Consider the following 233,446-nt stretch of genomic DNA (forward strand, 5'->3'; position numbering starts at 1 on the left):
TTTAACTCTTCTGTCCCATCAAAGTTACTAACCATAGACCTTTCTGGGAGTCCCTGAGCTCCCTTGTCTCATAGGTTCCTCTGGGCCGCTGCTGTAGACGGCCTGCTGCTGTGGCTGTTCCAGACTCCAGCTGCTATGGATTTGCAAGACACCAGGTGCTACAAGTACTACTATCTGTCTCACCACTATCATCTCTCTCACCTCTACCCCTCTTTCCAACCTCAACACAATCGAGGCAGATGGTTGTCTAACATGATTCTGGTTCTGTTCGAGGTTTCTGACTGTTTAAAGAAAGTTTGTCCTTTCCATTGTAACTTGCTAAATGCTGCAAAGCCCTCTGTTGATGGTGGATTAAGATGAGATAAGACTGAGTCCTGTCAGTAAGAGGGGACTGGATCTTATCCTGTCTTGATGTTAGGTCTTTGTTAATAATACGACAGAGAGAATGGTCTAGACCTGCTGTTTGTAAAGTGTCTTGGGATAACAATTGTTGTGATTTGGTGCTCTATAATTAAAGAGTAATTGCTGCCTGCTGCCACTTCAGTATGGACCGCCCTTTTGAACTCATTTGAAGAGCAAGAAATACATCAATCCTAATAATCGAGTCATACAAGGGGCATGAGGCATGATAGTGTAGTAGTTTGCTCTGTAGCCTTTCAAGCAGGCTAAGGGTTTGAACCCTAACTTGGGCATTACTGTGTTGAGTGAGAATGTTGTGTGGACCATACTTCTGAATAATCAGACTGCACTGGAATGTAAATAAAGCCTGACATACAGCACAGTGGTGTGGTGGTCAAGACCGCTGCCTCAAAAGGAGAAGGTTGTTGGTTCTGGTGCGAGTTGTCAAGCTCTGTATGTGTGTTGGCTGGTTGGTTGAGATGTCTGGAAGAGAGGTGGGAAAGAGCAAGAGCTGAGAAATGTTTACCCATGAGAGGGATGAACACTTTTTTTCTCTCATTTTAGCTGTTTTTGATAACAGAATGATGCATGATGGGGCCCTTTGAGGTTTAGCACTGCCATGACATTGCGAAAGGGCTATAGGGTCAAATCCCTCATCTATTGCCGCTCTTCTGATGCCTCACATTGTAATACAAATTCAATTCACTTAATGAAGTGAACACTGCAGGGGGGTCGGCTGGTGTGGCAGGTTAGCACTGTTGTGTCTCAGCGAGAAGGTTCTTGATTCAAATCCTGATGTAGGCCCTGTCTTTTGATGCATCAAAATATTTAGAAAAATATAAAAATACAGGCAGGTACTGCTGGACAGAAGGGGTTTGTTGTTAGCCTCAAAGCTAAAAAAGAGCGATGGGTTCAAAGCCTGCAGGCTGCCTACAACCTTTACAGTTAGTGTAGCATGCATATTTCTCTGTGAATGCACATTTGGGTAATTTGGCTTCCTCTCACAGTGCAGAGACAGGCAGGTTGAATTAATGAAGACCACAGAGGCAGGTTGACTTATATCAGAATCAGAATCAGAACTGTATGAATCTCTGGGGGGAATTTGGTCATTACAGTTGCTCCTATCCTCAATAAAGTAAGAATATTAGAGTATTGATAGAAAGTAGGAATAAAATACAAAAGAAATACTGAATAAAAATAAAATTAGCACAGAAGTGCAGAATATTTAGAACCAGCTATGTACAAAGTGCTGAAAATTGTAAGTAGTATACATAGAGCAAATAGTAAGGATATTGCACTGTAGATATCACTGTAGATATTAAGTTGATGACTGGTTAACAATCAGACTGCATAAGGATTTTGTAAGGGAGAAAATATGCCAGACAGTGTGTGATACTTGGAGGGAGGAGGGAGAATGACTTCCTGTGGCGTTCTGTGCTGCCTTCAGGGGGAATGAGCCTTCCTCGTTATCCCATTATTAGAGAACAAGGGTTACAAGGGTCTACAAAATCTAAATGTATATTCAATGTATAAAAATATATAAAACATAAACTATTTGATCATGTTTTTCAAATCCTATATTATGCATATTCACTTAATGCATTTCTAATACAAGTGCATTAGTAAGGTTGTTCCACCAGAGGGCGGTGCAGCACTGTCAGCATCCTGCAGTCTCTTTCAGACTTTTGGAAATATTACTATCTGACAGGTTCACCTGGCTTTTCTTTTCTTTTCTCTTCTTAAATATTACTTTTATTATGACAGTGATTCTGGAGCTACATGGATCAGTTATGAAAAACTAAAGGAGGTTAATAAACTAATCTTACCTATGTGGTAGTTATGGTGAAAAAAACACTGTTCAATCATTGGCTTTGATGACATATATTTCTAACTTAAAATTAACATCCCATGCTATTGTGTAGCATAATACAGCTTAATAGTAGTCTCTTGCATCATCCCTAAAGGGTCGTTTTATTGATAGCTGACTACATTTTAACAGCTTGTGAGATTGTACCCACCCTCCAGTCAATTGTGAGATCAGACTAGGTGTGCAGCTTAGCAGAGGGAACAATGAACTAAATTCTGCAAGAACATCCTGTTCTTGTGGAAGCTGGGTCTCGGTCCAATACTTACACTGGCAGTTTTAACAACAGTCATTTCCAAGAAAAAGATTCCGACGCACACAGAAAATCAAAAGTCATTTGTAGATGGGGATTTAAAAGGTGGAAGTGAACCTACTCAGGGACATTGTCAGCGGATTCTAGTGATCCCTGTAAATCTGTGACTTGATATGGTCTGGCCATTACTGTTAGCTTTAAGGAGAGTAAAAAGGTCTCAATGATGGCTCCACCTAGAGACACGCAATTCCTCAGAACCCTTGAGAGGACAAGCCTTGATGTTACCAAAGAAACATATGACTCTGGGATGACTTTCATGCATTGTGCTGCTCACAAACAATTACAGTGTGGGATGTCACAACTTTAAAAACAAGTCATACAATACAGCAAGCAAAGTTACACCTGTTGCCATTCAATGCAGCAGCTTCCTGGTTAGATCACGGTTCAGTTAAAAGAAAGGACTGCTCTGCTTTCCTCATTCCTGAAGTCCACATTCTGTTGGAGTCATTGTTAATGTCATGGGGATCTCTCTCTCTCTCTCTCTCTCTCTAGGAAAGTGTTTCTGACTGCCCTCAGCCCTTTTGCCTGAAGTGAAGGAGAGCTATAGATAATGTCGGCAGGGACAACAGACGTGATGATTAGCTGGTTTCAGAAATATCTCTGAATAAACTCTTTATTTCCTCTCATGGCCAGTGTCCTGACCTTGTCTGGAACAGATGGTTTCTATTCTCTTTTTATAAATGATTTAACAGACTGTAAAGAGGAAGATTTCATTATAAGTGGAGGTAAAGGTAGTCCCTTCCAAAGATGTTTGAGGTGTACAGATTCTGCAAGTCGTACGCCATCGTGGTTGGTCATTCATGGTCAGTAGAGGATAATCTTACTTTCTTTTGGGATGCCTGGACCTAACATGTAGTTCTACCAGCTGGTTTACATAATTTGATTTTAATAGTCTTTTTGACAATTACGAGAAATGTTGCTACAAAGATTCATGTTCCCCTGAGGATGAATCGTAATGACATTTGTTAGCCTCTGTCTATTCGTATTGTGCAACCAGCTAGTTTCAACTTATCCAGTGAAATATCTAATCATGTACATGATGGACTGGCACCAAATTTTGGACGCTTTGAACATTGATGGTTCCCAGATGATACACCCTACCACCCTTGGTGAACCCCTTATTTGCCCTTTAGAATTACATGAAGTTGTGTCTAAAATATCTTCACAGTACTGGATAGATTCCACTGAAACATGAAACAAATTCATGTCTCCCTGAGGGTGAATTCTAATGACTTGTGACTCAATGACTCATCATTTAGTTGCGTCATTTGAACCAACCTGATAACATTCCCATCAGGTTCATCTTCAAAAAAAGGAGATGCATAAAAATGCAGAATCTCTAATTAAAGTGTTCTAATTAGAGATTAGAGAGTGGAATTGCCCTTTAACTGTGCGTGTAAGAATTTTTTTGTTTGTTTTTGCTTCATTCATTATTGGCTGTCAAACAAATTGCCCCTCAGGGATAATGAACTGTACCTTGACCTTAACTTCAACTTTGAAGAATGGAAGAAGCAATATATATTAGCCATAAGGCTCCTGATCTTAATCCCCACAGAGCCACCAGTAGTGCTTCAGACTCAGAGTTTTGTTGCTTGCTACATGTAATCACTTCAGTTTGATTTGGATATGATTACAGACTTTATCAACATATTTTCTTAATTAGTACTATGACTTCATTTTGAAATGTAATAATTGTTGTTTTTAGCATAATTGAGAGCCTAGAGAATTTCGGTTAGTGAGTCACTGGTCATAAACTTGAATCACTAAGAAGTCTGATGTTTTTCCAGAGTGTGCGCTGCATTAATTCCCTGATGTGATTTTTGCAAGCCAAACAGTTTTGGAATCCTTCACTGCGCAGCAACACATCGTATCCCCGTTGTAGGATAAATTAATGTCTTCATAATAAACATACTGAAAAAAGTCTGCTCCATCAAAGCAGGAAAAGACTTGTAAACATCACAGGACTCATTAATACTTTCCAGTCCCTCTCTGTTTCTCTTCAGAACTTTGATTACACCATGCGGTATCCCTCAGTTTGCAGGCCTGACCTCTTGGATTCACATGATAAAGCATGAACACAATCCACCCAAATGAAGAACTCACATATGCTCACATATGTTGTTCCCATCATCCTGGACACCGCAGTGTAGATGTGTTTCCATGGAGAAGCCCTGAACTAAACACTGATGACTGCCAACACTCTTATCTTGATGTCATCAGAAACATTTTGGAGGCTAACAGCTCTACTAACACATGTTTTGGTGAAAGATCTTTATGGTTTAAATGCTTCTACAAACAACATAATGTTCATTTTTGCCACATGACGCAGTTAGTGTGTGCCTGTTAATGGATATAACAGACCTTTTGGAAATCCAGGGGGTTTCTATTTTAGGACAATGGAATGACGTCTATTTTTTGGCCATCGTCCTGAGGTCTTTGTCACTGACTCATAGACTACATAAGGTGTCTCATTTTATTGTTCCTACAGAGATTACCCATCTCCTGTTCTTGTCATAATTGAACATGAACACAGCCCTATAAACATCATTTAACACTGCTACATCAGATCTGATGGATGATTACTCAAAGCCTTAGGTCATCCACCTTGTTAGTCTTGCCTTGGATGTCACGTGTGCAGTTGCAGAAGTTGTAAGCATGTCATTAAAGTCTCAGAGCTGATCTGGAGGGTGTCCTCTCAGCTGATGAGGTCATGTCACATGGTGTTTATAGAGAAGAGAAGGAGCTGTTGTACGCAGAAACGCTTGCGTCATCCGTTTCTGAGGCATGCATTAATTTTATGGTCATGCATGCATACAATACACAACCATCCACAAACTGTGTGCAGCATATTGAATCAAAGGCAACAGATGTATACTCCAGCTTAGGTAAAATTTCAGGTTGACACCTCTTTCAAGCTGTTTGCTGTGCAAGTCTTTGTCCAAAGCAATCCACTTTTCCCTCAGGGACATTTCAGCTTTAAGCACTGTTGCACAAAATTGGCTTATTTACACAGCGTGGCTAACTACAACCTGTTTTGTTTGGCTGGATTTTCCTTTTCAGTCAAGTTAATACAATTTAAAGTGCTGTCAATGTTAGGGAATATATTGGAACAAAGAAAGTGTCAAGTGTCAGATCGCTTTATTTATCTCTTATAGAGGCAGTGGAAGAACCTGTCTTTGCCCGGGGCATGAAGGTAGCATAAGTCTGCTGACTTTTCTGACAGGGTAAAAAGAGAAGTTTCCTGGGAGGTCTTTTTTCAAATCATAGCACTGCAAGAATCAATAGGAATCTTACATTTGAAAATAAAAAGACAAATTCAGACAATAAGGCTCAAATGGGTCACCAGGGGAATATTTTGTCCATAAAGGCATTTTGAACTCTGCCTTAGTGCAACAAACTGAGATAATTCAGGTGCTTTTTAATCGATCCCTTTGCATCAATAGTATTAAAAGGCCTCCATAGCCATCACCTTTTAAGACCTCATTCATGCCCTTTCCTTTCATAGTCTTTTCAGTTTCTATTACCAGTTTGCACTCAGTTGTTCCAGAAACTAGGAAAATATAAAAATAATGTGGTATTACTCCTACAGACTTAGTGCCTTTCCTTTTCATCTCAATCTGATCTTCCTGTGGTGTTATTTGGCAGCCACCACTTGTCCTGCTGACAAAAAGACCACATTAGACTTGCAAAATGAAATCAAATCCTTGGCTTTTTTGTGTTATCCAGAGGGCTCTACTCATTGATTGGCTAAATTGGCAGGTTTCAACTGTTATCTGGCCATGAAATGATGCAGGGAGGAGAGTGAGTGTGTTACTGGCAGCCAGGGACAGAGGACTTACACAGACAAAGAATCACAATTTTGGCAGACTTGGTGAAGGCTTAAACTGAGAGCAGCAAGTTAAACCTCTTTTGTGTGACTTATATCAGTGTGAAAAAACAGTTGTGTTTACTGATATACAGGTGAGGTGAAGATACAGATGCAGGTGTATAAAATGGTTATGTGGTCATTATAAAGCACATCTTGAATATACAGTAATGTGGATTGAGAAACTATTCCACCAGTGGTAAAGTGAGGTCTATACTAGGGTGGACATGGGCTCCTTCAGCCCAGGACCAAATGGAGTCCCTTATAGCTTATAAAAAATGTGCCATATGTAATCTGACTCTTGTGGAGATAGCCAATAATAGTTTGGGATAAAAAAGTTTTGCCAAAATCTTGGTGTGGACCAGGAGAATCCTAATTCCTAAGGAGAAAGAGTCCCAGGCTTATCCCAGTTTTGGACTACATCCCTCTTAAATGTAGAAGGAAAGATTTTTTTTTTTATAGTGGTACATAGAGTAGCAAACTAGTTAGAAAAGATAAGTTTAATAGATACAAAAGAGCATAAAGCGGGAATACCATATTTTTCAGGATGCATAGAACACTCCAGAATGATATTGCAACAGATGCAGGGCGCCAAGGTTTGATAGAAAAAAGAGACTTACATGTAGTGTTTTTAGCAAATGCATTTGGTTCAGTACCACACAGTCTTATATGGATTGCTTTTAAATTCTTTGGAGTGCCAGGGGTGATTGTAAACTTCCAAGATATCAGAATGTGTAGAGGTACTATAGGTTTTGCACGTATCCTGTGTTTACTTTAAATAAGTTAAGAATGATAAAATTGACTTAATCTACTAAAAAAACATATTTTACCCCACACCCCACACATTCTACATACCCATCATTCAGCTGTCTGACTGCCACGATGGAGATGGATTAAGTTTGTGGCGTGTAATGGTGTGTGGCTCCATTACAGACTCTTTTACACATCTTTGCTCTGACATCTGACTCTCACACACCCCAGAGAATTAACTTTGATTCAGGATCAGTTCCTCTTCTGAAAAAAAAAACGTTTTTTTCCACTCCTGAGGTAAGCTGCAGCCTGAAGGCATAGTGAGATTGAATGTTTCTCCAATGTTGGCACAACGGATGATGGCAGGCGAGGCGGGGAAACAGAGAAGTCTGACGGAAACACATCCCACAGTCATGAAGTATTTTGTATTCCACTCTGTAAATCTTTTGTACTCTGTGGTGAAGAAGCTTGATAGTTGTTTAATAAGATGTTTCAGGGCTTTCTATGAAATGGCTGTTTGTACTTCTTTTTATGACATCCCAAATTTACAAAATGAGGGACAACAATCAAAAATGGGAATTTAAAGCTACTGTATTGACACTGCTTTCATATTGTAATGACAATGTCCGAATGCAAATTGGGATATTTGAGCACCTGGCATGTGTTCAGGTGTTTTTTGCACAAAGATCCTCTTTGCTATACCTGCAATTTTTTTTATAAATTGAAGGTGAAGTAGGATAATACACATTCTTTGACTCAGAATAGACATGCAGGCAACTCTTTTCCAACGAGCTCTGTTGAAGCTGAGTAGGACAACACTTCAAGATTGAAGGGACCTCCCTCTGTGCCCCATAAACAGAGTCTGAAATAAATGAAGTATTGATTTCTTTTCATAATAAAACTAAATACATGCTTGAATGGACAACCATTCTCTGTTTTTGTCATCCAGAATTCAGAACAGGGACTCAAAGCTAATATATTTGCCATATTTCATAAAGCCACAAAGCAGATTTGATTGAACTGAGAATGAGAGTCATTTCTTGTGGATGGGCAGGCATTCAGAAGATGAATGGTTGAAATCTGATTCAAATCTAATTAAAGTGGCTGCCTTTGGCAAAGGAATATTGCAGTCACTGGTCCTAGAAAAGCTAAAAATGTTGTCAAAAGTGATGTCAGAGCGGGCCTTTATGAAAAGTATGGGGTAATTTCATGGAAGTGACAGGTCTCTTTGTTCAAGCAGTGTCCGAAAGGTCATATGGATAATCTCTGTAATCTGACAAATTTTCTGTAGTACTCAGATGATGCCTTTTGAGAACCATTGGCCGGGAATGACTCACTGAAAAAGTAGCAACACCTTAGAAAATGTGCAATAGCAATAGATAACATTTTGGTGCACGGAGTTCTCCTCGAAAATTGAAAGATGGAACTGTAGTGCAAAAATATCATGCCTCAGAAGACCCTGTCTAATGAGATTTCTGTGTGTCTAATGCGATTGTTTGTGGGTTAAATGAGAGAGATATTCTATCAGGCACTACCAGGGAAAATCAGTACTATATAAGATGCCTTGTTAATTTCTTATTTGAAACCAATGTGGATGGTTACACTTGATCCTGCTTCAAATTATGAAATGTGCATGAAGGCGAGTGAGGCAAAGAGTACATACACATGCATGTTTCCTCTCGTGACAGGTGAAACTTAAACAGGGGTTTTGAACGCCTCCTCTTCTTATAAACACTCAGTCAACCTCCCTGAATATTTCCTCGAGGTTTCCAAGAACTGCAGAGGAGCTCTGATGGAAGGGAATCAAACATACGCTCCCTGATAATCTCTGCTTGGCACAAAGAAGCACACACGAAATCCAGAGTGAAAGCATGCAACAACCCACATTGTACACACTCTTTACCCTTGCTCTATTTGAGGTAATGTATGCATGTCAGCTCGGCCAGAGTGAGATGTGTTTTTCTCCCCAGTGAGCTCTCATGCGGCTCTGCAAGCCCCATCTGATGTGTGTGTTTCATGCCTCGCACTGTGAAGTGTAAACAACAAACCACATGAATTCAGCATTTGATTAGTGCAGCACAGAGACAGAGACAGAAAAATATAGACTAATAGAAGGAGCGTTGGGGAATGCGTGAGTGAATAGCAGCCATCTGGCCGTGTGGGGAGATGAGAGGCAGCCGGTGGTTGGAGCTAAAGGTCCCCTTGCACCGTTCCATTCCTCCATCGTCAGATCTGTGTTTACCCTGCTCACCTGGGGGACTGAGGCACCTCATTCTCCTTAATCCAGCCTGCCTGCACGGCCCCCCTTCTGACGCCTCACTCTTTACTGAAGGGATGTTTGTGTTTTGTATGATTTTTGGAAGGAGGATGTGCGGAAGGAAGGGGGAAAAGGAAAGTGAAGGAGGGCCAGGTAGAGCTGCTTCTAAGAAACTGTGGTAAACATCTCAGTCTTATGGATTATTTTGGATGTTCCATCGATACAAGCTCATGTTGTTCTGAGGAACTCTAATTGGGCCCACACAAGCTGTTAGAAAATTCCATTTCAAATTGATGCCAAGTGCATCATTTATTACACGGAAATATGCACAAAGCAATTCTAAGAAAATACAGAGCAAGAAAGTGAAAGATATTTGTTAAGATCTTTCACTTGTGTAAGCTTTAATAGAAAAGACAGTTTGGAATTTGAGTTAAGATTAAAATATCTTTATATCATTTATATGGTAACTATTTACATACAAGTTTATGTAAGTTATCATTGGTGTATGTACGTTGTTATAATTATTTCTACAGCATCATCTAGTTGGGACCATAGACTGTAAATAAAAATGGACAGCGTTGCTCCGCCTCTTCCCGTTGTACAGTTCTGAAGCCAAAAAATCCCGCTCCTGGGCGCAGCCATTGTGCAGCCAGAGCCTGTGAAGCCACTGTAATAAGCTCCGCGTCACAAGACACTGTGTATCCTTTGAAGTTTCTCTCTACGGCGGCTGTGAATCAAAGGAAACCCGGAAGTAAAACCCCGTTTTTTAAACTCTAATAACTAACGAAAAAGAAACTCTTCAGGAAAAAGACACACAACAGTCAAATACTAACTACATATCACCACAGTACCACGTGTATTTATTTTTTAAAGTTTGACTGCTCCCCCATTCAAATGAATGGGGGAGACTGATTTTTTTACCTATACTGCAGCCAGCCACCAGGGGGCAGTCACACGGCTGAAAGCTTCACTACCAGGGGAGGATCTGGCACGCTTGGTTGGGACCAAAATATGTTAAATGTTCTTCTGTGGTTCTAATTACATTTACCTGGAGCTCAGTCATCCTGGCCTCTCATTGGTTGGTTCTGTGACAAGTGATTGAGTTACAAGGAAGTGTTGTTATGCCGATCCAGTGTGCCTAAAGTAAAGTGCTTCAAGGGTTATCTGTCTCCATCCTGCTGTTTCTTATTAATAGTTATCCAACTACCACCCATCGAACCCTCACGTTACATTTGTAAGAATTTGATAGCTTTCTTTGATAAAGACTGATGCACAAGGCATTCCTTCAAAAAATGTGTGGTGCTCTGTCTAAAAATGACCTTTTCTCTTATTACATTAGCAATAAGTCAGTCAAAAAGCTAAATAAATTTTATAAAACACTGAAAGTGTTTCAGAAATGGGCAGGAGAGGGTCCACTGGGTGGCCACCCGAAAATACAAAATCATGATCTGCTTTTTGCCTTGTCAGAAACAAACTTACCAGTATATTTAAATCTATTTGGGCTGTGTTGAAAAAGGCTTTCTTTGCATTAAAACTTGGGTCATTTTCTGTTATTAGTTTTAAGTCTCCCTGTCCCATTAAAGTTAATAACCATAGATCTTTCTTGAAGTCCCTTAGCTCCCTTGTCTCGTAGGTAACTCTGGATCGCTGCTGTATACGGCCTGCTGCTGTGGATGTGCCAGACTCCATCTGCTACAACTACGACTATCCATCTCAACACTATCATCTCTTTCTGTATCTCACTCTACCCCTCTTTTTAACCTCAACATGGTCGAGGCAGATGGTTGTCTAACATGAGTCTGGTTCTGCTGGAGGTTTCCGCCTGTTAAAGGAAGTGTGTCCTTGCTACTGTAACTTGCTAACTGCTGCAAAGTGCTCTGCTCATGGTGGATTACGATTAGATTGGACAGAGTCCTGCCTGTAAAATGGGACTGGATCTTATGCTGCCTTGATCTTTGTTAATAATGCGACATAGAGCTGGTCTAGACCTGCTCTGTTTGTAAAGCATCTTGAGATAACATTGGTTGTAATTTGGTGCTATATAAATAAAGATTGATTGATTGTTAGTAAACTAACCTCTTTTCAAGTCATAGATTTAAGCTAAGAAGATTTTAATATTACTATTCTGTTCTATTATTCACAGGTGTCTATGTTAGACTTCATGCCACCCCTGTAGAAGTCAGTGCCCCGGTGTGGCACCCCAGTTTAAAAAGTCTGGACACGCCCCTGCATATAGGAATAAAATAAATGAACAAACAAACCATCAAGAAGAAATCCCAGCATAAAATGCAGCATGATAGGCCGACCAACCACATCAAACCAACAGAAGACAGTGATGGAGATCTTCAAGGAATGTCTAAAAAGTTCAAAGAATCAGCAGATTTGATGGATTGTGGGAGATGACTTAAGCAGTCATTTAACGGTATGACAACAATTGTTGAAACTACTGAATGGGAAAGCTCAGTGTAATTTTAAAATAATTAGTTCTAAGTGGATAAACTGCAACTCGGGTCAGAAAAACATAGCTGCACCATAAAATTACTCATGGAAAACTAAATAAACAGCTCCTTGTGAGTTTAAAGATTGCTCTGAATTATTCTGCAAATCTGAGATGTTGCTGGGAGAAACCTTTGGTAGCTTTTCCACCACCACCATTCTCCCACCACAAATTCCAATCCTATAACACACCGGGGAAACTTGAAGTCATGTGAGCAAAACCTGACGGATGTTTCGGTCTCTGCGGTGTGTCATGCATCCAAAAGTTAACCTCAACGTTGCACAGAGCTATGAGCAACGTCAAACTGTCAACATATTGTTATTGAGACTGGTAGTGCCACACAAAACCTTGACTGGGTTCAGTGTAATGAGTCTTTCATCAGAGCCAGGTGTTCCCTGGAGAGACTCAGCAGCCCGAATTCCCAAACTCACATACAGGAAACAGCTAATGCCCTTTTAACCCTCTCTGCTTGTGTGCGTCTGTGCGGTTACATGTGTGTGTTTGTGTTATTTCACTCCCTTCTCTGGCCAATATGTCTTTTTTCCCTTCCACCTGGAAAAAGTGACTCATTACAGGGAAAGTGTTTGCTCGTGTAGGAGAACATAGCACAGAGGTACAGGTCAGTATTTCTTCAGTGTCATCGTCCAGAGAGTCTAATCCTGATCGCCTGCAGCCATAGCGGCAAAATTTACACTCAACAGATGAGCCTTCTGGATTGTCTGGAGGTGAGCATAAAATATGGTCTCAGAAGTCTCTGCTAACATTTTTCAGCTCTAAATGAACTGTTTCCACATGTTGTACCAGATGGTTGAGCAGCTTGCTGTAGCGTGGAATCACAAAGCCAGACAAACTGTAATATGATCCCAAGAAAGCTTCAAGGGCTGGAGGAATAAGGAACATTCATATTTGATTATTTCTCTGTCAACTGCCAGATTTTGTTTTTCAGCTGCATGGATTAGGAGGTAATTTGTCTAGGAGCTTTAACTGGTAAATAATTGTGTTCATCATTAAAAATGCCAATGAAAATGCCTTTAAAGTGGCTTGCATTACCTGCATAGAGTGACACCATTTAAGGTCTAAGGTGTTGCAGCTTACAGTGTAACACAGAAATGCAGAGCCAGATAAACTCCCATCAATTGTTACAATGAAATTTTAAAGCCAGACAAAATCAGGAACATTCATATTCGATTACAGGATGGCTGTTGTAAGCCACAATTGAATTTGTTTATCCTTATCGTACATTTAATATCATGCCTCCCCCAATCCACCATAGGACATCTGCTGCTAGCTGGCCCTCTGCTTATCATGACAAATTATGATGGCTCCTCATTTCCCTCTGCAACATGTTAATGATCAGCTGCAAAAACCCCAAGGCAAAGAAACAGAAGCACATAAAACTTGAACTCTCACAGGCAGTAGCATCCAAGTCTGCTGAAAATAAAGACAGAACTTATAAAGGAAGCCGAATCCATCAGGGGTGGAATAAAGCTCAGTAGGGAATTCGGATGACTCACAACCAGCCAAGCACTACATCTAGCTGACACAAACACTCACAGAGACACACATTTCCATGGCCTTAATGTGTGTAGTTCCAGGGGGACAGTTTCTCTTGGCATTGCTGGAAAACAACACGAGATGGTAGTCAATTGCTGCCTGTTTGTAAATGTGGTCCACTCCCACGCATGCAGCAATGAGTTTTTGGAAAATGTTCAAGCAATTGTGGGCCTGTCTGAACAGGCAATTCACAGGGGTTGAGCTGCTTTTTGGGAATGCAGTAGTTACTGATAAATACGTTATATCATTGAACTCAGACTTTGTTCAGATGTATAAAATATTTGATTTTCAAAAAGAACGTTAGTCTAAAAAAAACATATATGGTTACTTCTAGTCAGTTCAATTATCTAATATCCCTAAGGACGAAGAGTCAGTTACAAGCCCAGTTATCTTGGTCATGTAGAATTTGTCTGAAGAGCTGAAGGAGGCTTTCAAATCTAAGTTTAACAAGATAGTTTTAGTGGTGATCTCATTGTTTGGGAAGTTACCAGAGATATTTTAGGTTTGAGCCACATGTTTTAAAGTAATTATTGTTGCCTCAATTTACATAAAGAGCTTTTATTCCTTTAGGAGCAAGCATAAACGTTAATTGAAGCTGAACAAACAGTATTTCTCAACTCTTGTTTTTATCAGTGCCTATTTGGAGTAATGGGGCTCATTTGAATGTTTTTGTATGGAGTGTAAAAATTGTCATTTTGTTGGATAATATCCTCTGAACTGGCTTGTTGTTAAAGCAGGGGTTCCCAAACTTTTTAGACCGCCACCCCCAAAATAAAGGTGCCTTAGTCTTGCAACCTCCACTGTCACCACTTGAGGTGATGAATGAGAAATGTTGCTTCATACTTCATTAATCTGGTTTGCAGAAAAGTAGCCTACCTGCATGCAGATGTGGCTGTGTTTCCTGTGCTTTTATGAATTAACCTACTGCTACTTGTGCTTTTATTAATGAACTGTTAAGAACCCCTAACCTCAGGAGTAAAAAAAACACAACAAACTAATGAAACACTTTATTTTGCAAGGTTTTGTTTAAAACGCAACCACTACTTTTTTGATATTTTTTTTTTACAATAATTGGCAAAATATGCCACTTTAGATTACTCTAAGATAAAAAACATTAAGGAAAACATCTTGTGACCCCACATTAATATAGCTCGACCCCTCCAGGGGATCCCGACCCAAACTTTGGGAACCCGTTTGTTAAAGAGTAGGCTACTTGCTTTGGGTTTTGTGTTTGAAAAGCGACAACTGCCACTAAAATGTCGCAGGAGGAAAAAAAAACTACTTGAATTGATTCATAACTTCATTGAAGCTTGTAACAATTCCTTCTTCTTCTCCTTCTTCTGGACTTCAAAGAGACTCCCATAACACGCAGATGTGGAACGCCTGCTACGTGGTGCTGGGATACTGTACGTGATTGGCGGGAGAAAATGTGTGTGCGTGTGTGTGTTTGTGTGTGTCTGGCTGGGAACCTGCTACTGGTTTCCCATCTACCCACACACATACACATACAGACGCAGTTAGTCAGACAGACGGTCTCTCCGCATAAACGGTAGACAGAGAGACAACAAACACTTCTTCTGCTGCTTAAAAAACAACAATTGTTGTAGAAGTGAAGTCGACGTGATGTTAAACGCGAAATGCTACCGTTTAGTCTGAGGGGGGAGCTTACAGTGAGGAAAAGGCTGCTGAAAGTGGGTGAACTGTGACAGCAGCTGGAGAAATTCACCGACGGATTTGTTGACTGCACGTGGAAGTCAGCACTGAAACACAGCGGTAAGTGACCATAACTCAACGCTGTACTTTTGGTTAATGGCATTTAATGTACACAAGAGAAGTTTTAAGCCGGGGAAAAAAAGTTTAGTGATGTTTTTGGACCCAAGTGAAAGCAGCTGTTTCGTGTAGTTGAAAAACAGCTGCGTCAATCACCCTCCAAACAATCTGCGGTTTAAATAGAACAAGTGTGCGCGAGCGTTTAACTACACCTTTACCTGCTCGTGCACATACATGTAGCCTAATACAAAACTCGTTTAACTCTCATTTTTTAACCGAATTTATGAACTAAGCTTGTTTTAAAAACGTGTCAGCCTGTAACCGTGCTCTCAACCCTTAGCTTCATCATAATGAGTATAATTTAAATACTTTAGCTCGTCAAAAACTGTCGTTATTTTGGGTTTTAATGATGGACATGTAGGTGAACCGCGCCTCCTGTTGTGGACCTGTCGTTTTCATCTGACGCTGTATTTGCTGTATTTGTTCATAAGGGCGCTAAAATGTGTTTTACTACACCACCTTGTTGCATAACCTGAGCGATATGCCACATTTAAAATGACAATCCTGTCATTTGTCATGAATTAATTTAGGTGTTAGCCAACTTGTTTACCTGAGTAGTCTTGTTGAAGACTGCTTCTGTTTCATAATATCTGCTAATATTGCAACACACTTATTTAATCATCATATGACCAAAAACAAGTCATCAGATGAGCTTCTGTAATGTTATGGTCACATTTTAAAGCTAAAAATCAATGTATTATTAAAGCTTAGATGTTAAACACATCATTGGGGTAATCATTGGTGGTTGCTTCTCTTTTAGAAGCTGACACTCAGCAGTTTGGTAGCACACCAGGTTTTAGATTGAGTTTTGATGATTCATTTTGAATTGAATGTTTGTTGTACATGCTTGTGTGTACTGCAACAGACCCAGTGGAAGGAAAATGCTGGCTTAACAGGTGCTGAGGGACACTAAGGGGCACCAGAAATAACAAAAAATATGTTTTTAGGCAAAGTGTTGCTCTAAAGAGGTGATTTTCAAAGGGGATTTAACAATAACAAAACTCAGGATACAATAATATCACTATAATAGGCCCATGGGATAATATCTATTCTGATACTTAAAACCAAAAATTAAAGTGTGATGCTATGTGTAACTTTCCTGCACTGTTATGGTCAAGTGAGGCTGTAAACATTTCCTTTTGAGTCTTTTAGCCTAGCTGGATTTCTTTCCTTGCATCCTCTTTAATTCTATTTGGGATGAGAATTTGTTAAATGGCTTTGCATACTACTCATAAAACTCATATAACATTGTATTCCCCAATCACTTTTTTTCCTGTCTTGTTTCCTGACATGGGAAAACCAATATGCTTCCATAGGTAACTTTGAAAAGTTGCAGGAGCATCCTCAAAATTGTCTCTCTGTTCCTCACTACTAAAGCAGGTGTCTAACATTTTCGCTGTTATGTATTTGAGGCAGAGAGCAGAGCGCAAAGGATGATGGGCTAGCATGAGACAATGGTCTCTGTAGTTCCCACTTCCCTCTGCTCTGCTACACTGTCACGGGTCCATGATTGTATAAAGAAACTCTTGTTCACTAACTCACTGGATGATGGTTGTGGTTTTTGGCAGGATGGGTTGTTGTGTTTTTGACATTATGTTAAAGCTGGGGTTGGTAGTCAGATTTAGATACACTTTTTGTTATACTGGCTGAAATGATCTTTATGTCCTGAAGGCAATCAATACATAATGTGTTCTTAAAAAAGAGTGAAAAAAAAGCAGCTACAGCCGGAGTAAACCTGGTAAAACACCAACCAATCCCTGCTTTTGGGAGCCAAAATATGAAACCAATCAGATCCCGTCCTGCCGTTCTGCCCGCCTCCTGCGCATACATTTCATGTTTGTTTGTGTTTTTAACTTCCACTATGATAATGTTTTGGTGTTTTCTTACCGCTGAGTGAGACATTAGTTGACATAGTGCAAAACACAAACGATGTGCTGAGGACCGGTTTGGAATCAGTCACGATCATATGGTCGCGAATCAGTGGCGCTCGTGCATGTGAGCAGGGGGCGCTGTTTTGGGGGAGCTCTGAGGGGAGGGGGGAGAAGGAGTTAGATGGAGTCCTGAGGAAATGCTACATTCAAATTCATGCTAGTTTTCCGTGACTACCAACCCCAGCTTTAAAAGGACCCTTCAAAAACAGTTTAAAATGTCCAACCTGGAGATAAATGGCATTGATCCCCAGAAGGACCAACATTTGCAGTTTTGTATTGTATTTCGATTTCAAGTTGGATTTTGATCTGTGATGCAAAAAGAAACCACATCCGTTGTTTGCATTTTTTTTTTGAATTGCACTTCACTATGAGTTACTTTTTAAGCGCCACAATTGCTTAGACTGACTCCTGTCTAAGTCCGACAATACAAAAAGCTTAGCTGTATTTAAATGTCAGTAATTATCACACGTCTCCACTGCTGTGTTCCTGTGACATGTTGGGGTCTTCAATGCAGTTTGACTGAGAATAGCTGTCAGGCCTCTAATCCTACCCCCTGTGCCTCCCGATGACATTAACTAACCCACTTACAATAAATTATTGCTTCCTCCTCTGCAAAAGTTCAAGACTTAATTTGCTCTAGCATGCCATAAAAAGATAAGCTTATACCTTGTCAGATACCTCAGATACCTCAGTGTCCAATTACAGTCAGCATAATGTGAACTATTGAGCCGGCTGCCTTCCTGTGTGTCCACCACCTCAGCTTGTTGTGCTGCAGGGAGGATAGATATCCTTGGAGACATAAAAAGACCCTTGTTTCTTTTAGGGGATCAAATTATGAAAAGAGGAACAAAAAAAACAGCCTGTCTGAGTTTCTTATAAAATGACAGTGAGATTTGAGTCCCTGAGAAATCTGACGCACTGAGCCCGTGGTTGTCTTCCCTGCATTCAGAGAGGATTCTGTCTGTTCTGTTATTTGAAGCAACATCTCTATGTTGCAATCGTTAAATGGGGAAGTGGTCGAGTTAGACACATCTGTTAACTCAGACTTTTCCTGCTGATTCTGCTGAAAGTCTATCATCCAGCTCCATTATTCTGGAAATCACTCATGATAGTGTGGTTCCTTCAAGCTTAACCTTATGCAAACCAATTCTACATGCTATTTTGTATTGTTATCGGCTCAAACCACTTGCCAGTGTTTGATTGAGTCATTGTAATGATCCCTGCACAGTGCAGTTTTGCTCCAGAAATCTATTGGTAAGTGCTCTTTGTTTGCTTTTCCTCTGTTTACCCTCCACTACTCAGTCCCTCCCAAAGGTTTCATTGCCATAAGGTGCTGTGCTGTAAAGGATGTGCTCATTATAGGGTCCTGGCATGTCATTCATTGATTCATGTTTACTCCATGCCTCTCCCTTGAACTGTATAACCCTCTATAACAGCTGATTTACATAGGAAAACGATCAGGTCTTTCCATATCTTCTTGTTTTAATCAGTGGTCAACGCGACTACGAAGAGCCAAAAGCCGCTGAGAGGCTGAAGTTGGTCCAAGTTAGGTGTCGGACGCGCTAAAAGCAAAAATCACTAATGCACACAAAATTAAGTTGAACCTTTTATGAATGAAAAAGAATAATCAACTCATGATTAAGTGCACACAAGTAAATATCGAAAATAAGCGATCATAAGCGAAAATAAGCAGTCAACAAAAAGTACGGAGACCCAGCTCACCTCCTCTCTGCCCCTAACACATGACCGGTAAATAACCTAATTAACTGACCCCACAATAAACCATATTGTGAAAAAACAACATAAATAACTCCACAAAAAATATACAAACAATAAACTACCCTAAACCTCAAAATAAGATATAATAAACACTTGAATCCTTCATGGCTCCTACAGTCTCTACAACCTCAAATAAACACCATCAGGACAGTACCTATTCTTGTGTACATAGTCAATTATCATGTGTCCTACAGTATACACAACTCAAATTAAAGACACAAATTATTATGACTGCAGGTTAAAATGAAAGAATAATTAATGAGAAGGATACAATTATTGTATCCTCTTCCCTCTCATGATCCTCTCAAAAGTGCTTCCTATAAGAGCACTTCATACAACCATTTAAATTTCTCTCTTAGTAATGAAGGAGCCTAAGGATTACAGTATTTATGTCTCTTTAATTGTAAATTATGGATGCAAACAAGAGTTTACCAGTTTGTTTTCTTAAATTACTTTATTCCCATACCAGATAAAACCTTCTTAACAATATGAAACTTAGAATTTCCATATTTTTCAGATGTGAGGAATCTAGATATTCTGCTTTGTTTCCAGGACAAACCAACAAGACAATCACTGGATTAAAGTTTTAATCCAGAGTGTGCTAAAATACACTTTAAATAATCTGCTTAAATACAGAATGATTGAATGGCATCAATGCTTGTTATCTCATCTTAAGTGCTGTAGTTTACACTCCTTAAAGGTACAGTGTGTAGAAATGGGAATATTTAGTCATTTGATTGGACAGATTTGAAACTGACGCATTCCCTTGCTCAGCCCTCGCATTGGTTAAGCTATGGTGGCTTTCAAGGACAAGAAGCCCATGTGACATATTAGAAGTATGATACTCCATTTGTCAATTTTTTTTGCCACTTAAAAAGTCTGTCAGTATAAATTCATTTTGTACAACAACAACCACTCTCTACTAGAGATGGGCATTCCAAGTCAAAATACTATTTGATAATCATTGGCATCTATTCGGCGATGATTTGCATAACACCCCAGGACGAGGTGCTGCTAGTAGTGGGCACTGACGGTGTCAAGTCTCGATCTTTACGTTAGTGTTGGTGTGTATGTTTACATTTTACAGCCATGCTCAGTTTCTGGAAATACGTGTGTAGTAGTGTGAGATCCAGAAACGGAGAAAATAGCAGCGACTGCCTCTAATGTTTTCTTCTTCTTTTTTTGCTATTTAATGCAGTTATTCTTCTTCTTCTGTTATTTAACATGGTTAGCAAACATCTTTAAAACCCTTCATAGCCACTGTATTACAACCAGGCACTGGTGAAAACGATGAGAAATTGTACTTTTAAATGAGAAAATATCTGCAGTAACTTTACAATTATTGTTAAGTGAATGAATATTCGACTATTCAAAAGTCATGTTCCATCCCTACTTACCACTTCTTTGTCTTTCAACCTGTGCACTTTTCACAGCCACTTGAGAGATCATTGCCCCTCAATGATCTCTCAAGTGTAAATAAAGGTTGATCAATTGATTGTAAGTTAACAAAACAAAATGATCTTTCTATTCAGGTGATTAAACACAAGTTTAAACTTAGAAATATTATATTTAATTTCTACCAAATCTGTTCTTCGAAATGCAAATAGTTACTACACACTGGACCTTTAATCTTTGTATACTTAACTTGTTTTTTTTACAAACAAAAACAACACAGGAGATTAGTCTATTCCAAGAGATCTGGATGCCTGGGATGGAGTTAGTGCTGTGTGAGTCGTATTAACTGGCAGGCACATGAAGTTGGTTCTGATGGAGGGATTTGGTCTTAGATCTCCAAACTTGGAAAGCAATATAGGGCCTGGAGTATTAGCCGGCTTGCATAAGCTGTCCTATTGTGCTTGTCTTTGATTAAATATTAACCAAAAATTGCTGCGCCATAGTGCAGTCTCTTCAAGACATGTATCAAAGAAAGAAACATCTTTGACTTAATGTTCCACAATCCAGCCTCAAAGGAAAGCTACCACTGAGATTGAGAGAGTGCTATTTGATTCCCAGTGGGCAGTTTTGGAGTATTACAGTGAAGAAATACCGCCAAAATTATGGGCTTTCTTATACTGACTTTCAAGCCCTGTGTTATGAAATACCACTGAGAGTTTTACCTCAGCATGAACTGGAATGTGTAGTTGTACAGCATAATAAATCTTCTTTTTATTGGCCCTTATCGACCATCATGATCCTTGTGAGTGACCCGAAAGTAGAACAATTTTACTGCCCATTTAAATTCTGATCTTTGTCTGTTTTGTGTAACTTAATGCTGCATTTATGTAGGACTAGATTTCAATCATCACAGGCTGGCGCTGACACCGCATTAACAGCAGGGCAGACGGCGTAATCTCTCAATTATTTTATGAGAGGTAACAGTCACCATCTGTTCATGTGGTGATGCTGGATGTGGCACGCTCAATGTGACACCGTCGCGTGACATCACTCTCCAAAGATGTAATCTATGAAGACGTGTGCACCGAGGGAGGCTTTTCTGTAAAATCATGGCCTTGTTGAGAGCCATGAGTCAACATGAAAGACATGCATGAGAAGCTGCAGATGAGGCGAAGTGTTGTATTTCATTCATGCATCTTTAGGAGTGCAGTGGGGAATGAAAGGAGCTGTGCTGAAGTTTCCAAAATCAGTCAGATGTGAGTGGGAGGGGTAGATACAGAGGATGAATTGCTTCTTGAGGAGGATTATATTATCTGTTTGAGTTTGTTTTTTTGGCAGATAAATCATCATTATGGGCCAAATTCTGAAGTGTTATTCTTTTTGTACATCATATTCATTCAGCTTCAGTAATTTATAATTGCTTTCAACTTGTTTACGATAGTTAGATGGATGGTAACAGTTTTGTAATTGTGTTATCTTCTGAGAATGCTTGTTGACAGACAAGGGCAGTTCAACTTTTTGTGTTTGAGCTTGTACATATTTTGGATGTATCAACACGTCAAATATGCACACACTGGGGGCGCATACTTAGCCTAATGGATAAGTTGCGCACCTATGTAGTTGGCGGCCCAGGTTCCAATCCAGCCTGCGGGCTCTTTCCTGCATGTTGTTCCCCCACTCGCTTCCAGTTTCCTTCACTATCAACTGTCCTCTCCTCTTGTAAGGGCCAAGTTACGTTCATACACGTTAAAAGTAAATAAATAATCAGTATATGTTGGGTTGAAAGTTAATCTGTATTTTTGGGATTTCATTGTATAAGTTAAGTTTTAAAATTTGTTTAAAGTCAGCTGAAAGTAATTTGATTTAATTTATGTGGATTTTACGTACAGCTAAAAGCAGTATGGTATTGTTGTTGCAGAGAGCTCTTTAGTGTTGCAGTAGGGTAAGACTGAAGCAGACAGTTGAGGATCAATTAAGGATCGATTTCATTGTTTAATAAAACTTGACTTTGAATCATCCAGTAAGATTGTTGAACAAAACCGTGGATTAAAGGAATTTGTGTATCAGTTTTACTTCGGAGTCCTGTGGGAGTTTATTCCTCTTCAAGTGAACATAGACGAGTAAATCCAAGGCCTTTTGATCTTCAACCCACCACACCTCTATAAAATAAGGGTGTAAAAAGCCCCCAAAATATAAACAAATAATAATTAACAAGTAAAAAATGCATACATTGTTTATTTGTGGAAACCAAGCGGCAACCTCCGGCTACAACAATTGAAGCCAATGTGAAAGTGTTAAAATCTGCAGTTTCTCGAGTGACCGCTTGAGGATGACTCCAGAAGTACCGAAAAACCACATACACCCAAATTATAGAAAATAAATAGAGAGCGAGGGAAGACATGCAGGAATTGGTCACGGCCGGGAATCGAACCAGCGACCCCTGCAATGAGGACTGTAGCCTCTGTATGTGGGGCGCTAAGACCACTAGGCCATCAGCGCCCCCACTGCGTCCATTATTTATTCAGAAATGATCAGTTTTCCTTGTGGAATAATATGCTACAAAAGATCGTATTATTTAACTGATGTCTCAGCAGCAGCCTCAGAACTAAAACAGTTTCTACAATATGGAGTATGTGCGTTGAAGGGACTTTAATGTCTTCTTGTTGGAGCTGTCTGAATCTATAATGAGAAAAGAGTCAATGACTAATTATTATTCTCACTGACTGGTTGGTGCTTTGTAAGATGTGTTTTTCTCCTGCTTGATGTGTACAGATACATTTTTGTGTGCAGAATCATATCCCCATGTTGACCTTTTACTCCCTAGTCAGTTTCCATAGCACAGCCCACTGCGTGCCTGTCAGATCACTTTCTAATTACTCACTATCTAAATAATTCTCACACCAGCTGCCAGCCTTTAACTACACAAGCAGCATAGCAAACATACTTAATAATTCCCTCCTAGATGATTTTTTTTCTTGTGCCAACTGAAGGTTTGGCTTTTACTTTTCATGTCTCTCCAAAAGAAAATTGAAGACACACATTCAAGACACATCCACCTGTCTTCTGGGTCCCCTTTTCTCAGCCTCTGCCACAGTAGCTGCTACTGTGGCAGCTCCCATGGGCCTTTGAGCACATGCTGGAGAGCAGGACCGTGTTGAAGCAAAAAGTAGTGGCTGTGCAGGAAGCTCAGAAGACCCTACTCCAATGAGGTCCCATGACAGCCATGAGCACTGACTGAACAGATTTCACATTAACACACTGGGCAAGAGGGAAGCAAGGGAACGAGAAGGAAACAGCACTGCTCCTCTGACTGCTTGGCAACACACAGCCAGAGTTAATGAAGTGTTGTTGTAAGGGGCTCTGCTAGGGAATGGGGTGATAAGCAGCCGAAAAATATATGTACGTCGTTTTCACTGTCACAGCAGCTCCTTGGCCCCTTTTAATACAACTGCTCAGTCGTGAACTGTGAGCATTGCATAACACTGCTCAAAGTCAAACCAGAAGCTATGCATAGTGGCTGGCAACATTTCACTGCCTAGAGGCTCCATTCAGCCTCCTCCTCCTCTTCCTTGTTCTCTGCCTTACGTGGCCCTTCCCTTTATCCCTCCCTGCCGTCATGCTTCAGTGGGCCACTTGAGGGGGGGGGGTATGCGCTCCCCTTTGCCTGGTGACAGCTTGCCGGGAGATATGGGCAGCCTTCTCAGCTTGAGGAAGCAGGAGAGGAGGGATGTGAGAGATGCTGGGGATTAAAGCTTCCACAGAGAGGAACTCCACTGGGCTGATTTGCTACACGAGAGCAACAAAACCAGTGACTTCTACACAAAGAACCTTGTTCTATGTTTTTGTTGTCTTTATTGTAGCACCCAGTAATTGAGAAGGAAAGGAGACATACAAGGAAAGATACCAAGGGGAAGGGGTAATCTCTACAGTGTGTATGTAAATAAGTATGAATACAAGATTATGCAAGTGTAGGTTGCATGTATGATACAGTGAGCTCTCAATTTACCCCTCAGCATGTGAGTGTGAAATGCTCTCCGGAAAAAAAGCAACCGTTTGTCTCCATTATGTTTAAACTGTGGAGAAGAAAAGCTTGAGCTAATCAGAGCACATAATGTTCAAGCCTTCTGAAAGCTGCACCGTTTGTGACTGGCACAGTACAGGTCTCGCCTCTATCAGAGAACAGTATGATATGCACACAAGGTTCAAAGCGCACTTATCTACAGTTTGACATGGTTCTTAAAGGTCTCTTTTGAACTAGTTTTCCTACTTTTGATGGACAGTGATGTACAGAAAACTTTGTGCCTTAGATCACTGGTGTTGCATTTTAAGTAACAGTCGAGGTCTATTTCCTAGCCAAAGTGTTTGGACGTTTGACATCTTTTAAATTCCAAAGTAAGGCATATTTATTAGCCTCTCTAATTACTCACCACAAAATCTTGGCCCAGGATTGTGTTTACTGTGAAGTCTTGCATTGCTGAAAGAGCAGGGGAGAAGAGAGATGGATAGAAATCTGGGCAAATCAATGAAACTGGGAACTGGAATCAACACAAGTAGGGGAGTAAAACTGTTGACACACCTGAGCATCCTGATACCACATTTTGTGATATAAGAGTGATTCTCAAAATCACTGTTTTTGGTTTTGAATCTATAGAAAGATTTGTGACAGTGGTTCAGATTTGTGTTGTGATCAATCTTCTGAATTTGAAATAATGGTAAACGGACTTGTATACTGTAGTGCTTTTCTAGTCTTTCTGACCACTCAAAGCACTTTTACACTTGTCACATTCACCCATTCACTCACTGATGGCAGCAGCTGCTATTTAGTAGGGACCATCAGTATTAGCGAATCTCATTCATATACATCCACACATGAACAACAGCGGGAGCAATTCGGGGTTTAGTGTCTTGCTCAAGGACACCTTTGCATGTGATTGCCGAAGCTGGGATTGAACCGCCAACCTTCCAATTGATAGACGACTGACTCTACCCACTGAGCCACAGCCGCCCCTACACAAAACATACAGGTTTATAGAAAGATATATCCCCTTGCTTACATGTAGCAGTATGGTGAATTAGTTTTATGTATGATTCTTGGTATTGTAACATCATATTCTTGCCCCACAAACACCACACACCTCAAACACCAGTACAACATGATAGAGTTCTAAAACAGTGCAGAATGTTCTTCTTTTTGTCAGACCTATAATGATGTTTTTTAACAATATATTTTTGGACTTTTACACCTTTATTTCAGAGAGGAAAGGAACCTTGGCCGCCCACTCTATGGGTGTGCAATTAAACCATTTGCCTATTGAGTTTTTTTTGTAAAGGCAGAAATAATGATTTACCTACTTTTGTCAACCTCCTGTACATGTTAACACCATTTCATTTATTTGTTTATTGAGTTGGAACAATGCACATTATACAACATTAATGCATTTAGCATCAATGTAAATGCACCAGACTTAGCACAGATGCTAAATTTCATCCATAGTCCCAAGGCAGGTACCTACACAACACAGACACAATAAAACTTTAACACCTGACAGCTACAAATCATATGATACACAATTACAAAACAAAACACAGGCAGACAATATCAAGACTAACAAAACACAGGCAGACAATATCAACACAACAACACGGTTAAAAAGCGGCAACCTCCAGCCACGAGAATTACAGCCAATGAGGAAGTGTTAAAAACTGCAGTTTCTTGAGCGTCCGCTTGTTGCTAGCTCCAGGAACCACATGCACACAAATTCAAAAATGCCAATCTTCACAGCAGAAATAAACACGTTTACTCCCTGGTACCAAAAACAAGTGTAGTCTGGTTTGCTCATTTCTTGATCGGCACAACCTGTACGGGGTGGGAATTTTTTCATAACACGGCAATTTAAAAGATATTAAGATTATGAGTTTTCCATTATGAGAGGCACAGCTGACTTAATTGACAGGCGGGAACACTGTAGCTGTTGGCTAGGAGGCTCAAAGCCCGCCTCTTCACCTCACTCTAACTCAACAGCAGTTTGGTTGACTTCAGCATTATTCAATATGGCTCCCGCCGATGTTCGTCTTCAAAGCAGCGCTTCAGAATCAGATGGGTGGCGTCACAGATACTACGTCCATTATTTATACAGCCTATCTGTGCTTGTAGTGCAGTTCAATTCAAAACCACAACTCAATGTTTTGTTTAGTTTTTTTAAATCACCATTTAAGTGACAACACTCAAAAAAAGGAAACAGTGTTACCTTCATCAAAGTAAAACTTACTGCAAAGCTATTTTCCAAGGTTTCAATATGAGGTAGCTTTGATGTTGTGTCCAAGTATTTATGTTTTGCTTCTGATGAATTCTTTCCTCTGGTGTGATGTAATCCTGTCAAACAGTGACCACCAGTCAACAATGGCAGCCTTTCATCCCACCAAGTTTGGGGGTGGAGTAGTTGTTCTTTGGAATTCTATTTAACTTGGACTCCTGCAGGTTTTGCTTGTATAACGATCACTGAATTGAACTTTGACTCCTTAGCTGAGCTCTCACTTTCGATTTTGCTGCAGTGTAAGGAAACCCCTTTTGTGCTCTGTTGTTTATTCACAAGCCAGTTTGATGAAGGTATTGTTGTGCAGTCGGGCCGGCTTTGCCTTGCAGCAGAGTAATTCATTGTCTGGTTGAGACCGACAGATAGATTGGTTAATCAGGGTAGTGTGTGTGGTATGTGGTCGTGAGTGTGTACAGCTGAGAAAATGATTAAACTCTGCAGTTCTCCTGAGATCATTTGGAAGTAATTAACCCACTTCTTTGTGACTGCATCCTTGATTTACACACAGTCAAGCCAACTAAGCACAGATTCCCTGACATCATCAGATACTACTGTGTCTCTTGTGGTATAATCCAAGTTGCCAAGAAAATAAGTTGAAGTTGGCTTGTAATAATAGAAACATGATTGCTGTTCTGTATCAGAGAGACTCACCACTTTTTTTAACAGCTGAAACTATTTCATCTCTGCAAGTGGCAGTGCTCCCAAGGAGAACATTGGCGAGGCATTTAGAGAGATGAAGCATGGAGACTGCAGCACAGAAAGACACAACCATTCAAACTTTGTCATTTAACGTGCAATACACTGTGAGCAGTAGAGGGGGGAGGAATTCAGATTGGTTGTGTGCATTAGAGACTGAGGGAAGTGATTGGCCTGAGGCTGAGGTTGTATACACACAGTAGACACAAGATATACACACTTAACTTTTCTTCCTCTGCTCATTTCATATCAGTATAGACATTGTTACAAGACGATTGATCCTGAAGTTACAAACAACACCCAAGACATTTCATTACTTACCTCTGGAGCAGTGATTTTTATCTAAAATACTGACTTTTTTTATTTTAACCATTTTATTTTATATATTTTTTTTTTTTTATGTTTTTAACTTATATTTATGTTTATTTTTGTATTTATTTATTTATTTATTTATATTTTCCTTCTTCATTATATAGTTTTGAAGCTGTCAAAAATCTAAATAAACTTTCACAGATTCTCACTAAACTAGTGTCTCATTATTCTTAATGGAGCACAAAACACTAACAGGTTTTATAGGGTCTGTTTCATTGGGTTAATGAGGTGTATATTTTGAAGGGTGTATTCAAACCTTACCTATCTCAAAACAAACTTTCTGGCAGTCCAATTTCCATTACATGCAAGTGAGAAAATCTGATTTATTCAGCTTTATGAGACGTTTTGACACCTCTTTGTGCTGTAAATAGTACCCTGATCCGTCTTGTCTGCTTTATTTAATCTGCTTTTTTCATCCCTCTCATCTCCTCTTCATTGAAGGGTGACTCTCGTCCTCTCCACTTCAACTGCTGCCAGCTGATCACTCCTGCGTACTTCAGAGATGAGTGCCAAGTCAGCCATCAGCAAGGAGGTCTTCATACCCCACGATGAGAAGATGCTTGCTGCTGTGCAGGTGAAGCGGAGAACTAAGAAGAAGATCCCGTTCCTGGCCACTGGTGGTCAGGGCGACTACATGACGTTCATCTGCCTCTCAGGTCAGAGGACAAATTCACATCTCTTCCCTTTTCTCTTCAGCTTCGCTTGCTTTTCTGTCATTCATGTTTCTGTTGTGCTGTTTGGATTTAAAGTCACATAACTACACGTCACCCTTAATTTTCCCACTAATGCTTACCCTGATGAGCCTGTTTACGTTTCCTCTGCCATCAGGATGTCACGGTAATCAATTTACCGCTGGGCTTCGGGTCAACCCTTTTGAAACAGATTAGATTTACACTGAAAGTGAATAATTGTTTTACCAGAAACAGGTTTAAATCTTTTCCTGTGTGAACATCAGATGAGATATTGCATGTTAATTAAATTAGTCAAGCATATTATTCATGAGGAGAATAGCTGGAGCCTATTAATTTAAGTGCCAGCAGGACTGCTTCTGAAGATCAATGACATTTCTTAATCCTTCTATTTTAATGTGTTTTAAACTGTGCTTTGGCAGCAGGAGATTACATCAGTAAAAGTTTCAAGTCACTGAATGTTGACTTAGAGGAGTTTTATCAATGCAGTACAAAGACCAGTACAGTCTGTCTGTACTCGATTCAAATCCAAGGTTACCTTCCAGTTGTCTTGCTATTCAGAACTGAGCTTCTGTATTTTCATGCTCAGGCAGTAACCAAAAAAGAGCAACAGAGTCGCACACATGGCACAAATTAACAGCAGCAGACTTCTAATAATGGACACTGACAGTGTTTTTCTGAAGGGTATCTGATGACTCATCTCTCCTTTGATGTGAAAATGAATGTAGGTTCATATAATGCTAGTCTCATCACGTCCCCCAGCCTTCACCTTTGTACCTCGTTTGAGCTCTGCTACCCTGAAATATATTGAAGGCACTGAAAAACCTATGCTTCTCAGTCTGCAGGGACATTCATGAATTATCTATAAAGCTGCCATGAAATGTTTTAATAATGATTACAAGAGAATACAGGACATTTTGTTGACGCATTTGAGAATGGTTTGAAGTGGAAAGTTGACATTTGAATCACAGATTTGGCTTTGAAAGTCGGGGAATCAGCAGAAAATTGACATTTCATTCAAGTCTTGCCCTTCTTATGTATGTTTTTGGTTCAATTTTTTTATGTATTTGTTATTTTTGATTATTTGTTTTCCATAAGCATTTGCATTCTTGACTATCATAGTCATCTTTACCTCTTTCACAATTTCCTTAACCAGGAATGAACCAAGCTCATTCACTTTAAAGACTTCTTGGTTCTATATAGGTACAGTGATATTTGAGTGTCGACTGCAGAGCATCCATGTGTGAACACAGAAAACCTGTGCGTATGACCCTGTGGAAGAAATCCCAATCTTGTTTATCCAGCACACGAAATGTCTTCAAGTTTCTCGATGTCTCGAACCAACAGTGCAGAAGTGAAATTCAATTACATTTACAGAGATATGAAACAACAAAGCAATAAATTCACCCATTGGAAAAGTTTAAATCAGCTCCTGTTTGGTCTTTTTGCTAATGACTGAATTGATTGGTCATTTATCAAATTGATTGGAAACATAAGCCTGTGTTGGGTCGTGCAAAGTAATCCAATGGCACTGTTCGTCCTTTAAACCTTTGAAGCCATGGCGATTCTGAGGAGCTTGTTGTCTGTGTGTGTGTGTGTGTGTGTGTGTGTGTGTGTGTGTGTGTGTGTGTGTGTGTGTGTGTGTGTGTGTGTGTGTGTGTGTGTGTGTGTGTGTGTGTGTGTGTGTGTGTGTGTGTGTGTGTGTGTGTGTGTGTGTGTGTGTGTGTGTGTGTCAGTCTAACCGGGACAGAGAAATGGAACGTCTAAGGCAGGGTTAGCCTTAAATCTGTAGTGATGCATTGAAGGGTAGCCAATTTAAACTGCCTTGAAGCTGCTATCAGTGGAGGATTTATGCCCCTGATCTCTGCATCATCCACTCTGAGCGAGGTAAGTTTGCTCCAAGGATGAAGAGGTCTTCCTATTAAGCGTGTTGACATGGCATAAAGGTATTTCCAATGTTACACTGTGGGATCTTACTTTTACTTTTGTTATAACCAAGCTGAATAGGTTGATCTTTCATAGTTTTCTACATGGAATCGAAGTGGGACTCTAGTTTTTAAAGGAGGATCAATTAATATGTTTGTTGTCGATTAATGAATAATGTTGTGTATATAAGAATGGACCCTCCAAGTACCAGTTGTCTGGCCTCTGTTTCTTTGATGACTACAATTAGAGCTGGGAGTTAATTCGATAACGATAATTATCGTGATATAATTTTATTCAATATATATGTAACAAATTTTCGAAAAAAATTTGATATATTTAAACCTGTAATTACACCCCCCAACCACTGGAAATAGAGGGCGCGCTGATGTACCTTAAACGCTAGTTGTCACCCAACATTAGACATAAGAAGGAGACGGCATTGAACAGCCAATCATGTCGCAGGGTGAGAGGTAGGCGGGCTTAAAGATGTTTTGAGCGAAATGTAAACACAGCTAAAACAAGTGACAACAACACTGAAGAAAACGCAAAACCTACCAGCTCAAAACAGAGTTGTTGGTCTAACACTTTGCTGACTCTGCGTTAACTATTAACTTAATACACTTCATTAAATATACTTTCAGGATGTGGGTAAAGGAAGAGCACAGAGACAACTTCTGCACCGCAATCGTAGGACAACTGAACACTGAATAACGACGATGCATTCACTGCATCACAATATTACTCTCCCTGTAACCCTCAGTAACCTTAAAGAGGAGTGCACTACTTACAGTAATACTCTATACTCTACCGAATCCACTTCAAGATCCTGCTCATCACCTACAAAGCCCTCAATAACCTCGCCCCCTCTTACCTTACCGACCTCCTCAAACGCCACTCCCCATCTCGCTGCCTCAGATCATCAGATGCCAACCTCCTGTCCCCTATCACCAAGTCCAAGCACTGCACCTTGGGCGACAGAGCCTTTGCCATCGCTGCCCCCACTCTCTAGAACTCTCTCCCTCCACACATCCCCAACTCTGACTCTCTCCTCTCATTCAAAAACCACCTCAAGGGACCTACCTGTTCCAAAAAGCATACCACACATGACCTCTCCTCCCGCCCCACCTCTGTCCCTGTTTTGTATTATTTATGTGTTTTATTTTTTTCTTTAGTTTTCACATTATGTAAAGCGACTTTGAGTACTAAGAAAAGCACTATATAAATTCTATGAATTATTATTATTATTTTTATAAACTGATACACATTACACAATTTGATATATTTTTGATGTAATTTTAAATCAAATTATGGAAATTATCCAAAAAAAAAAAATTGAATTCACTAACTAAAATTTCACAAAAATCTCATCTTACACAAAAGACCTGCTTCCTGTTAGAACTGTCAAAAATGGTGGATTCAAGAAGTTTATCAGAGAACTAAATCCAGACACAAGCTTAAAAAAACATCTTCAACTTTCACTCAGGGGCAAAAATCTGCCTTTAAGTTTAAAAGAAATCATGATTTGATATTTATCGTGATCATTTTCAACTGATATGAAATATGTTATTGTGATAACATCAATTTCAATATCGCCCAGCTCTAACTACAATTGTCTAATGTGTCTCCTGTCGTAGTTAACCGATTAAATGCTCACAGCTGCTTTATACCAAGCTGTTTTGTGTGGCATGTGGGAGCACAGTAGTGAAGGCAAGCTCTGTTACCCAGTTCACTTAGTCATGTGACGTTTCTTATAAAACCACCCAAGCATTGTTTGGAGTTGTGTGTGTGTGTGTGTGTGTGTGTGTGTGTGTGTGTGTGTGTGTGTGTGTGTGTGTGTGTGTGTGTGCGCGTGCGCGTGCTTGCACTGTATAGTTAAACCATGAGTGCACAACAAGGCTACGCCTCACAGCTAAATAGAGATACAAGGCTGGTGTGTGTCAGACTTTGAGCGTTTAGCGTGTGTTTAAATATGTGAAAGCACTGTGTGTATGTATATAAGGGTGGGGGAAGGGGGTCACTGTCAGTCTCATGGCTACATTAGCAGATAGTTGGGGCCTGAGGGCCATACAGTGGCAGAGTTATGCAATCAGTGGTGTGTCACAGTCAAAGGGAAGCCTACAGAATAAGTGGCTACTGTAGAGACAGCCGTGGGCACTTTGCACTCATGATGAGCAGGGTGCCGGCATGAAACACCACGCCATCGCTGCTGCTGGAACTCCAGGATGACATGCTCCGATACTGTCGTGAGATCTGACTTATGCTGAAAATTACCATCACTTTCAACTGACCGTTTTAAAGTTCTTATCTGTTGGGAATAAATCAATGCTTTCACAGGCATGTAAGATGGGTATTATGCAATTGACCTTGCGACCACAGCAGTTAGTTAAAGCTGTCTCTTCAGTGTGGGTGAGCCTTTGAATTGGCTGCTTGTTGAACACATGGCTTTTTGTCTTAGGTGGAGAGCAACATCTATTGGTGCAACAACAAGGCCTGGATTGATGCCACTTCTAGAGTGCTTCTTGTTTCAGAATTACATGTGGCTCCAGGAAAACAAGACTGGTTTGGCTCACGTAGCTGTTGTTTGGCTTCAGGGTGAAATCTTTGGAATCAGCTTAGCAGAAAAATAATAATTTTAAATTCTCTGTAAAAATAAACAGATTTTTTTGTCCTCAAAACTCTCTCAGCAGTATTAGATTTGACTCATGAACGGCAAGCAGATGTTTTGGGTGTGTTATTGAGCTTAAGGTAGTATTCTTCACGGTTTGGTTAAACTGGTCCATTTTGTTTTGCAGTCAGTCTGATTCTGTGTCTGATTAAAATCCTGTCTGATGTGATAGTGATGAGAACAAAACAAAAAACTATAACACAACTGAGATTACGTTCAACAAGTTTGTACACAGTCTAAAGCTTTGAAATATTAAGTGTCTTAGTTAAAATTGTATTTTTGTAACACCATATCTGTCTTTTGCACCAAATGTGGCACAAAGCTAAACACTCTGACTTCACCTCCCTCTTTGACCAGTACATGCTCCCAGCCATGTGCCGCTCTGTGATTTCTAAGCCGTCTTTGATCTTAAACACAAACATGTCATTGCACACAGAAACATACGATAAAGCTCTCACAACAGCATCAGGGGTCTTGATGACATAGGAGTGTGCTGGAGTGAAGCCAGAAGTTCAACATGGACTGTGTTGGATGGAGAGCGTTCTCTTTGATCACAGGGGTTTCACGCGGTGCCTTTATGGCTGGACCTCAGGGCTGCAAACACTGGACCGCCCACAGAATGTTTGGCAGGAAAGATGTGAGGCTAGTTTAGCCTGTTATGACACTGTGAAGGTTCTCTGCTGTAGCTTATTAGTTGACATGATTTCGTGTCTTAATTTTGATTTGAGAGGAAAACAACTATTTTTTCTCCTTTCCCCTCCAATTTCTGCTTCAAGCAATTCTCTTGATTTTCAGCCCCTTAAGCACATATTTCCTCATATCTAGCCCCAGTTATCTATCACTTACACCTGCTTTATGTGTTTATACTGAGTGGCAACCTCCAAATGCGAGAAATGAAACCAATTCGGAAGTGCTAAAAACTGCAGTTCTTCAATTGTCCACTTGAGGCTGGCTCCGGGAGTACAGGAAACCACATACACACCAATTGAAAAAAGCCAATCTTTACAGCAGAAATAAACATGTTTACAGCCTTTTTCATAACTCGGCAGTTTAGAGGATATCAAGATTACAAGTTTTCCATAGTAAGAGGCACAGCTGACTTGATTGACGAGCGGGAACACTGTAGCTATTGGCGAGTAGGCTCATAGCCCGCCTCTTTACCTCACACTAGCTTTACAGAAGTTAGGTTGAGTTCAGCATTTCCAATATGGCTCCCACCAACGATTGGCTTCAAAACAGTGCTTCAGAATCAGATGGGTGACGTCACAGATTCTGCGCCCATTTATTATGCAGTCTTTGGTTTTTACACTTAAGTGACATGTGTCTCTGCTCTTCTGGAGCGGATCCAGTGGAAGTTAACACATTGAATAGAATAGAATCCGGTGCTGTGACAGATTGGAGACAGACCAGACAGGGATCCAGTGAAATTTGGCTATTAATGTTGAATATGAGAGATAAATATTGAGTTGATTATCAACATCATCCTATTATAGTGATTGCTTGTTGTGCTTACAAGATATGAATTCAAGCCCTATTGAAGCTCTATGTTAAAATTTGAAGTTCCATGTGGGATGTGTGTGGGCCTCCGTGTTTATTGGGGTATTCATTTTACTGTATTTATGCAGGCATGTTATTTTGTGGGTTGGCTCACATGAATAATGTTGTGCGTAGGGTGTCTCATGTATGTACTACTGAAAACCTCATGCTAGTGTGTTGTTTTGTATTCCTCTCTGTGATTTGTTGTCATGTGTGTTTATCTTTTCAAATACAATTACGTAAAGGTTGCACAAAGGATACCCTCACATATGATACACAAAGATTATTGGACTGGAATACCTCTAATTGGAGCCAGTGATTTATGTTCTCCGAAGATATTATATTTTCCTATTGCCTCCATGAGATAACAGAATGCCTTCTTCGGTGCATGAACATCAAAAAAAGAAACATTAAATAACAACAGAGCTCACTATCAGTCTTTTCTTCAAGGCCACGTAGGAAATACTGTATTTACTGCACCAGCCTGTGAATTGCACTTTCAGCTTCACTCCTATTCATCATTAGCAGACTTGTGGCTATTGATTCCATGGTAAGATGGATGGGGAAGTAGATCTTGTGGCTCACTGGTACATTAAGCTGATCAGGCCAATCAGAAAGTCAGACCAGTTCTGACCTTGGTTACCCAGTCCATAATACACCTCTTTCAGACTCTCTGTTTTCATGTAGATGCATATTAGGTGGTAGGTATGTCAGACCTCAGATTCGTGGATACATATTTGAAACGCTTTTGAAGGTTAAAGAAGAATTTCATACTCTGATAAAATCCAAGGTTAGAAAGTACATGAATGTTTCACAGTGAGAGTCCACATCAGACTTTGGAAGAGTCTACTTGAAGAATTACTACAGCAGCGCTTTACATCACCATCCAAAATGTTCAACTTTAAAAGCTGCATCTCAGCTGCCTTGTCAGCCACTACGTTCTTTAAGTTGACCCCAAAGTGAAAAGTTAGCTCTGGCTTTGCTTGACTCTAACAGATAGGGCTCTGAGAAACATTACAGGGAGTCTGGACAAATGTTTGCTAATGAGGTTTAGCCAGGGGTGGGTGGTCTGTGTTCTGTCATGAAGAATGTTGCCTTCTGTGGGCTTCTTACACTCCTGTGTAGTTGCAGAGACTGATGCTGAGAGCAGAGAGAGCCCACTCACACAGGATCAGATACATCAGATTGACACTAAGACCACATTCCTTGTTAAGGTATGTGTGTGCGTGCATTCCCATGTGTTTGCCATTCATAACAAAAATCTCTTTGTATCAGTGTGTCATGACAGTCAGCCGTACTAATTTGCTTCTTGCAGAAGCTCAGCTCATTTGTGCCAGTCCTACTTCTCTGAAATATGAACTGTCTTCACTCCTCACACTTGCCCTCTCTTATCATGTCAGCCTCCGCCTTACCCTCTAGACCACTGTGTTTGATCTCCTCGGATGATGGTCTTTTAAGTCTTGGGAAAGGCTTCAGTGCTTCAGTGACCTGAGCTTAGCAGGAGAGGAGGGTTAAGGCAGAAGGTAAAAGAAATGGAGGCCAGATGGCGTGGCAGTCGTGTGAAGGTTTTCAATTAGTATGCAAGAGACGGCATCAACATACACATTGTGGAAAAAAATGACATATTGGAACTGTTCCAGACCTGTCCGATTTGAAATACACACTTTTCTAGCTTGTGGTAGCAGAGAGGTCTCTTGGAATTCATCATCATCTTGACTTATTGCTTGCCTTATTGAGCTGTGGTTCAGCAAACTTATAAATACACACAGAGGACAAAATGAAGTAATAAAGCGCTGATTGGATAATCAGCTCATCCAAGCATTTGTTCAGTTATTTTTTGGTCCTACTCTATGATGACAAAATTAGACTGAAGGTTGTTTCCTGAGTATGGTTGTACAAAACAAAAGCCTTTCTCAGCTGTGAAAACAAATCTCAGGACCTACCTGCTAGCACTCTGGCAGTAACAGAAGGAAATAAACATTTAAATGTCTTTAAACTGCATTCTTCCTCAGGTCCCCAGTAAGCAGCTTGTACAAACTAGACTATCTAATACTATCTGCATAATTCACACGTAACCGTTTCTAAAAAAATCTTCTTTCGAATTTTAAACTTTATAAACTTTTATACATATTTTAATTTGATTCTTCCTTTTTTAAGAATGAAAACTGGAGAAAAATTATAAGTGATGCAAACTGACTTTGAAGATGTTCAGTAACCGCATAATCTGGCGTGCATGGTCTCTGATATCTCTTACTTGCCCTCTTCAAAAAAAGGAACAAAATACACAGCAGGTGGAATGTGATAGATGAAAGGCTCAGGTGCTCTGCAGGTGGAATGCAGTGTGTGTGTGTGTGTGTGTGTGTGTGTGTGTGTGTGTGTGTGTGTGTGTGTGTGTGTGTGTGTGTGTGTGTGTGTGTGTGTGTGTGTGTGTGTGTGTGTGTGTGTGTGTGTGTGTGTGTCTGTGTCTGTGTGTGTGTCTGTGTGTCTGTGTGTCTGTGTGCGCATACAAAGAAAAACCTTCTACAGAGATGGCTCCGTGGTTTGCCAGTCTCATAGAAATGAGTGCAGGTCTCTGTGTGTGTGAGTGTGATTGTTGTGGAAGTTTTTGCCGTTACTTCCCGTTACTGGTGAATAATGAAATAGAGACTTCTGCCGGCCGGCAAGGTTTTATTTTCTTTGCAAGGAAAAGGTCAGTCAACACCCGAGCGGTTGGAATGAAGAAAGACCTCGAACATGGGGAAAGCTTGAACATTTATACCTAAGAACTGCCCCCTAAGGTGTGTTTCACACCCTTTGTCTGTTGCAGGTATCTACATCAGGGCGGGGTCCCTAAGGTGTGTTTCACACCCTTTCACACCCTTTGTCTGTTGTAGGTATCCGCACCAGGATGGGATTGTTTATTCATCAAGGAGGGTTCAGGGTCTAGACGTCACAATTTAAAACACAATGGGACCTAGTGTCTTGATGAGGGGTCAAGAGATGGGGCGTCTTGGGCAGTTGACCACAAAGGAACTGATTTTACCATTACAGAGTGTGTGTGTGTGTGTGTGTGTGTGTGTGTGTGTGTGTGTGTGTGTGTGTGTGTGTGTGTGTGTGTGTGTGTGTGTGTGTGTGCGTGTGCGTGTGTTGGGGAATCAGTACATGCCCCAGTGATTCTGACAGCTCTCTTCACATTGCTTTGCTGCGCCAAAGCCAAACTGTCTCTCATCTTCCTCCTTCAGCTCCCCCTCTGTCTGTCTTCACTGCCCAACTCAGCCTTCTTGTTTTTCATCCGCACTGCACTTTTCCGCAGAACAAACCTACAATTATGCTCCATGGTCTCCTCACACGTGCATCGTAGCTCTGGGAGCGTGTGTCTGTGTCTTGTTTTCCTGCAGAAACAGTGGGGTGTTTATTTTCCTGCAGGAATCTGATGATTGGTGTGGTGGAGGCGGTGCCTGGTCGGTGGTTTGGAAGACTCCCCTTGGCTCTCACTATATTTACTTGTTGGTTGCTTTTAGCGCAGCTCCTCTCCGTCTCTGGGACTTTAAGAACAGGAGGGTTCCTGCTTACCCTGGAGACACCCAGGAGACGGGAGATGGAAATGAAAGAGATGAAACAAGAGACGGGGGGGGATTCTTTCATTGCATGTTGCATTCCTGGAGAGAAAAGTTTGCTTCAGGGAGTTATTTGTGGATAGAAGCTTCTAGTTATCTTTTGTTTACTGTCTCTGTTCTGAAGCCCTGGATTTCCTGTCCCTGTATTTTTCTTAATTTAGGTAGTCTTGAGGGAAATTGGTCTAGTATTCAGATGTGTATGCACTGGTTGCTTGGGTTGGATTTACTTTATTATACATTGTAGTTAAAAGGTCAAATTTGGGCTCATAATATATTGACCTCAATGTGCAGAAAAATGTTTAATCTGATTCAAACATGGGAACATCAACAGTTGCATTCCATCCGGGGCTTCGGAGTGAAGAGCTTTTGTTTTCCTGCACTGGGATGTGCGTTGTTTTCCTGGATGTTGTGGAAGTGTTGATGGCACACAACTGCAGGGAAGGGCCCAGGGAGATGAGGTGATGCCACTTAGGGATCACTGAGGAGGTAATTATTCAAGAAGCGGACCACACCACACATGTTTTTGATATTTTGTACTCTTACCACATGTATTGGCTCACTAATAGAGTAAAGACCGTGTCAACACAATTCCCTGTGTACCTGGGAAATCTCATCCTTGTGATGCTCTCAGCTTTTGTTCTGTACAAACAAAGATTAATGCTCCAGAAACAGGACTGCACGATACTGGGGAAGAAAAACCTGACTTTGGTATGTCTTTTCTTTCTGGAAGTTATGTCAGATAAACTCAGTTATTAGCACATTAAATGAATAATAACTAACAATCATACCATTCATTATTTAAGACTCTATGTATATTTTTAACAAACAAATACTCCATCCAATTTTTACCACTTTTAATTTAACCCTTTGCTAACGATTGTGACACCTGCATAATAAGTACAGCCTCAACAGGTGGTTGTGTCACTTGAATGTCCTCAACCATTTTGAACCATGTTTAAATGTAGGTTACATTTGCAAAACTAGCCCTGTGATAATAACTCTTTGAAACATGAACTCATTCCTATCACTTCTCCACTCACCACCATCAGCAGACACCAACATGCATACACTTACTCAAAAGTGTCTGCTTTGATCACCCCTCAGACGTTTGTAAATCAATCAATCAATCAATCAATCAATCAATCAATCAATCAATCAATCAATCAATCAATCAATCAATCAATCAATCAATCAGACTTTGTTTTTAAAGCGCTTTTCATACAAAGACATTGTAACGCAATGGCTGTACATAAAAACAACTAAAAAATAGAATAAATTAAGTTTAAGATACCTAACCATACTAAAGAAAATAAGATGCTTTACTTAAAGGCCCTGTGAGGAGTTTGAACTGGCTGAGAAACAGACTGAAAATGATACTGATGCCTCTTTATGACCTTCAATAGCAAACAAGTCCATCAGCAGCAACACTGACACCTTCTCTGTTGTAATTTTTAATGCCTGAAACTGCCCTGAGGGGGTAGGTGTCAGACCAGATGATGGACATCTTGCTTCAGAAATAGCCTTTATTTGACTGTTTTCATGGTAAATAATCACATTGCCTGATAAAGTTGACTATTGAACACAACAGGATGAGGCTTTAGTTGAAAACACTACTTTTGCATGTATAGGACAAGAGATAAGAGGTATCACTTTGTCCACAAGGGGGGCGCCAGAATCGATACAAAACAAAAGTTCCTCACAGCACCTTTAAAAATAAATAAATAAATAAGTACATAAATAAATTAAAACAGAATAAAAGTGACAAAATTTGAACTAGATAATAAATGAATGTATAGATAAATAAAAGCAGCAGTGTTGTGTGCATGTTTACAGTTTACAGGTAACCTATGCTTAAACTCTGCAGCACAGCGGTCAGTTCACTCTAGGCTCCTCCTCTCCGCTTCCTCTCATCTGGGCTCTCTAAATTAAAGGAAAAGGGGAAGTAGAAGAGGAAAGGAGAGAGAGATGTAAAAAAAAAAAAGCAAAGAGCCTTGGCCTCATAAAAATCAGCCATCCAAATAATTAGCTGATGCTCTGTTCATGTCTAACTGAGAGACTTCACAACCAAACATTAATAACAAACTGTCATTACATCGCCAAACTGACTTTACAACACATTTCATTTAACCGTGTAAGACCGTCTCTCAGGATATAGAAAGTACAACTGGCTCAAAAGGCTGAAGAAAAATATTTTGGTTGCAAACACAACTTTCAGTAGAGATTATTTTGGATTTAACAGTTTATTGACATTACTTGATTATGAAAAAAATATCCCACTAGTGCATTGCAATTTTTCAGGTTTTATGGTGCATAGTTAAGTTGAATAAGGTGCCAGATTAATTGAGGCAATATCAGCTCTGTGTGAATTGGTCCTGTGATATTCACTGTTTTCCAACCCTAACCCGGTCGAGGCAGATGGCTGTCTAAGATGAGTCTGGTTCTGCTCGAGGCTTCTGCCTGTTAAAAGGACGTTTTTCCTCGCCACTGTAACTAGTTACATACTGCAAGGTGCAATGCTCATGGTGGATTAAGATGAGATAAGAGTCTTATCCTGTCTTGGTGTTGGGTCTTTGTTAATAATTCAACATAGAGTACGGTCTAGGGTCTACGGTCTATGTTTGTAAAAGCTTCTTGAGATAACATTTGTTGTGATTTGGTGCTATACAAATAAAGACTGATTGATTGACTGACTGTTTGGAGGTCTTACATTACATTGATATACATATTAATGTCTCTTTGTAAATATTGTATAATATACTAGTTGATTGACTCTGATTTGAGGCCTTACCTGTAGCCTCATAGACAGTGTCTTTAACCCTCTTGAGACCTCGTCGTAAAGCTGCTGTTGGTAGTCGTGATATAAACATCAGTTCTGAGAGAGACTTCAAATATCAACACTACCCCTCCCCTCTCTGCTCCCGTAACCCCGCCCACAAAAGATTGTTGTGCGCGTTCTATGAGGAAGTAGTGGCTTCCCAGCCAATCAGGGCGATGTAGTGGGGCCACCACTCGACCAATCAGGATGGAGGATTTGAAATTAGCTATGATTGGTCCATCATAACGGGAACGAGGGGAATAATAACATTGCTTTATACATAGGCATTGGAAAACAGAGATTTCGCGATTGTCTCAAATGACTTCACTTACCGATGAGTACCGATGGGTATTATGACCTTTTCTCCAAACCCAGCAGAAAAAAGTAACGTTTTTGACACCATTCCTACCAACAGCAGCTTTAAGCCCATTCATTTGAAGTCCTAATACTTCCCTGAATCTTCTTTGCTGCATCCAGCCATTTTTGTAAGAACAGCTAACTTTACCATCATAAGAATGAAGTTAAAGAAGTCAAACTTTGTGTTCGGCTTGCTCTCTTCTGTCACTTTCTGTGATGTTTGCAAGATGGCATAATAATATAGCCTATTACTACATTTCTCCAGTGCTTCTTTCTGTGCAGTGGTGTGTCCATCTAGCTGTACTTGATCAAACAAGACTTGGTTCTGTCGATTTTAAGAATCAGACTAACTCTGTATCCTTCTTAACGTTGATTTTTTTAATTCATTCTCACTTGTGTTTGGTTTTTGGTATGTGATTTTTGCTGAAATGTTCAAACCCTGCTTTGAAACACCTACTGGCAGTCGTTCACTTATAACGTTGTTCAACTTTAGGTGTTTTCCAGCAGCCGTTGCAACACTGAGTTTTGTGCAGAAGGAACACATTTAGTCTCATATGAGCCACAGCACTCCCTGATGTAAACTCTTGGAGCTTGTTAATGTTCCTCCTCGCAGCCAGCGCTATCAGTCTTTCAACATTTACAAAGGAACGAACAGAATGCTCCGGGTGTTCATGTTAGTAATATACCTGTCTCTGTTTGACTGCAGTGACTTTGGTGCACTTGATTGGGTCATTTGTTTGTTTGAAGGCAGGGGGAAGCACATGATTAAGACGTGAATCTCATCATTAGAGAAGAGAGGATGCTGCATTCTGTTTTTAAGTTTTTTTTACTGAGTTTTGAGAGGTAATGGATCATTAATGGCATGAAAATCAGTAAAGAAAGAAACCAGTGTTGTGTTATGTTAATGGTAACAGATTAAATCAAACAGTAGCTCCACATTTTAATTGTCACATGTACTTTTTGACCTGAACTCAACATTTCAACCAGCTTTGTGCTGGAGAAAAAACAGCTTACAGGGAATCAGCAAAGAGACTGTTGGCTGGAAAACTGACACTGCACAATCATCCTGGCTTAACACCTCAGATTCAATTCATCACTGGTTTTGGCTGACAAAAAATACATCTGCAAAAAGGATCCAGTTGTATGGAAGCATATGGCTCGAATGCTGCCAGATGGCATATTTTCACTCTCTGGGTATGGTGCGTTGTTTTTTTTTTATAACACTACACAGAGTATGCGGTAAAAAAATTGCAGACATCTGTTTTTGCCTTTTTGTACTTAATACGAATTCCTACTTTAATAATTAGCCCTCAAAAGAACCATTTCAGCTTTATTTGAGTTAGTATGTTTCATCTTTGACAGTTTGATGAAAAGAGAAGTGATTTATTTCTATGAATAGAACTGACAACTTTTACTTTGGCTGCATCCCCCTCATGTTCAACTACAGGTGCATCCAGTAAATCTCTTCACTTTAATGTCCCTCTGAGACTCTGCTCATCATGAAAAACGGTCAGATTTTTTTAAACTGTCTGAGATACACAAAACTTGAATCCAGGCATTGGGATGACTGTTTAGTTAAACATAAAGATAATTTTAGTGGCTATTTGACTTTACAAAAACAACTCAAATCAAAACCAGCCACGGGGCACAGGGAGAGTGGATCATACACGGGTCCAAATATTGCCAATGCCCAGCCAAGTATGCAGATTCTTTGGTGGTTTATTCAACAAAAAAGAGCGTCTTTCAAACAATAAGTAGCATCTTTGTGCTTTCAAATCTCCTGGTAAAAAAACATTCCCCGTCCTCGGTGTCCACCCCTCCTATCTTACCTGCTCATCTATACACATCACCTGGTGCAACACTATCAACCTATGAAAGTGAGTAACAAAATATACTATTAACAGTAGGGATGCAATGAAAATTCGGCCACCTAAATGTTTTTGGCCATAAATTGCCGAAATGTGCATTTTTGGTTTTCGGCTGAAATACTTTTATCACTGAAACAACATGACCGAAACAGAATGTTGTGATGACGCAAGCAAAAACCGAGGCCAGTACGTGCTTGTCTGGAAAAGGGCCAACATGTCTGCATCAGTTCTTCCTTTAATTGCAGCACTAAAGCGTCTTCTAAGCAAAGAGGTTGAGACGGACACTCTTAGAGTCTGTTAGCACACGTTTCTCTGAGATCTATTCGGATCCTCTGCACTTCATCGCGGCTGTACTTGATCCACGTTATAAAGATCATTACTTGGATGTGGGAATAAAGCAACGCACGAGAAATGATCCAGGCCGCAATGGATGTGGAGAACTCGCTTGGAGACGGAGAAGCGCAGGAAGGAGAACAGAGTGCAGAAAAAAGGACTTGTCTCTCTGAACCAGATGAGGGGCATGCACTCTTGTTGTCTGACGTGTTCAATGAGATCCTTGATTGTACTGAGGTTAGTACCCAGTCATAGCCATAAATTCAAAGTTAGGGGAGACCGGGGACAGTTATAACATTTCTGTCTATAACTTTGTGCTCTTTTAACCCAGTGTGTTCAAACTGCTATACAAACTAGCTTCAACTAAACTGAGCATGTGCAGAGTGAATCAGGTGATTCCTAACTTGTTCCTGATTGGAGCGGGTGAAAATGTTACAACTGACCCATGTTACAACTGTCCCCGGTCTCCCTACTAATAATTGGCATAATAATTTTTTTCGGTGTTTCGGTTTTCAGCCTTGGTTTCCTCATTTTCGGTTTTGGCCAAGAATTTTCTTTTCGGTGCATCCCTAATTAACTCCTAAGGCAGCAAACTTAATCGTATTATTACCTGAAATGAAATAACAATAAATCAATTGATTAAAATAAAATAATCAAATATATGAAACAATGTAAATAGCTCCAACAATAATACCTGCTTAGACTGGGACAGGAAAGAAGGTGTGGAGAGTGACTGAGTAAGAGATGAGGGGTGAGGGTAAGATCTAACCTCTGATACTCTCTACTGGAAGGAAAGAGGCTTTGAAATGGAAAGTAAAAGGTGGAAAGCAATTACTGTGCTTGAATATGTAATATGAAACATGAGCCAGGACTTGTTATGTGTAAAGGTAAGTCAAAGATTTGCCTTAAAGTAATAGGCCTTGTATGAACTCTGAAAAGATGCATAATGGATAGAAAATGTATTTAAAAGAGGGTCTTCATCTAATAGATTCTCTATATTCCACCGCTTCGATATTTATACTCCAGAGAAATAAAGTTCAGATGAGGTTAAAGCCACGATTTACATTTTCAACACAATGGAAATAAAGAGATTTATCTCCAGGGTCATGTTTTGTTGAGATTTGAAGACACATTTTTCTTAACCTTCCTAGAGTTTATACGTGTTCTGCCTTGATTTACAGTTCCTTTGGTGGCCAGAAAGATGTCTAATACCTCAAGTGCTTCATAAATACAATATCTGCCTGCATGGGCCAGAGGAGCTGATCAGTTTATGCACGTCCTTTATAAACTGTCGGCTTCTCTTGGGGCCATGTCTGCTTCCAAATACAGATTATTTTTCTCACTGTAGACTATCTTCACCATTTTTCTGCCTTTCATAAAATGTGAGAGAAAAACAGAGTTATTCAATGCTTAAGTCTACTTTTTCACTCACTCTTTGTTTTGTTCTGTTTTTCATCCATCACTATATGTCCTCTCCTCACACGCACAGTATTGAAATGCCTGTGTCTTGTAAACCTTTTATTTTGTAGCTCATAAATCTGAGAGCAAAATGTTTCATTTCCAGCTCGACAGACGTAAACTTAGATACAAGGAACTGTTAGAATGCATTAACCTTGGGGAGTCTTTTGTCTGACTGCAAAAAAAAGACTTGAAAGAGAACATATTTTTCTTTTCTACATCAGCAGACTCTCCTCTCTCTGGCTGTCCAATTATTTCCCTGATAGAATATCTGTGATGTATGCTAGTTAGTGGAAGATGGCTTGTGTTTCATAGTCTGCCAGAGAGAGAGTCACATTTTCACGCTCAGAGATATTTGTAGCATTTTGGGTTCCAGGAATATAAATGAACTTGACTTATTCATGGCACATTTAAGAAATTACCCATTGAAGATTTAAGTTTTAATGAATCAATTTAAAATGACTCTCTGTTTAGTGAAATTTGTGGTTTTATTGAATAAAACACTATCTCTTAAGGGAAACAGGGAAACGGTGATCACCAAGGAGGAAAAAAGGAAGCCAATGTGGAAGTGACAAACACTGCAGCTCTGCATGCTTCCACTTGGGGCTAGTTTCAAAAGCGAGTCATCCACGAGCGACTACCTACGGTGTTCAAATATAAAGCCAATGTGGAAGTATTAAACTAAAGTTCATTGAGCGTCCACTTGAGGCAGGCTACAGAAACACCAGGAACCACACCTATTAAAAAAAGACCATCTTTACAGCAAAAATAAACATGTTTACAGCCTGGTTCAAAACAAAGGTTTTGGTCTGAATACCTAATGTCTCTATTGGCACACACTGTACGGATGTTGAATTTAAAAAATATATATTTAAAAGATATTAAACTTACGAGTTTGCCTAAATAAGGGCATGGCTAACTTGATTGACAGGTGGGCACCCAGTAGCTGTTAGCAAAGAGGATAAAGAGTCAGCCTCAGCTCCACGTCTTTGTGTCATTCTCAAGCGGCAACCTCCGGCTGCGAGAATTGAAGCCAATGCAGAAGTGTTAAAAACTGCTGTTTCTCAAGTGTCCGCTTGAGGCCGACTCTGGAAGTACCGGAAACCACATACACATATATTTTTAAAAAGCCGATCTTTACAGCAGAAATAAACATGTTTACAGCCTGGTACAAAAAACAAGTGTAGTCTGGATCGCTAACATGGCAAATTTCTAAGATATTAAGATCACGAGTTTACCATTATGAGAGGCACAGCTGACCTGATTGACAGGCAGGAACACTGTAGCTGTTGGCTGGGAGGCTCAAAGCCCACCTCTTTACCTCACACTAGCTTGACAGCAGTTAGGTTTACTTCAGCATTACCAACATGGCTCCCGCCGATGATTGCCTTCAAAGCAGTGCTTCAGAAACAGATGGGTGACGTCACTGATACTACATCCATTATTTATACAGTCTATGGTCATACTACATAGATGGACTGAAGTAAGGCTGAGTCAGCATTTCAATATGGCCCCCTCTGAAGAATGGCTTCAAAACTCCACTTCAGAAATAAATGTGTGACGACACAGCAACTACGTCCATTTATAAAACAGTGTATGGTCAATCATTGTAGAGGCCAATGGTGTAACAGAGAGTTTTATTCTCTGTTGATTTTCCAAATCATTAAAACAGATAGACATGTTCTTTTTTTTGCAATTCACTACTTTCAATTCTTATAGTTTTCATATTTTTCCTGCTTTTAAGTTCGCCACATTGTTGTTTCCCTAGAGCCTGGGAAAATGTTAGAAAGTTATTTCCTTAACATAAATATTATAATTATTATAATTTTATTTTCGGTCTTTGTTTTGATAATGGTGTCTTATAAACTTGTTTGGACTGAGCATATTGCTTATGCATGACATAATAATAAAATAAATCAATGTATTACCTATTATAAGGGCTGGGGTAGACTAAAGTGACAGGTGGGTGACACTGGCAGTCCAGGATGTTTTCACCTGGGCTAATTCAATCACTGAACCTCTGAACTTGGCCTTATGAAGAACCTTTAATGCAAATATTTAACATAAGGTATGGGCAGTTCAAGTTCATGTTCAGGTTACTTTATTTAGGTAGATTTGTCCTTCAGCAAGATAACAACGTCCAGTGAATAGTACAAACATGAGTCACTGTTCAGGAAGTCTGTTTCTGTGATTGAAAATGTTCTACATTTTACTACATTTGTTCTCACAGCAGGTATCAGTGTCCCCACTCATAGTATCTGGCTTTTAGCTTGTTCAGTGCTTCTCATGCAGTAATTTATGTATGCCCGTACTTGCATGTGATCCAGGACCACTGTTTGCTTTTACTAAATCATTTCCCGTGAGAAACCCTTTGTGTAGATTTTCCTGTTGCCAGCAGAGTCGACAAGTGTTGATACGACCCTCAGTTTCCTCCTTATCATTCTGCAGGAATGTGTGAGATGGAGAAATTAAACAGCATTGTTATCTTTTTAAAACCTAGACTTTCTGCTACAAACGTGTGTTTCCATCTCTTAGGGAAAGGAACTGGCTTGTTAACTGCCTGTAAGTGATTGAGGCAAGGACTGAGAATTATCGATCAGGCTCTTTTGCAGAAAAGCCCCTGCAGCCCTCTCAGTAAATATTTGTTGGGCTCATTCTCTTCAGCCCAGGCGATAGAGAACAATGCAGACAGCATATGCTAATTTATACTTTGGGAAAGCAAACATTTAACACCAGGAACCCCATCCCCTGCTCATAAATAAAAAGACCAAGGAGAAGTGCTGATCCGTCCTTTCCAACTGTGAGATTTGCTGAGCTGTGGCTGTAGATTTACTTCTTTTATACTCATGAGTCAAGTCACAGACTTATATATTGGTGGTTTCTATGGACACTTTCCTAAGTCTCTTTTCCCATCAATTTATAGACATTGCTATCAAATTTTAACATCAAATATTTAATTTATTTACAAGCTGAGCACTTAAAACAGGAAAGCAAAGATGCACATATGATGAGCTGTTTACACAAACGGGAGTAGATTTCCTCAAACATGCAGGCTCTCAATTATTTTACTGGAAGCATCGGTTCCTTCTAATAATTTATGATGCTCTGAGAAGATACGATCAATCCATATTTAATCCTTAAGGCTTTGTCAGTACCAGGAGAAGGCTGTACTCTTTTCATTAAAGTAGCATGCTGAACATAGTGAGGACAGAGGACATGTGACATTTATCATCAGTAGCTTACATATTCTGTCACTGATGACAACACACTCTAATTGACATAGTTTTAAAAACACTTGTGATGTGTTTCAACCAGTTTCAGTGTGACCTCTTAAACTTGACAGAAATGCTCTCTGCTTATGTTCAGTCTGCTGTCAGACTGCAGCGCTCTACAAGAGAACAAGGAAGATTTAAACAAAAAAAAGCTTCTCTCTGAGGGGTTCTAATGCGGTGTAGCAGAGTTGATACTGTAAGATTTAATGAATTCAGAGTTGTATCTGATTCCAAAGTTTTATGCTCGCTGAGCCTGATGATTCTTATATCATTTTAAAGCAGCTCGTATTGATTTTGAAGTGGGGCACATGGATTTGCTGAGCAAGTGCATCTGGAGTTAACTCTATCAGTCTCTCTAAAAGGGTGTGTGGATTTATCTACAGCCCCGAAATGTCGGAAATTTCTGCCTTCTAAGCAGATCTGAATCCAACTGCAGTCTACAAGACAAGGTGCAGAGTTTGATTTGATACCTTGCAATACTTAATGTTGTATGTATCATTTTCTGCATGCTGTTTGTCTGACTCAAAGAGCAGTTAAAGCTGCAGTGTTCGAACAAGGAGTAAGGAACAGGAGATTTAGTCAACAGATCCATAACAACTTTATAGTTGCACTTGCTTTAGTAGGGAGGTTTACTCAGTGAGTGATTTTGTGCTCCCTGAGGCCCAAAAGTTCATGGTGCTAATGCTTGCGATTGGGACCAGGTCCAAGACATTCCCTCCAAATCCCTGACTTAGTCTTTTTCTAATCCATTCCCCCTCAGAGGCCACAAGCAAGAGAGCGACTGAGGAAGCGACAATGAAAGAGAACAGAAAGCAGCTCCAGAGGATTGAGGGAGTGAAGAGATGATGGAGGAGTTGTCCAGCACATCCAAGAGATGCATACTGCTCTGCAGGACATGATCCGGTGTTCTGCAGGTTTCATATAGACAGCGCTGCATCTACTGAGCTTAAGTAATTAGACCCTGTGGGGAAAATCAGACCCATTTTTGGAAAATGCACACACTTATGACAGCACTCACACACACACACACACACACATACACACACACACACACACACACACACACACACACACACACACACACACACACACACACACACACACACTGTTCCCCTTAATATCACTCTTTGTTATCAGATTAAAGCCGGTCTGTTGTCAGATAGAAATTAATGACTTTTTTTTGGCTCAACATTTTCCAATCCGCCAGAAGCAACTCTTAAGCAACTTTGAGGTCAAATCAGATTCAAATCAAGTGTTGGACGGAGAGACTGTTTGGATCGGCCACAGTTTGACATAGTAAGTGTTTTATTGTTGAGGCGAGGGAAGCAACAACTGGCCAACAGATTCTGCTGATATTTTCCACTCTAGTGGAACATTTGACAGAAACTTGTTAGATGGTCAAAAATCTCTTGCCTGGGTTTAAAATAGTTGACTTGCAACCCTCAGACATACTCAGACTGATTTGTTTTCATCTCTTACTTAAATGGGGCAAACTGCACCAGCCTTATTAGAGACAGACTGCTCATTAAAAGTTGCACAGATCAGAGTTTAATTGGGAGTTTTAAAGCATAGAGGAGCACCGTGTCAGCTTGTATGGCATGCAATTACTGCTGAGTTTATGTCAATCACAGTGTGTGTGCACTGTGAGTGTTTTAAGAATGAAGAGACTGTGTAGCTATAACAACTGGTGTAAAGTTTTGCTTATATCAAAGCTTCTACAAGAAGTTTTTAGTTGGTTGTTAAACTGACTTGGATCAATACATATGCCTCTGTATGACCTACTAAAGCAAAGGAGACCATCAGGAAGAAGATTGATCATGTGTTTGTAGTTATTTTAGAGCCTGTAATTGCTATCAATATTTAGTTGTCAGACAGGAAGATGAACTGCATGCCACAGAAACAGCATTTTTCAATGTCTTCAACCGCAAAGACTCACAGTGAGCAATATTTGACTGTCAGAATTAAGCAGGATGAGATTTTTGTCTGAAAACACTTCTTACACATGTAAAGGATAAGATTAGCAAAAATGTATGATGTACAGACAAGTCAACAGGGGGCGCCAAAATCAACACAACATGAAACTTACTTACAGGAGGGACCATAGACTATAAATAATTGACGTAGTATTTGTGACGTCTCCCATCTGTTCCTGGAGCGCTGTTTTGAAGCCAATCGTAGGCGGGTGCCATATTAGATATGCTGAAGTAGTGCTGGGCGATAATTCGATGACGATAAATATCGTGATATAATTTTTCTCGAAATAAATATTAAAAATGTTCGATTAAAAACATTTACATTTAAATGAAAGTATGATTTGATATTTATAGTGACAATTATCGATATCAACTGATATGAAATATTTTATCCTTATAACATTATTTTCAATATTGCCCAGCACTATGCTGAACTCAACCTAACTTCTGTGGAGCTAGTGTGAGGTAAAGAGGCAAGCTTTGAGCCTCCTAGCCAACAGCTACAGTGTTCCTGCCTGTCAGTCAAGTCAACTGTGCCTGTCATAATGGAAAACTGGTAATCTTAATTTCTCAGAAACAGTACAGTGTATGCCGATCGAGAAAGTATCCAGACTACACTTGTTTTTTGTACCAGGCTGTAAACATGTTTATTTCTGCTGTAAAGTTCGGCTTTTTTGAATTTATGTGTACGTGGCTTCAGATACTTCTAGAGCCAGCCTCAAGTGGACACTCGATGAACTGCAGTTTTTAACACTTGTGCATTGGCTTCATTTCTCGCGCTCGGAGGTTGCTGCTTGGCTGGGACAGGTTTTTATGATTTTGGAAGTGTTTCCCTTCGAAACTGTACAATTCTGTTCTTTGATGCCGCCTCTGTTTTCCATTTGGATGTTTTTAACTATTTCTGCCATGTTGTTGTAGCTGCTGTAGGTCAGAATGGCCTGAAGTATTCTCTTTCGTGTTATTGATGTGCTCGACAACAAAAGCTTTTCTAATCACATGCATGGTTTGAATCATTCACTGCTAGTTAAAGCATCTGTTTAACACAATCAGTGAAGCCGTGCTTGTCTGAACAAAACGTCCTTTAATCAAGGCCGTTGCTGATGGACATGAAGTTAAACAACAGCAAGCAAGTGTTGCCAAAAGACACAGAATCAAACTTGGCCTTTGTTCAGCAAACTTATCAGATTTGTGAAATAAAGTAATGAAAACAGCACAACTTGAAATCACTGTCAGGCTGCTCTTTATCAGAGAAACATCTATTCTCCAAAACAGTACTCCTGCATGTATGCCTTTTAAACAACAAGTATCACTATGTTGTTTCAGTGATTTTATACATATATACTTCTTCAAGGATGACATATGATCTCAAGTAATCGTGATAACACTTTAGAGTTCCCCCAGCTGTTGTGAGGCTTTATCCTGACCTTATATTTCCTGCTGGGGGAGCTTTAAATAAACCAATAAAAGTGAAGGGAGTAACTTTCGTTATCTCCCACTCTCACTCTCTTCACCGTCGTCTCTTTATATGCAGCATCTGTACATCGCCCACATCTCCATAAGTTACTTCCTTGACTCTTGTCTCCATTAATGATGTGCTGGAGTCTTTAGATTTGAAGCTAAAGAAGACAGATGCTTACCTCCCTTAGAGGCACTGAAAAAACACCAGTATACTGTAAACTTTGCTTGCGAGTGTGCATATATGAGTTACTTAAACACAGACCCTAATGCTGTTTTTAGTGCTTCTCTGTTACTTACAACTTAAAAGATATTGAACTTGTTCCCTTAACACTTGTAAGTAGTCCTGTTGACAGGAAGACAGATCAAATCAGAGAATAACACCACTGCAGTTTCTTTTTGGCACCCACTGCTGGTTGCACATCAATAAAAGTCTATGGGTGTAGATCATTGACCAGTAGAATATGAACCAGCAGTCTGTTTAAAGATTGTGTCATCTGACATTGAGCCACTATATGAATAGAGTGCTCCATCAAAAAAATCTATTTTAATTTCCATAAGTGTAGTCTGCATCCCACTAGCCTGCAGTGATCAATCTCAAAATTTAAATCTATGTAAATACTTGTTTTTACCCTTTGTTTAGTTTTCATATTTGCCTCAGTTACAACACACATATGAGAAGGGAACATTATTTCATAGAGCTTCCAATCAGCCCTCTAATTCTGCGTTCATTATCCAGATCAATTGAAAATCACCACTATAAACAGCTCCTCCTTCTGTGTAAGGACCTCACTTTCACAGATAGACTTGTCTTCATTAGCTTCCTCTATACTCTATAAACACAAGACATGCAGATCAATAACAAATATGGGAGGTCATCTGATTAAACAGCACAACAATCTAGTACCGCATGGTTTTCCAGTCCTTACAAATCAGTCTCTCACTGACCAATTAAGCCTTGTTTTTGTTGGCCGTGCCTCAGTCCTCCGGGACCTGATCAGCCATGTAAATAAAAGGGTCTGTGTTGGGAAGCAGTGGAAAGGAGGAGGTAATGGTCTCTGTAGTTCACCTTGCTTGGCCTTTGTGTTTGTTGATCGATCAGCTTCAGAGTAACAAACCAAAGTTCTTGAACAAAGTGCCCATTAGCTTTTGTGCAATAATCTGATCCCTTTCCCATATTGATTTTTAAACTCAGGGTTTTGACACAAGGTAGGGTGTAAGATTGTAGTGCATGGGTGATCTCACCAAACTTCCTGTTTTGCAGTCCAGAGTATATCTGATGATTGGAAGATATCTCAGGTTTACCTCATGAGTAGAGACAATTGAAATGTGTAATGTTATTGACATTGACAAGTACTAGCCTCACAGACAAATGAAACCCCATATTTCATGGTCAAAGTAGACTTTTGGAGACCCATATGTAGACTGTAAATATAACGACCATTTAAAAGGCAATCTTAAGCAATATAGTGTAATGATCAGCTTAAAAATGCTGCCTGAAGCAAATCAATAGCAAGACATATAATGTTTCTTTCTTTCACCTTTATTCGAGCCTTAAAGCTTGCTGTAAGTTTTACTCAACCATACAATGCACTTGTGTTGTAGTTCAAAAGTTGGAAAATGGACTTGACTAATAATACAGCTGCCATTTTCAGTGCATATTAGGAATGTGTGGGTATAGTTGGTCATACAAATAAATATAATCACCCTCAATAGTTGGCACCCGGATGACTAGTCTGGTATACAAACTGTTAATACTTTAATTGTTGCAGGCCTGAAATATTGGTCATGACCCAACACATGACACGACTTTCTAACAGCAACCTGGCACAGTGGGAACTGAAGTGTCAACAAAGAGCAGTACGACCGTTATGTGGAGCTGTTTTGGCTTTTAAAAAAAGAACATGCTGCCTAATGTATAGTTGCATGGCTAGAACGCCAACACCTAGTGTGTGATCACAGAGTGAAATGTTTCAAAGCATAACTCCAAGGTCATTGAAAACGGCGCAGAGAAATTAGCAGAGCTGTAAACAGTGTTGTTTTTGCAACTACAACCAACATGCATTATATATGGCTAAGATTGCGTATTGCCATTGGTAAGTCAGTATGTTGTGTATGTAAGAGAGAGAGTGTGTTTGTGAGTGAGCCAGTCTCAGAGTGAGTTAGGGAGAGAATATGAGTGTGTGTACTGGTGATAGCCTTGTGCTACACAACTCAGATGAGATCCTATTAAATCACAGTATTTAATAACAATATTGGTAAAAAAAAAAAAATCAATTAGATTCTAATCAAATTAAATGAAACATAATTGATTGAGAACTTGTGCAGCACAGCAGAAATAACTGTAATCTGTTATCTGCTTAGCTACAGTACAGCTGTTTTGGTGTAGCTGACAGCCCATATTACAATCGGTGTTTTATGCACATAGAGATAGCAGACTATTAAAAACACTGAAGGTCAGAGTCATAACGAAAGGGAAATTTTAAATGTTAATGTGTCAACACGTGACTGAAATATTCATGTTGCACACAAACTATTACAGACCTGGTATACCATCACTTCTGACTATTAAAAACTTCAGTGTCTCTGACAGGCCTACATCTGCTTCAATGCATAATCCTTTCAGCTGCAGCTCTGGCTTATTTCTAAAAATGAAGCATGGCTTTGTCTCTTAATTTCATAAAGTGTGATCATTACTTACATGAGCAATATTCAATGATGGAGTGCTCTGTCTGCTACAGTTGTGACACAGAAGCTAGAGGGGTAAAGAGAGCTGCCATGTTTATACGTCTCTGCATTGATATGGTTGCTCCTTGCAATATTTATTGTGGACATTCATATTGCTATTATATTAAAGAGACAGTACTCTTGTGCTGTCTTTCCTTCTTGAGGTACAATGTCATGGTTGGTTTGGAAAAACCAAGTGACTTGAGAGCTACTAGGAGAACATTCCTGCCTGTGTTGTAATGTTGCAGATAACGGCAGAGTTTGCCATGCATGTTGGCTTATTATTTTATTAGTGTACCCTGTATAGATTGATGCTAAACCATGGTCTTAATAGTCAAAGGACACATTTTATATGTAATATTTCCTTGTTCCACTTTGCCTTATATCTAATATATGAATGAAACCTTTCTCTAGGAATGGGCGTTAATTCGATAACGACATTTATCTTGATATAATTATTCTCAATATAAATATAACAAATGTTCGATTAAAATGTAGGTATAAATATACCTGTAAGTACACCCCCCAGCCACTGGAAAGGGAGGGGGGGGGGGGGGGGGGCTAATGAACCTTAAACGCTAGTCGCCACTGAACATTAGACAGGAGAAGACTGTGCTTCTGACTCACTTCATTCATTTAAGAAACAGTTAAAAACTTATCTTTTCAAACAGGCATTCCCCACACATTAATTATTCCACCTCTTCCCTTGTAGTCTGCTTGTCTTATATGTCTTTATTGTATTTATTTATCGTCTCTCTTGTAAAGCGTCTTTGAGTTATTGAAAAAGCGCTATATAAAACTTAGGTATTATTATTATTAATGTCGCAGGGTGAGAGGTAGGCGGGGCTTAAAGTCGTTTGGAGCGGAATGTAAACACAGCTGAAATGAGCGACAGCGAAAACTTAGCAGCTCAAAGCAGAGTCGTTAGTCTGACACTATGTTAACTTTTAACTTAATACACTTCATTAAATAAACTTTCAGGATGTAGGTAAATGAAGAGCACGGAGACAACTTCTGCTGTGCATTTCTAATACCTTAAATGTTCACCGCAACCATAGTACAACTTAACATGGAATAACTGTGAGGCATTCAATGCACTATGGGTAACAACATCACTCTGCCGGTAACCCTTAGTATTTTAAAGGGGAGAGCACAACTCAAAACCATACTCTACTAAACTGATACACAGTTTACAATTTGATATATTTTTGTTGTAAATTTAAACCAAATTATGCAAATAACCTCAACCTAGGAAAGGTAAGAATGTAAACTAAAACTTCACAAAAATAGCATCTTACACAAAAGACCTGCTTCCTGTTAGCACTGTCAGAAATGATGGTTTCACTCAGGACCAAAACAAAATGATTTGATTTTATCGTGATATTATCGACATTGACTGACATATTTGATTGTGATAACATCATTTTCATTATCGCCCAGCTCTACCTTTGTCCTTTAATTAGTTTCTAGTTTTTGTTGGCCAATATCTTGGACGTTTTTCTTAACTTCCTTTTCCCCTCATCATCTCCACCCATGCTTACAGTGCAGTCTCCACCCCAGCCTAGCCGAACCTGTGAGTGGCGTGCATGTTAATTGTGGTAATGAAGGTCACCCAGAGTAGCAGCTGGAGTCCTTCTCTGTATCTACAACACTTCCTGTAGGGAAGTTTGTGCCTGGTGCGTGCCTCACCGGGACACCCAAAACACCATATGCTTCCCTCCCACCACCTCACACCTCTCTCGGGCTACCGCTGAGAACGATAATCACAGACCCAGAGCATGGCCAAGCATGTGAGATACTACAGTATGGGGTTCAGTTTAAGCACAAAATGCAATCTGAAAACTTTAACACCCAAGCAACTGTGTCTCTGATCACCTAATGAGTACATTAACGCATCAACTTTTCTTTTAAGCACATTTGCAAATGTTACAATGTTCTGGAACAATTGTACATAACTAACAAAGACTCACCAAACAATCCACACCTTTTACTGCGCTTCCTCATTTCAATCTAATTCTTATCTCAGTCCGCCTTTCCTCTCAGACCACAAAGCCGTCAGTCCAACTGTGTGAGGCGCACATCTATTATGGATTGCTCAGTTACCTCTTGTTGCTGTCAGGTTGAAAAGCATTTATCTTCACAATGACAACTTCTCACACAGGAGGAAAACAACCTTGTTTTGAGCAAGGTGACAATGCATTTCTTAGATAAGCTGAGGGATTTGGAAACAGTTCTACAAGCTTTCGAGTTTGAAGAATTTTCTCAACTTGTAATCCTTCCGCCTAATCTGAAAAATGCAAGAATCCTGAAACCCTGAGGTGCATGGATTTACCGGACAGTAGGGCCCTGCAAAAATGAGTGATAAGAGGCTGGGTGAAATGCTTTCCAATTTTCTTTTTAATTTGAATGCAGCAGCTGGGGAAATATCGGCGAGATTGAGAGCGTTGTAAAGAATATCTGTCATGAAAGTGAAGGAAAACCTGGTCTTCAAAAATTGAACCGGAGATCTGCCAGTTTTTTAATGATTATAAATTTAATTTAACTCTTTAGGTTTGCATATTTTAAACTGTTAATTGTGGCCACTAGGCTCTTCAGTCAGAGATATATAGAAATGAATCTCTCAGCAACAGAGACCTACCTTAAGGGTTGTTTTTTGATGGTCTAAAGCATATTCTCATTAAAGATCGCTACCTGATGCTCACTGAGTTGTGCCGACTGTTTATTTGGAGGAAGTCTAGCAGATACTGCATGATACAAGACCATAGACGGTATAAAATATGGATGTAGTATCTGTGACGTCACCCATCTGTTTCTGAAGCGCTGTTTTGAGGCCAATCGTCAGCGGGAGCCATATTGCTGCTGTTGAGCGATTGTGACGTAAAGAGGAGGGCTTTGAGCCTCCTAGCCAACAGCTACCGTGTTGTCGCCTGTCAATCAAGTCAGCTGTGCCTCTCATTGGAAGACTCGTAATCTCAATATCTTTGAAATTGCTGCTTTCGAAAAAAATTAACCCCCTGTACAGTGTGTGCCGATCGAGAAATGAGCTATCCAGACTCGGTCGTCTTTTGTACCAGGCTGTAAACATGTTTATTTCTACTGTAAAGATCGTCTTTTTTGAGTTTTTTGGTGTGTATGTGGTTTCCAGTACTTCCGGAGCCAGCCTCAAGCGGATCCTTGATGAACTGCGGTTTTTAGCACTTCCTCATTGTACTCATATTTTTAGACGGGAGGTTGATGCTTATACAGGACATACAACTGGTAAGTCATAGAGCTGAATTGGGTCCAGACTTTTCAAAATAATCACAAAGTTTCTATGTTGCTTGTGTCATATAAGTTGCACTTGACAGACCTGCTGCACTACATTTATTTCCCCACACATAACTTATTCCTAGCAGGCGTTAAGGCCAACACCAGGCGATCGGACAACTTGAAGTTTCGTGTTCATCAGGATTTAAAGGTTAGACAGGATGTGGACTGGCACTTTGGCATCTCACTCTCTCCAGGCAGCTGTGTGGCTTAGCAGCCAGGTGACAGCAGCCTGCAGAGACTCTGGTGGTCTACTGCAGAGACTTCCTCTGTCAGACACTGGGTGGGCTCTGCTCTGGTATTTCACATTAAGGGCATGGCTTCGCACCCCTCCAGGCTTCCTGACGGCACAATCAGAACACACGGAGTACTGTTAGATGCAAAGAACACACACACACATACACTTCCAGGAAAATGTGTGTCTGCTGGATATTCACTCATTTAGGCGTAAGTAGAAGATGACGTCAAAGCAGCTGCTTACATTTTAACTTTAAAGTTTGGCTCATCTCAGTTGTTAGTGAGTTATGCAAGATGAAGTGAAGGAAGAACTGACGCTCTCATTTTCTGCTAAAAGCGGAAGGAAAGGAAGAATGATATCATAGTTTGTTATCTCTCTCTCAACCCCCAGCTGTTTTCCTGCTACATGGAACATCTTTCATGGCAAGAACAGATGGGAACTCGCTGACTGATCGAACAAATGAAACTTTTCCCATATGTTCCAGACAAAGTAGCTATCTGAGCTCTTCAATGACACTTTACTCCTTCTGATCCATCAGAGACGGGCTTCAGCTCAACTCACGGCTCATTACAGGACAGCTCTGACTTTGTGTTTGCCCTCAAACTCAGTCAGATGTACAGATTAATATCACTTCCATTTCTGTGCACAGAGATTGATCTGGGATGTGTGTGGCTGAGCTCAAAGATGAGTAGGGGTGCCAGCTGCCTTCCAACAGATCCTTTCCCAGCTGAATATACAGAACAAAACATGTTAGCCTTGTTTTATGACAACTTAACATCTGTACCTCCAAGATGCTGACAGGATTTTGTCCAAGCTGTTGTTTTAAAGCTGGTTTCCCTGTTGACTTTATGCTTCGTACGTCTATTTCAGACATGCAGGATTGAAAGTAGTATTCTTATCTGCCTACCAAGGTGAAAATGAACTTGTGTTTACTCAGGACTTTATTTTAAATATGTGAGTTGAGCCCAAATAAGAAAGAACAACATCATTCTTTCTCTTGGTGCTTTCTGTAAACTTTCTAAAGGATGTGTTGGAAATTCTGTTATTCAAGCATCAGCCATGTATCTTGTTCTTAATGAGTAGCTAGACTGAGAAACCAATGTAACATCGAGTGGACATTCAAAGAGCAAACAAAAAGAAATAATTGGACACTAAAAGAATATTATTGATCTGGTTTTCAGGTTTGTTTTTGTTTACATTTTTGAGCTTTTCCAATATTTCCTACCTTCTAATCTTTCCTTTTACCAACTGAATGCTCTCTCCTTTAATTACGCCAAATCACAACATACACGAATCAATACAGAGACTTGACAGGTCTCAGTCACTCTCATGTCTTCCTTTTAGATCTCTTTGTAATGTTTGGTCATAGATTCAATCCCCAGCCTGCAAACGCTCTTCAGACACACTGTGACAGCAATCATAAACTTTATCAGAAATATTCAAGTTATACAAAGACAGAGCTCTGTGTCCATATTACCCTCTCTTTGTTTTTTCTCATGAGCTGTTGTTGAAGTATTCATCCTCTGTCCCTCCCCTGCTCCAACCAAATAATAACAATTTTATTTAGTGCTTTCAATCAAAGTGCTTTACAAAGCCCACTCACGAACAGTCTTCTTTTGGACCTTAGGGACACTTAGAAGGCCAGTCCCCTGAGAGCGAAGGGCCCGAGCAGGAACATATGGGTCCACCAGGTCAATTAAATAGGAGGGTGCAGTGCCATTTACAATTTGAAAAGTCAACAGCGGCACTTTAAATGTTTATGTGAAAAGGACTAATCAATTAGCAATAACATAAAAGGCAAATACAGTGTTGTAGATAGTTTATAACATGGTAAATTAAGCAAATCTTTTGAACCTGAAGCTTTTGGTAAACCACCCACCACTGACTACATTTTAATACAACAAAAAAATCACCTTCAAAACAATCCTTCAACTTCCAGTTCACCTTGGCACATGTGTTTTGCAGTCTCTTTAAATGCCCACATCTGTCTCAACTCAACTCTGCATTTTTGTCGCACCATCATGTATACAAGCATGCAGCCCAAAGTGCTTCACAAAAGAACAGAGACAGAAAACAGAAGAGATTTTTAAAATAACCAAAGGCATAAGCATAAAAAAAAAATACTTAAAAAATAAAATAAAATCAATACAATAGTATTAATAAAATAAATAAGGGTAGAAAGCAAAATCAAAAATTGGTTTTAAACAGATCAGACAAATGCAAGAAATAAATAGATAACTAAATAAATAGGATAAATCAATGTTGTTAAAACATTGGCTATCATAAATGCCCACATCCGTCACCATCCCATCCAATCTGAGACCAATTCATGTTATCTTTATCTTCTACTTTGCTATAGTGAATGTGGCAAATACAAGGCTGCTATGAGGGAAACATCTGTCCAGTTTGAGCAATAAAATTACACCTTTTGTACCAGATTTATATTTTAAGATATGTAGCTACAGTTAGAAGTTATCATCTGGGTGTTTGTAATGAAACAAAGGCTCTTATAATAACTCCAGGGCTTTGATGTTCTTCTTTAAGGAGTAAACACTTCACTTTCTCCATAACCTTGATCACTCGATCGTCTGGATTGCTCAATGAGGCTTTAGCAGCGGAGTCCTCATTTCACTTATCCCCCATGAGGGAGATTAATGAGTGCTCTTTACCACCCATCCCTCTTTGGTGACATCACATCATTCATGCAGCCTGAAACTTTACATTAGTCAAAATCTTAAACTGTCAGCTCATAGCTTTTAAGTTGCCATGTGATCTTGTACCACAGGGGATGAGCTGAAGGTCATTTATAACCATTAAGATTGTGATAGTCTCCCCTTCTGCATATGGAGCAGAGGTCCTAACCCAACAAAGGCAACAAGTTTAATGGAAGCAAAAGATTTCATATAGATTAGATTCTCTACTGTGTGGAAGTGTATTAAATCCATGTGATGTATTGACCTCACTCTGTAATCCTCTGCAAGCATTTCAGGTGGTTTCAGTCTGTCTGAATACAGTGTGGTATGAATTATGATCACACCGTGCAACTAATCCTCAATACAAAACACACATGATGTAAAACAGACTCCACAAACAAAAGGATGTAACTAGGTGTTTCAATACATAACAAGAAATGTTTTCCCCTTTTATGCAACATTTCCTTTGAAACAGAAACGACAGACTTTTTTTAGCGTTTATCTTATGAAAAGTATAAAATGTATCAAAGATGAGGGGACAAAGCACTCTGCCATAGTACGACATGATGCTTTGAGAAAAAAAAAAAATCTGCTGCAGTCCTTGAAATGTCTCTCTTAATGCACCTATCAGAGCCTTTACAGTGACACTTTGTCTTCTTATCTAAACCTTTGTGAAACTCTTCAAGCAGCATGAATTGTTGGATGTTTGATGTGAGTTTTATAATCTATGTTATTATTATAAATGCCTTTTCTTCATTCCACATACTGGGCTGCCATGGAAAGTATAAACAAGATTGCAATCTGGGGTGGCTCAAATAAGCAGCAATTACCCCTCGCTTTCTTCTCCAGGACTCTCCTCGCAGCAAAACTCCACCAGATCTGTATCGGGTCCGTCTCCGATTCGTCACGGCACCAGATCTGATCGTTTTCTATTCTAGTCAATGTGTTAACTCCCACTGGATCTGCTCCGTTGCGTTCCGGCTGCGTCTCTGATCCGGCACGCCAGAACGCAACGGATCAGATACTCAAGACTTCTGTTTTTTGTCGGATGCAGGAGCATGACGCATCAATCTGCACGAAGCAGATCGAGCGGGACAGGAAGTCAGGCACCAAAACAAAATGAAAACATCTGGTTAATTTTCAGAATAAAACATCCTGTGTTGTCACTAGATCGTATTTCACTGAACTACAACAACAAACCGTCATGATGAGCGGAGCCAGACCTGGAGTCAACAGGTCAGAGGTTTTCAGAGGACGATTAAGACAACATGAATGGAGAGGAGTCGGATACTCGTTTATTCAGTGATTACCGCGGGAAAACCTCGGTCACGTGACTCCAGCTGTACGGCCATCCTGCTCCGTGCTGCATTTTGAAAATGCAGCCAGTGGGTGTTGACTGACGAGAGAGTGCGGAGCCGGACTGTAGCTGATCGGAGAAGGGCTGGACACAGATCTGGTGGAAGTCCTGTGTCAGAGACACTATACAGAGAGAGAGAGACCTCCTCTGGTATCCCTCATATAAATATAATCCTCAAGGTGCAACTTCTTATGATGAATATGGATGCTTTTATGCTGCGGTTTTCAAAGATTTGAAGTCCAGCTGGTTGGTGTCTATGTCATTAATTTGATACTTAACAACAAGCCTCCTCCACTAACCTGAATCATGGGTTAAGTTTTCTACAACCTGGATTGAATTTTAAACTGAGCCTTGTAAAACATACTGCTGATAAAAGTAATCAACAGTGCAACAGAGCAGAGAGCAACAGAAAGGGAAAGGGGAAGCCAAGGTGCTGAGCATGGTGAGAGTAGAGGTGTGAGGAAAAGAGAACTGATGGGTAGCAAGGTAAGCAGTTCAAAGATGGTCACTCTGTGGGAAACACTGCATTAAAAACATTCTGACAGATAGTTAGCTGCCAGTTCCTGTTAGTCATCTCAATCTCAGTGCGACTCAGTCCATATTAGATCCAGACATTGCTTCACTAAACCTTGTCTAAGAGAGAACAGATGGACCTGGAAATGCGATCTGGAAACTAGCCTGAACTGCATCGCTTTGATTTATCATTTGATTTCACTTTTCAGGGATGAAGGTAAAAATTCAATGGAATGACTCACCAGCAAGCAATCCCAACTCCGACAGACCTTTCAGTAATGGCTGTGAACAATATCAGAAATAGGAAAAATGTTATGGTGATAGGTTAAATTCCTCATTTGCCAACATCAAAGAACTAAAAGCCAGCCCACCCAAACAAAAGATGAATGCTCTCCTATGTCTAAAGTGAGCACCAGTGATGGAGGAGATCAGGATAAATTACAGGAAGTTTGATTCAGTTTGGACCAGTAGCAGTGTGAATGTCATTTCAGCATTAAGGGGAGACAGGGATACTACCAGGAAAAGCAACACATATAATTGATCCAAATGTGCCATCCATCTCTGGTCCTACAAACAGCTTGTCACTTACCATTCCTCTCTAATGCTCCGTGAGTAACCCAGGTTTGACACGGAGGTTGTTTTCACTTGAAGGATATCTGTTGCAGGCACATCAGTTTAGGTCATCCTGAAGAAGTAAGTGTTGAGGAATGCACTTTGTTTTGGCTGTTTGAAGTCCCGACTCAAACTTCGCTTGATAATATCCAGATAGGGTTGCTATGAGGTCTTTATGTATTAACAATCACCAGACTTCTGGCTCATGCAGAAAGTTCTGAATGTGCTTTATCTCTTTTCACACAGAGCTGAGGGATTTCAGTGCCAATTGACCCAACGCCACCTCTTTGCTTTTTTAAATTTCCTCAGCCAATTAAGTTGATTATAGAAAACAAGAAATGCCAGCAAATAAAAAAAGATGTGATTTCATCTTCAAGCCTGGTGGAGTTATTCAATCAGGAATCCAATCAGTTTGACTTTTACATGGCCTACAGGGAGCCCCAGTAGGTTGATGTGTGTTAAATCCATCATATAGCATCACAGTAGGGGGGAAGCCTCAGGTCAGTGCTCCAGTGTAATTAAATATTTCCTTGTATCTGCGGACTCTGGCTCTAGAGGAATGTCTACTATGTGGGCTGTGGCCTAGTAGAATAGCTTTGTTATTAAGTGGTCCATGGAGCATGGGTTGATGAACGAGCTTAGAGGGCCCTAATGTGGAATACAGGCCTCACTGGAGACCGTGTGGTTCCTCCCTGGATGCTCACTCGAGCAGGAAACATTGACCCGCCACTGTGGAAAGTGTGATTGGTTTCTTTGCCTCTGTATTAGATGGTGATGTTTTCCCTTGGTTTGCCTTTATGTGATTCTAAGATGTATTGCTTGGCCCCTATAGTCATTTAATGTAATCTAACTGACATGGTGAAGATCTATAACCATATATCATTTGACATAAGGAAAAACAATCCTACATTTGTATGCACCTGAAGTTGTTGCAGTTTATGTATTACTGAGAAGTGATTGTGTTACTTGGAGAGATTGTTTTTAGATAGTACTGTGGCTTTAATAACTACAGGGGGGTTTGAACCAAGCGGCAACCTCCGGTCTAAAAATATGAGTCCAATGCGGAAGTGCTAAAAACTGCAGTTCATCGAGGAAGTACTGGAAACCACTTACACAAATTCAAAAAAGCCGATCTTTAAATCAGAAATAAACATGTTTACAGCCTGGTACAAAAGACGAATGTAGTCTCTTTTCTCGATCGGCACACACTGTTCGGGGAGTGAATTTTTTCATAATGCAGTAATTTCAAAGATATTGAGATTGCAAGTCTTCCAATGAGAGGCACAGCTGACTTGATTGACAGGCGGGAACACTGTAGCTGTTGGCTAGGAAGCTCAAACCCCGCCTCTTTACGTCACAATCGCTCGACAGCAGCAATATGGCTCCCGCCGACAATTGGCTTCAAAACAATGCTTCAGAAACAGATGGGTGACATCACGGATACTACGTCCATTGTTTATCCAGTCGTTGGTTTGAACCCTACAATGATCCATGTGTTTTTCAACATTGTTTCTACTGGCTCCAAATGTAGCTAAGATGGTAGCCTTCTTGCACACACAAGCACACCTGTTTGACCAAAAATTTTACACAAGAGACTTATTTTTTAAATTTGAATAATTGTTTAATTGAAGAAAGAACAATCTCACACAAAAGCCTGTATTATTTAAATGAACTGTACCAGTTAAATCAATACAACATTAGAAACAGCTGAAAGACAATTTTACAAAACAATTTGACTTGACTGTGAGTAGGACAACACATTGATCTTCATGAAAACAACCGTCAAATTCCGATGAAGGCCGTGGGTTATGAAATCAGGCAGAGGCAGCCGCCTCGTAGTTTACCCTACCAGCTCTTCTTTTCTTGTTATTTTGCCCTCTATATCATTATCAATCAACTTCTCAGCTCATAACCAAAGTGAAGCTCAGTCGCTAACATTACAGTTTTGATCAGAACCAAGTGAAGTTTGGAGTATCAGTGATCTCAACAGAAGACAAGATACTGATCAATGGAGAAACTAAAAATCTAAATCACATTTAACTTAATGCTGAACGATCTAGTGAAATCAATCATTCAATCAATCTTTATTTATACATACAGCGCCAAATCACAACAGACGTTATCTCAAGACGCTTTTACAAACAGAGCAGGTTTAGACCGTACTCTGCTAAACTATTAACAAAGACCCAACTTTGAAGCATTTAGCAAGTTACAGCAGCAAGGAAAAACCTCCTTTAACAGGCAGAAACCTCGATAAGAACCAGACTCATGTTAGACAGCCAACTGCCTCGACCGAGTTGAGGTTGGAAAGAGGATAGCGGAGATGAAAAGAGAGAGAGAAATTGTGCGTTGTCAATGATATTGCACAATATTGCGATTTGAGATTGCAATATATTTAATGATCTACTTACTTGGTTATCAAGGAACATGCAGTGATTATTGATAGTTTTGAATTAGTATTTCTGAATTTAAAACATTTAAATATTGAGTAAATACATATAGAAATTTTATTCACATACATTTTCAGGGTTGGCTGAACTGCTCATTGGCATCACTTTTGATTGCTCTGTGCTCTGTGTGCTGGAACACACAATCGGAGGAGAGGTTGTAACATTTACAGACACATCTATACAACAATTTAAATCACAAATAGCAGCTTTTTGTGTATTTATGTTGCAAATTCCCACATCACGATTGTGATTGCAGTTAGATTAACTGTGCAGCACTAATTTCAATAAATTCTTTTAGATTACATTGATTTTATTATGCGTACAGGATTTTTTAAAACTTGTATATAGTGTTTTAAATGACAGGATGTCATGTTGACAAGCAAAGTAAAAGGAATACATTGATTAACTTAATTTCTTACATACATATTTGGCACTCTATTAACTATTTGTAGGAGAAAATAAAAAGTAATATTCTAATGACTTTACTTGAGCCTCCTTTATCTAATTAAAACAGTTCTGAGTTACTTTAATTTGAACTGAACTTAAAGACGCTCTGGTGCATCAAATGAGAGTTTTCATTCTGGATGGCTGACGCACATGATTTGTCAAGCCTCCACAATCCTTTTAATGTGTTGTCCTTGGGTGAGTGTTATAATTGGATGGATAACAGACGTTACTGGAGGCAAAAGACAGCCATGTCTTTAAAGGCTCGTTTGGGTTTTGAGTTCTTACACACTAAAGGAGCTCTGATGAAAGGAGTGACTTTGGTTTTAGCTCGTCAAAGACACAAACAGGTTCTAATTCTCAACATATGGTTTGAAAATGATGTGAACATGCGGTTATAACAAGGCCATGTCAGTCAAAGGGAGGTTAATTGAATATAAACATGCAATTTCTGTTGTATTTAATGGGAAGTGGCATTTCCTTACCAGCTATAATTATTAACCTCCTTGTTTTTGATTCATTTAAACTGCCATTAGCAGTACTGCTTGTATTTTCACACTGTGAGCGTTTACAGCTTTTGGCTGTGGTGTAAGATTGTTGTTTTCAGGGGTTATTAGTCACTAAATGAAATAAAAATTACAACAAATGAAATCACAATTCAAACACTCTCCAACGTGGCATTAGGCAAACATCTTCATGAGGAACTTTTCCTTTCTTATTTCTCACTCAATTATCATTAAGCTGCAGATTACTGGATTTCACTGTGGTTTGGTTTAGAAGGTTTGATTGAGACTGGCTGCTTCTTGCTGATTAAAAGAAACCTCTCTTGAAATGAGATATTCAACATTAAGGATTAATGTGCACCCCTCAGTAACAAGCTTTATAGTAACTTAGATTTTAAACTTGTTTTGTTAGTCTTTAATAAATGTACTGTTGCTGTAAATCCAATTATGTCTCTATCTGTTTCTGTATCTGTGTGAGAAACTCGTCCCTCTCAGGGGCAGAACAGAGCTGATCTCTTTTCTATAGCTATTATTCCTTGTGATATATGTACTCCCTCTCACTATTAGTGCCTTGCCACTGCTTGGACACCATCCTCGCCTGAGGAGGCATGCACACAGCAGTCACTGTTTTCAAACCCATGAATACACTGCAAAGGCTTTTGTCATGTGTTGTTGCCAGTCTAGACAGTGATGTGTTTCATTCCAGGGACAGCTTCTGTCTGAAGATTACAATGTGTTCAAGCTCAGGCAGAGCGAGGGCAGCTTTAAAATAGACCTGTAATCACAGAGTAGGACGGAGAGAGAAGTATTAGACATGGCCTCAGACGATAGCTCCGAAAACAAGCAGCAAAATTCACCCTTTAAGGCACATCGCTCAAACACTTACCTTTCAAGATGGTTTCCTTGCTGTCATTTAAAGATGCTGTTTTTACCCCTAGAAACTAGGTCATAAAAGTTATATTATGCACCAAACTTTTTCAAGAAGGTACCCCCCACGATCACATATTCAACTAATTAACTCCAAAATAGTGCAAAACAATCATTGTATGAAGAAACAAACCGGGACAAACAGAACAGCATGAACAGAGTGTGATTTACAAAAAAAACGACAATGTAACTGAAGAAACACTGGATGAGTGCAATGGCTTCATAACTCATCTTAATCTACCTCTAAATAAAGGACAAACTGAGGAGTGCTTATAACACGCATATATTCTTGATAATACTGACCGTATGGATGTGCACGTCTCGTTGACTACATGATTAAACGTGGTCACACATGCTAGTCGGCACCAGAATTACTATGAAATAAATAATACAATAAATTGTAGGACCTGAATGGTTGTCAAATGTTCTGTCTAAGCTGTAATGCAGCCACCTGCCACTAGCCAGGTCCAGCTACTGCCATAATGTTATAAATCTCACAGACAGATGGCAACTCGTAGCGCAGACTTGTTTGGCAGTATTTCGATATTTTGAGAAACTTGTATGTTGCCTGGGTCTGATTAAACTGGTATATAAACACTAGCAATGTGTAACCAGCACAGGCATGTTGACATTAACTTGCATGGAAAACCAAAGACCGATGGTAGAGCTGGGCAATATTGAAAAAGATGTTATTAAGATAACATTTTTCATATCAGTCGATATCAATATTATCATTATATATATCAAATCATTATCTTATTATCTCATCTGAAAGTATATTTTAATTAAGTGTATTAGTTAACAGTTAACACTGAGTTAACACGGGGTCAGACTAAGGACTCTGCTTTGCGCTGGTAGGTTTTGAGTTTTTCTAAAGTGCTCCTTTCAGCTGTGTTTACATTCAGCTCCTAACATTTTTAGGCCCCGCCCACCTATCACCCTGCAACATGATTGGTTGTTCAATGCCGTCTTCTTCTTCGGTCTAATGTTGGGTGGCAACTATCATTTAAGGCACATTAGCGCCCCCTTCCTTTCTAGTGGTTTGGGGGTGTAATTACAGGTTTACATATATCAAATTTGTATCAAACATTTGTTATATTTATATTGAGAAAATGTTTAGCATGATAATTATCATTATCGATTTATCGCCCAGTCCTAACTGGTGGTGGCTAGCTTTACAAACATTAGCAACATTCAGCTGACCAATTTGACATTTTTTACCCTGTGTGAGACTTTGTGATACAAAGTTAAGCTGCGTTGAATATATTGTGTTTAATTTTGACTGTTTTCTGTGTGTTTTCATCGTTTTTGTCTCATCAGTTAGTTGGAATAAAAAATTCTGTTTAAGTGACATTTTGACATGATTACATTTTTCAACTGCATCTGAAAACGTGTCAAACAAGTAACAAACATGAAATCTACTTTTCTCCTTTTTCTACAACAGTTTATAATTGCATTGAAAAAAAAAGTAAAATTACAATGTGCATCATTTTTTGTTTTCATTAATAAGTACAACATTTTAGGATGTACTGATATGCATCAAATAAATCTACCTCCTGCAGCTCAAAAAGTTCCCCTAGGAGTACTTCTCAGACTTGAGAAACATCTTCAAATACTGTGTAAACTCAACAACACCTCTTTTTTTCAGTGGTGTGAATCAAGTTTTGTTCTAAGTGTGAAATAAAGTGTGAACGAAACCCTGAGCCTCAGATGATAGCATTGTCAGAATCTGTCTCCTAATGACTTGAACTCTAACGGGATCTTTGTTTTTCTTATAAGCTAAAAATGTTGCCAAAGATGACTCCCAAATGTTGTTTTCATATGGACATCATGAAAAGTGACATAATGTATCATTTGTTTTAAGTTACCTGATCCTCTCTTTGTCTTTAAACAGCATGATCTGAGCTTTGAACTTTTCTTTCCAACCATTCTAATCATTTATTGCATGAGACTGATAATGATTCTTCGGGATTCACCCCTTTCATTTTCCATACACATATCATCTATCCCTTTAGGTCATATCTGGCGCTCATCCAAGTCAAACAAACAGTGCACATCCTTTGTTGCCAAGCACTTTGTCCATTAGTATTTCTGACTGTCTCAATAGTTTCCAAATGACTTTGACTTTCTGTTTACGTGGAACCAGCTTGGAGTCAATCTGAACCGTCCCAGCTCTCTGTCCCTGAATGAACCTTGCCAGGTGCCAGCTCCTGCTTCTCAGGTGTCTTTTATGCCTTGCAAATGAGATTCCCATGACAACCGTGCCTGCTTATTGTCAGAGCATGAAGCCAATTGACTGCTAACTGAAGAGGTCTGATTTGTCAAGAGATTCTTAGCCCACCTGGCTAAAATAAAGGCTGTGAAAGGTTTCTTTGAGGTAGAACAGATTGGAGTCAAATGATTGAAGACAAACTCACATTAAAATACTGACTTGGCTTAACTTGTGTCCTTAAACTTTACTCTGGAGATGTAATATGCACAAACACCCAAAAAAACAAACAAACACAAACAAAAAGGCTATTTGGCAGCAAAAATGAAATGTGACCAAGGTTATCACTCCTTTTCTTGATGACTAAATAAGTGTAGCTGCACATCATTATCAGGATTTCATATTTTAAGGAGCAGTAATAGTGGTTCAATGGTAACACCAAACTTAAGCCCATCTCATTAGCCTTTTAAGCTTTTTTTAAGTAGTTACAGCAGATATGAAAACAACTGCATATAAAAGTTGCTGTCTGTAACTAGAACTCCTCCTGCAAAGCATCTGTAACTGATTTAAGCTCACAATAAGGATGACATAACTGTCTTGTTGTTATTATTTTCTGGTTATTTGTTGTTTATGCACAATTGCAACTTATTTGTGGAGTTACACCAAGCTGCAACATCCGGCCGCTATGAAGCCAATGAAGAAGTGTGTACTTGAGGCTGGCTGGAAGTACCAGAAACCACAAACACACAAATTCAAAAACGTAGATTATTACAGCAAAAATAATTTTGTCATTACGAGTTTTCCATTATGAGAGGCACAGCTGACTTGATTGACCGGCGGGAACACTGTAGCTGTTGGCTAGGAGACTGAAATTTTACCTGACACTCGCTCGCTCGACAGCAGTTAGGTTTACTCAAAGCTGCTGTCGATAGTCGTGATATAACATCAGTTTGGAGAGAGATTTTGAATGTTAACACTACCCCTCCCCTATCTGCTCCCTTAACCCCGCCCACAAAATATCGTTTTGCGTGTTCTATGAGTAAGAAGTGACTTCCCAACCAATCAGGGCTACAGACGGTCGGGGAGTAGCTCTGATTGGTCCATGATAACGTGAAAGAGGGGAATAATAACATTGCTTGATACAAAGGAATTGGAAAACACAGAAATTTCATCATAATCTCAAATGACTTCACTTACCGATGAGTACCGATGGGTATTATGACCTTTTCTCCAAACCCAGCAGAAAAAGGTACTTTTTTTTTACACCATTCCTACCAACAGCAGCTTTAAGCATATTCAATATGGCTGCCGCCGACGATTGGCCTCAAAACAGCGCTTCAGAAACAGATGGGTGATGTCATGGATACCAAGTCCATTATTTATACAGTCTAGGTGTTAAACATGACATTATTAACCACAGGGTTTGTGTCAAAACAGTAGGTTTACAGCTGTCAGTGACAGTCGACACTCTGACTGAGCTATGAAAACTGCCACCTACATGAGAACTTATATTAGTCATATGAAGACTGCAAGACAGATTTTCTGCCATCCCTGAAATACTTGCTCCTTATTGATGATTGTGCATGCTGTGCAGTCTGAGCATGGTAATGTGTGCTCTCTGTAATCCTCCATGCTTATAACCTGCGAATACGTTCCTCCACTGTCTCTTGGTGTGTGGCTTTTGGAATATATTCTGGAGCGCATGGAGCCTCCCTGACCGTACATTTACACATTATCTTCCATATCTGATGTGAGCTCTTGTTATTCTGTGGTTTGGGATTTTCATATTGTCTCTTAGATGGCCCAAAGTCCTGATGCTTATCATATTTCTGGCTGGTGGATGGAGACTTTCGGGAAGCATCAATGTTGACACAAGGATTTAGTTGTATTACATAAGGAAATGAGTTATTAATGTTATGCCTATACTGGTGGTCCTTCTTCTTACTCTGTTTTCTTTCATGCTGTCTTGGGCAAACTCCAGTTTTACAACATAAGCATGGGCATTAGCTGTCTTGGATTATATTAGTTTTCATAGTGTTGTATTCAACATTTACACCTATGTTTCTGTGCAATAATACCCAACAGCCTGCACACTTCTCACATCATCATTTGTGTTATCATTGCTTTTTTATGGAGCTCACATTTTCCTCCCAACAATCACAGTTTTGATAATATTGCCTTGAGAGAAAGCCGATCCTGAGAATGTTTCCTATGTAATGTTAGCGGTTTGTGTACAGTATGAGTTTCCCCTCAGTCGCAGCGTTTGCACTTGGCCAAACAAAACAAGGGACTGATCCACTGGAGGAAGTGAGAGCGTGTCACCATCAGAGCATGAGAAAGGAACCCCAGCGTGGCCTTCCTCTGACAGCCCAAATGGAAACAATGGCTCTGGCATCCTTTCTGTAGACTTTCCTTGTTTCTAGATATTATATATTATGTAGCCAGTGCTGTTTGCTCATTCCTGTGAGGTTTATTATGCTGTAACAATGTGTTAAGGGTGTGATCGCAATATCAGTGTTTGCTTTGTAAATGTTAGCTGAATCAGGGAGGTGAGTTAAATGCACTTTCATATTTGATGGAGCCAATTTTATATGGAGTGCGCGCTTAGACCGCTAGGCCAACGGTGCCCCATTTCGACCAAGCTGCAACCTCCGGTGTAAAAATATGAGTCCAGTGCGGAAGTGCTAAAAACTGCAGTTCATCAAGGATCCACTTGAGGCTGGCTCCGGAAGTACCGAAAACCACATACACACCAATTCAGAAAAGACGATCTTTACAGCAGAAATAAACATGTTTACAGCCTGGTACAAAAGAGGAGTGTAGTCTGGATAGCTCTTTTCTCGATTGGCACTCACTGTAGGGGGGGGGGGGTGAATTTTTTTCTAACGCAGCAATTTCAGAGATATTGAGATTAAGAGTTTTCCAATGAGAGCCACAGCTGACTTGATTGACAGAGGGAACACTGTAGCTGTTGGCTAGGAGGCTCAAAGCCCGCCTCTTTACCTCACAATCGCTCGACAGCAGCAATATGGCTGCCGCCGACGATTGGCCTTAAAACAGCGCTTCAGAAACAGATGAGTGACGTCACTGATACTACGTCCATATCTTATGCAATCTATGGTTTCGACGCATTTACATTGTGGAGGAGGTGTTTTCAGGCTACACACATAGGCTTTTACGTCAGGAAAGGGCTAGGCAGAATCCTACACCATTGGCCACAGTGTCAATTAAACGCAGAAGGATACACCAGGCTTAAGGCTGATTCATACTTCTGCGTCTCCCCTACGCAGCAGGGGCTGACGCGGACATGAGCCCCACATACTTGTGCGTCGGTGTGTCTGTGTCGCGTAGCAATTCTCCGCCGAAACGCCTGAGGGCAGTGCGGTCTCTCTGATAGCTGGCCAGCTGCTTCCGGTCCCGCTACGATCTCTGTTTACTTTTCCACAGAGATTCAGAGCGTGTTATGTTAATCTACATGTTGCTGTTTATCATACAGACATGATTACATGAAGAATAGAGAGGAGGAGATGAAATACACGGCCGATGTGCGGCCGATGTCCGGAATCCCGGAAGTGTTGTAAATGGGGGAAAGACAAAGCCGCCGAGCGGACCAATCACAGAGCTTGCGGTCCGCGTCGGCTCTATGGGGAGTTACATTTTGGAGGAGGTGCGCGTCAGCTACGTGCGTAGGCCTTGGCGTAGGTACGGGAGCTACGCGGACCCCCGGCGTAGGGTACGCCGTTGATTTAACGCAGAAGTATAAATCGGCCTTTAGGTCAGCAAAACACTTACTGTTTGAATCAGGAATGGTGATACCTTGTGGCAGAAAAAAATTATAGATAGATACCTTCTTGAATGAAGGACATGATGAACAAAGTATTGAATTTAATAAGTTGAAGGTTCTCAGGTTCCGGCACATGAATTAATTAGAACTGTAAAAGAAAAGTTTCTTTATTGCTCACAAATCTGCACACAAACCAGTCAAATTGATATCACAAACACATATTTCTGCCCTAACATCTAACAAATCTTCCATCATCTCCAAAAAAACGAAGCTCCAAAATGAAACCCCCCCAAAAGCAGTGCATCAGTCATTATTTTGTTCTGGGGGTACTTCTCCAAACACACTCACCGTAGCACTCAATCCGCTTGAGGTTTCATTTCAGTTGAAGCACTTAAGTAAACATTTTCTCACAGGCTCGTCCTTGATTGCTGTTTCAATAAAGCCAGCTTCTCTAACTTTCAGTAACGGTTTAATATGCAGGGGAAGAGCTCAGGCGAGGTGGGAGTCAACACCTGAATATTAAATTGATTTGAGAGGCTCAAAGGCATCTGACAGTTTGATTAAGACCTCTGTGCTGATGCGTTGAGGATGAAGCTGCATGGCCTTGAGACAAAATCTTCCTTTCACATGTTCAGCTGTGCTTTCAAGAGGTCAGGTCTCGGTATGATGTCTGAAAGATAAATAGCCAAACAGTGCCACCAGATTATAACCAAACATATAGTAAATATTCCTCCTAACGCAAGCGAAGGATCATTCAGTATGCATTTCTCATGTTGGATGATGCCCCAGCGTAATGAAACTGTTATGCTAATCCTGCAGACAGTGTGATTGTTTTCAAAAGCAGGCTCACTACAGAGCTTGAGATGTGACAGTGAGCATGTTAATACAGGGAAGTGTCAGTCAAAGCCTCATGTGCTCGGGGGTTGCATCCATTCATAAACATGATTGCTTCTTTTCATCTTTTGTGTTGTGCAATCTGCTGTCAGCATAAAATTTACAACCTTGAGCAGTGACGTCGACGCATGGTGCAGGAGATTGTAAAACTATTGTAATTCTTCTTTTATGTCACTTCCCCTGTAGTGTGACTTATGTTTCTGCTTGGAGTCACAGTAAATAAAAAAGACGCAGCATGCAGGAGGATAGGACAGTGGAGTAAGAAACTAGGAAGAGAGAATGGGAACGACATGCGGCCAAGGTTCGTGGTTCAGATTTGCCCATGGGCCACAACCACCACTGTAAATGTTCAAGGCAAAGTTTGCATTGAGCTGTGTGAAAGCTGGTTTAAATTGCTAATATAAGTGCATTTTGACCAAGAATTCCGGGGTCTTTTAGCCCCCAGAACTACTTTACCCTGAACTAAAAGGTTCTGTGCCCCCCATTGTTGTCTGTGTTTCATCCGCGGGCTGAAGTCCATGGTAGATTGTGTAAATCAGGCCAGTGACATATGAAGAAAAAAGAAGTAAATGCACTACACCACCAGACCAGTGGAGGGCAGTAAAACAAAGACGAATGCCATTCATCACAGATGACACCATAGAAGCAGACGGACAGGCAGGTATCATTATGAGCAACACAATAGTTAGCATATCAACACTTCAGAGGAGATGAGCGCGAGTAGCAAAGACGTTGCAACACGGCTTTAAAATAGTTTTTAAAGCATCCCTCACAAACGTCTTTGGACGATCATTAAATACTTATCTGATGAGGATATTGAATCTTAAAACTCCCACTGTGTTTCAACAGCTGTGTAAAGGTCTCCAGTTTACAGGGTCACTTTTAAAACCCTAACACAGAGAGAGACACATTTGCGATGGGCTGAGAGAAGACTACTGTTACAAGCTGCTAAATCAACAATATCTAGGCATCTTCTTTTTTTGAAAAGTACGCACACATACAAAAAAGATAGAACAAATGAAAGAAAGAGAAATCAAGTGAATCACAGATGTCCGTGATGTTATTGTGGACGGCGGGTGGAATAAAAACACTGCGGTTAATCTACCAATCAGACACGTTCAGCATTGCAGGCCCCCAAAAGCCCCGGGATCTTTGAAAAGTACCACCCCCCTAGCAGGGGCTTTTTAGGAGGAAGATTATCTACCCCTGATCTAAATTTAGACCCTGGGTCCACCGGTTGAAACGCACTTAGTTCCGGGGTAAAGTCCCTAGTTTTGGGGTAAAGTCCCTAGTTCAGGGGTAAAGTTCCTCTATTCGAAGAACGCCTTATGTGACATTATTTTGACCAAGCTATGTTGTGTAGTTGAAAAAATAAATAAACCAAAAAACCTCACTGTCACTGAAAAGACATCATTTCCACAGTGTGTTTCTGGCTAGCTATGATGGAGGAATTGCTGGTGTCTTTCAGAGGAAGACAGTTACAGGTTAAACTCCCATTCTTCTTTTTAGCTCTCAGCTACCGATCTTCAACTGACCAAGGGAGAGCAATAAAACTCAATTTCTTCTTTATCAGTTAAGGGAAAATAGTGGTTTTGTGCTCAAGTCTATCATCTGCAGCGAATGTAGCCCAGAGACGCGTTATTCCTGCTGTGAATTGGATGACCTGAGTTTCTAAACTTCAAGCTTTCAACACAGTTGTTCATTACATCAAGCTGTCATCCTCTTTATGAAATGTTCTGCTTTTTGAGGCTTTTATTAACCTCCTCTGTGACCCCAAACAGATCCAATCACTCACTTTATCTGTTTGTCGTGGCTGTGGCCGTCTGTTTGATTAAAAATAAGTTTAAAGACCAAGATTTGAAAGAAATGACAGCATGTCTGCCTGCGTTGTATCCGTCCGTCTGATCCACCCTGGACCTCTAGTATTAACTGCAGCTGTCTAAATGGATACACATAACATCCCTCCTCTCAAGGGAGGTGTACTTACTGAACATATCACCTGATATAACACTCAGCTCTGACTTTGTTTTCAAAATCATTTCCAGACCAAGGTGTGGTGAATCTTTCTCAGAACAAACCTGAGCAAAAGTCAGAATGTTCAGTAACATGGCAACAAGCAGGAACGCAAGTAGAAAACAGGGTACAGAGTGAAAGTGACCAAAACATTACCCTCCTTTCAGAGAAGACACAATGGCAAATTTGGGAGAGTGGAAACAGAGGTCGGCTGCAGGGGTTAGAAAAGCATTACATGCGTCTGTTTCCTCAGAAGTACAAATGGTTCCAGTATCCGCACGCACGCACGCACGCACGCACGCACGCACGCACACGCACGCACGATTTCAGCAGTTTAAACAAAGATATCAATGTGAATAGAGGTGAGGGTACTGTAATGCTGCCGGGGCCAAGATGAGGACAAAATGATGTCATTGGACAGGAGATGAAGTCAGAGTCCCCATTCACACATGTCCTGACATTTTCTTGATAATTTCAAGACATGATTTCAGGAACATGATGTTCACACATGCATCCCACAGCAAGAGATTATCTCTGTTGGACAGACTTATCAAAAATTGAAATATTCTGTTTGATTGAGTTTGTTGGGGAAGGGGGACGTGAAGTCAGGAGCAGAAGGAATTTTCTATATAGGTGTCTTTTTCTGTTTAATGCACAAACATCATGTGTAAAGACATTTCCACCAGCCAAACACAACAGTAGACAACATACTGACAACTTGGACGAGCTGTATAGAGAATAAAGCAGCATAACTTTGCTCAGTGTGAAAGATGTCAAAGGAGAAAGATGGTAAATATTCCAGACCACCACCAACTAAAGTTAAGAAGAACATTTTCGGCCATTCACACATGCAGCTCAAATCAGCTAAAATCTGGGAATTTACCAGAGTTTTGCCTGTATAAACCGGGCTAGACTGTTTTGTTTTTTGCATCTTAAATGACCATAACTTCATAATAGGGATGCACGGTATTGGATTTTTTGATATCCGATATGCCGATATTTTGCAACTCATTTAGCTGATTGCCAATACCAATACCATTTGGTGATACTCTTATCACATTTGTTATGTAATATTCATTTCTTTTGCAAAATAAGAAAAACTGCATATTTATTTATAACAATTGCTTTCAAACCAAATTAACATAAAAAAATACATCCTACTTAAAACTTGGATGATGTTCTACCTGAGACAATCATAACAAAACCCACAACCAGGGCAAATTTGGCCAATTTCACATTTGACATAGTCAGTAAACCTAAACTCTGTTCACAGGGAACATGTGAAAAGTGCAACTGCACAACTGTACTTAAACCCAAATTAAATAAAATGGTTTACTCTTTGACAGTAAATGTGCCTAAATTAGTCAGCTACGTGTACCTTACAGACTGCTGCTTAAATTCAAATTTATTTTCAAACATGTGTGCAGAAGCCCATTATTTTATCTGTTAATTATATCGGCATTTTGGCCTAGTCCAATAGTTCAATTTTAAGCCAATATCGGCCGATACCGATGATGTGCCGATAATATCGTGCATCCCTACATCATAATCATATACAGTTCATTACAATGCATTACTTTTCTAACATCCTCTTAATGTATCATATCTGAGTACTTCAAACATTCCCCAAAGAATCACCTAGCAGCAGCCGTCCCCTTCCCCCCCAATTGTTAAAGTGTTAGAAACCACCAGAGCATGGTTGTAATTGCACCTGCTGATAAAACTCTGTGGTACCTAATAGTTCAAGCCAAAGCCCAATGTTCTTGTTTGATTGTCTTGTCATTATGTCCAGTATTTATTTGTGAGTTGTTGATGGCTAGATGTAGTGTTATTTGTTACCTGCTTTGATTTAGCCAACACTGCAGTAGGAGAGAAATTAGTTGTGTTCAGCAAAGTGTAAAAATACAGAGCAATTTATATTTTGACAGGAACAATTTAAGCAAGTGTTTGTGTTCTTCAAACCAACAGTGTGGAAAATGTTCTCTATGTAGTTTTGAAGCCTGAACTCTTATACTGTATGTAGAGTTGTTACTCACACATTCAGAATAAATGTAAAGGCCAATTTCATGTGTGCCCCTTCATTGTGTTTTATTATAGGAAATTCTATCAGTGTTTATGTTACTGTTGGCTCCAAGGGTGAAATATCAATTGCCAACAGACCACTTTGTTTCTGCCGCCCACATCTGCTCGGCTCTTATATTTAATATGCACTGCATGTTGGCTCGTCTTGTGGCCTTAACTGTGTACACAAACTTTGTCACTTCATCATTATCATAGCTAGAAGTTCCACAAAAATGTAATACTCAAACTTAAATGTTATATTGATATATAAAATAACTGCTGCAGCTGTCTTATCAAGTGTTTTTTCTTGTGTTTTTGTTTCCACAGTGACAAATAAGAAACCATCCCATTTATCTATTACCAAGGTGAAGCAGTTCCAAGGATCTACTGCCTTCATGAAAAGATCACATTGGACAATTGACCAGCTACGGCAGGTCAACGGCATTGACCCAAACAAAGTATGTAACTTTTATCTTTTTTATTTCTGCTATTTCTTTAAGTAAGGAAAAGAAGTGAGCTGAAATCACTTTACATTTTAGCAATTGTATTACTTACCTTTTACTGTAATATTGATTTAAATGTTGCTTTATTATTTTAGTCATTTTAACTGTTATCTTATTCTATTTGTATTTATTCATTCATTTATTTTATTTATCTACTCAGTTTTATTTATATTTTTAGCCTTAGTTTTCTTTTCAATTCTTCTTCTTCTTCTTCTTCTTCTTCTTCTTCTTCTTCTTCTTCTTCTTCTTCTTCTTCTTCTTCTTCTTCTTCTTCTTCTTCTTCTTCTTCTTCTTCTTCTTCTTCTTCTTCTTCTTCTTCTTCTTCTTCTTCTTCTTCTTCTTCTTCTTCTTCTTCTTCTTCTTCTTCTTCTTCTTCTTCTTCTTCTTCTTCTTCTTCTTCTTCTTCTTCTTCTTCTTCTTCTCTAATATGTCTTGCCATTGTTTTATTTCTGCTTCTTTTTTGTTTTCAATCACTGTAAAGCACTTTGTGTTGCATTTGATTTGTATGAAAGGTGCTATATAAATAAAGCTTGATTGATTGTTGCGTAACAAAGTATTCGTCTTTACCCATCTCTTTCTTTCTGCTGTCCTCTCCAAGGACAGTCCAGAGTTCGACCTGACATTTGAAAACGCTTTTGACCAGTGGGTCGCTGGATCAGCGGGAGAGAAGTGCACCTTCATTCAGATTCTCTACCACACCTGCCAACGCTACAGCTCAGTACGGAAACCAGAGTTTGTCAACTGTCAGTCCAAACTGCTGGGGGGTAAGAAAGTTAAAATAACCCACTGTGCTAACTGTTCTTTCATAACGTTTCTGTTGAAACACAGTGACTCTTTAATGCCAGACTGTTGTCCAACTGTGCTGTAAGCCAGCCTGAATCTGATTATGCATGATGACAACCAGCACCTGGTGTGTATGAAAATGCATGCCTATTCCACATCAACAGCATCTGTTGAGGGCTCTGCTGAAGTGAGGTCAATGAGTATAGGCAACAACATGTCTCAGCTCTGACACAGATCAGCTGGTTTAAAGCACATATATAACACTAGACAGTCTTCCTTTAATGTATGTGATGTTGACACATTTTATTCTGTGCCTTAAGTGTGAACCCATTACTTTGAATTGCTTTCCACCCTTAATAATATTATTAAACATCCCAGCAGGGGTTGTGGGAATCCCTTAATTATTGACACGCTTAATCAAATTTGTGAGACTGTATAAAACAGTCATTTGGATTCTAACCTCCCTGTTGGAATTTAATATTAACTTCACGCACCACTAATGAATAAAGACAGGCTGATCAAGCGAGTCAAGGCGCAAACAAGTCCTAAATGTTTCAGACTTGTAGAATGTAAATGGAGAAGTAAATAGGGTGTTAATTATCCAGGAGGGGAAAGGTTTTTGGTGCTGATTTCCTGTATGTGACAGGGTGTGGAGAAAGCAGCACCCTCAGCAGCTTAATCAGATATTGATCTGTTTACCCCCAACTCCGTCTTTGAGAAAAATTCAGCCTGTTGTATTATTCATGGCATTATAAATGGAAACTCTGCCTTAAATATCTCTTGTGTAGGGCGTCAATCTGCCCACATGTACAAGAGCCAGTTAGTGGAAATTGATAGTTTCAAAAGCTACAAGAAGGGTTTCATTGTCTGTGTATCAGAAGAATCTGACGGTGTTATAAGGTGTAGTGTTAGTCCCTGCAGCGGAGTACCGCATACTGTGGACTGAGAGTTTGAAGGATTTCAACGTGAAACAGTAGATTCTAAAGGAGGACTAAGACACTGCAGATACATGCAGATATTAGAATGTTCTTTCTTTCTTTCTTTCTTTTTGTCTTCCTATCATCCTTTCTTTCCTTTTGTGTATCCCTATATTTCTTTCTTTCCTTCTATCTTCCCTCCTTTCTTTATTCCTCTTTTCCCTCCTTTCTTCCATTCTTTCTTTTTTCATTTTTTTTCTTGCTTCCCTCCTGTCATCTGTTTCTCTTTGTGTCTTCCTTCTGTCTTTCTTTTCTTTTTTCTCTTACCTTCTATCTATCTGTCTATCTAGCTATCTAGCTATCTATCTATCTTTCTTTCTTCCTTTCTTTCTGTCTTCCTATCCTCCTTTCTTTCCTTTTCTCCATTTCTTTCTTTCCTTCTATCGTCCCTCCTTTCTTTCTCTCTCTTCCCTCCTTTCTTCCTTTCTTTCTTTCTTTCTTTCTTTTTTCTTGCTTCTCTCCTTTCCTCCTTTGTTTCTCTCTGTGTCTTCCTTCTGTCCCTCCTTTCTTTCTTTCTTTCTTTCTTTCTTTCTTTCTTTCTTTCTTTCTTTCTTTCTTTCTTTCTTTCTTTCTTTCTTTCTTTCTTTCTTTCTTTCTTTCTTTCTTTCTTTCTCTTAGTGTTGAAACCCGCTGTCTTCTCATTGATAATATACATGACCATTCTCTTCAGATTCAGTGAGCTTATCTGACCTTCCTCCCACTCAGAAAACCATTTCCATATTTAGCTTGGTATAACCGACCTTGTGTAAACTATAGTCTGAGCTGTGTAGGAGGGAAGGTAGGGGTGCCCTGCAGAGCTCTGAAGCCAGAGGTCTTTAGAGTAGGATGGATTATGCAGTACAAAAGATGTAAATCAACAAACACGCCTCCTCAAGTATTTCAAATTAAACTTAGAGCATTGTTTTAACTGCACAGAATCCAGTACACTGATGGATGACTGTAAGGAATGTCGCACAAACTTTGCTCTTTTGGAGGGAATTTCTTATTCTGAGTGTTTCCCACACCTCGAGTTCTCTTAAAGAGCCACACTTGTGTTGTTATAGAGCAGCTACTATATTGATCCACCTATTGACACTGTGCTGTTAAGTACATCTGGCTATTGATCTGATAACAGACTCCGCCAAATCTGTCCACTCCAGTTTAAGTCTCACACCAGTGCAAAACAAAAATCATGACGCTGCTCAGGTGTGGGACCATAACTGTGGGAGACTTCATCTACAGAATCCACGGGGATGTGAGCCACCAGAAAACACTAGAGGAAGATAGCTGAGCACAGAATTCTGTGGATAAACTATCGATACCATTAGGTAACCAAGAAGGACAAGCATGTCTGATCAGTGAGATGTGGAACCAAGCATGATTGAACTCGATGTGAGTGTAAGTTACAAATCTCTGGGGTTGTTGTTTGTTTCCTGTGTGTGTACCAGCGCTGTCATAACAATGTCATCAGTGGTGTGTGATGACAACAGCTTTCTTTGCTTGAGCTTAATCTCGCACCAGGTCCCCAGGCTTATTACGTTACTACAAGAGGTCCTGTCAGTCTCAAGAAGCTCATGGTCACATACTGCAGACAGCTGCCAGCTTCTTCAATGCATCTATTTTTTGAGTTGATGCTGTGATACTGAACTATTTCAATCAAACTGCTGAATGAAATCAAATCCAGTGAAGATGTTTTTAGTATCTCAGATGTTTTTATTTCTCTCCAAATCCATGCACATGTTTGTTTTGTAGTTCTGTTAACATGCATATTTCAGATGAAACAATCTGATTCTGCAGAGTTGAAAAATTGTTTTGGATAACTGAGGAGTATTTGCACAGGCGCATGTTTGTGATCCCTAATGGGGCATGTAATTGATCAGGATATAAAAGCAGCTAGTTCTCTAATTGCCCTGTTATCATTGCTGACTTGTGCTGCTGGCCGCACTGTTTACAATGCCATGCTCTGATTCTCAGCTGGACTTTTCTTTCTCTCTGAGAAGTATTTATAGATTGGTTCTATCTGAGAACACAGAGAAGGCTTATAAATCCTTAGTACTGGGGGTAGGGCTGGGCGATAATTACGATAACGATTATTAACGTGATCCAATTTTTATATAAATATAACAAATGTTCGATAAAAAATGATATATTTATGGAGATTACCTCTGCTGTGCATCTTCAACACGTTCAATGTTCACAGCGACTGTGGTACAAACTGAACACTGAATAACCGTGAGGCATTCACTGCACTGTGTGAAACTATCGCTCAGCCCGTAACCCTTAGTATTCTTAAAGGGAAGACAATACTCTACTAAATGGATACACAGAATACAATTTGATATATCTCTGTTGTAAATTCAAATCAAATAATGCAAATTACCTCAACCTGAGAAAAATAATAATCTACAAACTAAAACTTCACAAAAATATCTTCTTACACAAAAGACCTGCTTCCTGTTTGCACTATCAAAGTGATAGATTCAAGAAGCTTATAGAGAACTAAAACATTATAAAAGCCAACACACATCTGGTTTCTTCAAGTTGAACTCAGGAGCAAAAATCTGCTTTTAAATCTAAAAGAAATGATTTGATATTTGTTGTGATAAATATCGATATTAGACCAATATGAAAAGTTTTAACGTGATAACATCTTATTTAATATCCCCCAGCTCTGGTTGTCAACTGTAAAAACATTAATACAGACTACTTTTGATTAATAGGACAAAAAACAGTTTCACCTTTTATGTGTGAGATTAACAAAAAACTGAACCCCCAATACTCATCCTGGCTTTAAAAATCCATGATATCATAATCCTTAATCGTAACCCCTCTTATTAATTCCAAAACTATTTGATGTTTTAATGCTCAAAGCTGACAATGATCTTTGATATTTTCTCATCACAGAAGACCAAGCAGTAGATTCAGTGTTTTTACGCTGCAGGGTCTATTTGAACAAAAAGAGGAAAGAGTTTGTTGCACACCACAGTCATCTACTAAGACAAGGTAAGCCAGAGAAAAACCTTGACTGAATTAAAAGAGTGTTGAGTTCCCTTACTAACAAGTAATACGTACCACCATATCATAATCATTTTCAGGTTGGAAAAAAGTCCACAGTAGCTTGCAGACATACTTCATTTGAACTCTTACAGGCATGGCTATGTCCTCCTGTATATCTGGGCATGTGTAAAAGTAAGCAAAGTATAAAAAGAACAACCTTTACTGCATATGAACTACATAAATCAACTTTATATACTGCTAGTAGATGCACTTGGAAATTCTAGCTTCAATAACTGGAGCCAGTCTGAAAGGTTAGATTTAAATATAAGGTTTTGAATGTCCCCTTCTTTCTAAACTTAAGGCTCCTCCTGTAATTAAGTCCACCTCCTGGAGACTTTTGTGACCTAGTTGTCATTTAGAGGTGTATTCTTGGTTAATAATTACACACACATATGCTTTTGGCTGTACTCCCAGTGAGCACAAGGTCAACATTACCTTGCTTTGCTGTCACTGTGGGGATGGAGTACATGTTGATAGGGCTTCCAAGTTTACATCCAAAGGATAAAGAAGTTGTACTCACTGTCCTTGTCCCTCAAACTGTGTGTGGAGCCACTGGAGTTAAACCCACTTTTACTCACAAGGGCAGATCAGTGTTAGTTTTTTTCCTCTAGAGCTAGCCTCAATATTCAGTACTTGTGTAACACTTCCCAAACAATTTTCAAGCTTAATGGAGACTATATTCTGAAGGAATAATGGCTGTTTAATGCATCGTGTGATGCTGACATTTTTCTGCTGATTAAGCCTTTGAGAAGAGGCTGTTCATGAATACCTAGTAGCTATTTTTTTGTCAGTGTCAGTGGTGTCAGCTCTGTGGTACGATTGGTACAGAATGTGCGACCTGTCCTTATTGGTGTCTCTTGTCATGCTGGTGAAAAGGGCACTTAGACTAAATGTAAGGCCAATTGAGGAAGCAAAGTCAGACCTTTTACTTACTAAAAAAATGTTGGGGTACAGTGATGTCTTTACTTCCATCTGAGAGAGCCTTGAAGACTTCACTCTCATCTCACACTAGAGCAAAAAGGACTCATGCATGTGTTAATTAATAACGCAGGACGCCACAATAACACAGACCTATTAGTCAGTTACAGAAGAGGATAGCTGCAACTGCTGATGCTGATAAAACTATAACAGAAAGCATATACAGAAGGGGATATACACTACAATATATACAGTCTAATGGGAGGGAATGGCACTGGATAAAAGGGCAATGAACAGCTTGCTAAATGATTTGGAAAGAGCAGATAGAAAAGGACAATGGGTGTGGAAGTAACCATTGAATGAAGAAGGGAGCATTACCTGTGTAGGAGAATAACTGCAGGCAGAATGTGGAGAAAAGTGACGTGATAAAAGGCAATTGAGAAATAATAGCTGTGTGTCAGGGGTGCCTGGGGAAAATGTCCTCTCTGGTTGAACTTCTGCTGTAGTTCCAGGATGCTGCTACAGATAATGTCAAGATCTGCATGAATTAATCTGCAGGGGGGGTCTGTCCTGCAGTAGGAACTGCAAGCAGTGTCTCTGCCCCTATGATGTTGATTTACATTGATTAGTTTCTTGTTGGGTTTCTTTCTCATTTAAAACATCACACCCTGATTTATTACCCTGTTGAAACAGTCAGATTGCATAGATTGTTAAGGACTCTGCTTTATGAGAGTTAACTTGTCCCTCCAGGTTTCAGCAAATCAGAAAGTAACTGTTCCAGGGTAGCTTCAAAGCAAGGTTTTGCTGCCATTCTTTCTGCTCTAACCTTGATAAAAGGGATTTTATCAAAATCCTACACCAGAGAGAGATTACAGAAGGAATGCTTTGTATTATTGAAAAAATTATTTTTGGCCTTCGCCTTCGTGCCATCATGATGATTTAATGCGTAAAACTTCTCTTCTGCTTACTTTAAAGCTTTATACCTCCAAGAACTTGAGCAGAACTATCCATTTGATTACATTTGAATGGAAAAGAAGACCTTTCAACGCAACAGAACTCAGCTAGTAGAGCTATGGATGGGTTGATTGATCTGGAAATCACAGCTGTAATGCAAAAGTTATGTAAAACTGAGTTTGGTATTCATCATACTCATTTCTCTGTTTACTTTTCTGGATGTCTGTTTCAACTTCTGGAAGCAGGAAACACAGTGAGGTTCTTGTTGAGAGAAGAAGAGATATAGTAAAGATATACTTTATCAATCCCATGGGGGATATTGAATTTTTTCCACTCAGTTATTGATCATATAACACACACAAGCTGAAATACAAACACATAGTGCTGGGCGATAATTCTATAAAGATAATTATCGTGATATAATCTTTCACTATATTAATACAACAAATGTTCAATAAAAATTCAATATATTTAAACCTTTAATTACAACCCCCAACCACTGGAAAGTGTGTGTGTGTGTGCCACCCAACATGGCATTGAGCAGCCAATAATGTTGCAGGGTGATATGTGGGCGGGGCCTAAAAAGTTACCTAGTACAACTGAACATTGAGTAACCGTGATGCATTCACTGCACTGTGGGAAACAATAGCACTCTTAACTGTTACACAGAATAAAATTTGATATATCTTTGTTGTCTACAAACTAAAACTACACAAAAATATCATCTTACACAAAAGACCTGCTTCCTCTTAGCAATGTCAAAAATTAGGGATTCAACAAGTTTATCAAAGAACTAAATCCAGACAGAAACCGTCTGATTCCTTCAACTTCACTCAGCACCAAAAATCTGCCTAACATTAAAATGTTATCATGAGAACATCTTTTTAAATATCGCCCAGCTCTATGCACAAACAGGACCCTATGAAGACAAACTGATGAATAGATGTCAGAGTTAGGGGGCTGCACTTGAATGAGCACCTTAAGCAGTGCCCAGGAGCTGAAGTGGTGCCTCTTCAGTAACCAGACTTTGGAACTTCACTCAGCCATCCTCCAGTTCCCAAGCTAAGTCCCCACAGACAGAGCCACTGCTGCCCCACTTTAGTTTTATCCAGTTTTGTATCTCCTTTTGAAGTCTACAAATCTACTCTAAAAAAAGCAATACGATGCCTTTACACTGTCCGTCTCATTATAGTAAAAACTGTGGAAAGAAGGTTAAAAACAGCTGCAATTACTGGCTACTCCAGAGTCAAGAAGCTCATGAAGCGTGGGTTAAGCCATGAGTAGGTTTGGGATCATTTACAGAACCCCTCGACAGAATTTTTCACATGTTTCTCTGGATGAGCAACGGGCTCCTGAAGCCCTCTGGTGATTTAAGGGTAATAAGGGAACATTTTGATGGTACTTGTTGAAGGGCTGACAAGTCTGTGCTCTCTAATGCTGAACAGAAAGTCGACTAAGACTAACTCTCCCTTCAAACACCCACACATATTGTGCCTCGCAGCATTAGCACAGCGATAATATGATAAGGGAGAATATGCTAAAGGCGCTGCAACATGTGCTGTTTGAATGAATCTTTTTGTGTAGGTGTGTTTTGTTCTGGAAGTGAATTATCCTATCTAATAAATGCCATATGCTCTGAGAGTAAATGTGACTTTGCTATCAGGATTTTGTGAAGTGTATCCAACATGCTCCTGTTGATAACCATCAGCTTATTTTCACTATAGAGCCACAGCAGCCCAGCCTGTAATCTACTGCTTACAGAGAGGAGAAGTCGACTTCAAGTGAACTTTCCCCTTCCTTGTTTTGTTTGTCTTTTCTCAAAGTTCCTACTTTCTGGAGTATTTTGTTGCCAGAGAACAACTTGTCTTTTGTTCTTTCTCCATTGTTCAACAAGCCTCTTGCTTATAATGATATCAGGGGGTATAGCAACAAAATTCCTCCAGCATTGTTGAGAGAGGCGTGTCAGGGATGGACAAGGTTCGGCCTCTTTCTGTTCATTCTCAGTCAACCATATCAGACCTTAAAAATTCTTTAGATTTTCAGTGTTGTAAAACGAAAGAAACTTTAACCTCATTAAAACACTGACAGTCTGAACACCACTGAGCTTCCTCAGAAACATAAAAGAACTGTTCTTATACCCAACTCATAACAATACTGGCTGATCTGCTCACCCTGAATAAAACTAAGAGATCACAACACAACATAATCTACTCCTACACCATTTCATTCAGTTCCTGATGCTGCAGGCTCCCTCACATCATCTCCACCCTGCTTTCTCTGTAATTACATTCTCCACTGGGGGAGCCCACGCCACAGCCTGCTGCTGATCAATGAGAGCGGGGAGAAGAGAGCACCAAAGAAAGGAAAGGGTATGCAGGCAAACAAAGGGAGATGTTCTCTGCGTGCTCTGTGCGTGGGGGTGCTGTGAGGGTGGGGGTTATGCTGTGGATGATTGAAATATTACTCCTCAGGTTGCACGGGAGGAGAGTATTGAGAGTAATCCTTGTAAAGGTGAAGAATTTTTATCCTTTTGTAACAAATATTCTCAGAGGAAGGGTGTTTTTTAAGAGGTAGAGCAGGGTGTGTTTAGCCTGGAGCAAAGCCATCATTTGTGATGTACGATAATTGGACTTAAACTGTACTTTGCTAATGGCTATAAAGTTCCTAGTTTAGAAAGTTAGAACTTCATTTGCATCACAGCCATAAACTGTGAATAGTCATATTTAAACTTTATTAAAAGTGAAGGACAGATCCTGGCAAGTATAAAGCTGGTTATATTGTTGATCCAGATATATTTGTCATTCACAGCGTGGTCTTCAGACTGTGGTAGATTTTTTGTAAACCCAGGGAAAGTAACTACAGCACTGACTGCATGTGTTCTCATTTCCTTTGACCCTTTTTGGGTCTGAACATCCATACTCCTGTCTGTGTGTCTGCAGCAGGGCTTTGTCTCTACACAAACCGCTTCGACTTTATCAACTAACTCTTTCTTGACGGAACACCATCTGGTTTCACTGTCTGCTTTTGGGCTGTCATAGCCCGCTTCAGGAGAGCCGTCCCAATTATCTGTCACTCGGACTACCTGTCTCGATACTGCCGGACGTACAAAATCCCTATATTGCAGTTCCCTGTGGGAGCAGATAGAATCAGGCTTGTCAAGTCTTCATACACTCAGTACCTCCGAGCTTTGCTCCATCTATACCTTCCCAGCTAACTTATTTAACGTATATTTGAGGATATAGATATCACAAAAAATCGAATCTAGCCACTTCTTAGATGTTGGTTGTTTTTTATAGTGTGTTATTCTCCACTTGTCTACCTTTTAAAGCTAGATTGGGGGGAAAATGGTGCGATTGTACATTATTTATTACAACCAACACTAAATTAATGAAAACATGTAGGATAGACAGACAACTGTCAGCATTATGTAATTTTAACTGCTATGTTGTTGCACTGAATTTATAATAACTGCACAGTCTCCAGGCCACATCGTCAGCAGGCAATAACTTTAAGAACAATTCAATTCAAAAAACAAATGTGCTGTTTCATATTCATAAAATGCACCCAATCCGAAACAATGCAGCTGTACTGCTGATAAAGAGGAAGCATCTTGAAGATTGCTGTCTTCAGTCTGCTGGCTAGTGCAGGGGTATAACAGCAGCACTCCCGACGTGCGGTAGATTAATGGCTTGTCAGTGGAAACATCCGCAGGGCTGCCACAGCTATCGGAAGATGTGTTTTCTGTCTTATATCCACCACCGGGTCTCCAGGGCTGCCCATGCAGCCAAGCATATATCCTCTCTTTATTACTCTACAGTTTAGGAAAGTGAGGAGTAATTGCAGGGCCGGCAACAAGAGTTCACAACTGAAGAAAAGCAGTGCTGGATATCAGCGGGATGACACTTCCTTCAAAAGAGACAATAAATCAGGAGTTGCTTGTCTTGCTGTTTCTCTCTTTGAAGTTTGAAAGGTTAATTTCACTTGATCTTTCCTTGAGGTAAATCCGCTTTGAAGGAATCTCATCAAGCCACCTTCCCACATCCCACCTGATGGATGCCATTTACTGTCTCATGTTGTCTCCAACTATTAGCGCTAATGCTCAGGGTCACTGATTGAACTACACCCGTCCAGTGTCACGTTTATTTTTGTCACAGTTCATCTCATTTCTGTTGTTTACTCCAGAGATAATAATATCTCCCCCTCTTGTCTTCTCTTTCCTACTTTGCTTCCTCTCTTCTCTTGCTACACGTTGCGTCTTCCCACCTTTTTCTGCAGGTAACAGTATACTACACTCGGCTGCCGACAGCGTGACAAGCGCCGTACAGAAGGCCAGCCAGGCTTTGAACGAGCGCGGGGAGCGATTAGGTCGGGCTGAGGAGAGGACCGCAGACATGATGAACAGCGCTGAACAGTTTTCTGTCACTGCGCACAAGGTGAGGCAATATGTTAGTAAGACACATCACAATGTACAGCCTCAGGGTGGGCTTACTGTGTGCAATTTCATACAGTGCAGAACATCTAGTCATGATTTCAGAGTCAGTATTAATTCAGCTATAAGATCAAACATTTTACTTAAACCTGAGGATGTTAAAAGAGCTGCTTTATTGTGAATAGGAGCCCCTTAGTTGTGGTGCTTGCTGTTCTCCAAAGATAATAGCTTCTTTCTTCTTCTTGCTCTCTTTTTTTTACTTCTCTGTGGGGTGTTCCCTCATCCTCCATGTATCTCTTATCTCTTGTTTTTCAAGAAAACTAATTGCATGCTGTTTAATGAGGCTATTAACATAATATCATTTTTTTTACTGCAAGACACACAAAAAAAAACTATTGCTTTGTAATGAGAACACCTGATTATGATCATAGCTGTCTTTCTAATAGCACACAGTATATCAGACACCCCTGTGTTTTCAGCTTGGCTTCTTGTGTCACGCTGTTCGTGCACAGAGAGACAAGAATCATCTAAAGTGGGATGTGGATGACTTTAACGGCACAGCTATCCACTCTCTATTAAAATGACTGTTTTTATGCATAGTGCGATGCTAGTGATGCTGGGGTAATTGAAAGACGTTTCAAGAGCCATGCACAGGCCTCTCACTGCTCACAGATGAGCTCCCCCGCGGTGATGAATTACTAAAACTGTGATATGTGCAGAAAAGTGCCTCAGCTCCGGTGGTTTCAGGAGAGAGCGACTGTGGAACCCCCGTAGAGATCCCTCATTTGCTGCAGTTTCTCATTTCACTCACTGCCATTAGCTTTCATATTTCTTTTGTAACGTATCATTCATCGTATCATCAACACTCATAATGCTACACGTTTGAAGCCCTCTGTTAAAAGCAGTTGGCAGCCTGAAAGACGGGGAACAGAGTCTGACAGAATTATAAGCACCGTCTGCATTTTATCTGTCTGTAGAAGACTTTTACGACAGCTTGACAGGATGTACTTAAAGGATTCTTTGACTCTTCAAGTCATCTGCATGAGTTATAAGTGGACTCCTGAATGCTTGAAATTATAGCCAAATGTAGCAATAATCTTCTTCTGCACTATGACAGGGTCACCTTGACTCTCCCTTTCTTTCAGTCCAACTTTCTGCACCTCACTATCTGACAGCTGCCGCTTGAGCTGCGCAGCTCCAATAATCACCAACCCTGATCTCTGGGTGCTGCTCTGCTGCCCCCTCTTGTTCAGTTTGCAGAATTCAGCTCTGCTCTTTATTTTGTTACAGACTTCATACTCACTCTGTTGTCTCTGTGTGTGAGCATGACTGCATGTTGTGTGATTATGTTTCTTTCATCCCATTCCATCCTATCCCATCGCTTTCTGTCATATCAGGAGCCTTGGTCATCTCTCTAACAAACCTCCTGCTGAGCTAATCAGAATCCTTGTATCTTGTCACAAAGTGCCCTCCAGCTCCTGTATATTTTACCTTTCGGGGCAACCATTGCTTCTTTGTTATAAATATTCAAAATAGTCAAATCTGTGCCTCATGTATACTCATTTTATTGACCGTGTTTTATAGAGGACAGCTGGTTGAAGCTGCAGTGTGTGTTGCTTCCAGCTGAACAGCATTTTGCTTATAAGATCATTAAAAATTCTACCTCTATTATTTTTCAACCCCCAACCCAATTTTCCCACAGCTTGCCATGAAGCACAAGTGTTAAACCACTGCCAAAACCAACTGGGGGGAGGGGATCAACAAATCGCCAGTCGCTGTACAGGAGAAGGATTCCAGATTTGATTCTTAATCTAAGTTCTAATACGATTCCTATGTGTTAACAATGTTAACATTTCAATGTTTTTGCGTTGTGTTCTGATTCATCTTCGTGATGCATCAAACAGAAGGGGAGGAATAGAGGTAAACGATGCTATAGCAGAATGTTTCATGCTTCTGTTTGCCTAAATACAAAGCTCCAGCTATGACTGTATGTTATAACTTCAGACACTGAACACACTTACACTTCTCATATGCTAAGACACTAATGTGACCGCACACACTGACACGTCACTATCAGCCATCAATTCAAGGCAGGCAGCAGCTGGTCTTGCAGGTTATCAATTGTTCAAAGGTTATTTATGAGCACTGCAGTGATTATGCAGTCTGATTTGAGTGACTGGCTCTCTCATAATATATATATAACACAAACAAAGCTAAAAATACCCTAGATTAACTTACATGACACTTTTTACCAGAATTAATATATTGGGTCTAACAGCAGGATGCCAGATAAACAGAATACTCACATCTGTGGATAAAAAATATGACTTCTTATCCTCAACATGACTAATTCCAAATTGTGAATTCTTTGAATGCATTTAAAGAATCATTTAATGCTTCCGTTGCTCTTTTGACTTTTAGGCACTGCAGTCTGTCCCTCAGTTGTTCTGTCCATAATTTCAAAATGTAAAAAAAAAACAGTATTAGTCAAATTGTTTTCAACATCTTATGTCAGAAATTGCATATAAGACTGAAGGGAGTAATGGGGGAGAATATACCTATAACAACAGTGGAGTATAATATACTGTCTGTCAGACTTGTCTAACTTTCAAATACAACCAAAACTACATGGTCTACATTTGCCAACATTTTTGAAGTGTACTTGAAAAACTGTGTTTTGAAAATAAGCTTTTTAAAGTGAAATAATTTATGTTGAAGGAAACGAGGGTGCAATCCAGTAAACCAGCTTCTGCATTGTAAAAAGCTGAACTTGTAATTCCACAGTACTATATCTCAATGTCTGTAGAGCTAATCTGTCCCATGACTATGGGATGTTTTTAAATAACTCCTAGCTGTATCTCAACATTCAGTGGTTATATTTCATGCTTTCAGTATCTTTTGGATTGGTCATTATAATGATGTAAACACAGGTAGATACAGGGCAAAGTGTCTTATATGTCTGCAGCGGTGTGTAGTTGTGTATTCTTTGTGTCATTGCACTCACACTGACTGTAACTTTGGCTTCCTCACTGGTAAGACACCACCATCACAATCGAGATGTATGTGATTTTTTTAAATATTTTGAATTTTATAATTAATGTTGTTACAATGCACCAACAACCTTATCTTGCAGAGCACTGTTGAGTTCACGATGACACGTTCCAGCTGCCTAACTGTTATTGTGCTTGTTATCCTCTTTTAACACTTTGGATGTTTTATCGTTTAATAAAAGATGTATAAAAAATAGTGTCCTTTTTATGCTCAGCTTTAACAGTTCCATCAAACAATGGACCAAGATGTACATTTGTTTTGATGGGTGTTTATCATTGATATTACATATGTGTGTTTTACTCACGTAGTTTTTTCTCAACTCATAAACGGTAAGCTGCCTAAAGCTTTTGTGATTTTCTCTGTAGTGCTGCTTAAACAATGCTCACATCACTCTGATCTCACCTCTTCATCATAGTGAACGATGTCAAATAAAGTCACATCCACAATCAAAATAAAATGGTTCTTTATTAGTGCCTTTTGCTGTTTACATTTCAACTCGGTCAGCACACCAGTGTTTATATTGTCTTGCTTAATGTTGCAATAACCCAGGGTAACACTGAGAGTAAATGAACAGAAAGAGTTTTGTTACAATGGATGAAATACTCAGCATTGTGTTTATAATACAAGAAGGAGTTACACAGAAGTCACAGTGTGTCGAGGTAAAAAGGCAAGGGTAAGGGTCAAAGTTTTCACATTTAAGTATGACTACTCTTTACTTTTGTGTGATTATCGCTTCTTCTGGGTATTTGATCTGTTTCACCAGGTTTAACTGGAGTCATCTGTGTGTATATTTACATGGTTTAATGTAGAAGAAAATACTTTTTGACATCCTCCCATTGATAACTCTGTAATACTAAAAACAGTAATAAACATCTTTAAGTTGTGCAAATCTTTCTTTAAAATAATTGTTCCTATTCCGTCTACAAAAAGGTAAATTGTAGCATTGTGAATTTTTTTCACAGCCAGTTAGCCTAAAGTTTCTGTAACCAATCACTGAAGAGTAAAGGCCTTAGACTGCATACAAAAATGGACAACATGGGGCGCTGTGGGTCTGGCGGTTTAAGCGTGCGCATCCCACATACAGAGGCCATAGCCCTCGTCGCAGTATTCATAGGTTCGATTCCAGCCTCAACCATTTGCTGCATGTCTTCCCCCACTCTCTGCTCCCCACATTCCCTGTCTCTCTTCAGCTGTCCTGTCCATTAAAGGCAAAAATACCGAAACATATAATTATAAAAAATTATATACATAAATATGAAAGGACAACATGACAGCTCCCCAAATGTAAAACCAACATGAGCCAAGAGTCAAACTATAAAGTTAAAATAAAACCTCATGCAGTTTTTTCTTTAACATGCCCTCTATCTTTAAAGTTAGTTCCCGTTATGCTAATTTACCTTCAAATATTTATTTTTCAGACATGTTTAGTTTAAAGCTCTTGTAAGGAGTTTCTAACTTGTCATAAAACTGAATTTAAAAATGATGCCCCTTCATGAGCTACAGCAGCAAAATCGATACACAGATAGAACACACACCAGAACAGACAACGTCAATTGTCCTCCATGTTTGTTTATCTTCTGAAGGCACGCTTGACTGTGCATGTTTCTGTGAGATCTCGTCTCTGTGGCATACATACTGTGATATCATTACCACAATCGTAAGTGTATGGCCAGCCTTTCCCATGCACAAGAACAAAATCAGCAAAGAGATAAGAGGAATCACTTTGTCCACAGGGGGCACCAAAATCAATGCAAAAAGGAAGTTCCTCACAGGACCTTTAACGTAATTAGCGTAATGCTGCTGTGCACCAGACTGGTGTTGGAGAAGCAACAGCTAGAGAAAATGTAACGTACATTATTACTAGAGTTGTTGAACATTGAACAATTGTGGGTCAGCTTCAAACCAACACAAGGATCAGTTTAGCTGTGGACTGTGCCAACCTGGTTAAATTATAAATGATTGTTTTGGTTGGTTGAAAGGACAGGAAGTCACTACCACAACTCCTAGAGCCTCTTCCTACTGCACAGACTTCTCTGCGCAGGATGTCAGAGACTACTGCAGGGGGGTGATTTGGCATCACCTATCTGTCTATTATGTAGACAAAAATATTCAGATCAGGATTAAACACACTGCAGTCACAGGACCAGGAGAAGTTATTTTAATTCAAACTAATGCTCAGAGTTGATGGCACATAGGCTGAGGTGGCCTGACATGTATTCCCCTTATATTGCATTAGCCCCAAAGCTGTATCCTCAAATTTCCATAATGCAGCTCTATAGCCTCTCTGTTCCCACTGTAAGGGTGTTTGCCCTTATCTTTCAAACTCCACACTCTAAGCCACAGCTTACAAACTCAAGCTTTCATACTAACTGAAGACATCCCTAGAGTTACGCAGTCATCTGAATGCCAAAATAGAGCTCTCTGAGTTAAATAGTGCCTGCACCAGGAAGAAAACAGGTCTTTTGTAGTAATGAAAATGTTGCCTTGCCCCCTACTTTCAATGCATATCTAAACAGAAACATCCATCATAGCTTTAACATGTGGATGTCATGTTTGATGCCAAGTTGTGTTTAGGTCAGCAGCTTTTATAGCAGTGAATACGTAATCAGATGTTGTAAGAATAGCCCACTGATAACATTTCAAGTCAACCTGATACAGTTAAAAACACAAGCAGTCTAAGACTATAAATGCTTTAATTATGGACACCCATGTCCAAGATTAGGGTTATTTTTACTTAATCACATCCCCTCACAATAACTAGCCCTTTAAGCATTTAGTGTACATGCAGCACATAATGTTATAAAGCCCCATTGTAGGCCTGAGCTTTGCACAGAAGCTAGCCTCATGATGACTTAAAAAGGTATGCAAGAGTCAGCTGAGCAGTAATGAATCTTATCAAAACATCTATGTTACAGTTTCCCTGCAACCTTAATCGTATTTAAATTTTACAATTAACGACGTGGACCAGTCCGTCCAGCAGAAAGGCAGTGGGCTTGGTAGCAGCGCTGAAATGCATGATGTATAGCTTTTAGTGCTGCAGGAGGAGGGGGAAGTGGGTACCTCATAAAAGCCCCGGTGCAGACCTCTGCTGCCATTACTCACTCTGCCAGCTCCTGTGAATCATTCCTAGCCCCTTCTTAAAACCTACCTCTAATCCTCCTGCTCCCCTCTTTCTTTCCTCATCTCCACATGTGGAAGACATTGTTTGTCTCTAAGAATGTAACTTGCTTCATTGATGTGCTTGAATACATTTCTACCTCTTTAAATTTTACATGCACAGCAATAGCAGATGAATAACATTCGGTCAACACTAGAGGGTGCACTAGCCTTGCATTAACACCCATTAACTCTATCAGCTTGCTTTATTGCCCACTCATTTATTGATCAGTGGAGCTGATTATTAGTGTGTAATTTTACCGCAATGTATACATTGATTGCAGGCTGAAGGTGTGAGTTAAAGCCTGATTGAAAGCTTTTTAGGACCAGTAATTGCTACATTGAGTGTCTGACAGGGGTTTGAGTTACAGTGCGGGCAGAGCATGTGGGCAGTGAGGCCGTTAAACATTTTCCCATCATGCAGACAGAGCACAGCACAAACTGGCGGAGGATACTGATATTACAGATTTTGCCCTGTCAGTGTTTTATGATTAGTTGCCTGTGAATCTGATCAAATGGTACATTATATTAATTTTGGAAGTGTTCAAAGACCCTTTCTTTAGTTAAAGTAACAATACCAGACTATAAAGCCCCATTTCTTTAGTAAAGTCTGGCCTTCTGAATTTCACCTCATCAGTTTGATATCAGTTTGTTGATTTGGTATCAACTGTTACGTGTTATTATGCATTAGGCTATTAACATTATTTTAATTTTGTAACTGGGCAAAACAAGCTAATTAGAATAATAATGCTAATAATAATCTTTATTTATAGAGCACCTTTCAAAATCTGTTACAAAGTGCTTTGCAATGCCTAATAGGACATGTGCAAAATAAAGTACATTTTACAAGACCATACAATTAGTGCAATTATCATTACTATTAAAATAACATAAAATCATAAAAATAGAATATAAACAGGACCCTGTGCAAGACACTTTAATCAAATAAAATAAGGAAATGCTCTCCGATTAAAGTACGTTTTGAACAATGACCTAAAAGAGAGCACACAGTCCGCCAACCTAGTTGTGTGCACCTTAAAAAACGCTGGGTCGTTCAATCTACAAAAAAACTGCATCCTATTTTAGTGATACAACCATATTTTAATGTTTACTCAATCTGCCAAAACAACCAAACATAAACCACAACTGTCAAATCAATGCCATGGTGTCCGGAGTGCAATATTTGTTGCAATCTAACCCAAATGTAATAGAAATACTGCAGTAAAGTCGCAAACCACTTCATTAATATATCTCAGCACTAAATTACACAGAGAGAGAGAGACCACTGGTTTGGTAGACATATTTATTTCTTGAGTGATACTAAGCACAAGACAGAAGAGCATCCAGTCAGGTGTCACCTTGAGAAGTGCACTTACATGAATGTCAGCCAGGGAGTCAGGAAGGCTCAGTGGCTGCCTTGCTAACTAAGTGGCTGGCCAGCCGGCCTCAGGGCAACTCCTTTTTAATCTGCCAACCTCCCCAAAGCTCCACGGGGGTAATTACAAGTTACACCCAGAGGTGAGGAGGCTGAATGAATTGGGACTGCACCTCTATTTCTCATTATCGCATACAAATCTCTGCAATGATTTCTGAGTAGTCCTATTAGTCAGGACTGGCTCTTACCCCCAAAGTCAAAGTTTAATAACTGCAGCAGGATATTGCCTCTGTCCCTCGGGTACTTTGGAAAGTGTGATCCAAAGAAATGTGTCTGGGAAGAAGCAAACTGTTTCCACCGAGAGAGAGTATTACAAAACTTTATGAAATGTTTCAGAGCCGCTTTTCCTTAATGTAAAACATAAGAACGACCTGAGATGACACTTTCTGTTAATGTAACAAGTATCAGAGTTTCAGAAAGAGTCATGTCTTTTAAATGTTATTTTAAACCAACATGAAAATCTTCCTTATCAGCAATCTGAGTTAATCCATCAATAAAACGAGAACTACACTTTTAACAGCCAGTCATTCAAAGGTGATAAATTGAGCACAGAATTATTACCCCAGTATGACATCAATTAATCTCACACTGTAGGTTCATACAGCTTTAGCATCTCTGCTAATCTTATTCGGAGGAGACGTGTTAGGAACTATTTGATTGAATTCTGAAGTAGCATTAATATGCAAACCATTACAGCGTTTTGTAAAACCAGGTGTAAGCAAATTTCCACTTGCTGATTCGTGCTTGGGTATAATGCATCAATAGGAATGGGCAGTGCACTTATCAAAAAACGTTTCCAGGTCAAGTCACATTTAGACTATACAGGAGATGCATGTGTAACCTAAACTTCTTTCAAACTTGTGTTATTTTGCTTTGTTATGATGCTTCTTTTCCACTCAGCTGTAATTCTGCTTCCAACACCTCATGCTGCTGCTCATGCAACATTTGAAAGTCTGCTCCTGCTGCCCCTGGTTGGCTTTGTAGAGAAAATACTTGTGTTGTTTGCTCTCAAAGTGTCCTCCAGAACTAGAAGCAGATTTCAGCTTTTGGTCTTTGTACCGGTGTCTGCTGGCAATTTCTGCTTTTTCTACCTTTACACAATAATCTTACTCCTGCATGTTTCTTGTAGTGGCTGTCCATCATGACTTTTCTTTAGTCGTTGCGTGGCATGTGCATGATTATGCTTTTAAAGCACAGATTCATAAAGTTTACTTCTTTGGAAATTCATCTTGAACTCTTCTGCAAACACTTGCTGTTGTGATGCTGCGTCAGCTTGTTTCTGCTAGACACTAACTCTTAGTTCTTCCTAGGGGGGAACCAACAGGGGGGAACCAAGTATGCTGTGCTGAGCTTGGTGTATTTGCAGGGGGGGATGAGATCCCTATAAGCATAAAGTACACCCGATTAGAGGCCAAATATCGGCTACATAAATCTATGTTATTTAACAGACTATATTTTATACTTATACAGACATAAAAATGCATAACTGCAAAATAAAGTAAAAAAGGTTTTATTTAAAACGTTTCAACCATATTTACAGCCATATGTAACGCCAACTCTAAATGCTGATTTAAAAGAGGCAGTCAGAAGAATTTTCCACATTGCATGCAATTAATGTAATACAAAAAAAGACAACTAAATTTAGACTTAAATGTTTATTCAAAGAAAAAAAAAGTGTCAGTGCCAGTCCAATCCACATATATGAATTAAATACAAATATTTGAATACAAAACCAGCTATGAAGCTACAGACACTGAGTGTTGGAGCTTGGGAAGTCACCTCAGTGCCCTGCCCACAGTGACTTGGCAGATGTGAGGTGAGGCGAAGTGCACAACAGCTGCTCGCTCTAAATCGGGCCTCCCATTCTCCCCTCTGCCTTTGAGTTCCCGTGGAGTGCAATGTCAGCCGAGCTCGAATCATCATTCATTATCCTGATATGTATCTACCTCACTCCTCTCTTACGCAGTCTGTTTTATTGTTCTTTTCTATGTGGAAGTGGATCAAAATCTACTCTGGCAACTTTACTTCTTATGCACACTGGGTTTTTATATATGCTTAGATTGAATTCCCATGTACCTCTCCATCAGGTTTGAAAAAATATATATATACTATTTGTTGTTTATTAATACATGCAAAAGGATATTTTTAACTGAAGGGAAACAGATTTTATAAATACCACCCTGGGCTCCTGCTGAAAATGACACTGTATTGTGAAGACAAGTGGGATCGAGGGGAAAAAAAATCTGCAGTGACCCACTTCCTTGTGGACCTTTCAAATGCCATTTATGTTCACAGTACTGTATGCACAGGATTATTGTTGTTACAAAGATGCAACACATTAGGGATGCCTGCTTACAGAACCCATCTGCAATGCTAAAGCCTCACAAAAACACGTCTCCTTGTGATTGCATGTCCACCTTTAAGCCTCAAAGCACACCATATAGAAAAAAGGAAATGATCTCGTATGTGTGCTTGTGTGTCTTTGTGCACAGTATGACATGGTATCATTACTGGTCCAGCAGCCACTCCTGTAGTGTTTCCAGCTGTTAAGATATTGACTGGACTGAAGAAACCGATTGGCTTCAAACCAGCACTGACATGCAATCTTTCCCTCTTCTGGGACCACTCAGTGCTCTCCCCACGTCACATGGATGAGGTGATCATGGGAGTCAGTCTGGCGCTTTCAAAGACATATATCAAATAGGGTGTTCCTCTGGTTCAGCATGGATACACACAGCTGTTTCACACCTCAAGATGGAGACCTGAGCTACACTGTGTGGGACCTTCTTGATGCAGCTCTGAATCACACTGCAAAATGACTCATCACCTCCTTCACAGAATTAGTGCTTTATCAAAAATTATTAAATTGCGATAAAGAAGCCTGGAAAGATGTAGGTCTAGAACCTCATATTATTTTTCTCCAATTTCTACTGCGCTAAATGTGCTTTGGGACCATGTTTGCTTACCTTTGTTTTTATATTTATACAAAAAAAAACAGGCTCAAGCATCCTTAAAGTGCTAGTTTGAGTCACGTACAAGCCTGCAAATGAAAAATATTGCATATACATGTTTCAGACAGCCTCACAACTCTAGATAAATGAACCCAAATACCTGAATTAACATTTGCATGAACTCAATCTGCCTTTTACTTTAACTAATTGCATTAGTCATCCTCATATCAGCTCCAGTTAGTCTCTGCTTACATTGATCTGTGGGCAGAGGCTGATTGAAATTCTGGCCGTATGGTGAGCGTGTATGTGTTTTGAAAGGAGGAGGCAGAATCAATTCAAACATGTTCACGCTCAGTATTATCCCAGCCTGAGTTCTCCTCTCATTAGTCGCAGATATGTTGCTTCTGATAGCTCTGTTTACCTTTGAAGGAATCTTTGATGCAAAATGTTTTTTCTAAAAGGGAAATTCCTGACCGATCGTCTTCCCAGGAGTCAGCAGGCCATCAGTATGCAGACAACGCCCTACAGTTTTGCAGTGCATGCTGCGTGAAGCCTTCAAATCACGGTGGAATATGCAGTAGGGAGGATTCATAACAAAATCTGTCACTTCCTATTTGTCTATGATACATCACCGCAGCCTTTTTAATATTCTCCAAATTCCACCCGAGGATTGGGAGGTAGCAAGGCGAGTTATTGTGAGTCTAGTCTTTTCCTGTTGTTGTTGTTGGTGGTGGTGCTGTGTCCAGACCAGAGGTAACCGCAGTGTGAAGCTGTGAAGCAGCAGGAGTTTGTATCTGTCTCTCTATCGACATGGGAGATTTATCTTCTGGGCAAAGAGGCGGTGCCCAAAACCGTGTATCAGCAAAGTAATGACAAGCGCCGCACTGACACCAGGGGGCAGCAATTAACATGCATTAATCACATCGATTTAGGCTTCATCTCCCCTGGTTAGAGCTCTGTCTTTCTCTGCTGCACATTCTCACACAATGAAGCACGTACAGCCTCACACACCCAACCTGCTTTTCATATAGGACGCGAGTTCTGTTCAGGTTCACCTCTTGATAATGGTTTTATTATATGTATCCAATCACTCACACATGAGGTGGAAGAGGAAGTCAAAACAAAACTTGTAAAAGAACTTGTGAAGCAATTCTTCCTATCTTTTCAAAGAGAAAATCCCAGCTTTAAAGTCTGAAGTCAAAGCACGATATCAGTAATATTTGTTTTCATTAATGTCTGAGCAGTTTTCTTGTCCTCTCCATGCCCTCCTGCCTCTCCTTTTGATCATTCACAGAGGTTCAGCTTATACTCCCGTATTTCTCCACTAAGGGGCACTGCAGCTCAAGCTGACTCCTGTGGACCAGGAGAACCTCGCTGAACCTTTCGGAGCGAGGACCGGCCGCAACCGTGTCAGCTGCTCGCCTTTAGTGCCAGCCCCTAAAAGTTACCCAGGATACCTAAATCTGCTGAGCTGTCTCCACCTTCCTCTCCTCTCTCTCTTTCTACCGCAATACGACTTTTCCTCCCAACTCCCAGAGAAACTTCTCTACATCTTACTCTTCCTACTATCGCCCCTTCCTTTTTCACCCCCCCCTTCTGTTTCTTGTGTGCCTCGCTTCCTCTCTTGCTCTATCTTCTTTTTTTTCTTGGAGGCATCAGGTCCTTTCCAGCTGTAGTCAATCTAATCCCTCTAATTCACTTAATCTAATTTTCTGGATATGGTCACACTGCTGATCTCCAGTACCGGTCCTCCAAAATCTCACTCGCATGCTGATTTTCTGCCCAAATCCCCCCAAGCCTTCACTTTCCCACTTGTTCACATTACTTATAGAAAGTGACTGATTGGCACTAATTTGAGTGTGAGAAGTATGATACAACAAATGCCTGAGCCTCATTTTAAAGGGGAAACATTCCCTCCACTGTTTGCTGCATTCTGCAGTCACTGGACTCTCCTCTCATCGATCTTCAACATGTTTCACCCCTATAATTAGAGGATATATCGATCTTTTGGAAGAGTACTATCTTTGTCTGGAGCAGCTGACGATACAGAGGTGATCATTTATGTTGTTTATTCCAATCTAACTGAACCTTGCTGCAGGATTTCTTCATCTAGACTTTTTTATAGACATACTGTACCTTCGATATTAAGAGCTTAGAAAGGGAGGATGCGATCAAACCACATGATTCTTGCAGCTTCACATCTATTTCTGGGTGGTCAATGTTTTTCAACGTCAAAGATCATTACTTGGAGAAAGGAATGAGCCCACACACTTACTTAACGGCACATAAATATGTATCAAGTTACAATGTTTGGGCTAGTAGTGGAACAATCCATTGATCAGGAGTGATCCATCAATATGCAGTCAAATCGAAGGAATGTCTAAAACACTGATCTACATCGACATCTTAAAGGTGACATATCACGCTTTTTTCATCAATATATATTGGTCTATGAGGTCCCCAAAACATGTCTTTAAAGTTTATGCTCAAAAAAACACTTTGAAATCAGATTTTGGCATGCCTGAAAAGCCCTCTTCTTCAGTCCTCCTCAGAACACTCTGTTTTCCCTCTGACCACGCCCCCTCCGGAAGTGGATGTGCCTCGGCTCTCCAGCACATTGATCTAATGTTTACATGTTGGCTGAATATACACGGCTGCTCAGAGATCGCGTTACTTCAACCCTCTGAATCTGATCCTGACAGAGAGGCGCCTGCAGCAGGACCTTTCTGAACGATTGGTCATAGATTTAGTGTTTCTTGTTGTTTTATTTATCAGTATGTAGACGTGTGTCTTGGTACACAGCTACAAACATGTAGCTATGTGGCTATGCTAACTAGCGCTAGCACTTATCCATGATAAATAAAAATCATCCACTAGATCTTCAAATCTGCAGACGTGGGGAGTCAAACCGACCTCTGCCAGAAAGGCAGCGGGACCTTTTCTGAAGGATTGGTCACAGATTTAGTGTTTCTTGTTGTTTTATTTGTCAGTATGTCGACGTTTTTTCATTCTCTGGGGGTTTGTAGACATGCCAGGGACACATATTTCAGGTAAAGAACCATTAAAAAGTTAATTTTGCATGATATGTCACCTTTAAAGATATGCTTTTATTTTGAAAATTCATGTTGCTTCTCGTCCAGGTACATCTGTGTGTCATGAACTGTCAAACAATGCTAGCAGCAAGCAGATGATGGTAATCAACCCAGAAGATGATGAGGAAGATATTCAGTAGATCAGCTGTGTGAAAATGTGTTGGATTTCAGGGAATAGACGAGCCACCAGACGAGATCAAATACACAGGAAACACAATGATGAACAATGAGTGTAACATCTGCCACTTCGTTTTTCATCTGTAGTGATGAGCCAGTATAGTGTTTTCAAAAATAATGTTTTTTGAGAGCTACTCCATACTTCAATCCAAATCAGTCCAATCCAAGCCAAAATATCCAATCCCATCCAGTGAAATATGCAGACTGACTGCGACCAAGTCAGCAATGAGATAAATCATGAGTTGACAAACGCAGAATGAGTTGCTTTCGCCACAGATGGATGGGCACTATGTACAGCAGCATATGTAACTGTGACAGCTCATCAGACTGCTTTTCTAGGGAGTCAAAATGATGGAACTGATTGTGTTAAATGGATGCCTCATATAGTCTGATATCAAAGGTCCCTGATCTGAATCTAAATCTTAGACTTTGATACCTGCGAATATCACATGTAATATTGTACCTTACTCCCCTAGTTTCAACACACGGGTCTTCGCCAACACTTGACAAAACCCATATTGCAGCAGTGACTCCTGACTCACGTGAACACACCAGGAGCTTTCCTCTCCATGATGTCTCACATCCTCTAAACGTGAATTTTTATGAACTATCTGGGTTCTAGCAGCCTCGTTTCTCATTCAGTATTCAAAAGACGCTGCCAGTGTGTAGTACATGCGTGTTTGAGGGATTACCAAGGTCTATTAGCAGATAAGAGGGGCTTTCTCGCTGGAGATGGGGTATGTAGGTTAAACATTATGTGTCCCAACTCTCGCTTTTTAATCATATTCATAGATAAGCTCGGTGTTACTCACATCTTGCGGACCGTTTTAACTCAAAGCATTTCAAATGCCACTTGTTTCATCACGCTTTCCTGCTGCCACTCTATACTAACTCTCCACTCCCTCTCTCACTTACTTTCCTCATCTACCCGTGGCTCCTGGCTGCGGCAAATCTCTGCAGTGATTGTCAAAAAAAAAGGAAAAAATAAATGCATCAGATCCCCTTGAAAAATTGTTTGCTTTACACACCTCCTTTAACCTGTTATCATGTAGAAGTACAGAAGAGGGGATAAAAAATCTCATTTATGCGAGTAATGGTGTCAGTCTCACAGAGAGGATTAGGGCCAGGCCAACCAGACATTTGCAAAAAACGCTGGGGGAAAGTGGGCCGAACAGGACACACCCTTGTGTCGTATCTCACGTTCTGAATGTGTTTGTGCCGGACAGCTGAACAGAATGAGCACATAATATTCTTATCTGGTCTGTCGTTTTCCTTCCCTTCTGCCATATTCTCTCTTTGCATGTAGCTTTTGATCTTTACCCCTCTATCTTCTTTTCCTTCAGCTTCTTCTCTCTTTGTCCGCTCCCCGGGCCACCCATGGCCCACTTATGGATTTATAGGTCAACTGTCCGACAATTTCAGGTCGGTCTTATTTAATTCTCCCCGATGGGTGTCAGGAAAATGAGTTACCTGCTGGATCTCGGTTTGCAGAAATACTGTAAGTTACCGCCTGCTGTCTGCTCGACTGATGGACTGCGGGAATTTAATCTCTGTAGCTCTGAGTTCTGAATGTCATGAATAGTAAGAGGGAGGTTTGTGATAGGTGAGAAATAGAAGAGAGACATAGGCAAACTTTTGTCCCACTTGTTTAATTTGTTAGGGCTCACTCTGCCTTTCTGTGGCTTTTTTGAGTCTGGCAAATCATGGCCGAGGGATAAGACATGTCAAAAAGCCAAACTGACTTTGTTCATTAGTTATTTTTCTTTCATGGCTTCTCACACTCCTCTTTTCAGTTTCCCCGGCTCTGGCACTGTCCTCATATGCCTTCTCCTCTTCGATCTATTTTCTTTTCCCCAGTGAAATATGGATGTGTTCGGGATGACTGCAATGCAGCTGAAACAACAGAAATGCTCTTACTCCCACATCAGACAAAAGGGAGGGTGGCCTGTCATCCAGGCCTGTTTGGAGGTTTAAAGAGCCCCCGTGCTTTCAGGATCTGGTTGGACTGGGTCAGCTGAACTGGAGGGTGTTTGTGGGGGAGGGAGGGGTTCTGCTTGGCCAACAGATCCTCAAAGAAGCGAAGAGAAAGCCGTCGGTCCTGTAACAGCATGGGCACAGCATCACAGAGATAAAACAAGAGATATAAAGAAATAGAGAGAAAGAGTAGAGGAATAAAAACAAAGAACTGATGAACGAAAAATGTAGGGAGAAGTAACAAGCCTTCAGGCCACCCCAAAGTTTGACTCTACAAAGAGAGTTTTTCATGATATTGATGGCACATACACAAACATTGCATTTTCACCAACGGCACAACATTCTGAACTCAGCTGCCTCACGCTGACCCGAGCGTCTCAGTTCAGATTCAGCCTCCTGTGGTCTGAGCAAGCAACCCAGACAGGTGTTTTCCATTCTGCCTTATCCTTTTGTTTGGAGTCACTCTCACACCTCAGCCAGGCTCCTCACCAGCACTGCCCAGCAGGTGCATCAATGTCATCCTGTGTCCACCATGTGTCATTGCGGTAAATATAACGCTGACTTTAGGGCTTAACTGTTAATTTGAATGCCATAGGGTACATTCTGACTTTTATACCTGCAACTATGCAGAGGATGGAAAGAGAAAGCTGCAATGACAGGAAAACATAGTGCATGTGAACATGTGTTTGTGATAATGTGACTTGATTTTACATATTTAGGAGGTATGCTAATGAGGTATGTGGATCAAAGATATTTTAACATGTTAACACTTTTTACCCAGAATCAATCCTAAGTATTTTCTACACTTTAATTTGATGAATTATTTGGCCTCCAATCTCTTGTATGATCAGATTTCCTTCTGATTAATTACATATCAGCAGGTTTTGATACAGGCAGGAAAACAGTCTGTATTAAGTATTGAGAGCAAAAGCAGGCAGAACACTATGGCATCCCTGCCCTCACCTATTATAATATGAAAAATGCATTTATTTATCTCTATTAAAAGATATCTGCATGTTAGCCCAACTAACAATCCGTACTAGATAACACTTCAACTAGAGCAACAAATCCACTTGATGCAAATTTGTGAATGCCAATGAGCATTTAGATTTCCTGACTTCCTGGAATGCATCAGAAATTGGCCTAGCAGTCTAAGCCCCATGTACAAAGGCTATATTCCTTGTCGTAGCAGTCGCTGGTTGTACTACCAGCCACGGCCATTTACTGCATGTCTTCCCCCACTCCCTACTCCCCGCATTTCCTGTCCCTCTTAAGCTGTCCGAACTATAAAGGCAAAATCCCCCCAAAAATTGCATCATGATGTTTTTCTTTCATCAATTTTAAGATCCATTAGTAGCAAGTAAATCACAAGAAAGCGGTTTCTTTGTTGGGCTAATACAACTGAGTTAAACCAAGATTGCTCGGTCAATGAAATGTCAGAGAACAGTTTCCTTAAAGGTGACATATCACGCTTTTTTCATCAATATATATTGGTCTAAGAGGTCCCCAAAACATGTCTTTAAAGTTTATGCTCAAAAAAACACTTTGAAATCAGATTTTGGCATGCCTGAAAAGTCCTCTTCTTCAGTCCTCCTCAGAACACTCTGTTTTCCCTCTGACCACGCCCCCTCCGGAAGTGGATGTGCCTCGGCTCTGCAACGCGTTGATCTAATGTTTACATGTTGGCTGAATATACACGGCTGCTCAGAGATCGCGTTACTTCAACCCTCTGAATCTGATCCTGACGGAGAGGCGCCTGTAGCAGGACCTTTCTGAACGATTGGTCATAGATTTAGTGTTTCTTGTTGTTTTATTTATCAGTATGTAGACGTGTGTCTTGGTACACAGCTACGAACATGAAGCTATGTGGCTATGCTAACTAGCGCTAGCACTTATCCATGATAAATAAAAATCATCCTCTAGATCTTCAAATCTGCAGACGTGGGGAGTAAAACCGACCTTTGTGTTTATTAAGACAGCCTACAACTAGCATGCCTCCCTCCTAAGCTCCTTGTTAGCACACATTTGTGCAGGTAATGAAAAACGGGGGAGGGATTCAGTATTAGTTTATACAGTCTATGGGCTGAACAAGCTCCGAGCTCTGACTCCGTGACAGACTGGATATTGTTGTTACGTAACAAAAACACGGAAGTCTGAAACGGCTCGTTTCACACACATTTATAGAAAGGTGGAGAAATCAGAACAGGGGCAGAATGGATTTTTTTCATTCTCGGGGGGTTTGTAGACATGCCAGGGACACATATTTCAGGTAAAGAACCATTAAAAAGTCAATTTTGCATGATATGTCACCTTTAAGATCCAGATGAAAATAACTGCTTTAATATAAAATCAATTAATCAGCCAGTCAACCAAATGAAAATAATTTTCCAAATTGATTAAAACATATCATTGATATTGGAGATTTTTCAGGCAAAATTGTATTTAAACTGATAGTTTAATAACAGGGATTCATAATGGACATGTTCTCCAACTTCATGTCATTTTATAGAGAAAATGATTCATCATAAACATAATCGGCAGATAATCAGTTGGGCTTGCAAAATGTTGCAAGCCTAACTGATTATAAACAGCTGCAGACAAACTTCTGTCAACTACTTCCTGTGATAGTTATATTGCTTCAGCTCTAGATGGCATGTCTGAAATTTTACACTTCATGAGACAGGTCTGTCGTTGGTTATACGCCAAAAGTCATCAAAGAGACAATAAGTCAAATGATGTAATGTTTCTTTGTGTTTGGCTGCTCTCGTCTCAGGCAAGCCTTTAAGGTTCTCTGAGGTCAGCCTTCGACCAGAAATCTTTCCACACTGACACCAAAAGTCAATTTGTGTCCATAGACTGAATCCACACCATTAACCTTAGTGGATGGGAAGAGCACTATTCTGAGGTTTAGTTCAATAACCACTAAGTACATTTTCTCTAGTATTGCACATTTTGTATGTTTAGTTTTTGTTTCTTTGTACGTTTTTTCAACTACATTACAGAAGCAGCTATTGAACTGAATTTTTACTCTCTATTTCACATTTCATTTTCAGTTTATGTACTGCGTAGCAAAAAGCAAAATACATAGTGCACTCATAACAACACATTGTTAAAGAATACTGCAGAACTTTTTCCAACCTTGTATCTCTGCAAACCCTTTTCCACCTTCTTACTCCACTATTGTTTAATTTCGGCATTACAATAGGCTCCTTCTTGTAGAATCCAATTGTGTCCCATCACAGTGGCCTACCCTGTCTGTCAGGGTCCTGCTGCCTATCAGCTCTGGATGACAGACAATTAGTGGCAGTAGAAATAGCTTTTGAAGCAGACCCATTCCCCCTGAATTCCCTTGTCACAGCTCATCGCGATAAGGCAGTGACTGCAGAAGCACTGCAACTGGGATAGCAGGGCAGTTACAGCAAGCATTCATATTTCAACAGCCACTTGGGCTGAGACTGACTAAGAGGGGAGCACACACTCATGTGCACGTGTACACACACACACACACACACACACACACACACACACACACACACACACACACACAAACACACACACACACACACACACACACAGAAGTGCTAAACATGGCACTTAAAATACAGGCAGAATTTCACTCTGGAGTATGTTTGTGTGAAGCCTCAGCTTTATTCGGCACAGTTGATGAAGGACAAAGGAAGCTGAATTCATAATTGCAGTCGAGACACACACTGCCTCAGCATGCCTAAAAACTACTCACTTATTCAATGCACAGAAGCAATTAGGAGGAAATGAAATCTCTGCATTGCTGAGTTGATGTTTATGGCTCCGGCTGTAGAGCTAATTATTTCTGTGCAGGCACCTCAACAGCCAGAAAAAAGCCCCGAGCGTCAAATATCTTATTTAGAATAATCAGTTGTGCTCACTTTATTATCAGTGAACTGAGATGCTAATGTGTTGTCTGCTGTCTACTTAGAGCAGAAATTGTTGCTGGTTAGTGTCTATTACAGTAAACATGCAAGATTCACAAAGCCAAAAGATGGGACCCATGCAAACATATATTTTGTATATAAACTAGTTTTAGTCATCAGTAGCAAGGTTTATGGTAATAGATTTAATTTAATAATGAAGTATTTGACAGCAGTTGAGTGGTAACGTGTAATAATCACAGTCCTCCTTCTAAAGAGAGATTTAATAAACTTTATTAGATAATATCAAATATTGTCCTTCAAACAAACATATTTGTTTGGCTGCCACTTTGAACAAGCCAAACAGGAGTTCCAGCTTATATTTGAACATTTTTAATCTTAGATTTGAAGCCTGTACAATACATAGTCATAGTCCTGTGGAGCGGCTGTGGCTCAGTCGGTAGAGTCGGTCGTCTATCAGTCGGAAGGTTGGCGGTTCGATCCTAGCTCCGGCAGTCACATGCCGAAGTGTCCTTGGGCGTGGCATGAAACCCACCATTCAGCGGTGTGTGAATGTGTACGAATAATGTTATCTAATGGTTCCTTACTATATCAGTGGGTGAATGTGACAAGTAGAGTAAAGGCACTCTGAGTGGTCAGAAAGACTAGAAAAGCCCTATATAAGTACAAATCCATTTACCATTACCAACCCTAACCCTATACATGGTCATCAATGCCTAATTGGTATCTACCACCTACAAAAAACAGTTAAACATGTAGTACATGGTTTAATATTATGCAGGTGTGTGTGTGTGTGTTATTATTATTATTCCTGGATCTAAATTGTTCTAACCAAGCCATGCTATGACATGCCATTTGGGTCTTACATATATGCTTGTTTTCATCTGGATGGTAGAGCAGGTAGTAGCCAATATAGGAGCTACAGCCCTGACCAGTGGCAGTTGGCTACGCTACAACCTAAGGCTGATATATACTTCTGCGTTGCCGCTACGCAGCACGGGCTGATGCGGACATGAGCACCACATACTTGTGCGCCGATGTGTCCGTGTCACGCAGAAATTCTCCACCCAAACGCTTGAGGGCAGTGTGGTCTCTCTGATAGCCGGTCACCTCCTTCTGGCACCGCTACGATCTCTGTTTACTATTCCACAGCAATTCAGAGCGTGTTATAAGGAGATGAAATACAAGGTTGATGAGCAGGGATCCCAGAAGGGCTGTAAATGTGGGAAATACAATGCTGCTGAGCGGACCAATCCCAGGGCTTGCAGTCCGCGTCGATTATACGGGTAGTTACATTTTGGAGGATGTGCACGTCAGCTACGTGCGCAGGCCTCTGCGTAGGTACAGGACCTACATGGACCTCCAGCATAGGCTACGCCGTCGATTTGACGCAGAAGTATAAATCAACCTTTAGGCACAACATGTAACAGTATTTTGGGCTTACAATAATGAAAAACGTACAAATAGTAATTATAATGCCGACTAGTAAGGGTTTCCTCCCTTTATCTTTTAGTCGACTAAACAAGCACGTCCCTAATAGGTACCAGTTTGCTAAATTCCCTGACCTGATTAGCAGTAACCTGAGAAACTTGATAGTCCATGAAACAGGTAAATGCATTCTCTGTGAGAATGTATGAGTGGGTGTGCAATTGTATTATGTATGCTGTGTGTACAAAAAGTGTGTAGGTGTATGAGCCCTAATGAGGACAGCTCTCCCAGGTGCAGCCTCCAAAAGGACACTGTAGTAATGCACATGCATGCATTACATGAATGTTGCAGCATCTTGAAGCAGGAAGCATTAAAATGCAAAAGAGGCAAATGTGTTTTTTTATATGTTTTCATATATTTGTGTGTGTGTGACATTTGGTTGTTTAGATTTTTGTTTACTAAAATCGGATATACACATTACCAGGTGGTGAGCAAGCTGTCCTTCCTTATGACAGAATGCCCTTAATGAAACAGCGGAAACATACTGACATTTTCAGGGTCCTTTTAATGCATGCATTCTTGAGGCTACATTACAGCACAGGTAGACAGGGTTAAATCAGATACACCTTGCTGAGAAACACATACACACACATATACACACACGCATACACACACGCGCACAGGAGGAGCAGTTTGAATGAATACTTGATGCAAATCCAGTGATTCCAGCAGGAAGCAAAGCTCTGTTGAGGAAACTGATGTCATGTGTCAAACACAGGGGTTGTAGATTTAAAGCTGGCCTTTGCACCTTGACCCTTTGCTTCTCTGAGTCGGCATAGTTGGATAGTGTGCACTCAGCATCCCACAGCCGGGTATAGATGGAGCTGAAGGGGCAGAAGATGTAGGAGTTGGGAGGGGCTGGTGCTCTTAAGTGAAGCTCCAAAGGTTGGAGGGTCAAAGGGAGGCATTGGGCCTCTGAGACCCGCCTTCATCTCCGGCTGAGCGCTCTTACTTTGTGATGCAATGTGTGTGTTCTTCCCTTATCAGCAGTTTGTTTCATGTTTTTACAATCCACTACAAGGCTTTGGTAAGAAATTGACTGGGAGAACATTATAGATTATTGAACAAGCATTAAAACAATGGATGATGTAGCTCACCTGCCATGTTCATGACATCTTCATAGATTAATACAACATAATCAGCAATATTCTATCAAATACTAGCAAAGCCTGCACTTTCTGTAGTGTTATCCAGAAATCACAAATGGGAATTCTATTACCTGACAGATATATAAATGTGTTCTGATAAGATTTTCCTTGTACTTGCTGAAACATTATTCAGATTAACACTGGAACCATTCTCTTCTCTTGGCAAGCTCTGTGAACCATTCTTGAGTATTTGATGTTCTTTCTATTGAGCCAAGATTTTTTATAAAGACTTGGGCATTTAGACTTCAGGTTGCTGAAGACTATTTATTATTGAGGCTTCAGCTATTAATTACATGGCACTTCTTTCTGATGCATAAATACACCAGTGTATGTCACTGAAAGCACAGGGCGGACATTGTTTGTATTGGTTGTTGAATGGCAAAAGCAGCATGCCCAAATTTGTATGAATGTTGAGTCAATTATAAGCCCTTTCTTCAATCAGTAAGATTACATAACCTCACACTACTCAATTTAATTCACACCTTACTCACCTCCACCCACGGTTCTGTTATCTCAACTTCCCCCCTTGAGATACTCAGGTCAGAAATTTCATTAAGTAGACAATTTATACTTTTAAGGCTTTGTACAGCATATTACATTCTTTCAAATCCTTTCAAAGTGAGAAGAAATCATAGACTGCATCAAGCATTGACTATAGACTGTATAAATAATGGACGTAGTATTCGTGACATCACCCATCTGTTCTTGAGTGCTGTTTTGAAGCCAATCGTCTGCTTCACTAACTGCTGTCGAGCTAGTGTGAGGTAAAGAGTTGGCTTTGAGCCCCCTAGCCAGCAGCTACAGTGTTCCCGCCTGTCAGTTAAGTCAGCCATGTCCTTAAATGGGCAAAACTCGTAACCTTAATATCTTCTGAACTTTCATTTTAGAAACCCCTCGATACCCCCGTACAGTGTGTGCCAATAGAGAAATTAGCTACTTATTATTGTTTATTAATGCTGCAAAGATCGTCTTTTTTGAATGGGTGTGTATGTGGTTTAAGGTGTTTCTGCAGCCAGCCTCAAGCAGACGCTCGATGAACTGAAGTTTATGACACTTCCGCATGGGCTTCATATTTTGAGACTGGAGGTTGCCACTTCATATTGACGTAGTCTCTGTGATGTCACCCACTGGTTTCTGGAGAGATGTTTGAAGCCCATGTGATGGCGGGCGCCATGTTGGAAATTGACCCAACTAAATTTTTAATTAACTTAGAAACAAGCAAAGAGGTCGAGCTGAGGCTTTTCGCCTACTGGTATAGAGCTACAAAGCATTGGTGTCTCGGTCATCTCAGCCATGCCTCTGATTATTTAAATTCATGTATAACTCTTAGATACACGGGTTCAGTGTTTACAAAAAAATTTGCTACATACCCAGTTATTAGATTCAGGCTATAAACCTGTTAAATTGTACTATAAAAATAAGTATTTTAATATGGGACCTAATGGGGATTTGGCTTTTGCAGCCTTGAGTGGTTACTAGAGAAGCAGCAGTTTTTTGCACCTTCCCATTGGCTTCATTATTCAAAAAATTGAAGTTGCCACATGATAAATACAGAAATAGAAACATAACGAAAACTATTCAAATGCTAAGGAAAAGGTATATTTTCTACAGAAACTAAAACACAAGTTCTACGCTGAGTTTAAAAAAAGCTGTGCTTAACCACCACATATAAAACCCTTGTTGTTGCAGTCTGTTACGTCACCACCAAAGACTTGCATGGATAACTTAAATGTTCCACTTCTTCAGCAAAAGCAGCTGTAGTTTAGGCTTAGATAATCAACTCTGGTGTATTATATTCAATGTGATGCACAGCCCTGTGACTGCAGCTACTTCAATTCATGTTTCTTGACAATACATTGAATGGAATGTACTGTAGCCACTGAGTTGCAGGTGTCTCTGTTGGTGTGTTTATCTGTATGTCTTCCCCTCAATGAACCTGTCAATCTTCAGTAATGTTTGCTTTAGCCTTGACCCTGACCTAGACCAAGCGTCATGTCAGAGCTGTCTACTTTCTGAAAAGCCTCCAGTCCAGCTTGAGTCTCTCACTCTGTCTTTGGACTCGGATGGTTCGGTTAAATGGAAAATAATTCTACTTTTCCACACGGCCTAAATCTTTCATAAATGTTCCCTTCCCTCTCTTGTGCTCGCTTGTCAGTCTGGCTTCCTCTCTATTTCTTTGTGGAGAGGGGTGGCTGTGGCTCAGTGTTAGGGTTGGCTGTCTCTTAGTCAGAAGGTTGGAGTCCCCTTGTCGACATGCTGAAGTGTCCTTGGGCAAGACACTTAACCCTTAACTGCCTCGTTGGCTGTGCAATCAGTTTATGAATGTGGTGTGAATAGGTGAATGAGACATATAATGTAAAAGCACTTTGAGTGGTCAGAAGACTAGAGAACGTGCTGCATACATGTAGTCCATTCACCATTTACCATTTGCCGGACTTAGTTAGCTATGTGTTCTTTGTGTTGTCAAGTAATATCCAGTTTAGTATTTTTAGAATGCCAGTAGTGCATACTGCAGTTATTTATGCTGTATGAATTAAATGTTTATAATGGTTTGTCTATGGACAGCAACATTCACACTATATATAAGCAACACTCTTTAAGTGAGCCCAGCTTCTACCCTGAATTCTCCATTGTTGCCTCGGTCATCCCCCATCCTTGCTTCCTTCCTCCATTGTTTTTATGTCAAATGTCAGTCTCTCCTGTGTCTCTATTAGCCCTAATGCTCCATCACAGTCCCTCCCTCTCTCCATTCCTCCATCCCTCCCCCTTTTACTCAACCCCCTGGAGAGGAGCGATGCTGCTGATGCATCACCAACCGAGATAATTTGTTTAAATGACAGATTAAGAGGGTAACTCGATTTGTGTCCGATACTGTATGTAGTGCCTGTTACCAATCTAATAAAGCCACCCTCCCCGCCCCATTTGCTTCCTCCTATAGGCTCCTCCCCTCCTCCACATCCAATACCCTGCATCCTAGAGCGTATCTGCAGCAATAAACTCTCAGTTCAATGAGAAAGAAAGAGAGAGGGGGATCTGCAGAGGCTTGTCTCCGGGGCTGTAACATGATCGCAGGCCAGGGCCACCAAGGCCTCCACAGTAATTGAATTGCGAGGCCAGGAAGCTGTGAGGTTTGGCGAGGCGCTCATTGACTCATTGATCGGTGCAGAGGGGCTGCAGAAATATGCCTTGCAGTCGCAGCCAATCAATCAAACAATTAAGCCCCTTCTCTGTAGCTGGCTGTGGTCCATTTAAGTCTAACCTCCCAACCCCCCAGTGCTGCACATTCCAAATTAATTGCTTCTCGCCACAGAGTAGGTCTCGTCTCTCCTGCTCCCTCTTTGTACCTGGGGAAAAGGGAATTGTGAGTCTGCACAATTCCCATTCTTATAAAGCGCTGTGTAAACTGTGACAATCCACAATCCCTGCTCTGAGATGCTCAGTGCCACCTGCTTTCCTTGATTGTGAAATCCAGGCACGTTTTCATTGGAAATTAGTCTCACTAGGAATAGTTATGTGAGCTCTGGCTGAACTATCTAGGAATGGGAGCAAAGATGGAGTATGTTTCTGCTCGTTCATCGAGAGGGTTGCATCCAGTGAGAGAAGGAGGAGGGGGTCATCAGCTTGGCCTTTCCTGCAGCATGCCCCTCCTCCTCCCATCTCCTGAACCTTCTTCGTCTTACAGGGCAGTAAAACCATGTCCTACAACAGCGGCAGGAGGATTATTCCTCGTTCATGGCTGCGTGACTGGAATCCACAGCCTCTCTCCTCTCACCATATGGCATTATCAATTTTGTTCACTATGGCAGAGCCTGTCACCTTAAGACTGCGCCTCCCTGGCAAGCCGCCCCAGCTAGCATCTGTCAGGGGGGACTAGCTGGGGTTTAATGTCTCAGTCTCGCTTACACTCTGCCTTTTTCCCTCTTCCTCCCTCCCTTCCTCTCCCCATTCCAATTTTCCTCCCTCGTTTCTACCACCATCATTTTGGAGTGTAATATGTGAAAAGGGTTTAGAAACTTTGTGCACTTAACCCCAGCTTTCCAACTTCTAACAGCTGCTCTTGTACAGTAGAGATAGCCACAGCTATTGGCAAGATATGATACATCAAATATGCCTCCTTTTTAGGAACGTGTCCTCAATCTTTCCACACGGCCACCTGGCCTGGTTTCTGACCTTGAGGAGATGTGTCCGACGCTGAGAGGGCGGTAGGATGTCAAAAACACACACAAGCACACACCACATATGTTGCACACTCACACCCTACACACACACTCAGGCTCACTCTGGCATATGACAAGTTGTGTATTCCTGGCGTGGATGTCCTTGGGCTGTAAGCACACAGTCAGAGAAGTGAAGGACCTGGGATGTCACCAAATAAAGATGGAAGGTGTTGAGGAGTAATCCTTTCATCAGGGAGGCAGCTGATGTAAACAAAGACAGACAGTCAGACCCCTGGATGTTCTGCATGGGGAGGTGAAACTCATTTCATTCAATATTTTTGATTTAAGCCGACGGATTTATCCACAACAATGTGTAATGAATACATCATAAGCTTTAATTATTCCATTCAGGAAACAGACCAGTTTCATGCCACAGTGCCCAGACTGCAGATGTCATGGCTCTACTTGCATTTTGAGGATAAAATAAACTTTTGTGTTTAATGCTAGAAGATAACTTCTAATCATTCCTTTGGGGCACTTTGTTCTGTATTTATATAGCACATTTCATACACAGCTACACATAAAAGTATGAATCAAAACAAAAATGCATTTTACGAAAAAAGGGCATGCATACATATATATATATATGTGTACATACAGTATGTATGCCAACAGCTATACACTCGCATGTACTTATACACACATACACATATATACACAGACATGGGGCATAAATGCTTATAGCAGCCTCTCCTGCTCAGGATTTTGTTCTTGAGATGGTCAAAAGTGATCCTAAGGGCTCTAGCTGGTGTGTAGCTGAGAAGCATGTTTTTTCGATACCAGGCTTTGTACACAAATACAATCATTTTAAAATCAAACCTAGCTTGGACTTGGAGCCAATGGAGGGATCAAGCGGCAACCTCCGGTCTCAAACGATGAGGCCAATGCAGAAGTGCTATAAACTGCAATACATCGAAAATCCGCTTGAGGCTGGCTGCAGAAACACCGGAAACCACATAGACATGAATGGAAAAAAGACGATCTTTGCAGCATTAATAAACATGTTTACAGCTTGGTTCAAAAAACGGCTTGGCCCTATGAAGCTAATCTCTCTATTGGCACACACTGTGCGGGGGTGAATTTTTTTCTAACGTGATGGTTCAGAAGATATTAAGATTACCAGTTTTGCCCAAATAAGGACATGACTGACGTGACTCCCGGTCGGGAACACATAGCTGTTGGCTAGGAGGCTCACACTACGTCACACTCTGCCTGGTTGAGTTCCGCATTTCCAATATGGCTGCTGCCGTCGACTTGCTTCAAAACAGCGTTCAGGAACAGATGGGTGACGTCACGGATACTACGTCCATATTTTATACAGTCCATGGGAGGGATATAAGAACCTGTGTGATGTGCTCAAACTATTTAGTTCTCGTGAGAACTTGTGCAACTGTATTTTGAATGAATTGTAGTAACTGGGTAGTTGATGAAGGGAGGCTGGTGAATGGACCCTTGCAGTTGTCTAGTCTACTTGATATAAATGCATGCATTAGAGTTTCAGCATCTGATTGCGAAAGAAAGCCCCTGATTTTTTAGATAATTTTCAGATGATAAAAGGATAATTGTGTGATCTGATTGATAAGGCTTTTGAAGTTTGGATCACTGTCCATGAACATCAAGATTTTTTTGCTTTATTAGAGCTAGCTGGCATGCTAGCTTAAAAATAATAGAACTTAAGGGAGGTGCAATTTGGAGTATTTGGATCTTTGCACTAACATGAGAATTTCAGATTTTTCTTTGTTCAGGTGTAAAAAAAAAAAATGGGCCTTCGCCAACCTTGTCGGTGCTCAGGCCCTAAAAAAAACTCTGTCACTCATAGTTTAATATAATAATGGCTCTGATACAGTAATGATAGGGATTTAAGTCATCTGGATGCAGTGATATGTAGCAGTTTGTTTTGTATACTGTGTGGAATGTTTTGCCTGCTTACTGACGATATAAATGTATATTGCATGACAGCTGAATATCAGTACACAGAACAGACAATTATAATCGTTGACATAAAAAAATGAATGCCGATAGCCCTTTTTAAACCAGAAGTGGTGCTGTTTTCCCATCATTTCCCTTGGTTGATATCATTACGTCTCTTGCATGTAGCTGAAGAAAGGCGTACCAAGCTTTTTGAATTGTGAGGGGATTTGAATGTATCTTTGATATCCTAATCCTCACAGGTTTAATTCTGTGTGTGTGTGTGTGTGTGTGTGTGTGTGTGTGTGTGTGTGTGTGTGTGTGTGTGTGTGTGTGTGTGTGTGTGTGTGTGTGTGTGTGTGTTTGGATTTATGTTTGTGTTATCCTGTGAATCACATGGTAGACAGAAAGATGTATTGTGTGACTCGTTTGTAGTTTGATGATAATTGAATGTCATATGTCCATATATCTGCACGTGGTCGTGGAGATTTCTTCCATCTCCTCTATCTTTAGAGTTTTAGTTGTTAGTGTTGATCTTTTCTGAGATTTTGGAGAACTTTCTATTTTTCCCACGTAACTCACATAAGTTAAAGTAATAGCAAATCTAAATGCTAATGTAATGCTAGAATGCACTGTGGGTATTTTTCTTAGCATACTTTAGATTGACAAAGAAAGTAAAATCCAGTATATGGACATTTTTAAATTGCGTTTGAGATTTTCTGAAAGAAAGGGCAGTTAATCATTAATATCATGGGCATGAACCTGCTTTGCATAATGTTTGAATGATCAAATGATGCTCAAAAATAACTGCTGAGGAAAAACTAGTCCAAGGCTAGTGTAAAATTCCATGCCTAATGAAAAAATCATGAGACCAGAGATTGAACTGAATATGAAAATGTGATGCCAGGGTAAGCAGAGATGCTCCCGTCTGTTTCCTGCATGTTTCAGATGGAGTCCTTGTGGTTTTTTTATATTTCACTCCGCCTATCTCTGGCAGTTAAAAGTCTTCAGACTGACAGCACCAACAAGAGAGGCAGAAACTGAGAAAGGAGGAAAGACAGGAGGCAAGCCCGAGCCTTCTTTAAGTAGAACATTCACACCATATTGAAAGCATCCCAGGCCTGGCGGCGACTTATTTTAGCCGGGCAGCATTGATCTCATGCCAAGTCATTTTTAGCAGGATGATGTGTCCTTTATCTGTACCTTTTGGGGATGTTGATTCTCTCTGCTGTGTATCTCAAGTTTTCACCAGACAGAGAGGCTTCTAAAGGGACAAGGGATATTCCCTGCTTGCAAGAAATAAACATAATAACCATTGCTTGTGCTTCACATACATTTCAAACAATAAAGAATAAACATGTTTCATATGGTGTGTTAACGATTACACCAGGAACCAGCCTCTAAATAGTGCCTGTTCAGTTAGATGTGATATCATCTCCCTTACTTCAAGAGCGAATCTCTTTAGGCGACTCTCTGGTCACACAGATGTGTTAACACGATTCCCTCGTTATCTTCCATTCAATCAATCACTGAACGACAGTGATTTGCTGAATTGCTCTTTTATCCTGGATGTCTTGACTACATAAGTTGCACAATGGAGGTCGAGTTTGGATGAAAGCCAGCTGGCTGAGACAGCCATCTCTGGCAGGAGAGGCCCAATAGAAACACAGCGTCTATATTATGTCCTCTTAATTTGTCTTTTTATGTTCATGTCTTCTGTTAGCATCCAGAAATGTCCAACTGAATTGCTCTCACAGTGTTCACCCTCTCTTTTATTTTTGTGCTGTGCAGCCATGACAAGAAAATGGGAGCTGCTGATGATGACTATCACACGTCCAATCTCCAATTAGCTAAAGAGAGGAGCTGGTTAATTACTTCTTATAATGTTCACCAGCCAGTCCTTAAGGCTCTGAGATTCGCTATGATGCACTGGGAGGGTCATTCTGACCAGTAATGAGTCCACATCTCTACAAAAACAGCCCCCTCTTGGCCTATTTGACTTCACTTCATATTCTTCTATGAAATATTCTATCATCCATGAATCAAGGGATGTAAAGTAACTGGTTAGATGTATGTATGGTGTTATTATACATCCATAAAGTAAGAAAATAAGCCACCTATATGCTTGATATTTTTCTCATGCAAACCTGTATTTGGTGCCCAAACACCAACTAAAAGCGTTGAAAGGCTAGCTGATTTCTCACATTGTCTTACCTGTCAGGGAGACACACACACACACACACACACACACACACACACACACACACACACACACACACACACACACACATACGCACGCATGCACACACACACACACACACACATACGCACGCATACACACACACACACACACACACACACACAGACACACACACACACACATACACACACAGCTCTGCTGTTTGAGAGCTTGTTTAGTAGCTGTCCAATACCATGTTTGTGCCAAAGACAAAAAAAAATAACACAAAAACCAGAACACACGTCTAAGGAAACAGGAACACATCCAATTATTCTTGAAGGTGTAAACATTTTGGCAAGCTACAATAATAACGACTACCTGACTCATCTTAACACTCTGAAACACTCCACTGGAACTGACAGGTGAGTGATTGTTGTTTGTTCTTGTGTAGCGAGTGTGCGTGTGTGTGTGTGTGTGTGTGTGTGTGTGTGTGTGTGTGTGTGTGTGTGTGTGTGTGTGTGTGTGTGTGTGTGTGTGAGTGTGCATGAAAGAGAAAGAGAGAGACTCTGATAGAGTGAGAGTATCATGTCCCATCTTGAGTTTTAGAGTCTGGCTCTGTCAGTGCTGACTGCAGACAGTGAGCAGGTTTTGCTATGAAAAGCTGCTGGGGAATTCCACAGGGATCCTATTAGGGACACTTCAACTGGGGGCTGATGCTGCACTGCAGACATGCAACACGCACTGAAAGGCTCACACATACACAGATATTGGCTTCTGGACTCTCGATGAAGAAGTTATTTTTAAGCTTTTACTGTTCACTACTTGTGCTATGTAAAATGTTCAGTTTGCAACCATTACGAGCCTTGACTGATTCTGGGTATCAAATCCTAAGTAGTTTTTGGATGTTGTCCAAAACTTAAAACTCAAGTATTAAAAAGTTTAAAGCACTGAAAACTCCCATATTTTGAAACCATACATCCAAAAGTTGGTATTTTTTCATACAGTATGAAATATTGACATGGTAACTGTGGTGTAATCCATTGGTTTCTGAAGAGGTTTTATAAAATGACTGTTGCCATATTAGAAATGCTGACTCCAGCTAAATTTTGGCTAATATAATCTGACAGGAGTGGAGTGGAATCCGTAGCTTTTCACCCTAGCAAACAGCTTCAATGCGCCCACCTGTCAGTAAAATCAGCCATGCGCCTCATGAGTTATGTATAGCCTAAACACAATTAAAACACGTGTCATTAAATAAATCACCTCCACTATAGTTTTCACAAATGAAGGACTAAGGTGTAGAGACTTAAACCTATTTTTTACCAGGCTGTAAAAAATTATTGGGCTATAACAAGACAGTTTTTGGAGACAGCCTCAAGTGGACACTCAAGGAACTGCAGTTCATTGTGCTACTGATTGGTGTCCCTGCAGCTTGGTCCTGTTCTAACACAAAATATAACACTGGTACTTTGAGAGGTTTGGCATCCTCTACTTTGTCATACTGAAAAACATTTATTTTTCCTCTACTAGTGTTCTTGAAAAAGTGTTAGTCGAGTATTAGTCCTAAAACCTCCAACCAAACCCTAACAGTATCTCAATGCTGTTTCTTTTCAGTGCTTAGACCAACCCCCTCTTAGTTTTTGAAACAGTAACTAAAATGAAGAGGTGCAGGAGGTTGAAGTATCAGCAGTAGCAGCAGCAGCAGCGTACTATTGAACTGTCTAAAGGACAGATTGATCCGGGTTGGAAGTCGTCAATAAAGGACCCTCATGATTATCAAAGGCAGATCAATATTTGACCCTATTGCTAAAATGCAAATCAATACTCAGCCTTGTTATTATCATGTAATGATTTAATCAGGCATGAAATGCATTTTTGTAGAGTCCTTAAGCAGTAGTGAGGGTTAAGTAAGAGTACATTAGAGGTTTTGGTAGTAATTGTATCATTTCAGTTGGGTTCCTTGGTGGAAGTAAACAAACTGAACTTTACTGCTGTTTCTTTACATACAGAACCTTCAATGTCAGCAGATAATTCAATATAAAGCAACAGGATAAATGACACTTTCCATATTGTGACCATTACATTTCCACAGAAAGCCTGTGTTCATGCAGGCCTTAGGGAGAAGACAGAGCATATAGAAAATCAGCAACAGACCAGAGTTACAGTACATCCTGCAGAGAGCACATGTACTGTTTGATGCACTGCGGAACATATGAAATATGAGAGGGATTATGGAAGCAAATGAACACATACAGCAAGCACTGTGTCTGCTAAGTCCTCCCTGAGGTCCTCTCGTACATTACTTTGAAGCGTTGCAGAGGGAGAGGGAGGAATAAAAACTGTGTTGTCAGATGATTGAGGGCTCATTTCCTTTATTAGAGGATTTATACTCATTTAGACCGTTTTGCCCCTGTTAATTTTTTTCTGATAAGCCTCATCAGAGATGTCCAAAAGTCTCAGCGGAGAGGGGAAATGGAAATACTGTAATCTGTGTAATGCAAATAAATGCAAGCATTTTAGCTGTGCTAGGGCTCCGAGACTTACTTTTTGAAGTTGTGTTTTGGTCCCTGCTGAAAGCTGTGCAGCCATGATAAGTGCAGATTCATCCCCATGATAAACTCTTAACAGCCACTTTGCATGCGTTGGTGGGTGTTGCATGCAAAGTGGATCAATAACGGAAGTGTTACCTTGTAGCTGCATGCACATTTTCGATTTGTCAGCATCATCCATTAAGCTGTTAATTATAATCGCCCTCTGCCAACACAGGTCTCTGCAATTAGCATATGAACCACACAGACAAACACAGGTGAATGCATGTGAAAAACAAACATATGCATGGATACGCCCTCACCCTGTAGTATCAGTTTACAGCAGTAACTGTCAATAGCATTTGTCTGCACAGCTGTATACATAGCTTAAGCAAAGAAAACAGAGCAGTGCTCCTGTATTTGAATTGCCGAAGAAGACCAGCAATGTGTTTGGCTCTTAGTCAGCCACGAAATGACCTTCATTCACATCTATCGAGACAGCATGGATCCCTGTGAAGAGGAGGAGGGGGGTGGAGGGGGAGGCGTGCGCAGAGGAGGTTGGTGATGTTTCCTTTCTGTCCACTAGCAGCATTTCTGTGTGTTCCTGGCTCTGAAACAGATACTCTCTCACAGGAAGAGGTGGGGGTAGGAAGAGGAGACCTCTGAAGGTGAACGAGGCAAAGGGATTGAAAGGAGGGGATGAAAATAACAGGACAAAGGGGGGGATAGAAAACTAAATTAAAAAAGGTGCAGAGAATGAAAATGAGGTAACAAGCCAAATGGGGAGAAGTTAGGAGGTAGAATAAAGAGGAGGGAGTCGGACTCAGCAGGGAGGAGAGTGGGAATTGCACTTTTTTCTGGCTACTTCACAAACAGAAGCTTCCTCACTAAAAGTTAATTTATGCATGAGGCAGCCAGACCCTCACGCTATGGTACCTGTTTTGCATATCTAATTAAGTCAGCTCATGTATTTTTTGTGGAGAGATGATAATTGCTCATATTTGAATTTTTTAGGCAATGAAACATAAAACCTGAGAAAGCCAACCAGGAGAACTTCTGAGATGTTAAGCTCAAGACAACTGGTCATGTGTTCCGTTCTGGGACCTTGAGCTGCCTGACTGAAGCAATCAAAGCTTGGCACACAATGTGCATGAGCATGGAGGTGCACTAGTACATAATAGATTGTAAGTAAGAAGAGGAAGTAGACACTCAATGTCTTGTGGACTACTGTTTTCAAGCAAGCATTGAGTCTGACATACTGTGACAGTATGTGGATGATTCGAGAGAAGGGGGAAGAGCAAATCTTTGGTTAGCTTGTTAATGCTAGTGCTAGCTTGGCTATAAGGAGCATCTATACATACCTGTTCTTTCACTATATCATGTCATTGGTATGTTATTTAAACTAGCATATTGCGTACACATATGTAAAAAAAAAAAACATGTAAACTGACTTCTTGAATTGTCTCTTAATCCAAGACCCCCATCAGGATTCTTTTAGTTGTGATAGTGACCTGTCTTATCACAAGGTAACCATACCCTATCACTGCAAAAACTCCAATCTTGCTGTGTTTGTCTCAAAATACCTCATTATGTGTCATATAAGCTACATCAACCTAACAATTCCAGATCTCTCTCCAATGAAAACTGTACAAAATGAACGGACAGCCAGTCCGGTGCTCCTTTGCGCAGCAATTGTTTTGAAGTACCTAACAACCCTCTGTGTTGATGCAGTATATCCAGCACCCTTTCCCATACAGTGTGAGACATGCATGATGGATAGGTCACACAGGAGCGTCCCATGTCCGTTTAATCATAGCAGCAGGTGTGGCGAGGTGAGAAACTTCACACTGCTAAGGAGCTGAGATTGATTGGTTGGGGGTCAATGAGAACAAACTAATACTTCAGAGAGGGATGAAGGGAGGAAGGGACCTGAAGGAACAGAAGGATATAGACAAAGAGGGAGAAATCGCTCTGAGCTTTTGTGTGGTTAAGACCCTGATAATCATAACACAAATGATGCAGCTTTCATATAAAGCAGATTAGGTTTTTGTACTCTCAGAAGCTCATTCTGTGACCCAGGCGGATAAAACAAACACTTATTCAGTTATAATGCGAGGACAGCAGGTGAAAATAGTGTCTCTGGGAGTAATCTAGTGTCAGTGTCAGTGGCCTGAGCTCCATTATGGATGTTGTCCAAGGCAATCATCATTGCTTCTGCTGGACGGCATCCACATTCTCACTCCAGGAGCAGAGCAGGCTGCACAGAGAAACAACAGACTATGTTGAGAGATATTCTACCTATCCTATTTAAACAATGTTATCTTTGACAGGTGCTCCAAACCTTGTCACCACTTTTGTTGCCAATTTTTGCGTACACAGGTCCATGTACTGCAGTCTTTCCTGTAGAGTGTAAGCTGATTGTTTCTCATTAGAAGTGTGGATTAGATCAGGATCCTAAACCTGTTCAAGGACTCTCTGACCTTCTACTTCCAGGTTTCTACTTAAAAATTTAGTGCAGCAGCAGTTGTCAGGTTCACTCACCCCTCTGACCATCCGCCACCCTTAAACTCTCACACCTGCTTTGATATGTGTGGGTGTGGGAGGGATGATGTGGAGGCTCAGTCAAGTAACACTGATATCATGCTGCATAGTTAACTTCTCTTATTTATTCTTCTGGTCTGATGTAATATGTGACGACCTCAAATGAACAAAGACAAAATATGTACACAGAACGTAACAGATTGATAAATGCAAGGGTAATATTTTCACTCCTTTTTGCTCTGTTTTAGTCTGCACCGCCTACTGAGGGAAAATATGGCTTTCAGCTGCTACAGCCATTTTGTTCAAAAGCTAATGGCTAATTTTATGTCTACTATTTGACACTGAGTACAACAGTAGGTTTTTAGAGCTACTTTAGAAGAAAAGATCTGTCTGATAGAGCTGAATGTGAGAGACAGTATCAAATGAACCAAAACAGTGCAGTCAGAGGCTGAACCTTGATATAAGTAGCCAAAACCAGCTGTAAAGATACCTAAAGCTATAGATCTTCATGATCAATTCCAAAAAGTTAATCTGTAAAATGGATGGATTTATTTCACATTATCACATTTTTGTGTCATTGTTATTTATTGTGTCATTGTTATTTAATTCAGTGTTGTCATACAATCTTTGACTACTGTACGACCAATTTTATGTCCTTGATTTGGTTTCTTAACCAGACCTGTCTCATTGAGGAATGTAATGCTGAAAACGTAAACATGACGATGATTATCTCAAAAACTAGTTACATGATTTGATAACTACATAAAACTCCAGAGCTGTAAACCTATGTTCTTTTAAACTAAATACACATTACAGTAGGTTCATCACTTATACAATTCCAAAGCTTCTATGAGGAACCTTTAGTCTGTGATGATTTTGGTGCCCCCTGTGATACAAAGTGATACATCTCACATCTTTGCTGATCTTGACCTATACATGTGTAAGTCGGGTTGTCTGACGAATATCATCCTACTTTTTTTAACAGTTACTCATGAATATTTGCTGTGGACAAAGTAAAAAAAAAGGTTTTCTTTACCTTGTCTTGACACCTACCCCCTTGCAGTGGTTAAAGCCTAAAGAAGTACAATATAGAAATGTTCTATCTTTTTGCTTATGGTCTAGTTTGCTTTTGTGGGTCACAAAGATGCCTAACTGTTCATTTCTGTTTGTTTCATAACCAGTGAAAAACTCCTCACAGGAGTTTTAAGTGTATCTTACCCAACCGTTTGATTCCTGAGGCCTCCTGAGGTTGTTGTGTGTATGTCAAGGTGTGATCACATCAGTTGTAAGTAAAAAAAAAATTGGGGCAATATTTGGCATATTATTAGACCACAAACATTGATAAAAATGGCTGAATGAGAGCTCTAAAGTTGAGAAAAAGTATCAAATTTGTAACAGTACAGTTGAATAATGAAGGAGTTATAATATATCCCCCATGGCAGTCTATTCCAGTGTCTTCAAAAAAATGATTTTTTTCCTCCCAGACTTTAGTCTGTTATTCTCTTGTCTTTGAAATGGATGAGTGTGGTCTGAACACTCTCTGTCTATCTTCATTTTTCAGTAGCAGGACGAATTGTTTTGTGGTGTGAAGTATACAGAGGAGCTGCAGCTGCCCCTCTTTATTATAGCCAAACCAACAGAGCTTCCTTTTAGGGGAGAATTAATTCTTCCAGCTTGTTGCCTGTCTTAAAATGTCTTTGTCGCCCTTTAGTAACGTATACTTTCAAAAAATAATTTATTCTTACAAATAACAGTTCATACTGTCTATAAAAGGGATTCTCTGTTTCATGACATAAGGTTAAATCAAATATTGATATTTGATGGGTTTGATAGATGTATGTTCATGCAAGCATGATCAATCCAAGCAACGATAGATTTGTACTAAGGATTTCAAATCCACCAAAAGCAGGCACATAGAAACATTTCAATGAAAGAGTCATTAGTTTGCTGTTTCTTTCAAATCCACCAACACTGTCTGAGCTCCTTTTGTTCATCTAGTTTTCATGAAAAAAGAAGGTCAGGAAAATAAACTGATTCAGATGTGATGTAATCCAACTCCCCAAGCTGACAAAGCAGAGTGAAGACAGGCTTTATGTGCCCGTAGTGACTAATGTGCCTGTAAGCAGTGAGCTGTGGGGGTCATGGGTTTGTGGACACGTGTCAAACTGAAAAAGAGTCCAATCCCCCACAAACATTTACCACTGGTGCTTACTGTCACATCTCTCAAAATGTTTTTAGAAAGACACTGACACCAATCTTTCTTGATTTGTGATTTAAAAAAAAAAAAAACAACAGAGAAAAAAATTCTACTATTCTCTGATTACAGAGGAACAGGAGAGCATGAAGAGGAAGTGAGGGAGGAGAATTGATAGGGGACTTTAGTTTTGCCTTCAGGTTCAACTGTGACTTCAGCTCAGATTTGACATTGGCTCCATATGACAGCCTCAGTTCCAGCTGCAAGACACCCAACACTGACAGCTGTGTGTGCATGTGCGTGTATGCATGTGTGTGTGCGTGCATGCGTGCGTGCGTGTGTGTTGAATATTATTGGAATGACTAAGCCAACATACACAGCAGGATTACATTTTTATAACTACTCTTACAGTTGTGCTCATGAGTTTACATACCCTGGCAGAATTTGTGATTTTTTTGGCAATTTTTCAGAGAATATGAATAAGAGAAAAACTTTTTTTTTACTCATGGTGGTTTGGTGAAGCAAATTTTTTATCAACAACTGTGTTTACTCTTTTTATATCATAATGACAACAGAAACTACCCAAGAAACCATAAATTCTGCCAGGGTATGTAAACTTATGAGCACAACTGTATGTACAGTATTACAGTAAAGATATAAGGCTGGTGACTACAGAGAGAAATCACATGCAAATACACAAGCAGACACTGTGCGTTCTTTGACAAGTACTCCAACAAAGACAGACGGATTTAGTGGCATCAAACATTTGTCCACCCGTTTTCAGTGCCAGAGAGGCTTAATTACTCACTGTCTCGCACTTTGGCAGGTTTCAGGCTCTCTCCTGTTACTCAGAGGAGCATTTGATGTGCCATATTCGGTTGGCTACGCACATGCTTTCACTAAGTTTGTGCTATCTCACTCCAGACACGTCATGGAACAAAAAATATAAATACCAACAAATATATATACATTCTCCAGAAAAATCTTAACAAAACACAAGAGAGTTTACAGCCAGGTCACATCAGCAGAAGTTACATCTACACAACATGGCTTGAACACTTGGTTATGTAAGTGTGTGATAAAGTTTAGCTTGACAGCTAACTTCTAGCACGCTAGCCAGCTGGGTAGTGCTCGTCAGTGACAATAAGCTTCTGAGCATCTCACTATTTATACTCTGCTGGGTAGTCTACTCCCCCTGACATTGTGTTCTTGGAAATATACATAACTTCATTAATGAAAATGTTACTTAGGAGGTTTAACTTTATTTAAAACTAGCTCGATTTACAAACGTTTTCTAAAGGATTTACTTACACCACTGCAAACACCATCGTTTTTAGTGTGTGACTAAGAATGGCCCATTTGAATAAGAGTTTGTACACTGCTGAAAAGCTACAATAGCTCACTACTTTTTGGTTTTATCACTATTTGCCTTTTTAACCCTAGGACACTATTGCTGAAATGAGTAACACCATCACTAACGGCGGGTGTTTTTTACCCAATATCATATACCCAATAAAAAGTACTTGACATCAAAATCTATCAAAATATGACAATACATGATAAATTAGAGTAGTGTTCTTTTATTTTCTACTGTGCCATGTCTAACACAGTACTAACACAGCGACCTGACCCGATTAACAAAACACATCCCCATTCATTGAAAGTTGAGTGCACGCTGTGCTGGAAAAGACAAGGACACTGTGCAACTTTTTTCACATTTTTTCTCCTTCACTTCATAATCATGCATTCACAGAAAACGGGGGTATATTGTTTATGTTTTATGGTACATTAACCTTGTAGGGTGCTCTTTTGATTCAAAGAGTCTTATATTTAAGTTATAGTGTGACCAGTGGAGTTGGGCAGAGAGCTTGGGGGTCTGTGCCTCACAACTTTCTCTGCAGGCTGAGAGCTCAATTACCGTACTCTAGCTCAGTTGTTCTCAAAGTGGGGTCCTGGGACCCCTGGGGGTCCGCGAACCATAGCGTGGGGGTCCATGAAACAATTTGAATACATTTCTAATAAGTGTTATCTGTTTATCACTATGGTACATGGTATTATGGTTTACATTGATATGTTTTACGGATTAGGGTTAGGGTTAGGATTAGGGTTAGGATTAGGGTTAGTATTAGGGTTAGGGTAAGGATTAGGGTTAGGGTTAGGGTTATGATTAGGTTTAGGGTTATGATTAGGGTTAGGATTAGGGTTAGGATTAGGGTTAGGGTTAGGATTAGGATTAGGATTAGGGTTAGGGTTAGGATCAGGATTAGGGTTAAGATTAGGGTTGAGTTGTGATTAGGGTTAGGGTTGTGATTAGGGTTAGGGTTAGGGTTATGATTAGAGTTAGGGTTGTGATTAGGGTTAGAGTTGTGATTAGGGTTAGGGTTAGGGTTATGATTAGGGTTAGGGTTAGGGTTAGGATTAGGATTAGGATTAGGGTTAGGGTTAGGATCAGGATTAGGCTTAGGATTAGGGTTGAGTTGTGATTAGGGTTAGGGTTATGATTAGGGTTAGGGTTGTGATTAGGGTTAGAGTTGTGATTAGGGTTAGGGTTGTGATTAGGGTTAGAGTTGTGATTAGGGTTAGGGTTATGATTAGGGTTAGGATTAGGGTTAGGTTTAGGATTAGGGTTAGGGTTAGGATTAGGGTTAGGGTTAGGGTTAGGTTTAGGATTAGGGTTAGGATTAGGGTTAGGGTTAGAGTTAGAGTTGTGATTAGGGTTAGGATTGGGGTTAGGGTTAGGATTAGGATTAGGGTTAGGATTAGGGTTAGGATTAGGGTTAGGGTTGTGATTAGGGTTAGAGTTGTGATTAGGATTAGGGTTAGGGTTATGATTAGGGTTAGGGTTGTGATTAGGGTTAGGGTTATGATTAGGGTTAGGGTTGTGATTAGGGTTAGAGTTGTGATTAGGGTTAGGGTTGTGATTAGGGTTAGAGTTGTGATTAGGGTTAGGGTTAGGGTTATGATTAGGGTTAGGATTAGGGTTAGGTTTAGGATTAGGGTTAGGGTTAGGATTAGGGTTAGGGTTAGGGTTAGGTTTAGGATTAGGGTTAGGATTAGGGTTAGGGTTAGGATTAGGATTAGGGTTAGGATTAGGGTTAGGGTTAGGATTAGGGTTAGAGTTGTGATTAGGGTTAGGGTTAGGGTTATGATTAGGGTTAGGGTTAGGATTAGGGTTAGAGTTAGAGTTGTGATTAGTGTTAGGATTGGGGTTAGGGTTAGGGTTAGGGTTAGGATTAGGATTAGGGTTAGGATTAGGGTTAGGGTTAGGATTAGGGTTAGAGTTGTGATTAGGGTTAGGGTTAGGGTTAGGGTTAGGGTTAGGGTTATGATTAGGGTTAGGGTTAGGGTTAGGTTTAGGATTAGGGTTAGGATTAGGGTTAGGGTTAGAGTTAGAGTTGTGATTAGGGTTAGGATTGGGGTTAGGGTTAGGGTTAGGGTTAGGATTAGGATTAGGGTTAGGATTAGGGTTAGGATTAGGGTTAGGGTTGTGATTAGGGTTAGAGTTGTGATTAGGATTAGGGTTAGGGTTATGATTAGGGTTAGGGTTGTGATTAGGGTTAGGGTTATGATTAGGGTTAGGGTTGTGATTAGGGTTAGAGTTGTGATTAGGGTTAGGGTTGTGATTAGGGTTAGAGTTGTGATTAGGGTTAGGGTTAGGGTTATGATTAGGATTAGGGTTAGTTTTAGGATTAGGGTTAGGGTTAGGATTAGGGTTAGGGTTAGGTTTAGGATTAGGGTTAGGATTAGGGTTAGAGTTAGAGTTGTGATTAGGGTTAGGATTGGGGTTAGGGTTAGGGTTAGGGTTAGGATTAGGATTAGGGTTAGGATTAGGGTTAGGATTAGGGTTAGGGTTAGGATTAGGGTTAGAGTTGTGATTAGGGTTAGGAATAGGGTTAGGGTTAGGGTTATGATTAGGGTTAGGGTTAGGATTAGGGTTAGGATTAGGGTTAGGTTTAGGATTAGGGTTAGGATTAGGGTTAGGGTTAGGGTTATGATTAGGGTTAGGGTTAGGATTAGGGTTAGAATTAGGGTTAGGTTTAGGATTAGGGTTAGGATTAGGGTTAGGGTTAGGGTTAGGGTTAGGATTAGGGTTAGGGTTAGGGTTAGGATTAGGGTTAGGGTTAGGGTTAGGGTTAGAACCAGAACTAAACTTAAGCAAACAGAACCAGAACCAAACTCATGCAAACAGAACCAGAACCAAACCCAACCAGAACCGAACCAGAACCAAACCAGAAACGAACCAGAAACGAACCAGAACCAAACCAGAACCGAACCAGAACCGTACCACAACCGAACCAGAACCGAACCAGAACCGTACCAGAACCGAACCAGAACCGTACCACAACCGAACGAGAACCGAACCACAACCGTACCAGAACCAAACCAGAACAGAACCGTACCAGAACCGAACCAGAACCGAACTCAAGTAAACAGAACCAGAACCAAACTCAAGCAAACAGAACCAGAACCAAACTCAAGCAAACAGAACCAGAACAAAACCTAATCAGAACCGAACCAGAACCAAACCCAGAACCGTACCAAAACTGAACCAGAACCAAACCAGAACCGAACCAGAACCGTACTAGAACCGAACCAGAACCGTACCAGAACCGAACCAGAACCGAATCAGAACCGAACCAGAACAGAACCAGAACAGAACCCTACCAGAACCCTACCAGAACCGAACCAGAACCGAACTCAAGCAAACAGAACCAGAACCAGAACCAAACTCAAGCAAACAGAACCAAACTCATGCAAACAGAACCAGGACCAACTCAAGTAAACAGAAACAGAACCAACTCAAGCAAACAGAACCAGAACCAAACTCAAGCAAACAGAACCAGGACCAACTCAAGTAAACAGAAACAGAACCAACTCAAGCAAACAGAACCAGAACCAAACTCAAGCAAACAGAACCAGAACCAAACTGGAGCAAACATTATTAATGCATTGAGAAACATCCGATGCGTCAGTTTGGATGGGCTGATCCGATTTCTCCTCTCAGTGAGTATTTTCCCGGTCTTCAAGAAGACTCTCTCAGAAGGAACAGATGTAGCCAGGATACACAGCCTCCCCTCCATCACCTGCATCCTATATCCTCACTTGTGATTGGCCGCATGGCCGCCATGCTGACCAATCAAAACAAAGTTCTGCTGTGAGCAGAGCTGGGGTTGAGCACTGTGAGAGCTAAGCAGCGAAAGGAAAAAACTGGGAGCCGGCTCTCTCGATGCGAGCCGGCTCTTCTGATTCACTATAAAGCATCGGCTCTCAGAGCCGCAGCTTTTGATCATGACACATCACTAATGTGCTTAATCTGTGTTACAATTATGAGGGGGCCTTTGACAATTTTCTCACCTTTAAGGGGTCCCTGGCTCCAAAAAGTTTGAGAACCCCTGCTCTAGCTAGTAGGAGTGCAAACTCCTGATAGTGAAAACAAACAGAACAAAAAGAGCGACACAGCTGAACAGAAACTCCACGTTGTAGACATGGCTGATCATAATAGACATCGCCATGCAGGAAGACAGTTTACATTTTTTAAAATCTCTGAGAGATCTTCAAATACAGAGTGCGTCTTTACACCGGTGCGATTTTTTCAGAGTTTACGGTAACTCAAATAAAAAAACGTGACATTTTTTATATCAACCACTTAGCAGGATGAATATCATGATTAAGCAGGTATATTTTGAGTTTGAGTTGAGAAACATTTGTGGCCATTTTTGTCATTCAGTTCTATTTAGGTCATTAATGCACTGATCCTCTGATCATTATTATTATTATTTAATTATTTCAGTAAGGCAGCTTCCTGATTCCTTTGCTGGCTCTTTTGTTTTTTTCTTAGCTCATTTTATATTTTTTGAGAAAAGAGAAAGCTGAGATGAGAGTTGCCCATCTTTGTTACTTGGTTGCACTAATAAAGTGAAGTTCTGTACATCTGTGGTTGCATTATTCTATTATCAATTTGCCATCATTTTTAAGAATGTAAGAGATGATTTCATTGATAGCCATAGACTACATGTCTTTCAATGTAGACTTCCACTGAGAGGAACATATTAGACTATTTAGGAACTAAATTAGGAACTAAATTTAGACTGTCATACCAGCTTGATCATCAATGAAAATGTCCTGGAAATGTCCTGGAAAATGATCTCTGGAAAAGAGTGGGAACCCTGCACCCATTCTTGGGACATTTGAGACTTCCCTGGTTAAGGCACAGTCTCCTTCACACACAAACAGCTGCAGGAGAGAGAAACAAAAAAATCTCTATTGCCGGGTGAAAATCACCCGAACATGTGCCTGTAGGAAAAAGCAGGTTTGGGAGTAGGGAAACACCCATGCCTTCATAAGACAATGCTAAAGTTACCAAGGGACCCATACCACTCAGACAAACCCAACATAATGAAAATCATGTAAATGTGTTTGCCCGGGTGAAAAATCCCCCGGAGATAGTGTTCTAGGGTTAAGCAAATAGCTCTAATGTGCATATTGCATGAGGTCTTGCATGAGGTAGTGGTTCTCCATTAGGACTTAATTTGCCACAGTGAGCAAGTTTGTTAGTCATGACTTTAGACTTTAAAAAACATTAACAGCATAACAGCTCACCAAAAGTGAAGCCAAAACATTTAAAACTCCCGTATTGACTGGCTGCAGTAGGCCATGAAGCCCGTTTTAACAGATGGAATATGGGGCAAACTAGAAAATACATATCAAATACATTTTCCCATTTCCGAAATTCTTATCATGCTGATATATATTATGCAAGCATTCATTTTTTAGAGTACTTTAGTACTTATAATGTAGTGAAAGTAGATTTTTGAAACGAAGAGGTTAAGGGTGGCTGAATGTAAACTCTTTATTTAAAAGAAAAATGTACCTGCATGTTAGCAAACGGCAACCTCAGTCTAAAAATATGAGTCCAACGTGGAAGTGCTGAAAACTGCAGTTCATCGAGGATCCGCTTGAGGCTGCCTCTGGAAGTACAGGAAGTCACATACACATGAATGGGAAAAAGACGATCTTTACAGCAGAAATAAACATGTTTACAGTCTGGTACAAAAAAGACAAGTGTAGTCTGGATAGCTCATTTCTCGATCGGCACACACTGTATGGGGGGTGAATTTTTTCATAACGCAGTAGTTTCAAAGATATTAAGATTACGAGTCTTCCAATGAGAGGCACAGCTGACTTGAATGACAGGCGGGAACACTGTAGCTGTTGAATGGAGGCTCAAAACCCGCCTCTTTACGTCACAATCGCTCGACAGCAGCAATATGGCTGCCGCGCTGATTTGCTTCAAAACAGCGCTTCAGAAACAGATGCGTGTTGTCACGGATACTACGTCCATTATTTATACAGTCTATGGTGTCTAGTTAACACTATAAAACTCTTATAGTCCAATACATGTAAGTAAATGTATCAGTGTGGAGAGGTAAGGCCTCAGACCCTTATGTCAGCTACAGTGGATAGCAAAAGTCTACACACCCCTGTTAAAATGCCAGGTTTTGTGATGTACAAAAATGAGACCATTTTAAATCATGTCAGAACTTTTTCCACCTTTAATGTGACCTATAACATGAACAATTCATTTATTTACATCACAAAACCTGGCATTTTAACAGGGGTGTGTAGACTTTCGCTATCCACTGTATATAAGACCTAGGCACTGTGAGGAACATCTGCCTTTCTTACTCTGTCAGACCTGCAGCTGATGGGTGACGCAGTGGGTGGTTTGGGTGATCTGTTGGTGGTTCTGCTATGGCGGCACATTGGCTCATAGATTTAGATCAACACAGGCGTCTGCCTGTCTGTCTGTCTGCTCTGATTGGCCACTGGTCAAACATAATGACAGGTCATTTAGACCTAATCTGTCACAGACTGATGACTGCTCTGCTTGTCTGTCAATTCACTAAGGTAGACAGACTGGAAGGAAGATAGCAGGAAGGCAGTAAGAGCGGAGAGACTGTGTGTGAGAGAAACTGAGAGATGCTTTTTGATGGTTTTAATGTGTGTATCACGAGGAACCTAAGCCACTGTCAGCCCAGATCTTCTAGAGGAATGAAATCCCTGGCTTTAATCCAGAGACCTCTTAAATCTCTCAAGTGGAGTTCAGCCAGCTCAGCCCAACTTCGTCACCTTCACAGAGGTGCTGCAGGCAGGAGCTGGTTATAGGTTCTGAACTCAACATCAACTACTTATTCTTCTCTGGAACATAAATGAGTCTTATCTGCATGGTCTGTGTATTTTTCTATGTGAGAGTGTGCATACACAGTACTTGCATGAAGTTTCCAGCTCCCACATTTGTGGTTTTACCCTTTCGGCCCTCATCCTGCACATCACACACATGCACACACATATGAAAACTGCTAGTTGTGCATTCATGTAAAAGCTATTGATTTTGGTCCTCTTCATTTCTCACTGGATCAATATCTGTCCAGGACAATGCATGCGAACACGCAGCTGAAAATCAGGGAACATGTCCTTTGATGTCTTTTTTTCTGTATTCCCTGAGAAAAAAAAAGGACACTAATTGACGTCTCACCGTGAGGGCATCGTCCACCATCGGCTTCATTGCTATCTTACAGATGATTCTTCTCCCTTTACTAGTTAGAATGTTCTTTCAGCATATAGCTTATTCACTAAGCTCATGGTTTAGCATATAAATGATGTGTTTATCATTGGGTTTGTTGTTTCAGTCGTTATTGGTGTTTACTCCAAGGTTTAGCAATGTAATTACGAAATAAATGTATGATAAGAACTGCATGTTCATCAGGTTTTAAATCCTAGTGTTACATTTACTATTCCTGCTGTCCATAATTTTGCCCAGTTTTAATTACTCTTGTATTAAAAAGGCCTCATGCTGTGATGGCCCGGGTGGTGGAATAATTGCAGTTAGCTATTTAGCCCCACTGTGCTAAATTTCCTTCTACACAATTTCATTACTGGCCCCCATTAAATATTCATAGAATCTGAATGAAAAGCAGTTGAGGGTAATTAGGTGTTTGTTAATGCACATACTAATCCTTCGTGGAGCATAAAACACTGACTGACAGCTGTCAGCTTAATGTCTTCTCCCCACTGTCCATCCCTATACAGTTGTTCTGCCACAAATCTCACTCTGTAGATCTCTATATTATGCATCCTGTGTGTTGTGTTTACTGAAATGCGTGACACTGTAGATTAACCAGGCTTAGGTTTGTTTGTTCATTTATCTGGGTGATATTGAACATGTTACATGTGGCCAGGCTGACTTTCCATCTGTTCAGCCATCATGGGACATGTTGATGCTTGATTGAAAGTCATGATCCCAAGAATCTTCCAGATGTCTGACACATCTTGAATAACATGATAAACCTCTACTGGATAACTTTGGTGACCTCAACTTTTTTACAATTATATATGTTTCATATCGGATAGTATTGTGCCCACATTTATGCAAAAATTGAACTTTCATGCTGTAGAACAGGTACAATAATAATAATAATAATAATAATAATAATAATAATAATAATAATAATAATAATAATAATAATAGTAAAAATAATATGAAAGTAATAATTTAAATAATAATAATAATAGTGATAATAACATATGAATACTAATGATGATAATAATGTTGTTAATAATTATGATGACGATGACAATGGTATTAATAATAATAATAATAATAATAATAATAATAATAATAATAATAATAATAATAATAATAACAATAATAATGATAATGATAATAATAATATAAATAGTAAGAGTAATATGAAAAGTAATAATTACAATATGAATGATAAGAATAATACTAATGCTACTACTACTACTACTACTACTAATAATAATAATAATAATAATAACAATAACAATAATAATAATACATTTTATTCATAGGTGCCGTTTAAACACTCAAGGTCGTCTTACAAGGCAGAGTTAAAAATATGATACAGTGTAAATAATAAATAAAATTAACAGGATAATCCTGCACATAATGCAGTATTACAAAAAAGGTAATAGCTGTATAAACTAAAGTTGAGGCAAAAATAATAATGGAAAAACAAATTAACTACTGAAGCAAAACAGAGCAGATCAAGAGGTGAATCATAGAGATTGCAACAGGCATTAAAAACAGACATGACGTACAATAACAAAAAAATTGGACATCTCCAGATCAAATTAAGGCAAGTCTTAACAAATGGACTTATAAATGTCCTCAGAGTACACAGCTCTTCGTGCCAGTGGGAGGCAGTTCCAGAGTTTAGGAGTGAGAAGCTCAAACACAAAGTCTTCTTTGTGCAGACCAGCAGACACTGATGATAGGACCCCAGAGTCCTGCTGAAGTTAAATGGCTTCAGCAGCTCTTGAATATAAGCAGGTGGTGTATCATGCAGTGCTTCATCATTATAAGTATTTTGGACCACGTGTAGACGGTTCAAAGAAGTGTTGCTGCTGAGACAGGTGAGTAGAGAGTTGGGATAGTCCAGCCGAGATTAATCAAAGGCATTAACACTCATCTTCATCTCAGTTTTGGACACAGCAGGCCTGAGTTTGATGTTTTGTAAAGGGTGTTAGGGCTCAGTCCTGAGTTTAACAGCAGAAGATATAAAACCGAAAGTCTCCATTACGTTTGGAACAAACTGTTCATGGGTAGAGACGAGACCCTTTGTTTCATCTGTGTTCAGCTGGGGGAAATGATCTGCCATCCAAGCTTTTATACAGTTAAATTCAAGTAGATCAGACAATTTAAACACATTTCCAGATTTAACAGAGATGTAAAGCTGAATATCATCTGCAAATGGTATGATACATCTTTAAAAGTTCAAATAAGACTATAAGACATCTTTATTCTTACTACAGAGATGCACATAAATGGGGAAATTGAAAATGTTCGAAAACCCAGAGCCCGGGAATGTTTTACACAGGGTGGAATAGGACATAAAAACAGGAAATCCTGAGGTATGAAAGAAGAAATATGACTGCTGAGACAGAGGAAACACAGTAGGCAGACAGCTCCTGCTGCAATCTGAAAAATCGCTGTCACTGCTCCTGTCCCATAACCCCCATCTCCCTGTCAACACTACAGAGGAGCACAGCCATACGCAGGTGACACCTCCATGGCTCATGACAATGCAGCACATATGCAAACACACACTCAAAAGCACACACATTCCCACTTTAACTTTGAGCCGATGTGATGTCTTTGTCCTTGTGTAAGTGCATCAAGTTTTGGGTGTGAAAAGCTCAACATCAGTGTCCTTGAATATCTGTCACAATCTTCTTTTAAATGATGCACGCCAGCTTTGCATCCGTGACATCATCTCACTGGTGTCATGACGAATGACACCAGCATCATCCTTTAGTCTACAGAGTCTGTCCTTGACTTCCTGCATCTTTGCTTTATGTGCTACAGAAGAAGCAGCACACTAAATCCCTGATGGATTGGTGACATACCACCATGTGTCTGCATTGAGTGTCTGACTCATCGACTTCTGCTGGCGAATCTGTCATATGGACGTGATGCATACAGTAAAGAGCTTCCAGAGACTCTGTGTATAAACTGCAGGCTTTCAGTGGCAGCAACTTAGACAGGAATGTCTCCACAGGCGCTTGAGACACTCCTCTGTTTCAACGCTGCATTAGTGATGCTGCTGAGCTGCAGCATGTGTTTCTAACAAAGTCATGCTTACACTTGCATGTGCGCATACAGACACTCAGCAGGACATTGACTAATGCAGCATTCAATAATTAAATCCAAAGGGGAATAACGAATATTGAATAATGACCTCAGATTTACATCGAGGCAGCAGAATCCCTCTCCAACTCTGGCCCTGGAACAATTGATTTCTTTGGAGGAATACATATTAGACACATGAATAAGAAACCTTAGATTCAATGACTCTATTTTGTACAGCAAATTAAGATTTGAAAAAGGAGTTATAGTTACTGTGTATGTAGCTTTAAGTAAGGGATAATGTATGGTTAGTAGGTAGTTATGGGAAGTAGAACCTCTTTCAGGGTGGACCAGACCTCTCTGTTTCGTGTCGGGGTTGCTTTGCATCAGGGTCTTGTCTCACCCTGTCGGGATTCTATTTCCCATAACTACCTGCTAACCATACGCTTACTACCCGGCTACTAACTCAAGATACAAACACGTTGGCAAAAAAACCCCAACTTGATTAAAAGATCATTTTAATTGATTTACAATGATTTATCTGTACAGTTTTAAAAAAAAATGTCCCAACGTTCCATGATGATGGATTCTTATCTGCCTGTTTTGGTCAGTTTAACATGAAACTGTCCTCATTTAGCTCTCCTTTTTTTCTGAGCTCTGCGGTTGACACCTTTAAAAATATACAAGACAAATGTCATGACTTTTAACGCTGCTACTATCGTCACCACCACTCATGGTTTAAGTTTCTTTGTAGCAATCGGTAACTTAAAGTAACACTCATAGGCTCTGCTGCCATTGCTAATATTGCTGGACAGGATCCACTATGAGCCTGCCGATTTAGCATGCTAACCGAAACTAGCGTTTTTGTGAAATAATTTTGAAGTGAATGAAAACTAACAGTTTTATCTCATATGGAGTCAACAAGCAGAAGCAAAATATGCCAGAACTCTTTTCTGCGGATTGATTTGACATGACGTATGCTCAGTTTTCCTCTGGTGTTGCTAATGTTAGTGAAAGTTAATCACTGTTGTCAAGGGGCTTTTGACCAATCAGAATCAAGCATCTTACACAATCGGAAGATCAGTAAGAAAGCTGGGTAATAAACATTTACAATGTATACATTATATCAAAGTTGGGAGTTTTATTAAGCATCAGCACAAATCTGAGAGAAAATAAATGTTTTAAGCTGAGATGACCCTATATGTTCTCAAAGCTATTAAAGCTGGGGTTTGTAGTCTTGGAAAACTAGCATGAATTTGAATGTAGCATGTCTTCAGGACTCCGTCTAACCCCTCCCCCCCCTCCCCTGGGAGCTCCTCCAAAACGATGCCCCCGCTCACATGCACGAGTGTCGCTGATTCGTGACCATATGATCGTGACTGATTCCAAACCGGTCCTCACCAAAACATTATCATAGTGAAAGATAAAAACACAAACAAACATGGCTATTGTTAGTACGCACAGCTGTCATGCTAGCATTATCCAGTTGTAGTGGTGACACGATATCAGGAGAAAAGCTTTAATACATATAATACTGTAACAGCTCTACTGTTTGTTAAATGTGTTCAGTGTAAATGTTCTTAATTCCTACAGTGTTGACAGTCAGTGAAGGCATCAGGAGAGGTGTAGAGTGTGCGAGCAGGAGAGAGGAGAGACAAGAGGAGAAGTTTTTCATTCATTCAAACGTTGATTGTTGCTTTGTTGGTTGGTGTGATCACGGCCGACAGTGACCGGTTATTAAAGATCAACATGTTCACGAAATTGGCTCGTCATCCCTACAGCATCCGGATGGATGCTACAGTACATCTACATTTTCTGTAGGACTTACTAAATGTCATTCATTCTTCTGCTTGTCAGAGCCCCCGTGGTGAGAGCTTTTTAGACAGTCCTAAGCAAAGCACCTCATCGGGTCAAAGGGGACAGATACGATGTTGAGCGAGAGGGGCAGTAAATAGAGGCAGTGGAAGCAGAGGCAGGGGACGGGGAGTACATGCTGGGGAAATCTATGCGCATGAGGCTGGCAGAACGGCAGGACGGGATTTGATTGGTTTAAAATTTTGGGACCCAAATACAGTGATTGCCATCGGGACATAAAAATCATTTTAACCAGTATAACAAAAAGTGTATCTAAATCTGACTACCAACCCCAGCTTTAACAGAATGCTAAATGGCGCCTGTGTAGCATTAGATAGGGATGTGCATTTGCAGAAGGAAACCCCCTCTGGGTAAAGCTCAACACCTGCTGATGGAAATACTAGATCACCACTGGTTCACACTAGGGATGGGATGGGTACGAATACTCGAATACTCGAGTATTTGAGTACTCGCCATTGACCCCATGGTAACTGGAGATACTCCCATTAAGTTTTGTGGAAGCAGAAGGCTTCAAAGAGCTGATCGCGTTTGTCGAGCCAGAGTACAAGCTACCATAACAGAGAACAACTACGAGAGTGGATTGTGAGTACTCAAGTAGTCGTTCATTAGGTAATTTGAGTAGGAATAGTAGACAGTGATTGACGCTAAACTCACAGCCATCAATGATCACCAGCAGACAAGGTTTACACTCAGTATACAGCTGACTGGCTAAAAAGTGATTGTTTTCCATGATTTGTTAATTGAATAAGTTGTGTAATTTTCCTTTTAAATATGCAAGCTTTGGCTAAGCTCATTCAAACCCAAGGCTAGAACTGTTTACAGAAACGTACATGAAAATATTTCAAATCTGAACTGAAACCAATTTAAATCATTGTATATCTTTACTGCCATGTATATAACACCTTCTGCCAGGCAGTTGGATGGATTGTGGAAGAGGGTTTCCAGGGGCTTTAAGATTAGTCTGTGGTGATCTCATTATGGCCACATGCTAAATAGCACTCATCCCAGCGGGTAACTTCTTGTAATACTATGGCTGCAGAAAGTATATATCAGAAGTGCTTCCAGTAACCAATAAAGCTATTAAATCTCAACATAGAGATTTGTGTAGCTTCACGTATATCATGGGGCCATGGATGGCAGTGTTGCTGTGCCAGTCATTCACACACTTCAGTCTGAAATGGCTGAATATCTCTGAGATATTTCAACAACTATCTTAACTTCCGCCGTACATTTCCCTACACACATGTATAGTGCTTTTAGTATGAATAACAAAAACATTGTAGATTTTCTGATATTTCCTATAGCACCATGTGGTTTAGGTGATCACAACCTACTCGGGGTGATTTGTCATCACTTTGGGGATCCCCTGACTTTTCATCTAGCTGCTCTTGAAGCTCAAAGTTTGAGTTACATTCCAAGGTTACTTTTAAAAGAATATTTTTTTGGAGCATCTATGCCCCTATTAAATCGGACAGCTGAAGCCAGATGGTAAATGTGGGGAGCAGAGAATGGGAGATGCACATGCAGCAGAGGGTCGAGGCTGGGACTGTGACTGTAGCTTCTGTGCATGGGGTGCACACTTTAACCACTGACATCTCAAGTTTTTACTGACAATGTTGAAGACTGATAAATTCATATTCATGCGGCCAAATGTAACAACCCTTCTTTATGGATGATACAGTAACAAAGAGAGAAAGAGTGCAATAGGATTCTCACAGCTGAGACAATTCATCCTTGTACAATGGAAAAGAAAAATCTTCTCACAGTGTGCAAATCTTTACAAATATATGTGTGGAAATGATTTAAGTCCCCATAAAATGTCTGAAACATGCCTGTACATAAATCCAACTGGGCCAGCTATTCTGACAGCACACACACACACACACACACACACACACACACACACACACACACACACACACACACACACACACACACACACAAAGCTGACAAGCTCAGCAGGACAGGGCCTTCTTCCTCTTCATCATTTATTCACCAACACAGCACACTGTGGCCAGTACATCCTATAGAGCAAACATTTATTCTCAGCATTCTTCAATTTCCCTGGCAAAGCTTTTTTTCCAGCTCGACTCGGCCTTTTCACTACGCAATGTGCCGGCCATATTGGATCCTTAAGCCAATTCTGGTAGCCAGCGTATTGTGATCCGGTCAAATAGTGCTGAGAGGAGATATTAGTGTAACTGAATACATCCATGCATGGACAGTATTATGTATGAATGGACAGGTCATTCATTATGTATGAATGGACAGGATGGAGTCATGTATTTCACAATGCGTCCCTTGAAGGTCTTAATTTGTCAGCTATAGAGAAAGAGCACAGAGCCATGACAGAGGCTGTTCAGGGAAATGATACTGACTCTCTGTGGAGTGCTGTCCGAACTAAATTAGATCACTGTGAAGAATTATCATTGAATTTGTTATGGGGGAAAATATGACTCAGTCAATTATGAACACAAGTTGCACAATTATCTGAATTAATTTCCCATCATAAAATCATATTAAAATATTATTTTTCATGGCTGTCGTCACTCCCTATTCTCTTGTATTTTGGCCAATTATAGTCTGTATTGACAGACTCTGGCTCTCCCTTCTCTGAACATTGTAGCATTTAAATTTGACCCCAAATGAACTCCACCCTCCTATTTACCCACTGTTTACCTCTGCATGAGTTGCTGTCCGCTGATCTCACCTTTTTGCTCTTTAAAAAGTGTGGGTTTGTTGCAGAAATGAGGAACAGAAAGTTCTGAATCACTTTAGGTGAAATATTTTATGTGTTGTTTTCATGGAGAAATTACCCACGCTTGTTTCATACCAAACCTGCCACTAGCTAGACTCGTTCCGCTCTAAATTGCCCCTCACGTTTGCAACACATCAGCCACACGTTAATGGTTTCATGCTTGTGTACCTGCTAGATAGTTTTCCCAATGCAAATTAAATTATAGCAATGGCCACATCATTAGCATGCCTCGGAAGTTAATAAGAGATGCTGGCACGCTTTCATGGCCCATTGGCACTGAAGTGAATGGAAACAAAAATAGCATGTGTTGAATGAGATGGTTTCCATCATTTGTTTTACCCTACATTGTTAATTTGCCTCAATATACATTATACACACAATGTGAGCTAGAGTGATAATGAAGTTTTACCACGCACAATTAGGCTCACCATGACAACCTTTGTCATAACAATATCAACATTTTTTGAAAGCCTGTTAAGTAGAGGATGAACGATTTATTAAACCGATTTCCATTGCTTCGTTTGACCTCATTCCTGAATTAGCACCAACTGTATCCGAGTTTATATTATAGGAGCCTATGCAAAAATAAATGGAAGAAAAGGAAGAGCGATATCTAGCTTGTGTAATAATTAGGGCTGTCAGTGTTAATGCCTCAATCACGATGCAATATGGGTCTGACACTTATGCATTATCTTTTTATTTTAATTATTTATTGTGCTATTTTGTCCTTTGCAGTACACCATAGTTGAGACGCTGCAGCTTCTTCCTGCTACCTGCTGCTGCTGTGATTAAAGATTGCGACATCACTTCCATTTTGAGTCACACCTTTTACCTTACTTGTAATCTCAGACAGTTTAGTTGACAAGTCACAGTTAGTATGCATTTTATGTGAAACAAATTAAAATATTGCCAACATTTTGAAAGTGTGAGCTACCACCTAAGAATTGAACATACATGTGCAGCCATTCAGACTGATGTATGTGTGCAACTGCATCACAGAAGCTGACAGAGCACTATAACCTGTGGATGAAACTAATTGATATAAGTTATTTACAGCAGGGGTTCCCATAGTGTAGGTTGGGACTCCCTGGGGGGTTACAAGATGTCTTCCAGGTTTTAAATTATTTTTAAGTGATCTAAATTTGCCTATTTTACCCATTATTGTAAAAATATAGACACAAATAGTAGTTACATTTGTAATAAAGCCATGCAAATAAGTACCTTCCATTAGTTTTCTGCCTTTCTTTGTTGCCAGATGACTCCTAAAGGGTTAGGGTTATCTTACAGTTAATTAACAAAAGGATCAGTAGCAGCAGGTTAATTCACAGCAGCACAGGAAACACAACCACATGGAGGTAAACTAATTTTGAAGTATGAAGTAAATGAAGTATGAAGCAACATTTAATCACTTTGAGGGACAGAGGGGGTCACAAGTCTTTGGCACCTATATTTTGGGGGTTGCGGGCTGAAAAGTTTGGGAACCCCTAATCTACAGTACTTGTTTAATGGGTGGCTACTGACTGCAGGTCCTTCAACACTGAGAAAAACTCAGTTATAAGCGATGTCCTCAGGTTGGCATGTACTGCTTTACAATGTTAATACAGACTTAAAATCAGTTTTCAAATGCAAAATAATTGAATTTAAAACATGAGATTAAAGATGGGATGACTACCTAAATTAAATTATTTTGTAAATTCAAATAATAAGCAAAAAAAATCAAATGACCTGTGATTAATTGCATATAACAAATTACATTAAATGACATGTAGGGGAGAGTGGGGTAAAGTGAGATATTTTTTACATTTGCTCCCCTCTAAGCGAGCTAAAATGATATATCAGTTAAATTTACACATTTCCCATTAATTCAGGATGTTTCCTAGCAATGGAAATTATAAGAATGTATTCAGGACGAACGGCAGTGAAAATATGATTGTTTTTTAAAAAGTGGTCTTGTGTCTCACTTTACCTCAGCTTAGGGGTAAACTGACACAGGCCAGAGAAATCAATGGGGTTAACTGATCCACTTCCTTTTTCCACTCTGAAACAACCTAATAACACATGTTGTAACAGTTAGAATCCTGACAGCTAGCTTGACAACCACACATTCCAGAACTAATGTCGGACTAGTAACAGAATCATGGGGTTTGGTCAATTAAGCACATTTTTTTCTAAACACTTGAAAGTAACTCTGAACAAAATCAAATACAACGTAGTATAATTCAAAATGTTTTAATTAACATTCAAATGACAGATAGAACCTGTTAGATTAGAACGCAGTCTGGGGGTCAGAACACAGGACCCTTAGGGCCAGTTAGTGTCTGGGGGTCAGAGCAAAAGGCAATCAGAACCAGCTAGAACAGCCTGGGACTCAGAACACAGGACTAGACCCACCTGGATTAGAAGACAGAGAGATGGCGACGTGCTAGGAAGCTGCCAAACCAATCTTCACCTAAACTAGACAATTCATTATTATAAGATTTAGGTTTTTGGCAAGATCAGTTGGCCTTAGTTAACCTACATAATCATGTGATCTCTTGCACACCCTAGCCTACCTGAACATTGTGTCTTTGTCCAATTGGCAGGGACAGGGATATTGTTTTTCTCTGCATATTCAAATGCCCGTTGACGGCACTTAACTGGAGGAAGGCCATGGAACTGTTCAGCTAGCTGTTTCAAGTGTTTGGCAAGCTCCTCCTCCATCTCATCTGTAAACATTCTCTTTGCCTCAGCTACTGCACCCCAGGCTACTAATTTTACTTATCCTTTCTCTTTTTTCTTTATGAATCTTAGGAGGCTTGACTTGACAATATTTCTATCCCTTGCAGCTGCTCTTATAGACTCCTTTCCTTCCTTGACCCCAGCGGCTGCACTCTCCATCTCCTCAAGGGGTGTTTTGCCCCAGGTTGTCTTCCTGGTGTATTGCCTTGGCATGATGGCTTTTCTACAATGTTTATGATATAAAAAATAAAACATATGTAATGTAATATTACATTCAAATACGTTTAAGACTAAACATAACTTGTGCCTCATAGTGGGGTAAAGTGAGACACTGTCTCACTTTACCCCACATCATTTGTCTCACTTTACCCCACTGCCACAATTTTAGAAAAAACGACCTATCTTAGCAATTCAGGCTAATCTTCAGCAAGCATCATCACATGGTTTTAAATTTTGGTAGTTCATCAACATGTATGATATAAGTTTTTCTACCTGAATCAATTTGCTTTGGCACAACAGTTGATCAAGTTGACAGCAAGACAATTTACTTTTATATGCAAAAAAAATATTTTTGTGTAAAAACATGCTTACCACAGTACCATGATGTCCTCTCCTTCATGGCCAAGGGGAAATGGGAGGGGCTTGAAAACATAATGGTCACATGACCACATATGTGTTCCGTTGCCTAGATACAGAGGGTGTCTCACATTACCCGATGTCTCACATTACCCCACTCTGCCCTACAGTTCATTTTTTTCTATATATTTTTTCCCCAAAATAAGCTTTCTACAGCTCACTATACATTTAGGGTTAAATACACATTGGGGTCATTTGGCAAGAGGAAGTATATATCATAAATCACCTGTGTTGTTTTACTGCAGATAGGAACACCTGAAGGTGGCTAAATATCAGAAACTGTACACATCACATAATGTAGTTCCACAGAATAAAGCAGGAAGACAAATGACCAAATATACGGTTTACTACTTTATTATCAATATTGGTCGTGATGTATCATAATTCATACAACGTTTAAAAAACGGAATAGAAGGTTAAAAATTCTGGAGTGTATGTATCCTGTGCTGCTGCCTACTTCTATATGTTTTACAAACTGCATTCATTTTTCTTATTTTATAGTAACCTCAAACTATTACTCTGCAAGATGTAATTATTGCAGTGATTGCTTTCCCCATTAAGACAAATCTCTCATGAGAAACTCCAGATGATCATTTTCTCTTCATGAAAGTCAAAGCTGAAGACAAATAAAAAACATGGTTTGTAGGAACTGGAAGCCAGGTGTGACTCACAGATAGACAGTCACATGAGATGCTCCAGAGCAACATGAGTAACAACGTGAAATGTAGTGTCTCGGCGCTCAGGGCTATGTGAGCTCTGCGTCACCCACCCAAACAGTGTATGTCCACCCCTAAAGGGGAGAGTAGGAAGCCCCTTACCCGCTGCTTGGCTTTGGTTATGACATTGTCCCTCAACTTGAATCCCACTGCACTCCCTGCCAACCTCTGACCTAGAGCCGCTCTTTTGTGCACAAAGACCACAAAGTTCTTTTAGAGGAGGGATGACTCTGCAGACTTTTGCTCACAGCTCAACTGAAAACTTTGCTGCCTAAGTCACCATGTACCAGACGGGCATGTGTGGCAGACGCTGAGAAGGAAAGAGTTTTAGGGGTTAGTCATTTGAGTAACAGAAGGATGTAACAACCTCAAGGCTGCGGGAGCTCTAACATGTAGGGAAAAAAAGTTGTAAGAGGTACAAATGCTTGAGCTGGATGGGGCAAGGGTCAATGGGTCTGACGACACTGTATTTTTTCTCATGACAATTCAGCTGAATAACTTAAGAGCACTACTCTCTGGATTTTCATACCAAATCTTGTATTCCTAAGCGACCTGTGATGTAACTGCACTTTGCAGGAAATTACAATCACAGAGGTGTAGCAAGAAAGGAAGAATTTTTCACACTTAAAACTTCAATCCCCATTTGGTAAGAATTACTAAGTATTTTGTTTTCCCTATGTGTCACTTTTTACAGAGCATTAACACACGGTTGCACCAGGTCTTCAAACAGCGTCATGTCTCTGGGATTTCATGAAAAATCCTGTGTACTGTTCAGCCTGGCGTGTCTCTATTTCCTGTGAGGAAACCTTGTCCTGATGTGCTTCTGCAGCAGGATTGGGTGTGGCACCATGGGGTTTTGCTGCATGGCTGTTCAAAGGTAAACCCCCCTCAGACGGAAATACTGTCGGAAGCCGCAGCAGCCTCCACACACACACACACACACACACACACACACACACACACACACACACACACACACACACACACACACACACACACACACACACACTCTCTGATCCCTTCAGTTCTAGCTGTTCGTGCATACAGCTCACTGGCAGCAGCTGAGCTCCTTGTCGACCTTGAGGGATCGATGCAGAGGTGGTACAGCAGAGCTGAGTGGCCGTGTGGAAGCTCATAAATAAGAATGAAGGATGGCCCCAGGGGCCCGGGGTGAGGAGGGTGCGGGGGCCATCACGAAACACCCCAGCGCCGAGATGCACGACACAGACACCACTGCCCAGCGCCCCCTCACCCATCTGGAGATTAATTACGCCTGTTTCCACATTACCATCCAACCCCCCCTCTGGGGAACCTTGACTCCTTCAACCTCATACGCACTCGTCTTCCTCCACCCACCACCACATCCTCCCACACTGTAGGCCACGTCAGGGAAACAGGGAGGTCACTGTAACTCAATCTCGCCTTTTACAGCTCCATGAAAATCTATCAGACTGCAGATTACACTATTTATAGCAGAGATGCTGTGAACCAAAGCTTGAGAATTCTTACTCCAATCTTTTAACACAACCTCTTTCCTCCCACTGCATTTCTGTAATCATATGTGCAAAGTAGGAGCAGAAGCAGGGGCTGGAACTATTTTCCCATTATCCTTCCCTGCATGATGACAGTGCTGCGCCCATCACTCAGTGCTCTGCCCTCGGAGCTTATGCTGCCATTGGATATTGATAGGGCTCTTGAAAAATCACCCTCATCGAAAGCATTCTGCCAACAAGAGCCATAAAGTGAGCTGTGGATCTATATAGGGGGTTAATGGTGCTTAACGCCTGCCACACTGCACACCCTCATATATCAACCACCAATTATGTGGTAATTGTGCCTTTTTTGAGACAGCATCAAGTTTTTTATAAACACTTTTTGACAAAAAATCAAGGCTCAAGATGTAATTACTTTTCAACACAGCTTTCATTAGAAACATGAGTGTTTCAATGATTTCTAGGCGGCAGTCATCTTTTGTGAGAATAGATGTTACACCATATATTCTGTGATTGCTTGAAGCTGGAACCCGGGTTGATTAATAGTACTGGTGATGGAGATAAAGCTAAGCTGGCTTCTTCTTTTATTTATGTCATAACTGCAGGTATGCTGCTTATCTACGGCACTACCCCTTCATGTGGATAAAATAGTGAGTGAAGTCCCTTTCTGGGGGGAGATTTTCTGGGAAAGCTACAATCTAACCATAAAACTGAATGCCACGGTAGAGAGAGCAGCTGACATTTCGGCTAACCTTGTGATAAAGTATGATGTGATAAAGGTGCTGACAAAGTATCTGTCATTCTGTTTACTGCATTGGAATATGAGAGTTGTGTGCTCTGGTAACAGGAGTATTCCATGAAACAGGTGGGTATTTAGTAGCTTGTGGTCTTTGAGGTGACCTGCTGAAAGGTCGGTGTTGTTCAACCTAAAAACGCTGCAGGCACTTTTCTGTCAAGAGGATTACGTACAATTTTGGAGCCATTCACCTCAAACCAGTTTGAGATTTTCTTTAAAAAGTCATGGGTTATAAGGTTAGAGACAAAAGTTCCTTTGTAAGGATTCCCTTACTGAATGGAAACAGAGGACACTGTATTTACAGCAAGATAGAGTAAAACTGTAGAGACAGAATATCGCTGTAGTTCTGTAATGTGACACCCCTCAATGGGTGGTGCAATATGCATCTGATAGTGATCTAATTCAAGCCCTTTGAGGGTTGATTGGATTGTTAAAAATGGGCATGGCTTGCAAATATAGAGCGAAACCAAGCAGCAACCCCCATTGTTGAAAAATGAAGCCTAGGCAGAAGTGAAAAAACTGCAGCTCCTTGAGTGTCCACTTGAGACTGGCTGCAAAATGGAATCCCCATTAGGTGCAATGTTAAAATTACCAACTTTACACCAAAACACATTTACAGCCTGGATCAAAATATGTTTTGGTCTATGTGGCTCATTTCTTTATTCGCACACACCATACTGGGGAGACTGACTGACTTTTAAATAATATAAAGGCTAGGAATTAGATATACATTTGCATAATTTTTATCTAGCAATAGCAAACAATTGGCACAGCTGAGTTGACTGACAGATGGGTGTGTTGTAGCTATTTGCCAGGAGATTAAAAGGTTGCCTCAACTCAACCAAAAGTTAGTTTAAGTCAGAATTTATACCATGTTGATTGCCATCTATGTGCTTCATGATGCCTCTGTGTGAACCAATGTGTGATGTCACAGATTGACGTCCATGTTTTATACAGCCTATGAGTGATACTCAGACATAAAGTACTGCTGTTGTTCCGTCTCACCTCTCTTAAAGGTGACATATCATGCAAAATTTACTTTTTAATGGTTCTCTACCTGAAATATGTTTCCCTGGCATGTCTACAAACCCCCCGAGAATGAAAAAAATCCATTCTGCCTCTGTTCTGATTTCTACACCTTTCTGTAAATGTGTGTGAAACGAACCGTTTCAGACTTCCGTGTTTTTGTTACGTAACAACAATATCCGGTCTGTCACCGAGTCAGAGCTCGGAGCTTGTTCAGCCCATAGACTGTATAAAATAATACTGAATCCCCCCTCCATTTTTCATTACCTGCACAAATGTGTGCTAACAAGGAGCTTGGGAGGGAGGCATGCTAGTTGTAGGCTGTCTTAATAAACACAAAGGTCGGTTTTACTTCCCACGTCTGCAGATTTGAAGATCTAGTGGATTTTTATTTGTCATGGAAAAGTGCTAGCACTAGTTAGCATAGCTACATAGCTACATGTCGTAGCTTAAGCTGTAGCTGTAGCTGTAGCTGTGTACCAAGACACACGTTGACATACTGACAAATAAAACAACAAGAAACACTAAATCTGTGACAAATCGTTAAGAAAGGTCCCGCTGCCTTTCTGGCAGAGGTCGGTTTTACTCCCCACGTCTGCAGATTTGAAGATCTAGTGGATGATTTTTATTTTTCATGGATAAGTGCTAGCGCTAGTTAGCATAGCCACATAGCTACATGTCATAGCTGTAGCTGTGTATCAAGACACACGTCTACATACTGACAAATAAAACAACAAAAAACACAGAATCTGTGACCAATCCTTCAGAAAGGTCCTGCTGCCTTTCTGGTAGAGGTCGGTTTTACTCCCCACGTCTGCAGATTTGAAGATCTAGTGGATGATTTTTATTTTTCATGGATAAGTGCTAGCGCTAGTTAGCATAGCCACATAGCTACATGTCATAGCTGTAGCTGTGTATCAAGACACACGTCTACATACTGACAAATAAAACAACAAGAAACACTAAATCTGTGACCAATCCTTCAGAAAGGTCCTGCTACAGGCGCCTCTCCGTCAGGATCAGATTCAGAGGGTTGAAGTAGCGTGGTCTGCTAGCAGCCGTGTATATTCAGCCAACATATAAACATTAGATCAACGTGCTGGAGAGCTGAGGCCACATCCACTTCCTGAGGGGGCGTGGTCAGAGAGAGTGTTCTGAGGACTGCTGAAGAAGAGGTTTTTCAGGCAGACCAAAATCTGATTTCAATGTGTTTTTTTGAGCATAAACTTTAAAGACATGTTTTGGGGACCTCTTAGACCAATATATATTGATGAAAAAAGCGTGATATGTCACCTTTAATGCTGATGTCAACTGGGAGTCAAACCATCATCACAATTATTGGACTTTCTTCTTTGTATTAATACGATTACACTTATTCCACCAGAGTCTGTGATCAGAGCTGCAGCATTGGCAACGGTCATCTATTGAGAAACTGTTGCTATGAAATGTTGCTATATAATGACCAATGAGAATCAAGTACTTAACCATAGCTGTGTGGTAAGCAACGGAGCTAAAGTCAAGTGCCAGTAGCTTAGTAGTGAAAGAATGGTGTTATTTATAGCAAGCCTAATTATAAGCTTAGAACCATTGTGTCTGCATACTTGATCTCATTTAGTTTCATTAAAAGCTTGTATGTGGCTCGCAGGTGTTCCCCTGGAGGAGATAGCATAATGCTAAAAAATCTAATTAAACACAAACTCTAGCTTTCCCCCGGATATCATGAGAAAATGTGAAAGTGCTGCAGATAGACAACAAGAATCCTAAGCCAGATTCAGTGCACTTTCATTATGCACAGAGATGATGTAAGGCAAGGCACGGTTTGATATGTGAATTAATGATAAGGTTTGATAAGGGGATTCAAGTGGATCCTTTTCTGAGCTTTCATATCCACCAAAAAACTTGTCATGATCGGGGTTTATCTGTTCCTCCTACCCATGCCCAAAGAGATAGTGCTTATTAATTGCTGCTGCAACCAAAAAAATCCTAACTTTGTACTTATGCTGATGCTCGTACATTTTTTAGCTTTATCTTCCCACTCTTGCATGACTCAGGGCTTTTTTTTATTTTTGCATTATTTTATTCTCTTTTTTCTCTCTCTTCTCATCGCCTTCAGTCACATCGTCTTTGCCTTTGTGTCAGTATTTCCATCTCTCTGCCTGTTACCCTCTCTGTCCCTCTCGCTTGCTCTCTCATTTTTATGACTCTAACCCTCTGAAGCCTATATGTGGCAGATAACTGACAGGCCCAGCTTGGCGTCTCAGTGAGAGTAGACAGACACCCTCTTTCCTCGCCTCTTGAGTGCATGTTGATGCTGACTGTGAGCCTTGGATGTTGTTGAGAATACACCCGGTCCCGCTCACTCTGTCAAAAAAGCAACCTCTCCATCATCTTTACTCCTTCCTTGGGGAACTTATGGGATTTTTTTCCACTCTTCCTCAAAGATAAATTATCTATCAGTTCTTCTTAAATACCACCTTCACTCAAAGATTCAATAACATTTGGAACAAAAACATCAAACTATTTCAGACTCCTCCTGACTCGGCCATGTTGGAGACTCCAAATCTGGAAACCTCTGTGAAAAGCAGAGCAGTTTTAAACAGCAGGTCCCTGGAACAGTGTAGCACACCTTTCATTCATTCCTCTGCACTGCAGTAGGAGGGGTATACTGTACATTCACTACTCCCCGTTAGCTCTTGGTGTGTATTGATCTAGCTATAGCCATGCTGCTCTTGAAATAGCGCCGACAGAGGCTCAGAGAGACGCTGGAGGGACGAACACCTAGCAGGAGTCGAATGCAAAGCAGCAGGATGCTATGTCAGTTTAGAAACACACCCCTTCCTCCCCTCTTTCTCTTTCTCTGAGGCTCTCTCTATCTCCTGATCCAGAAGAATAAGACCTTTCTGAAAACAAACCTTGACCTTTGCACACAGGAGACTGTGGTTTACCCAACGCTTGTCGGGGCCCGTGTTGTGAGACTCAGGATCCGCTCTTAAACACAAAGACTCGGTCATAAATCAAAAGGAGTAACAGTTGTTCTTTTCTCCTCTTCTATGAGGTTATTAATGATGTGTGCTGAGAGAGCTGAGCTGGACAAAGCCGAGAGCCTGCTGCTGCTGCTGCTGCTGCTGCTGCTGCTGCTGCTGCTGCTGCTGCTGCTGCTGCTGCTGCTGCTGCTGTTGCTGCTGCTGCTGCTGCTGCTGCTGCTGCTGGCATCCTGTCCCAAATCCCACTGTGGGCCTTGTATTCAAAACCCCTCATTCTGCACTGCTACATGACCATGTGTATGGCATGAGTGCATGTTTCCTATTTACCCTTTTTTTTTTGCTTTTGAACAAAGCGATCACTTTGAGACATCAAAAAAAAAAATTTGCCCCCCAGTCTGCTTCATGTGGAAACAATGCAAATCTCATAATCCTCATATTTTTGACACGGCATGATTAAAACCAGAGCTGGGAGCAAAAAAAAGAGGAAGGAAAGAAAAGCACTGCGATATGCAAAGCACAGAATATTTTATAAAACAGGGAGGGAGTGGAAGCTTGATTGTACTTGTTGTCCAAGACAGATGGATAAAGTGTACTCTTGCAAACATTTAGATCCTCATTTAATTGAGGAAAACATCTTATGTGTGAGTTTAATTTCTCCACTACATGTATATTTAGAAAAACAGCTGATTTTATATGGTGTTTGAGACACACTGAAATGCCATCTGCATACTTTTACTGTTTGTCAAAGCACTATGAGGAAACCTGTAACTTTTTGTAAAGTGCACACCTGAAAATTGCTGGAAATCTCAGGAGCTCTGTCCACACATGATGGTGGATGAAGCAACAGAGACAGTTTCTGCATTTATATCAATGCTACATGCAGATAGACAGACACGCTAACATCTTCTTGTCTTAAACTTTGAAAATGATTCTCCTTAGTCAACCTCTGATGTTTTTATTCAACCTATTATATGTTGCTCTTCCAGTTTCTTCTTCCCCTGCCCATCACCCCCTTTTCTATAGTATAACAGTAATAAACCCTGCTAACTTGCTGATCCGGCACACGTCCTGCTGCGTTCACTCATCAACTCATCCTGACTTCTTGCAGTAATTTTAAAAGGGGGCTGGCAGGAAAAAAATCCAGGTGAAGTCAGGTTGGAAATTTGGGCTGTTGGTGTTCACATTTTCAGCACACCCCGAAAAATGTAATGAGTTCATGCATGTGTGAATACAGCTCAAATGAAGGCAACCTCACCGCATTAGTGGTAATCCTACAATTTGTATCAGAAGTCCACTGTTTACAGACTATTAATAGCCCCATTTAAATCCTGTACATAAGTTATTCTGGCTCGTTGAGTGGTATCAGGGCAAATAACTTTTATGCTGCTGGATGCAGAGCTGACCTGTTACTAGACATATCTTCAGGGGAGAGACGGAGTGGGAGCAAACAGACATGAAAATGTAGCAGAGATTTCTCTCTGTCTTTTAGGAGAACAGACACAGTGAGGTTCTGTACCTGGGGACAAAAGTCAGCAGCATTTATAGATGCAGAGAGTCGGGGTTGCATTGTTGAAAAAGAGATGATAATGAGCATCATCTAGATCTGAAAAGGCTATGTTAGCGCATTAGCTCATCCCTGCAGCCATTATGCACACACCATTTTGAGCACTCTTAATAGCCTCTGCTTTGCTGATTTCATTGGCCCTCAAGGTTGAATTAATGAATGTTTGTGGTATTATATATGAAACCCAGAGCACGTGACATCCACTGCACAACCCACGCACTCACTCTCTCTCTCACACACACATTCACACACATACACACACAAAAAGTATTCATGCAATTTAGAATGAGTTTATGTTTACTTTACCCATTTCATGTTTGCAGTATGGTTCATGTTTTTTGGTCATTTTAGATATATAGATATTATTTTTTAAATGTAATTTAAAATCTCAAAGTGAAATCTGTTATAGACAGTATTTGGATGAAATGTCGGGTTAAAGATATCATTTTTGTACAACCTGTCCAAGTTTAGTTTGGGAAACGTCAAACATTCACTGTATACACACTATGGCCACACTAAGTGTGGGAAGTTCAGATTTGCTTTATTTAAGGTTGCAGATTGAATAAATATTAGGAAACTGACAAATTATTTCCATTTAATTTATATATTATGGATATTGAGGAATAAGGGGCCGTGTTTCAAGTCTAGGCAACATACTTTGTGACTCATTAGCCAGTTGACTCATGAAAAACAGCTAACGTTAAGGTTCAATCCCAACCTAGCTAACATTTTGTACTGTTACATTTTTTAATCGGAAAAATGATTTTCTATAAAAGTGTAGTGTAGCTAGCTGGCTAATGGTTGAGTAAGCAGTACTGTTGGCAGGAGTTGGTGTAATGCTATGGTTAGCAGTTGAAATTTCTTTCAGTATCTGTTCAGTTATCAAAAATGACTTTACCACAAAATATGGCTTCAGTCCAGATTTTCACTACTCATTGTCTTTTCAGTATCTGATCATTCAAGAAGCAGTTAAGTGAAATTTGTCAGATTCCCTATAGGTTTATAACTTTCAGCTTGAAGACAATAGTCTAACATTATAATGGCATTTTAGCTTCTCACCTTGAGTGTGGTGTCAAAGGGTCACGGCTGCCATGTGAAAATGGAGAAAAGTAGTATTTATTATTAAACTGTCAATCAACCTTACAATACTAACCTTATTATTAGCCTTTGTCAACAAAAGAACCAGGGTTTTGGATGTGATCCATTTTTTCATGATGTGTTTATCCATTTGGTAAATATGGAGGTCCTTAGTTGCTTCTGACTTATTGTGCTTCTAGATAAATGTTAAAGATGTAGAATCATTGCAGTTATAACTTTCCTCTCTCCTGGTAAACATTTATGTTATATAGTGGAAAAAATGTTACACTTACACAGAGCAGTTTGAACTAGCTCATGGACAACGAGATCTGTACCCTTGGTTTTAACAGTTGAATGCACTTAAACACATTAGTTCTCAGTTTTCTGTATATATGATCATTTTAATCCATTATTACAATGTCCTTCTTCTTTGTATTTCCATGAGTCCCAGTTTAATGTTTAGAAAGACTATGGATGATCTTGCTGGTGAAGTGGAAAGCCATACGTTTACCTTCTTACTTAAATATCAAGATTTAATTCATCATAGTGATGACTGACGTAAATATGTTGCTGGAGGAAGGCTAGGTAGCCTGAAATAAGTAATGTCATTTAATTATTGAGTCACGGCCTTTTACTGGTAGGTATCAATCATTTTGACAGATTATAGCCTTGGGGCAAATTATTATATTACATCTACATGAAAAAAAGGTCATGAAAATAAAGGCAAGAGGCTAAGAAATGAACTGAAAGTATAGCCAGTGCATACAGCAACATTTTGCAAAGATGTGTCGTAGTTTAACATGCCTAATAAAACAAATATTAAGACTGCTTTACTGTTGAGTGACATGCCAATACCATGTATGTCAATTAATCATGGTTTGCTTCCTGTTGGAGATTTACAACACACAGAAGGTAGGGTCAGGCCTCATATATTTTCATTAGATTCAATTAGAAGAATGGGTCACGCTCACTTGTCTTTCCTGTAACACAATTTATTCATAGTATTAAGGTATCGGTTCGCTTGAAAAAGCTAGTATGTAGGAGGTTTTGACTAAATGGGTTGAAAAGCTGTCCATCATAGAACAAAAACAGGGCATGATAAAAGTTTAATTAAGTGTATTGGTGTAAACTTTTCGAAAATCTTTTCTTAAAATACTCAAACTGTTTATCACATATGCACACTTTATTATTTTCCCTCAGAATTTGGTTTAATTGGGGATTGTTGGTTTCAAAAAGATGGGAAATTTCTCCAACATGGTCTTCTGCTTTACTTCGGTTGGAAACATGAAGGGGGTAGTAGGTTTTTCAGCTTATATTCAACAAAAATGCTAGTTATAGCTAGGGATGTGTATTTTAAGCCAAAAAACTATCCGGTAATCATTGGCATCTATTCGACGGTTGTTCGAATAATCACCCTCCCCCCCTCCACACACACACATCTGTCCCATTAACGTCCCGTTTGTATGGCCGTCGCGTTAACCATCAGCAGAACAAGGTGCTGCTAGTAGCGGGCACTGACAGCGTCTGTCTTAATTTTTACATCGATTACATGCTCAGTCTCTGGAAATACATGTAAAGTAGTGTGAGATTCAGAAATGGAGAAAATCTCCGCGACTCAACATTGCTAATGTTTTCTTCTTCTCTTGCTATCTTATGCAGTTAGCATTCTTCAAAGTGAACGAATATTCAAATCTTAGAAAACCATTGCCTATCCCTAGTTATAGCAAAACTGTGCCTTTAGACTAGAGCCACAAATATTGGGTGGTTAGATTGATAGGCAGTTGTTGATGATTGTTGGACGGTATACAAAGCAGGTTTTTTTTGCGTTTGACAGTAACTCTACAGACCAACACAACTGATTCTCACTCACTTCAACCTTCTCTTCCAATTTACGATAGACTTGAAACTCACAAAAATGAGACATGGGCCAGAGCTGTGATTGCCCTTCCTGGGCTACTGTAGCAACACTGGGGTGCTACATGCCAGTCTGAGTGGAAGTGGCCCAACTCTCACACCCTGTTTCTTTAACAGTCAGTTTTGCTGAATTTCAGATTCATCCTATTTTCAGAAAAAGTGCTTGCATAGCTCATGTGGCTTGAAAACTGCATGACACTCCTGTCATTTATTATAAACTGTTGAAGTCTGTCTGTAAACACCAGTTGTCAATATTATTGATAGCTGCTGACCCATGTCCACACATTGTCAGGCAGCGCAGAGAGGACACAGAGGAAAATCTGACATTTCCTCTGTTTTAAAGCAGAGGAGAAAATGACAAGAAAGGAAAAGAGCAAGAGGATATGCACACTGCACAGTCATATAGCGATGAATAGAAAGGAAAGCAAATACATAATATGCTACAGTGCAGTATTTTTCATTTTTGATTAAAGCTTTAAATTTAGCATGCAGTGTCACACCTCTTTCAATCAGAGAAAGAAGGATGGAAGAAAAGTGAAGACCAAGCAGAGAAGACTGAACAGGTGACGCTGGAGGACTGTCCAATGAAAATGACTTTGCTGATGTCTGCTGAGTAATAGAAGTCGACATCTGCAGGTGTCAGCAGAATTTTTTATGGAATCTCCCCCCTCTCAACGGGGTGTCACGGCAGATATTTCATGTCAACCGGCGGATGCAGAGAAACCTTCCAGTCCTGGCGCGCTCTAACCTCTAAAAAAGGCAGACATCAGCAGGGTGACCTGTCATCCCACATGGACGGATACTGACCTGGCCTGTGCTTTAGAAGCAGGGACACTGTCAACAAACACAGTTGTTCATATACAGCAACATCACAACAAAGGAGACACGTTATCCCATACCCTATACACCACATGTATATTTTATGTCTTTTTGGAGCTGTGCTACTTTCAGTGCATTTATGCTAATTTTTTGTCAAAATAAATAAAGTATTCTGTGACCCACAGTTCTGTCACTGCTTGTCTGTATGTGTGTTTGTATAACCGCTCCAGCGTACTTCAAATTAAAGCACAATTTTGTTGTCCTCAAAGGCTGTTGGTTAGGTGGGCGAGGTGTAAAGGCCACTATGCTGAAGGAAATGTCACTGCAGTGTATTTTTGGTGAAATTCAAAACAAAGGCAAGGCTTGGCTGTAAGGGTTGTGGGATGGTTCAAATTTATATAAGTATTATAAAAACGAAAAAGCTATTCAAATGTTCTGTGACACTTTGTTTTATGAATGGAAGAATGATAAAAATGCCTGGTGGTGGTCAACGTTTGTTGAAATATGTTGGGCGATGACAATGATTACGTATGGAAGTCTGATTGAATGAAACCAGTTGAGAAAATGATCTTGGTTGAAGGGTTTGCTTCAAGGCAGGGCTGCTAGTGATTGACAGGTCGCTACAAGTCAACCAAGTGGAATTATGTAATGTGATTCCATTTGTACTCCAAGAAACCAAGATGGCGTTGGGAAAAATGCTGAACTAGATGCTACAAATGATTTTAAAACCAATGTGTTCCCACTTGTTTCATGACATCCAAAAGAAAAACAGATAATCAAAAGACTGTCAGACCTTATAGTTTTATTCTATTATTATATCAAATGGCAATCTATGATGTAATGATTTACATAATTCTGACTAAAAGAGCTTGTATTCACCTTTTTTTGGAAAACTTTTACAATGAGTGTTGTGTTAGCCAGTTAAAATAATGCTTCATAAGATTTTTAGAGAAAACATGCTCATGTACAGGATCAGCAAAGAGAGAAGACATACAACTTTGTCCAATGAGGCTGCGAACATTGACAAGAAATTTGAGATGCACAAATTGAGAAAGTCAGGACCAACAATGATGCTTCAAATAACTTCTCTATTAACCGATTCCATTGTATTTGCATTACTTCATCATAATTCTTAGGGTCTTTTTTTCAAATAAGCAATGAGATTTGATGCATTTATGTTGTTGCTAGTAGTCCCTCCTCTTTAAATTTCCCTCTTACAAACTGCACGTCACTTCTTTCACATTTGATAATGAAATCAAATCCAGCACTTGCAATGGGCTGGCATGCACCACTATGTAGCACCGCCTCCTTTAAATGTAACACTTTTTTTGCATATTGGGACTTCTTACCAGCTGCCAGTACCCTTTCCTGTCATCTCCACATTATAGTTTCTCTTGGCAACCCATAATAGCACTTAAAATAGATAACCCATGGCACACAACCTGACGCTCGCTACCTTTCGTGGGCGTTACGTGACGCTCATGTATCTGTTTTTGCTGGAGAGTAATAAATGTCTGTTGTTCAAATCAGCATTATCTTCTGGTAACTTTTACTAACTAAGACATTTCATAATGACCTTAAGCCTTCTTTCACCTGAAGCACTGAAAACATCAGAGTTTGTCCAACATGAGATTTCTTCTCTAAATCAGAAGACCTGTGTACTAGCTTTCTGGCATTGTATTGCCACAATTGCTTTGAGAGTAGGAACATTCATAAGAGTTGTCTTTGAATGGGAGAATGCGCCTTTCAGCTTCATCTGTATTAAACTGCTGACTTAATCTCTCATTGATTCTGAAGAACAGTTTCAAGGTGGTCCACAACCCTCTAATTACCACCCGTCTTCTCCCTCATCTTCTTGTCTAGTCTGCACATGGGAATCACGTGTTGTCCTTGTGTTCTCTCTGTGGTGTGGTGTGGTGTGGTGAGTGAGTGTGAGAGCTTTGATCTTCCTCGGGTGACTCCTGGGGTGAGGGTGGGAAGCTCATTAGCTGTGCCTTTCACCTGTCTGTAGTAGACAACAGGAATAACCATCACTAATTGTGTCACACATGATTACCATGTTGTCTGGTGGAGGTGGTGCATTGGATATGCTATGTTCATATAAAATGAGCTGGATTATGGAAATAATATGCACACATAAGCATGAAGACAGATTGTGACTTATGTATTACAGTTCTGTATCAGTATGAGTCAGTTTACCCAGAACACAATATAAAGACTAACATTTGCTACTTGTTACCCATGCTACATCTTTCTGAACAGAAACAAATCATGGATTCTGACTCAGCATTCAACAAGCAGATCCTGCAGTAAGAAGAAAAACTAAACATTCAAATTTGTCATAACTTTAAGAAAAATAAATATAATATATGAATCTGAATAACACGTGTATGGCCTGTTTTGTCATACCATCAGTGGGATATTTTCAGTGTATGGAGGGACATTTTTGAAGAATTGTGTGTGGAACAAACTGCTACTGGTAAAATGACTTCCTCAAACTCTGCAATGTCACGTGTGACTCTCAATATTCTGTATTCATGCCAGTTAAAATAAATAAGCATTATTGGTCCACACATATTTGATCATTTATGGCTTGTTGGCCATATGAAAATCATAAACACCTTGTGGTTTTGTTTTGCTTCAGGACCAAAACTTCTTAGGTTCAGAAAAAAAGAGCATGATTCGGGTTTAAATGAGTATGAATGCCCATAGGATATATACAGAATTGATGTTCCTTATATAAGTATTTCTTTGTATATGACTTAACTAATGTACCTGCATACCTTTCCTAGCTAGCATACACTTATGTTACACTTATAATATATAATATACCCTAAAGGTGGACAATTTCTTAAATATACAATAGAGGGATGTTTCCATGTGACTTTTCTAAGGGTAAGAATGAAAATTAGACAGTAACAATGTCAAATTGGTGGAACTGAGTGTGGCTAACACTAACAGAGCTAGCACCATCAGCCTTTGGTCCTTCCTGCAGGTTAAAGTCCACATGGCTTTGCTGGTTATACTTCCTCCTGTAAACTGATCATAAGCCAGTTTATCTAGACACAGCCTGCCTACATCTTTATCTTCATTTTCTTCATCAAAATACTGCCAAACTGTGTCATGCTACAAGATATCATCTGTCATCTGTGCTTGTTTACATCAGGGTGATAGATCATTGTAGCATAATGGCAGTAACTGTTAACTGGCGCTACAGCTCTGGCTAGTAGTGTGTGGCAGCGCTACAGTTAAGACACATCGTATGACTGGCATTACAATCCTTCTAAATAAAAAAACATGAATAACTTGTTTAATTGATTTGTAATTCTGGTGCCGACAAGCTAAGGTGAGGACGTTAGATCATTAGTCGACTACACTTTAACATCACTTTTCAGCAGATATGATTCATTTCAAATGGACATCCACTTCCTAGATACCCGTGACTTCTTTCAACAAATTTTCAAATGCCTTAGATTACATCCCTAAAGTTTAACCTCACATCAAAACAATAAGTTTGCATATAATTTCTAGAAATAATGCTAGAGGGGTAACTAGCTTGTAATACTTTGAAATAATGGGCCTCTGACCAACCTGCTGTTGCAAATGTGTACTATCTGCAGAGTATGTCAAACATTTTTGGAGCACTGTTTCAACCTGATATTTTTTATCCTGCATGAATGGACAAAGATCACTTTTTAATGTTTCCAGAAGCTGATAAACTGTTGGTGTTGAATCACAAATAAACTCTATCTAGTGTGAAAAAACTCCTCTTTTGTAACTCATGACTCTGCACTATAGTTGAACAATGGATAAAGTTTAAGTTTGATGTGAGTTTGCATCTGCTGTGGCTCCACAGGGCCGGTGTATTGTTTCCATGGTGTGGAGCTCTGCAGAAAAAAAGAGGAAGTGCGTAAGAAAAGCTTTCCAGGGCGCTTGGATGACATCCCGCTGTATTTATTACCTGCTCGTCCTTCCTCTGCTCTCCTGCTGAGGTAGGTGAGTCACACACTGCTCTCCAGCTCTCATCCTTTCGTCTTTGCTCTCTTTCTCTCATAACTCTGCTACTCCATCACGCACTTTGTGTCCTTTTTAATACACACCTCTCCTTCCATCTGTCTCTCTCTTCCCTTCTTCTCCTTGGACTCTTGGAATTTAGCACCAGCCCCTAAAGGAAGAGTTTAAAAGGCATTCATTAGGATAAGTGAGTGTACTTTCAGAAGTTTCTCCAGCCTCCTGGGAGGTGCGAAAATCAAGTCTTTAAAAAGAGGCATGGAGTGGAAGGAGAAACAGAGGGAGTCGGAAGTGAAGAAACAGACAAAAAGGAAGAAGATAGTAGCAGACCGAGAGAGATTGTACATCAAGGGGCCCTTTGTACATTATTAGGTCGATATCTTAATCTCAGTGTCTGCAATGCAGTTCTGCCAAGCTTTATCAGCCTCTTCTCCTCCCCTTCCACAGAGAAAAGCCCACAGAAAAAAACATTTACTCTTTTTCTTTGATGTGAAGAGCTGTATGCCATTCTGAGGCCTTTCTCTCCACATTAAAACAGAGATTCCTGAGCTTTCAGATACATGTGATAGTAGTTGAATTGTTCCCGAGAGCTGAGGTAGAAATCGTCCTGCAGCTATGAAAGTCATCTCGAGTCCACTCTTGTTAACTTCGTTCTTTTTGGCGTAGTAACACAAGGTCAAGTGAGGGGAATTACCTGGGAGAGATCTGCTTTATCCTTGGGGAGAGAGACAAAGAAAGAAAGATTAATTTCACTGAATGTATTTGTGGCCATCACCAGAAGCTGCTAATTAATTATAGCCTTAACGAGTGGTGAGAGAGAGAGCGAATTTCCCCTGTAGGCAGCGGTCACGTGTTGAGGGATTTGATCTTGCCACTGTTTGTTTAAGCTGTAATTAATATCCTAGCCTGTGCAAATAAGACTAACCAGAGCTTCTGCTTGTTGGGACACCACATTAGGAGCCTGTTAATAGGCCATTTCTATGTAGTGCTTAATAGATTTTCAAATTGTCGTGCAAAAACCCATGGTTGTGCACCAGATTGTGCTCATTTGTTTGGATTTTCAGCGTTCAGACTGTGCACACACAAAAAGAAAGTGTTTGATGCTTCTTGTAACTAAGTCCAAATCTCTTTTTCTTATCCTTTGCCAATTTGTCATTTCAAAGTATGGATTAAAGAATTTTGACTATGACTGAGTAAACACAAAAACACCTTGTCCTCTTCCCACCCACTTTTCCGATGAAGGAACTGGGCTGCCAGCCAGGACAGAGATAACGGACATCAAACCTCTAGTGAGGATGAAACATGTCACATTGGAGCAGTTCTGCTAAAATATGAACGCTGCTGTACAGAAATGAGTAGATATACATCCATATTGGTGTTATTTCAAATAAATGTCTATATATTTGTAGTTAAAACAAACACATTTAACATCAAGTGTATGAGTTCCTTTCAGGACTAAATCATGTGTTCTATCACTCAAACCAGAATCAGTAAATCAATTTTGAATTTCCCATTTCCAAAGGCTGTGATGTCTAATATTGTGTTTACAGTAACATATGGCCTTACCAACAGGATTTCTAACTTTTCTTTAACACTTGAAAATATTTTCCTGGCTTCATCTTACTGTATTAGTCTGAAAATAGGACTTTGTGTAATTGAAACACATGGTTATGGTATTTCCTATTGATACCATAAAAATGAAATAATAACCTGTAGTTTGTTCATTATGTGGAAATCCATCTCAGTTAAAAAAAACAACCATATGTAGCTTTCATGGAGATCTCCACGGCCGTGATAACAGGCAAACTTCATTCCATTTTTCAGTAAGGCTGGCCACACACTAGATGATTTTGATCCAGATTTAGGGCTCAATTAGCCACCCCAATGATAGGGGGGCGGGACCTGATTCAGGGCTTGTTGTAATTGATTATTTGTGCAAATAATCCTGAGTATGTGGTGTCAATAAGACAATTTTAATGCTCTCGATCGAGTCTGAGCCTCCCTGACCTGGGATCGTAAACTATGTTTGATTTTTTGATTCTGCCTCCAGACTGCTGATAACCAATGAGAGGGGCAGAGTGAATGTTGCGTACTTTCACAGCTCGCAAACATGGCAACAAACATAAACACAACAGTATCCCAAGCTTAGTAAAATAATGAAAAAGAAGACCAATTTTTAAATTACTCACCCCTATTCGTTTTTTTTCATCGTTTTATATTTATTTGCTGTAAAACAGAAGACATGCGAGGAGAGCCAGCTGATGACGTTGACCTCCCTCCATGTTTGCTTCTGAAGGCACGTTTGATCATGCGAGTATCTATGAGATGCCGTGTCTGTGGAATTGCCACTGTGAAATCGTTAACACAGACGTTAAATGTGTTGCCTAGCGGTCTCATGGCAACGTGCTTAGAGGATCGTAATGTTAAAAATTAGTCGGGACTGTCCTTATGTGTGTGGTCTCCCATTGTTTTAAAATCAGTTAAGATCCAAAAGTTGCCTTATGTGTGGCCGGACTAACATACTTGCACACTCTCCGGGCTATCTCTAAGAAGTGGCTACTTTATGCACCTCTTTTCTGACTGTTAGCATTTCTAAGATGCTCTTTAAGGGCTCTTCATCTTTGGACATTACACTCTGTAAAACCACATTGTAATTTAGTGACAGTTGATTAACTGCTAACCATTATCTTAAAATCAGCCTCACTTATGAATCATGAGGTTTACATTCTGGCTACTCTGTTCCAGACTGTCACTGTGTCTGTGTCTCTCTATCTTTCATCCCCTTGGCACCATGGTTGTGAGTAATGGCTGGCCTCTGTCAGAAGGGGTACACTCACTTTACGGATAAGTGATACAGGTTAATATGGTACTTTTTCCATGATATCTCTCTGATAACTTTCTGTATTTCTAGCATCAGTTGTAGTCTAAGTTACAAAATTTGACAAAAAGTAAGCAACACATTGTAATACAAATTATTTGGTCTTTTTTTTCAGTGTGGCTTCAATTTTTTCACACGAAACATGATATCAGTACTAAATTATTTTCTTTTATATAATTATTAAGCTGTTTTTGTGTTGTTGACTGCAAGGTTTTCTTCCTTTCCTTTATAGTTGTATCTCTATATCTCATTCCAGTTTTCCCCGAGACCTCTGACACAGTTCTGTGCCAGAGGAGCATGTGATTTCCAGAGTGAGGGATTAGACTGTAGCCCAGTTATAAATCTTCAACTGCTCTGATTTAGTAACCATGAAACCTGCAGTCCTCTGACAGCTGTGAATTGTTGATTTAATCAATCTTCTCCTCAGAGACAAACTGACAGATTTGAGTATGTTTCATATTCAGCATTCTGTGCAGTCAGGGTCTTCTCTTGATAAGTTTCAGTGGTTCATTTATGGACTCTTTATTAATTTTCCTCGTTACATGTAATTGTCTCTGGGATCTACATACAAGTATCACCTAATTTTTTTTCCATTGATAGTGGTTACATTGTTATATTTGAAAAACAATATGTGGTGGGACATTTTGTTAATTTCTAACTTTACATGATTGATTAATCATACTTGATCTTATCGACCAATTTAGAGACAGAATAGGAACTGTTCTGTTGTCCCGTGTTAGGGATGTTATTTAGAACCGTCCTCCTGGCTCTATCGTAAAATTAACTTTTATGAAGAGTTTCTGAGTTGTCTGAATATGTATTAAGTGAGGTATAATAAGCAGTAATTGAGTTTTAAAGACCTTCCACGCCCTGGTTTTTCAGTCCAAATGGGAGCAGCTCGGCTGGCATCCAGCAGCAGGATTAATGGAACACCTAGATCCAGACTCCCGTCACACCACAGCTCATCCCGGTCTCACATGCCAATGAATTAAGCTACCAACTGCCCTTTCAGTTCCTATTTGCTTATTGATCGTAGATTTTCATCAGTCCTAAGTATTGAGGTATTGCTGGGAGGAGGGACATGAATCTTACACCAAATAGCGCCACAAGCTATAAGTTAGAGCCAAAAACAGGCGCTTCTTGCCCAGTGAAAGCTCAGCCTTAACCTGTCAGGCTGGGGCTAGCATTGTAAATCCAGGCCTGATGCCCTATGTGATGGATATGTGGGGATTGGAATGATGGCCTTAATACCAACAGACTGATAAGCAGGTTAACCATGATGTGCTGTTTAAGCAGCCTAGGACTGGCCGGAACACACCTTAAAAACAACCACACACCTCTGTCACACATACAGCCTTACCTTGCATACTTGTGGATAGGCATTGGCATAAAAACGCTGCACTAGATGGGCACTTTCATGTGTTGCTAAAGGGCTTTTGGTGCATCATATCACAAACACTGAACTCGGAAGCCAGCGCTGCTTGTTAGGGTGTTCCCAGGAGAGAGGGTGGGTATCTGTCACGCTGACCTTTCACTCTGCTGAATTAGCAGTTCAGAGAGTGTCCACTGTCAAGGGGTAACCAAAGAGGATCAGCCATGTTGCTACATCCCTATGGTATACATTTTGAATATTTAAAGTGTTTCCTTTTTGCTCTGTTTTCCTGTATATCTTATCTCTGCAGCTTCACATTTGTTGCCTTCTTCAGCTGTTGCAGGGTGTCTAATTAGCTGCCTGTCACTGATATGTTAACACTGACATGTTGTTTTTAATTAGAATCAGTCTTAGTTTGTCTTCTTTTGTGCAAGCTGAACATAATATCTTAAACAGCATTGACTGCACATGCAAAACGGGCCTTCCGTGTGAGTAGGCTTCGCTGCATTCCTATTATCTGGAATGAATATGCTGACTGGACATGCATAATACATGAGAAAAATGGGTGTTATTGCAATGCGCGCATCTCAGTGGCAGTCGCCTCTGCCTCTTAGCATAGTCAAAACAGACACTTGCATGCACTAAAAAGGACATCACAGCACTGCACTGAAGGCCCATGGCTTAAGACACGATGCCAAGGCAGAAAGAGAGAGGAAAAATAAAAGAGGAGGAAAAAACATAGAAGCCCAAAGCTGCAACTCATTATTGCCCATGTTTTTTCCTCTCTCTTCCTCCCTCCATTTTTCCTGCCTCTCCCGTCCCCTCCACTGTCAGTCAGCCTCTAGCCCTTCGTTTTTGCTAGTGTCTTCCTCTCTGTCCCAGTGGGTTCCCACCAGTCAGAGGATCTGCCCTGGATGCTGGCACTAACTGCTAATTACACTGCCTCTCTTGCCGCACTGACAGTCATGGCCAAGAAGATCTCTGCTCCCTCGTCTGCTAATCCACAGCTGGGGAAACAACACTTCAGTGAATTCCCGGTGCCAACTGATGAGTTTTAAGTTGACATGGAGCAGCATACAACAGCTGATGGGAATTCTTACACCACAACAAAGCATCCGTTGACATAACTCCACAGAATAACATGCAAACAGACTCTTAATGTTCTGTGCTGTTGATGATTCGGTTTGATGTACTGTCCTGCGTTGTAAATATGAGTGATGCAAGGCACAGATGAGTGGTCATGCAGTCAATTCACATGCACGCTGTGTATGCGTTGCATAACAACTGAATGAGCTTCAAGTTGCAGATGTGAGATGAGACAAAGCACTCCAGCCAAGAAAAAAAGATCTTGGATCAGTTACATTGTAATCCACTTTACTATCTCATCTTCAGATTGTAAAACTCCCCCAATCCTGTTACTCTAAGCCTTCTTTACCAACCTGAAGCTGCAGGTTGCCAAGCTAACACTGGTAAGACTTGTGCTCCCCGTTCATGTGTCCTAGCAGGATCTGTTTGTCTGAGACAAAGGCTATGCGGTTGTGGTTGCTCCTGAGGGTTAGCATGTTGATCACGTGCTCGGTCATGCTATCCCATCCCCTGCCATTATGAGGACAATGGCTAAGCCGCAAACAAACCAGACTATAACAGTGTTAGTTAGCTTTACACTGAACCCATGCTTTCAAAAGCCAATTTGCCATTGTGTTTTTTGTTTTGTTCACAGTAGATTGGTGAGAGAGACAAAAACAAACTAGATTCCAACCCACAGTCAGTGAACACACACACAGTCTGCCTTGGCCCATTTAATTAGGAGAACAGTTCTGTCTACTGAAACAATGTTGCTTAAATATGTGCTTTGATCGTGGTTTTATTATGCAATTGCATAAAGTAGAACAACATACAGTGCTTTCATGGCCGTTTACCCATTTTATCCTTTGAAAAACATTTGTTTCTCCCATTATGAGAAAAATAACTGCCCCAATTTTCACATCATTAGTTTAACTTTTATTATTGTAATACAAATGAATATTAGCTTATATTTAATATTATATTTGGGTTACAGTTTTATGGGTGGTGGAGTTGAGGGGGTGGCTCTGGGACGCCAAGGCTAACTGCTAAGCCTCTCTGAGGTGTCATGGGCCTAACTTAACCAAACATCAGTGAAGAGAGGTGCCCGTTTGATAACCCCTGTGACATGCTGGCTCTCACTGCCCATCTGTTCTATCTATCTCAGCCTGTGGGGGACATGGGGAGCCATGTGGTAGACATCTAAAGTTATTAGTAGAGGGCGTAATGGGTCAAGTTCTTCAATGAGTACTAATCCTTCCTATCAGAGTACATACCTTGTGTTTGACTCAGACTTGTGCATATGTCAGGGTTCCCACGCATCCTGGAAAACCTGGAAAACCTGGAAAACAGTTGACCAGTTTCCAGTACTGGAAAACACCTGGAAAATGGGAGAAAAAGTAAAATGTCCTGGAAAATGACATATAGTCCTGGAAAATTATTCCAACATGGCTGCGTTTGACCTGACCCTATTAACAAAACACATCCCCATTCATTGAAAGTTGAGTGCACGCTGTGCTGGAAAAGACACTGCGCAACTTTTTTCACATCTTTTCTCCTTCACTTCATAATCATGCATTCACAGAAAACGGGGGTATATTGTTCATGTTTTATAGTACATTTGGCTCAATTACCATACTCTAGCTCAGTTGTTCTCAAAGTGGGGTCCTGGGACCCCTGGGGGTCTGCGAACCATAGCGTGGGTGTGATTAGGGTTAGGTTTGTGATTAGGGTTAAGGTTAGGTTTATGATTAGGGTTAGGGTTGTGATTAGGGATAGAGATACGGTTATGATTAGGGTTAGGGTTAGGGTTATGATTAGGGTTAGGGTAAGGTTTATGATTAGGGTTAGGGTTGTGATTAGGGATAGGGTTATGATTAGGGTTAGGGTTAGGGTTGTGATTAGGGTTAGGGTTATGATTAGGGTAAGGGTTGTGATTAGGGTTAGGGTTGTGATTAGGGTTAGGGTTATGATTAGGATTAGGGTTAGGGTTGTGATTAGGGTTAGGGTTAGGGTTAAGGTTAGGGTTAGGGTTAGGGTTAGGTTTATGATTAGGGTTAGGGTTGTGATTGGGGATAGGGTTAGGGTTGTGATTAGGGTTAGGGTTATGATTAGGGTAAGGGTTAGGGTTGTGATTAGGGTTAGGGTTATGATTCGGGTTAGGGTTGTGATTAGGGTTAGGGTTAGGGTTGTGATTAGGGTTAGGGTTAGGGTTGTGATTAGGGTTGGGTTTATGATTAGGGTTAGGGTTGTGATTAGGGTTGGGTTTATGATTAGGGTTCGGGTTGTGATTAGGGTTAGGGTTAGAGTTGTGATTAGGGTTGGGTTTATGATTAGGGTTAGGGTTGTGATTAGGGTTAGGTTTATGATTAGGGTTAGGGTTGTGATTAGGGTTAGGGTTATGATTAGGGTTAGGGTTGTGATTAGGGTTATGATTAGGGTTAGGGTTGTGATTAGGGTTAGGGTTGTGATTAGGGTTATGATTAGGGTTAGGGTTGTGATTAGGGTTAGGGTTATGATTAGGGTTAGGGTTGTGATTAGGGTTATGATTAGGGTTAGGGTTGTGATTAGGGTTAGGGTTGTGATTAGGGTTATGATTAGGGTTAGGGTTGTGATTAGGGTTAGGGTTATGATTCGGGTTAGGGTTGTGATTAGGGTTAGGGTTAGGGTTGTGATTAGGGTAAGGGTTAGGGTTGTGATTAGGGTTAGGGTTAGAGTTGTGATTAGGGTTGGGTTTATGATTAGGGTTAGGGTTGTGATTAGGGTTAGGTTTATGATTAGGGTTAGGGTTGTGATTAGGGTTGGGGTTATGATTAGGGTTAGGGTTGTGATTAGGGATAGGGTTAGGGTTGTGATTAGGGTTATGATTAGGGTTAGGGTTGTGATTAGGGTTAGGGTTGTGATTAGGGTTAGGGTTGTGATTAGGGTTAGGGTTGTGATTAGGGTTAGGGTTGAGATTAGGGTTATGATTAGGGTTAGGGTTGTGATTAGGGATAGGGTTAGGGTTGTGATTAGGGATAGGGTTAGGGTTGTGATTAGGGTTAGGGTTATGATTAGGGTTAGGGTTAGGGTTGTGATTAGGGTTAGGGTTATGATTAGGGTTAGGGTTGTGATTAGGGATAGGGTTAGGGTTGTGATTAGGGATAGGGTTAGGGTTATGATTAGGGTTAGGGTTGTGATTAGGGTTAGGGTTATGATTAGGGTTAGGGTTGTGATTAGGGATAGGGTTAGGGTTGTGATTAGGGTTAGGGTTATGATTAGGGTTAGGGTTAGGGTTATGATTAGGGTTAGGGTTGTGATTAGGGTTAGGGTTATGATTAGGGTTAGGGTTATGATTAGGGTTAGGGTTATGATTAGGGTTAGGGTTATGATTAGGGTTAGGGTTAGGGTTGTGATTAGGGTTAGGGTTGTGATTAGGGTTAGGGTTGTGATTAGGGTTAGGGTTATGATTAGGGTTAGGGTTATGATTAGGGTTAGGGTTGTGATTAGGGTTAGGGTTAGGGTTGTGATTAGGGTTAGGGTTAGGGTTATGATTAGGGTTAGGGTTAGGGTTAGGGTTGTGATTAGGGTTAGGGTTATGATTAGGGTTAGGGTTGTGATTAGGGTTAGGGTTGTGATTAGGGTTAGGGTTAAGGTTAGGGTTAGGATTAGGGTTAGGTTTAGAACTAAATTTAAGCATACAGAACCAGAACCAAACTCATGCAAACAGAACCAGAATCAAACTCAAGAACTGAACCAGAACCGAACCAGAACCCTACCAGAACTGAACCAGAACTGAACCAGAACCGTACCAGAACTGAACCAGAACCGAACCGAACCAGAACCGAACCAGAACCGTACCAGAACTGAACCAGAACCGAACCAGAACCGAACCAGAACCAAACCGAACCAGAACCGTACCAGAACCGTACCAGAACCGAACCAGAACCAAACCAGAACCGTAACAGAAATGAACCAGAACCGAACCAGAACCGAACCAGAACCGAACCGGAACAGATCCATGCCAGAACCGAACCAGTACCGAACCAGTACCGAACCAGAACCGTACCAGAACCGAACCAGAACCGAACCAGACTTGAACCAGACTTGAACCAGAATCGAACCAGAACAGAACTGAACCAGAACCATACCAGAACAGAACCAGAACAGAACCAGAACCGAACTTAAGCAAACTGAACCAAAACCAGAACCAAACTCAAGCAAACAGAACCAGAACCAACTCAGGTAAACATAACCAGAACCAAACTCGAGCAAACAGAAACAGAACCAGAACCAAACTCAAGCAAACTGAACCAGAACCAAACTCAAGCAAACATTATTAATGTCCTCAGGTTGGCATTGAGAAAAATCAGATGCCTCAGCTTGGATGGGCTGATCCGATTTCTCCTTTCAGTTAGTATTCGCCCGGTCTTCAAGAAGACTCTCTCTGAAGGAACAGATGAAGCCAGGATACACAGCCTCCCCTCCATCACCTGCATCCTATATCCTCACTTGTGATTGGCTGCATGGCCGCCATGCTGACCAATCAAAACAAAGTTCTGCTGTGAGCAGAGCTGGGGCTGAGCACTGTGAGAGCTAAGCAGCGAAAGGAAAAAACTGGATCTTCTGATTCACTATAAAGTATCGGCTCTCAGAGGGTTTTGGTCATGACACATCACTAATGTGCTTAATCTGTGTTACAATTATGAGGGGGCCATGGACAATTTTCCCACCTGTAAGGGGTCCCTGGCTCCAAAAAGTTTGAGAACCCCTGCTCTAGCTAGTAGGAGTGCAAACTCCCGATAGTGAAAACAAACGGAACAAAAAGAGCGACACAGCTGAACAGAAACTCCACGTTGTAGACATCGCTGATCATAATAGACATCGCCATGCAGGAAAGACATTTTTTTTAACCTCTGAGAGATCTTCAAAAACAGAGTGCGTTGAGAAAAGAGAAAGCTGAGATGAGAGTTGCCCATCATTGTTACTTGGTTGCACTAATAAAGTGAAGTGCTGTACATCTGTGGTTGCATTATTCTATTATCAATTTGCCATCATTTTTAATTATGTAAGAGATGATTTCATTGATAGCCATAGACTACATGTCTTTCAATGTAGACTTCCACTGAGAGGAACATATTAGACTATTTAGGAACTAAATTAGGAACTAAATTTAGACGGTCATACCAGCTTGATCATCAATGAAAATGTCCTGGAAATGTCCTGGAAAATGATCTCTGGAAAAGAGTGGGAACCCTGATATGTAAAGGTATGTATGAATTATGTTGGAATTTTGGTCAAGGTTGTATGCTTTCTGGGTTAACAAAAAAAAAACAGCATTAACTTATTACAACATTGAGTTTTCATGGCCACCAGACTCACAGCACATTTTCAGTTTTGTTATTGAGAGGATGCTAAACCAACAGCCCAGAAAATAAGTTGCACTGGTGCATGAGTTGCAGTCTGTTTTTGGGGATATATCAAGGGGTAAAATGTTTAAACCACCTTCTTGTGTAACAATTTAAATTGTGCCCAGCAACATGCAAGAAAGCATGCAGTTACTCTGCAGGTGCATAACTCTTTCTAGTACCATCTGTTTGCACCATGTGGAGTATGTAATCCTTCTAGTTACTTGTTCGGTAGTTGAGCCCAGCCAACATTGTTTGTAATGAGGTATGGACCTACCTATAGTCGTACCAGCCACCTCTACTGGTCACTTGTTGTCTTAAATTTGAGATCTTTTCAATCAAACCAGCACTCCACAAGACTTACTTTCTTGATAGTTTACTACTGTTTTTTTTAAGGCATAACTGTGGCGTAATACGAGGGAGAATACTTGCTAAAAAGTGGTGCCACTAGCTTGGTCTGCATCACTATGGATCCCAGCAGGCTTTGTGCAGCCAACTGGCCGTTTGTTTTTTGGAGTGCCATTTTTTCTGTAAAATACAGTAAAATAATAAAATGCCTCTCTCTGTATTTTTGACTGGAACACTGGTGGCACGTGTAGGTGGGATGCAGCTGACTTGAAAAAAAAAAAAAAGGTTCAAAAAGTGAGTCTCATAGACTTGTGATTAAATCGATACTGTTCTCCTTATTCTGCACATCTCACATTCAGCATTGTCTCTCCACTCAAGCTCAGGACAGCCGCTGTAGACAATGAACAATCGGTCATGTGAGAGCTCTTACTTTAATCAGCTAAGCCTATTGACAGTTCTCACACAAAGGTCGTCAGTCTGGTTGTCATGTTGACTTGCTACCCTTCTACCTCCTACCCCTCATGTCAAGGTCAGGCCAATTAAAGGAGCTTTAATGAGATCGCAGCACTGTTCGGCATGTGCGATAGTGTCTGACCAAAACAGGGTTACATAAGAGGAGCTCAAGCACAGTCTGCCCTGCTACAGGTCCTATTATTCCTTCATGTGAATCCAAAATTGAGGAAATTTAAAGGTCGTCTCAAGGTAATTGCCCAAACTTATGAACTTGAAAACGACCAGATGGCAAAATTAGACCCACTACCATGAGCTTTATCTTCTGCTTCTGATCATTACAGTCCCTTGTTTTGCTTTAATTGATTTGCAGTGTATTATGAGGGCAGAAGTGTCCATGAGTGAACAACACCATCTCTGTGACATATGTGCAATTATGCCTGTGTGTGCATGTGGGTGTGTGTGTATGGGTGTGAATGATATGTTCTGTATATCACTCTCCCTAGAGGGTAGCTATTCAGCGAGATATACCATCGCACTGACGGGAGTGCTGATCTGCAAACGGTGACAAGATAAATGCACGTGTCATTCACTACCACATGGGATCCCTTCTTCTGTACATGCCAGAGGATGGGAAATGAGAGATTCTCAGACAGCACAGTGCAGGTTAAATAGTGGCGGGGATACTGGAAGCCTTTTAGAGCTCTATCCCTTTAAAACAGTTGCTGACCTGTACTGTATATCACAACAGTGCAACAGCGGTGGAATAGATCGGGTTGGGTCAGCTCCATCTCCTAAGTCAAGGTGATGTAAAAGAACCCGAGTCCTGTCTAAGTGAAGCCCTGCTGACTGCTGACCTTTGTGTCTTTCCCCATCTATCACGCTGGGCAGTGTGTGTGTGTGTGTGTGTGTGTGTGTGTGTGTGTGTGTGTGTGTGTGTGTGTGTGTGTGTGTGTGTCAGCAGTAAAGTGTGCCTGTTTGCGTGCCAGTCAGTGCATTTGGATGTGCGCTAGGAAGTGAGGGACTTTGAAGGATCCGTCTTTGCCGTTGTGTTGCGTGAATGAGCAATCTGTCCTGCTCATATTCAGCCAAGCATATCCTGCGCTGGCCCCAGCCCTGCCTGTGGTGACAGAAAAGCCGAGGCAGTTTAAATCAGTTGACATTGTTCTGGCAGTGGGAAGTGCTTATGCTGAGGATATATCTCTTTGTTTTGTGCCATCTGCAGCAATAAGAGTGGCAGGATCCCTGATAAACACCAATCCAAGTATGGACTAGAGGGAGAAAAGGGGGTGGAGAATAATTTATGGAGCAAAGTAACACTCCTAACAATAAAAAACAAAACCTAAGGGCAATGATAATCAATAGAGCTGTATTTTAGAGATGCTGAGGTTCACTATGAAGCATGCAGTATGTCATCTTACTGTCCTGGAAATACCACCAAAACATGATCAAACTTTGATCACATTACATGCATACCAGAATTAAACACGCAATCGTGTCCTTCATATAAAAACTTTAACATATAGAAAACAACTTACAGCATTTCTCTATTGTTGTTCGTAACTCCTGAAAACTACCCAAATTATTTCGAGTGGGCTTCATGTGTGAACGCCACAAGACAGTCCAACTGCAGACCTCCACTCTTAGTCGACTCTCTTGCAGGCCTTACTCTGAGATCCCCTCCACCGTCAGAAGGAAGTGACGTCAGGATTAAGCCGGCTGAGAGTTGCAGCTGGACCCCTCTCGTTTTTTTCTGAATTTTGATAACCTTGGTTAACCTGATTTCTCAGTAGTGTTACATTAAAAAAAAACAAAGTATAAAATGCACGTCATCAATAACACAACATAAATTGGTGGGCACCTCATTGGTGTAATGATCTTGACTGTTTTCATTTCCTTGAGAGAGAGACACGATTGTTTCATTTGCACTACAGTCCTATCAAATCCTCTGTGTTTACATTCATGTTGTTTTAACCGTAAAACAGGGATAGAGGCAGGCTCAATTCAAGGTTTAAAGATTCACAGCAATATGATTAACTTAATATTAAATGCAACACATGAAGGTAAAATATAGTCATTGAAGTCAGTTTCATGATAACTATTTTATTGTTATTTAGTAATAGTTATTTTTTTATATGATGGTGATTAAAGTGATTCCAACAGTCCATAGCTAATTGTCTTATGCTACGATATCTAAACGTTCAAGATGTTGTTTTATGTTAGGCAGGCATATTTATCATGTGCAATTTGACTCCCGTCCGACGATAGAGGAGCTGGAGGTGGAGGATCCTATCAGACGGCTAAGACCGCAAAAGGAGGATTAGATTTACGTCACTTCCATCCTACGATGGAGGTGAGCTTCCGGTTCACATTGGAGGAGCCGTTAAGCCGGCTGAGAGTGGAGGTCTGCAGCTGGACCCCTCTGGAATGCCAACAGCTGGGGTTTTCACCCCAACTTTTCCTGCCAGCCCACAGGTGCAATTTCATCAAGAAGTCAAATTGAGCATGTATGCAAACACCTCAGGGTGAAGTCACTGAAAGCGAGCAGGGGTGGTGACATTTTACATGCTTTGATACTGAGGCAAAAACTGTCAGCATAGCATCAGACTCTGCCTCACCCACCATCTTGGATATCTGGTAAACATTGCACAGTGACTACAGCAGTGTTCTTTTCATATCTGGTCCTGTCTCCAGAGACCCCACCTGTCCTACGGGGACAACTTCACTCTGTCAGGGACAACTTTGGAAAATTCCAGAGCAAGCTGTCCTGGAAATTTCAATGCATATGTGAAAAGGGCTTATCACACTGTTTTGAGTATATAAATTAGGGTTGCATGATATTTGATTTCTCAGATTTTTTACAGTGATGGTCTCTCGTGGACATTTCACTTCACAGATGTCTCTTGAAGTTTGAGCCTATCACTATCTTTTACCGCACATGCAGGCAAACACACATGCCAGCCCTTGTTCTAAACTGCATAAATTATCCCCCCAAATTATATAAAGTTAGTTTGGACATAAACATTAAAACAGTCTACATCAATAAATAAGTCAGAGTTCTCCTCTCCATTTTTGGAGTCCTAATGCAGTCAAGTCTGAGTACAAGTCTGAGTCATCAGTGCTGGAGTCCATGGCGAAAAAGTTGAAAAATCAGGGCTCGAGTCAGACTCCTGGATTAGAGTACTACAACACTGATATGTGTCAACATCTATGTTACATCAAGTGGAAGATTTTCAAAGAGGTTGTGCACGTTATGTTGTCTTGTTAACATACTGGCATATTTAGGGTACTTATCTCTTTGGATGTTTGGTTAAACTTGTGTTTATTTTGGGGGGTTTCTTGGTTGCATGGCTGCAGAACATCATGTGAACACTCCAGTATGAGTGGCAGAGTAAAGGAAACATTCTTAATTCACAGAAAGACCTTTGTTAGATCAGTGAAAGAATATATCAGATTTGAAGAGTTATTTGACTTCAAGAAAAATGTGGAACTACTTGGTGCTAACGTTGGGCTTTGAGCTTTGAGCTTTGTGCTCATATATCAGTCCATAGCATGAAATTTGAATACTATTGAAAACGCCCTGAAGATACAAACTGCAATTCGTCAAGCTTGGCTGAGCTTTCCAAAGACATGTATGGCATGTCAGATGATGTGACATAAGTCTTACTGCGCAGAGGACTCTGGGTCACAATAACACAAATTGAGGCCAGCACTTTGAGCCTTTTAAAGCTTTTATCAATAACTTCAACATATCATAATCCCTTTAAATTCCTCTCATCAATTCAGCCTTTTCTGGTCTAATTACCATCCGTCAATCAAATTCTGTCACCCACTGACTCAGCTGTCTCAGATATGAGATAACTGCAAGAATTCATAAATAAACAGGCATTAGTCATGGTGGTTCAGTAAATTAAAGACATAAATCACAGGTCTCGCAGCTCCATCAATGCACGCAACAAAGAAAATAGTAATAACAGGGATCAGCATCCAACATCTGGGGAAAGCCAAGGTGCAAGTGTCACCTCAGGGGGAGATTAGTGGTGTTCCTGTCCCCCGCAGGGATAACAGTGGTGTATGCAGCTTCGTGCAACAGATAACAGAGCTCAGACAGACAGTTGGATGTGTTTATCAGGACCAGAGGCGTTCCCCAAGGCTCCGTATTAATCCCAGCCTTACTCTGCATTTTTATACAGCCAGTTCTGGAGACTGGCCAACACTTTCCTCTCTTCCTCTCACCCCCTTTCTTCTTCCACTTCTTTCCCCCCATAACTGCCCCTTCTCCTGCCTCCTCCTGCCCTTTTCTGCCGTCTCCTTATTCTGCTGAATGCCACAGTGCACCAATTCTTCTGTCTGTATGTCGAGTCCATCCCTCTTGGCTGATTTAGTACGTGATGGGGGAGGCAAAGATGCAGGAAATGGAGGTCAGAACTCATCGTTAGTGGCCAATGAATTCTTAATTAGGGCAACAAATGGTGCAGTGCCTCTTGTGTGGCTGGAGCGCGCCCAAAGCACCAGAGATCGGAGGCCGGTCACCTACACTACCCGTGAGCTGATTATGTGCTGGTCTGCGACAATTGAAATTTGTGATGGTGCCTGCCGCAAACATTGCTTATGTGCATGTACTGATGTGTCCTCTGTGACAACTGGAGGGGGTTTAAACAGATCAGCTTTGAAATAGAGAACATATCTTCTTTGTTCTCATGTATGGAATGATTGGCTTGTCATTGATTAATGAAGGAGAACAGAGGAGGGCCTAAATAAAGAGACTCTCAGCAGGGTGTCAATGAGATATTCTATGCTGCAGGATAATGTGGGCAAACAGTGCAGTGAATGTATCTACTTAGCACACCAAGAATACAAGAATTTGAAGTGGCAATGCCTTCTTTTGCCTTCAGATAATTGATACAGAAACTCTTGCCCCTTTTGTGTAAGGGGCAAGACAAGCGACAGGAGAAGCAGCCTTTCTCCATTTCCTTCTCTTTTTAGAGTAGAAGCTGAAATAAGTTTGAGCATGTTGCAGTTTGACAAACAAGCTTTCAATTATATCTCTTCAGTCAATCATACTGCTTTTAAAATGACAGTTATAATGCTATTACAGTGGGATATGACCATGGGCTGTAAACATCATGGATGTAGCCTCTGTGACCCCACTGGTTTCATAGGAGATGCTTTGAAGCTAAACAAAGGTAGTCACCATATAGGAATTGCTGACTCGGCCTAATGTACAGTGTTTTAGAGTTATAAATGGGCCACTTAGTGTAAAGCATTTTTTAGTTTTTTAGTTCTCCTATAAATATATGCATTTTAAATTGGGAACTTATATGGATTCCTGGGTATTTGCAGCCATCCTCAATTTGCGCTGAAGGAACTGCAGTTTTTTGTATCTCCCCTGCAGTTTTTTACACTGAAGGTTGCTGCTTCGATATGACATATTCTAAAGCTCTCTTTCACCCAATGGGATCTGCCCTGTGTCCATTTTTCGTGCTCACAAAGCCTGGCTTCTGAAAAGACCTTGTTAAAGTTTGCAGCATTTTCTATTTCCCCATTGTCCTCGATTCGTGACATTGTCAGACCTGAATTGAAAAATCTTCCCCTTTTCAGCCTCACCCCCCACACGGTTCTGCAGTAGACGCTGATCCAAGTCAATACTTGTCTAATTAGCAACCACACTTCTTCCTTCTTGTCTTTCCATAACCCGTGAAGACAAGGCAGTGCCCACTGGTCACAATATCAATCAATTTCTCTTGGAATTCTGCTCTGCTTTGTCTGGATTCTGCCACCGGTCACACGTAAAATCTTGGGTGTAAAGGGAATAATAAACCCTGTAATGACTGTACCCACAGCTGCCCTCCCCTGGTATGAGTGTTATTTTCACCTGCTCTTACCCCCTTCCATCCATCTCTTCCTCCATCCCATCTGTCCTCTCATCCTCATGCGGTACATCAAACGTCCCCGGCCTGACTGTGTGCTGACAGGCAACCGATGACAAGCTCCCAGGCCATTCTGAGAGGAGCCGAGCCTCCCTTCATGAGGCCCTCGAAGAGACAGTGTCACAGTGAATCCACTCTGGAGGCTGGCTGGCACAGTCTGGCTCATACAAAGCAAACCACAGGGAACAAACCATAGGACTTCTCGTTTGTGCATATGTTAAGTGTAAAAAAACTGCTACAGTATTGTGAAAGACGCAGATGAGTTTCAAAAACACAGCTTGTACAACCAGTTAGCTTTTACAGTTACCTTAAAGCATCATTAAGCATCCTCTATATCATGTTGACTTTTTGTTAAATCCCTCCCCTGAGCAATGATTGTCCAAAACTCAAGTGTGGTGGACCACTTTATCTTTGTATTTCTCATTAAGTGTTAGCTTTGTGGTTGTTGTAAGTATTCTGTCTTTATCTGCCCTTTTTTAAGTTGTAATGGTTAGCATGTCTAACTAACTACCTACTTGTTATATTTTGCAAAATAGCGAGTAGCACATCATACTTTAGCATGTTAGCTTACTGGGAAACAAGCTCTGGTAATGACCATAGACTGTATAAAATATGGACGTAGTATCCATGACGTCACCCATCTTTTCCTGAGAGCTGTTTTGAAGCCAATCGACGGCGGCAGCCATATTGAAAATGCGGAACTCAACCAGGCAGAGTGTGACGTAGTGTGAGCCTCTTAGCCAACAGCTATGTGTTCCCGACCGGGAGTCACGTTAGTCATGTCCTTATTTGGGCAAAAACTCTGAATCTTAATATCTTCTGAGCCGTCGCGTTAGAAAAAAATTCACCCCCCGTACAGTGTGTGCTGATAGAGAAATTAGCTTCGTAGGGCCAAGCCGTTTTTAGAACCAGGCTGTAAACATGTTTATTAATGCTGTAAAGATCGTCTTTTTCCCATTCATGTCTATGTGGTTTCCGGTGTTCTGGCAGCCAGCCTCAAGCGGATTCTCGATGTATTGCAGTTTATAACACTTCCGCATGGGCTTCATATTTTGAGACCGGATGTTGCTTGGTAATGACTCCCCAAGTCAAACTGGTAATGACTCATCCAGTTTGTAGAACCTTGTTCTTAAGGCTCTCCGACTTTGGTGTAGAGTTTCATGCTCTGGAGCCGTTTGCACTAGCTCTGTTTAAGTTGTGTCTTAGGTTCGGTTGTAAAGTCAACACTAAACCATATGCGGATGCTCGTTAGTTTGATAATCAGGTTGTTTGGTTGTTTGGTTCCACCATGTGGACCAGACATAAGGTCAATCGGAAACACTTCATTGTCACAGTCATTTTCTGAAATCATAGTAACTTGATTATTAGTTCATGATGAGTTACAGGAACTAATGGTGCATCCTACATGAATTCATACTGAAGTACATCCTGAGTTGTACAGTACTTCAACATGAAGTAATGCGTATTGTCCAAATGAACCTAAACCTGTCGCAGAGATGACGTTTCCCCTCCATTTGACCAACCAGTGAAAAGCTCTTTTCATAATAGTGCGTTTAGACTGCTAGGCCAATGGCACCCTATAGGATGATAATTAATCCATAGTGTACGATAACAACTGTGACACTGAGTGGTACAATTTTTCACTACAACATAACGGTACTCTGTTATTGTGTAGAAGTACAGTCATTTTCTCTGCTCATGGAAAAACCAAATCACACAGATCAGAGTTATCACTTGCAGAGAACATGTTGCTGTCAGATTAACATTTCCTCCGTATATATTTTGTCTGTTCTGGCATGTTTATAGCCTATGTCTGTTCTTGTGAAGCACCTTGGTGGTTTTGCTTTTAAGGTGCTACTATATAAAATAAATACACTTAAACATTACAGCTGATAACACTGCTTCTCATCCTGCAAATGAGATCATGTTTCAAAATGAAGCGCCATGTCAACCTGTATTTTACGAAGACTTAACACCTAATCTGAGCTAGGTGTAGGATTTAAGTTGCAATTTATGCTTACATTGGTACTATCTCAGCTTGTGCAACCCCTAAAACGTTGATAGAGTGTACAAATGGCTAACATTAGTTGGTTTTGATAGCTAGCTACTGCAAATAAAATGTGTCGATAGTACAGTTGTTGTTTTTTAAGATATATTATTTTCTGATAAGTATTCTGTAAATTGGAAAACACAGTTAAGCCAGGTAATATTTCCAGGACTTTGACTTGTGAGATGCATAACTACAATCCAAACTTGGCTGGTCAAAATCCCCAAATAATTAAAGAATATAGTGTGATTGATAAGAGGTATGTGGTCTTGCTCACTCAGCCTCACTCTACAGATTGCTGGATTACCTCAACTGACTGAGCCAGGGGACGAGTTAGAATAAGAGCAGCTCCCAGGAGCCTTTATGTAATTACATCCCAAACTGGGTGGCTGTTTCCCTTCCCTTATTCTTCTCTCATCAGAACAGCTGGCATGAAGGCATGTACGGAGCGTGTAAGTGTGTATGTGTCTGTGAGTGTCTGTGTGACTCACGTGACTTCCCTCCCAATCTATTATTGAGCGCTCTGCCACACTCAGACAAAGTCACAGCTGATTAATAAGTAAAGACAAGACCCCAGAGGTTGAGACGAGCCCTGAGTAAATGACAAAGAAATGCGTTCATTACAAGCAGAATTAAAATCTTTCAAACTTAAACTCTTCCTTTGGTGAGTTCTGGCTTTCATTTGTCTCATTTGTTGTCATTTATTTTAATTTGTCAGCATCTCACTGCTGCGATCACTGCTGCCCTTTAGCTAAAGCTGCTCTGAAATCATCTGAACCAATCAATCTCACTTAACTTTCCTCAGAGCTTCTCTGTGCTCTCCCTATAGAGATGGGTTTATTCTGTGTGTTTGTGTGTGTGACTGTTTGTGTTGACCCTCCCCAGCTCCTATATCTCTGCTTGTTTATGAGAAATATGAGCTTAACATGAAGATGCAAAAACAAGCTGCTGCTAAGAACACAGTGCTGTCTCACTCTATCTTATTATCCCTGTGCACACACCTTCTGAAACACAACACACATGCAGACACCCTCTGAAACTCTCACACACACCCCTTTCTTGCTCACACTCATGAGGACGCAAGGGCACACATGCAATATACACACAGTGACACACACGCACACAGTGTCATCTTCAAAGGCACCCAGGGGCTGCATGGCCGACGTGACAACAGCCCTAATGAGCTCGCCAGAGTGGGTGACCCTGTCGCCTGGCGAGAGGAGGGGTGTCGCCATGGTGATGCGGAGGCAAAGGGTCTAAGTCATCGTATCATGCAGGTGTTTTTTTTGGAAGCAGATTAAACACATTAACTTTGCTTCATATAAGTCATTTTGGATACAGATGATTAGATGTGAATAAAAATATCATCAGTTATCAGTTCAAGGGATTACATTTTGGAACAGGCTGTGTCTTCACTTAAACTACAATATTAACCACATTACCTTCCATAAAACTGTAACACAACACAGCTTTGGCAGTCTGAATAAGTGGCCATTATTCTTCCTGACAGGCCAGTGACACATTCAGAGATTTGAGGTGTATAATGATGACTGTGTGTCCCCCAGTTTTTCATCATCTTCAGCAGCAGAGAGAGAGAATGAGAGAGAGACAGTGAGAATGAGGGGGTGTAAAAACGAGAGACACACAAGTGAGAGGAATGGGGAGAGCTCCGGGCTCCTCAGTGTGCTCGGTGATGATATGCGGGGTAATGAACTCCCAGACTTTATGCATCAGAAGCGTGACGCTCCGCATCCCCTTGACTGTCAGCAATTTCTGCCCCGTATCGGTGAGATGAGCCCCCTCCTATAATCTCCTTCCATCCACTCCATACCAGCTTTTGAGGCTCGCGCTGCCGACTTAAAGCCTGCATTTCATTTGTCAGCCTAATGGTGAAATTTGTAAGGAGTTTAAATTTGTGCCTCTCCTGGAGGTGTCATGTGGAGTTGACAGTGGTGTCATGGGGGAAGAAGCGAGTTTGCTGCCTGGTGTGAAAAGTAATCACTTTAAACTTTGGACAAGTTAGAGCAGCCTAATGGAGGTATAGAATTCAGCCAGGCAATCTCTGTTTCATTATACTTCACATAATGAATCAGATATGTACATCAAATGTATCACATCTCATGTAATAAACTGCACATTTTAATGTGTTTCAATGTTAAAACAAAGTTATTACAGCTGTTTGAGGTTTTCATCAGTTATGATCATGTTGTAAACGTCAGACTAATAGCTTTATAGCTCACAGGGCTGCTAGCTCCTTTAAAATGCATTGCTTTCAATGTAAGTCAATACATGTCACAGAGACACTGGTGTAACTCAGTCAGCTTCAGAGGTAGTAGTAGACCCGAATCAGAGATTAAATGTTCTCATGTAGGACGTCAGAGTTGGCAGGATGGATCTGTTTGTGTGTTCGTGCCTGAGTATGTATGTATGTAAGATTTGCCCTGTTTGTTTACTCGTCATGCCTATTGTGCTTCTGCAACTGTGTGATATCACAAACTGGTGCACCGATACAACACTGCTGTGAGAGTAAGTGTAAAAGTACAAAGGTGTGGTGACTGCAGTGTTTTGTTGTGATGCAGTGGCAGAATCCCAGCGTAGGCGATATTGCTTAAAATGCATTGAGATAAAACTGAAAGTTAAAGTTGAAGCAGAAAGTCTGCCTACTTAGTGTGAGACCATTGTAGCAGTGTCACTGGCTTGTTTCCTCTCATCATTTCATTAATTGACTCTGTGACTATAGATGGACCAACCAGTACAAATAAGACCTAAAGTGCAAAGATTTTCAATTAAAAATACAACAGGCACACTGGCACAGAAAAGGTACAGTATACACGGTCACACAAACACAAAGAAGCATTTACTGTAGCAACCTTTTTTCTTGGCTCACAGTGGAAAGAAGTCGGAGCCTCTCATCACACATGAATAATTAAAACCAAAAGAACGCCTTTGCTTTTTTTGCAGGGTCAGCGCACAATCAGTAGGAAAGGTCGAGACCAGGGACACTGTTTTGAAGGGGGCAGGGAATGAAAACAAGCTGGTGCCGCGGTACACAGATGAAAGAGGAGTGAGGTGTTCGAGATTGGGGTGGCGAAGGGGGAGGGGTATGGAAAATGGCCTGGATGGATCTTTGGAGTTATAGCAAAACAAATAGAAAAATAAAAGATTGATACCTTGGTTTGCTGAGAAATTGACCAGAGCTGTGAGGAGGGTTGAAAATGTTTCTGCTGAGGCATTACCACTTTGTCTGTCTTTGATCAGTCTTGGAGAGGATATGCTGTGTGTCAGATTACACACTCAGAGAGACGTTGCTCCATTTGAATACATTAATGTTTACATGCCTCTTTACATGACGGGAACGGTTAAGATTGGACAGGGGTATTAGTGTGGGTGGGCACGCTATATGCATGCATGCTGATGAAATATGGTAATGTCACTGACTACTTGTGTCCATATGTGATCACATGAGTTGTCACTTGTAGCTAGTATCATACAGTGTGTTGTAGGAGATGAAACACTGTATTAGCTTTGATTTATTTTAAGACTATTAAGGTACAAGACTGAAACAAGGTTATCAGATGTCATGGTGAAATTATCCGTTACTTTTGCACAATGTTCAGTTTATAAATCCATAGCTACACAGCTCGTGTCTCTGTATTTATTTTATAGGTTGACCTGTAATCCCAAAGTATATTCCTTAACTGCTCCATAGTTTGGAAGAAAATAAGCTGTATTTCTACAGCTCTACTCATGCTAGGTAAATTGTTTTTAGCATACGGTTCTTAGAGTTTATTCAATTTGGAACAGTTTTGGTTTTTGCTTTCTTCATTTTTAAGGGAAAACACAAATGAACCTCTAATTTGTTTTGGATGCAAATTCTCAGTCTCATTACAGCCTTGCTACTGACTGATAACTCTGCACCATGGGGACTGTGTCATGTGCAGAGGAGTAAAAACTTGGCCACATTTTTGGCTTAATTTGCACAATGCTTAGTTTGTTTTTCTTACTTTAGTGCTGAAGCACATATTTCCTTTGACTGAAATACACTCATGGCATTGGAAGAGGATTGGAAAAGGTTCTGATAGAGTCCATCAAACCCTGGGTAGATCACTGGCCAAGGCATCTCCCGATCACTCTGCCAAGTACAGAGTAGATGTTCATACGGCACAGTAGGACCACCCCAGGACAGGAAGGAACTGAGCCTTCAAAGCTAGCTAAGCATTCACCCCCGGCTGCTCCACTACACAGACTTTCCCAGTTTGCAGGAAAATGGATTGGACAAAATAAGACTTAAGCTGATCCAGCAATGGAAAAGTGGTTGTGCTCTCATTTTTTAGAGACCACAAGAACCGAAAACAAACATGGCATTTGACAAACTAGTCACGTTTGACTCTGATAGAACGCAAGATACTGACAACACAAGGAACAAAGACTGTTTACATCAGTGATGCTTGGGACTTAGGTGCTGTGACAGTTTATACATTCAAAGATCAGCGTATCACTTACATTTCTGGTCACAACTATCAGTTGTATTGCTTTGCCTGTAGCATAAACAAGACACTCTCAGCAGAAAACTTTTTACTTTTCTGCTTTTTTGGCAGCGCTTCTTCCACTGCATTGGACTGGATTTGATACAGCCCCATCACCGCATAGGCTTAATGCTATAATTGCAGTTAGAAAAAACAATGAGGGCATGGGAAAGGTATGAAAATAGGACTGAGGCAGTCGCTTCATGGCGCAAGATCTCCCCACAACCCTAGATAATACATAAAGAAACTTTAAAAATTTGTTTTTTTTACTTTATTTTGGGGTATTTCACATGGACTTAATTCCTGGATATGTAGAAAATGCCAAAGCTTTACAGGCCTGCTGCTTTTAATTGCGGTTGCTGAGTTATGATCAAGCAGCAACCTCCAGTCTTGAGAAATGAACCCAATGCAGAAGTGTTAAATTCGAGTTCCTTGAATGTTCACTTGAGTCTTACTCCAAAACCTCCAGAAGTCACATACACACTCATTCTTAAAAGCCAATCTTTACAGCAAAATTCAACATCCAAAAAAAATCTTGGTCTGAGAAGCTCATTTCTCTCTCAGTACAGGGAGTGTTTTTTTTTAACTCATAACTCGTTAATTTTGAAGACATTAAAGGTCCATCTCAAGGCTCTTTTGCTAGGTTGAGTCACCATTTCTTATATGGTGACTGCCATCATTGGCCTTTAAAACGTTAATAACCTCTGTAAGACTACGTCCATCTTTGATACAGTCTATGGTGATGGTAGAACGATGGATGTGTGGAATCAGGTTTTGGCCACCTGCTGATTCATAGGGACAAAAGCACAGACTGCAATGATGGTTGGAAAAGTACAGAACATTTTATGTAGCATAACAGCATTATTTTCAACTTTCCTAATCTCTAAGTTGATTCACCCGTTTAATTCCTGGTCTTAGGGTTAGGAAACACTTCTCTAGTCCATGCATGAAAAAATCTCTTCACAGCAAACATCCATGCTTTTCAATGGGATTATATGCAGAGCCTTAATTATACTGTGTGCACTGTTGCCTCTGAGCGGAAGCCGAACTTTTTGCCCGAGTTGCAATTACTAAAATCTGCCTCCCCAACAGACAAACAGACTTTTACATGACCTCAGATTGGTACCAGTCCATGTGTCCATTCTGCCCGCTCTAATCATCAATCTGCAGCCTGGTTCACCAGCCGCTGGCACCTGTCAGGATGAAAGACATGGATTAGAGACAGCGAGCGAAAACGTGAAAAGGTTGGGCATACAATAGCAGCATCACGTGTTCCGTTGCTAGGGAGGATGTGTGTGCGCCTATATCTGTGTGTGTGTGTGTGATGTAAGGCCAACACCACTGTCAGGCCTAGCTGCAGGCACAATAGGACAATATCCAGATTTGTGTGTGTGCATGTGAGTGTGAGTGTGTGTGTGTGTGTGTGTGTGTGTGTGTGTGTGTTTGTGTGTGTGTGTGAGTGAGTGTGTGTGTGTGTGTGTGTGTGTGTGTGTGTGTGTGTGTGTGTGTGTGTGTGTGTGTTTTCTCCAGGACTCGTGTGGCTTATATGATTGCGTGTGAAGTTTAAGATAGCTTGTGCCTCTTCTGCTACGTTGTTTTGGAAAAGACTATCACTACACATCATGCTCACCCATAGAATCAACAGCCGTACACACACATGCGTGCATCCACACACACACTGCTCATGCTTATCCTCTTTCCTTTTTCATGTCTAAAAATAGATATTTTTCTCAATGATCTCTCTGCCTCTCGAAGCAGCAGGCTCCGAGACAGGCATGTGCACGGGGTTAACTACAGCCCATCCTCTGAAGTGCTCTCCCTTTCTCACTGCCGCCCCACCTCCACCCTCACACACGCACACTCACACCCTCAGAACAGCCCATTCAGGGTGCAGATGGCAGCCATAGTGTGTGTGAGACAAGAGACCCTGTGCGCTCAGTTGGTTAACAGGGAATCGGGCTCATTGACATGCAGGCAGCGCATCTCCTCCAGTCTGGGAGAAAAAGCCTCTCTATCGAGTGGGCTGAGAAACAGTTAGCTTAAAAGCTATCATGGCCATATGTTCATTACAGCCCGACTTCCTATCGCCCCTCACTGCCCTTGGAGAGGATAATATTGGCTTATAATTCATACTCAACAATCAAGTGTAACAAACCTTGTACTTGGAGAGTGGAGATCAGATTAGAAAGAGACAAGTAGCTTTCGTGCAAACAGGCGTTAGGCTATAAGTGTATTTTAACCACTGCATTATTTGTTGCAGACTAAAATGTCATTCTCTGATTCCTCTTATTGCTCTGCTCCCAATTCAGTCACAAAATGTCCAGCAATCCTGTCGATCAGTTATGTTAACTCCTTTCTAAAAGGATCCTTGTGCCATGAATGTACAAATAAATACATCTGAATTAATATCATCATTTTTAAAATGCACATGCATGTGTCATAGTTAGTCCTTCCAAGCACCAGTTACAGTACATAGGGACTGCTTAGGAAAAGCAGTTGACCAATATATATGTCAGGCTCTTGTATTTACTCCCAGCTCTTTATTAAATTAGCTGGGCTGAAATAATTTGTATTTTAGGGAAAAGGTCAACAGAAAAAACAGATGGTGCGAGGTTTATTACTCAGGAAACAGCAAACCTAAAACATAATCTACTTCAGTCACCTGCAAGAGCATAGAATTACCCTCATGCTGACCTATGTGATCAACTTGTAGTGTAGCAGTTCATAATTTAATTAATAAGTAATTATTATTATTATCTTAATTGAAAGCAGTTTGCTTTTGTAATACTAAATGATAAGCAATAATATATAGGCATATATATATATATATATATTATATAGATTGCAAGGCCCTGATCTGAATCAAATCCAAACCATGTCATGGCAAGACTAACACCACTATACTTGCATACATGCAAGTAGGCGATGACCTCATTATAGGCAACAGCATAACAGCAAGGTAGTTAGCAGGGCAGGTAAAGAGAAGGTCATTGTGGTGTGATTCCAGTCTGAATCTAACAAGCAGACAGGATCATCCAGAGGGATTAGTGCAGCCCAGCAATCTCCTCAGCGTGTGCGGTGCGATCATGAGCGGGTTCAGAGAAATGGGCTGATTAAAGGTGTCTCCCAGCAGGATGTTCTGTGGGAGGCTTTCCCTCAATAATACCTCAGACTGGAGTCCAGAGATTGTTGTGTATACACATTCATTTTACGCATAAATTCTCCTCAGTTAAACCTCTAAGTCCACTTTGTGTTGTGACTTATGATCTGTGTCGAAACAACGCACACACAGTAAAACACAAACCCTCCCTGACACTCATTGCCCAATTAGCCAGGCTATTCATGTTCACATCTTTTTTATATTGCCTCTCAGCACCACGTTAATTAATAAAATTGTCATCCCTCATAAATTAGGAGAATTTTTGCACCCTGTGTGTCACTGTGAATGTGTGTGCGAGTGCCTAGCTGAAGCTGCATGTGTGTGTGTCAGCAATAGCCGCGCTCAAACCAAGTACCATCTATCACTCCGCTCAGCCATGCTTCAATAATAATTAGGTTAGAATAAATGGGCCATGATTTTGGAGCAGAGAGAGAAAAAAGAGGAGCGATTGCCAGCCAAAACAAAGCCACAGACAATTCAATAACCCGAGAGGCCCCACCCAGAGAGGCGAGAAGCAGAGCGGCGAGGCACAGCAACGCACAGGCTGCACAGACACGGAGCGGATTGATGTCCTTCCCCCGAACAGGGCCAGTACTGAGTAAAGATATATCTGTTACTAAGGCAGGGAGAAGGCTGCGGCCCTGAGGCAATGAGACAGAGTGACACAGCAGAAATCTGCAGCATTTTATCAGATTATATACGATGGAATGCAGGAAATAAAACACTTAATCATGATGAAGCGGTTGATGCTGATTGGTTAGAATGCAATTTACAGCAGATGAGTAATGGAACGGAGGGTTAATCTCATTGTATAAGATGTATCAAGTGTTTTTTATTCTTTGCCATCTGACCTGTTGGGAAACTTCTCTGTTGTTATCATTAACCATGTAAGCGGCAGCATATCACAATTTGAAATCCAGTGTTGTGCAAGTTACTGAAAAATAGTAACTAGTTACAGTTACTAGTTACTTTATTCAAAAAGTAACTAAATTACTCTGTTAATTACTTACACCAAAAAGTAATGAATTACTGTTAAAAGTAACTTTTTAGTTACTTTATAATAAGAACATTCTTTAATGCTCCTATTTATGCACTACCAGCTTTATTTCAGTGCTGTATGGAACATAATACACTATTGATCATCTTTACAGTTTCTATTCATTTGCATGCACATCGCTAAACTTTGCTCAGCATTATGATCAATGCAAACACAGACCTGACTCAACCTCAAACGCTACTTTATTTAAGTCAGACCAGCAACAACTGACAATATCACAAGGATTTCTGAAATAAATAAAACAAAACAGTCTGAATATATTATTCAGAATCAAAGATAAAAAAATAAAGTGGCTTCAGCATCATAAAAGCTGTTGTGTTTAGCCCTTAAAAATGTTCCTTCACAGCTTAAGTATGAAAACTAGCTAAAATGTACTTATAACATATGAGCGTATTTCCACTTTGAGAAACTCGTCTTGCTTTCGCCTTTACTCTCCATGACTGCCGCACATGTTATTAAACGGAAACACGCCCACACGCGTCTTCTTCTTTTGTTTTACAGCGGTTGGCATGGCACCCAGCAATCCCACAATGCATTGCCACTGTAAACAGGAAGAAGTACACTGCAGCTAGCCAACAATGAATTAATTTAAAGTAACGGACAAACGCACGATGTTGTAACGGTAACTGAGTTTATTTATTTTAAAAAGTAATGCGTTAGAGTATAAGTTACTGTCAAAAGTAACGGCGTTACAGTAACGCGTTATTAGTAACGCGTTACTGCCCAACACTGTTGAAATCCAACACATAGTGGTGGCCCAATACAACATACAATTTACCGCAAAGTACACATCTCCAATTATTTTACCTCCTGTAACCATCCTCATATCGTGAATTATATTTCACTTTCAACAGGGAATATGAATCGGTTTAAAAAACGCATTAGGATTGCTTCACTGATAAAGTTGTTAGATTGCTAAATGTTTCTTTGAAGTCATTAATTCAAACCGTGCCATAAAGTAGGAGAAGTAAAGAAGTAAAATGTTTCTTTTCTTCTGCTTTCTCTGTCTCAGCTAAAAGTTGTTTCTCTAATTACAATAATCAGGATTAAGAACAAAGGTGTTGTATAAAGTGATCCAGACTTGTTCGGCGAAAAAGACAATGGATTTACAAAAGTAGCTTAGTCTGCTCAGTAGCAGTCTGATTAGTTTCACTGTCATTGTGCCTCATGCCAGAGAGTGTCATTAGTAAAAGATTGACATTCAGTTCTAATGAGAAGTCCAACACAGCGTTAAAGCCCACAAGAGTGAGCATGCACATCAGCTGTGTCAGACATAGAGAGTAATGGCTTGCCTTATCTATTTTACTTAATACTGTTTGTGGGGAGATCAAAGCAGGAAGAACGGCCACAACAACAGTAATCTTACAATCTATGCTTTATTAATCTCTATCAACAGATATCTGCATGTCAGTGCAGCTAACAATTTACCACTCAATTCGCTTGAGTGGTAAACCTGCTTTTCAATCTTCCTAAATTCCTAGAATGCCTCAGAAATATTTAGTCCAACCACCATTCAACAAACAAGCATTTTAGAAGTTTTCTCCTGCTCATGAGGACGGACCTGACGAAGCTTACATTTTTACTTGATACGAATCTGCATCACAATGTTATTTTAGTAAACTTCAGGCCTATTAGTTAAAAGAAAGTCACAAGAAAATTGGTTTCTTTATCAGGTTCATTCCCCTGAAGTGGGCCAGGTTAAGCCTCTGTGTAACTTGTTGTTAACAGTGAAACTGAGACTCACCAGAAATAGATGAACAGTTGCTCTTCTGGGGGATGTAATGAATAATGACAAGTTTGTGCCCCTGAAGAAAGCCAGGTTGAAACCTCTGGTGACTTATTATTGACAGTGAAACTGAGACTCACAAGAAACAGATGAACAGGTGCTCCTCTGAGGGAGACTTAATCACATTTGCACATTGGTCTGATGTCAGACTAAGAGACTCTTCAAATCTTTGCCAAGGAGAATGAAAACTGTACTGGCTGCTTGTCATGATCTATAACTTTAACAAAGAAAGTTTACACAGTTTTTTCCTTATGTGTTCCCATGATTTCTTAATATACAAGACATTTAAAAACTGAGGTTCAATGGCCATACCTTATGGAATAAAATGACTCGTAAAGTATAAAAAGTATATATTTCTGTGAGGCCTATATCATACATAATGAAGGTAGTATCTATTGGATGTCTTTTCCAAGTTTTGTTCCTTTATACAGTCTTTCATGATAAAAAAAAAGCTTTGAAGGAGAGGAGAACTTTTGCAGTGTGGGCAATAAATCTTCAATTTCATGTAGGAGGACAGGGAAAACAGGGGCAGGACAGATGAGGTGAGACAGGCTTTAGATGATGATGGAAGAACTCAAAGTAAAAAGAAAGTTCCTGACAGAAAACAAGTCACAGGGAACGATTGTGTCCAAGGTAACAATTACATTCTCAGTGTCACACATGATCCCACTCATACACACATCTAAATATACATCCACGCTCCTGTGACAATACGTTTTTGCCTACTTATCCCCCTTGTCACTGTGTGAATGACAAGGTAGCAGTCAGTCACTGCATGGAATCTTCAGCAGGCTCATTCACACTCTCACACTTGTCCACAAAAACATGCATGACTCACCTACAGAAAGCATATAATGAATGCACGGATGAAAACAGATAGGAATAGTCTGCATTTCCGCAGCCCATTCTCCAAAAACAAAACATGAGGATTCCACCTTCCTCCAGTGGGTTTTGCGTTGGGAAACAGATTAACACTGTGTTCTTTTTTCAGAATCTTTTATAGCGTGAAACAGAGTAGTGGCTCAGATACAGCGCGGCAATGTGTTGCGCTGCCTAAAGTAGGGGTTTTGAAGTCACAGATAATCTGCTTTTTGAAACAATGAGATAGTGTTGCTTTTCATTCATCTCAGTTAAGCCAGGCTCCAAATGAGGAGAGGGAGATAGTGTGGATCAAACGTTTTCTTTTTTGTGTGTGTGTGTGTGTGTTGAATCCCAAAATGTTAGAGCTCTTTAAAGTCACGCAGCTGAAAATTCTCCATCTATTGTCCCGGCTTCTTTTTGAGATGATGGAATTTAGCATTTTTGGACAAAAATAATCCACATGAAGAACTGATCTGAAGCATCAATGGAAGAAGAATTCTGGCTTTTTTAGCAGCTTGGTTTTGTATTTGAGGGTAATCTGCATATTTGTAGTCCCAAGTGGGAAAATACAGAAAACTGCCAAGTATAAAGAACAATAGATTATCTCACAGCAACTGTATGTGTTCGCTGTAATTGAACTACACATCTCTTGTATTATATAAACATATAGGTGCTATTATAACACTACTAGCAAGTTTTAGAGGCACCCACTTTTGGGGAGTCTTTTCTTTGAATTCATTCATTTTTTTAGTAGGAAAACTAAAAAGACATCTTCACATAAGTTCAAATCCTGATTATTTTCTCAACACAACACTGTCTCTGCTTAAAGGTGTGAAGAAGAAGAGGAGGGTTAACATGCTGCTAGATAATCAAAGATTAACCATGATGTTGCTTTGAAGTACACTGATGCCTTAATTCTGAATTTGTTTCAGTTACTCTAAACATTTATCTGATGATTGACCTGATCTAATTTTACTATTGTTATTTATTTTCTCTATGCTCAGATGAAATCTAGTTTGTGTCCGTTCCGTTAGAGATATCTGTATCTTTCTTGATATATATCTTTTATTAGTTCTTCATTTTTTTTCCACAACATGACATGACACAACACAATACGACACGACAAATTGCAATACATTTAAGGAGCAGCTACTTAAAGGTGTTGCATTTAGAAGTACAGTGAGAATATTTACTGATATCTAAGGGTTGGATGGTTGAAACGCTCCCTGGCTCACCCCTTCCCTTGTGAAATTCCAAAAGTAACAGTGCCCCTAGAGGACAAGAAGCTTCTCAGTGCATTTTGTGTATGTTCCCTTATTTGTCCATTTTACTATCCAAGCCATGTATCATTATCATGAGGTTTCTGCCTGTCAAAAGGAAGTTTTTCCTTGCCACTATAACTAAGCTAAATATTGCGATGTGCAATGCTCATGGTGGATTAGGGTAGGGTAAGACTGATTCTTACCCTGTCTTGATGTTGGGTCTCATAATTTGACATAGAGTACTGTCTAGACCTCCTATGTTTGTAAAAGCATCTTAAGATAACATTTGTTGTGATTTGGCGCTATACAAACAAAGATTGATTGATTGATTGAAATCAACAAATCAAATCAGTTTGCTCACAAGAACCACTTTCTTTTTCAGCAGCCACGCATTAAATGCAAAAACTAATCTGTCCCTTACTAGTTTGTCCATCCTGTGCTACGGTAGAAACAAGGCAGTGTAAGATGTCAGCCACCATGTAAGGGAATCCGCTCTTATGTAGATATATAAAAGGCTCATTCTAAGTAAAAAAAAAAGAAAATAATTTTTGTATTCAGGTGATTATACACTATTTTAAACATGCATATCAATATTATATTTAATTTCTACCAAATCTGTTCTGCTAAATGCTGTCAAATAATCTTCACTGTACCTTTAAAAAGCAAAGGACACAAGCTGCCTGTTCAAACATAGCCCAAATTGTCCTGCCTCTGACAGGGCAAATAGAAAATCAAATTTCAGGATTTTGGGGACCACCTGGTGTGGTTACAGTATTTCTTAATTGCTGAAACACTAAACCCTGTTGTCGGAACCAAATTCCTCAGCGGCCTGAACCCATGTATTGAATCAGTCACTCTTTTAGCAAAACCATAAGCACTTTTCACCTGGTTAGACACAACTTGCAAACACATCCTCACTCACTACAACACATTTTACACTGTGATGCACTTGTGCTGCATAAAGGGAAGCACAGGTAGCAAAAGTTAAACACATTTGAAGCACAGGTGTAACAGCTTAAACACATCCACTCAAAATTGATCACACTTGTGGCTAATGATGTGAGGAAACCAATATAAGCCATTTCAAAAAGCACTGGTTGTTAAAGGTTGTACAATGGACAGAAGTAACCTGAGAGGCAGAGGAAGAGTGCATGTAAGAAGTGGTGGAGGAGGAAGAGGAGGGGAGCAAAATCGAGAAAGACAAAGAACAGTAACTTCTGATGAAATCCGAGCTATTGTGATAGACCATGTTCTTCTCATTTATGTTTGTTTTGACTGTATACAGGTACTAAATTCAAATATATATATATAATAATATATAATTTTTTTATGTAGTGTGTAATGACTGCTCAGTATTGTTTCTCATTTTGATTGACTTGAGGTATGATCTGACAGCATTGTTTGGTTTTGCAGGAAGAGTTAGAGGTTTAGTGAATGTAGTTTGAAAATTGGGTTTTGTGCTTATAGTGTTGAGAAAAGCGTGGTGGATGTCAAGAAATGTGTTTTAGCAATTGAGAAATACAGTAATAAGATTTTCAGGGATCCCATGCCTTCCACACTTCAGATACGCCCCTCGTGTAGACTGATCAAACGAGCAGCAGCAGCAAAATTACAGCTGTATTTATACATTGATATCCTAAACTTGTGGATATGTTAGAAAGGGTAACACATCTGAGAGGACGGTATATTGATAATGGATTAAACATAAATTAAAAACATAAATTACAAAAACATATGGACTCTTCCATGTGTATGTAAAACATATTATGGTTTCATCATGTAATAAACTCCTGAGATGAACTCCTGAACCTGAGAGTAAACCTGCTTGAAAGTACACACTTGCAATACACTATGCAATCGTGCACAATTTAATTCCCTCGCTGATTGTGCTTACCAATGAGAAGGAATTATTTATTAGGTCAATTTAGTCCAATCCATATCCTGCATGTTAGCACTTGGACAGCTTTTTATGACTTTTATTATTATCATTAGCAGGGTGGTGATGCACCAAGCTCACTGGTGCTGTTATTTAGATTTATGCAGAGCATAAATTCTGATCCTTTTGTTCTCCTGCCTTTATTTGTATGGTAATGTTTGAGAAAGAGGCGTGAAGCTGAATGACATTTCTGTATTACATCGAATATAAGCTGCGCTGAGTAGAATACCAACTACTGTATTAGGAAGTGAGGGCGGGAAAGGACAAAGCAGGACACTGCAGAATGTGTCCTAACAGAGATCAAAATGAGATGTTTCAAACTGAACATTTATTAAGGAAGATCGCATAAAGAAACAAACATTCAAAGAGATTTGTATGGCAAGATATCTGGGTTTTAGTGTAAACACGTTGGCCCTGCAGAGCACAGAAGAGGTCGGGAGGTAAAAAGGGGAATATAACTGAAAGGAGTAGAGAACACAGAGTCCTGAACACATAAATCCATGTTCACTAATGGAAGCAGGCTCCTTCTCAGCCCAGCCACATTCAAGAGCCCCGGACCGTCAACTGTGCTTTAATCTTCAGCAGGTGCACAAACAGAAAACACACATGAGGGAGAGGGGAAACAAAGGTTAAGTGGAAAAAACGCTTGACCGAATGGAAACCATAGCAACTTCCTGTGGTTATAGAGTGACTGCATATCACACAATACAGCTAAACTGGCAACCACTTGGTCACACGCAATTCAATTAACAAGCAGCAATTCCGTTTTATCAATGTAACTCAACAGACTCATTGATAATAACTCTCTCATTAGTCATCCTGGGTTTTCATTTATTTAGAAATCATTAGTTACTATGCTTACTCATGCAAAAAATCTCCAGTCATTCTGAAAAGCAGAATCATAAATCACTTAATCAGCTACAAATTTTGAATCCCAAAATCTGTTCGGCCAGTCATTCCATGAGTTTAGTGTAGTTCTTATCAAGATGGAAAGGGAGATGGAAAAGCACACAGCAATGGCCTGTCCTCCCCCCAAATATAGTAGCTTAATCAGTGTATGTCCAAATACGGGGCTATAGGTACTCCTTTGGTGTATTACCGGACGCTGTGTTCTGGTTAAGTGTTTTGAAGTCAACTGAAGTCAGGGGGACTTAGTGTGAGAAATTTAAGAGTCTGCTTGGGTTTGGTTACAGGGGACAAAAGATGGGTCAAACAAAAATAAATATTATCTAAGAGACCAGGGCTGATTACAGCTTGAGGAAGTAATCTTTTTTTTTCCTTTTTTGGGAAGTTGACTTCTTATTAAGTTATTTATAGGGAGACCATACAGAGGTAAAACATTTGGAGGATTCCAAGGGCCTATCGCTGACAGGGGCTCTGAACTATTTTAGTCCATTGGCAGTAGTGAAGTGGCAGGGCCCAATGCAATATTTTTCCATGGTGCCCAAAAACCCTGATGATGCCCCTGGTTATATTACACATGTTTGTTACTAAGGCAACTTATGGTACCTACGTTAATTGACTTCATTCATTGGATAGAGCTCATTCTACCTCAAACCAGTTCCAAGTAAATCGAAAATCCGTGGAGTATACTGGTGGCATCCATGAAACGGTTGTTGTCATGATACAGTATCATGATGATAGTGGATTCTTCTAAGAGCACATAATGACAGGATGATGTCAAGTTATTTCAGAGTTTTTTCAAAGCAGTGAAGTGCTTTCATTCTGACCTTTCATGATGTTAAAGACTAATAATTATTTTATGTCAAAACAGCATAAAAATATGTATTTCTCCCAGCAATGTAAATATTTTTCGAGCTAGATATTGCTCTCTTAATTGGTCTTTTTTGTGTGAGTGCTGTTTCAGAACTTTAACTGGATGTTGCATATTTCCTTTCATGACCGAACTCCCTCAAGTTGCAGTATTTATCCTGCTGGGAGAGAGAATGCTTTGATTGTAAACACGACTAATGATGACTGATGTTACTTTGGGTTTACTGGATGTATGAGAAGGCAACATGATCAATGTACCAACTTAAGACAATGATTAATAAGCGATGTGTGTATAGCAGCTGAACTGGCGAAAAATAATCCTTGTGTTCAAAAAGGTTTAGAAAGGCTGTGGAAACAGGAACTTGACTCATGGGAAAATCATGTCTTTGTGAAAATAGCTATGGTTGTGTTTTGCTGAGAATGCTTAAGGTTTACTGTCTCTTGAGATAATTGTTAAAAACAGAGACTGAAGTCTTTTTAATAGTTCATCCCCATTTGCTAGCGTTCATTCAGACCATAGAACTGGACTAAGATAGTCTGGCCTTTTTATGTCATCTGTAAACGCTCACGACAACATTCGTAGTGTCTGTGTGTGTTCTCTGAATGCTAGCATGTTTGTGTATGTTTGCAGTCTGAATCGCCTCTGGCATCTCCCAGAATCAGAGCCATGGACGAGAGACGAGGAAGGCACGTTGGCCACAGCTGAGCTCTGGCACTGATGAGAAAACAAGTAATCAAAGAGACATGAAGAGAAAGAGATGCTCCAGATTTGTGATAGGAAGAAGATAACCAGGGATGGAAGGAGAGCAAGGATCGTTTGGGGAGGGGGTGGGGGTTTAGCATGGATTGGTTGATCAACACACACATAATTCCAACAGGAGTGGTGTCCTGCTTGACAGCTATCAGGCCAGCTAATGTAGTGTGAGAAAGCAGGCTAGCAGCTCTTCTGTTCCCTGCTGTAAACAGGCAGGCTGGTCACTGTAAATGGCGTTGAAGCCTCCTCATGCCAACAACAACAAGCTGATTCCATCATGCAAGTGTGACATGTGTTACTCGCTCTCACTCAGATGTGTTGGGCACTAAAAGATGCAGAAGGTGTTAAAAGCCTCTGGAATGAGCTAAGGAGCAGCACATGCTTCTATGGTCCGGCAGCTGCTGATCTGTTGTCTATAGGTAGGCACACGCAGAAAGAGGTGCGGCAAATTCACACCCTGCAATTTGCACTGTCAAGCAAAAAATTGTGTTGGCATTTCAGCAGACATGTGGCATAAAAATAGACTTGTAGCAGTTTAATTATTTACAGTAGCTGCACAGTGTAAATAAAAGTGAGATATGCAATAGAAATAAACAGTATTCATTCTTCCTCAAAAAGCTGCTGCAGATAGATGCTGCGACAGACAGATCAAGCTTTCTGTAGCTGGAGAGTCACAGACATAATCCCTGAAATGGCCTTTGGCCTTTCAGCCAGACACATTAAATCCTTCTTATCCATGGTGCTGCAGTCGACGCCTGTAGAAGAGAAAATTCAAATTAAACTTTGAAAATGTTGTTGCCCTTATGCCCTGGAAATACTGACCAAATGTGTCAGTTCTCTAAACAATTTTCCTGCAGGCTAGAATTTCAAACAGAAGAAATGAATTGAAAATATGCCACCAGTCGAGTGGAGGGTTTGGACTCTAGGTGAGCGATGGAATGACTCAAGAGAGAATCCCATGAGTCCCTGATTGAAGACATCCATGAATCATCACTTAGGGGACCAAGGAGAAATTTCAGTTTGTTTTTTGTATTATATAATTGTCATTTGTCCTGAGTCCATCTCTCTGGAGATGGACATCAGGACATTCTGCGTCACCAGTCGTCTGTCAGCATCATCAAACAACTTCCGTTTTTATCTCAGCCCCCACCCATGATTGTTTCTTGTCACTTGAGATGCCGAAGTGGGCCGTGTACACTGGGACATTGAGTGGGAGAGAGGGGGGACTGGTTGGCTGATTGGAGACATCAGTCCTGAGAGAATGCTCTCAGCCTTTTGACAGAAAAAATGACTGACAGTGAGTGTTTGTACGGTTGGCAGACATGAGCACCCAGAGGTGGGTGGATGGAGAGGGCCAAAATGGCGAAAGACATGCCAGAACGAGGACAACAAACAAGGTCAGGCAAACTGTGTCATCATTGAAACTATTTAGGGGCAAAGGAGCTTTTGAGCTGACAGTTTCAGTTTTAAGAAGCGTGATGAAGCCTATACCGCATTTTGAAGCATGTTAGATACAAAACCAAATAAAATAAACAAGGACAGACCATTCTCAGAATTATGAGTTTTGGGTGTGCTAGTATACAACACTTCATGTGTAACCAGCAGATGTGGGCGTTAACCTGCAAGGAGGACCAAGGCTGGAGGTTCCAGCTCTGCTAACCTTAGCCAACCTCCGCAAACTCATGTCATAGAGTTTACCAAAAGACTCTGTGATCCCTTGTTTATCTGTGTTAAATAAATAATGCTCAAATTAGATTTTTACCACCTAATTTCTTTTCATGCCCAAAGGCTAGTCAGTTAGTCAGAATGTATAAACAACTTGGAAATGAGTTGCTTCAGAACTGTCTTGTGCACACAAGTTATTACCCTAAGACAACAAAGTGTTATCTTGTGCGCACAATGTCATAATTTGTTCCCACAAACATATAACCCTTGTGCACACAAATCAATTATTCATTCATATAAGAATATCACCTAATGTAAACAAGAAGATAACTTGTTTCCTTGAAAATGTCACCTTGAACCCAGAAGATAACCTGTGCTGGGGAGATAATGGTGTTGTGCAGATGAAATTATTATCTTGGGTGAAAAAGATAAGAATAATCATCTCTTTTGGCATCAGTGCTTCATCATTAACAGAAATCTGTTATAACATTTTATAAACTAAAAGAGGGAAATAATCCTTTAAGTTTTGAGATGTAAAGATGGAAAAAAAATTGATACAAGAATTCAAAGCAGTTGGGTTTGCTTCAAAATGATGACACCACCTTTATAAACTATGAAAAACCCAGCCTGTATACCACAACTCTGAAAAGGAAAACAAGGCTCAGCTCTGCAGGAGTAGAGATAGATATCTCCAGCCAGACATCTTCCTGCTCTAGCACTGTTTCACCTCAGCTCTTATGAATTATGCAGCTCAGGATCATCCCAAACGTTTTTGGGATTTGGTTTCCTCGTCTCTAGCCTGTGTAGTAGTAAACACTGCATGATTTATCAAAGGCTGGAGACAGCTTGTGTGAGTGCTGCAGGTTCCCGCTGAGGAGGGGAGCAACTCACATGAAAGCATTCGGCTGCTTCTCACTAATAGTGGATGACATAGACTGTGTCTGCATGAGTGAGGTCATATCTGCACACAAGGAAGCTGTGCTGAAGTCACGTCTGGCTTGCTTGAAGAGACCTCAGTCTAAGAGAAACAAGCCTCGTCCACCACTCCCTTGACTGTCCATTTTCTCTTTTTCCCAATATCTCTTGTTTCTACTCTTCTTGCTTCTGTCCCCCGTTTAAACACAACTTTTCCCCCATTTACCCTTCCCCACGTTCCCTTTCTTCTAAATCACACCACACATGATGAGATACAGAGGTGATGTAATGCAGGTCTGCACTCATGAATGTTTGACGAGAAATTTCACACTCTATTTCAAGCATGTGAGGAGTGAGTGCCATGACGGGATTGACTCAACCTTTTCATTAAATGTGAGAGCATGTGTGTGTGTTTGTATGCAGAGGCGTGTGTGCATGTGGTATTATCCTGTGCTCCATCGAGTGATTAATACTTAAGGTACATGAACGCTAAAATAACCGCATTGCATAGGTTATAATTCCACAATAATGACTGCATTTGAAAGACATAAAACATCTGGAGGGAGCTATAAATCTTTGGTTGTGTGTACTCTGCATCCATATGGTGCAACTATTTACATACATTTGCATACATTAAGTAATATATTATGTTAATGTATTAATCAATTTGCAACTATTTGAATGACTGAGACATCATCTGAGTCATTTATCAATGCCTTCACTCCACAAATGCAAGGCTTTATGTTTATTTTAACTATTGATCAAATATCTGTGGGTTTTAGGCAGATGTCAATAGATTCTGCATTGAAGAGCCAACTGAGGGAATAACTGTTGCGTCAACTAAGAGGGTTGTTCTCTTTCAATGTAAGTGGAAGAGAAAATTTGACAGCAAAAAATCAGAGCGGGTAATTTGACAGAAGAGGAGCAAACAGATTCATGAAAATTTGCATCAGTGTGTTTGATTCCATGTGTGAGTGTTTTTATGGACTCCTCGTGATGGGGGAAAAAAAATGGATAGAAACGAGGGGAGCTCCAGTAACCCAGAGACAGAGAGTAATGATAACAGCACACTCTTTGCCAGATGTGTGACGTCTCCCGAGGGGGAACCCTGGTGCTCTGTGCTTCAGGATTAATCGTTTGAATAAAAGAAAACATAATTAAAACCTTCCGTCATACCCATGCAATCACACAGAGAGAGAAAAGAGGGGGGGGAGGGGCGAGAGGCAGCTCTGATTGATAACCAATTCCAGCCTCCTTCCTTGCACGTACTCACACAAGATGCCTTTAGCTAAGATGACAAACTGTACAATTGATGCCTCCTGTCTCTCACATGCAGACAGCAGTGTCCATTTTTCCTGTGTGGCATCAGAGCAGCTTCAAGGCAGGACAGCAGCTGAAGTTTTGATTGTCACATAAATCACGTGGGCAGTAGGAAAAAGTGGAAGTGGAGGGCAGTGTTTTATCCATGGACTGTTGGTCTATAATAGTCGCTGAAACATACCTCCAGTAGGCAGCACTTAACATACCTTTTTGTTTAATGTTTGCACACAGTAATGGAACATGGGCTTGCTCATATATAGAGTGGGGTTAATATCCTTTCTCTGTGCAAGAGGTGGAAAAGTCTTCGCTCAGAGTTGGCAGAGAGGGAACAGTACAAGGGCAATGAGAGCAATAAAACACACGCTGAATGATAACTGCAGCTGCAGGACTGGAATTGCTCATCAGTGGCAACTTCATCAGAGTCTCTCTGCTATACTGGATTTGAGAAATGTCCGACTTAAACAGCCTTAAAGGGACAGTAAATTTTCCTAATCAGCTCCTAAGTCTTAGCAATATGGCCATACATGAATAAAATATCCTCTGCTAAAAATACAGATTGTTTCATATAAGAATTTTCAGTGTCAGTTGTATTGATGAGTATTGATGTATATGAAGAGAGAGTGGTCTTAATCACATCTGATCAAACCAGGTGCACACACACTTGATAAAGCTCACTAATTAATGGATCTGGAGTTTCAATCTGTAATTTTTTTGTTGTGAGGTATATCTACTGTTAATCCATATTTTCTTTCAACATATCCACTTAAAGAAACAGCAGAATAAGCGATGAGTTGCTGATAAAAGTTGTACTTATTATGGGAAAAGAAGGTGTCAAGCCGCACGAAGCAAGGGCACTGTTTTTTACTTAATGTCAATCCTAAATACTTATAAACCACTTGCTGAAAATAATTACTGTCAGTTCCATTTTGCTTTATTAGTGACTCATTTATATTTACATATTCAGTGCACACAAATGGATTTCAAATTGTTCACCATATATGGGCCTTGGCGAAGTGAGGGACTACTGAGATAGGTCAAACACATAGTTGGTTTTGGTCTTCCTATGTAACTTTTTAAGAATTACACAAATTTGATACTTAAACAAAAAGAAATACTAAAGATCCAAAATCAATGAGGTTGATCAGCTCCTTAAGCCCTAAATTTATCCTTCATTCATACAGCTCTGTGAGATAGATGTATTGGCTCTTAAATTTTCACCAGGCAAAGAAGTGTACCCTTTGAAATATGAGTTGTTATTTAAGGGATAATGTATAATGAGCGGATGGTTGTGCACAATAGAACTCTGACAGGGTGAGACAAGGCATTGACTTGGAGAGGAGCAGTCTTGTCTATCCTAAAGGGATTGTTTTTTGCATAAGCACCTGCTCACTATGAATTATCCCACTTATCACCTGGCTACCAACACCAGATACAAACAAGTCAACACTAAGTACTAATAGAAAGATGATTTTATTGGTTTAAAAGTTATTTAAATCTAGCTAACATATAGTTCCATTCACATTAAAGTTTAAACATTAGCATTTTTCTGTTGGCATTCTTAATAGATGCAGAAAATAACAGTAGCACCTGTATAAGGTCCTCTTAAGGTCTTTCTCCTCACTCAACCAGTCCTGTCACACTGCCAAAGCCCGTACTGTGTTGCACTCTGGTTGCTTGTGTGTTTTAACATCTCTTGCTCTTTCACACTGATTGATTTGATATGGCGTGTGTGATCTGGTTGTTCCTAGCGTGTTCCTATGGGGTTTTGACCACTCAGAACATAGGTAGTAATAAAGCAAGTAGGGTAAGGATGATTTTGTTGGCCTTTTAGAATCTTCTTCTGTAATCTAAGTAATGACTTGGAGAGCAACATATCAGCACTTGATATTCATGAGCCAGCTCTATCCTGTTCATGGAGAGTACACAGCATTCAGTCTATGATGGCTGGGCACAGTTTTATCTTGTGTGTGCATATGTGTGTATCTTTGTGTGTGGGAGCGAGAGCACTGCTTTGTCTGAATCATGGCTCACACATGAGGACGCTCCCATTCTGCAGAGTGCCGGGTAGCTGCAGGGGAGGACTGCAGGAGACAGCTGCTCGCTCGGGTCATGTGAACCCAAATATCTGTTTGGAGGGAGACCAGCTTGTCTCCAGTTGTGCCTCCTAAGGCCATGAGCTCCCAGACCAGCCTGAGTCTGAGTACATTTAAGTGGAGATGCACGGCACCCAGCCTGCTTTACATGCCATATCGGAGATAACAAGGAGATTTAGAGAAAAGACAACAGGGAAGTAATTGTGAGACAGTTTTCATCTTTGGATGCCTGAAAGCTTTTGAATAGAAAATATGCTAAATATGGTGATACTTTTTTTATTAATGTAATGCAGAAGAAACATTGATAATTAAATAACGTAAATGCATGACTAATGGATTCCCCCTGTAGTCTAAGACATTCACAAACACCTGATACATAATGAACATGAATAATGATTACTGAAGTTGGCATTAGTTTGTATAATCTAATGCTCACCTAATGCTTAATGGATCATTCTTGGATCTAAACACAGGTAATGAGGTTAACACTGCAATTGTCCTTCCAGCAGTGAGTTTCTATGTCTTGCTTTTTAAGTTGGAGTCCCAACAACATACAAACATACATTAGTTTGTAACTAATTGAGACATCCACATAACGTCTTTGTGTAAAATTAACAAAATTATTTCTCACTGTCAATCTTATTTTCCCTGACATAGGAACATTATATTAGAAAAAAAGATTGATGGTGAGAAATAATTGTATTGTTTGGGTTGAGTCACTTTAAGAAAGACTCTTCCTTACTCCCTCAGTTGCCTATCAAGCCCAAAGGATCTTCGGGCTAATATCTTTGCTAGCTTGAGTCAAATAATAATTTGTATTTATTGATGATTACGTTCATGGAAATGTCACTAAAATGTGTAGATGTAGTGGGTATGTTTTTTTTTTTTGTTTTTTTTTTGATAATCAGAAATTACTATTTTTAGCAGGTTTGAATGCTTTATCAACATGTTAGCCTTCAGAGAACTAGCTACACACCTTAGCAACACAATTAGAACTGTAGATCTGTCAAACCAGCAAGATGGAAAATAATGGAACTGCAAAATCCCGATAAACACAATCAAGATGTCTTTAAGATTCATTGTTACACTGGGCTAACATCTACAAAAGTTGCAATTATTCAAGATAGCAGTGCTTTTCATGACAGCTGAAGCTGTAGTTGACAAAAATGAAATCTTTTCACCTCACGGGCAGACATTAAGGTTTCAAACGACTTGTAAAGACAGACACTTTTTGCAGCGTGCAGACATAAATCAGCTGATGTCAGGAGAAACAGACCTTCAGCAGGTAGAGCCCATCGGTTTGTTGCTGGTGTATTGATCCCAGAATACCATTAAGCCATTTCTTTAAGGATTCCACTGCATCAGCACCCTGAGGCCACAGGACCTTCCTTACTGGCCTCTTGCAGGTCCACATAGGTCCTTCAACCTTGTAATGATTTTTTACTTACTTCTCTATTGATTAAATCTAACAACATACAAACGTTTACTCAAGTACTGTACTTAAATACACATTTTAGGCTTTGGACTTTATTTGACTATCTCCATTTGTGCTCTGTTTCACCTCTTCTCCTGGACATTCTGAGGGAGGTGTACTTATACTCCACTAAATGTATATGACAGCTCAAATACTTGTCTAACTATAACTATTACACTTTTGATAAACACATAAGACAAATATTTAGATGTGGGGGTATAGAAATGGACACAGTAAAACATGCCCAACATTTGTGTTTCCCCCATAAGGGCCTGTGTCCATTAACAGCATTTCTGCACTGGCAGCTTTCACAGACTCAATTTCAGAGAGCCTCCCAACAGCGCTTACTGTTGCTAGGTTACAGAGGTAGTCCTTGGGGACCTCCACTGCTCTTATTAGTGGTTGTTAAGTCTGTTCAAGTGCTTAATATGCTTCATATTTTCTTTTATATTATGGAATATTACAAAGAAAACATGAGAACAATTTATATAATTCATGTCATAGTATTAGCAATACCCTTCAAAACAACAAGTTTAATTTCTCCTCCATACAGACCTCTGCCATTGTTGTTGAGAAAGTTGATATCAGTAGTTCACCCCTTCTTGATTTTGATTGGTCAATGATGGAGAAGTGATATTGACGAGAACAGCAGTGTTCCAAAAGAGCAATTTCTCTCAACTGAGTGCGCTGTGAGTGCAGCCACAATAAACAGCTGACGCCACGGGCCTTTTGCTCTTCAGATGCTGGGCACTGAAAAAGCTGAACTACATTGCTTTTGGATAGAACAGTTGGTGCTGCCAGCGCCTAACATGAAGCTTCACTTCAGTTCATGCAGGACATAGAAGTCATATGCCCCAGCTGTAATCACCTGACTGAATCAATATGTATGTTTCCAGTCACTTAAAAACCAATCACAGTCCATTCTCACAACAAGGTGGTACATTTAAGCATGTCTGCCTCCTCACTGATCCTTACACCAATGCTACCCACACTCTGCTGCTGCTGGCAAAGCTTTGCATCCACCACTTCAGCTTCTAGTCTAAAAGTCTTGTTTTTACGTTAATGAGAGATTTTGTGATGCACTCGCTGGAAAGCCCTAGCATACAGCATGGCTAATCTTGAGAGCATTTTATAAAGTGAAGCTTCCAATGTCAAGCTTGACTGTATTTTCAATTGAGAGTAAATTTCATGTCTAGGACGAGAGTGCTCTGGACTGATCCACCTTAAGTGGACACAGGTCCTTATCTTTCAGTAATGTTAATCAAAAGAAAAACATTACTTATGCATAAGCGCCTACATGTTCTACCTCTTTATCCCTTCTGTCAGCTTTTTCTACCTGTATTCTGTAGATTGCAAATGTTCATTTGACTGATTCATTTGACTGTTAAAAGAAAGGAGGATTTTCTTTTTCTGTCGGAAAACAGGAGGCGCCAAAACTGATGTAAAGTTCATCATAGGAGCTTTAAGTAAAATTTCTAAATACTTCTCTCATCTCGCTACTACTCAAACAGCTGTCACATTGATCCGATTTTATTTTAATATGCATTGAACATGACCACTTCATGTCATTGGTAGCCTCAGAATATCCTTTATTGATCTCTGTTGACACTGATAAGGCTTTAAACGTTGAGTATTTATGGGTTGCTTTTTATTCAGATCTCATTTAGACTTTATCTTGCAGTATCCAAACAGCTTATTAATTGTGATATAAAACCATGGCAGTGCTACCTTTGGCTGTAAAGACAAGCTGGCAAGAGAAAGCTGAGAGTCATTAGCACAATCAACACTTGCTGCACGCCAAAGCCCGGCTGCTGCAATCTCATCCAACTCACACATTAACAGCGGCTTCATCAGAGAAATTAATGACACTCAGATTACAATTGATCTCTTCTGATCAACCGGAATTTCATGCCCACATTTCAAGTGGCTTATAGCTAAGACATCCTCTGGCACACACACACAGCTGAGTGTGTCCGTGAGTGTGTGTCGCTGGACGGCTTGGAAGGAGGGTCCATGATGAGATTTCTCAGTCTAATTAACGCCTCAGCAACAAGAATGCCAGCATACGTTTCTAGCAGTTTCCCAGCAGCCCTGCCTGCATTTGAAACAGACGAAAGCAGCTCAGCATGTGTGCTCGGAGGCTCATGGGAAATGTGGGTGTGAGTCTGTGTTCGAGTGTGTGATGTCCTACCATAGGTCATCTTGGGCAAATGCTGTGTTCAGACACTATTGGGAGTATTTGTGGTTTTGTAGCAGACGGGCAAATAGGGTTAGTGCCAGTCTCATAAATATCAACAAGGCGGATAAAGATAAGCTATGCAAACTGAAGGGTTTTATTTTTTGTTTTTTTTAGGAAAGTCTACAGATAATCTACCTCATTTTGTCAGGAGATATTTAAAATGTGTGCTACATTTATGAAGTAACACCAGGGTTTTCTAAGTATGCCTATCCCAGTTAATCAGTCGTTAAATTACTTATACAATGAGAATATTCCTCAGATAAATGCTAAATAATGAACAAAAAGATCTGCTTACAAGTTCCAGCAAAGACTGATATGGACTCTATCAGTTCCATCCCTTCAAGAAATATCATCTGTTGGGCACTGGTTTAGCTCAGCAGTAAGAGCATGCACCCATATCTATGTAGCTGCTACAGCCCTAAAAGCTGCAGCCTGGCTTTCACATTAACCCTCTGCCCTGTCCTGCATGTCCCCACTCTCACCTCCCAACATTTCTTGTCTCATGTCCCATCAAAAACGGCAAGAAAAAGTAGAATGTACAACGTAGAAAAACAGAAATATGTACTGGTTGTAACCAAGCAACAGCCTATGGTGTTGAAACATGAAGCCAGAATAGGGAGGTAAAAACTAAAGTTCCTTAATGGTCCACTTGAAGTTGGCTACTACAGCTAAGGAAACCTCATTAGCCTTTATCAAAATGTTGATTTTTACAGCACAATTAATCGTGTTTTTAGTCTGGTATAAAAATGGCTTTGGTCTCAAAACCTCATATCTTTAGTAGTAACATATGTACTGCGTTGAATTTGTTGTTGTGGTTGTGTTGCAGCTATGGCCCTAACTCCACCTCTGCTACTTTTTAGATTTACCCTCTTTAGGCTTCACAGCCCCTCTTTGGAAACCAGTGGCTGGCATCTCCGTCTATGTCTTATTTAGTCTTTAGTTGTAATGCACCATTTTTTGTTGCTTGATGAGTAGAGAAGTGTAAAAAAGAGAGCTGTTTCCTTATTGGTTTCAGTAGAGATGGAGATCTCTGGCATGGTCTGACCTGTTAACAGTTTTCAGGCCAGTATTATCAATCAAAGAGGGTATTGAAATATTAAAAATATATTTGCCTCACATTTGTCCACATGATTTATATTTCTGTGCTACAGTTAATATGAATCATTTGCAAATGTTCTCTCCTTTATCATTCTTACCTTATTCAAAATGTTTGGGTTGTGTTAGCACATTTGCCAAAACAGCAAACCTGTAGCCAGATTGAACTGAAATACTATTTCAGGCTTCTTTTTTCCCCCAAAATCAGATCATGCTCCTTCTTTATAGTACTGCAAAAATAAAAGGCTAAAGAGACGCTGTAATGTGCACAGTGTGATCTCATAGCTTTCTCAGTAAAACAACAACCACGTGACTCACGACAAAGTGGCATCACATCAGCATGGGAGAATGGGGGGATGGGCACAGGAGTGGTGGAGGTAGGAGGGGAGAGAACAGAAACACAGATAGGAGAAAGAGAGAGAGAAAAAGATAAAAGAGAGGTGATGAAAAAGAAAAAAATGAAGAAAGAGCGAGTGTGTAAAAAAGAGAGGCGGATTCCTTAGCAGGAGGACAAAGCTCTGAGGAAGGAAAGAGAAGGAGAAACAGAGATCAGTAAATCAACCTAGAAAAATCAGACAGCAGCATGGTTCATGCATAGTGCAAAGGTAAACCACAGAGAGGAGGAGTGGATGATGAACAAACCAGAGCAGCAGCAACGGCAGTCACTGAGTCCAACCCACAGTGTGTAATCTGACACCTCACCTGGGATTAGAATCAACCAAAGTGATATTTCTAACTTCTTTGTTTCTCTCTCATTGTGTGCATTTCTCTGCCCGCGTAAAAAAGGTGGTACTTTCATTCTGCAGCCGCAAATCTTACAAAATGGATATTATCTTCTGTCCCTGCATGCTTCTGTAATACACAGAAGTGATTCATATTCTCCCTTGTGTGTGTGATTGCATTCCTGTGTGAGTAGCTGTAAATTAATATCTCTATACCTCCGCCTCTGTGTCTCTTCCATCTTCGCTGAGCACTCTCCTCCTATACATCGGTGCGAGTCCAATTGGCCGGCGAATGCCTCTGTGTCTGATTAGGACTTGCCAGCCGCTGATTTTTATTGGCTGTGTAATGGTGCAGAACCTAAACATTTATCAGGGTCGATGGGCTGTGTTGTAGTACAAGCTATTAGGGATTGCAGAGAAGGCGAGCAGGCATTGGAAGTTAGAACAAGCAGGAGGTGTCAGACTGAAGCATCATCTCTAGTGGGAAATTAAAGATGTCACAAGCAGGAAATTGTTTAGCTTTTGTTTTTTGCTGCAGTGTTGCTGTTTTGCATTTGTGACAAACTACTTTACCAGGAAAGTTGGTGCACTGTGGTAAAAAGATGTAGCTTCCAAATGCTAGAGACAAAAAAAAACCCAGCTGAATGTAGGAAAAATAATTAGCAAAGTGCAAACTGGGGAACTCATCTGATCTCTTTCTAAACTTCACCCGAGCTAACTCTTTCTGAATCTGACCTACCTGGCGCAGAAAAGAGGATCAACATCAGGTTTGTGGGTCTGGGTGCACAGTGTCCTCACTCAGGTGCTGTCTGCCCCACCATGATCCTCAACTTGACAAATCTGCGTATAATCCCCTAATGTTCTTAATCCTGGGTCACATTAAAAAATGGATGAGAAATTAATCTGCTGTCAGGTCTGTCAGGTATATTTCTGTCAGTGCCAGTGCTTATTTTCAACCAAATCCATCTGTTTGGCCAAATACGGCTCAACCAGCACCCAACCAGTCAGCCAAATCCATCATCACAAACTCTGAATGTCCCCCGTCCCTTTGTCCTTCTACGGGGAGATTTCATTAAAGTAGGGTAAGTTTTAAAACAGAAACACCCAAAGCACAGATCACATAGCAAAAGTTTGGTGTTCAGCCTCTTTGAACTGCTTGAAAACAGAGCAGTGAGGAGGGAGAGAATCTATTGTGGCCGGAGACAGAGAAAACTCTTTACAGCCAGAGAATGGCGGCTGCTTTCGCTGCCCTGGCAGAGGGAGAGAGAGTTCGAAACTTGGTCACACTGAGCAAATGCGTTACGGCCACCTCCCCCACATGAATACAAACATCAAGGGTGTTTTGTGTCAGTGTCTGCCATATCTTCCTGTGCCATGCTATGCCGTGCATATGTGCTGGGGTAACCAGGCTAATTTCATTGCTTCTAGCTGAGTGGATCAAAAAGACCTACATTCACTGTTTTTTCTCCTGTTTGCTCTCCCCTTTCATGCAGTAATCTGTGCAAAAAGGAAGACTTAAAGCAGTGCCCCCATGGAGCCCGCCCTCTCTTTTCAGATTGGTCAAAGAGGAGAAACAAGGAGGACATGCTTGTTTAGGGGCTAGTGGGATTGCAGGATTTACTTGCAGGTAAAAGTTCTGGTATATTTAATCATTATTTCTCTCAGAGCCTGCAAGAAAACATGCATTATGTGCACTTCCTTTAAAATATGATTTTTTTTAACATTTAAGGTGGGTGTTTTTATTTATATATATATATTTATTTTTTTTATGGCAATTTTGACTTATTTCATGGGGGTAGAGAAAAGGGCAGACATGCCACAAAGGGTCAATGCTCTGTATGGGGCATGCTCTGACGGTTCAGTCAAACCGGTGTCTCAAGTAGAGTGTTTCATCAAATTTATACATCAATTAGAAAATAAGTCACAGATCATTTGTAAAATAAATACAAAAACACACCACACACCAGATTATATGAGGAGTCTCTGTTATTCCTTCTCCTGATATGATTGATTTGATTGTATTTTAGAGTCTCTGCAACATGTCCTCGTCTTACACCTCGTTCCTGGGGGAGATGTCATGATGATGTAAGGTGGCAGCCATGATTGTTAATAAAGGTGTCAGCACTCTAGCTCTATCAGTCACATGCAACAGTCTGGCCTTGTCCCTCAAATGAAACACACCCTGTCTAGGAATATATCACATCTGCAATTCCAAAACCCACTTATATAGTAATATGTAGTAATATAGAATATAGTTGGGTTATAAAACCCCAAAACCACATACTCTGTCTCCCCTAGCTCTGCTTAAGAGACTCATGCCTGGAGCTAAACCATCATGCAGCTAAATGCAGTGCAGAATGCTTTACCTGCCCCTGTAACTTACTCTATGGTATGAATCTCAAATTTCATGCAAAAGTAGCAAATATTTTTGACTGACAAACACAGATCTGAATATGCTCATATTCCACCCACCTTGGAATAATCACTTTGTATGCTCTTGCTTCATCTGTGTATTTTTAAAATGAGGAACATTTGAGAATAATCTACAAATATGTCAGTCTTTGAAGTTAAGTCTCAGGCGTTTCATTATCTTCTCCTACAGCGTGAGTATTTTACACTTCTCTGCCACACAGTCAAATTTCCTATTAGATCAGGCGCCTTTGGACAAGTAATTTCAAACTGTAGACTGAGCTTTCAATGTTTAAGGTGATGTGACAAAATAAAAATTATCGGTGTAATTTTAGTTGCTTCCTTTACTTTGAAACCTCCAGATTTGGGCCCATAATCATCCTTTGAACTCAACATTTCATACAGTAACTTAAACACAGAGCAGGAACAGCCTGCGTGCTGACCTGAGAATATTAAATCACATTATACTCATTTAAATCCAGGCCTTTCTTCTCAGTGCCTACATGTAAATATTGAATATTTATATAGTTATACTATGTACCGCCTGGCGCTTGTGTTTAATCATGTGAATATCTGTGCTTTTATCCATGCTGTGCTCTCTGAACAAGTGGAGATACATCAGTATGAAATATGAATTCATTTAAATTTGAACTGTTTGAACCCACTCATTGCAGAAGTGCTGCAGAAAAACAGTAAAGAGTAGGTGCACTTTTTGTGGAGCTGGATGCACACATTCCTTCAAATTCATATTTTCAGCGTGTGACCTTTAATGAGTTATTCCACTTCTTCTAAATGAAAAAGAGCGAAGATGAGTTGGCTCACACCGCTCATAAAAAACTGTTTATTATCTAAGCACCTTCACTACTCGCAGGGACGAGACCACCTCTTTAATGTCATGCTGTCCCTTTGTCAGTGACTCCCAATATGAGGGGGATATCTGTCTCTAAAAATTCCTGGACTCCTCCTGAGCACCTGAAATCACATAAAATTGGAGGTGTTTCTGCACTGTTTTTGCCTTGTAGTCTTAAAATAGCTCACGTGCAGCCTCATGTGTGTGTTCTGCAGCAGTTGTCAGAGTGTGTGCAGCCAGTAGATGAATGCAAAGTCCTCGAGACTGCTTTGTATCTATATGAAGTTCATTTGTATGTCTCAGATGTGTGAATATGAAGCCAGTGATTTTTCCTGTGCATACTGTACACCAGCCATGTGGCCTGCAACCTGCATGTCATGAGTGCAAAAATACAGGTGCACGAGTACATTTTAATCTTATGAGCCCTGCAACACACACATCATGTTTATGCATGACAGCATGTGTAATTGCACTGAAACATTCCCTATTTAAGATTCTGATGTCTGAACTCAGGTTGCAGGAAATTAAAACTTCCTAAACATCAAAAATTATGACCGATGTTGTGTTGAACCACTGTCCTGCAAAGACTCTAAATGTTTTGTCAAATCTAATTTATAATTCTTCTTTGTTCCCATGGTGCTGTTAAGAGTATTTTAAACCCAGAGTTTAAAGGATTTCATAACAGGCCACTTTCAGAGTAATTGAAAGCCTAAAAAACATGAAAATATGAGAGGGAAAAAAAGAGAAGGAAGCAAAGATGCACACTGGCGTGCACTGCACTGCATCAGAGCCAAGTTGACAAGCGTCTCTTCTTTCTTCTGTTTCTCTTTTTTTCATGTTCATGACTAAGGGAGAAACCGCAGGTCCCCGCTGAGTTGGAGATGGATGTGCCAGCACCGGTGCTCTCAGATTTCTCGCGGCTTTGCAGAGTCATCCTGGCAGAGGAATCATGAGGAGACCAGCCCTTCCCAGATCACCTGCAACGGTCAGCTGCAAATATCTCATGCTTATCTCTCTGTGTCTCCATTTCCTCCTCTACCTCCCCTCTCTCTCTCTTTGTGTGAGCATACTCCTGTGCACTTTCTCTTTTTTCCCATCTTTTTGTTTTCATTTTGACCTTCATGAGGTGCACACAACCTTCCCTCTCGGTTCAGCTGCTGTTTTCTTACATCCTTTTCCCCAAATGAGAGAAGAAGGGATGTGCAGAGCTGCAGAAAGGGCAGCTCCCTCAGTACTCAGAATCATGATCAGCTTTTTGTCATTCCTGCAGAGTGCAAGGAAAGTCACAAACTTAAAGTTCACAGCTAGACTCAGTGAATCTATAATCCCCATAAGGGCTGTTAGATTTAATGCATGCCCTATGAAATTCCTCCGTTAATGAGCTTAGATTTTTTTTTCATGGAGGCGGCATCAGTATTGCAACATTGCAGAGTGATGAGATCCTGTAAAGGTGTGTCCTGCAGTGTTTTTCCTTTTTTTTTTTTCTTTCTTTTTTTGGTAGAGAGTGGGTGTGGCTAACATCTTCACTGCACCAAGGCAAAACTTCCACTGGCGATAAATCTGTGTGATAGGTCAGTCAGCAGACACAAAGTACTGCACCTCACACATTTCTGGTGTAGATGAATCCCACTTTTATTTTCCACAGAAAAAAAGAGATGTTTTTTCTGGTTTGTTTCGGTTACATTTAAAACCACTCTATGAAAAAACTGTAGCACCTGAGCAGATTGAAATTGCCCATTCTTTGATAAAAATGTCAATTTGTGCTATTTGTCCAGTTTTGATCAGCTGTGATTGGGGAAACATTTATTTCTTTTTTATGAAAAAAAAGACTAGCACTTCATTTCTTTTTCCAGTCATTTGCAAAATAAAACAGAGAAAAGTGTATATCTTATACTTTTTTCTTTTTCATTTAAATCACAACAGATACATTTAAAGCAAATAAAAAATTGGGCGGCATTTAGCATAAATCCAAGCAGGGAATCAGCTTCCATGATGATTATTATATATTTATATATTTATATGTATACATATATATCATGTTTATATACAAGTATGGCACTTGATTACACAAAAAAGCAAGAAAACACTTCACAAATAAAAGCAGTGGGCGCTTTGGTGTGTCATAAATTAAGGAAGTCACAGACGTTAGCGTTTGCAGCAAATTTACCATGTACTGTTTGCAAGTCAGCTATAAAGCGATGGAATGGTTACATATGTTAAGGTCAGTGGTGCAACACAGGCAACAAAAAACATGAATTACGATGATTTAAGTCAACCATAGTAAGTAGGATTTATATATCTATGCACATATAAATCTGGATTGTAGATTTTTCCTTTAACCACTGTGTAGGGTGCCATTTATTTGGATTTGTGCCAAAAGAAGATGGAAATAAAATGTCTTAAAAACACTGTCAGGTCTGTAGCACATTTTGGATAAGGTCATCAAGCTCTCAAGTGTTCACCTCTTAGTGCAATTTTTGCATTTTACTCTCTTCAAGTACAGCAGAACAGCCCACAAAGAGTAAATATGTGAACACGCTATATCATGGTCTCCTTTACGCATCTTACAGAGTATAAACGTTACTAAAAAGTTGCATCAGTGCAATAATAAATAAGTCAACAAATGTGGAGTTCACGCTTGCTATGAGTCCTTAAAAGACCACGAAATGAAAAAAATCTGCCCACTCTTAAGTCATAAGACGAATTAGGCGTGCGGAGCTGTCCATCATGTCCATCCTGGCTTTCATTTTTTACAGGTTTTTGGAGCTACACATACGCAGAGTCACTGGACTGAGTGCGCCCGAAATTGGGCACACTCATTCTTGGCAAGTCCTTATTTCTGATCTCATAGATGGACTTCCTTCGGGCCTGCACACCTCGCACAGCCGTTTTGATTTTCCTCCACCCCAAGTGATTGAGTTCTGCCAGGTTGAGCACCACGCAAAACCCGCTCACCGCGAACATGAACACCAGGAACACTGTCTTCTCCGTGGGTCTGGACACGTAGCACTCGACGTCTTTGATGCACGGGTAGCGGTCACATTCGTACACGGACGGGACGTTGAATCCATACAGGAAGTACTGGCCCACCAAAAAGCCTATTTCCAGCGCGTTTCTGAACACCACCTGGATGATGTAAAACCTGGAGATGCCCTCCTGCCGCCGCATTTTGGACTTTGTAGTTCTCATGGCCGCATTAGGGATCTCTTTGACTTCCAAACAGTCCGGCTCGGCTTCTTTGGTGGAGTTCTCTGTGTTCTGGAGTACTCCGTTAACAATGGTGTTCTTTATCTTTTTGCTCTCGTCTCGCTTCAGGGAATCTTGATCCTTATCCAGCGTCAGATAGACCGTCGAGTAGCGCCGCTCCTTCTGCTTGGCCGACTGATGCACCGAGTACGTGATGAAACAAAGACTCGGGGTGCACACCATGATGATTTGAAAAACCCAATATCTAATGTGTGAAATGGGGAATGCCTTGTCGTAGCATGCCTGGTTGCAGCCCGGCTGTAAGGTGTTACAAACAAACATGGTCTGCTCGTCATCATAGACAGTCTCTCCAACTATTGCTACGATTAGAATCCGGAAGATGACCACCACTGTTAGTAGGATCCTAAAAAGCAAGCAAACAAACACACAATGTGAAAATAAGTGTATGAATGTGTGTATAGGTGATACAAATTTGGTTCAGCTGTCTCTGTAGCTGAAGCGCTCACAGTCCAATTCAAAGGGTGTGTGTTGGATTTAGGGAGCTGTCCAGTGCTGAAACAGGACGCTCGAAAAGATGCAATGGGTGTGTTTACTGTTTTTGAGTTTTTTCGTGTCTCTATGTGTCTGTGGGCTTTTGTGTTTTGTGATTCGATGGCTGAAATGACATGTAAGCAATCGGCGTTGCTTTGATTCTACATGTGTGAGCTCTGTTAATGAAAACACATTTCAATCTCTGCACAACCACCACTCACACTCACACTCACACACATCAGACGCAAAAGGTGGATGGGTGACTATGTGAAATGGAACATGAATTTGAGGTTTAGTTTCAGCTGTTTGCTGCACCATCCCAGGTACTGAAAGGACAGCTGTCAACTGGTTTACTTAGCTGCCTCGTTTAGGAGGAGGTGAAGGAAAAAGGAATCTGTGAAACAAGACAGAAAAATCCACAACACAGACACGAAGGACTGGGCACCATGCTACAGAAGATCCTTGGTTCACAAGACAGAAACGGGGGACTGGGAGCCATGCTAAAGACGATCCTGGAGGCTGCTGCGATTCTTCTTTTGGTCTTTGGTTTTGCTCATCATCTTACCTTCCTATCATAGTAGAGTGCTGCTGGACAGCAGCCTCCAGGAGCCTCTCTAGTATAGTCCATTCCCCCATTTCTGAGCATCCGGAGAAGACTAGAGCACAATGGCACTCTGTTCAAATCCCTCCCAAAAAAGCGCGTTATTTCCAGTCCTGCTTCTCTCTGACTCTCGTGGTAGTCAGGCTCCAAAACGTCCGGTTTTAGCAAAAAAAATGCATCCGTCACGGGATGCTGCCGCCGTCCTCGCTCCTCTCCCTCTGTCTGCGCGCTATCTGCTTGGTTAAGAGCTGAGCGCGCAGCGCCAGCGAGCGTCCTGCTGTGTGTGCCGAGCGCTCCCACGACGTGGCCACACTTTTCCTTGTCATGGGAGTCTAAAGGGCTGATTACTATAAGCCCTCCTATTTTCGATCTTCAGATCAGGTTGATGGGCTGCGCGCTGTGTCTGGATGGAGGGAGGTTGGATTTAATGTCTTGCCAGCGTTAATCCGCCTTTAAGTAGTCTCCCCCCCCCCCCCCCCCCCCCCCTCCCCACGCGTCACGTACGCGCAGACAGGTCGGTTGAGCGCAGCCAGGAGAGCCAGGGTTTCTGATTTTCAATATTTCACTTTTGGAAACAGCTTGCACTGTTTGGTAGGAACCAGTGCGGACGCTTTTGTCTCAGCTTGTAACAGCATATTACACACCGAGTTCATACCTTTCAGTATAGGTGGCGTCACGTGACAGTCGAACCCTGTTTGTGTCGTTATCTCAATTTACTGATACAAAAACACTTGTGCACCACATGACATGGTATCCATCCTTCCGGCAAAAGGCTTGTGGATGCACAGAGTCCGGGGTGCAGTGGTCAAGGTGACTGCCTATTTTTTTTATCTTATCAATGATGTACAGTGAGACATGGGGCATACAAACAGCATGTGTCATTATTGAAATTGAACCAAATGCTTTATGCAGTCATCTAATGGGGTGTACATTTTTATTTACAGAGGCAGTCCTCCTGTCTTTGGGGGTTAGCCTCGCTGCCCACAGGCATCCCTCCACCTGCTGACCCGGCTGGTCGAGCTGTTGTCTCCACCTCGGGCTCAGATGATGCTCTGGATACAGTGACAGAGTGAAAGTACCATCCGAGTGTCTAATCGCTTTACAAAGCAACCTGCCTGTCTGCCTGTCTCGCTCTCTCGCTGTCTGTGTGGAGGGTTAAAAATAGAAGCAAAGTATGAGGCCCCGCCCTGTATATTGCTCTGAGATGTGATCAACTCAGTGTGTGTGTGCACTAAAATTAGACTATTGTCTGGTGAGACACTATTGAATTCGCCTCTGTTTGTGGACGTACCGTACATTTAGCTCAAGAAACGCTTAACGTTTCACACCTCCTCCATATCATAAAAAGCTGCATCATTTTGAGTTATATCATTACAACACTATTTGTTATCTTGAGATATAACATATCATTTGGATAAATAGCAGAGGTAAAGCAATAGATTGTTACTGCCTGAAACACAGAGGCTTTATTTGCCTTGCTGATTCCCCTCAGTTATTGTTACATTTGTTGTTGTTTCCTCTGTTGTTGTTGTTTTGAGCATCGTCCAAATCCAGCGGCTTCACAGGTAGGCGGTGTGAGCTTTGTCCAGCCTAACAAACGGGGATTACCGATCACGTGACCGCTGTGTTTCCAATCAATGAAACTTTGTGCTGTTAATTTCTCATGAGGTGGTTGATCCTCTCCGCTGACTGTAATCTTTTCTAATTCAAATCTTTAATAACCTTTAACACTCCAACCACGTAAGCAGAAGACAGAGCTGGGCTGCTTTAGAAAGGCAGAGAAATTAAACTAAAGGAGAGAGAGAGAGAGAGAGAGAGAGAGAGAGAGAGAGAGAGAGAGAGAGAGAGAGAGAGATTTTGAAAGATTCTTAGACAACCTCGTTTTTAAATTTGCAGTTAAAATAAAGATTAAAAGATTCTCCTTCTATTTCTTATTTTATTAATAAAGCTATACAAATCCACATATAAATTGCACTGGAGTGTAAATACAAAGAATTTGACGACAACACGAAAAGGACTGGGTTGGGTTGATGCACAGACACAGGGAGGAGGCAGAGGGTGGGGGGGGGCTTAGAAGCACTTCCTGTGGACAATGGATGGCCCGGCCTCGTCGTACTCCTGTTTGCTAATCCACATCTGTTGGAAGGTGGAGAGAGAGGCGAGAATGGAGCCGCCGATCCACACGGAGTACTTCCTCTCAGGAGGGGCGATGATCTGAACACAAAAACACAAAGCACATGTTTATCCCGCCCTGTGCTCAGGAATGTTACAGTGATATCCAAAGTGTGTCACTTACCTTAATCTTCATGGTGCTTGGAGCCAGAGCAGTGATCTCCTTCTGCATGCGGTCAGCGATACCGGGGTACATAGTGGTGCCGCCGGACAGCACGTTGTTGGCGTACAGGTCCTTCCGGATGTCAATGTCACACTTCATGATGCTGTTGTAGGTGGTTTCGTGGATGCCAGCAGATTCCATGCCTGTGCCAAAACAGCAGACAAGTTAGTGAGTTTAACCCCCCAGCAGCCAAACATCACATGTGTCACCCACGTCAGCTGTCGTAACAGGTGCTGAAACGGACAGCTCCGCCAGCAGCTGCGCGCGCGGCGGCGCAAACGTGAACAATGAGGCCTTGATCTAGATTACCCACGGCTATTTATCGGCCCTGAGGTGGTAAAGCAGAATTCTGACCTCCATTTGGGGATCACATGCAGGCAGCCAATTAAGAATATGATCAAAATCATCTCAGCTATCAGGGTTTGTCCTGTTATCATTGTAGTTTTATAACCTACACTTTGGGTGATAATGGGCAAAATGGAGTTTGCTTTCTACTGCCATTGATTAAGATGAGTGTTGACTTTTAACATCCTTTGAGTAGGCAATACTTAATTAATTAGCAAAGTTCTTAATTGTTCCATATACTATTTTTAGCTATCAATAATATTTGATCACTTGGAAATTGGCTGTTTATGTTGACTGTGCGCCTTTACGCACCAATAAACGAGGGCTGGAAGACGGTCTCTGGGCAGCGGAAGCGCTCGTTGCCGATGGTGATGACCTGACCGTCTGGCAGCTCGTAGCTCTTCTCCAGAGAGGAGGAGGAAGCTGCGGTGGCCATCTCGTTCTCAAAGTCCAGAGCCACATAACATAGCTTCTCCTTGATGTCACGCACGATCTCGCGCTCAGCTGGGGGGAGACAGAATTGTGGAATGTCAGTCAGTTCATCAAAAAAGTGTTTGAAGCTGCACTTGAAAGCAAAGATAGTCGCTGTTTGAACAGTCTGTTTGAACCAAGTTTACCATCACCACTCACCGGTTGTGACAAAAGAGTATCCACGCTCAGTCAGGATCTTCATGAGGTAATCAGTGAGGTCACGACCGGCCAGATCCAGACGCATGATGGCGTGAGGGAGAGCGTAACCCTCATAGATGGGCACGTTATGGGTCACACCATCACCGGAGTCCAAGACAATACCTGGTGACGAGCAAGTGAATGTAATCATCTGCTTACTGAGCAAACAAAAATATCTGAAACATCTTAAGAAGCTGCCATACCTGTGGTACGACCGGATGCGTATAGGGACAACACGGCCTGGATGGCCACGTACATTGCAGGGACATTAAAAGTCTCGAACATGATCTGGGTCATCTTCTCTCTGTTGGCCTTAGGGTTGAGGGGGGCCTCTGTCAGCAAGGTGGGGTGCTCCTCTGGGGCCACGCGCAGCTCGTTGTAGAAAGTGTGGTGCCAGATCTTCTCCATGTCGTCCCAGTTGGTGATGATGCCGTGCTCGATGGGGTATTTCAGGGTCAGGATGCCTCTTTTGCTCTGGGCCTCGTCGCCGACGTAGGAGTCTTTCTGGCCCATACCGACCATGACACCCTGACAACAGCCAGAACCAGATGGTTAGTAATGTTACTGACAGTCACTCAAAATCACTTATTATTATAACTACCTGTACATATAAAAGACAACTTAGTTATATAAATGAGTTACATAGAAATATAGATGCGTAATTTGGGTGCATAATTACGCACGGTTAAATTGGCCTGCATCCAAAGCCACACCTTGCTTTCATGTGTTTTAAAAAAGGGTAAGGTGATACCAGCTCTCAATGTCTTTGGAGTTGATAAATAGTTTACCTTACCTGGTGACGAGGGCGACCAACGATGGAGGGAAACACGGCGCGTGGTGCGTCATCGCCGGCGAACCCAGCCTTCACAAGGCCGGAGCCATTATCACATACCAGGGCGGTAGTCTCGTCCTCGTCGCACATGATGTCAACTCTGTGAGACACACGGATGCGCGCGCATACACGCAAGCAGTTGTTATTGTTAGATCTGGAAAAGGACGATTTTTCCTTTTCAAACCATCAAAACAAAAAGAAACATGAAGCCTCTTCTTGTTGACAAAAGCCAAGAGAATGACGGTTAGTTTTACCTTATGGTGATTAATGTTGACTTTTCATGTGCTATTGATCTACATGTTATGGGATCAGGTTAGTTTTTAATTTGTTAGAGCTGTGGTTGTCAATTGTAAAACAAATTAATTCTCCAATTCTATCAAACAAAGAAATATGATGAACTTCAGGCTAATCTGATGAGATGATCCATTTCAGTTAAATGATGTCACTTATAGACAAAAATCAAGATCCCTCCCAACTGTGTTAAAATCCTCTATTCATCCTCATGTGATGAATCCACTGCTTGGTCTTTTTCTCTCCTTCAGCCCTAAAGGTACTCACCAGATCAGCACCAGGCGCCGGATCATGAGTGTGCAAACCAGGGGTGCTGGAGTGTCACCTCATACCAATTTATACTCTGACAAGTGTCCGTAAGAGGGGGCCGAGCAGCACGACCCCTTTTCCATTTTTGGTAGATTATTGCCCTCTGTCACAACAGCCGCTCCATGAATGGCATCAAAAGGATTGGGAACTCCCGCGCGCACAGCTGTGCCTTCCGCGCATGTGTAGAGGACAGACAAAGGCAAGCTTTCTTTTGATCCTTTCTCCATCAATAAATCACTATAATATTAATGAAGAGAAACACAGTTTCTGTAAAAGGCATACTGTGGATAATTAGAGATTATATTATACATTAATGTCTATTATCAGTGTATTATTGGAGGACAAATGCATGAATTTATTCAAAACAGACACATCTAGACCCTCTAAAGTCAGATAAGTGTAAACCAAAGACACACCTCCTGACATGGAATACCCAATAAGGCTCAAATTACTTGTAACAACCTTTTTTATCCTAGATTATAACTGTGCCCCAATTATTTTGTGTTTCCGTTTGCCTTTAAAGGTCTCCTAGACATATGAGTTCAGACTGGAATGGGACACGTGCGTTTCAACAGTAGCAAATGGAGTGGCCAATTGTGCCACACAGCTGGTGTCAGCAGCTGTTTGACTTCATTAGAAACTCCAAACGCCCCATTTGAGTGGGGGAAGCCTCTGCTGCAGACCAAACATTCCTATTTTAGTAAAACTAGTGAGTCCCCCCCCATTCAGAGCAATATTATTACATATCATGACAAGCCCGGTCACATATTCATGAACAAAAGCTGCTGGACTCCGCACAGTGAGTGAATGAGATGCATTGGAGTATAGACCATAAAACCAATGAGTTTTAATATTGAGAATGAGCTGCAAGGATGTTTTTGTGTCTGGCAATGCAGTGTGTTGACTTACCTTTAGCTCTAGGTCTTCTATTCACTTTTCTTTTGCTTTGAGTGCTTTTATGAAGCAGAATATTCAGTTATGAAACACAAAATGTAGGCAAACAGGGAGAAATACTTTGTCCGATACCAAAGGTTATAGCAGTGTGTTGGATTATCCTCCTTGGCATATGTCTCTTCACATACTACATAACACATACTGCTACTTCAAACACCAACCACAGGTCTGATAATTACCTGTTTATGCAGCAACAGTCAACCTATTGTATTCTTCCATGTAAGAAACATTTACAGATAAATCCAAAACAATGTTAATACAATGTGTTGTTCCCCACATCAAAACGATAAAGCAAAAAGGAACATCTCCTGTTGTGACACATGCCATATTCTTTCTTTATTCCTGCTCGTAGGAAAGAAGAAGACACAGGGAATGACATTGCCGGTTTGCTTGGAAGGGACAGCTAGCGAGCTCTTGAAGGCTATGAAACAACATTGGCTAAGAGCAGTGGATGGTCCCACCACAAGGAGGACAAGACAAAAGGGCACAGCGAGCCATGAATCATATGCTGCTGTCACCCGACCCCGAGCCATAACCCTTCACTGTGTGACTCTTTGTTGTGCTCTTATGTAATGAATGGTAGGCTGAGGTCCTGCTTTAAGCATCCTTTTGCCCCAGTATTCAAATAATACTAACATTTTATGACCAGAGCTTAGCGAAGTCAGTCTGCAGAGAGAGCAACTGTTAGGACCACGAGGGAAAGGTGGGCGACTGCTTTCAACACGAGTTTGCCCCCCGTGCCAGATTATTCTGTTCCTATAAAAAGGGGATTTTCAGCGTCCTTTTCCATCCTGTTTCAGGTGCTGTCGCTGCTAGCATAAGGGATCAGGATGTATTTAAAGGTATTGTTAAGCTCTAAAATATTTGTTTTGCTTGTTCTCATAGCACCCACGGGTGTGAGGGGCTCATGCCAGAGCTTAGATTAGACATAGAGACACTTGGAGGCTGCTCAAACAGTCCTGTGGTGTGACTTTCACTTCACTGAGATGAAGTCATCATGGCCTACCTACGACCCAAGCCCTCAGGAGCTTTACCTCATTACTCAGCTGTAGGAATGAGATAATGAGGACAAACCTGCCCAGAACGAAAAAAAAGAAAACATTGATTTTTTTTTCTGGGATTTTCACATCATAAAAAGAGAACAACCCCTTTTAAACAGCCCTGAGGGGAAGTCATTTGGCTGATGCTGGCAAGGTTTTGTACCTAAATCAATAACATGCACATATAAAGGAATATCCCTGCGCTGGATTGTAGCATTTCAGCTGTTCATCACTATATCGCTCAATACAAATGGTCTGAGAGCACTTTGTTTTGCCCAACATGGCGTGTTTTTCTGTGTTAAAGTGTCATGGGCCATTCAAAGGTCAGAGCAGAGGGAAGACATATTGCTGGGTGTAAATTGGGTGTCCTCTCTACGGCTTGGGTGCTGAATACTGAGTGACAAGCTGCTGGCTTATGTTGAAGTCCCCTGTTAGCACCTCAAAAGAGAACAGAGCTGGATCACTGTCAGTACTGCTGCAGATATACCACAAAAATGCGCTTATTCATTACCACTGATACTTTGAACTGTACATCTCACTTTCCTGAGTTTCACAGCTGAATGTTTTATACATTATATCAGTGTGTTATGTAAGGGGCTCCTGGGCAACACGTGTCAAGACTTCACTTAACAGGCAGGTTCTGGTTTGGAAAAGTACAGATTCTTGAGTTGGTGCATATACAAAAGAAAAACTTGTTCATGTTAATTATTTTACTGCAGCATGATGAAATTCATGAAAACAAAATGCAACAGCATCAATATTCAAGGAGGAGAAATACATATGTCACAATAATTATGGATTGAGGAAGAAAGAGCTTCCCAAGAAACTTGGACAGCAACAAACATTTATTCTCTCTGCCAATTATTCTGTTGATCATTTCTATTAGATGTGTAAGATCCAAAACATTCAAAAATGAGTTCCCAAAGCTAAAGACACGTCTTCCTTTTTCTAATGAAGTGTCTATAACCCAGAAATGTTTAATTCATAATTACAATAACAGAGATCTCACATTTGAGAACCCACTACTAGATCATTTTGACTAGTTTTTTTTCCTTGCAGGAAATAAAGGAATGAACGTATTTCATTTTTTTAAGCGCCTGTGAGGAACTTTTGGTGTTGATTTTCGTGCACCCTGTTCGCAAAGCAGTACCTCTTATCTCTTTGCTGATGTAGTCCTTTACATGTATAAGTAATTGTTTCCATATGCTCCTTTGTTTTAACAGTGAAACATATAACTCACTGTGAATAATTGTCGTGGAACATGTAATATAGAAGTTGTTCCTATGGTGGGCTGTAACTGACTTGGTCTGACACCTACCCTGTGGGTATGACCATCAGCAACCCCCCTGTTGCTGATGGTCTCATTTGTTTTTGTATCTCATAAAGAGGCTTTCAAATAAATTATTTTTCATGATCAGCCAAAAACTCCTCAAAGGAGCTTTAAGGTTCATGTCAAAATTCAACCCCTTTAGGTGACACTGACTAAAGTATGTTTGTAGCAACAACCATGTCTGGTATCAGAAGTATTTATTGGTTGTATAACTTGAGGTTATTTTGGGCTTGTTTACAATTTTTTTTATTTTTACTTGAAAATAAGTAATCCTTCAGACTCTACTGTCAAAAAGGTAATTATTCATTTTACCATATATTTCTTACTGAGGTCGTTGGGGGTTTCGTTTTCATTACATTGCTTCCTCAGCAATTCTCAGTGAAATACAGTATAGTTCAACAGAACTGCCAACTAAAATCTCAGTGCTAAAGAAGTTACACATTTTTGAATGCAGAGTTTATGGAGTCGATCATTCAGATGTACAAATGGTGCTCATATCTAGTACAAATATAATAAACCCAGCTTGTAGAATGCCTTCTGCCTTTGTTTAGGTTCCTAGTGTGGGATTAGAATCCATTTCAGATAGCCTAAACCCCAAAATTCCAACCCCCAAAAAGCTAAGTGGGTGTGGCCTCAGTCTCCTCAATGACAGCTACAGTCCTGACAGTGCTTACCTTATTAAACTCTGCTACCACTCAAACTGTAGACTCTTAACAAAAACAAGATTAAACATTTTTCCTTAGGAAACAGTTTTTTCCTCTTCACACCCCTGAGGTAGCCCCTTTTTAGGCCTTGCAAAGTGACACTTCCTCACACTGCATTTTAATAGTGTAGTCACTCCACCTTGTGTGAGAATGTATGTGTATGAGGGTGAAATTACAGAGCAGTATGTGGTTAATTGAAGTAAGATTGCTATACTTGTGCTCTGCCTCGCTATGTCTCTCCCAAAGTCTCTCTGTCTCTGCCTCCCAGGTCTCAATGCAGCCAGCAGGAGCAGGCTTTTTCCACCCCTAGTCTCACACTGAAAAATTAACCAGCCTCTCTCTCTCTCTCTCTCTCTCTCTCTCTCTCTCTCTCTCTCTCTCTCTCTCTCTCTCTCTCTCTCTCTCTCTCTCTCTCTCTCTCTCTCTCCATCTATCTCTCTCAGGCTGTCATTGCAGCACTGTTAGCTTGGCTTCAAGGCCTATCGCCTGCTGTGCTCCTGTGCCAAGACTTCTGGGAGAAAAACAGAGAAAGTTGAACTAAAATCAGGCGATTTTTTCCTCCTTTTTTTTTTGGCAAGTGGCATATATCCTCAGGATGTTTGGGAGCATAGCTGGGCAGACAAAAAAAAAAGCAATCTAACTAGGTCTCATATGACACTCAAATAAATATTGCAACACCCATTCAGGCATTGGCCACCACATTTAAAAAAAATGTATTTGTCTCAGATTACAGCCTGCTTTTCTGTGAGGTTTTGTCACTGTGTGCATCACGAAACTGAGAGGGATAGAAAATGAGGTTAAAAAGAGCTTTGGATTGGAAATGAAATATTCATGAATCAAATTTGAATAAGCCACAAAATAGACAGCTACCCCGATTTGTAGGTAGGCTGCTCAGCAAGAGTATTTTGGTAAGTCTTTATCGGAGTGCCTTAGTATTGAATTCAGAGCTATTTTGGTGGTGTCTGGGAATGCACAGTGCCAGTCAGAACTGATAGGAGAGTTTTTAGGCAAAGTACCCAAACACCTCCCTGAGAAAAAGTTCAGCTAAATAAGCTTTTGCTCTCTGATCGTCTTGCATATATTAAAACTGTTCAATTGAGCTTCTACAGCAATAAGATTTAAGTAAGTCCAACACTTTAGTTTTCTTGCAATATTCATCCGACATATCTCCTGCTACGAAGTTAAATTAGTTCCAGCCTCAGAAGAGAATCCCCCCCTTGGGATCAATAATATATTTTTAAATGTGCTGCACATTTTGCCTTTAGTAAATAGCTCAGATGTACAACAATGTGCATTTTGGTTGCTACCCTGCTGAGTGTCTCTATGTGACCTCGTCTGGTCCTCTGCCGTCTCCTTTGAACTCCGATTCTGTTTCATGTTTTGCTGTCTGTCTCAGCAGCTTCATAAGTGTGCTACAAGATAAAAGCAGGAACGATTCTTCAGTTGGGCATTTTAGCCAACACAGATTTTTGCAGGAACAAACCTTGAAGTTCCGGTAAAGTAAGTCCAAACTTTGAAACATTTAAAAGTTATCTGAGAGTCAACAAGATACAGTCTGAGGGGAAAGGTGTTACAGTTACAGTTTTTAGATCGATCGATCTATCTATCTATCTATCTATCTATCTATCTATCTATCTATCTATCTATCTATCTATCTATCTATCTATCTATCTATCTATCTATCTATCTATCTATCTATCTATCTATATCTCTATATCTCTATATCTCTATCTATCTATTTGCTAACTAGTGATTTATGTGTCAGGTTAGCTAGTTTGCAAAAGAGCCCAGGTAGAGGAATAAATATTGTTAGGAGTAATGGGTACCTTGAGCCTCCTCTTCTTTAACTTTCTTTATTGCTTGCTTTGACTGGTTCTCATGTGGGAAATGGGGATTGGGTTCAGTCTTGTCACTGGTTTGTCCGGCGCTTTAAAACGCACCCTTCTCCTGAGGTGCGCTCAGGGTCCGCTCCATAGGTGCGCTCAAAGTGCTTGGTGAACTTTAAATGACGTCACGTGATTGATGCGCTCAGCCCATAGACTGTATAATGCCAACCAGTGTAACCACGAAAGACTCTCAAACTTTGCAGACCCAGTACAGCTATTAAAACTTAACCCAGCCAACAAAAAGAAAACTTGAACCCACCGAAGCTTGAGCTCTCACCGCCACGCCGTCCAGTGTACTCCGGCAGACCGGCGGCAGGTGAGATGACCCAACCTACTCCCTCCAATGAAAACCAGTCCCTTCCTTTCACTCTTGCATTATGTTTCACTGTTTACGTTAGGACTGGGTATACATATTATTTGTTGAGTCAATTTTTATTATTTGTCTATTTATTTGATTAACTTTAGATTATTTAATTATTTATTTAGGTATTAATTAAATCTTATCATCTGGGATTATGATGGGATGGTCTTTTTGTTTTATTTTTTTAATATTTTTGATTTTTTTCAATACACACATTTTTTTTACAATATTATTTTATAAAAAGCACTTTACAAATGAAGTCTGATTGATTGATTAGTTAATCATTAATCATTAGCTTTTGATGACCTGACAAGAGAACATTTTTCTACAGTTAATATTGTTAAACACTTTTTTTCTAACAAAACATTAACAACTTCCTGGGCGTCTTATTTATGACCTTACAGCTCTGAAGCCAATCTGACCTCAACTGAACCACTGCACAACAGGCAACATAAGGTCACTGAATTAGTTTGTGTCAGGTGTAAAAGGTAATTTACAATGATATTCCTTCAAATGTTTGGTTAAGCTCAAGCATTGCCTCCCCTGTTGTCATGAAAGCTTGGAGCAAGCTCAGCTGAGTCACAGAGGTTGAAACTAACAACAAGCCTTAAAGAAACAGAATTAAACAAAGCCTCTGAAACTCTCTGGGTATACTAGCATGGATCTGACTTGCCTCAAGGTAGATTTAAAGTTTCATGGTAGCTGACAAAACAAAACAAACAAAGGAAGGAGGTAAGAGATCATGTAAGGCAAAGGATCAAAATGGATAGCTAAAATTAGATTAAACAAATGAGTTAGTTAAAAAACATTAATAATGGTTCAAATAAATAGTTTGACATTTTGGGACATACATCAGTTGTATATATTGCTTTGTAACAGGATTGATAGCAGTTTACTTAGCTCAATATTGAGACAAAAAACAAGGGGAAACGTGTCCGTATCAGCTGGAGTCTGGAACGTCCACAGTAGCAGGACTTCTACGGCAGCTCAGAGGAAGCTATGAGACAAAAGAGCTCCAGACTCCAGAGAGGTCTATGGTTAGTAACTTTCAATGGGACAGAGTTAAAGTAGGTGATCGGGAGTTGGGGGTGAGGGGAGTGAGATAGGATCCCAGTGTGTCAGTGCGCCAGTTCCCCCTGGCAGTATAAGGTGCATGTCTACCAAGAGTTCCTGGGTCTTCAAGCCCCACGAACTACTTTCCCCCGGAACTAAAAGGTTCCTGCGCCCCCATTGTTGTCTGCGTTTAGACCGCGGGCTGAAGTCCCGAGTAGATTGTGCAAATCAGGCCAGTGACATATGGAGAAAAAAAAATGATATTAAATCATATTTTGAAATCTTCATAAAAAACTAAACTAGTATGCATTCCCAGGAACTCCCCCTGTGTTATAACAACTGTGTAAACTCCACAACCACCGTTACGTTCAACTGAAAGTCCCAGGAACTTTGAAAAGTACTACCCCCCAAGTAGGGGCTTTTCAGGGGGGAGATTATCTACCCCTGAACTAAATTTAGACCCTGGTTCCTCTGGTCGAAATGCACGTAGTTCTGGAATATAGTTCCTGCGGTCGAAAAACGCCTTAAGCCTATAGCAGCATAACTAAGGGCTGGTCAAATAACTAGCTTGTAGAAGGATTAAAGTAAATGCACCAATATCCACCTCTGATAATCACTTTCTAGCAAATTTAATGTTTGTTCTTTAACCGCTACTTGTTGCTTTTAACACTTTAGTGTGAAGTTACATGGGGTTTAACTTAGCTAGTTTAGTTTAGCCACACTGGTAGTCTTTAGCTTAGCCTAGCTAACCATTTCCAGCTTAATATTTAGCATACACATAAAAGACTGGTGAACATTTTCCTGTTCTCTGAGCAGGAAAGCTAATAGCCTTCATATTTCCAAAAATGTCAAATAACCTTTCGCTCTGACATGCCAGTTATTTTTAAACGCTGAAAATGATTTAAGTGATGCAAAAATAATAATCTTGTGAAATAAAGTTATAGTACAAATTATTTGAATTAAGAGACAAATGTGGAAAAGAAGTAGTCGTTTATTAGCCACAGCACAGACAATAGAAGTGGTTCCATTTGTGCAGATAACTTAACACACTTAGCTAATTGAAGAAGTGTTTGTTGTTTTTTCTTTTTCCTCCAAGTCCTTAGCCAATAAAAAATCATTCTAGTTTTTAGAATTTCGATAATAGTTCATAGAAAACAGGTGATTTTCTTGAAGTGGTAAATAAACCTTAAATGGAAAAATTCTCTTTACATAACAAAGACAACCAAATTTGGAGATTCATGGTTTTCACTCAAGTAAGTATAGCATGCTGAGGAAGATTAGCTGAAGTTTACTGTCTTTCAAATTAATCCTCATCCACCTCAATGGATGCATTTTTAAAGATATTTTTACCCTCAGTAGCGCTGTCAAAGCACATCCTCTGGCAAATTTGTGTTTTTAGAATCATCACTTCACCTCCATCCTCTTCCTTGCATGCACAGTATAATTTATCTGAATAATTTGCGCTCTGCATACTGCTGCGTAATGCTTAAACATTCAAAGCTCTTCACTGAGAACTTTTCACCCTCTCCTCTGGGTGTAGGCTTTAAAAA

The 233,446-nt window shown here is 40.5% G+C and overlaps 3 protein-coding genes across 6 annotated transcripts; 1 reads left to right on the forward strand and 2 right to left on the reverse strand.

Annotated features, from left to right (window-relative positions):
• Positions 1-14,892: 14,892 nt before the first annotated feature.
• stxbp6 (syntaxin binding protein 6 (amisyn)) lies at positions 14,893-164,062 on the forward strand. Of its 4 annotated transcripts, none has more exons than XM_034675267.1 (7): positions 14,893-15,272; positions 28,258-28,472; positions 78,818-78,948; positions 79,592-79,757; positions 89,937-90,094; positions 116,593-116,672; positions 149,088-149,209. In XM_034675267.1, exons 2-7 carry the CDS (start codon positions 28,319-28,321, stop codon positions 149,191-149,193), a joined length of 795 nt encoding a protein of 264 aa, XP_034531158.1. In that variant the 5' UTR covers positions 14,893-15,272; positions 28,258-28,318; the 3' UTR covers positions 149,194-149,209. The 4 variants fall into 4 exon arrangements, with proteins under 4 accessions (XP_034531158.1, XP_034531159.1, XP_034531161.1 ...); XM_034675268.1 differs by lacking the exon at positions 149,088-149,209 and adding an exon at positions 163,923-164,049 and having other exon boundaries at positions 14,896-15,272; XM_034675270.1 differs by lacking the exons at positions 116,593-116,672; positions 149,088-149,209 and adding an exon at positions 163,923-164,062 and having other exon boundaries at positions 14,897-15,272.
• A 53,248-nt stretch (positions 164,063-217,310) lies between these two features.
• Positions 217,311-220,113, reverse strand: LOC117806466 (gap junction delta-2 protein-like). Its single transcript, XM_034675411.1, has 2 exons — positions 219,974-220,113; positions 217,311-219,058 (listed from the first exon to the last, which is right to left on the reverse strand). The coding sequence occupies exons 1-2, from the start codon at positions 220,111-220,113 to the stop codon at positions 218,215-218,217; spliced, it is 984 nt and encodes a 327-aa protein (XP_034531302.1). The 3' UTR covers positions 217,311-218,214.
• A 1,590-nt stretch (positions 220,114-221,703) lies between these two features.
• LOC117806702 (actin, alpha skeletal muscle) lies at positions 221,704-224,062 on the reverse strand. Its single transcript, XM_034675712.1, has 6 exons — positions 223,930-224,062; positions 223,340-223,664; positions 223,098-223,259; positions 222,780-222,971; positions 222,084-222,265; positions 221,704-222,001 (listed from the first exon to the last, which is right to left on the reverse strand). Exons 1-6 carry the CDS (start codon positions 224,056-224,058, stop codon positions 221,858-221,860), a joined length of 1,134 nt encoding a protein of 377 aa, XP_034531603.1. The 5' UTR covers positions 224,059-224,062; the 3' UTR covers positions 221,704-221,857.
• Positions 224,063-233,446: the final 9,384 nt, after the last annotated feature.

This window comes from Notolabrus celidotus, chromosome 22 (assembly GCF_009762535.1).
Source record: "Notolabrus celidotus isolate fNotCel1 chromosome 22, fNotCel1.pri, whole genome shotgun sequence".
Lineage (NCBI taxonomy): Eukaryota > Metazoa > Chordata > Actinopteri > Labriformes > Labridae > Notolabrus > Notolabrus celidotus.

What these genes read in the sequence shown, in the direction of transcription:
- stxbp6 (XM_034675267.1), top strand. Translation starts at nt 28,319, where the DNA reads ATGAGTGCCAAGTCAGCCATCAGCAAGGAGGTCTTCATACCCCACGAT. An exon ending in TCAGTCCAAACTGCTGGGGG is followed by an intron (nt 79,758 to 89,936) that starts GTAAGAAAGTTA and finishes CTTTTTCTGCAG; the next exon opens with GTAACAGTATACTACACTCG. An exon ending in TTTCTGTCACTGCGCACAAG is followed by an intron (nt 90,095 to 116,592) that starts GTGAGGCAATAT and finishes CCTCCTTTTTAG; the next exon opens with GAACGTGTCCTCAATCTTTC.
- LOC117806702 (XM_034675712.1), bottom strand. Translation starts at nt 224,058, where the DNA reads ATGTGCGACGAGGACGAGACTACCGCCCTGGTATGTGATAATGGCTCC. An exon ending in CGCATCCGGTCGTACCACAG is followed by an intron (nt 223,260 to 223,339) that starts GTATGGCAGCTT and finishes GCTCGTCACCAG; the next exon opens with GTATTGTCTTGGACTCCGGT. An exon ending in CTTCCAGCCCTCGTTTATTG is followed by an intron (nt 222,266 to 222,779) that starts GTGCGTAAAGGC and finishes GTTTTGGCACAG; the next exon opens with GCATGGAATCTGCTGGCATC.
- LOC117806466 (XM_034675411.1), bottom strand. Translation starts at nt 220,113, where the DNA reads ATGACAAGGAAAAGTGTGGCCACGTCGTGGGAGCGCTCGGCACACACA. An exon ending in GAGGACGGCGGCAGCATCCC is followed by an intron (nt 219,059 to 219,973) that starts GTGACGGATGCA and finishes CTTGCTTTTTAG; the next exon opens with GATCCTACTAACAGTGGTGG.